At 42.5% G+C, this 248,658-nt stretch overlaps 2 protein-coding genes across 4 annotated transcripts in view; one reads left to right on the forward strand and one right to left on the reverse strand.

Annotated features, from left to right (window-relative positions):
- Nucleotides 1–13,820, forward strand: part of ALX4 (ALX homeobox 4) — a 189,206-nt gene extending 175,386 nt beyond the window's left edge. For 2 of the 3 annotated variants that reach the window (XM_060262643.1, XM_060262642.1), the window contains exons 3-4: nucleotides 9,470–9,598; nucleotides 13,258–13,814. In XM_060262643.1, coding sequence (XP_060118626.1) covers nucleotides 9,470–9,598; nucleotides 13,258–13,581 — 453 coding nt within the window. In that variant the 3' untranslated portion in view covers nucleotides 13,582–13,814. Of the gene's footprint in view, nucleotides 1–9,469; nucleotides 9,599–13,257 lie in introns of all 3 variants that reach the window. The other variant, XM_060262641.1, reaches the window with a different exon arrangement.
- Nucleotides 13,821–41,429: 27,609 nt separating this feature from the next.
- EXT2 (exostosin glycosyltransferase 2) lies at nucleotides 41,430–205,769 on the reverse strand. The gene is made up of 14 exons (XM_060261890.1): nucleotides 205,570–205,769; nucleotides 197,544–198,109; nucleotides 196,871–196,960; nucleotides 159,415–159,531; nucleotides 155,433–155,628; nucleotides 148,195–148,334; nucleotides 141,329–141,422; nucleotides 103,704–103,835; nucleotides 92,724–92,913; nucleotides 75,819–75,985; nucleotides 64,032–64,175; nucleotides 62,739–62,867; nucleotides 59,713–59,795; nucleotides 41,430–43,625 (listed from the first exon to the last, which is right to left on the reverse strand). Exons 2-14 carry the CDS (start codon nucleotides 198,077–198,079, stop codon nucleotides 43,487–43,489), a joined length of 2,157 nt encoding a protein of 718 aa, XP_060117873.1. The 5' UTR covers nucleotides 198,080–198,109; nucleotides 205,570–205,769; the 3' UTR covers nucleotides 41,430–43,486.
- Between the last annotated feature and the right edge of the window lie 42,889 nt (nucleotides 205,770–248,658).

Consider the following 248,658-nt stretch of genomic DNA (forward strand, 5'->3'; position numbering starts at 1 on the left):
GCCATAAAAATATGATAACCAGCACTATGTAACCAGTTACCACAGAATGCATCTGTTTGTAATTTTGTTTAATTGCCATTGGTTTTGTTTCTTTTGGGCAAATTTTGTGCTAAAGTTTGCTGATATCCTATATGATGAGATCAGTGTTTTCTTGAACATCAAGATCCTTCCAACAAAAGAAGAGAGTGACATACAGAGTGAGCCTGCTGAGCTGAAATTTATTGACAGAGACTTTTCCATTGAGTTCTAATGATGATTTGGGGTTGATTATTTTACTACAGAAAGGATTTTTTTTTTTTTGCAAATGGGTTAGGTGTGCCAGAACTCACTGTCGATCTCTTGTAACTGAATTTTGTTTAATTTGATTATTGTTGGTATTAAACAGTATTAGGGTGCGGTCACACGTCACATTAAAAGCGGGCATGTAGCACTCAAATTTGAGCCGCTGAATATTGATTCGATGCAGGGCCGATCAGATGAGCATCCAAGAATGCGACTCATCCTGTTGTTGAGTGATCAGACATCCAATACTATCATGCTCTTATCTTGAAGCATGCGTGATCAGATGGTGATTCCTGGGAAGGGGGCATCCATTGAACATGCGCCCAACTGTTTGGAGGTGGGAAATCAAACGTTGCTTCAGAGGTGGGGGAGGAGGGGGGAAGTTTCCGGAATTAACGTTGCCAATTCAAACCAGGGGACTGCCAGGAACTACTTTCCTGGAAATTGGCAGTGTCAATGATATCTGGAAATCCTCCACATTGTTCTGAATAGTGGGATAATGTCCGTCCGTCCCCCCCCCCCTCGATCCTGTATTGATCGGAGAAGCAGAAGCATCACCTCAGATTCCCGGATGATCTGGCAATGCGCATGTCTGCTGGGGCTTTTTTAAAAAAAAAAAAGGTGGGAGAGGCAGTAAACATTCCAAGGGGCAGTATCGTGCATGAGCTGTCCAAACAGGAAAAAACCGATCATGTGCCGCTTCTGTGAAAAAGGGCTGGACTTTTTGCGCTATCAAATTAATGCGGCATTGATCTGGAGCAAGCTGGGATGACCCCAGATGACACTCGATTGCCAGATGTGGATGTCTGGACGAACATATCTAATCCGTCAGCGAGACGGAGCTGTGTCGCCACTTATGGTATGTCTGAACGCACCCTTAGTTCTCCTTTCTCACTGGGACTTAAGGCAGATTGCAAGAATGATGAAACACCTTCCAATCAATAAGATAGATCCAGGTGGGCAGCCATGTTGATCTGAAGCAGTAGAACAAAGCTAGAGTCAGTTGCACCTTTAAAACCAAGAAAGTTTTATTTAGAATGTAAGCTTTCGTGTGCTAGAAGTATGGAATGACAAGCAGTCCTAAATATAGTGAAAGTGGGCAGTGAGTTAGTATGCAGAGTCATGGAAATTTTTTTTAGCAGATTAAGAGTCACAAGTTGGGGTCTGGTGTTGTTAGTTTATGTTAACTGGGCTGAAATGACAATTAAGTTGGAATAGCAGATTGATGTCCATGTACTAAATTCATTATGTATCTTGGGTGTGAAGTGCAATAAATGAGAGTCTGTTGTAATCATAGAATCATAGAGTTGGAAGGGACCTCCAGGGTCATCTAGTCCAGCCCCCTGCACAACCCCCTGGACTACCTCACAAATACCTCCCCCCAAACTCACAGGATCTCCATTGCTGTCAGATGGGCATCTAGCCTCTGTTTAAAAACCTCCAAGGAAGGAGAGCCCACCACCTCCTGAGGAAGTTTGTTCCACTGAGGAATCACTCTAACTGTCAGGAAGTTCTTCCTAATGTTGAGCCAGAAACTCTTTTGATTTCATTTCAACCCATTGATTCTGGTCCTACCTTCTGGGGCCACAGAAAACAATTCCACACCATCATCTATATGACAACCCTTCAAGTACTTGAAGATGGGGATCATATCACCTCTCAGCCACCTCCTCTCTAGGCTAAACATTCCCAGCTCCTTCAACCTTTCCTCATAGGACTTGGTCTCCAGTCCCCTCACCATCTTCGTTGCCCTCCTCTGGACCCGTTCTAGCTTGTCTATATCCTTCTTAAAATGTGATGCCCAAAACTGAACACAATACTCCACGTGAGGTCTTACCAGGTGAGGTCTTAATGCTAGCTCTGGGTTAAAATGAGGGCATAGTTTTCTCAGAGGTTTGATTTAAACATGTAACACACACATAAACATAATTCTAGTTTGCCATTAGAAAAAAGAATACATTAAAATATAGTGGAAGTTGGATTAGTATATGTAACAAGATAAACAGCTAGTATCCCTATTTGAGTATGTGAATACAAAAAACAGAGAAATACATTGGAATACTGTGGATATATAGCTATACTGGGTGAAAGTGGGTTTAGTATATGTAATGAGATTTAAAAAACCCAATATCCCTGTTCAGTCCTAGGGAGGTGTTGGTTCCTAGTTTCATAATAATTTGTAATTCAGCAATTTCCCTCTCCATTCTGTTCTTGAAGTTCTTTTGCAGCATAACAACAACTTTGAGATCACCCATTGAAGGTTCTGGAAGGTTAAAATGTTCTCCTATGGGTTTCTCAGTTTTGTGATTCCTGATGTCAGATTTGTGTCCATTTATCCTTTGTCGTAGTGTTCTAGACTAGGTTATTGTAGTTCTAGACTACATTGATCTATATTCTTAGGTAAGATTCACTGCCCACTTTCTCTAGATTGATTTATGTTCTTAGGTAAGACTCACTACCCACTTTCTCTATATTTAGGATTGCTTGCCATTCCATACTTTTGTCTGATGAAGTGTGCTTTCTATCACACGAAAGCTTACATTCTGAATAAAACTTTGTTGGTCTTAAAGGTGCACTTGATTCCTGCTTTTTTCCAATAAATTGCAAGTGGATCTGTGGTATACCTGCTTTCAATATGTGGTTGTTCAGTTTTTTTCAAAGCTACCATACAAAACAGTCCCCTACTTCCTAGCCCCACTTGGGAGCTATATATGTTCCTGATGATATTTTCACTATCCCATTTGTGCCTGCGATGAATGCTTTTATAAAGATTACAGGTAGCAGCAGTGGTCCAAAAGCAAAATCCAAAAGCATGAGCCAAATTGTACTTTTTTCTTAGGGCCAACCAATATGGCCCTTGTATAATGTTTTATGCAGGGCTTTTGTTGTAGAAAAAGCCCAGCAGGAACTAAGCTAGTTCCCTGACATCACCATTGTTTCACACAGGGGTTTTTTGTAGAAAAAGCCCAGCAGGAGCCTATTTACATATTTAGCCACACCCCCTGGCACCAAGCCAGCTGGAATTGCATTCCTGCTAAAAAAAAAAAAGCCTTGGTTTTATGTAATTTCGGTTGGTCCTAAGAAAAGGTGATACTTGACTTTTGCTTTTGAAGTATGCTTTTGATAGGTTTTTTGTTGCAAAAGCTCATACCACAGGAAATTTCTCACAGCACATTTGCATGCATGGAAATTTACACTGAACCTGTGTATGCATATTTTTGTTCCCATTTACCTATCTGCTATTCCCTCTCTCCATGACACTTCTTAGTCTCTTTGTTACTCTGGTATCATTGTCCCCCAGAAGCCCCAAATTCCATTTTACAATCTCTTGCCACTGTTCTCTGTCACTGGGACTCCTGGCATCTATGTTGCTGCTTTCATCAATGTACTAAAATGCTTGTTTGAAAACTCACCTCTTCACTCTCAAACTCATTTCTAGCCTTTGCCTTCCACTCTGAGTGTAGTCTCTAGAGAAGTGATAATCAGAAGGTAGACTTCAGTCCACCAGTGGATCACTTGCCAAGTTCCAGTAGGTAGCTTGTTGCATGTTGAGGTTCTTGTAAAAGAGGTCTAGACTAGATTGATCTCTGTTCTTAGGTAAGAGTGCATACTCAGGATCACAACATCAATAAGTTATGCCTACCTGGTAAAACAAAATTCTCAATATGCTTTCTTGCTTTGTAAATTTAAAATATATAGGTGGTTCATGTAGACTCCAGTTTAAAAAGGTACACAATAGCAGGGTCAGCAATGAGTAGTGATTAGTGTTGGAACAGAACTAGTATAACCTAGGCTTAGATCCCCAGTCAGACCTGTAGCCATGGGGAGGGGGGCTATGGTGGCACTGCCCCCTGACTTCCAGGAGGCCCTCTGGGGAACAGCCCTCTCTCTCTCCATGGCTGAGCTGCTGATGTCTCATCATGGCAGCTGGAGCTGGGAGAGCTGAGCAGGGCACAGTGCACTGCAGTAGAAAAAGCAGTAGACAGAGAGGAGGGAGGCAGAGTAGTGGGAAGTGGAGGAAGCTGTGTGGAATAGGCCAGGGATGAGGGGGATGGGTGGAACTTCTGGCCACAAAATGTTGGGGTAGAGGAGAGGGAGGTGGAAGGAACCCCCCCTGCTTGCTTGTGAGGTGCTTCGACTTGGCCGCTTTCAGAGCCTCCAGCGTTTGCCCCTATCCCAGAAAGCTTCTTGAGATTCTTGAGTTGGAAGATCCTCCCCCCACCTCTCCGTATACATTTTATATTTTACAAATATTTTTACCCAAGGCTTTTTTTATAGCAGGAACTCCTTTGCATATTAGGCTAAACCCCCTGATACAGCCAATCCTTCAAGAGCTTACAGTAGGCCCTGTAAGAAGAGCCCTGTAAGCTCTTGGAGGATTGGCTACGTCAGGGGTGTGTGGCCTACTATGCAAAGGAGTTCCTGCTACAAAAAAAGCTCTGCTTGTACCTAACTTTCCCTGAAATGGGGGCTCCAACCAGCTTTCAAAAAGAGTAAGTACCGAATACCACTAACTAGCATAATTTTAGACTTGAATGCTCCCATACCCTTTCTTCTTTTCATTTGCAACAAATTAACATGAGTTATTTTCTAGGACTTTTTGATATTTATGTTTTGTGTAGCATCTGCTGTAGAAGACTATGCTTGCTGCTGGAGACAATTTCTGCACTGTGTTATGAAATTGGTGTTAAATTGCATTCAGTTTTATTTGACTGTCAACCACTTCTCAAGTAGTGATGAGTAAAGTTTCAAAGCTCCTCTGGGAGATCTGGAATCAGGAAACAGAAGATAGTAAAGTGTCCTTGAACCAGACAGCTCCCTGTATATTTCCTTGTGCTAGCCACATACTTACTGACAAGCCTGTTAAATTAGCATTTACAAAAAGGCAAAGTTATACTTTGTGATAGTGGTGCTGGAGCATTCCTAATCTAGCTCAGACTGCATATCCTCAGAGAATAAATTTATTCTACATGTGTGACATTAGAATAAACTTCAGGCAAGCTTTAAGTCAAGGATTCCCTTGCCAAACCTACACTAGTTTGATTAGGGAAGTAGATCTCAGTATCATTAGCATGCCATTGAGACCTCACCCCAAATCTCTGGATAACTCTACCAAGCCATTTCAGTTATTGAAAGTTTGCATTATCTGGCTTTCCATGGTTAACCTTCAGTATCTTGGCACCCTAGAATGAGCAATGGTTAAAATACTCCCCCCCCCCCCCAATATCTCTCTGGCAACTTAGCAGCTCCAGATCCCACAGCAGAGATCAAGAGAGGCATTGTTTGACCTGCCTTATGGCATTGCATCTTAGATGTCAGCAGGGTGGCTGACAGTACAATCCTAAAACGCCCTTCTAAATCTATGAGCTTAGATGGGTGCAGCTGTATTTTAGATTGAACTGCAAAATGCTTCAGCCAGAGAGCCCCAAAGAATAGTTTCAGCTCCATTCTTCAAACTGGACATTTGTTGCTGGCCTCAGCCATCAGTTGAACCTTGTAGGCTTGGCATAGTCCCATTTATGGCAAGAGATCTCCCTCCTCTGCCACCGCTGCCCACTGCCACTCAGCTAGGTGGTAGGAAGAAACTGGCTGGCTAAATAGTGTGAGGGAGGTACAATCAGTATCCCTAGTGCAATGATACAACTTCTGTTGAGACTCAAAAGTGATGCCATAATGTTGGGTGACTCTCTAGCATTTGCCTTAAAATCTATTGTTAAACTGTATGTTAAACCAAGAATTTGGGGTGAATGCTTGCATTTTCTCCTGGACAATGACATTACTTCCAGGTCTTGCCGGAAATTGTGTGTGTCAGAAATGCTGATTGTCTCCCACATACCTGTAAATTCCCATCTCCCACAGGTGGCTGGGTCATGCCTAGTAACTACTCAAGGGTCTTTGGATGCCTTGCCAGCATCCCCCATTCCTCTACTACTGAGATGATATTTTGATTTGCACAGCTTCCCTTCCACAGAATCCACTCATTTCTCATTTGATCCTGGTACAAAAAGCCATGATGGGGAAGTTGATGTCATTCACTGATGCAAGTGATAACCCTGAAGGAAAACTAGCTCTCAGAATCTGTACTAACACTTTCCTTCCCCAAGTGCTAGTGTGGTTGGGGTTACCACATGCCTTTGATTTTAAAGGAAATTCTTTTGGGCTCCCCAGTACTGAATGAAATGTAATTCACAGCAATTAGCTAACAAGAGTGGCAGAGATGGTTCTAATCTTTCATAAGCATTGGAAACTCTCTGCTAAAATCCTCTCAGAGTAGCTGAACTGTCAAGGCTAACAGCTGCCTGGGTCACCATGGAAAACACAAACCAGAAACAGAGTCACAGCTGGTTCTGTTCATTATCCAGTGCCATAGCACCTGGCAACTATATGCATTGTTAAGCATCCTTTAAAGTGTATTCTGATTTATATGGTTTCCTTGATCCTTTACCCACCTGTCAATGAGGGTTGTCACCTTACTTTGCTGCCATGGCCCTGCTGCCTTTAATGGTGGTGTAAAAGGCAGAAATTCAACAGAAAAATCTGTAAGTATGAATTTTGAGGTGGGAAAGGCTCCACCTTTTGAATTTTTCCTGCCCTGTCATATAATTGTTGAAGGCACAAGACCAAGCCAGTAAAACAAATGTGGCAAACCTATATGCACATAATTTCCCATTTTAAATAATGTCCTGCTTTGTTTACACCAAGGATGGCCAAACTTGCTTAACAAAAGAGCCACATTGAATAAACATCAGATGTTTGAGAGCCACAAGACATGAACATCAGATGTTTGAGGGAAGGAAGGCAGGCAGGCACATAGATGGGGGAATAGGGAGGGAGAGGTGGAAAGAAAGCAACTTTAAATGCATTCTCTAAGCTGCTGGCAGGCTTGGCTTGGCAAAGTGATTAAAAGAGACAAATGCCTTCTCCAACCTGGCCAACTGGGTGGTTGGGGCTTTGAAGAGCCACACAATATGTATGAAAGAGCCACATGTGGCTCCTGAGCCACAGTTTGACCACCCCTGGTTTACACCCAATAGCTATTTTTACATTTGTGAATGTGCACTCATATCATGGTCAGAGAAATGGACAAAGAATGCAACAACTGGGGCATTGGTGATAGATGCAGAAGAGATTTGAGGCAGATATGAACAAGTAGGAAATTATCTTTGAATTTGGTCTTTTTTGTGTATTTTAATTTAGATATTTATACTCTGGTTTTCTTCCCAGTGTGGACACAAAGTGTTTTCCAGCACAGTTCTCCCTTCTTCCATTTTATTCTCACAAAACCCTGTGAAGTGAGGCTAAGAAGAATGTCTGGCCCAAGGACACCCAGTAAACGTTCATGGCAGAGTGAGGGATTCAAACCCAGATCTCTCACATCCTAGTTTGACAGCAACCATGTTGGTTTTCAGAAGAACTAGCCAGTATAGAAGTAAAAGCAGCACACTGACATGGTAATAATATCAGCTAGATCACAGATGGCCGTATTAACATCTAAATTAAATATGACATGAACTAGACGTTTTTGAGACCCTAGTGGAGTCTCCTTGAAATTACTAGCTCAGTGATAGAATACCTACTTTCCAGGTCCAGTGGATTTCTGTTGGCAGAGGAGGAGAGAGCAATTTCTTCCAATTCCTCCTCCCACTCCAGATGCCTGTTTTGCCTCCCAGTATTATTCGGGGGGGGGGGGGGTGGATATGACCTACATGCATACGATAGTGGGGCACAAAAGGATGCAGTGGGAGGGAGTCAGGGAAGTTCTTTTTCTCTTTTTCTCCAAGTGTGACTCTGCTGACACTACTCAAGCCACAGAATGAAAAGCAAGGAAGCTGTTGACAACTCTGATGGGTAGATGGATAATATAGTGTCCTAATATGATGGTATGTTTATGGCAAAGAAGCCCTTCACAACTTGGGGCTGACATACCTGAAAGACTTCTTGATATAAACCAATAAGGCAAATTAGGTTGGAACCGTAGGCTCTTTGATGTAGCAGTTCTGTTGTGTTGCAGCAAAGCCCTGGACTGTTCCATTAGCTGAACCCACTCAGAATAATAATCTTCTGGAGGGGGTTAGGAAGGCTCCCTCTGTCACTGTTTTTTTCAGGGTATGCAAGACTTTCAGTGATTAGTGGCTTTGCAATCTTTCTGCTGGGCACGTTTAGTTTTTAAAATTGTTCTTGTTGCACATGGATTTATGGTTACCCACTGGTCTTGGTAATAGGGAGATCAGTCATAATTCTGAAAAAAAATCCAGTCCCCACCTGAAGGCTGGGTGGTGATTTTTATATATAATTTATTGTGAACTTCTCTGAAAATAAAAACGAATGGAATGCTCATTTTAAAATAAATAAAAACTTTCACATAGGAAACAAGAAGAAAGAGGCAATTCTAAATTGGGCTGGCTGCCATTTTGTTTGCTAAAGCTATGTTAATGTTGGAATTAACTAGAAGTATTTGATTCACAAGCAACAATATCAGTACTGCAAACATGAATGTGTGATGCTATGGAGTTAAGCAACTGGTTGTGGGTTTTAAATTTCATATTGAAATGTGTTCTTTGGCTGGCTTCAGAGCTACTCATATAACAGAGGCTCTGGCACCCAAAGTAGGGCTGTTGTTTTAGCATGGTGGTGCTAATGGTTGTTCACATCTTAACTTGGAGATAGATAGGAGTTTTTTATGAGATCGATTTCCAGCCCGCTGGGACAGGATTGGCCAGTGAGGGGAGCTTGAATGTCAGTGCCCGACGTGTGCAGCACAATGACATCACCCAGAAGTGATGTAATTGCACCAGGCATATTGTGCGGGGACACTCTAGCATTTGGGTTTAAAACTTTGTGGTACCATAGAGCATCCCCATGTGATATGCCCAGCTCGATTATGTCACTTCTGGGTGATGTTATCACTCTGCACACTCTTTGTGTGTGCAAAGACAGTCCCCTCACCGGCAGCCAGGTAAGACCTGGTGACCCTATGCCTACAACTACCTCTACTCAAAAAGGTTTTGCAATGTGTTGAAGTAATATAAAAAAAGAAGTAGTTGGGTTGACCACAAGTAGGCCCATCCCGCATTCAAACTGCTTGCAGCTCTTTGAAGGCCTTATTGTCTATCCCTACCCCAACCTTAGTGTTTGTTTCCTCTCCTACCTTCCCTGTGTGAATTCTCTTCTGCTTATACCTTGCCAGGTGTGGTTTCAGAACAGACGGGCAAAATGGAGGAAACGAGAACGGTTTGGTCAAATGCAACAGGTTCGCACTCACTTTTCCACAGCCTATGAACTGCCATTGCTAACTCGAGCAGAGAACTATGCCCAGGTGAGTTTCTGTCACTAGCACCCCAAGAGTTTTTGTCTCTTTTAGAGGCCCACCTTTAACAAATTGAGATGTGGATGGATGCAAATATTCAGTGAATCCACTTGGGGTTTTTTTTACATTTTACCATAGTGACAGTTATGATATTCAGCCCTGAACTTCAAAAATAAATGCCTTTGCTGATTCTCTAGTTGCAAGGATTTATGGAAAAAGTGATAGGGAAAATCCATTAGCCTACTCTCATCACTTTGTTAAGAGTACAAATGTATGTACTTTTGTGAATAAGCCTCATTGAACTCTGCTATTTTAGAGCCACTTATATAACAATGGCTTACTATTTTAGCATAAGCACACTGTCACTTTGTGCAAGATGACAATTGATTCTAAAATGTGCCTGGCAGCATAGCAGACAATACTAAGTGGGATGGACCAGTAGAATGACTTGGACTGATTCCCCACTAGCAGTTGCTCCACCCCTGGGCTTCTGCTTTCCCCAGCAGAAGCAATCAATTCCCCACCAGTTGCTGTGCTACTGCGTTCTGATCCACAGCTCCCTCCAATTCCCCTCACGTCTTCTGTAACTCTAAAAAAAACCAGAGCAGGAAGCTGTGAGGGAAATTGGAGGGAGCCACGGATCAAAATCTGCCTGCACAGTAACTGGTGGGGAATTGATCGCTTGAGCCAGGGAAAGCAGAAGTTCAGGGGTGGAGCAACTGCTAGTGAGGAATCAGTCTTGGTATAAGACACTTTTACAGATATTATTTAAAAAGAGCCTGTCAGCCTTCAGTAATCAATAGTACACTGCCTCTTACAATGGAGGTTCCTTTTGGTTTGTTACAGATATAGCAATGGACATGTTCTATGAATTTGTCTAATTTGCTTTTTAAATTACCTAAACTAGTGGTCATCACATGCACTGATTAATTCAATATGCTAATGATGCAGTGTGTGAAGTATTTGTTTCTCTATCCTGAATCTACCCTCCAGCCCTGTCGGCTTAATTGGATGCTCCTGATTTTCAGTCACTGTGTGAGAGAGTAAGGAAAATGAGTTCACTCTCTCATATGTTCATAATCTTGTTACCTCTATCATCTCCATTACCCATTCACTCATCTCCCCCCACCCCAACTCCAGTTTGGGGTGGGGTTGGACTGAAGCCCTCGTGATCATTTAGTTGTCCCTTTCTGTACTTTCCTCAGCTATATGAAATCCTTTTTAAAGACAGGCGATCAGAAGGTCACGCTGTATTCTAAATGTGACAGGATCATAAATTTACAGAATGGCATTATGATGCCTGCCATTTTAAGGCCTGTCTGCCAATACTTTCATCATCTCTGAAAGTTGCTATCTAGCCTCCCCCACTACCTGCCAGAAATGCATAGCTTGCCAGAGGTAAAAGGTCAGAAGTGGAGCCAGAGCAAATGGTGCTGGAAGGCTGTGGAATGCAGGCCGTTCAGAGACCTGCATTTTCCTTTTTTCCATCTGGATCCTCTCTTGTTGCATTCTTTCATCTCACACTCTCCCCCCTCAACATACCTCCCCTACCGCCAAAGGGCCTCCTGCTGGCAAAGACCATTCCTCACTCTCCTCTGCTGCACTATCATTTTGCCTGCAGCATCCCTTGACAATGTGCTTGTTGAGTGGAACTTGCTGAGCCCTTTCTTTTGTTGTGAGGGCTTTTTGCCCTTCTCTCTTTTGCTCAGCAAAATGGGAAGAGATGGTCACACTCTGAGGTTCATCCTATGTCTGTATACTTAATACCTCTAAATTGGACCCTTCCATTTCCAGGTAAAGAGTCCCAAGTAGCAGAGTTAGGAATACTCCTGGATGAGAACTTGCAGACCTGTTGCCTGTTAGGCTAAACAGATGACTGACCTGAAGTTAACTTTTTTTGGGGGGAGAGGGGGTGTATCCATATGCTGTGCTACTGTTGTGCTGTAGCAGTCATTTGCAACTAGATAGTCTTGTCCACACAGGATAAGCCAGCTGCAAATGCTTGCTGTAACACAGTGCTAGAGCAGTATCCAGTAATGTACAGCTTGGGCAGGGGTCACCTTTTCTTTCCTAGCATTGGCTACATGACAGACAGTTCAGCAGGTTCAGCTTTCTATACTACTACCATATTGGGTTCATCACAGGAGAAAGTCAAGTTGTAAACACTGTACATGAATCAAGACTCCATGTTGCTTCTGCATGGAGCTGAAGTATTTGAAGTGTTGCTTCCTTTGCCTGTGTTAAAGATAGAGAGACTGCCAGGCGGGGGGAAATGTAGCAATCATTCTCCTCATAAACCTAAGGCTGCTGATCAGAATGAATGAATTAAAAGGTGGCTCTAAATTGTAAGGCTCAGTTCAGATGACTAAAAAAAAAAGTGTTTGCAATGAGCCACAATCTGATTAACTGTTGTGCTTATGTGCCCCCTGACTCCTCTGTTTGCACAGTACACCATCACAGAAGCAATTAGCAATAGTCAAAGAATTTTGCCATCAGTCTTGTCATGCTATATGGGAGAAGGAATGAGGGGGGTGCACAAGACTGGCAATTAACCAGGTTCATGGTCATCACAAACTCCAGTTTGTTCGTGAGTTAGCAACTGGATATCGGCTTTGTACTAAGAGCAGAACCAAGCCAGTGGGTGAACCTGAAGATTTAAAAGTCGGTTTGGAATTTTAAAAATGGGCTTCTCAAATTATATTCTTCTTCAAATGCATACTGGTAACAAACATATAGGCTGTCTTCAGGACAGACTGAGCTTACTGTAGTTAAATCAACCAGCTTAATGTCTGTGACTCATTCATAATCTGCAGAGTAACCAACAAATGTTTGTTGGTTCAAATGAAAACCCATCATTTATTTATTTTATTTACTTTGTTTATAGTCTGCCTTTTTCACTAGAATTCAAGATGAATTACACAGAATAAATCAATACGATTGACACAATTGGATAACCAATAGACAATAGGATTTGATGAGGAAATCTGGAACCAACCAGAAATCTAAAACACAGCAGGTCTCTTTATTTCTGAAATTTTGATTTGGTGGCCCTTAGTAATATCTCTTCTTTCCTCCTCCACCCTTGTATATTTGCACTACAATAATACTCACAGCTTTACATTTGAGATGCTGACCAGCTTTTCACACAATTTTAATCATGCAAATTTGTGAACTTTATCAATGCAAGATCTAGAATTAAATCAAATGCACATTTTAGTCAATGTAGATTTTGCATTCATATTGCAGATGGAAGAAATGCAAAAAAACAACTTCAGCCTATCATGTGAAAATGCTTTACAACATAGTAAACTTCACACGGGAGATGGGTTAGATTAGGAGGAAAGAGACAAATCGGAGCATGTGGCATGTTTTATGATTGCCATGGAAGTGACCTCAGGGAAGCAAAAATCTTGTAAAAAATTAGAACACCAAATGTCATCAAAAGTGTCAATCAATTTTATGGGCAGCACATAGCCTGCACAGATGCCCACATTGCACTGGGAATGGGTTGGCTTGACTCAATAAAGAATATTGTCTGAGAGGAGTACCGGACAAGCTCATGCTTCCTGTGCTGGCTCATCTTTAGTGAGGCCATGCTTACACTTTTGAGGACTATGAGACGAGCCAATGTGAGATAATCAATTTTTCCCACCCACCCCCACTCTTAGATTCAGAACCCATCCTGGATTGGCAACAATGGTGCTGCTTCACCTGTGCCTGCCTGCGTAGTGCCATGTGACTCGGTGCCTTCTTGCATGTCCCCCCATGCTCATCCCCACACAACAGGAGGAGTCTCCGAATTCCTGAGCGTCTCTGGTCCCAGCAGCCACGTGGGACAGACTCACATGGGCAGCCTCTTTGGTAGCACTGGCATCAGCCCTGGCATCAATGGCTATGAGCTGAATGGTGAGCCTGACCGGAAGTCCTCCAGCATTGCAGCCCTGCGGATGAAAGCAAAGGAACACAGTGCGGCCATATCATGGGCAACATGACAGGGCTACAGCCATTGTTCTCGAGACACTGACAAAGCAAATAGGACAGCTGAACCAATCCATCCACTCTTGGACTCCAGACAGTCAGTGCCCTCCTCAGACATTGGAATGCAGCACTTTTAGCTACCCTAGGTATCATAGCATTACATATATTACCATTCTTGGAGTGTTTTAAGCATTTGAGGGTTTGTGGATACTTGATACCAGGCATGCATAAGGAAATATTGGGAGTTTCAAATTGATTTTACTGTTCATGTGGTGTCATTCTTCTGCTTGCTAATGACAAAGACTCTGTTGTGTCCTTTGTCTTTTATAACACCTGACTTGTATGTCTGAATATATATATATATATCAGTTTAAACCAGGTTTCAGTTGGTTGTTCCACAGATAACTCATCTCCATAATATTTATGCTGATGTTTCAGACAAAAGTTCTGATGCCTAATACCCTGAAAAAGGTGGTTGCCACTGCTGTAAGCCAACTCCAGACTGAAATGTGCATGTGTTGTAAGGCATGCCGATCTGGCGTACATAATACCCTTAAGCCATGTAGTAGGGCAACCAGGATTCAACCTAGAGTTTGCCTTGCATCTTAATTTCCCACTGAGTTGAGACACAAGGACTTTGTGGCTTCCCCAGCTCCTTCTAGCTTTCTCCTCCTCCCTCTAATGAACAGGCCTTCAGTTTTGCTACATAGCAGGCAAAGGTGGACCAAGGGGAAAGTGGCAGGAAAGAGCCCAAGCCACATTGTCTCTTGATTCAGTATGAAAGGTACAGGTGGAAAAAAACAACTTGGCAGCTGTACCACACAAGGATCCTGTGTTGATCCAAACCTAGAAGGATGGCACAATCCAAAGCATTGGTAGGACAAGCCCCTGCATGAACTTATATTTCTTCCTTGCTGTATTTTCTCACACATGCAAAGTTTTGTTTAAGGCTATAGGTACTAAATCAGCTGCGGGAGAAGGTGCCACACGTTGAAGGTGGCTTAATAGATCTGACTGTTGGCATGAGTGAAAAGTCAGCTGGGAGAAGACCATAGGTAATGGCAGAGGAGGAACTATTTCCCATCTCTTCCTGTCCAGATGTCCTCTGGTGTTAATGCCTAACTAGAAAAAAGGTCAAGATATATGATTTTTATCTTCCAAGGTAGCTATTTCATGCACAGATCTGACCAATAAGAGAAAGTCTCCATGATTATTATCATAAAAGCTTTCTTCAATGAAAAAACTATATACACACTGTTGTTGCTACTGGGGGGAGACTTGGGACACTGTCTTTCTGGAGTTCTCATTCTCCCTGAAATACAAGCTCTTCCTTCCCAAGGTCTACAGCGGATGCCAGAGAGATTTTTGGGGACATAAAGCTTAAGGTGATTTCCTTCATTGGGAATGTTTTCAAGTGAAAGATACAGACCCACCTCTTGTCACTCCTGTTCATCTGAGAGATGGCAGAATCCCATGTCCCTTGTATTTGTCTGCCTTATAGTTGATAAAAGAGGATTTGTTTCAAGTCAGATGAGATTCTATTCAACACAGGTATGCAAAAAAGCAGACATTTAACAGTGTTTGGGTTTTGTGGTTTCTTTAGAACAGAGCTACATCCACAGGGGAGAGAAGGAATGAGGTTTTAACTAGCTATCTTGTTTTAAAGACAAGTTTATTGAAGTAAAAGCTACTGGTGTCCCTTCCTAAGTAAGCAGCTGACATGCAGGCTCTGAAACTCATCCAGATCCATCAGTTGGACTCCAGGACAAAAGAAAGTCTCCTCTGAGTTGTGCTTTGGGTACAAGCTCCCCCACCCCCACCTTCTAGCTTGCATGTGGCCCTGGAACCATTACCATTTATATACACCTCCACATGGAATTGGAAAGATACTTACAGGAATGCCTACAAAAGGATGAGTTCACAAACGACTGGGGCTGTCTAGCCTCCAGTACACACATTTCCTGAAGAGGAAAACAGCAGAGGAACTGAATGGAATAAAATGTGGAAACACCCTATATCTAAGGGGAAAGTGAGAGAAGGAACACCACCATTTAGGGATGTTGGGTACATTCCCACCTTCATGCATAAAGTCCCACCTTTCTGTCCACAGCAATCCTACATTGGGTCATGCATTTTAAAATATTATGGAACCAAAGTTCCATCATTACATCGAGGATAATATATTGGTAACATCTTTGAATGGAGGTAGTCTTGCTTTAGCGTCAAAATGATAGGGTAGCCTGGTACATTACAGCTAGATGAGAATTCTCATGCAAGAATAAAGTGTGTGTGCATATCCATGCTGATTCATTTTGTGTGTATGTTCCTAAGTGTGCTTACTTAGGAAAATACATTTTGTATGCATGCCAACTGTGCTAGCTGTTGTTTACAGCTAGGAATGACATCTCTTGGGGTGGGGATTTCTCATGTCAGCCAGGTATCAGTAGGCAATAGCAACATACTCTATCCAATGTGCTTCCAGTTAAGGGTTAGTGGAACAACACAAGAAACACAAGAATGCTGCCCTAGCATTCCAAAGTGAAATCAGTAGTCCACCAAATTGCCATGTGGTTTCAAGTGGGTAAAGTAGTACATAATTATTTGATTACAACAAATCCAGTCATGTTGGCTACATAACACATACACAAGTATGCATTTTTGTACCTTTAGTAGTGCATATGAAGAACGGTTGCAAAAACAATGTACAGAAACAGTATTTGAGGTATACTTTGTGTGAGAACAGATTCTCTTGATGACTTTATCACTTGCTGAAGTTTACTTAATAACAGACTTGCATGTGAATGATCAGTACATATTTAGTATATAATGCAACAAAGCCTACTTCAAACGGCTTTTCAAAGTGCTATGAGTAGTGTTCTGGCCCACATGTTAAACCATTCACAGACTCAGCTCAAATATGTGCAAATCCACCCCAAAGTTGTTTAACATTCAGGCAGAGCTAAACACAGATCAGCAGCTAAATAATACTAGTGTGTGAAGTTGTGATCCTGACCTCATCCCATGTTATGCCTTTCACCATCATTGTACAACCTCATGGTTGCTACTGAAGTGGGTGGGAAGATAACATAAGTAAGCATGCCTAAACATTACAGGGAGGGTGGAAAATTTAACATAGGGCTACTGTTTTAGTGGCAGTCATGTATTGGACATGCCTGTTTTCAAACTAACTTTAAGCATGCAAAAATGTTTGCTGCAATGCATCCTAGGCCAGAGTTTGTCATTAATGGCAGTAAAGTTTCTTTGAAAAGCTTTGAAAAGAAGCATTTCTGCCTATGTTTTTGCATGTCTGAAATGTACTATCCATGCCAGTCCCACAATCCATTCCCCCAGTACACATACTATGTCGCATGCAAATAGTGCAAGTAATGAGTATTGTGTGGATTACTGAGATTGTATGCTCTGAATATGCCTCAGTAAATAGCCCTCCAGTGCTAATTCAAAATCTATGGTTTTACTCATCCTGTAAAACAAAACATTGAGCAGAGTTGTACAGTATGCTACGTACACACTTCATATACTTTTGTGCATGATATTCCTATATCCATTTTTGGTGGCTATTCTTCATCTCACAATACAGCAAGATTTCACAGTATGTTGTAAAATGCTTCAAAAACAAACAATGGTGGGAAAGGTAGTTTCCTGGAAACGGACTGAAAAATAATCAGGCAGACACAGCAGCTGAGATCTCTGTTTATTTTGCTGCTTTGACTGACATAGTGAAAAAGCAAACACTTGGAATTAAAAAATTAAGCCCAAAAGGGAACTGGGGCAGAGTGAGGCAGAGCAGATGAAAGTCTTTTAACTGCTTTCAGCTTTACAGATGGCATTGCGGGGAAGCCAGCATATGACCCATCTCCCCTCCCATGCTTAATGGCAGATCACAGGTGATGTTTTACCCAGCCCTCTTCCCACATACACATAGTACTAGGACTTTTATACTACTGATGTTGAAGGATGGTTTTCAATGTATAATAATATATCAGTTTTTTGGGGGTGTGCAGTGTTTGAAAGTGAGAGTGGGAGAAAGATTGCAAAGAAAACAAACCTCAGTCAATATTATTGTTGTAAAATATTGTAACCTTGTATAAAAACATTTTTTCCTTTATCTTAATGGCCTGGGGCAGAATATATTAAAAATATACAGCTAACAGAAAAACTTGGGGTGGGAACCTATCAAAATTGCTGTGTGATGTTGTGCCATACAATTTTACTGCCTATACAGATATGTATTGCAAATTCATTACATTGTAATATTAAAAATAGAACAAACCACTTTGCATCTTGTTTTCTTCCCTTGCTTTTGTTGAAAGTAAGGTATTGCACTTACAGCCTGTCTTCCCTGTCCCCTCTACATGTGTCAGAGAGGTGAAATTTTTCAGTGCCATAAACAAATTAAACAGAAGAAAAAGTTCTTCCCCACCCAGCAAAACACACCTCAACCTCTGCTTTAGGAGACCCAAATTTACATTGTAATTCTTAGCTGCAATAAAATGTCTCTTCTCTACTCCCAACTGAAATCTGTCTGTTTTGTTCCTGATTCATGACAGATGAAATGTGATCGGAGGGGGCCTCCAAAATCTCACATTAATTGAAGCTGGCAAAAAATACTAACAGTGCCCTTTTGAACTGCTGACACAGAGCAGAGTGGATTAAACAAGGCTAGATTAACAACATGTGGCAGCTCACAGCCCCACTGCCTCTAGAGAGTTCTAGCAGCCAAGAAGCGGTGAGGGGAACATGCTGCAGGCAAACTTGGAGCCAGTTAGCATGTTGGTGAAGGTTAGACTGCTGGTGGATGAAATGAAGATCTGGTCACAGAAGGGGGAAAGGGTAGCGTGTGTGTGTGGGTTTGACATATCATTGATGCTCTCAGGTGGACTTCTTGAAGCAATTAGGGTATGCTGATAGAGAGTTTGGTTTGACACTCTAACCAGTGCCTCACACTGGCAGAGGAACAGTCAGATTCATCTCCCCCTTGGCTATCTATACAGAAGACTACATCTATATTCAGATATCCAGGGCTTTTTTATAGCAGGAACTCTTTTCCATATTAGGCTACACACCCCTGATGTAGCCAATCCTCCAAGAGCTTACAGGGCTCTTACAGGGCCTACTGTAAGCTCTTGGAGGATTGGCTACCATCAGGGCTGTGTGGCCTAATATGCAAAGGAGTTCCTGCTAAAAAAAAAAAAAAAGCCCTGCAGATCTTTCTTGCAGGACGGGGCATCTATACATACCAATCAATACATGAGAATAAGCTTTCAATGATATCATTGCACCCAAATTGTTTCTAGACCCATTTGTGTGGAGCGAATTCACAGTATTTAAGAACCTTGGGATTGCTAAGAAAGTAAGTACCCATCTATGACCAATGGAAGGAAGGAAATCACCAAGGGCTTAGCTCTCCAATTCCACTATTGACTTACTTGATCCACTTTTTTCTTCCCAGTCCTTGTATTACATTCATATTTTCCACTGCTAGAACCTGAGGATTTATCCACATGGGTCCTGCAATTCAGTAGTGAGTCTTGAACAACCCATATGGGATTTAGCACCATCAACACTTTCTGGCTATCACTGAAGCTGCACTTGCTCCAGTATCTAACAAGGAAGCACATACAGAACTTCAGCAATGACTTCAAGGCCACGCATGAAGTGTTTGCTAAAATTGGAAATAAAAATCCAGAATATCTGATTTCATAGTTTTAATACCTAAAGTGTACTTTTCCAGAGGGAAAAAAGTTGCTAAAAATAACATCTCAAGTGAAGTTATTCCAAAGTGAATTTCAGTTTTGCATCATCCTGAAGGTTTGGGGTCAGGCACAGAAGAGATAGTGAAATCAAATTACAGTTCAACAGGCTAAAGTGCATAACATATGTTTAACTCCTCCTCCCCTTTAGTCTTGACTGACTTTAAGCCAGCCTTATCATACAATCCAAACCAAACTTCAAACTTTTACAATGTTTCTTGTTAATGTTTAGGCAAGTGCAGTCCCAGATGGAGCAAATAATACCTTCCCAGCCCCAAAACAATCTGGAGAGGAAAGCTGAGATGGCTCTTCCCCCTGTGCCATAGCCCCAGTGCTAAGTGAGCCCCAGTGGTGCTGCAGAAGTGAGTTTCTATAGGGAACCTGCAACTGTTGTCTTGAAGCAAGTGCCCATAATTTATTTATTTAATTCAATTTATATCCCACCCTCTCTGCCAAGGCAGGCTCAGGGCAGCTCACATGGTCATGCATATGCATAAATATACAATAAAACATTAAAAACAATTTAAAACATAGAAATTGACATTTCAGGTGCTATAATCTTAAATGTGTTGTCTTGCTATTCCAGCTAGGTGTTCCAGCTAGGTTGAATGTACTCCCATAGAGGAAGACCTGTTAACAACCTGGTTGAATGTGCTCCCATAGGGGAAGACCTGTTAACAACCTGGCTGCAGCATTCTGCACTAGCTGGAGCTTCCAGGTTTGAGACAAGGGCAGCCCCATGTAGAGGGCAATGCAGTAATCCAATCTTGACGTGACCATGGCGTGGATCACTGTCGCTAAATCATTGCATTTGAGGTAGGGGACCAACTGCCTTACTAGCCAAAGATGATAAAAGGCTGCCACCTGGGCCTCCATAGTTAAAGAGGGATCCAGGAGCACCCCTAAGCTTTTAACCTTGGGTGCAGGTGTAAGTAGCACCCCATCAAAGGTCGGTAATAAGACCTCGGATCCTGGAACGCCACAGGAGGTGGTGGCGGCCACAAGCATAGCCACCTTCAAGAAGGGGTTAGATAAAAGTATGGAGCAGAGGTCCATCAGTGGCTATTAGCCACAGTGTGTATATGTGTATATAAATTTTTTTTTACCACTGTGTGACACAGAGTGTTGGACTGGATGGGCCATTGGCCTGATCTAACATGGCTTCTCTTATGTTCTTATGACTTAGGTACAGGACCTCCGTCTTGGTCGGATTCAATTTCAGTCGACTTTGCCTGAGCCACCCTGCCACGGCTTGTAGTGCCATGGCCAGATCTTCTGGGGAGGAGTTGGACTGGCCACCCATCAGCAGATAGAGCTGGGTGTCATCTGCATACCAATGACATCCCAGCCCAAACTTCTGGGCAATCTGGGCAAGGGGGCGCATGTAGATGTTGAACAACATCGGGGAGAGAACTGTCCCTTGCGGCACACCACATACAAGTGGGTGCCATTGAGATAGTCCCTCCCCTGCAGCCACTCTTTGTCCTGACCCTGTAGGAAAGAGGAGAGCCACTGTAAGGCCAACCCCTGTATCCCAGCGTCGGCAACACAGCAGGTCAGAAACTGATGATCAACTGTATCAAACGTGGCCGATAGGTCTAAAAGCATCAGTACTGCCGAGCCACTTCTATCCAGATGCCTCTGGAGGTCATCTGTGAGGGCAACCAGAACCATCTCCACCCTATGACCTGAATGAAAACTGGATTGAAAAGGATTAAGCACAGAAGCGTCATCCAGAAAGCTCTGTAACTGCACTGCCATTGCCCTCTCAGTAATCTTGCCCAAGAAGGGCAAGTTCGACACCGGCCGATAGTTTGCCAATATGACCAGGTCCAAAGATGGTTTCTTAAGGAGGGGGCAGACCACTGCCTCTTTAAGAGACTGAGGGAAGGTCCCTTTCGATAGGGACCTGTTAACAATTTCCTTCAGGGGAACCCGTAGTTCTCCCCAGCCAGCTTTTATAAGTCAGGATGGACATAGGTCCAAACTACAAGTGGTTGAGCCAAGAGCTAAACATGGCATCTAGTTCATCATGCCTACATAAGAAGCCATGGCTGAGGGGACAACCTCACCCCTTCCCAGAAATTCTTGTGTGCACACCTTCCTTGCTAGAGTCTAAGCATGGCACATGGATGATGACTTCAATGGACTAAGCCTGTTGACTTCAACAGACTAAGGTCTAAACTAGATGCTATATCTGATATAAGCCAGTCAGGCTTCCCCCCTGCCCCAACCCAGCTGTGTTCTTTTTAGTCAGAAGCGGCATCAGGAAATGTTCCCATGCATACCGGAGCCAAATCAGTCCCCGGCACACTTGGGAATATTAGTTGCCCAAAGTCATGTCTTACTTTATAAAGAAAAGAGTTGGGTCAGGAGAATCCCCACCGTACGCATGTCAGATGTAATGTCTAATTTGGATCCTACCAGCTTTTTCACTCAACCTAACCCAACTTCCCTCCTCTCTGTAAAGTCCCTGTCCTGCATAGTGCTTGTCTATGTATAGCCCATGACCTCTGGACCAGGCTTTTTGGTGGTCAAAAGACACTCCTCCTCCCTCTTTTACCAGATGAAAAGAAGGGTGTAACTGTTTAGGAGAGCACAGTCAGTTGATCAGTTCTGGAGACTGCCATGAAAAAATATCTTCTTAGATACTGTAGGTCCAGACTGTTCCAGGCTGTTATAGTTCAAGCTCCACTTCAAAAGAAGGAAATATCTGGAATGAGGACAGGTAGCTCCTGAAGAGACTGAGGATCATGTAACAGCTTTTCAAAATTATCTTTCTTCCTCAGCTGCTTGTCTCTCATGATGCCTGGCAGAGATTGCACCAGAGTTGCCCAAATGGTGTAGGCCTCCATATCACCACACAGGTACTGCTCAGACCAGAGGTGACTTTGTGACAAGAGTCAGCTTCAGACTGAACTTAAGGGCTGGGCTGCCAGATGCAGTATTACTTTTCTCATTTTTGCAAAAGCCTGTCTTGGTGAACATTAAAAAATGGATTTTGCTACTTGCATTCTTTTTAATAGCCATTTGCAGAGTACACAAACCAATCTGCTCTTTATCCTAGAGAAGGAAAAAGCCTTCCACGTTGAGAAAGTTGGTACAGTAAATGGACACTAAAATGGCTCCCACTCCTGGCTTATTTTATGCTTGCAAGGCCTGGAGCCAGCAAGGTCAAAGGATCAAGGCTGTAAGAGAAAATCCCAGAAGATTATTTTCTCACCCCACAGGGAGACGAGCCAAGTCAGGACACTGACTGCAGAATAAGACAATGCACACACAGATGTTGCATTTTGTGCATAGAAAACTGGTGGTTATTTAATACCCTGTAACCCACTTAAGGTGTGAAATTTCATCAAACTGGAAAGTAATTTTTAATATGATGCAAACAGATTTTAAAAAAACACATTTTCTTTTGCAAACGTGAGTGGGCTAATCTTTTAATAATACATACCACTCATAGCCTCCACACATATGAGAAAGTGGCAAATGCATCTTTTTATGGCCATATGGAGACCATGTGTCTAGGTGTTGCATTTAATCCAAGACAAATAAGAATTTGTTGCATGTATCCACCACTTTCCCTGTTACAGTGAAGGGTATCTCTTTCAACTGAAAGTTAATCATGAGGAAGGAAGATGAACTCATTTTCTCCTTTTCGTGCATTCCTGTGCTTTACATTTCCAAGGAGTTTTAACTGGAGCCTAGGCTTGTATTTTTTAAAAAAAGGTGTGTCACATTTTCGTCCTTCAATATAGGCCCACACTATTACAATACAAAACAGAATGAAATGTCATCATTTTATTAATTCATTTCATTTGTAGTCTGCCTTTCTTGCTCACACTCAAGGCAGATTGCAAATTATATACATAATTTGCATGTGGGTATGTACACATGATCTGTATATCAACATATTTAATTCTCTATATGGCCCCATCTGTGGATATTTATCCATGGATTTGGGCTACTTTGAAAGAAGGGAGATTTTTCTCCAAACTTGAAGGACCTCCAGATTTGCAAAAAAATACTAAAACATGGGAAACATGGAGTGGGGGTAAAGCACTCCAAAGAGGAGCATTGTTTGTGGTTGTAGAAGCAATGGGGGGGGGGGGGGGAGAGACAGAGAAAAAGAGTTTTCTCAGGGACTTTCAGAAGGCTGGCATCGCTCCAAGCCCTGCAAGAGGTGAGGAAGGGCTTCTATTCTGCCTTCTCTTTTCTAGGAAAAATGGTGTAGGAGAGAAGACAGCAATCCTTCCTCACTCCTTACAGGGCTTGGAGCTACCTATTCCAAGTGATCAAGTAGTTTTTCAGGTGATTTAATCAGACAGCAAAATATAAATAACTAAGAACATACAGAATGGAAGTCTATCTACAATAGCTATATTTCTAGCTGATGTTATATATGGTAATTATAATAATTTGGAATTCTGTATAAATGATAGGGAATTCCTTTACTTTATACATTTGTAGCATACATAAATACTCCTGTTTTTCTCTCCTTTTATACTGCTTACAGACCCATCATCCCACCCCCCCCCTTAAAATTCTCTCCTTCCACTTAAAATATAAATTGTACTTCTCATTGCAAGAATTATCATGGAAGATCCAACAGCCATGCCCAGCAACCTTAGAGAACTGGTAATTAGCAGGATGGTCCAGGCAATCTGAGGATCTGGAAGAACTATTTCTGTAATTAAATTCCCGTGGCTCAGAGTGGTAAAGTAGCAGTACTGTGGTGTGAACTCTCTGCTCTGGCGGAAGCTGGATTCAGGTAGCCAGCCCAAGGTTGACTCAGCCTTCCATTCTCCCGAGGTCAGTAAAATGAGTACCCAGCTTGCTGGGGGGAAAGTATGAAAGACTGGGGAATGCAATGGCAAACCACCCCATAAAAAGTCTGCTGTGAAAATGTTGTGAAAGCAACATCACCCCAGAGTTGGAAATGACTGGTGCTTGCACAGGGGACCTTTCCTTTCCTCTCTCTGATAGGATAAACAAAATATAAACAAATATTTAGCAGTTCTCCTGGAGAGAATGGCTGATTTGGAGGGTAGATTCTATGGCTTTATATTCTGCTGAGGTTCCCCCCTTCCCCAAAGTCTGCCAGCACTGGCCATTAAACCCTCCCCCCATCTCCTGGAATTACCCCCCCCCCCCCACCTTGGAGCTGGCCACCCTAATCCCTGCACTGCTCACTGCTATCACTGGCCCAACCCCTTCACCTTTGCACTGTTGGCTCAAAAGCCTAAATGTGACAGTGACTGCAACAAGTCCCCTTGGTCCCTTTTCCTTTTTCAGCTGTAAAGCTATAGCATGGCTCATCTGGGAATGGAAAAAATTGTCCTTTAAAAAGGCCAAAAGGAAGGAAGGGGATGCAGAGCTTGGCTCCACCATTTCCAGTTTAGCTTCCCCCTCTCCCTGTAGTGGGTGGAGCAACCTCATGGATGTTCTGCCAGCAGCCCTACTGCAGCTCCCCCTTTGAGCAAGATCAAAGCAGCTTTCTCCAACTTAAAGGGAAATCCTCAGCAGGCTTGGAAATATCCACTCCAAATGGAAATGGAGTGGATATTTCCATTTAATTTGGGGGCTTCCATGTGGTGAAAAATCCCTGTGTCAAAGCAGTCCTTCTCTGCTTAGAAGCAAAGAAGAAAAGCATGCCCTCCAGCCATGTTTAAGGGTCTGTTACTCAAAATGAAAGTGACTTTCCTACATTATATGCAGCATTGTATTGTTATGAAAAATATTTGTATTTCTGTAACAAAAGCACTCTTCAAGGGCTCAGAATAATGATAAAAGTACGAATAATAAACTAAGAATATATAAAAGTGAAGATGAAATAGCATCATCATAAATAGAATTAGCAACTGGTCTAATAAAATACAGTCAGACATCCAAAATGACAAATGCCCTCCAAAATAAAACCATCTTCACCCAATACCTGAAGGGCAATGATGCTTGGAATAGAGCAGATTTTCTGGGAAGAGAACCTACAAGTTCTACATTTAAAAAACAACACCAGATTCTTAACGTTTTTGAACAACTGATGTTAAGATTAACTCTATTCAAAGTCCACAACTAGCCGCAACTGCCCAGAGATAGCACTCGTGTATCCAGCATCCAGTACATGCCTGCCTATTAAAAACAGCACCAACAAAGAAGCTTCTCAGAGAAGTAGGGTTATGAAAGAGTTAAGCATTTCCTTGTTTCTCCAAGTAAACAGACAATCAAGGCAAATGAGGATAAAGTCAAGGACATTTGGAGAGGAATTATAGTAACCAAGTCCGGAAAATGAATCTAGCAACGGGGCCTCTCCCCCTTAAGTATCCCTTCTCAGAAATCTTGCTGGAATTTCTGCTGGGAATACCTATCACAGCTGTGCTGTGTTTCCTCCAGTGGATTACGTCTCAGCCACCACCACTGCTGCTCCATTTCAACTAATTGTCTCAGATGTTGCCATTTGTTATCCCCTTAATGAGAAACAACTTTCCTTCACAGCCACCGCTGCAAGAACCTGGCAGGCACTAGAATCCTGAAGATCAGCAGATGCAGGACTGTAAAACAGTGGTTTGTTCTTCACTGAAATTACACAGAAAGGGCAAGTGACTCCAAACAGCTTCATATTTGAGGTAGGCTGAGCAACCATCACCCCAACAAGAAGGTCTGACAGCTTGGCACTGTTACCTAGTGCTCCAGGCAAAGTTGCTTGCCATAAAGACAGCCACCAATATTTGCACATAATGGGACTCAGTCTCTTATGACTTGGATTCCGCTCACAAAATGAATAGCACTGATCTGAAAAGAGCTCTGAAGTTGCAGAGATGGATATTCCAAATGTGTGCACAAAGTACAGCTTGTGGAGAAATTAAATCCCTGCTCAATGAATACTTCCTCAGGCCAACATGCTGAGGTGGTGAGACTCACAGAGCTGTTATGAGCAAGTACATTGTTGTAGTCTGTTTTTGTTTCTCTTCTCAACATTTCTCTTGGGTTTCCAATCTCACTATCCCTCTTTTTTGAATTCTGGCTGCTACTTAAATGCTTTGTTCTTCAGAAAACCAGAGACTAGCTGCAGTTTAGCCTACCCTCTACTCTCACATATTCTCCTTTATTGAAAAGAGTGAAATCAGGAGTTACTTTCTGAAAAAAGGGTAACCTTTGTGGCTGAGAATATGCTTTAAAAACTGAGATAATTTGGCCATTTATAAGTTTCCCCTTTCCCTATTACCACAACCAACCAGGCTTGGTACTTGGAGTCCTCTGAGAGCCAAATTAAACATGATGGGGAAATTGTAGCTGCCATGATTTCACCATCACCAAAGGCTCACTTAGATGGTAAAGCGCCTTACTTTCCCTTGTATCTTTCTCCTGGCAGCCCCCATATCCTCTCCCCTTTCTCTGCCAGAGACTCATCTTCTCAGCCACTCAACCTTTTATCTGCCTCTCATCATCAGTTATATTTTTTTCCACAGGAGTGACCAAAACATCTTATTGTGCTGGCCTTTTTATCTTCACAACAACCTTGTGAGGTAGATTGGTTGAAAGTATGTGACAGTCCCCAAATTACCCAATGAGCTACACCATACCAGCTTTCATAGGCTGGCTGTTGTTGAAGAGGAGCAAGCAATTAGGCCTAGGTGAGTACTGCAGGCTGGGTGCTATCAAGTCACCCACTGGTTGCTACTAGGCTTGGCCCAGTGAGTCCTCCCCTCAAAGGCCATAACACCCTTGGAAAGGACCCTGCCCACTCCTCCAGTCTTTAACTCACAGAAACCAAACCTAGAGTGCTGTAGTTGCCTAGCAACAGTCACTGACATCTATTTCTTAAAATTGCAGGCACTCCTTTTATCATTTTGAGTTGTTTTTAAAAAACATTCCAATGTTGTTTTTTAGATTTCAGATTTTTCTGCAAACCTGGGGTGTGTTTCAGGTTTGCAGAAAGATCTGTCTTGTCCTTTCACATCTCCAGTCATTGGGTTCAAATATTCTTAGATTTGGCAACTTCGTTATTAGAATATGCAAGCAGGAACCTGAAATGACTTGCAGGAGGCATGAAAGCACTCATAACTTTTCCTGTTTCCTTCAGGCTTGCCAACCTCCATGTGAGGCCTGGAAACCTCCTGGAATCACAATGGATCTTCCAACTATAGATCCATTACCCTTATGGTTGCCAGCTCCAGGCTGGGAAATTCCTGGAGATTTGGGAGTAAAGCTTTCAGAGCAAGGTTTGGGGAGGGAAGTAACTTCAGCAGGGTATAATGACATACATCCCACCTTCTGAAGCAGCCATTTTCCCCAGAAGAACCGATCTATGTAATCTGGAGATCAGCTGAATTTCCAGATGATCTCCAGCCTCCACCTGGAGTTTGGCAACCACAGTATCCAATGGCAGAAAATGGCAGCCTATGGTATTATACTCTTCTGAGGTCATTTCTGTCCTGAAACTCCACCCTCCAAAATCTCCAAGAACTTCTTAACCTGGAGCTGGCAACCTTATCTCCTCACCAAATGGCCAACCTACCTTTATTTTAAGTTCCCCCCCACCCTGGCCTTAATCAAGGAAAACTGTGGCCCAGTTGTGTGGTGCTAGCCACTGGGCAAGGTCCACTTGCATAGTACGGAACCTTCAAGTACTTGTGGGATGGCACCTCCCTTTCCGCTCTATCCACTTTCCCCACACTATTTCCTCTTTCCCTCCCATGGCAACCCCTATACATTTTCCTTTTCCCTCTGCCTCATTCTCTCCTTCTCAGCCCTTCACCAGCATATCTTTTATCTGCCTCCCACCTTCAAATATATTATTTATTTACTTCATTTTTACCCCACCTTTCTCCATAGTTGGGACCAAAGCAGCTTTCATTATTTCCCTCTCCTACTTTTTATCTTCACAAAAACCCTGTGAGGTACTTAGGCTGAAAGTATGTGGCCAAAATTACCCAGTGAGCTTTCATAGCCAAATGGGGATTCAAATCTGGGTTATCCAGATATTACTTTGAAGCCCTAACTGCTATACCACCCTAGCTTTCATAGGGTGCCTGCTGTTGAACAGTAAGGACAGGTTTCTTACCTGTAACTGGTGATCTTTGAGTGGTCATCTGTGCAGTCACACATATGGGTAATCCGCAGGATCGGGCCCGACCTCGGAGAATTCAAAGCAATCTTGAGCGTTAATTTTGGCGCGTCTTCCCCTCGTCCTGGGGAGGAGGCATCCTCTGCGCATGCCTGGACGAGGGGGAGGTGCTAGCCCACTCAGTTTCTTCCCGCCACCAAAAAGGTAGAAATAAAGATGAGGAGTATCCAGCAGCGGGGAAGGCTGGGTGGGTATGTGTGACTGCACAGATGACCACTCGAAGATCACCAGTTACAGGTAAGAAACCTGTCCATCTTCTTCGTGGTCTCTGTGCAGTCCCACATATGGGTGATTAGCGAACTATTCCATCAGGAGGAGGGTGCTGGATCTGCAAGAATAGGCATGATTAAGGAAAAAAAACAATAGAGAGAGTGGTACTCACAATAAAGCGTGAAGAACTCAGTCAGTCAAAGATGGAACGCAGTACAGCCTGTCCAAAGGATGAGTCCCGCCGGGCACGAACGTCAAGGGCGTAGTGCGAGGCGAAGGTAGACGGAGAGGACCAGACTGCAGCGGTACAGATGTCCTCTATTGGGATGCCCTTTAGGAAGGCTGACGAGGTAGCGACGGCTCTGGTAGAATGAGCTCGTATGTGCTCCGGAACTGTCTGCTTCGCCAATTGATAGCATAGGTCAATGGCAGCGACAACCCACTTCAAAAGTCTTTAGGTAGAGATTTTACTACCCTTGTTGTGAGTTGCGTACGTGACAAAGAGTCTCGGATCTTTACGGAATTGACGAGTCCTGTCTATATAAAAAGCGAGGGCTCTACGTGCGTCCAAGTTGTGTAGTGCCCGCTGACCTGCATCCGAAGGGTGCTGGAAGAAGGCCGGTAGGGTTGAAGGTTTCCCTAGGTGGAAGGGTGAGACAACTTTTGGTAGGAAGGCAGGGTCAGGGCGAAGAACCACTCTGTCATTATGGAAGGTGGTGTACGGTGGGTCCGCCCTGAGGGCACAGATGTCACTGGCTCTCTTGCCTGTAGTGAGTGCAGTTAGCAGTGCCGTTTTCCAAGACAGCAGATGAAGGGGGATAGATGCCATAGGCTCAAAGGATGGCTTCATAAGTTGGCTTAAGACAAGGGAAAGGCTCCAAGTCGGTAAAATTTGTCGGATTGGTGGGTGTAGGCGGATAAAGCCCTTGAGGAAAGCCTTGGTAGCGTGGTGAGAAAAAACTGTAACACCTTCAATGCGAGGATGGAAAGCAGAGATCGCTGCAAGGTGGACCTTCAGAGAGGAGTAGGAAAGTCCCGTTTTAGAAAGTGCTAGAGTGTAGGACAGAACCTGAGAGATGCTAGCTCGGCTAGGGTCAAAGTTATGCTGCGAAGCGTAGTGAGAGAAGCGCTTCCACTTGAATGAGTAGGATTTTCTGGTGGAAGGCTTCCTGGAGTTCACTAGGACATGACGGACGTCGGAGGGAAAGTCTAAAAACTGATTTTCCAGGCCGTCACTTCCAGCAGCGCCGGATTGTGATGCAAGACCTTGCCGTGTTGCTGGGATAGCAGGTCCTGTGCTTGAGGAAGTTGAAGGAATGTGTTGTTGGACAGGAGCAGAAGGGTGGTAAACCAGGGTTGACGTGGCCACCAGGGGGTTATTAGAATACAGTTGGTGTGGCCAACTTGTATTTTCTGCAGGACTCTGGTGATGAGTGGAATTGGAGGGAAAAGATAGTGTAGTGTTCCCTTCCAGGATTGGAGAAAGGCGTCCCCTAAGGAGAGGTGGGACGGAGGCCCTCTCATGTAAAAACGGGTGCACTGGGCATTGGATGGGGATGCAAACGCATCTATCTTCGGGGTGCCGAAGAGTTTGAAGACAGGTAGAATGTATTGTCTGTTGATGGACCATTCATGGTCGTTGATCAAGTGGCGGCTCAGGGCATCTGCCTGCACATTCTCGATTCCTGGTAGATGGACTGCTGTGAGAAAAATGCCTTGACTGATGCTCCAATGCCATAGCGCTAGGGCTCTCTTGCATAGTCTGGTGGAAGCGGTACCCCCTTGTCTTTTGATGTAAAAGACAGTGGCTATGTTGTCCGAGGTGACCTGGACATGGCAGTTCTGTAGAGATGGAAGGAAGGACCTTAGGGCTCTGTGGACTGCAAGAAGTTCTAGGCAGTTGATATGGAGGGAGCTTTCGTACTCCGTCCATTGGCCTTGAACTGTGAGGGCTCCCAAGTGGGCTCCCCATCCCCACTTGGAAGCATCGGTGGTGATGATCACGGAGGGAGGTGCCTGTTTGAATGGCATTCCCACACAGAGGTGACGTTCTATCGTCCACCATCTCAAGGATGGGATGATATGAGACGGAAGGGTCAGTAGTGTGGACTGATGCTGTCTCTGAGGGTGAAAGGTCCTGATGAACCACAGTTGTAGAGGGCGCATATGGAGCTTTGCAAAGCAGAGGACTGCGGTGGTAGCTGCCATTAGACCTAGCATTCTCTGATAGATGAGCGCTGTTTGGGAGCGGTGAGCGATAATAGTGTTGGCTAGAGATTGGATGCTGTGTACTCTGTCCTGTGGCAGGGAAGCTGTTTGGGAGACCGTAGAAATGTTCGCTCCTATGAACTGTATTGTCTGAGTTGGGATTAACTTGGACTTTGACATGTTGATTTGGAGGCCAAGGGTGGCCAGAAGAGAAAGAGTGGTGGAGACGTCCAGTTGAAGTTGTTCTCTTGAGTGAGCGATGATCAGCCAGTCATCTATGTACAGATAGATTGATATTTTTCGTTGACTTAGTGCTGCGGCCACCACCGCCATACATTTGGTGAAAACTCTCGGTGCCGTCAAGAGACCGAATGGGAGGGAGCAGAATTGGAAATGTTGATCCCCGATGGCGAATCTGAGGAATCTTCTGTGATGGTGGTTGATGGTAATGTGGAAATAGGCATCCTGTAGATCTATCGATGCCATCCAGGCCTGTTCTGGGATGAGAGGCAGGATTGACTGAAGGGTGATCATGCGGAATATTTTGTAAGTGATATGGAGATTGAGCTTGCGGAGATCGAGGATAGGGCGGAGACCCCCGTCTCTTTTTGGCAGGAGAAAGTAGCGGGAGTAGAATCCAGTCCGGTGATACTGTGGTGGTACCAGTTCTATCGCACCCTTGTCCAGCAAAGTTGCGATTTCTGATTGGAGCGGTATGGATGGTGGCGTGGTGAGAAACCTGTGATGTTTCGGGGTGGACCTGAATTCTATTGTGTAACCCCTGTGGATGATCGCCAGGACCCATGAGTCCGATGTTATGGACTCCCATCTGGGGTAAAAGGGTAGAAGACGGATGTCTGAGTGATGGTTTGGCTGAAGTTGGATGTCTTGACGTCTTGGGGGGGGTAGGGGAGTCAAAGAGACTGTTTGGTGGTGGGAGTGGTCTTCTTTGATGTTTGAGGGCGAGCCCTTTGTTGAAAGGGCTGCTTGTATTGAGGAGGCATACGCTTCCATCCTTCTGGTTGTCTTGGAGATCTCGAGTTCTTGTAATAGTATGGTCTCCAGTTTCTTTGTTTGTTGAGTTGAGTTTGAGGCTGAGTGACCCCCAGTCTTTTGGCCCTCTTACGGCTGTCGTCTACGTTTGTGAGGATGTCATCCGTGGTGGCATTAAACAGGCCAAGGCCATCGAAGGGCAAGTCCTCAATTTTAAATTTAATGTCAGGTTGGAGCGATGAGGATCTGAGCCAAGCATGTCTACGGAGAGCTATGGCTGAGGCGAGAGTCCTGGAAGAACACTGGGCAGCATGGCGTGCTGTGTTAATCTGCTGCTTGCTTACTCTGGCAAGCTCTTGCAGGGCGTTGGCAGCTGGTTTCTGTGACACCTCGGGTAGAGAAGGGATCAGGGTGTTCAAATAAGATGTCAAATTAAATGCATAGGCGGAGAGTGGAGAGTGTAGGTCTGAAGTCGACGACTGAGAGGAGTCGGATTGCTCCGCTTCGGAGTCGACATCGAGATCGTGGTCCAGTGGTTTAGGTGGAGGCTCTGGAGGCTGTTGCTTGGAGGCAGCAGAGGTAGATCTCACCGGAGAAATCAGTTTGGGTTTAGAGGCATGATGAACTGGCTCTTCTCGGTATCGAGGGTGATCCTCGTAATAAGGGTAGCGTCTGTGTGAAGGTTCCTGATATCGAACCCGATCATCTCTATAGGCTCGGTCGCGGTATCGAGGAGAGTCGTGTCTGAAATCCTCCCGGTACCTAGGTTCAGTCCTACGGTAGGTGTCGAGAGAAGGAGACCTTCTATGTCTCCGTCGATCCCGGGGAGACGGTGATTGAGATCTTGAAGGGGAATAGTAATAGTAACGTTCCCTATGGCGACTTCGGGATCGTTGTGTTCGAGGACGGAGTGGTAGTTCCTTCGGAGTCGAAGGTTCCCTGACCAGGGAATGAGCTGACAGCGGCTGCAGAGGAACTTCTCTAAAGGAGTGAGCATCGAGTGTATTGAGGTGTTGGCTTTTAGGCGAGACGGGCGAATCAATGTCCAGTATCTTCTCGGGAGGAGAGTCTTGTATCGAAGGTGATTTGGAGGAGATACGAACGATCTCTAGTGGTGTAATGGCTGGGGTCGAAGTCGACTTCGAGCCTGGTGTGATCGGGATCGAGGCTGTGGAGCTCGTCATCTGATTTGAAGCCGAAGGCCTAGGGTCGGAAGACTTATGGCTGGTTTTAGGCTTCTTCGGAGGCTTGAGGCCAGTCGAGTCGGTATGAGTCGAGTCCGATCGATGGCGCTTCTTGGCGTCATCGGATTTTTTGGAGTGTTTCCCGGACTTAAGCTTACAGGGAGCCTGGGCCACGGAAGCTGCCGGCTGCGCCATCCCCGTAGTAGGTAGGGAAGATGGCATAGATTGTTGTGCCGTGTGAGACATTGCTGGCCAGAGGGATGATTCCAGAAGATGGCTCTTGAGCCGCGCGGCGCGGTTTTTACGGGCCTGCTTGCCGAACTGACTACAGTGCAGGCAGGTATCCGTGCGATGTGCCTCGCCGAGGCAGAATAGGCACAGGGAATGGCCGTCTGATGACGGAATTTTAGAAGAGCAGCGAATGCAGCGTTTGAAAGTGACTTTGTCTCTTCCTTCCATCCGCCCGGAGGGGAAGGGGAAGGGGGGGAGAGGAAGGGAAAGATCGAAATATAGTAAGGGGTTTTTTTTTATATACGATACCAGAAGACGAAGCAAAGAGGTGAAGAGAAGTTGAAGAAAGCTGAAGAAGGACGTTGGAGGAAGATTGCAATGAAGAAGCAAGAGACTCAACGAGGTAGGTATGATCCGGACGGCGGTAAAGAAGAAACTGAGTGGGCTAGCGCCTCCCCCTCGTCCAGGCATGCGCAGACAATGCCTCCTCCCCAGGACGAGGGGAAGACGCGCCAAAATTAACGCTCAAGATTGCTTTGAATTTTCCGAGGTCGGGCCCGATCCTGCGGATTTCCCATATGTGGGACTGCACAGAGACCACGAAGAAGATCAAGCAGCTAGGCCTAACTGAGTCATGCAAATTGGGTGGTTCCATGTCTTTCAATTGTTGTTGCTAGGCATAGGGTTGCCAACCTCTAGGTGGGACCTGAAGATGTCACAGAAATACAGCTGATCTCCAGAGTTCAGTCCTCCTGGAAAAAATGGCTGCTTTGGAGGGTGAAGTCTATGGTATCATATCACAGAAACTCCAAGCCTACAATCCTGTAGTTGCCTAGCAAAAACATTTGAGGAAATCAGTTTCTTAGAGCTACAGGTGCTTCTTTCGTGATTTGTTGTTTTACTCCATCATCATCACCACCACCACCACCACCACTGCAAATTTGAGGCATTTTTCAAGTTTGTAGAATTATGTCTTATTCATAGCTCTGGTCACCAGATTTCAGTACCCTCAAGTATGGCCAGCTATTTAAATATACAAATGAAAACCCACAAGGATTTGTAGGGGGCATCTCATTTTCCTCTCCCCCACTATTTTGTCTTTCCTTCCTTGAAAGTCCCCATAGCCTCTCCCCTTTTCCTGCTTCCTTTTCTCTTTCCCACCAAACAGCAAACCTACCTGTATCTGTCCGTCTGTCTTCAGCTTCCTATCCCTAGCAGTGTCTACCTAGGAAAACTATGGTACAGTTGTGTGGTACAGCCACTGGGCAGCACCACCTGCATAATAGGGAACCTTCAAGGACTTGTGGGGCCACATCACTTTACCCTGTATCCTTCTCCCCATATTATTTTATTTTTCTCTCTTCCTGGGAACGTCCATATCCTCTTGCCGTTCCATATCCTCTGCCTCATTCTCAGGGCTGACCCTAGGCTATCTGGTGTCCTAGGCCAGGCTAACTTCTGCCTCCCCCCCCACACACTTCTTGACCCGTGCCAGTCTGGGTTCCGACCGGGCCATGGGACGGAGACAGTGCTGGTCGCCTTGGTGGATGACCTCCAGCGGCATCTGGATCGGGGCGGCGCTGCGGTACTGATGTTATTAGACCTGTCGGCGGCATTTGACACAGTCGACCACCAGTTGCTAAAGCGCCGCCTCGCCGACATAGGGGTTGGGGGGTTGGCCTTGCAATGGCTTTCCTCCTTCCTCTCCGATCGGGGACAAAGGGTGGCCATTGGGGGTGAACGATCCCAGAGGCGCACACTTGACTGTGGGGTGCCTCAGGGAGCTGTTTAACATTTATATGCGCCCCATTGCCCAGATTGTCCGGAGGTTCGGGCTGGGCTGCCATCAATATGCAGATGACACCCAGCTCTATCTACTAATGGATGACCGGCCTGGCTCCGCCCCAGGGAACCTGGATCGGGCCTTGCAGGCTGTAGCGACGTGGCTCAGATTGAGTGGGTTGAAACTGAATCCAGCGAAGACAGAGGTCCTTTGTGTGGGTCGCGGCGCCCTGGGAGGGGAAATAGCTCTCCCAACTTTCGACGGCGCACCATTGGAACCAGCGCGCCAGGTAAAAAGTTTGGGTGTTTTACTGGAGCCTTCATTATCAATGGAGGCCCAGATAGCAGCCACTGCCAAGTCAGCATTCTTCCATCTGAAGCGGGCAAGGCAGTTGGCCCCCTTCCTGGAACGCCACGACCTCGCAACAGTGATCCATGCAACGGTCACCTCAAGATTGGACTACTGTAATGCCCTCTACTTGGGGCTACCTCTGTGCCGGACCCGGAAGCTGCAGCTGGTGCAGAACGCGTCAGCCAGGCTACTATTGGGGCTCTCGAAATGGGAGCACATACAGCCGGGGCTGCGCTGGCTGCCAATTACCTACCGAGTCCAGTACAAAGTGTTGGTTATCACCTTTAAAGCCCTATATGGCCGAGGACCAGCCTACCTAAGGGACCGTCTCTCCCCATATGAACCCCAGAGGGCACTGAGGTCAGTGGGTAAAAACAAAATGACCATCCCTGGACCGAGAGAGGTCAAACTCCAAAACACCAGAGCACGGGCTTTTTCAGTTGCGGCACCTGCACTGTGGAACCAGCTTCCGGAGGAAGTGCGAGCCCTGCGGAACCTTGACCAGTTCCGCAGGGCCTGCAAGACCGCCCTTTTTAGACAAGCCTATAATGACATCGACTGCTGAGTTGCCTGGTACAAAGAACCGCCATCTATAATATTATCTAAACTGGCAGAACCAGCGCCAGAACAGCCTTATTGCTGCCAGATATATATATACATATAGTGTAACTTAAATTATGTATTTTAATTTAACTAACTGGTTTTTATATGTTTAATTTTAATTGTTAAATCCAAAGTTTTATTATTATGTTAACGTATGAGCTGTTGTTAGCCGCCTAGGCGGGGAGGGCGGGATAGAAATAAAAGCGATTATTATTATTATTATTATTATTATTATTATTATTATTATTATTATTATTATTACCAGTTTTTGAAAACAGATGAATTGTCACCATGACTTCCAGGTGCTCTTATGGCAGAAGAGGCAGCCTCCAGTAGAATTCTGTGCAACCAGCCTCCCCCCTGCCCACCCCCCCCATTAAAAACACCAAGGTGGGCAAAAGATGGGGAAAGCCAGAGGGATTCTGTTGCTAAGACTTAAAAACACATGCATAATTGTATTTAAAGTGAAATAATGATTTGACAATTATTTTACAACTGGAAAGCATTTTCATGATTTCATCACCTAGCATCTGAAAAAGTAAGTGAACTATTCCACTTGCTAAATTCTTAATTTAGACCAATTATTTTTCATTGCACTGGAATTAGTCCCATTATCTATTGGATTCTGCCTTGATGAGTGGCACTCTGAGTCCTACTCAGATCCTCACTCTGCCATGAAGTTTACTGGCTGACCTTAGATCCGTCACTGTCTCATACTAATGTAATTTACAGTGTTGTTTTGAGGCTAAAATGGAGCAGAGAAGAAGAACCATGTAACCAACCTTGAGTACCCTGAAGGAAGAGTGCGATAAAAATGTATTTAAACAAACATTTATTAATTTGCCACCTTGGCTCAGATTTCCTTTCCTCAATAAAGTCTCTATGAAGCTTAGGTCTTCATAAGTGAATACTATCAATTTACCAAGTTTCAAAACCTTTAACGGCATAATACAATTTACCAGTGATCACAAGATACAGTAAATGCTGCTCATTTCTGTTTAATCCAAGTCAGCCTGAATCATTTGAATCAAAACACCTTCCCTGTGGATGTAAGCATCTGTTGCATTTCCACCAACTTCTCCAGACTAACAGGAAAACAGATCAGTTTAGGGAGGGTGGAGTGTTACTCCAAACAAACACTTTTCTTCCTTTCTCACACATGCTTCACAGAGCCAGGTTGCTCTGCCTGCTTGCCTGGTCTATGCAGCTCTAGTCAGTGAGATTTAAAGGCACACACACTCCTTCCAAAACAACAAGCAGTTCCCAATGTCTTCTAAAACTCTCAAGGTAGAAAGACAGAAATGAGCAGAGTCAAGGTGCAAGCATGTTTTTTCAACCCCTTGGGCTTTTGCAAGGCAACAGACTGTTCAGTTTCCCTGGGCTTTTGCAAGGTAACAGATGCTACGATCTCTGGGCTTTTGCAAAGCAAGATTTGACATTTATTTGCTTCACTGTTCTCCCCCCACTCCCAGAATTAAATTCAAACAATGGTGACCTTATAAACTGAGTTTGTTATTCCTGTTTGCTAATTTGTTGTTCAACCTCTGCCTTATATGTATGGACTGGTAAAATCTATTTCATTGTATCCGAGGAAGTGCATGTGCACATGAAAGTTCATACCTTGAATAAAACTGTTGGTCTTAAGGGTGCCACTGGACTCAAACTTTGTTCTATAGAAGCAAACTGAGATTGAACCATGGAGATATTCTCTCATAAAACTCACAGAAAAGAAATACAGGCATTATTCACGTACAACAAAATCAAAATTCCCTGAAAAAGCAACATAGAAGCATCATGGAAGCAGTGGGCTTATTTTTGAGACTATTCAATAAAGACTGTATGTGTGTGTGCTAAGAGAACCAAATGGATCTTCTAGACCAGGGATCCCCAGCTTTACTCAGCCTGTGTGCACTTTTGAAATTTGAAGTAGTAGTATGTATCACCACAAAATCATTGCCATGGGGGATGAGACCAGTCACAAAATACTACAAGGTTCCAAACCAAGTATTTCCTTACAATGCAGACATCTGTTTCTGAATGGATGGTCCCTGCAGACAAAAAGGTGATGCCTCCTGAGTTCTGAAGGACCTCCTCCCTCCAATAAGCTGGAGAAAAGCCAGAACTATTTCTTAGCTTTGGATGAAGAGACAATTTGAAAAAGAAGCAAAAAGGCACCAGGAAACTCTCCAGTGGGCACCATGCCCAGGGGCATCATACACATCATTTTATCATACAGTGAAGTTGGTATGATCTAGCGGCCCTGGAGCACTCAAGGCAAAATGCAAGTCAGCCCTCTACCTCCTCCAAGTTAACCGGAATGACTTATGTCTGCTTGGCTTTATGTTTCAGGGGTTTTAGTATGTGGAGAAGGCCATGCCAATTTGGAGGGGGGGGGGCTCTATGGCCTGTGTGAAACCTTCAGCAGCTTTCTCAGGTTGGCAGCCAAGAGCTATGCCCATTACTTGATGACTTTCTATTCATAGGACCAGCAGGGGAGTCTGCCTGCGGGGAGCACATTGCAGCGTTTCAGGCTCTGGCCAGGGAGCAGGGAGTGCCATTGGCATTGGACAAAACTGAAGGCCCCACGTCCTGTTGACATATCTGGGCATACAGCTGGATTCAGTGAAGGGGATGTTGCACCTGTCAGAAAACAAGCTGCTGGCACTGCAGGTATTAATCACCCTGATTTTGTACAGGGGCTTCAGTCCCTAGTGGGTCATCTGAACTTTGAATGCAGGGTCATCACACCAGGCAGGGCTTTCTGTGCTCACTTGGTTTGAGCCAGCTCTGGGGTCTTGGTGCCACATTACCATATCAGGATGACCAAGGGCATGAAAGAGCACTTTAAGAGTTTGGTTGGCTTTCCTTTCTAATTATAATGGGGTCACCACTTGGTAAGTATAACTGGACCTAGCTGACAGCGTCCAGATTTATTCTGATATGGTGGGCAGCATGGGATTCAGGGTGCACTTTAATGGACTTTGATGTGCAAGTTGGGGGTCACCTCAGTAGGCTGAGACAGACATAGAACGAGATTTTATCTTTTTGGAACTTTCCCCCAATTTGGTGGCAGCTGTTATATGGGGTGATAAGTTCTGGAACAAGAGGCTGAAGTTTTGGTGCAACAATCAGCCAGTGGTGCGGGTGCTGAATAAGCAAACCTCACATTCTGAGCATGTGATGCACCTCATACATTGCCTGGCTTTGTTTATCAGCCAACGTAACATTTTCTGCCTGCCACGTAACTGAGGTAGATAACAGCATTGTGGATCTCTTATCTTGCCTCCAGGAGAGGTTCTGCAGCCTGGTGCTGGAGACCAATCGGCACCCAGACTCATACCCCAAGGACCCCTGGGAACATTCCATAATGCAAGGGATATTCCGCTCTCTCACTCCGTCAACCTTCTCCTACGCAGCAGTTGCATTGGTCCTCCTGACCTTCTCCATGGACACTGGGGGTCCAGATGCTTGGCCTGTTTCATCAGATTTGGTTTTTTGTTACATCACCCACCTGGATTGCCCCCAGAACTATCCAAGTCTACATGGCTGCCATTTCATTTTTTTAGCAAAGCTAATGGGTCCTCCAGCCATTCAAAACATTTAAGGCATGTAACATGGTGGAGGCTCCATATGAGGGCCCCAGACCACCACAGGTCCCTGACTTTTGAGGTCCTGTCAAAACTAGTTGCAAAGCTACTGACCATCTGTTGGTCACCTTATGAGGCTGGGGGAATTAGTGGCAAGCTGTAGTAACTGCCCTCTAGGAGTTGGCGACCTTTCAGAGAGCAGGACAGAAGTCTCTCTGGTCATCAGAAGGTCCAAGACCAACCAGCAGGCTCAGTGGATTAATTTATGCTTCCCAGGGTTGGCCCATGCCTGGTTAGGGCTGCCTGGGCCTTCTTGGCAGTGCAACCTCATAAACCAGGCTCCCCTTTTATCCACAAAGATGGCTCCTTCCTCACAAGATATCAGTTTGTCATGGTTTTGTGGGCTAGATTGGTTGCATTGGGGACTTCCATCCCCACTTTCTGGGGTAGCAACAACATCATCCAGTTTGGACATGGGGCTTGCAGGCATACAGGCTGTTGGGAGGTGGCATTCAGGAGCCTACAAGACTTGTCTGGCTGCATGGTTCCTGCCATTTAACTTTTGTCCTTTTGCCATTGACTCCTTTACCATTGATTCCTTCAGTTTCAGGGGAATGCTGCCGGTTGGTTTGGATTTGTAGACACAGCATTGTACACTGGGCAGGCATTTACACTACCACATCTGGTTGGGAAGTAGACTTGGGACCTGCAAGATAAGGTGGAAGTCACTTGAGTGAGTGAGGGATGAAATGGGATGCACTCCTCCATAGGGTGTGGGTATGTTTGGTGACCCATGAGCCTTCTGATGTGCTGGTGATACAACTTGGTGAGAATGGCTCTAACATTACTTTGGCGCACTGGGCCATGGAAGACCTGCATGCATTGAGGGATGAGCTCCCAATTGTGACTTTTTTCTGGTCAGACTGGTTGCAACACCGAAGCTGGTGTGGGACCCGCTCTGCGGATGTCAAATCGGTGAGGCAGAAAACAACCAAGCAGCTAAGTAGCATCGTAGGTGCTGCTGGATTCACCATCTTGACATTTCATCCTGTCTGGAGGCCCTGATGGGGTTCATTTATCTGATTGGGGTATGTATATATGGCTACATGGTGATGCCCTATGCACTTGGCTACATCTGTAGGAGCTTGGGTGGGAGCCGGTAGTCGGGGGCTAGCTTTTTCGGTGGTATCAGCATGGGCTGAATGGTCTCAGGGAATTGGCCTCTGTGCCCATTTCCTGAGTGTGGGGACCCCCCTAGGGGATCTTAGCATGAGGAGCAACTGAAACACCCATCCTGGGGCATGGCTGAAGATCACCCTCATGCTTAGGTGGCAGGGGAGACCACCTCTAGGCATCCACCCTTGTGGGATCCAAAAATCTGCTATCCCAAGGTGACCAATGGATCATCAACTGGCAGGGTGATCAGCTGATGAACTGGATCATTACTAGGCTTACTATAGCTGTAACCAATACAGTTGTGGTTAATTTTATTCCACTCTTTCTTAAGTACTGTGTGTGTGTGCACAACTGAAACTATAAATTAGACTAGTATCTTGGGTATAGAAGAACTTTGTTAAGGGATGCCTGCCTCAGCTCCTCCCCTTGTTGCTGAAGCCGTAAGCAGCAAATGGGCACCAGGAACTCCTCAGTGGACACCATGGTGCCCAGGGGCATCACACATTAGGGATCGTTGTTGTAGTTCTCTACAGTTTCAGTGATGGAAACAGAATAGCCTAATTTTACCACCTTGTACCCTTTAAAATAATTTTCCATTAATCTTTTATAAGCTACACAAAATGAGAAGCTAGAAAAGTATATTGACTCAAGCACACTGCATTTTTAATTTTTTTTTTAATTTTTACATTTTTAGAGCAACTGGGTTGGATCCTACCTGCTTTTCATCTGGTAAAAGAGGGAGGAGGAGTGTCCTTTGACCACCAAAAAGCCTGGTCCAGAGATCATGGGCTATACATAGGCAAGCACTATGCAGGGCGGGGTCTTTACAGAGAGAAGGGGAGTTGGGTGAGGTTGAATGAAAAAACTGGTAGGATCCAGCTCTATGCACGTACATATGCACTGGGAAATGTGATCTCCAGAAAATGTCTAGGTTACAGACCACCGAAAAAATAAAAAATAAAACAAGTGTGGTATAAACAGCTGAAATGCTTTAGGACAATTACAGTTTGTTCCTGAGGCACTGAATTAAACGGTGAAGGCTCCATTTCATAGTTGAAAGTTTTCCAAGAGAATACAGGTAGATATTTCAACTGTTTCTCAAAACTCTTGTTTTCACTTGATGCAGAGGCATACTTGTGTTTGTTACTGAGCTTATATAAGTAAGTGCAGCCAGTCACAACTTCTCCTTTCTGCATTCAGACCTGCCATGCTTAGATATACATTTAAAACATCACAAACACCTACAAAAGTGTCATGGATGCTAATGAAACAGATTCTATTTGCCAATCAGAATTCCAATTCTATCTCCAGTGTTTATGGACAAAGCAAGTGAACTTCCATTGCTGCATATTTCACAATTCTCCCTCAAATTCAGAAGCTAGCAGCTGTTTATCCCCAGCACACATACATAATTATTTATGCAAATTACTTATGCTTTATCTTAAGGAAAGTATACACCACCAGTGGTCCAATGCAAGTCAAGGCTCTGAATAACACTGTACTGGAATGTTTCATTTTGTGGGAAAACAAGGGCTATATCAAATGGCAGACTGAAGTACTAGGCAAACTTAAGTGGCACAGCCCATAATGATGGACTATGAAAGACTTGTTTTATAACCTGGTACTCCTTTTTATGGCACTATGTTTTATACTACTGACTTAGCACTAAATTGTGCAATCAACAGTGCAAGAAACCATTTCACTTTAGAAAAGCATGCCAGAAAGTTAACCTTGAATCATCTGGACAGAGGAGACTTAACAGATAGGAGAAGAAGAGACAATAGGTAGGAGAATATGATACTGAGAAGATACTGAAAGGAAGTGGAAAGTTGAGCCAAGACCTGGCAAGAACCTAAGAAACACAAAAACCATTCCACCAATACCTTCCCTTGTTTCGGAGATGGCAACTAGCCACACTGAACTGAAAACTGTTCTAACCTTGGTATGAAAACGGCACTTACACAACCCAAAATGGAAATACACATTACTCACACTTTGATGTGTGTTTGTAGCGGATCAATTGTACACTCCTCTCTTTATAAATACAATGGAAAACATAAAACTTGTACACTCACCAAACATACTCAAATGAAAAACGTAATTTACTACCTGTCATTTTCTCTACTTCTATTGTAAAGCAGACCATTAACTCATTCTCATGCCAGTTTTCTTTTCTGATGGACAAGAAGGCTGATGTATCAGTGGAGAATCAGTGGTAAATCTCATGGGTTATAGATAAAATAACCTCACACAGATTAAGGGCAGGCTGGGCCATGAAACAAAGACAGAAAGTTGCTTTCCTAGAACGTTAACAATTAGTTCCATTGTTACAACTGTTCAGTAGCAAAATGGTTTCTGTTATGTATGACTAAAGTCTCTCTCCCTCTGAGTGTGTGTGTGTGTAGTCATTTAAGAGTAATCTCTTTGGAATAAATAAATATTTCCCTGGCATTTTGGCAGACCCATGGAGAGTGAGGAAAGAATACATTTTGGTATAGTACAGAAACAGCTGCTTTACCCTTCTTTAAAAAAAATGTTGTCCCATGTTGAAGAAGCTTGAATTAAGCCTAAATGGGGCATTCATCTCTGTATCCTCTTTCCATGCTACTTCCTGGGATGTTTGTTCAAGGCCGTATAGTTTTCATTGTGCTGTTCAGTGTACTGGATTCCAGCATCCAATTTGCCTTGCTGCAAATTTTTACAAGCTTCCAATGTTCGGGAAACTTTTCAGTTTTTCAGGGAAGTCATCTTTGTACAAGACTGGGTCTGCCCGGTGCTCCACCACTTTCAGAGGCATGGTCCCAAAGACAGAGGCAAATTTGTTAATGCACTCAGACCTATAAAAGAAACAAATGCATTGCTTAGTAATGGAACTGTCCTGTTTTATGGGCAGGTTACCTATGGACTATTTGCTATCCATCTTACATTCTTGAAAATCTTTTATCCATAAGAAAATGGGGGGAAAATAAGAGACAAATACCAGAGAGGCAATGTTAGTAAATTGTAGTGATTACAACGAAAAGTCCAATGGCATCTTAAAGATGAGCAAATTTACTATGGCAGAAATCTGTGTGTGTTAGAGTCCACTGTCAGATGTAGGGAGCAGGAACAGGAGCCTTACATGCTATATGGGACTTGGAAAAAGATATGAAGTTATTTGACTGAAGCATTAATCACAGCAAAGGCGAAAGGGATGCTGTCAGCTGCACATGTGCACAGGGAGGTCAAAGCTTCTCTATTATTTCCCTCCAGAATTCCAGGCATTCTTAATGCAATGTAGACATGCTGCAAACCAGGGAGGATTAACTGCCAACATATCTCTTAAAGGGCTACTGTCAGGTCAAATTGTGTTCAGTACAGGGCTTACAAAAATAAGCATGTACGAAACCAAAGGCATAAAGAAATATTCCTTGATTTTATTTTTTTAATACATTGGATACAGTTTTTTCCTCCTTAAAATAAACAAGCATTCCATTAATGGCGTTTGTGGTACTGATTGTACTTGAAAGCTTAATATACAACATTTTTGAAAATCCAAAACCTGAAACTGACAGGTTTATTTTCATTACCCAAGCTGAGTGAAATTAAAATATCCATAGTTTTGTAAAACCAATCAGATTCTGAGTTTGCTCCTCTCCAACATACACTAGTGTTCCTTTTCTAAAGCTAAAAAGTTTGACCTTACTATTCTGCTTGCTGAGCTGAGGGAAGTTCAGCTCAGCAGTGCTGTGGGATCTACCCTTTTCCTGCTCACCTCTATGGTAGCAATAATCAGTGCTTAATGTTTTCAAGAATTCCTCAATGAGCATCAGGACTAGAATTTTGTTTTCTCAAACATTTTAGGAATCAAACTCTGTACAAGATGTTTCACTTCAGCAAACCAATGGGACAGAATAGGATGACTATTCTATACTAATGTACTTTAGGAGTGCCACAGACAAAGAACTAACAGTGTTTCCTTGAAGATTAATGTTACAGAAAAGCAACATCTGTAAACCTGAGTACTTGAACAATCAGAGTAAGTATCTAAACTATGTATACCTGTGAGCAGATTTAATACCGTTCAACTGAAAATGAAACAGATTCACAGCAAAAAGTCCTCATCATTTTTTTTTTCTATCTTAATAGGGATTTCACCCTGACAACAGGAGATTTTTTCCTATATTCTGTTTATCAAAATTAAAATCAGAGATCAGGTCAGTTCCCTAACTTTTTTGGCTACTTGCTTGGTTCCACAAACTCATCCCAGTGCCTGCTACCCTATACAAAGCATTATTCAGAACAGCAGTTTGCATAATCCACTAAGGAAGGTAACAATAAAATTCATAATAGTAACAATTAATTGCACATTTATTCAAAAACCCATTAAAACTTTTAGTGATAACTTTTCAAAGTCAGACAGTCATTTAGAAAGAATTTTAGATACCACATTTAGTAACTACTTCAAAAAAGGTAAAGGTAGTCCCCTGTGCAAGCACCAGTCGTTTCTGACTATGGGGTGGTTTGCCATTGCTTTCCCCAGTCATCTACACTTTCCCCCCAGCAAGCTGGTACTCATTTTACTGACCTCGGAAGGATGGAAGACTGGGTCAACCTTGAGCCAGCTACCTGAACCCAGCTTCCGCTGGGATCGAACTCAAGTCGTGAGCAGAGTGTTCAGACTGCAGTACTGCGTCATCTAGAGTAAATTTCTTTACTTGGAGATAAGTTGGATGACCACACTAAAACTGCATTCCAACAAATAGGATGTTGGAAATGCAAGGTGGAGTTCCTTAATCACTGTCCATAGTGCAGGATAGCAATCAGAAAGCTCAGTAACAAAAAAACCCAGGTTGCTTACCTGAAACTGATGATCTTCGAGTGGTCATCTGTGCAGTCACACACATGGGTCTTGCCACAGGCAATGGATCCATACCTCAGAGTCTCCAATAGCTCGCCTAGAGCATTTTTTGGCGCGCTTTCTGCTCGCCCTGGGGAGCAGGCATCGACTGTGCGTGCCTGGAGTGAGCAGGAGGCGCCATTCCCACTCAGTTTCTTCCAGTCACTACTGACAGTCTACAAAGGTAAAAACCAAGGCAGAAAAAGCCAGCAGAGGGGAAGGCTGGGTGGGCGTGTGTGACTGCACAGATGACCACTCAAAGATCATCAGTTACAGGTAAGCAAACTGTTTATCTTCATTGTGGTCTCTATGCAGTCCCACACATGGGTGACTAGCAAGCTGAAAGTCAAAAGGAAGGTGGTTGCTGGCAAGAAAAAAACATTTCCATACTTACAATGTATGCATGCACTCACCTGGGGTGATTTCAGTGGAAGATGGACCTAAGGACCGCTTGGCCGAAGGAGGCGTCCCGTCTGGCACGAACATCCAAGGCATAGTGCGAGACGAACGTGGAAGGCGAGGACCATGATGCAGCAGCACAGACATCCTCTACGGAGATGCCCTCCAGGAAGGCCGAAGAGGTCGAGACTGCTCTAGTCGAGTGAGCCTTAAGGCCTTCAGGTAAAGGTTGCTTAGCAACTTCGTAACACAACCGGATTGCAATGGATACCCACTTAGAGAGTCTCTGGGTAGAAATTTTGCGTCCTCTTTGAGGATTGCTGTAGGCCACAAGTAAGTTAGGGTCTTTACGGAACGGTTGTGTACGAGAGAGGTAAAAGGACAAAGCTCTTCTGACATTAAGAGTGTGCAGAGCTCTTTGTCCAGAGTCTTTAGGATTAGGAAAAAACGTGGGCAACAAAGCAGAAGTTGAAAGATGAAATTTTGATACAACCTTGGGTAAGAAAGCAGGATCCGCTCTCAGGATCACTTTGTTCCTATGAAAAACTGTATAAGGTGGGTCAGAACGGAAGGCACACAAGTCACTGGCCCGCTTGCCAGAAGTGAGAGCAACCAACAGGGCAGTCTTCCAAGAGAGAAGATTAAGGTCCACAGTGGTCAAGGGTTCAAACGGGGGTTTCATAAGTTGTGGAAGAACTAACGACAAACTCCAAACTGGCACAATCGGTTTGTTAGGAGGGTGAAGGTGCAACATGCCCTTGAGGAATGATTTGGACAGTCTATGGGAGAAAACAGTCTGCCCGTCAATAGGCTTGTGGAAAGCAGAAATGGCTGAAAGGTGAACCTTTAAAGAAGAATAGCTGAGCCCCGACACTTGTAGAGACAGCAAGTATTCTAGGATCGAAGGGAGAGGTACAGACTCTGGATCAAGTTGTTGAGAGAATGCAAAGGAGCAGAAGCGCTTCCACTTACACTGGTATGAGTGCCTGGTAGAAGGTTTTCTAGCATTCAGGATAACTTCCACTACTCTCGGTGGTAAAGATGTGGCCAAATTCTCCAAGCTGTAAGTCCTAGAATTTGGGGGTTGTGGTGCCATACCTGGCCGTGATCTTGAGAGAGGAGATCATCTGCCAGGGGAAGGCAGTGATAAGTGTGATGGGACATTTGAAGGAGTCTCATGAACCACGGTTGCCGTGGCCACCATAGCGCTATCAGTATGCAGTCTGTACCGTCCCAAGCAATTTTGAGTAGAGATCAGGTAATTAGAGGGGTTGGTGGAAAAAGATAATGAAGAGAACCACTCCAGCTGTGGAGGAAAGCATCGTTGCCTCTCCTGGTATAAAAGAGAGGGCATTTCGAGTTGTCTTTCGTAGCAAAAACATCTACTTTTGGAGTCCCGAAGCATGCAAAGATGCGATGCAAGTAATGTGGATTGAGGGACCATTCATGGTCATCTATGCGAATCCTGCTGAGAGAATCGGCCAAGACATTCTCTATCCCTGGAAGATGAAAGGCAGTCAGGTAGATGCTGTTTTTGATGCACCATTCCCAAAGAAGTATGGCTATGCGGCACAGACGGATAGATCTGGTACCGTCCTGCTTGTTCACATAGAAAACTGTGGCCATATTGTCGGTTGTGATCTGGACATGTTGGTTGATTACAGATGGAAGGAATGATTGAAGAGCCCTGTGAATGGCTATGAGTTCTAGGCAGTTTATGTACATGGCCCTCTCGGGGGCAGTCCACAGACCCATGACAGTCTTGTCTTCTACGTGGGCTCCCCATCCCCACTTGGAGGCATCTGTAGTCACGATGACAGACGGAGGAGGAAGAACAAAGGGCATTCCGCAAAGTAAATTGTCTGGTACTGTCCACCAAACAAGGGAGAGTCGAACCCTCTGAGGTACAGTGAGAACTGTATTCTGTGGTTGTATGTGTGGATGGTAGGCACGAACAAACCAAAGCTGGAGATGTCGCATGCGCAGTCTTGCGAATCGAAGAACCGAGGTTGTTGCGGCCATGAGGCCCAGAAGATGTTGGATGGTGATTGCAGGTTGCGTTGGGGTATGTATGACCTCTTGGGCCAGGGACAGGATGGTGTGGGCACGATCCCTGGGAAGAAAAACTAGATGAGATGTGCAGAGACGAGCACCTATGAACTGTAGGTCCTGAGTTGGGGTGAGGTGAGATTTGGTAGCATTCACACACATGCCCAGGAAGGCGAGAAGAGAGAGTGTTGTTTTGAGATTCTTCGCCAGTTGATGTGCTGTGGGAGTGATGAGTAACCAGTCATCTATGTATGGGAACAATGGAATGTTGCGAAGACGCAGAGCAGCTGTGACTACTGCCATGCACTTCATAAACACTCTGGGGACGGTGGACAGCCCAAAAGGGAGGGATCGATACTGGAAGTGATGTTCTCCCATGGCAAAGCGAAGATATTTGCGGTGCTGAGGTCTGATGGTCACATGGACATAAGCATCCTGAAGATCCAGGGATGCCATCCAGAAATCCTGCGGAATTAGGGGAAGGATGGATTGGACGGAGATCATTCTGAATTTCTTGTAGACTATCCGCTTGTTTAGTCTCCTGAGATCCAGAATGGATCGCTTGCCCCCATCCCTCTTGGGCACCAGGAAATATCGTGCGTAGAAACCTGTCCCCCGATGGTGAGGAGGAACAGGTTCTATGGCATTTTTTTGGAGCAAGTCCAGAATCTCTTGTTTGAGATGAGGGGAGGGTGGAGTAACAGTGAAGTAGAGGTGGTGAGGTGGCAAAACGAACTCAATTGCGTAACCTAGGCGGATTATGGTGAGCACCCAAGAGTCCGTGGTAATTGAGCTCCAGGTTGGATAGAACGGGAGAAAACGTGTTTGATAGCAGGGATTCAGCTGTTGAGTGAGATGCAGAGGGGAGTCAAAGAGACTGCTTGGCTGGCTGAGAAGACTTCTTTGTCTGCTGAGAGCGTGGCCTCTGTTGGAAGGGTTGCTTTTGTTGGGGGGGGGGAGTGTTTCCTCTTCCAGTAATCGGATTGCTTAGAAGAGTGTTGACACCTCTGAAAAGATGGTCTCCAGGGCTTAGGTCGATTGAACTGCCGGGAGGCTGGCTGAGAGACTCCAAGGCGCTTCGCCCTCTTGCGGCCGTCATCTACCGAAGTGAGGACTTCATCAGTGGATGCATGAAAGAGGCCAAGACCATCAAAAGGTAGGTCTTCGATTTTTTGTTTAATATTGGGTTACAGGTTGGTTGACCTCAGCCAAGTGTGTCGACGCAATGCCACCGATGAAGCGAACACAGATGAGCAGGAAACGGCATGTCTGATGGTGTTAATCTGCTGTTTCGAAACTTGTGATAGCTCAGAGACTAAATTAGATGCAGCTCTCTGAGAAGTCTCAGGCAGAGAAGGAATGAGAGGAGTAAATTGGTTGGCGAGATTAAATGTATATGCCACAAAATAAACCAAGTAATTGTTAAGCTTGGAATTAGCAGAGGCAAGGTTGTAAATCTTGCGAGCCAAGGTGTCCAACGTCCGGCCCTCATGATCAGGAGGAGTAGGGTGCCTGGTTTGGCTTTAGTCACGATTATGGAGTTTGGAGCAGGATGGGAGGCTAAAAATTTAGAACCAGGAGCATGTACTCTGTACAAAGAGTCAAAGTGCTTCTAAGTAGGTGGAATCGAAGTAGGTTTGTCCCAGGCCTCACACAGACTTTCCAAGTGCACTGGCAACATAGGTAGGAGAGACCCTGGTGGGAAATCCACCTGAACCAGATCGTGGACTATGTCAGAAATCTTGGGTGAGTCGGAAGGAAGAGTAACATTCAAGGCTTCAGCCATGGTAGTAATCAGGTTAAGGTAGGCCTTCGAACCGTCCGATGGAGAAAGACGGGCTGGCTGCGTGGAATCCGAGGCAGGAGAGCCAGGAGGATCTTCGGAGTCAGAAGAGCCTGGGCTGTCCCCGTCGGATTGGGATTCCTCGGTTCCAGGAGAGATCAGAGGCTTGGTAGGTGCAGATGTGGATGCACATTCCTTGGAAGGTTTAGATTGTACTTGTAAGGCAGTCGAAGTCATGGCCAAAGTAGAAGTCGTGGCCGGAGCAGCAGATATGGTGGTGGAAGCAGTGCGGGGTATAAAAGGTTCTCGGTACCGAGGAGGTTCACGGACTCGAAGGGCTTCACGGTCTCGAGAAAAGAGATACTCCGGGTCTCGGGTTTGAGAAGGCTCACGGCTATGAGATGCAACCTCGAATTCACGGTACCGAGAGCAACAGAAACCCTCATCCGAGGGGGAATGGGAATAGCGATGGTACACCCGGAGATGTCTGGGAGATGGCGATCTGGAGAGTGAGGAATATTCATATCGACCCCTCTGGTAATAGTCCTGGTATTCACGGTAGACTGGAGAGCGTGAACGGAAATCACGACGTCGAACCAGTGAGCGGGATTGGACATGCTGGGTGGAAACCTGTGTCGACAACTCTCTGTAGAGAGGAGAAACTCCGATGTCTCGAAAGGATCCAGCCTGTAGCAAAGACTGGGGATGCTCCTGAGAGAAAGTCGGATCTGAACAGGGGTCGGGTTCGAGGATGTTGAATGGTGAGGGCGTGCGAGATCAAACCAGCATAACCTCGACTGCAGCTGGGGAGTGAGGAGTGAGATGAGGCATATCGGAGATGACGTCGGAGGGCGTCGAAAGTTCTGGTGGAAAAAGAGGTTGGATCAGAGCAGAGTGTGTGGAAACTGACGCCATCGATGTCACTAGAGTGGTCAAAGTGGTGGCCCTTGGGGAAGTTGTTGGAGTCGACCTTGTTGGATCGCGGGATTTCTTTGGGGCCGAGGCGGACGAATCGGTATGGCGAGACTTCTTCGAAGCCTTGTGGCCGGTGTCGGAGTGCTTGGATGGTCTCTTGTCAGACTTATGCTTCTTGTGAAGTTGAGGAGCAGCCGACGCAGCCGAATCTCCCGCTCGGTGTGGGGGAGGCGGCGAATCAGAGCTGGGCATAGCCCTAAGAGATTTTTCGAGCAGGAAACTTTGAAGTCTGGCCGCTTGGTTTTTTCGTGCCTGTTTACCGAAGCTGGCACAATGAGGGCAAATATCTACCCGATCAGCTTCACCCAAGCAGAAAAGACAGTACGAATGTCCGTCTGAAGTAGGGATTTTAGATTCACACCTCCGAAAGTAATTTTCCCTTCCATACACTCCGGACAAGGGAGGGGAGAAAAATAGGGAAAGGAAAGCGCAGAAACAAGGGCTTTAAAAAAAAAAAAAATTATGACGAAAAATGACAGAAGAAAGGTAAGAGAAAAAGGAGAATACGATACCAAACACGAAAAGATGAGCTGAGGAGAGAGGAACGCAGTAAGGTAGGTGTTGTCCGGGCAGCAGAAAGGAAGAACGGAAGATTCTATTCACTTACCGTGAAGTCTTCCTTCTCTGTGGTCCCGGAGTGGTCCAGTCCTCACTCTTGGGGATCACAGCTCCTCCTCTTCTATTGCAGGGCTTAACAAACTTGACCCGAAGGGGAGGTGCTTGATCCTCAGAAGCCAGTTCTTCTGTCAGCTATCCTACCTCCCTAATAATAACTTCCAGAACAATAGGAGAGAACATCTCTCAGGAAACAAAAAACAGTCCCCTCCCTCCAGAGCTTATCCTGAACCCTTACTCAAGGGGCTCTAGTGAGGGACCCAGTAACCAACACAGTGCCCACCTCCAACTCTGCAGTCCCAGGACAAAGCTGATACCCCCCCTGACACAACTGGGTGGGTAGGACTGGACCACTCCGGGACCACAGAGAAGAAAAACTTCACGGTAAGTGAATAGAATCTTCCGTTCTCCAGTGGTCCCAGGAGTGGGCCAGTCCTCACTCTTGGGACATAAAAAAGCCGAGTCCCTGGGTGGGCACTTCAGCTTTGTCCCGAGACCACGTGTTGGAGCACCTTCCTACCGAACGCAGCCTCAGCTGAGGCCGCCTTATCAATCCTATAGTGCTTAGTGAAGGAGTGAACCGACTTCCAAGTTGCCGCCTTACACACTACCTCCAGAGAAGGAAAAGCCCTATAGGCCACTGAAGTGGCTGTTCCCCTGAGGGAATGAGCCGTCACTCCCACTGGGGGCTCCAAACCTTTTGCCTTGTAGGCCTCACAGATGCACCCCCTAATCCACCTACTAATGGTGGAGGCTGACACCTTGTGTCCATTGTTTGAAACCCTCAAGGAGACAATCAAAGAGTCAGATTGACGGAACCCCTTAGTCCTGTCCAAATAGAAACTAAGGGCTCTACGGACATCCAAACAGTGCCACAACTTCTCTGTCTCATGGACTGGAATAGGGCAGAAAGAAGGAAGCACAATGTCCTCCGCCCTATGAAAGCGTGAATTTACCTTCGGAATGAATGCAGGATCGGTGCGAAGCACTACTTTGTCCTGATATAAAATGCAGAGATCCTTATGAATCGAAAGAGCCTGAAGCTCCGACACTCTGCGTGCCGAGGTGATGCCCACTAAGAACGCCACCTTAAAGGTCAGCAACTTAAGGCTACACGATGCCATAGGCTCAAAAGGCTTGCCACATAGTGCCTTCAGCACTGTGTTTAGATTCCAAGACGGGGACCTATGCACCTGCGGTGGATTAACCAAGGTCACCCCCTTTAGGAACCTCCTGATATGCGGGTGTGTGGAAATAGACTTGCCCTTCCTAGACCCTCTAACCGCTGCTATGGCTGCCACTTGCGTACGCAGCGTGCTAGTGCTAAGGCCTTTTTCTAGCCCCTCCTGCAGAAAAGACAGTGCGACAGCAACTGAGGCATGTAAAGGGTCTTGCCCCTTATTTGCACACCAGGTATGAAAAACCTGCCAGGTAACATTATAGCTCCTGCTAGTGGAGCTCTTCCTCGAAGACAACATGGTGTCTACCACCTTAGTAGAATAACCCAAACTAATCAACTGCTGCCGCTCAATCTCCAAGCAGTGAGCTGCAGCATTTCTGGTCGTGGATGATGCAGTTTGCCTTGCACTAGTAGATTCCCCCTCAACGGAATTCGCCACGGTTCCAATATCGACAGACTTTGAAGTTCCTGGAACCAGGCTCTCCTGGGCCAAAAGGGGGCCACCACAATCACTTCCGCTTTCTGCTCCCGGACCCTCTGCAGAAATCTCTGGATGATCTGGAACGGAGGAAAAGCGTATAATAGAGTTCTCGGCCAGTCTGAGTTCAGAGCGTCGACCGCCGTCGCCCCTCTGCTTCTTGTTCTTGAGAAATACTGAGGCACTTGGTGATTGTCGTCCGAAGCAAAGAGATCCACTCCCAGCGTCCCGAATCTTTGGCAGATCTCTCGAAACGTCTCGCGATGAAGAGACCATTCCGACTGGTCCAGTGATTGCCGACTCAGCCAGTCCGCTACCACATTGTCCTTTCCTGCCACATGGATGGCTTTGATGGATCGAAGATGTACTTCTGCCCATCTGAACAGGACCTGAGCTTCGTCCTGAAGCTTCCGGTACCTGGTGCCTCCTTGACGATTCACATAGGCCTTTGCTGTCATGTTGTCTGTTTGGATCAGGACATGAGTCCCTGTCAGTCTTTTTTCCATCTGAAGCATGGCCAGTCGTATGGCTCTCAATTCCAGAAGATTTATACTTTCTTTGGCCTCTTGGATGTTCCACTGACCCTGTGTTACCGCTCCGGCCATGTGCGCTCCCCAGCCAAAAAGGCTTGCATCCGTGGTCAACACCACCCTTTTTGGTTCCCGCAATTCCTGTCCCAAGGAAAAACGATTGGGAGTCTGCCACCACTCGAGATCTTTCAACAGATTGGCTGGTAATGTCAGTGAAATTGGGCTTTTGGTACTTATCTGCTTCTGGAAGGGTAAAAGGAATTTCTGGAGTGGCCTCGTGTGGAACCGTGCCCACTGAACTATGTCCTGGCACGAAACCATCATTCCCAACAACTTTGCCAGTAGCATCAGCTTGACTCGCTTCCGTTGCTGGACTTACAAAACCAGCTGCAAGATCTTTGACTGTCTTTCTGGGGTTAGAAAAACCCTGTCCAAGCTGGAGTTGATCTGAACCCCTAGGTGTGTCAGAGACTGGGAAGGTTGAAGCCAGCTCTTCTGAACGTTTATCACGAACCTGTGCAATCTGAGGGTTTTTATGGTCAAATCTAGGTCTTGTTTCGTCTGCTCCGCCAACGGGGCCTTGACCAAAATGTCGTCCAGGTACGGAAACAGAGAGACCCCCTGTAACCGGAGGACCGCCACGAGAGTGACTAAGACTTTTGTGAACACTCTTGGTGAAGACTTTAAGCCAAAAGGCAGAGCTCTGTACTGGTAATGACGCCTGTCGTAAGAGAAGCGAAGAAACCTGCGGTGTCCCTTGGTGATAGGGATATGCAGGTAGGCCTCCGACAGATCTATGGAGGCCATGAAGTCTCCCCTTTGAACAGCCAGTAGTATGGACCTCAGAGTCTCCATTCGAAACTTCTTTGTAACTACCGACTTGTTCACCCACTTCAAATCCAGTATAGCCCGAATGTCTCCGTTCTTTTTGGGGACTACAAAGAAGACTGAATATGTGCCTTGAAATTTTTCTGTCACCGGGACCGATTCGATGGCTCCTATCTGAACCAGATGGTCGATGGCCATCAGCAATGTACGATGTTTCTCGAGGGATTGAGATCTCTGTACTTCCAGGAAACGGTGTCGTGGAGGTGAATAAAATTCTAGGGAGTAACCGTTGGTAACTGTGTCCAAAACCCATCTGTCTGAAACAGTTTGATGCCACACGTGGGAGAATCTTTGAAGCCGTCCCCCTATCCGACTGAGGTCCAATGGACCCGCCCAGTCATGCTGAGGTAGACTTCTTCTGTCCTTTGATTGGTTGACTTTGTTTCCCACCGAAGGAAGCTCTGCCGTCTCTGGCCTTTGGTTGCCACTTTGTTCTGTATTGCTTGAAGGAGGTTTGTCTTGAGTCTCTCCTATTTCCACGAAAGGACTGGAACCTCTGCCTCGTTCTGTTATCACGTCTCTTGGAGGGCAGGACTTTTTTCTTATTTCTGTCCTCTATAAGATATCTGTCTAGGCCTTCCCCAAAGAGTGAGGCCCCTTTAAAAGGAACTGCAGCCACTTTTGCTCTAGCTGAGGGATCTGCATCCCAATTACGTAGCCAGGTATTCCGTCTGGCTGTAACGCTAGAGGCCATAGCCCTAGCAGAGAGTTGAACTGCTTCAAGGGTCGAGTCTGATGCAAAGGCCGTGGCTAGCGTAATTTTTTTAAGTGAGTCCTTTACATCCCTAGGCAGATCCTCCCTCTTAGCTAGGTCAGAGAGACACATGTATGAAGCCCTACAGAAAAGAGACGTGGTAGCTGACACTTTTAAAGCACTAGCAGAGGCTTCAAAATCGCGACGTAAGGCCTGCTCTATGCGCTTGTCTGTCGGATCCCTTGGCATCCCATCCGCATCCATTGGTAGTATGGAATTAGAGGCCAGACTGTTAACCGGGTCATCTACCACTGGTAACTTCAGTCTCTTGGTCGCCTCTGGGATGAAGGAGAAGAACTTAGAGAAGTTTGATGACACCGTCTTAGGCTTGGCTGGATGTTCCCACTCAGATCCGATTATCGAGAAAAACCCTGAGGGCAAGGGGACCTGTAGGGGTTTTGAACCCGACTTGGGGATAATATCCTCCATTGCAACAGGAAACTCAGCATCCTCCTCATCCTTAGATTTTGGAGTATACTGTATCTGCAATGTCCTAATCACTTTTGGAAGCAGGCATGGATACACGTCTGCTGGAAACAGTTTGGAATGCGTAGAGGCTGCCCCCTCCTCTTCCTCAGAGAGTTCTCCTGTGTCAGGTGACGAAGAGCCATCAGACAAGTCAGAATCCTCTTCTTCTTGATCAGAGGGAACTGAATGCAAATCTAACCTACTGCGCTTAAGAGGCCTTGAGGGAAAACTTTCCTTTTCCTTATCTACCTCTCTGTGTTTTTGTTTGGCTGCCCTCTTAAGTGGAGGGGTTGGGGTGGCTGCAGAGGCTGCTTGAACCTCTTTTTTGACCAGCTCTTGAATCCAAGAAAGAAGATTAGACTTAGCTTCATCTGCTGAAATATCAGCCTGATGATCCCCTGTCCCTTCTTCCTGTGCTGGTGAATCAGCCAACTCCAACTCACATGTGCCCTCCTCCAACATAGCTCCCATAGGAAATCTAGTGGAAGCAGCCATCTTAGAATGAATGGCCCTATAGAAACACAAGAAGCATAGGTAAAATGGTTGCCATTCCCGCCAAAAACCTCCCCCCCCCTTCACCAGCATTAACTGGTTTTAACTCCCTTTCCAGGGGGCCATATCCACCAGGGCCACCCCTCCTGAGTGCAGAAGCAAACAGGGGAGACATAGGGAAGAAGGGAATGAGGGGAGGAGGGGGGGGGGGCTGAATAAAGGCGTCTGGATCCCAGACTCCTTCAACGCTCCGTGGGCTTGTGCCACTGGGAAAAAAGGGGGCTCTGGGAAGGTCTGCAGACCTCCTCTCCCCCTGGGAACTCCCTAAGGGTCCCCCCCCCCTTCACAGAAAGCTTACCGCCGCTTCTTATTCCCTTCCTGGGAACTACCGCGTCGACTGCGCTACCTTCAGCGCTTTGGGAGGGCAGCGTGAAGTTCACGAGTCCTCTCCCTTTTGCCCAGTTCCTCTTTGCGTCTTCCCTTTAACTTGCTGCTCCGCAGGCCCCTGGGGTTGCCAGAGTGCCTTTGCAGGGAGCTGATGGGGAAGACGAATCCACGGCCCTCAGCACGTTCGTCGGACCGGGAAGAGGCCGGCAGAACAAACAGGCGCGTATGCGTGCCTCACCAGGGAGGCTACTCCAGCGCTTTGATCTAGCGCGGGAGGGATTCCCCCCCCCCCCTTTTCACCCAGAGAAGAAAAAACAGCGGCTTGTCTTTTCTCCCTGCCAGGAGATTTCTTTTGCCACTGACTCCAGGTACTCTTTCTTGAGTTTTCTTTCTTTCTTTCTTTCTTTCTTTCTTTCTTTCTTTCTTTCTTTCTTTCTTTCTTTCTTTCTTTCTTTCTTTCTTTCTTTCTTTTTCTTTCTTTCTTTCTCTCTCTTTCTCTCTCTCTTTCTTTCTCTCTCTCTCTTTCTTTCTCTCTCTCTCTCTTTCTCTCTCTCTCTTTCTTTCTTTCTCTCTCTCTCTCTTTCTTTCAAACTTTCGGGTCAAGAGCCTCAAAGGGGCTCTAAAGCACGTCCTGCTTAGAAGGCAGGGCTGAACAAACTGGCTTCTGAGGATCAAGCACCTCCCCTTCGGGTCAAGTTTGTTAAGCCCTGCAATAGAAGAGGAGGAGCTGTGATCCCCAAGAGTGAGGACTGGCCCACTCCTGGGACCACTGGAGAACCTGAGTGGGAATGGCGCCTCCCGCTCGCTCCAGGCATGCACAGTCGATGCCTGCTCCCCAGGGCGAGTGGAAAGCGCGCCAAAAAACGCTCTAGGCGAGCTATTGGAGACTCCGAGGTATGGATCTGTTGCCTGCGGCAAGACCCATGTGTGGGACTGCACAGAGACCACGATGAAGATCTCTTGGTACAATTTCTTAAAGTTTGGCTTCAATGCTATTGTTATTATTAAATTCAGTTTCTAAACTGCCCTCCCATGTAAACAGGGCTTAGGGCTATGTGCAACATTCAGATATTAATCCATAATTAAAAACAGTAAAAATACAAAGAATTCACCTAAATAGATCCTGCTAAAGATTCCAAGCGTGCCACAGAATGCCAGGCAGATGGAAACTGTCGCTGTCCTTAACCTACCCCCTTGTGAAACATCTGTCTTACAGGCCCCCTGCAGAACTGCATTAAATCCCACAGGGCACAGATGTTATTCAGCAGAGAGTTCCATCAGGTTGGAGACAGGGTGGAAAATGCCCTCGTTCTGGTTGAGGACAGCTGGATGTCTCTCGGGCCATTTTGTAGCTCAATTAGTTCTTCATCCATTACCCTAACTCCCTCAGTATCCAAAAATGGAATTACAAATCTTGGGTCTCCATCAAAAGAAAATCCTCAGCTTTTCAAGTAGCATATCCAAATGGTCACAAAAAACTTGCAGATCATCATATTGTATCCCAGCTTCCTCTTCTAGCTCAGCTAGGCTTGGAAATTGGTATAGCTCATGACAGCCTATATTGTGTTTGAATAGAGTTAACTTTGAAATAAATGTATATAGATGACAGATTTGGCCTTGATAAGATTGACCACAGTTCCTTGCAACTGCAAATTCATTTAATTGAACTTTACAAATAGTTCTGATAAGCAAGCAATGCCATGCCTGATCTCTTTCTGTTCATCACTGAGCAAAACATTTGTGTCTTCAAAAAACTCTACAACAGTGTCAAAAAGGTCATAAACATGTCTCACACAGTTGCCTTTTGATAGCCAATATCTTCATCACTCTCAACAGACAGCTTCTGGAATAGCTGATTATTGAGAGCATGGGCTTTAATTTTATTCACTGCAGTAAAGACAGTGTGTAATGACTTGCGCAGGTGATCACTGAGGTTTTTTGCAACTAGATTATGGCGATGAATGACAAAGTAAATGGTAAAGACATCTGGCACTGCTTTTTTTCAAGTAAGCAATACACCTAGAGTAGCGACCAGTCACTGATGGTACTTCATCAATCGCACAAGCATGTCAGTAATGCAGAATTTCCTTCTCTTTGAAGAACTATTCAACAGCACAAAATATTGACTCCCCTTTAGTACCTGTTCTTAGTTGCCTTGCAAACAACAATTCTTGGGCCAAACTTTTATCCTTTATAAAGAGCACAGAAGTAAGAAGCAAAGATCCATTGCCTGGCAAAGTTGACTCATTTAGCTGTAATACAAACTCTGCTATCCTGAGAATGCTGTATCTTTTCATCTATGCATGTCTGCACTGAATTGTTGCTGAGAGGAATTGTTTTAATTATATAGTGTGCTGACTCATGCAAAACAGTACTCAGAACCTCACTAACTGCTAGTAGGATGAGTTATTCATTAATAGTATGTCTCTTTCCAGACTTAGCAATCAACAATGAAACAATGATACAGACAAACCATGAGTGTTTTGTTGTGAAGCACTGCAAAACATGTTTGATGTGTTTTACTATCACTCAAATATTTTCCTCAAATTTTGGTTATGGCTATACTGAATCAGCTACAATACCAGTTCATTCCTTAAGCTGTTATTCTCATTATAATTCTCCTTTTATAAATGTTTCATTCTTAGTAAACTGCCATTTTAGTAAGTCATCATTCTGAAACAATATTTGCATTTTAGTATAAAATGTGTTTCTCCATTAAAAATAAATATGACCAAATTAATTTCTAAGCATCTATTGATTTAAAACATAATATACATATAACATTGATTACATACATATACTAAAAACACAGTATAAATTATGCTCAAGTAGAACTGCTGAATTAGGGAACAGAAACCACATTTTCATAACCCTGCTGAGATGTAATTCAAAAGAAATTATTAGAAACTCCATTGTGCTAAAGCTACCATGGTAGACAAGAACTATGTAGCAGTATTTTGTAAAAACAACCTTCATCCTGACTTCAAAAAAGACAAACTGGGGGGGGGGGGGAGGAAATGATAGTGGGGCAAAGGAGAAGCACTCACCTTTCCACCATATGTGTCTGGTCTAGTGACAATCCATCTATGGCTGTGCATTCTGGACACTTAAATTTCTTTCTCGGGGTCACCTGTACAAAATCAGGATAACACTGTCAATAATACACACAGTAATCTCCTTTCTCAGAAAAGCAGTACAACACTTCTTGCACTTATCTGTAGTGTGTATGTCAAACCCTTGAAAAAGGTGGGGCATCAATACCATTTGGTTCCATCTGGCCCAGCTGACTGCAAAGCTTACAGTGATCCAATAAAAAAGTCTGAGGGTGGGGGAAGTTCACCTGCTATATGTGGAAAGTGGTGGTGTTGACAAGCTCCTTAATTCCTGTTTAATGACTGTTTTCTCACTGCCAAGGTCCCTGTATAAACACTATTTGTTCTTGCAGCCATAAGAGTGGTGAAATACAGCTTCCTCATATTTCACGGTAACCTTAATCCAATAGACACACTTTGCTCATTCGAGTTAATAGCTGACTGGCAAACTCTGTGAGGTTCTCCTGACTGCATTTAGGTGCCAAATTACTCTGCAGTGCCCTTGCACAGTTCAGATACTCTTGGAGCAAACACACATGCTTTATCCTCTAAAGACTTTTCTCCAAAACACAGTCACCAGCCTGGGTAAATGATGATGGACAGGCAGGAAAGCAGACTTTGCTAATTGAAGTAATGCCGGGAGACCTCTAAATCTCATTCTGAGTTGACATGCTTTTAAATGAGCAGACAAAGTGAACATCCAGGCCAAAAATGTGTTGAAATCATGTCAGGGGTAAGGTTCAATTTAAAAACTGATCTTGCAACTAACGTTCTTGCAATTAGCATTCCTATAAATCAGCTGTTGCCAGTTATTATAGGCATGGATAGATTGGGCTGGGAATTTTTCTCCTCTGGGTAATTTTGTTCAATCCCCTCGTCCCACACACACATTCAGTTTAAGCTATTTACTTCCTTCCCCCATTTGTCTGGTAAAAATAGTTGCTCTCCGACAATGGCACAAAAAACCCCTCCACTGCCCTAGGCAGCATAGAGATTTTAAGGCTTGGATCCTAAGCAAAATGGAAAGGGCATCATTTCAAGGAGTCAATAAAAAGAGGAGTCCATATTTGGGATATTGATGGGACAAGGCCCAAAAGGAACCTCATTACAATAAGACTCAAGAGCTGTTTGTCAATGTAGCCTAAGTGTCAGCCTGTTTTGGATGCGACTGAACTCCCCCTAGAAGAAGACACTCACAGTTTGGGGGTGTTGTTGAAGCTATAGAGGGGCTCTATAGCCAACTTCACTCAGTGTCAGCCCTTCCTTGAGAGATGCAGTCTGGTCACAGATATTTATGCTCTGATCATATCCAGGTTAGAGTACTATACTGTACACTTCATGATGCTGCCTTTACAGATGGTACAAACACAAATGCTCCACCAAGAATGCTGATTGGCACAAATTACTACCCTACTCGCTCTCTCTGGACATCTCTGCAGGCCCTGCTTCCGTTGTGTCCACCATCTGAGGCTAGACAGGTGGCAGCCTGAGAAAGAGCTTTCTTGGTGATTGCACCAAACTTTTGGAACTCCTGCACCAAAGAGATTCATCTGTATCCCTCTACTGATGTCTTCTGCCAGTGGGTACAGACTTTTTTTGTTGCATTTGGTATACTTCCAGTAATGGCTATGAGTTTTCCTACATGGTTTTGGTGAAGTTTTTAATGTATTTTTATTGAGTTATTTTATAATTTTAATGTAGTTTTTAACTGTTCTAACATTTTATGTGCACTGCCTTAGGGCCCCTTATGCTGTGGAAAGGCAACATAAAATGTTTTAAATGAATAAATACGTTACTGGGAGCATAATGTTATTCTGGCAGTGACAGAATAACACTGACTGCTGATTTTTTCTGAGCTCAGTTTCACGTGCTGTTCACCCTATATGGTGTGAGACACTGGAATTTAAAAGACCATCTGCTTCTATATGTGGACTTGCCCATCAATAAAGGTAGTTGGCAAAGTCTCTGGTATGTATGCCCTCATCAACAGGAGTGTCAAACATGCAACCTGGGGGCTAAATCAGGCCCTTGGAGGGCTCCTATCAGGCCCCTGAGCAACTGGCTATCATCTGCTTCTTTCTCCCTCTCTCTTGCTTCCTTCTGCATCACAGCTTGCTTTGCCAGGCTTTCTCAATTGCACAGGAACTACAGAGCAAAGTTTCTATTTTCTCCATTTGCTGAGGCTTGTCCCTTGGGGGAGGGATAGCCTGCTTTGCCAGGCTCTTTTAATTGCACAGCAGAGCTACTGAGTCAAGCCTCTCTTCCTTCTGTTGGCTGAGGCTCTTCCCCCTCCTGATTCCCTGAGGAAGGAAGGAAAGAGCCAGAGTTTCCTTTGCCCAGCTTCCTGGACCCCATGGAAGAGATACAAAGAAAGCACCTTTAAGACCAGCGAGTGCTAATGTTTTAATCATGTTTTATTTTAAGTTTTTTAAAAACCTTTAATTGTATGTGTGTCCATTATAAAGTTTTTGTCTCTGCTACCTGGTATTATATTTTATGACACATATGGCCTGGCCCAGCAAGGTCTCATTTATGTCAGATTCGGCCCTGTTCAAATGAGTTTGACGCCTCTGCTCTAAGATAATGTGGATAACCATAAGGGATATGTTTTTTTTTCTGTTGTGCCCCTAAACTTTTGAAATTCTCTCCCCATACATCTCCCTGGCACTGTGTTTCCCTCCTTCCCTGACTCCTACCCCCACCTACTGTTCATAGGGATTAAATGAAAACTGCTTCCTGTGTTATTCAATACTGATTTTACTATTATGCTACTACTTATCTTTTGAACATATTCTTATGCCATTTATTGTATCACTGTTTTACTGTTGGTCTTAATTGTTAGTGAAATGCCCTTTATTCGTGTTAATGTTAAAAGTTGCTTCAGACTCTAGACTCTAACCCAAGTGACATTCACATTCATATATAATTAAGACTTTGTGGCATTGCCACCTTACATAGACAGCAGTCAAAGGAAAGTTTACCTTAATGACGGCTTTCCCAGTAACATTAGCTACTAGAAAATTCATGGCAATGTCTTCACAATTCATGTGAGCATCCACCCAGTTCTTGATGTCTCCAGGCATTTTGTATGTGTACAAATAATTAAAATACTGTGGAATGAAAAAGAGTTAAAACATGTATATATATTTAGCATAGAGGCAAGCCTTTCAGACCACTGGAACTAACTGTTTAGAACTGGAATGGGAATTTGGGATACAAACTTCTTCAGTGCAAATCCTGCTGAAATTAATGGAAGTGTGTGAAAACAAGCACATCTAGGCTCTTATGCTACTCTCAGTCATTTCAGAATGGATTGCAAATGAAAGTATCCAGTGTGTGAAAGTGGAAGTGTGGAAGTGTGTGAAAACAAGCACATCTATGCTCTTATGCTACTCTCAGTCATTTCAGAATGGATTGCAAATGAAAGATATCCAGTGTTTTATACTCCTCATTTATTCCATTTCTATACTGTTTGCCCCTTTCAGTTAGAGCTTATTTCTCATATCATGTTAAAAAAAGACAACTCCCTTTCCCACTTCAAGTCATAGGCTGAGTTTGCTGAACCACACATACAAATAATAAAAGATGCAATCATTAGCTCTCTTCCCCTTTTCACACATTCCACACCTGTAGTTTTGGCAACCTATTTTTTAGAACTGAAACTTGCCAGACGGCTAAATACAAGGAACCATGGAAGTAGTTCCACATGCTCACAAGAGCTTTGGATCTAAGGCATACTATTGCCTCTGGAATAGCACTTCTCAAAGTTTTTGAAAATGAGGAGGATCTTGAAATAGAATAGCTGTTTGCCATTCAAAAGCAAAAAATGGCAATGTGTGGGCACACTTTACTATCTCGTGATATTACACCTCAAGTACAAACACATATACCAAGTGTTATCATTATTACCTTTGAGGATATCCTCTGCATCCACATATTCCTTACAGATCAGCTGGTAATTATAAAAATTATACTATGAAGCAACTAATGAGTGCAAAGAGAAATGCATGAGTAAGGCACATCATGACATGCTGTAGGGTGATTACACTCCGGCATTTCACCAAATGGTCCCTCTCACCAATGGAAAGTGGTTCTCTCTGGATCACATCTATTCTCCCAGTCATAGGAGGAAGTGAAAGGTCCCTGCCACCCTCTCAAGCCTCTATTGCTCATAGTGGCACAAAAAGCTCCCTCTGCAAGCTTCCTAAAATATGAAGCCACCACTTCAGAACCATGCTATGGACTTCCCAGTTTTTCTCAAAGTTGTATTTTACCTTATGGTAAAAAGCTGCTCCAGTGAGCACCATTGAGACTTCATTGGTCCACTCCGACTCATATTTCCATTTATTTGTCTCATGGTCCCACAAATGCAGGCGACCAGGGTACCCAACTAGTCTGTCAGGAAACTCTCTCCACACCTGCCGAGAACAATGGAGATGCTATGTTTGTATTCACTGGAAAAAACAGACATTTTCATGTTTTAGTTTAATAAGACTACATATATAATTAATATTCTACTGTTAGAATTTTTTTTTATTTTGTGCGCGTGTGTGTATGTCTGTGGGTGTGTGTGCCTGGAAATTATGGGTGTGAGACAGTGAATGTGCCCTGCCATTCTGAAACCACTGCTCTGGTCTCTACAGTGAACACTGGGCAGTCCTCAGGGGAACAGGTTTGCTTCATCCTCTGCTCCCTAGCTGCAGCATTTGGCTTCCTCACTCCTATGTTATGTACAGCATCTTGTACATGCAGTCTTAAAAAGTTACTTTATATACATGTGCAGTCATGCACACACAGTTACTTGACACAGTCAAACTATAATTGTCTCCTTGCTCATGTTCCAGAGGTCAGAAATAAACACCAACACTCACTCGCAAAACAACTTTCAACGAATTGGGGGTGGGGGGGTGGGAAGAAGAGGGTCAATTAAAGCAAAGTGTGCATGGTACAGTGACTAAAGAGTTAGATTAGGATCTGGGAAAGCCAAGTTTGAATCCCTACTCTGCCAGGGAAGCTTGCCAGTTGATATTGGGCCAGTCACATACTCTCAGCCTAACCTACCTCACGGTTGTTGTGAGGATAAGATGGCGAAGAGAAAAATGCAAGCCACTTTCGGTCCCCTTTGGGGAGAAAGGTGGGATATAAATTAAATAAATAAGCATGAATAGGCTGTGAGATGGAAGAAAATTTACAGAAACACACTATGGATTACAAATAATGATAACAATACTATGTCCAACCTTAGAAACATCCATAAATGGGACAAATATATGTTTGGCACAAGATATCTGCTACAATCCTGCTCCCCTAGTGCAAATGAAATGGTCTTTAGACACCTAATTTCTAAGGAAAGACTTAAATAACTTTTTTCTACCATTCTGAGTTTATTACCAACATATGGTAGAACTGTGACATCATAAGTTGTTTCACATGACTTGCTCGAAGACTTTTATGCATATGGCTGCCAAAATGCCTGAATGTTGATGAAACCAAGTTAGCCTCAGCATGATTTGAACCCTTCAGATGATCTTCTGATTCCAAAGGAACAAATACTGCACAATGAAACTTGTTCTCTGAGTCTATCCCATTCAATTTTGAATAAGCCTACTCAAAAATATATTTAGGGCTGTTTCACACACAATGTTCTTTCTTCCATGGAAAAGTTTGCAAAGCAAAACATGTCTTTCTTCCTCTGCTTTGGGAGGAACAGTCCTCTCCATAGCAGCCCCTAGGCTAGGGGCTTCTTTCTATACAATGTACACTTAAATATGTAATGGAACTCCTAGATTCCTGAATATATACATAGCACTGGTATGCTTGGAGGACTGGAAACAGCTGTGGCTTTCTGTAGAGTGTGCACTTTATGACAAAACCCATATAAGTGGCTGTGTGTGAAAGTCTATAGCTACAATATAGTACCATACTGACTTCACTATGTCAAGAAGCTTCAGATTGTCATCTTTATGGGATCTCCAACTTTAAAAAAAAACACTGAGTCATGTTAAGCAGCCGACCAAACCCCTTTCATTCCCCTTGCAAGATAAAAGGTGTCTTCATATATCAGTTTTTTCCTGACAATCTGTTTTACTTTTTCCATTTCCTTTCTTAATTTCCATATGCTCCCTTGAACAATTTCAGTTTTAAAGTAACTGTTTTTCATTTACTCCTGTGACTCCTCAGTGACTGTCTTGTAATATCACACTTTCAGCAAGTGAAAAATATTCTTGTGACATAGCAACTGAAACAATCAATCTTCATGAAACATGTACAGACACAAATAACTACTTGATTTGATCTTTGCTGTTAAAAATGAAAATATGTTTCTGTAGACACGGACCTTAACACAAAAATGAATAGAAATTAATGCTTACTTTAATGTTTAGACTTTGGGGGGAGACAAATGCTTTTATCAGAAGGTTAGCACTTTTTAAATGGAAAAACATAAAATACAACTGTTTTGATATGAAATATATTGCTACTAGGTTTAACTGAATTATTTGGGAGAGTAAATATATACCCTTCTACCATTAAACAGGAATGGAGTTAGGAACCAAAGCTTAATATTTATAGTTTTTTAGTGCTCTATAAAAGTGCTTTGGTAGAGCTATCATTACATTACAATAGTTTCATTGCCCATGCCTTGGTCTTGCCAGCTGCATACAATCAGGATGCTATTCCTATCACTTCATTACTCTGCCACTGACTACCAGATCAAAACACAGGCTGACAAGAGCACGGACAAGTCATCATTAATACACCCAGAGGTTCTACATATTGCTGGCTACATTACTCAGTGGACACATTCCCCAAGGTGTTCAGTTTGAAAGGAGGCATTTCAAGAAATCAGTAGTAGAGACAATGCATACTCCATACAAAACAAGGTAAAGAGTATATTTTAATATACATTGTTTCTTTTCTTGTTCTTTATTGCTGTAATTTATATGTCTCTCTATGTTGGTCTAGCTAACTATAATATTTTGAGAAAATAAAGTAATAACTTTAATCCCCTCCCCAAAGACTGCATTCGGTATGAGTATTTAACTTTGTCAGAAGTACTGCAACTGGCACTAGACAACACATATCTACCTACACTTTATGGACAATGTGGCAGTTCTACCTACTACCTGTCCATCACTGTTTCCTTCAACAGGCACCGTACAATATGAAAAGGTCCCTTGTCTATAAGAACTTGGGATACATTTTCTCAGGGTGCCCTGCTCAGGCTTCCTTTAGACTGCTGCCCACCAAGGGGCAAGCTGGGGAAGTGGTTTCATGCCAAATTTCCGTAGAACCTGGATCCTGTTTATTCTCACTAGCTGTCCTGCACATTTAATTTGGAACCTGAAGTTCCACTGAGATTATGATTTCTTGCATCTTTCACTTAATGCATAATGTGCTGAAGTTAGAACTTGAACTCAGCAAAGCAAAGTCACACCAGATGTCAGGGAGGGAGCAGTTGGGGCACTGCTGTGTTACTTTTAAGTAAAGAAGAGCTGGAAGAAGACAGTTGCTGAAGAGAACAGAGTTCTCAGGAAGAAGGAAGAGGGTATGTCACAGAGTGAAAATTAGCAACCTCAGCTGGGAAGACCAGATTTGCTGACTAGTAGCTTGTATTGGGTAAATAACAGTGAAAAATCCAACAGTGTCCTCAATGGAACAAGACTACTACATTACCCATGCTGCAGAACTGAAACACATCTGGAAAGAGGATGGAGAGAAAAGAGACAGACAAGTTATAGCAAAAGCATTCCAACATTTAGTATTGTTAAAATTCTCTCCAAAATAATATATAATTTACAGGTATAAGCCTGGTTAAATTACTGTAATTTAGATAGTGTGCTTTTTATTGCCTTATTTATAAATAACTTTCCTGAAGTACTGATCATTGCTGCCTTGCTTTCTGTCCTGTAGCATTAGCAATGACGGAGAAGAAATGAGGGAAACCCTTAAGAATGTAGTACCTGCCAATGGTCCTAAGCGACTTAAGTAACTCTTAAATAGTCTTCCTATCTCCACTAAAGAAGAAATATGGCTAGAATGCATATACTCCTATGGCAGCAGAAGGGTTGTTTATTTCTGCCTTGCCAATCCAAAAACAGATGCTCAATTCAGAAACCCCTTTCCTAATCTAAATTGTCAGAGGTTTTCTATTCCTTGGCTCCATCATCAACCAAAAAGGGAGACTGCAACCAAGAAATCAGAGACTGAGATTGGAAAGGGCAGCCATGAAGGAGGCAGAAAAGATTCTTAAGTGTAAGGATGTGTCACTGGTGAAGGTGATCAAGTTAATTCATTCCATGGTACTTATATTACTTTGTACAGGAGTGAAAGTTGGACAACGAAGCTGACAGGAAGGAAGTTGGTTCATTTGAAATGTAGTATTGGAAGAGAGTTTTACAGATACCATAGACCACCAAAAGGACACATAAATGGGTTGTAGCTCAAATCAAGCCTGAACTCTCCCTAGAAGCTAAAATGACTATTTTTTTTTTTGCCTAAACATTAAATATTTTCTGCCCTGCCCCCGGCCTGGTGGAACATGCTCACACCGGAGATCAGGGCCCTGTGGGATCTATTACAATTATGGAGGACCTGGAAAACAGAACTGTTTCACCAGGTCTCCAGCTAAGGCAACGGATGTCCAACCATCTTGGCCTCCCCTGCTCATATTGCCCTACTTAATGGCCCTATGGTGCTAAAAAGATCTGCACAGTATCTTCTGGTGAACTGGATGATGTACTGACCATCCAGACAATGCAAGAAGCACTCCGGACTACCACGAACCAGTCTGCCATCTTATTCTGAATTGGTTTTAAAGTGGAATTAAATTGTATAATTTGATATTGTTTTTACTGTGAAATGACCTGTTTGTGACTTGAGATGTGGTAGAATGGCTCCCCTGTGAGCTAGAGATGCCAAATTCACAGTGAGTCTCCAGCTGACTCTCTTCTACTTGCCCTCCAAGTATGGTGAGGGTTGGATTTAGGGGGGTGAATTACAACTCACCCAAAGCAGGTGCCCAAGGAAAGTGCTCTTTTAGGAGTATGTTGAATGGACCCTCTGCAAGCTAGAGACGGAGGACCTCCCTGGGATGCTCCTCTAGCTGCCCTCCAGGTTTGGTGAGGATTGGGGGGGGGGGCTGATGAGCAGTGCCCCCCCCCAACAGGTGATCCTAGAAAGCACTCTTTGGGGAAATCACAGCCCGGAGACAGGGTTACCCATTCATTTGAGTTTATGTTGAGCTCCTCTCCCTATACAGAATGGGCAGAATTGAGATGGTGCCCTGCATCACAGCCTTCTGCTCCACCAGATGCACAATCATCACATATGTGGAGTTCCAGAAAGTGGGTATGTCCTGTAGGAGCTAGTGTTCTGCCCCTTCCTGCCTTTCATGCAGCCAGTGGGCAGACCTGATGCTGCAAGAGAACTGGGCAGGAAGGCACCAACAAGTATCCAACAAGGAGCATGTCTCCAATGCGGCCTCATTCCAAGAGGTATTGATGGATTGACTCAGTCAACGAAGCCACAGATGTGGTTTCCCAGCCCTCTCCCCAGCCCAAGAGCATCCTTCATCACCAGATGCAGGGTGTGTGCTATGCAGATGATGCCCTTTAGGTCTACAGTCTTCACTGCTGCCAGCATGTTGGCACTAGTCCCCATGACCATGTGGCCACTGACAATGTCACTCATGGGCACCCACTCCTGCAAGCTAGTGCAGATTGTGGCAGTGATGTTCTTTGCTGTATGGTCTGCATCTACTGCCTGTGCATGGAGCAGAACCATTTTGTAGCCAGTCAGCAGGACAGTCCCCTGCTCCTGGGGCCCTGGTCTTGCCCCGGAAGTCCGGAGATCCTCTGGTAGCCACTAGTGGGCACTGAGGGAGAGATAGCCGTGCTGCTGGCTGCTCCACAAGTCTGCCATGAAGTGTATGGCCCGCCTTTGTGCTCTGGACAACTGAGCCTTGACCATTTCCACCACAGAATGCTGCAAGGAGGGCACAATTCATTGGCCAAGATTTCTCTGTGAGGGATGGAGCACCACAGGGTGACAAAGCACGGCAGCTGACAAAAGCCCACATCCTCCATGACAAAGGTTGTCCATCCAGGCAATCACCTCCTGGATTATTGCCTCCTTAGCCCTTCAGTTCAGTGGTGCCAGCATTCCCATGGGAATGACCTCCTGGAGGATGGCCTACCTGGCGGTTCCCCTCCCACCAGGAGGGGAGAGTTTTGAAGTGCTCCCAAAGTATCAGCTGGAAATGGAGGCCCAAAAGTGGGGCAGTCTGGAGGCATAGATGCTGTACTGTGGGGCTGGACTGGAAGGACCAATGGAGGGGAGGACTAGAGGCAGAAGCAGCCCCATGGAGTTGGGATGTGGAACAGCCCCCAGTTCATCACCACTCTCAGATTCCTCCTCCTCTGCAAAGAGTCTTAGCAACTGCTTCACTTTGGGCAGTGCTAATAGCTCTTCTGCCTCTGACTCCATCCCCAAGAGTGCATGAAACAAAAGAGGCTCTGCCTCTGAGACCCCTGGTGACACCCCACTGCACCTGGATACTGGTGGGCTAGCAGGACAGGCTTGTTCCACAGGGACAGGGGCCTGTGGGATGAGGGGTGGACTTCTTCCCCCCACAATGAGCACCCTTGGCCCCCACTCTCATCTTCATGGCATAGAGGGGTGCTGGCAATTAGGAGTGTGTGAGTCCTTGGGCTGAAGTACTCACTGGCTTTGCTCCTCTGCCTGGCTGTAACAGAGAGACAAGTGACTCAGAGCTCTAAGGCACCAACACTATTCACAGACTAACAATTCCTTTCCTCTCTGCCTGGCTGTCTTCTACTCCCCCTCTGCCTAGCTGCCTGCTGCAAAGTGAAAGTAGCTGGGTGTGAGCTGGGGGTTTGTATCCATTCTGCTCCCATGGGAACTTTCTTGCTGGCAGTCAGAATTGCCCATCAAACTTTGAAGAGCTAAGATTGGTGTTTCCAGGCTGCAGAAGTTCATCCCTCCCATCCCCCCACTGCCTTGACAATTTATTAATCGGTGTCAAAGTGTCCGGCCACAAACCACTCCCATGAACCTCTATGAAAAACAATTTGGTTCATGGGCAGTTTGTAAGAGAAGCAAATGCAAGAACCAAGGCTCACAAACCATGAACTGGATCTGGTTCATGCATCAGTTCATGTCTATCCCTAACAGCAACCTTTGAAAGCTACTGACTGAATTTCTAAGAGCAGTAGGACACAAACAGTAGTGGACATTTCCAAAACTTAGATGAAACACTTTGGCATTGCACCATGTCTAACTTATTCTTCTACGAATATACAAGAAAAAGTATGCCAAGTTAAAGCTTATATAGGAAGAAAAGGAGGAATCTCCTTGTTCAGCCATTAACAGGCATTTAGTATTTCATGTCGCTACACAGCCTAAATAATGAAGCTTCTTAACTGAAACCTAAGTTTACAGTTATTACTATTTGTAAGTGGCATGCAGAGGGAGAAAGGCATTCAGTGACTTGCTTTTCACAGCTCACAAAATCTAGATTGGTAACTCCAACACTACCATTACCTTCTTGATCATGGCACCAATACATCAGAACACTCTTCCCAGAGAGATTTGTCTGTTCCCCTTCGGTTGCCATCTTTTGCCAGTTGGTAGAGATTTTGTTGTTTTGTTTGCATTTTCTCAATGATCCCCAATGTTTTATGTTTTGTAACTATTTTATATGTACTTTAATTCTTTCTTTAAAAACTCTTTTTAAAAAGTTGTTTTAAATAGGTAAGTTTGGGAGGCAGATTTATTTTATTAGTTTTATAACATATTTTATAATGTACAGGGTTTTTTTCCCGGAAAAAAGAGGTGCCAGAACTCTCAAGAGGGAAATGAAGGAGAGACGCATGGGTGTCCCTCATGAACTTTAAAACATTTTTTGAGAATTTTGTTTCCATGAGGAAGTTCAGGAACTCTGTTCCCCAAGGGAAAAAGTCCTGGTCATGTATGTTTTAATTGTTAGCTGCCTTGGTGTTCTCTGTAAGGCCAGAATGGAGGGATACAATTTTTTTGTAAGTAAATAAAATAAGTAAGCATAAACAAACAGAACTATTTTGGAACCCAAAATAATAAATTGTCATACTTTTATTAGATACTGCAGTATCACTCTCCAATGCCCCTGTGTAGGTGGAGATTCAAAATGTAAAAATGTAGTTCAGAGGAAGACTGGTCTAGTTTGCCTTTAATTTTTAAAATTACAACTGGATGAATACATGGTACATTTCTTGGCTCTTTTGCTTTTATCTTACTCATAAGAAGAACAAAAATTGCTGATGAGTGAGTAGAAAAGGAGCATAGTCCTAGCACTTTAAGAACACAGTGCAGTACCTGTCAATAGTTCTGTCAACACAATGCTGAAAAACTGTCCTCTTACTGCTCTCAAAGCTCCCACTTCTAGTCACAGAGCAGTTACTGTGTCTTGCTTCCTTAAATTAAACAACACACAGGGGCTACATTGCTCTGGCTTCAAAAGTTTTGTACCATGCAATAAATCACTAAGGACTTTAATAGTTCACTTTTAACAAGTATAAAATGTCTGACACTTGGAGAATCACTTTAATTTTTATGGCTGAAAGTATACAGAGAATGAATTGCCCCCCCTTCTTTTTTTTATAAAAAGTCCTAATCAATATAGCCAGACAAGCCTGTTCTACTACAGTGTTCTGCCACACATTTAAAACCAGGGTCTGGAGAATGAGAGGGAGAGAGGGAGAGAGAGAGTGAGAGAGAACGAGAACAAAGGTTACCAACAGAACATTTCCAAATGTTTCTCTTAACTGAAGCAAGGCACTTAAAAAGAAACCCTCTTGGTAACATTATATGCTGCTACTGTTCCCTCAGCATTCTCTTGCAAACTACACAGAAACGCAACAGATACTTTCCTGGTGAAATACATAAACAGATAAATAAATTACCACATGCTGAGGACAAGTTAAACATCTGGTAGCCAGCTCAAGCCTGCCATACAAGTCAAAGACACTCTAACCCAGGAAAGATTGATCTGCAGTCACTGATTAGGGGGTTGAAGGTAAAAACTGCATTTATCCACACTTCCCTTTATGCTCTCTTACAGAGAAAACTGCAACTCCCCATCTCAACCCCACCCCAAAATATATTGCTGGCCACATTAGCCTGATTCAGCTGTGTTTTCTTTTTAAAATACTGCAAACTCATTTTGGTGCAGTCCAGGCATATTTGATAAGGCTCTTTAAAATCCTACCTGATCAGCACCGCTGTAGATGGCAGAAGTGTTCTATCAATTGGGGAAGATTTTTTTTTTAAAAAAAAACAACAGCGTTGCAAGGCTCAGATGTGTTTGCCAAAACAGGGGAAGCTTTATCCAAATGGCACAGAGTTCACAGAAATAGTATCCAGGCTGTTATACAGGCAGTGTTCTATCATCCAAGCATCTGGCCAACATCAGTCAAATAAAATAGGTAAAATGGAACCAGCAGTTCAAACATGGAACTGAGAGTTACAGATTTCAGATTCCACTGCTGTTTCACTGGATAACCTTGAGAACATCACTTACCTTTTCTATTCCTTCAGTTTCCACCATTTCAAATATGGGAAACAAGGACCCTAACAAGAGTCATAGTAGAGTATTCAAGTATGAGATATGGCCTATTATATAAACTATAAAGTGGCTTGTTTGATAGTAACACTCCTCATTTGCAATTCTCTAACTTTTAGAGAAAATTCCAGCTGCAGTTCACTATCATAGTCTACAATGGCAACTTAGTTTAAAGTTTCTGATCATTTTTGTTTGAATTCCAGCCACACCTCTATTTTGGATTTCAATCCAGAAGGTTCTACTATATTCAACATACCACAGCACACATTATGAACTAGTGACACAGGGACCTAAACAAAGTCCTACCAGGTTACATCCTTAATCTGCCAAAACCTATACCTTGTTGTGAGGCGAGTTTAACTGAGAAGAAAACAGAAGTATGGACCTTTCAGAGGAATCCCTTTGCTGAAATGTAGCCTCCTGTGCTTCAAAATGAAGTCACAGATAATGTGATGTAGAGCAGGTGTTGGCAATATGGCACCTTTGGACACCATGGTGCCCACTGACACCTTTTCTGGTGCCTGCCAAGTTTATATAGGGAGTGGGCATGGCCAGGTAAGGCTTTCACAAAGTAAAACTTCTGGATTGACTACTGGAGATTTGATTGCATGTGCAGATGCTACCACTGCAGCACAGGGATCTGTCATGTGTGACTGAAGTTAAGCTGTGGCAATCATTTTGTGGCTCACTCTGCTTCCTGCAGCAGCCATTTTATAGTAGCAATTTCACTGCTGCATCCACCATGTCCTGTCTCAAATGTGCCCATGGGCTCAAAAAAATTGGGGTCTCCTGGTGTAGAGGTTGGACCCTGACTGCAAAATCCCAAGTTCACAATCATGGACCAGGCACATACTCTCTCAGCCTAATCTATCTCACTGATTGTTCTGAGGATAAAATTTTGAGGAGAGACCCACATATGTTACCTAGAGATCCCTGGCATGGTAAAAATGGGACAGCTAGAAGAAGTGGTGATATCCTGCTCCAAATTCTATCAATTTGAGATAGGGCATTTTCAGTAGTGGCAAACAGCTGGAGAATTCTCTCCATAGAAAACAAAATTATTTATGAAAGCTCTTCTCAAGCGATCGGAATTTTAGTGGTAGCTAAATTTATTCTAATTGTAATTTAAACATTATTATTGTTTTCTCTGGAAATATATGGGACTTTCTAAAACACTTTGAACTTTCATTGTGCATTCAAAAGAAGAATATAAACATGACAGTTAAATACACACACAGGTAAATATATGCCTACTGTACTGTCACACTGTTTCAAGATCAGGGCCCAGTCTATTCATTCACAGGCTGTCTCTGGCAATCACTTAAGAAGAGAGATTTTTTCTTTCTAGAAAGGATAGAGAATTCTGGTGCTCCTCATGTGACCTTCCTTGCAAGGGTGCACTTAAGTACACAAGCAGTACAGAAAAAGGCAAATGTATCTAAGTGCATCTCACACTATTCTTTTTAATATGAGCAATGACACAAAGCAAAAACAGTTACCATTATTCTAAAGAGAAGAGGCATGCATAAATGCCTTCATATATCCTGTACCTGACCATACTCCCATTTGAGTGTTACAGTCTAAACAGTAGAACTTGAAGATGTCATCTAGATGCTTCCTCAAAACAGATAAAAAATGTAAACTTGGCTATCCATGTAACTGCTAATTCATACAAAATTTCCCCATCTACAATCTCATATGAGTATTATTACCCCCCCCCGATGGTTTTTTTTTTTGTTTGTTATTCTTTCTTTTTAACACTATAGCTACAACAGTGCATCTTGGACCAGATGTTAAAATTTCCACCTGAACATACAAAAAACTGTATTCCTCCAGATCTTAGTATCTCCATTGAGCTTGGAGAAGAGAAGAAGTTATGTTCCCACTCAATTGTGGTATTATCTAAGTTTACCAACATAAATCTTCATATGCCATCCTTGCATAGATGATGATGAACTCTCAATCCATTGGGGATGAAGGGAGAAAAGGTCAAAGGTTTTGCTGAGAAAAGATGGGCTGCAATGCAGAAGCCATTGGCATTCAGTATGTTAACAAATTTATCTGAAGGAACTGACACATTCTGATCATTTTCTTTCTTGCCTTGACTTTTTAGCCTCCATATCAAAATTTATGCTGAAACAGTGTAAAAGATTACGCTGGACCTCAGATTTGTACTGGAACACCTACACAACCAGTTTTGAGAATCCAAGTGACCAAACAAATACAACTTTAAGTTCTTTCTACCATGCATCAATATAGCAACTCTGAAAATCTTGTCATAAATTTTGAGATTCACAGCATTTCCACAAAAAATTAAAATTTATAGTAAAAATTTTATACTGACTATCATTATTGGCACTGCTTGAAAATTGTCTTAACGCTTTTGAGAACAAATCCACAATTTGTTCTCAACTGTGAGAAATTTGAGAAGTAACTGTCTTACCTCATAACCAAACTGCAGTTCATCAGAAGTCAACATGATTATGTCATCATCAATAGCCAACACTGCTTCTGTTTCAATCTCATCATAGGGAAAGAAGCGGTTACTCAGCTTATTTTCTGTGGTCCGCAAAACCTTCAATGGAACTCGAACTTTGGGCCAAACAGATTCTGCCGAGAATAATAGGTAACACAGATTTCATTTGCTGTATTCCTTCCTGTCCCCAAAATCAAATTAGTTTGTTCTGTGCTTGTCCTAGACAGGAACTATAATAGGAAAGTTAAACCTAATGCATTTTGATGCAAAGCAAGAAGTGTTCCATGGATGTATCTCTCTGACTACCACCAACATTTGGACACAAAAAAAGAAACAATAATTTAACAAGATGCACAGGAAGCCTACACAAAATCTAAGGCATACAAACAAAAAAGAAATCTGAATGCCACTGATGTTGACTGAAGAATTTAGAAAGATGGAAAGCATCTGATAGCAATGGGATTTGTTTAGGACAAGAATAATATGTACAGAAAATTTATAGAAGTAGAAATTTGATTTAAAAATTTAATTTTGCCAGCAGGGGAAAAAACCCAAACTACAATTGCTGTTAATGAAGAACAACTAAGATGTTGCCTGATGGGAAATACATGATTTCTTTTATCCGACATATTCATTTTTTCTTAATTTTCTGGGGGCCAGGCAATGGTCTGGCTGCAGCTCTGTTAAAACTCAAGAGGTGTAGACTCCCATTAACTCTGGGGTCCTCTGTGGCTTTTATGTATGAACATGATATAGGCAATTTTGGACAGAGTTTCTGGACTGAATTACATTAAGTCAATGGAAACAGATTCCATAGGTGTCTGCATCCAGTAAACAATGTGAACATTACAAGATGAATACTGCCATTACATGGACTGTCTAAACCAGAGGTGTCAAACGCCCATCCCATAGGCCTAATTCATCCCCCACAGTGCTCTAATCAGGTCCACCAGCAAGTGGATCTTGACCGCTTCCTTCTCCCTCGCCTGCTTCCTTTGGTCTCCATTTTTTATTTCTCTCCTATGATGAGGCAGCCGAGCGAAGCAGACTCTTGCTCTTTCCCTTCCCAAAGGGAGGAGTAGTCTCAGTAAATGGAGGAGTATGGCTCTGTAGCTCTGCTGTGTGATTGAGAGCTCCTGGGTTGCCAGGTTCTCTCAATCACACTGCAGAGCTACTGAACTAAGCCCTTCTGTTGGCTTAGGCTCCTCTCCCTTGTCATACCCTGGGGAGGGAGGGAAAGAGCCAGAGCTTCCTTTGCTCAGTTCCCTCCATCCATTGCAAGGGAGAGATACAAAGAAAGCACTATTAAGACCAACAACATTTTGTTTAAGGTATGAGCTTTTTGCCTTGTTACACATACACAGACACACACAGAGCGTGTGTTTTGTTGACTCGTTATACCAGGGCTTTCCTGGGTGCAACTGAATTTGCCTCCCCCTTTTCACTGCATTCATACCTTCATGATCCAGAAGAGAAATAAGAACCAGGATTAGACTGAGTGTGTGTCCAGACCAAGATCACCCAGTTCATTTCTTTTAATTTTTTTTTTCACATTTTCCTTTGATTGATCGGGGATTTTGAACTTATATTTCCCAGATAGTAGGCTGATACTGACCACAATACATGGCTGTCTCTCTATTCTTGCACTGTCACATAGGAGTTGTAGTTATTTTTCTGGGGAAGACTGTAGTTTTATAGACAAACACACAGTCTGTGTCATGGTGCCTTCACATGTTCTTGACCAGTACATGAAGCAATTTATGTGCAAAAGCTCACATAAATTGAGCTTTTATGTGCAAAAGCCCAACCATGTTTTCCTCTGGGTCTGAGGCACAAAGCTTTGACCATGAGATTTCTGTAATCAATGTCAATAAATCAAAAGTAGGTTTGCAATTTACAGATGCACACCTGAACAACATACTCAAGATTGCTACAGCACAGACATTATCTCCTGTTTTTGATGCAATAACTCAGAGCAAAACGTGTCAGTTATCCAGACTGTTAAAATATTGCAAGTATGCTAATATTTAAAGCATGTTTTATTTTAAATTAAAAAATCTTTAATTGTGTTTGTCTGTGCCCTTTATAAAGTTTATATCTTTGCTACCTGGCATTACATTTTATGACACACCTGGCCTGGCCCAATAAGATCTCATTTACATCAAGTCCAGCTCTCATAACAAATGAGTTCGACACCCCTGGTTTAAACATTTATACATAACTTCAAAAATGTGCACCTACAACGGTCCATTTTAATAGGGCGACTCTCAAGTTACTCAGTATCAGGGATCCCACTATTTCCCATTTTACATACAAAGTTTATCTGCAACATGCTTTCCAAATGCTAAGCAAAGAGTAAATCTATTCTTTTCAACATATGGTCTAAGCATAAATGAAAAACAAAACAAACCACAAATGTTTCAGCTCAGTCTTCATATGCTTTACTACTAACTGGAATCTTTAACAAACTGCTCGCAAATGGCAGGTTACTTAAAAGGTAAAGGTAGTCCCCCTGTGCAAGCACCAGTCATTTCTGACTCTGGGGTGATATCGTATCACGACTTTTCACAGCGGACTTTTTACAAGGTGGTTTGCCATTGCCTTCCCCTGTCATCTACACTTTACCCTCAGCAAGCTGGGTACTCATTTTACTGACCTTTGAAGGATGGAAGGCTGAGTCAACCTTGAGCCAGCTACCTGAACCCAGCTTCCACTGGAATCGAACGCAGGTCGTGAGCAGAGCTTGGACTACAGTACTGCAGCTTACCACTCTGCACCACGGGGGTCCATCAAATTGTATGTTCTAAGATGGACAGTTAACTTCAAAAATAATAATAAATGAATACTATATAGCTTGTATGTGACTGGTGACACCATGCATGTTTCAAGAGCCTACTTCTAGTAACATTGTTAAATCTAGCACAGCATTGAAATCCAGTCTTTTACTCCCTGGGTGAAACTGTAGCTATAAGGTATTTAGGAAGCTATGATACAAATCTAAAGAACTGTATTTTTCTTGACATCCTACTACAAACATTCAGAGAGAGTCACACCAATTTAAAAACAAAGCATAAAATCAATTTATGTATTTTAAAAATACAAATTGAACCATAACAAATATCAAAAGATTAAACATCTCAGCTTCGTTTTCTTTTGATTGACACTACCATTGATGTTTGCTCTGTTTCTCACTATCAGTCCAGTGCATTTACAGATGCTTGTCCTTTTATTTTTTCTTCACTGTATATTTTTGGATCCTTCATTCCTAAATCTGTGTAATATCCTTTTAAATCCATTTATGATCATGGCCATCACTACAAAGACTGGCAGTGAATTCCACAATTCAGTCACTAAGTAAAAAAGTACTTCTTTTATCCATTTTGTCCATTAACTTCATAAGGTGCCCTCCAAGTTCTATTAGGTGTGGGCAGGGCTTTTTTTGAGCAAATATGCACAGGAACAGTTCTGGCTGGGCTTTTTCTACAAAAAAAGTACTGTGCAAAACAATGGTGATGTCAGGGGTGTGTGGCCTAATACACAAATGAGTTCCTGTGGGGCTTTTTCTACCCCCCCCAAAAGCCCTGAGTGTGGCTGAGAAAAAATTCTCTCTATTCACTTCCTCCATCCATGCATAATTTATAAGCTTCTATCATGTCTCTCTTTAGCTGTCTTTCTCAAGGCCCTTCAGCCTTTCTATCCAGGAAAATTGCTCCAACCTCTCAACAATTACTTGCCAGTTTTGCAGGGTTTTTTTTTTTTGAGACACAGTCATCAGAACCATACACTATTCCAAATGAGGTCATACTTAGACATCTGTATCATACTGACTTTTTAAAATTTTCAGTCCCTTTTTAAAAATTATCCTCCATATGAACATTGCCTTTTTTTTTTGCTGCTGAACTCTCAATATTTTCATAGAGATTTTCACTAGAACCCCAAGATCTCTTTCAATCTGAGTTTCAGCAGTTCAGATTCAATCAACATGTAATTAAAACTAGGATCTTTATTCCCATGTGCATCACCATATACTCATTCTGAAAATCCTCTACTATGCTACCACACATTCACCCAATTTAGAGAAAGCCTCCTGGAACTCTTCACAGTTTGCCTTGGTTTTTGCCATCCTGAATAGTTTGATATCAGCAGGAAACTTTGCCACCACATGACTCACTCTCAACCCCAGATCGCTTATGAACAAATTAAAAAGCACTGTTCCCAACCTGTCTACCCTAAATGGCTGCTATTAGTCCTGAAACCCTGTGATTCTTCATTGAAGTAAATTTTTCATTAGAACAGGTTAAAATGCAGTGATCTTTGAAGACAAAGGTTATAATATTAAATTTTAGCATAAAATAAGAGTAGTTAGAGAGGTATTTGGAGGAATGATAACCCTTGGGACCAATGTGTGCTGTGTGTGTAACTAATGTAAGAGAACATGGCTATGTGGGAGACTAGAAAGGAGCATGATGCTGTTGTAAATATGTTGCAGAAGACCTCTCTGCATCCTAGAATGTGGAGACTTTTAGCAGTTATTACACAACAAGAAAGGAACAGGAACTTCTCACAAATATCTATCTGAAATTGTGAAGGCCCCTTCTTATTTTATCTACCACTTAACCCAATATTTTATCTACATTAAAATACACGTATACATTGTATGTGAAGACTAATGTTCTCTCCCCTCATTGGTGGATCTGTATAATATTGGATGTAAAAGGAAGATACAAATGATCCTAAGGGACCCTTCACATCTGGGCCATTTGCTATTTGAGATCTTACCGTCAGGTAGACCATATAGAGTGTTGAAGGCTAGGACAAACAGATTTAAGGACAGTTTCTATCCAAGTGCTGTGGTTAGGCTAAATGCAGGGTTATGAAGGATTATCTGTTTTAGATATATTTAAATGGTTTTAATGGTTTTAATGGTTTTATGAATGTTTATCTGTTTTAGATGTATTTAAATGGTTTAAATGGTTTTAGATGTATTTAAATGGTATGAATATGAATATGTGTGTGTTTGATGTGTTGGTATGTTTTGTGGAAGAGCACCTCATTTCGTTGCTCTCTTTTTGTTGAGAACAATGACAATAAATCAATCTATCTATCTATCTATCTATCTATCTATCTATCTATCTATCTATCTATCTATCTAAGGTTGTCTGACACCAGGTGGGGCCAGAAGATCTCCCAAGGTTACTACTGATCTCCTGACTAGAGGTCAGTTCCATGGGAGAAAATGGCTACCTTGGGGGTGGCGTCTATGGCATTATGCCCCATTATTTCGCTCCCTTTCCCAGGCTCCACTCCCAAATCTCCAGGAGCTTCCCAACCACAGTTGGCAACCCTGGAAAACTGCAAGTATAATTATGAATCTACTGCTCTTTCAGTTTGCCAGTTCACATACATATGAAAGTATTCTGAAAGAAAAACTGACAGAAAAGGTATGGTTGGATGCCCATTTTCATTGCAAAGGAGTCTGATTTACAGTTCACAGAGTGCTCATAAAAGGAATATTAAGTTCTGCACAGTTCAGACACTGGCAACCAAATGTAATACCTAAAACAGCTTCCTTAGGAAAACTGTACCCCTTTCCAAACCACACTAAACAGCTATGAAAAGAAAGTTTACTTTGGAGGGATTTTTACAGAAGAGGAATTGGCCCAGATGACAAAAAGAAATGGGAAGAAATATATAGTGAGAGCTTTTGGAAATATAATCACTTCAGTTTCCTACTCCATGGTGGCCCTTGAAAGATTACCACAACACTTTACAAAATTAATTGCTGCTGTTACTATAGTTCAGTGGTAGAGAATCCACTTTGCGCATAGTACATATGAATTGCTACTAACTATTACATCAAGTGTACACCCCAGGGGGTTCCCACAGCAAACTTAAGAAAAAGGAAAACAGCTGTATATGCCTGGTACACCTTGGTCTTCTGGAGACCCTGAATGCAAAGGCACCATAATTCTGAAGAGATATTCCAAGCACGCACAGCTGTAAGATATTTAATTTGTGTATGCCTGATTTAGTACATTCTCCTAACCAATATATAAATATAACCCAAATATAAGAAACAAGAGACAAATCCTAATGACCAAAGAGGGTGACTTTGGACAAGACATGATCTCTTAGTTTAGGTCATTTTATGGGGTGGTTGTAAGCAGGGCCGGTATTGAGGGTTCTCCCACCCCATGCAGGGCCCCACCCTCACCCTGACTTCCAGTGGAGCAGGGCAGTAGGTGTGTTCAGAGCCTGATTCTGAAGGCACCCACTGCTGTACCGCCCCCCAACCCTGCCCAGACTTCCCAGGTCCCGGGAAGGCTGAGCGGAGTTGGGGTGGCAGTGGGTGTGGGTGTGCTTGGATCCAGGCTCTGAGCATGCTCGCTGCTAAAGCGCCCCACCAACCTGCTCAGTCTTCCCGGCTCCCATGTTCCATGTTTTACAGACCCAGGGAACGCACAAGTGGTTGGGTTGCACATGTGCTCCACAGAGCTTGCCTTCCGAGTGGCACACATGCTGCCAAGGAGGCATGTGGGGAGAGGGGGCACCCAGCAGCGCACCTGAAGGCCAGGTGGCACCCTAGGTGGCAGCCTACTTGGTCTACTCCCACACACCAGCCCTGATTGTAAGATTATAATGGGATAATCCTATGCATACTACTCTGGACTCTTTAAGAGATCAATAACGAAATATAATATGCATTAACTTTAATTCTGCTGTGTTATATAACAGTTGGGTGATTATAAAACTGAATTATGTGATGTGGATAGATTTTGAAATGTGAATGTAATATTGCCTTCAATATTTTGGTGTCTAACTCGCTTCTAAAATTTTCCATTGAAAAGTGGTCCAACTTATGTAAATTAAACAGCATCCACCATCAGAAGTGGTCTATTTTGGCTTCAAACAATAAATAGTTCTGTATAGCCATGAACCATGTCTTGATAAGGTAAATAAAATCATATCCTGGTACTATCAAGAATAAATAGTGCTATATATTATTATCTATATCTCACTAAGGGGTAATTAGTGCTAACGAAAGTAAACACACTTGGGGCAATGACAATTCTCAGTTATAAAATATGACACAGTTGTGGTATAGCAGTAGCCAACATCTACCTGAACTTTATAAAACTTTTATTCACTCTGCATAATGTTCTGGAACTTCAAAATCAATATAGACTTAAATACTAATGAAGCATATTGGATAAAATCAGAAAATTATAAAAACATTTCTGCCTACACTTATATTTCCAGCAGCAGTCATTTAAACCACAATATTTATTTTAGTAAATGCAGACTAAGTGAAAAACATCTAACATTTCAAAGTTTCCAACCAGTCTATTTTTTAATTAATATCCTACATGTAAAGTCATATGCATTTGCTGGCACTGCAGTAGAACTGAAAGTTCTCCTTACACACTGCACACCCTGCTAAAGCCTGCAAATTAGCAGTTTACATCCAGTCAGCCAACAGTTCTCCTTAGGACCCACAAGACAAAGAAGTCAAAATGAGAGGAGTCTCTAAGAAATCAGCTTTGGAATGATTCTAAGGTAAAGAGTTTCTCTTAGATTTCAGAAGCTTTAACCACTGTTGTTTAGGACTCAAAGGTAGGTCACACACAGGGCCTGATGTGGATACAAGGCTGAGATCCTGCTAAAAATGGGCGGCAAGAGCCAGCTCAACAAACTTGTTCCTTCTCTCTTGATTTCTGGCATTAACTACAATTTCATGTTACACCACTGTGCACCAGTGTGAGTTATGGTTAACACAAAGCAGCTTCCCTTAAGAACATGAACTTATAAACCACTTTAAAACATAGTTGCAACCTGACATACAAGGAAACCATGATCAGTGTCACAACACACATTTATTCATTTATTTAGAAAAAAAGAAAGCCCTCAGGATAAAACTCATTTCCTTATCCTAGACCATCACAGGTATACAGTGTCGTGCACCAAAACCATACACATACACACTGTATTGCACAGCCCTATAGGCTTGATTCTCCTCTCCAGGTTTTTTAATCCAGCAATTTGTGGAGGTTTCTAAACTGGAGACTGGAAAAACAAAAAGAATATGGATCTTTTATTTGTTTTTGTTTTTTAAAACCTGCTCTGTAATACTGCAACATGTTTGGTGCTATTGTTGTGCTCAAAACCCAAAAACAAAAAATATGTACATTTCAGAAACGGAAAGTGGTTAGTTAGATATCAGTGAAATTTCAAACCTGAATTCAATTTAACCTTCTTCTGATGAATTTCACTTAGTTCCAGAACTAGCAAGAGGGTTTTTTTTTTACTTTTTATAAACTTCCCTTTATTTTGCTTATCAACCTTCAACAAATACTGCTCAGTTGTTTAATTTTATTAAACCATTAAACTACAAATTGAACAGTACTTGGATAAATGATCAGGACTTGTTTTTTTTCCTGCTGTATATAGCATATTTTAAACAGGATCTTGTTATGTAATTTCTGTACCACTTAATATGCCTTTTTGATACTTATGCTATGCTGCTGTTCTTTCTGGTGGTTTCTAGTCTTCTAATATCCTAATGCATTAATTACTGAATATTCCATCTTGTACTAACTCACTATGTGTAATCTGCCTTGAGCCCACTTGAGACAGGTAGACTATAAATAATGTAAATAAATATATGAAATAGTAATAATATTAAAAAGAGAATTTATAAAGTTACTATAAGGTCAGCAACAGGGAAGGGGGAAGGGAAAGGAAAATGAATAGTGCAATCAAAAACAGAGTTGCACCTTTCTTAGTCCACTGAACATTTGAACTTGGTTCTTGATATTTCCCTACTCCAATGACAATTAAAGGACAATTCAAGGGTATAATCCTGTCAGACTTAGAAGGGAGCAGCTATGTAGGACTGCACTCTAAATGTCTATTACCAACCTCTGCAGTAGGTAACTATTAACAATCAAGTTAAAATCTGAATTTAGTGTAAGAAAATTACATTGAGTTGTATCCTACCATAACACACAGGATGGTGCACTCGATCAGTACATGGTAACTTACTCTGGCAGAACATGCTTTGTATCAATGGAAAATGTTGTTCTTTGTCATATGCAGGCATAGGATTCAACCCTTTGATCAGTCATGCATTTCAAAAACACAAACAGAATCCTACACAGAAATGTGTTCCCTATGCTTCAATAGCTAGGGCATTCTCCATTTGATACTCGACTAGGTTAAATATCTCAGCTTTATGATAATCAATTAAAACAGAATAGCCATAAAAGTGCAGATACTACTATGGGGTAATAAACTAGACCTTATCGTTGACAGCGGTGTGCATTACTAACTTCAAACTCATTCCTTGTTCTAATACATCAGAAACTTCCTGGCCTTAATAGGCTATAAATGGCAGAAGCTTTGAAGTCCAAGGATTAGGAGCCATAATAGACAGACTGAATGAAAGACTTAAGGAAGTCAAGTTCTGCTGTCCAACCAAAGAGCTAGGTGGAATGAACTGTATGCACTTGAATTAAACAAATTAAATGAAAACCCTCAACAGCAGCCAAGAGATTCCACAGGTTATCCAAGTGTTAAAAATACACAGATGAAGGGGGTATCTGGAGGTCACATAAGAAAGCTATTAAAACAGGTAGCTATTAGAAAGTAAAGCTAGGTAACTAAGACTCAGCAAGAAAACAAACCTATGACCTTCAAGGCCAATTATTTTTCACATCAGTGACAAAGATATTTTCAACAGCATATAAACAAAGGGAAAGTGAGATTATGAACTAGAACAATAAACAGAAATTAATAATTAAAACAGTAAATAGTATCAATTTATCTGTAAATGAGTTTGGCTTCATTTAAGCCTCAGAGGGGAAAAGGAAAGGAAAGGACATCCATTAGTGGGTTAGGGAGAACAAGAGCCAAAGCAGCGCAACAGTGTGTTGTGCACAGCTGATGTTCTCAAGCAACAGGTTGCTTACAGATTTAACTAACATACAGTTACAATCTTTAATCCAAAGATAACAAGAATATATGGCTTTATTTTGTATGCAGTCATAGCAGAATATGCATTAGAACAAAGTTTGAGTCCAGTGGCATCTTTAAGATCAACAAAGTTTAATTCTGGGTATAAGCTTTCATGTGCATGCAGACTTCTTCAGTGTACAAACACACTGTCATACTTCCATCCTCAAACCAGTTCTTCATACATGAAAGGGTATAAACATGGCAGTATAAACAAGAAAGGGAGACTGTTGGAAGCTGACTATTTACAGAGAGAAGAAATAGGGGAACTTAGCTTTCCTGGACTTTGTTCTCCCCCCAGTTCCCCTTTTCTTACATAAGCATATTCATAAACACACTCCTTCAACACAGATTTCCACCCCCCATACACATGGGAAGGGATCCCAACCTCCTTTGTCTCCCTGCCACTGCATCACTATGCCTCTCCTATTGTTCATGCATTTCCTAGAGGAACTGAAGCATGAGATGAAAGAGTGAAAAGAGGGGAGTAAAGATGGTTGCTCAACAGGTAAACTCCAGTTAAGAGAATGTTTAGCCAGCCTAAGCAACTGTGGGAGTTTGGCTTGATCTAAAAAGGAAGAGGAGAATGCAAAGGGTCATGCTCTTTTGCTTAGTCTCTACTGACAAAAAATCTGATGTGCAATAGTAGGCATACAGTGAATTTGTCTCCTAGCTGGTCCCATGAAGCTGGTTGGGCAGAAGACACTTATAGACACTCTCACTGCTGCCTGGTCTTGGAAATATGGAGCACAACAGTCTCACTAAAGTGACAGCAGATGGCAACTTCAGGTCCCTGTTCAAGGACAAAGAAAGCACTTTACAATGAAAGGGAAGTGGGTTTCTGGTTCTTCGGACTCTGGAGCGGGGGAAGGGTTGGGTGATGTCTCCAGGACTTGGGTTAATGACTGCATACTGTACCTCAGAGCATGCCAGCGGGGAAGCTGGAGGCACCTGTATCCCCATCAGACGCTGCTCTTGCCATCCCTTCTCTCTCTGAACTTCCCTCATCTTAGGCATCGAGCTTTTCCTCCCTGGTATGGTTGTGTCCCTCTCATTAAATCTCCATCCTTCTGGCCCCCACCCCCTCCCATTGCCAACCAGTGTGCTTTATTGAAACTCTCATGCCCCCACCCAGAAAGCAACTGAGGAACTCTGGCTGGTGCATCTGTAACCTCTGGAGAACTGGCCGACCCCAGAACCATTGTCAGTGAGGTTTTTCTAACACAGGGCGAGGGGACTGAAGCACTGTCTGGGGCTTTCTTGAAGTTGGAGGGGTGCCATCAGCCAACTTGTTGGCTGGCTGGTAGCTGGCAGGAGGACCCCTCCCAGTCAGGAGGGGGTGTCGTCAAGTCTGGGAGGAGCGTCTAAGAGCTGACACATCCAGACACCAGGCAGCAGTTCCCCTCTCCTCCCGATTCCTTCCCTCCTTAGGGAGTAACACTGTTGTTGCAGCATAGAAGCTTTGGCCATCTGTCCTTTCTGTAAACCTGAGGCTAGGATAAACACTCTGTGAGCCACAGATTTTTTGGGAGGAACTGAAGTAATTGGTTGATCTGACTTCCCAATGGCTTTTCACAAGATTAGGTGGTATAACAGGGTTGAACTTACCTGTAACTATTGTTCATCAACATCTTCTGTGCAGATACACATTGGGAATTGCAGACAGGAGTTTTAGCTCCTTAGGAACCAAGAACGCATGCAGCAGGGCAAGAGAGAGGAAATGTGTGTCTGCACAGAAGACACTGATGAATGATGGTTATAGGTAAATGCAACTGTGCTTTCATCTTCCATCTTCAGTGCAGCCCCACATTGGGAATTTAATAAGCAACTCACCAATAGGAGATGGGGTGATGCTATCACTGGAACAGCAATTGAAGAACTGCCTTTCCCACATCCACATCTCTCCACAACTGTGGGTCTAATGCATGTTTAACAAAGGTGTTCTCAGAAGACCCAGTTGTGGCCTTGCAGATCTCAGTGAGGGAGACCCTGCAATGAAAGGTGGCCAAAGAATCTAAGAGCCTTGATGGAGTGGGCACAAACCTCCAGAGGACAAGGTTTCCCTACAGCCTCATGACAAGATCAAATTGCTGTTAACAACCCTGTTGTTACAGAGAGTGACTGTGATGAAGCAGCCCTACCTTTCTTAGGACCCAAGTAGCAAACAAATATTTGTCAATTTTAAGAACATAAGAGAAGCCATGTTAGATCAGGCCAATGGCCCATCCAGTCCAACACTGTGTGTCACACAGTGGCAAAAAAATTTATATACACACACACACACACACAGTGTGGCTAATAGCCACTGATGGACCTCTGCTCCATATTTTTAGCTAAACTCCTCTTGAAGGTGGCTATGCTTGTGGCCGCCACCACCTCCTGTGGCAGTGAATTCCACATGTTAATCACCCTTTGGGTAAAGAAGTACTTCCTTTTTTCCGTTTTTTTCCCGTGAGTTCTTGTATTGTGAGAAAGGGAGAAAAGTACTTCTTTCTCTACTTTCTCCATCCCATGCATTATCTTGTAAACCTCTATCATGTCACCCCGCAGTCGACGTTTCTCCAAGCTAAAGAGTCCCAAGCGTTTCAACCTTTCTTCATAGGGAAAGTGTTCCAGCCCTTTAATCATTCTAGTTGCCCTTTTCTGGACTTTCTCCAATGCTATAATATCCTTTTTGAGGTGCGGTGACCAGAACTGCACACAGTACTCCAAATGAGACCGCACCATCGATTTATGCAGGGGCATTATGATACTGGCTGATTTGTTTTCAATTCCCTTCCTAATAATTCCCAGCATGGCGTTGGCCTTTTTCATTGCAAACGCACACTGTCTTGACATTTTCAGTGAGTTATCTACCACGACCCCAAGATCTCTCTCTTGGTCAGTCTCTGCCAGTTCAAACCCTATCAACTTGTATTTGTAGCTGGGATTCTTGGCCCCAATGTGCATTTTGAATTTCTTTGTTCTGTCTGTATAATACAACAGAGCTCTTCTGTTGTCTAAGTACAAGATGTACTCAGCGTTGGTTAGAGAAGATGGAAAAAGCACTTTTAATACTACTGCCTGGGATAAGTGAAATCTAGAGACTACCATGGGCAAAACCTCTAACTGGGATGGAGAACCACCCTTTTGCTGAACACCTTAGAAATGAGGGGTCAAACTGAAGACCGGCCAGCTCATTTATACACCTGATGGACTGACTGCCACCAAAAACACTATTAGAGTCTAAATGCCACCATATTTTGGGCAAGATTAAAGAAAATCAAGAGATTCCCTTTTTTCCCAGGTTCTTTAAAGACCAACATTCTCCCATCACTGTCCTTCAGTGTTCCCCAGGGCCGGCCAAGGACCTGCCACTTGGCAAACTAGGTGATTGCCTAGGGTGCTGGCCTTCTGGGTGCGCTGAATTGGGCGCACCCCACCATGTGTGGGGAGGGGAGAGTTATCCTTGTTTAGGGTACCAGACAGTCTAGGGCCGGCCCTGGGGAACACTGAGGGACAGTGACAGAAGTGAGAGGAAAAAAAAATCTAACTCTCAAGGAAACACTGAGATAATCTGTGGGAGAAGAGGGGAAGCCCTCAATCAAATCATTATATGCTAATAATGCAGCTAGATGTACTGTGACAAAGATGCAGCGAAACTGCCATATGTCAAGGAAGTAGATATTTGAACACCTCTGATACGGGACAAGTCACTGGACAGACTCCCCAGGTAGTAGCCCAAGTTTCAAACTGAGAACACTTCCTCGAATAGGAGTATCTTGTGGAAGGTTTCCTTGCTTGGACTAGGATATCTTGGACCTCAGGTCCCAACTTTAAAAGGTCTCGTGTCCTGGGGAGTGGAATGTGATCTGCTCCCACCTGGTGGAACAAAGAACCAAATCTACTGGGGCCAGAATGAGGCTATTAAGATGCAGTCTGTCCCCAAGTCTCTGGAAAGCTTCCCCAATTGAGGCTATGATGATGCCTGCCAGGGAACAGAAGATTGGGGGCTTCTTTGAACAGTTGGTTGCAAAAAGGCCCACCTAAGGCTAACACCACATCTCAAAGACTACATGTAGATATTTGTTCTGCACTGATCACTTATGTTTGAACAGAACAACTTTACTGAGTCTGCTGACAGCACATATCTGAGACCCTGGATGGCTCTGAGGGATATATGATGCTGAATCACAACCTCCCAGACTGCTGCTGCTTCTGAACACTCTTGACCTTATGCTCCCATTTATTCAGGTACAGCATAGTTGTCCATTTGAACCAGCACCCTTTTGTCCCTCAAGATTGAAGGAAGTAAGGGCAAAGCATAAGGTCTGTGGCCAAGGAATAGATTTGGCAGCTTAGAAGCCACATGATGCTCCTTCATTATATTGGCAGGCCTAATTCAGCTCAGGTTCAGACAGCGATCTGTTGAGAGATTTAGAATGCAGAGGAGTGTGTGGTGAGACTAGGATCATATTATCAGAAGGCTTTGGAACTGGGGAGAACAAGTGCTTCTGCCTCCTCAAAGAGATTTTTCTCTTCCTTCTGCTTTGATTTTTTTGGCAGGTGGTTTTGATGCCTCATGTCCCAGAACTGAACAGGAGAGTGATGGGGAACGCTGCTCCCAGCTTGAAGATGGAACTGGTAGAGCTGAAGAACTAAGGATGGAATGTTGTCTGCTGGTACCAGAGGCTTCTGGAACCAACCAAACTGACAGGGGCTTTCAGAGCAGATCAGAGGTTGGAAACATTGGAACAGATTGGGTAGAGGCTGGTCTCTACTGGCCAGAAGTGGCCAATTTTGAAGAAGCCAAGGAAATAAGGGCCCTCTCCCAAAGCATGACTTTTAAGCAAAAGGCTCTGTCTGACCTTGTGTATGGGGTGAACCCCTTGCAGATTTTACAGACCCCAACATTTGTGGGCTTCTCCCAGACACCTTAAGCACAGGTTATGTTCACTGCTGTGGTCATTTTGGTAGCACACTGGGTGCATATTTTGAATAGGACTTTTACAGACATGCCCTCTAGGGTGGAGTGGGGAATAGCCCCAGCAAACAGGCCGGTGGTCAGAGAAGAGTATGTTGTGGGATAGGTCAGCGAAAGCTACCTCACCCAAAAGCAAGGACCAAAAATAGATGCTGAAGTTGAAGAAAAGCCTGAAACTCAGCCAGAGAACAACACCAATGGTCGATTTGCTTGAAGGATGCAGGGGGGAAAAAATCAGTGCTGAGGACCAAAGAAGAATCTCTAAGATGCACTGAAGCCAGGGAGCTCCTATTGCAGCAGTGGCGAAAGAGGAATGGGGGTGGGGGTGGAGACATGTGCTTCTGCAGCACATGACAGCTTGAGCAGGAAAAAGCTATTGTATCTGCTCCAGAGGGGAGGGGCACCCCATCAGTTCATAGGGAAGCTAAAACTCCTATCCGCACATGCACAATCCCCAATGTGAAGCTGCACTGAAAATGGAAGATGAACTATTATTCTTGCCCTACCCCCTCAAAGCTTGAATTTGTCTTGGTTGTTCAGATATATACAAACCAAAATGGGATATTGCTATTACTTTGCCAGATGACCTCATACATTTAGAACAACCAATTTCCCTTATCTTAAAACAGGAATCCAGGTTATGTTATTTGAAATATCCTGCCATCATTCTTTCTGACAAAGCTAGCTCTCAATCACAATAGATCATACAAAGATTAACTAATGTTACACGGAAAACCGTGTTCTTAGAACACTGTTCTAAGCCCACTGAAGTCAAAGGGGTTGAAAGGGTATAAACCCTACTTAGGACTGTATTGTTAAATCCATTGTCTTCTCTACCTTGTGTTCTGTATTCTCATGTAATACTTATTACACTGAAGCGCCAATAGATTTCAGAAAAGTTCAAGTAACAGAACAAGAAAAATGAGGCTTTTTAATGAATACTATATATAAATTTATATTACAGAACCTAATTATTGAAGCATAAGTTAATTGATTCAGAACAAAATTTACGAAGGTTCCAATAAGATTTTCTCCTCACTATTATATTAACATGTAATTTTTTAAAAGAAGATTTCAGATAACACTCTGGGACCCAAGCTGAAAATGAATGACGCATTTTAAATGTATGATTATTTAACTTCATGGAAAGGAACAGTTTCTTTAACTGTAAACTCTCAAGTAGTTCTTGCTCTCTTAATGAAAATAAAATTATAATGAAGTGAATATTACAGATGGTGAATAATATTTGGAAAAGAAATAAGTTCTGACATCAGAACAGCTCATGAAATGAAACTTAACTATTAAGCAGTTGACCAGTATTTTTGGCAGGGAAGAAAAACTGCTGGGTAACATGTCTGTGGTTGCTTTGGAGTTAATGGCTCAGACCAACACCCAATACTTTATTTTTTGCTTATTTTTCTTTTGTAGGACTAATTCGCAGCTTGCCAAGAAAGTGATCTAGCTTGTGATTCTGAGACTCTGATCATGATAGCTTGATAACATGTTAAAGGAAACAAGAAAAATCTTCTCATGAAACATAGAATCAATACATGCATCATTAGCCAAACCTATTGTATTTGTTTGAATTCCTATCTTTCCTCATACCAAGGCTCAAGACAGTTATGCCAACGATTTAGAGAGGAACATAGATTATTTTACATCAGGACAGCCCAAGTACAGATGTCCTAAAACTTCTGCTGGCTTAGACTTTGATGGACATCTTAGGAGACCAGGATGCTGCAGAGATTGCCTTGCTATTCAAATTTGGGAAATGAAATGAAAATAAACTCAAAATGGCATTTTTAAATTGATCTTTAAGACTGTGAGACTACAAAAAGAGAGACAATGGTGTCCAAAGTACCTACAGTCCAAGATATTCAGGGCATTACATAACTTACCTTCTGGGGGAATTTTATTTTGGTTGTTCCAAACCACTAACAGTTTGGAAAGGCTGGGCACCTTTGATACTTCAGTGATTACTCTGAATAGGCTCTCAACCCGATCATAGGTAAGAACAATAGCAGTGAAGCCTTGTGACTGAGGTGGAATCAGTGGAAGAAAGAGTGGATTGCTTACACTGCTCCATTTCTGTAAAGAGAGATGGAACATTAAACCAAGGTTACAATAAGCTCTAAAACATAAATAGACAGAAAGCAATATCCATCATAAGGACCAAGTCAGAACATTTCATTAAACATCCCAACCACTTAAGGAAGGGAAAACAGCTTTCATTAGCATGCCCAGATACTGAACTCTGTTGTAAATATAACTGTTATATTTATTTGTTCTGGTCAGGAGCAAACAAAGAAGTACATTCAGAGATGTTAGAAATAAAGAAGTAGAAAAAGATTTGTGAAAGACAAAGCAGGGTGTTTTGAAAATTCAGACCCTCTGGTTTGCTTCTTTCCCAATTTTTTTTCTTTAAAAGCTCTTTAACCTTTATACTGACTCAAGCTAGGCCAACAAACTGAAAACTAGTCTGAGCAAAAATGAAGTTAAGAAAGGCAACAAAATGGGCATATAAACAAAAAAGAAAACATTCCTGGTTCACTACAGAAGGCTAGAATACTAGCTTCAACAAAAATAAGTTTGTTCTGTGGTTTTAAACACTCCACTCTAAACATTTTAAAAATAATAATCCAGAAGAGAGGTGATGACTGATTTCACAGTGTTTGAATCTGCCTTAATTTTAGCTAGAATACAACCATTGTGCCAACATAAGGAAACCAGTTTGGTTGGCACAGATGCAGATCATGATGCAGCAGAGATTGTGAGATGGAAGCACAACCAGACGGTACTTCTAGACATACTATGTCCATTCCCAATTACTGTCACATAGAAATAACAGCACATCAGAAAGAGGGAAGAACTAAATTCAAGATATTGCCTTGGAAATCTGAATCTGGGCTTATACAAAGTAGGACAAAATACACTTTCCATTAACTACAATTTGTGCAGTGAACTGCATCATACTGGCTGGTATCCAGAAAAAACTAGACCATTTGGTGCATCTTCAGTTTTCCCAGCATTAGGAAAGAATACCTTCAGGAATAACTTGTGGGAGGTGGAATAGCTTGGTGAAGACCAACATTCACATGCAGGATCTTTGAATAGTATTCATTGTTCACAATTTTACAGCAGTTTTAATAGCTCTCGCAAGAAAAAATAGTGCTAATGTTGGCATATTCACAGGGTGGCAGTACCGTAATGCCCTTAATGCCTTTAGGTTTTCTTCTTTGTACTCCTTGACTACAAGATTCCTTCTAATAAGTGACTTTTCCATTAGCAGTAAAATGGGTTTTTAAAAATGGTGCAAGTCCAAAGAAGGCTATGCCATGTATTACTGTCAAATTTGCAGAGCTGAGACTGTTCAAAACAAAACAAATTGCACCTTAAAGGTTCTTAGAGTCAAACAAGTAATCTGCAGCCACTGTGGGGGTGGTCTTTTGATGTTCTATCCACAAAGCTTAGCGTCCCTTTGCAGTTATTGCACATGCAGCAAATTCCCTAGCCCTGGTATTAGTGCTCCCAACCAAGCTGCCTCTGAAATGAACATCATTACAGGCAACATTTAACTTCAGTATAGCCAGCAACAATCATGATAGGATTGCTTATATATATATATAATTTAGTGACTATATTTATAGCATGCCTTTCTCAAAGAGGCTCAATGCACATTACACATAATAAAACAATGCAATTGAAGAGCAGGCGACATCCAATAAACCATGTAATAGGGCTGGGATTTAAAAAATTAGAAACCATGCAAAATGTATTGCATTATATGTTATAAACATCTCACACATTTCCAAATGAGTCCTGATTTTCTAGGTAATGAGATATAAATCAAAAGCAGTTGTGCCATTTTACAGAATAAAGATGCTCTCTCTCACACACACAAAAGCTAAGCAGCATCTTTTATATCAAGTGGATAGGCTATTCCTTAGGCTGGTGGTAAGGAATGGCTAGCTAGGACAAAATATATGTACTGCTGCCCTGGCATCCTACAGTGACCCCCCCCCCCCCCCCAAATTAAGTCTCCTCACATAGGAGTAGCATTTCAAAAAAGCATTTAGGCACTGCCGAAGCACCATTAAGAGTCAACCCCCTGCTGCCTGCCTGAAAAGCATGTCTACAGTCTGGGACCTCCTGACCTTACTTTTGACAGGAAATTGGGCAAATTCAAACCTCCATGATTTACTCAAGTCTTTCAGACTTCTGTTGGAGAAAGGCAGAGAATACAGGTAATTAACTCAACAGAAGCCTAATTAAATTTATATTATGGAAACAGGGCATGAAATTGATCATGACATAAGGAAGGTTCCTTCAAATAATGGAGAAACTGGTATTGCCAAAAAAGTCATTTCAGGTCCATTCATACTTGAAACTCATCTGAATGTCTGCCCACCAAAAAAGGGAGGAGGAGGAGAGCAACTGGCACTTGCACTAAAATTATCTATCACTTCCTTTAACACAGTGCAGGACATTTTGCTAAGGCAATCCTACCCCCACCCCCAGCCCCATCCTCAACTAGCTAATATTCATTACAGGAGTCATGGTAATTAACCCAAGATTGACAGGCTGTTTACTGTGAATCAGTTTTATATGCAAGCCATATCAAGTTGCAAGTGCTAACTTTACAACAGTGAACACATAAGGCACTCCTGGCTGTTTGACAATAGTTTCTTTTCCACAGACCGCAAAAGAAGCCAAGGCATTGGAATCCAACCAGAGTGGGAGATTTGGAAAGTGGGCTAACTTTGGTGAGATGTTCCTTTTAAAAAATCTCCAGAAAAGGCAACTCGTTTGTGTCAGAGTGCCATTACAAGAACTAAAAAAAGTTTCCATTTGCTACTGAAGAATTTATTTCCATTGCTTCAGACTAACTGAAAAATTCTTTTGTTCCTTTACTGCTTTCAGCATGAATCCACTTAGGATGAAGTACTGAGCGTACGGATGAGTTTCCATTTAATGGTTCTGTAAAGAAGACCGTAAATGTCCAATACAAATGCCTAAGCAGGAATTACGTGCCAGGAGAGCACACATAAGAACATCATCAGGAGAGTAAGCAACCTTCAGATGGTGGCTGAAAATCTCCCAGAATTATAACTAATCTCCAGGTAGAGAAAGTGACTGATTTTGGAAGATGGACTCTAGCACTGCATTAATTTTTCACTGCTGCTTCAGACCAACATTTGCTACCCACCTGAATCTTAGTTTCCAGTTATTACTTGGAATGGAAAGCTGACAAAAAGTAACAACCAAAAGTGTGGCAGTGTGTGCGGTTCTCACATCTATATTTAAGACCACCTGCATTCATGTCTTAGGAATATCCTTTGATCTGGACTATACATTGGTCTTGAATGTCATTCCTCTGCTGTTGGATTCTGAAATGATGGTCATAAAATTATTTTTGGCCATTCTGATGGGGGTCTTTTCCCCTTCTCACCACCATTTTCTTTTCAGCAGCCACCATTTTTTATTGTTGTCCATTAATCAGCCATTCTAGTAAAACCCAGTTCAATTTGAACCAGAGCTGACTGCTATCTTTTAAAAAATCAAGAAGAAAACAAGGTACTATACAAAAGTACAGAAGGGTTTGTTAACTAAAAAGATCTTTCTAGCACTCTATACTATTGAAACTATATAGATAGATCCAAGTAGGCAGAAGTGTTGGTCTGAAGTAGTAGAACAAATTAGGAGTCAATTGCACCTTTAAGACACCTTTAATCTGGCACAAACTGTGCCGGATTCCTCATCTGATGAAGTGCGCTTACGTTCTGAATAAAACTAAATTGGTTTTAAAGGTACAATTGACTCCTATTTTGTTCTACTGAAACTATATTTACACCATCTATAAAGAATGGGTTTTGGGGTTATTTTTAATGGCAACTGTAACCTCAATGTGGTTCCAATTATAAATTACCTGATGAGGAGTACCTTGATTTATTCTGTTTTGGCCTATTATGCATGATGCATTTTACTGAATCCTTTGAGAAAGCATTTCATCATGCTTCTCATCCACAACTGGTCAAAGGGCAAAACCTGAAGAGTTAACCCACTTATTTTATCCAGCATCAACCTCACTCAATAAAAAGCATACCTATAGCTCACCACTGAATTTTTGTCAAACTGTACCAGCTGGCTGGTTCATGACATATGATAATAACCAATAGTGCTATAACTCTAATCTAACCACTGTTATGCATTTTTCCTGCTTTAGTTATTTTACTATCAAGTAAAGATGCTTGTTTTAAACTGCTTTTGCTGGTTGTTTAAGCACTTTCCCCAAAATATCCTCCACACAAGTGCCCTAAACCTCCCCACAAGTGCCCTAAACCTAATATAGAGATCAAATCAACAGTGCAACCTGAGACCATTCATGCAAAATACCATGTATGCATCTACAACCTTTATTCTAAATCCAAAATATTAAGGGGCAGAGCTCTGCATAGACTTCTACCAGGTACAACAATATACTGTGTCTGTACTGTAGTTCCTTATACAGTAAAATCAATGCCTAGATAATATTAATGTGAAACATCTTCATATCAGAATGCAATGATTGTCTTAAATTTTAATACATTGTGTATGTTAGGTGCCACTGAGTCACTTCTGACTTATACTGATCCTATGAATTAATTAATTCCAAAATGACCTATCAATTGATGACTCAGACAGGAAGCATGCTGTATTAAAGGTTGCCAGCAGGAATGGAGAAAAATGCACTGACTATTTATTAGATGCTTCATGTACAGAAATAAAGTAGACACTGCTGGATATGATAAACCCATTCTCATGAAGTATATATCCACAGTATTTCTCTTTTAGAACAGTGTTATCAGAATAATGTTTTTTGTATTGACATACTCAAATAAGGGATATTGGCTGTTTATCTCATTACATATACTAAACCCATCTGCCACTATATTTTAATGTATTTTTTTTCTAATGGCAAATTAGAATGATGTTTATATGTATGTTACATGTTAAAAGGTAAATTAGGTGGACGGGAAAAACTTCTGAGAAAGAAATGTCATCATTTTGGCCCAGGCTTGCTAGCAATAGAGTACTTAACAAACATTCTCACATGTTACTGTTTTATTGGTTTCCCACGTAAATGCTATCCAAACCAAATGTTCTTTCAATTGTTAATTTCACTATTTTGCCATTGAATCCTAACTTTGCATTCTAAACCACTGCCTACTAGCTATTAAATTGTCTAATGAAGTATGCATGCATATGAAAGCTTACCTTCTGAATAAAACTTGGGTCTTAAAGGTGCTACTGAACTCCTATTTTGTTCTATTGCTTCAGACCAATACGGCTGCCCACCTGGATCTATACTTCAACAAAAGAACTCTCAAGTCCTAATGCACCATATTAAGGCTAGTAATCAAATTTCCCAGACCACAAAGGAATAGTACATTAGACCACTTTGATATACCTCATTGTGGGGTTTTCCCCCTCGCCAGTCTGCCCTTATATATCAATGGGTATTTCCAGACAGATGCTATGAAGCAGCCAGGACACAACATGCACAGAAACAGGCTTTTACACCCATATTTGGATAGAAAACTAAGTCCACATCTAAACGTACCTCATAGGGCTCCCATTTCTGATCCAGCAGCTAGAACATTTGCATGAAGCCCTTTTTTAAGAAGCTCACCTCAGTTGTTTGGGAGTGAAAACAGACAGGCTAGAGAGAGATGCCAGTCTCTCCCTTGCAAAACAGCTAAGAAGTGAGATTTTAATGACCAAAGTATGGCCTTATGTGTGCTCCTTTAGATAAGAGAGTTTTCCAAAAGCACTAATTCAACATACATGACAACCATAACCCACATTAAGGCCATGTCTGTTTCCACACTCAATCGCTATTAGATAAGCTGCAGGTCAGGGTCTACCAGGATGAGTACAGTTGCATAGTCCCAAACCACCTCACCCTTTGTGTTACTTAACACCTATTCCAGGTCTCAAAAGCTACTAACATGGACAGCTACTCACAGTTATTTAATTTAATCCAAGGCTGTTAAACTGCTTGAATATCTCAAATGTTGAAGTGTCAGGTGATCTGAAACCAATTTGTTTCAATGCTCTTCTCATTATGTGACGAATTTTATGCCAAATCTTTTTGCCTGTCAAGACCCTTATGGTTATAAAGTATGTATCTTAAAGTACATGGTCTTAAGAAGCTATAGCTGTTACTTTGCCCTATTCCTTCTGCAACAAAGCCATTATAAAGTATTACCTGAAAATTCCTCCAAAAAAGCCTAAGAGATTTGTTTGAAATATTGCAAAATCTTTTCCAACACAGATCTATCTGAGAGGTCAAGATCATCATGGTGAGAGACAAGTTGCTTCAGTTTTTATTCCAGCCACTTTTCTCAGGGCACTACTAACACAAAATGTTGATCCAATAATATTGTATTGAAATGTATCACTATGACAACTAAACCTAACAAGAAAAAATAAAACTACTTCTTTAATAAAACACCTCTTTAGTAGCTGATGCTGTAACAAAAACTTAATGCTGTAATCAATACTCCCTCTAAACTGTGGAGTCTTGTGAGCAAAAATTCCACTTTGTGAGCTACTGGCATTAAAGTTGTGAACTACTGCATAAATTAGTTTGCCGTGGGCCATTTTTCTTGAGCTAAGACAAAAAATGTAGCTGGAGGCTAAAAAACTGTGAACTAGCTCACACTACCTCAGCTTAGAGGGAACACTGGCTGTAATCATAAAGCATTCCTCAGATTGGAGAATGCAGAGAGAACATAGCATATTGGATTATGTTTGACATGAAAGAAAAAAATAAATAGCACGTCACTGAAAGATTTCTCATAGACCATTTGAGAAATGCTATTATTTCTACAACGAACACTGACAGACTGAAAAGAAGTGCAATGAACACCAAAATCAGTTTCTTTACCAGCTATAGACATGAATATGGGAGTTTCTTTCTGTAAACAAAATACACATGCTTCTATCTTCCATTAAGATAGGGAGAAGTTATGGCTTGCAGCTTTAAGCCTTCCACCTACCCTTACAAGCAAACTGATCTAATTATTATTTATAAACACTGTTTATATAAACAGTTATACTTACTTATTTAGAAAATTTATATGCCACTTCTGTGAAGGCCTTGCTAAGACCATAGCATTTCTTCATGCCATCCTCTTCTAACAAAAGAAAGATGGATCCCACAAATAATCCATAAATACTAGAGGGTGGATGAGTGAAGTAAAGGTAAAGGTAGTCCCCTGTGCAAGCACCAGTAATTTCCGACTCTGGGGTGACGTTGCTTTCACAACGTTTTCATGGCAGACTTTTTACGGAGTGGTTTGCCATTGCCTTCTCCAGTCATCTACACTTCCCCCACAGCAAGCTGGGTACTCATTTTACCGACCTCGGAAGGATGGAAGGCTGAGTCAACCTCGAGCCGGCTACCTGAACCCAGCTTCCACCGGGATCAAACTCAGGTCGTGAGCAGAGCTTAGGACTGCAGTACTGCAGCTTTACCACTCTGCGCCATGGGGCTCTCATGGGATGAGTGAAGACAACTTCAAATTATAACAACTCATGAAATTAATTGTCTTAATGAATATTTAATGCACATTTTGCTTAGCTGTATTCATTTATTTTTTATTAACATTCATTCTTTCTTCCCTCAAGAAGCTCAAGGTAACATAAATATTGTTCCCAGGGAATCATCTATTCAGGCTGCTTTACAGGACCAGACTTGTTTAGCTGCAGCAGCAAAACGACATCATCTACCTTCATCCTATTTGCTATATTAGCTATTGAACTTGCACGCAAGTCAGCCTTTGCACTGTTAATCTGTTATTCCATTTAGTAGAGGCTCCTTTTCCTGTTTCACAGCAAGCCTATGACCTGGCAGTCATTCACAGAGAAAATGGAGGTCTGCTGAGAAAGTACATTTATTGGTTTGGATACAGTGATTCTCTAGATGATTATTAAAATACTGCTGGTTAAACTACAACTTATGACATTCAAATTCAAAGCTCCAAAGCAGCTATGTCAAAATAGAGCCAATAATTTTGCAAATCTGTGCTTAAGAACAGGTTTAAGAGAACTTCCATAATACAAAATAAATAAACAACTGCAAATACTCCCTTGACTCTGCATGTTTTGAAGAAGTAAACCAAAACACAAGGTAGTAATTATGTACTCGTTTTAAAAAAAACCTGAATAGAAAGGAAGGAATGCATTCTCTCACTACTGTGCTGTTTTGGACATGACCCACATCTTTTACTGTTATTGGTATACAATTCCCCTTCTCGGCTAGCATTCAATAGGAAACCTTAATTAGCGACATCATATTTTTAATCCAAACACACATAAAACCTTTGGAATTCAAATAGTAAGGGAAACTGCAGAGTTCAAATACAAAGGGTTCAAATAGGAATATGTACTTTGCAAGGAGCAGGGATCTTTCAAGGCACTTTACCTGCTGCACCGGGCATCTTTTCTTTTTTTTTACAGATCTACAATAACACGTCCCCCAACATAGCCTATTTTAGACTCAAAAAAGTGGATCCTCTATCAAGCTGCAATAGTAACCAAATTAAAACAAATACAAAATAAAGGTCTTTGTTTTTTAAACTAAGAATAACTGATATAAGGAAAACTTGAGCTTAAACATCTACTGCAAGAATTCAAGGATATGAAACTGCACTCACACATTTTTATAATCTGGGATTTCTGGAATCTAAATGTTAAATACTAGAAAGTGGGAGGAGAGTCATTTTCACTCAAATGTATATTGTCATCATCGTTGTTCTAGCCTTCAACTGATAGATGTGTAACATACACATACAAATCTTACAGTCACTTAGAACCAAGCACCTAGCCTGCTTTACTAACCTGTAGGCTTAACTCTTCAATTGAGAATGTAGATATCCCTACTGAAGTTGTACCTACCTTACCCATGTATTGGATTGTACAATTAAGGCAATTCCAGGTATGAATTTAGGAACTGGAAGGTCAGTTTCTGCCTCAGTGCTCTTACAATCATTCTGATATGTGCCCCGATATGGATGAATAACTACTAAGGGATCACAAACATTCATCATAGCTAGCTAATGCATTCACTGTGTTCAGAGAATATTTGTATTTTTAAAAAATATCTACTGCCAGAAGGAGTATATTTATACATGCATTTCAGAAACTAATACATACCTTCTGTTATTTCAGCTGGGACAACAAACCACCAATAAATGGATTATTTTTGGCAAAAAGGAATCAGCATATATGATGCTTTACACAAATTCCAGTTTATATCATTAGAATTTGTCTCTTTGTGTTTCTTTGTAGTGCCAAAAGTATATGTGAGCTACTATGATTTCAAGAATTATACTATGCCGGTTCAGTGCTCATATTACACAGTGGCAACCAGATGCAAACCCAGCAATCTCCTACAAATACATTTAGTGCAGAGAAAGTTCTTCATGAAATACAGACCTGGATTCTACTACATGAAAGGGGAGAAAAGCACAGTTCATAGAAGGTATTGGTTATCTTTACCTTTCTACTGCAATATCCCCAAGCTCCGAAAAAGAGGGGCTCTTAAGAATGAAATCACCCACTACTAGGAATGGGCACAAACCAGGAAAATGGACATCAGAGTTTTCATGAACCATGAGCCTTCAACAAACTCCTCTATTAGATGAACTGGTTTGTGGTTTATCTGGTTCAGCCTGAGTGAGCTCTGAAGGAGCTTATTCTGGGGGTTGGGCTGCCCAACTGGAAGTGAACTCCAAAGGTATTTAAATGCATTCAGAGCCCACCCAGGTCAGGCTGGCTCTACTGAGCTCCAAGAGTAAGCTCTGAAAGCAGCTTTGCAGTTCACTTCAAGTCAATTGCAATGCCTTTGGAGTCACCTGAATGAACCCTCCCTGAAGCTCATGAACCTCCATGGAGGTTCAGGGAGGGTTCATTGGAGGCACGTTCTACCAAACTGGCCCAGTTTGTGCTTGAACCACGGTTCATGTTTCAGTTTGTGACCATCGCTATCCACTACTCTTTTATTTTCTCTAACTTAACTAGCACAAAAGTAAGGGCAGATTTTCACCCATACTCTCTTGTCACTTCTGATTCTTTCACCAATAACATGTAATTCCTGAATATAACTGGACCATTTACAGGCTCAAGGGGCTGCAGTGGGAATCTGAAGATGGCAAAATTACCTTCCAAAAACTTGAATTGTATATTTGAATGGTCTAATTTCTTTTCTCTGGCTCTGAAGCTTTCCTTACTTCTGGAGCTCATATTCCAAGTCCAACAGGCATGAACTTTGAAAACATCTCTAATTCTAAGTTCTTCACTGAAAATTTGTGCAATTTTCTTTTTTTTTGTACTTAATTTTTGCAGCCTAACTACAAAATAGCATTATGGTCATCCATGAGTTAACAAATGGGTTTCTGTTTTCACAAAGGCCAACAGAATAAACCTCCACAAACACTACAATTACTATTTGTCAGTTCAAGTTCACTGTATTCTTATCTAAAGCTTCTTGAACTCCATTCCTGAAAGCTCTTTTTCTCAGTTTTTTAATACTATTTATAATATACAATCAGGCCCTCAGAGCCACAATACAATAGAGCATAAAAGTCGGCACAGACCCACAGGGTTCTAGAGCAGGGGTGTCAAACATGTGACCTGGGAGCCGAATCAGGCCCCTGGAGGGCTCCTATCAGGCCCCCAAGCAACTGGCTGTCATCTGCTTCCTTTATATCACTCAATAAAATAAATCTTTTCAATCAAACAACAAAATAAGTATCAACAGATCATTCAGTGATTTTTTTAAAACAGAGGGTCAGCATATTGAACTAATGTAACACAAACCTAACTCCACTTACAATCGCTGGGGGATCGTTCCATTCCTCATATGATGTAGCAGCATATGGGTAAATCCGGTCATTGATAATTTTAAGGGTTGCCAGAGCAATTGCTTTCATTGATTGAAAATAAGCTTCCCAGAACCATCTTGCCTGCAAAGAAATAATAAATATCATCATACTACAGTTATGCCAGCCATCAACTACTAAAATCTGTATATGGTTTTTAAACATATTTACACACTCACTATTTCCAAGGTTTCGCCACACACTCTCGTTATCAAGAAATGGTAATAATGCTGGAATCATGAAGATAGAAATAGGCTTGGTTCTCACGGCTCCACAGAGTTATAAGGGTATAAAGTAACAAGCTACAATACGGGACAAAACTGAAAGGAGTCTGCAGTTTTTGCCCCAGACACAGGAGGTAATGAAGGACATAGAAGACTGGGTTCCTACCAAAACAGCAGTGCCAAATAAAACCCCACCTTTTCTCATATAGTCAACAGTTGCCTATGTATAAAGAGCACAAGAAAAATGGGACTCTCTCAGCATACTAATGAAAGCAAAAGAAGATAAGAATGCTGAGAATAAAGACAGTCACAATCTCAAAAGAATTAAACAAGACAAATATTGTTAACCATTCAGTCGTGTCCTACTCTTGGTGATTCTATGGGTGATTCTATACTACCATTAAACTGTGTGTTCACTATATTCCTTAACAAATATAACAATTCATTCACAATGTATCCACAATTTATAAGCCAGAAGTAGCTAGTGAAAACACTATGTGATTACAGGCACTCAATGATGTTTCAGCTAACAGTTTAAAGAGACAGGTATTCAAAAGCTTCTGAGTAATATACAAACACATAGAATGTAGTAGTCAACAGTACACAGAATGAACCTCCAAGTAAATATTATGGAGAACTTGGGCTAAAATAACTTTATTTCCTTATATTCTATATTGTCTAGTGTCGGATTTGGACTTTTGGTTTCCAACCTGGCCATAGGGCGGAAATAGGGCTAGTCTCCCTCATGGATGATCTCTGGAGGCAGATGGATAGGTGCAAACTGGCACTGCTGCTGGATTTGAAAGCAGCGTTCTACACGGTTGACTACCATCTGTCGACCCACCACCTCATTGACATAGGAGTTTGGGGGACTGTGTTACAATGGTTCTCTTCCTTTCTTCATGGTCAGAGACAGAGGGTGGCACTCGGTGAGATGGTATCTCAGTGCTACTCACTTGAATGTGGAGTGCCACAGGGGGCGATCCTCTCACCAATGCTTTTTAACATCTACATATGCCCCCATACCTAGCTGGCACAGAGATATGGGCAGGTTGTCATCAGTATGCTGATGACACCCAGCTCTATCTATTGATGGACAGCTGCCTGGACTCCACCCCAGAAAATTTGGGAAGCATTAGAAGCCATGGCTGGGTGTTTACAACACAGTTGGCTGAAACTGAATCCATTGAAGATGGAGGCCTGTGCCTGAGTTGGGGTAGGTTTGGGAATCAGGCTCCCGGCCCTTGACAGGCCACCATTAGTGCCTACACCAAGGGTTAAGAGCCTACAGGTGATTCTGCATGCCTCACTTTCTATGGAGGCCCAGATCCCCACTACTGCAGTGGCTTGCCTGCTGATTGTGACGCCTATGCAGACCCGTATTCAGCTGCTGTTCTGCCAGTTGCACTTACTACCAATTGAATACTGGATAAGAATATAAGAGAAGCCATGTTGGATCAGGCCAACGGCCCATCCAGTCCAACACTCTGTGTCACACAGTGGCAAAAATTTTTATATATACACACACACTGTGGCTAATAGCCACTGATGGACCTCTGCTCCATATTTTTATCTAAACCTCTCTTGAAGGTGGCTATATTTGTGGCCGCCACCACCTCCTGTGGCAGTGAATTCCACATGTTAATCACCCTTTGGGTAAAGAAGTACTTCCTTTTATCCATTTTAACCTGTCTGCTCAGCAATTTCATCGAATGCCCATGAGTTCTTGTATTGTGAGAAAGGGAGAAAAGCACTTCTTTCTCTACTTTCTCCATCCCATGCATTATCTTGTAAACCTCTATCATGTCACCCCGCAGTCGACGTTTCTCCAAGCTAAAGAGCCCCAAGCGTTTCAACCTTTCTTCATAGGGAAAGTGCTCCAGTCCTTTAATAATTCTAGTTGCCCTTTTCTGGACTTTCTCCAATGCTATAATATCCTTTTTGAGGGGCGGCGACCAGAACTGCACACAGTACTCCAAATGAGACCGCGCCATTGATTTATACAGGGGCATTATGATACTGGCTGATTTGTTTTCAATTCCCTTCCTAATAATTCCCAGCATGGCGTTGGCCTTTTTTATTGCAAACGCACACTGTCTTGACATTTTCAGTGAGTTATCTACCACGACCCCAAGATCTCTCTCTTGGTCAGTCTCTGCCAGTTCACACCCCATCAACTTGTATTTGTAGCTGGGATTCTTGGCCCCAATGTGCATTACTTTGCACTTGGCCACATTGAACCGCATCTGCCACGTTGACGCCCACTCACCCAGCCTCAACAGATCCCTTTGGAGTTCCTCACAATCCTCTCTGGTTCTCACCACCCTGAACAATTTATTGTCATCCGCAAACTTGGCCACTTCACTGCTCACTCCCAACTCTAAATCATTTATGAATAAGTTAAAGAGCATGGGACCCAGTACCGAGCCCTGCGGCACCCCACTGCTTACCGTCCTCCACTGCGAAGACTGCCCATTTATACTCACTCTCTGCTTCCTATTACTCAGCCAGTTCTTGATGCACAAGAGGACCTGTCCTTTTACTCCATGAACTCTCGGATGTATGCCATCCGGACCCGGTGACTTATTAGTTTTTAATTTGTCTATCAGTTCTAGGACCTCCTCTTTTGTCACCTCAATCTGACTCAGGTCTTTCAACACCCCTTCCCGCCGGCTGAAGGACAAAGAAGTACCAGCTATCTCATTCCGAGAGCCAGAGGGAGGACAGCAGCCAGCTGTGTGGAGGAGTCGGCATCATGGCTCAGCAGCAGCTTGCAGTGGCCGTTGAGAAGCTTAACTCAGCCAACTACGCGGTGTGGAGCCTGCGAATGGAACACTACCTTAAGCGTGAGGGGCATTGGCTGTTTGTAAGTAATCCCCCTGCCGTGTTATCTCCTGCCGCGACTGTGTTGGCCGAGAAGGCGCTGGCAAACATTGTGCTAGCAGTGGGAGATGACCAGTTGATATATGTGCGTGGAAGGACACTGCCAAGGCTGCCTGGGATGCGCTCAGTGGGGTTTACGTTAGTACCACTGCAGGCTCCCTCATGGCCTTGACCAGGAAGATGTTCCGCACTTTAATGCCGGCCGGAGGGTGTGTAAGGCAGCACATCAAGAAGCTTCGTTGAGCTTGAAGCCAGGGGCAAAACTGTAGCTCCTGATGACAGAGTTTATATTTTGCTGTCTTCGTTGCCGCCGGAGTTTACACCCCTAATTACATCCCTGGAGACGGTTGATGTGGCGACTCTGACTATGGAGTACGTGTGTGCCCACCTGCTTGATTTCCAAGAGAGGATTGCAGCAGTGAGCTACCCGGGAGTGTCGGCTGGGGAGCGTGTGGCTATCGGCTCGTCTGGGAAGGCGTCCAAGAGTGAGCTGGCTTGTGCTGCTGGCAGACAACCAAAGGCTGAAGTGGAGCCGACTGCACTGTCTGTCAGGCGTTGCTTTGGTTGTGGATCATCCTCGCACCTTTTGCGCGTCTGCCCAGAGAAAGGGAAGCGGCGTGGACGGAGGCAGCGAGGGCAGAGGACCACCAGCAGATGTGAGGAAGAAGCCCGGCTGGTCACTTCTGCAGAAGAAAGTACCGGGTCTGCCTGGATATTAGACTCTGGTGCAACGAGCCATCTCTGCTGCGACAAGGAGCTGCTGAGAGATGTTGACATTCCTGAGCTCAGTCATGTTAGATTAGCCGACGGTGCTACCACGGCTGTCACATGTTCTGGCTGTGTAGAGTTTCCTGTTTTAGATTGCACATTGCAGCATGTTTTGTGTGTCCCCTCATTAAGATCAAATTTGCTAAGTGTAAGCATGTTAATTGACGATGGCTATCAGGTAAAATTTGAAAAAACCTGTTGTAAGATCTTAGGAGGTGGGGGGAAGCTGCTTGCTACTGGGAAAAGAGATGGGAATGTATATGTGGTCCAGAGCCATTGTGCCCAGGCTGCACAAGTGTCAAATGTGCCAGTGCACGACCAATGCATCCATCTGTTCCACAGAAGACTCGGGCACTGTGGGTTTAATGCATTGAAAAAGACCCTACAGTTGGTGCCAAGTCTGAAGGTAAAGCCCTGCAGGTGTTACTTAGACTGCCAAGTCTGTAAAAAGACTAAGAGCAGGGCTTGTGCAGTTGCTAGGCAAAGCAACAGAGAGAGTAAGCGTGCCTTAGAACTCATTCATCTTGATGTAATTGGCCCATTGCCAAAGAGTCTGTCAGGGAGGCAGTATTGCCTAGTGGCTACCGACGACCATACCAGGTATTCCTGCGTGTTTGCCTTGAAGCACAAATCTGAGGTATACAAGGTGTTTACCAAATGGGCTGAAGCGGTGGAAAGGGAGTTGGATACGCATATTAAATCTATTCAGTCCGACCGCGGTGGGGAATTTCTCTCTAATGAGTTGAAACGTTGGCTGGAGAATAAGGGCATTGCCCACAGATTAGCGAACCCGGCCACGCCCCAAGAAAATGGGTTAGCAGAGCGGCACGGAGCTATACTGCAGACTTTAATGTCTCTCTCTCGGCTTGGCTTCGCGAACGAAGATTTAAGAAGGGTGCAATAGTCCACGTTTGCTGCAGGCTCGCTGGTGGCTGACAAGCATGTTGGAAGATGCCAAGTTGCCAATTTCTTATTGGGCCGAGGCCATGTATTCAGCAGTGTACTTGCACAACTGAATTTGGTGTAAAGCTGTGAATGACTTGCCTTACAGGAGGCTATACAATAAGGTTCCAGACTTAAAGATTTTAAGAGTCTTTGGGACGAAGGCTTGGGTTGACATCCCCTCAGAGAATAGGAGGGAGGGAGCTGGCCGGGCAGTGAGCCTAACTTTTCTGGGCTACCAGCCAGAAACCAAGTCTTATCGCTTTTGCAATAAGAGGGCCAAGCTAACTTTCAGTAGAACTGCCAGGTTTAATGAGCGCGCCAGGTGGCCGGCATTACATGCTACTGAAAGAGAACTTGTACTGCTGCCAAGTACTGATAACGGTGTTGGAGTCCTGCCAAGGGTAATTAAGCAGGAACAACAATCTCCCGGCCGAGAGCTGGCAAGCAGACAGGCAGAAGGAGGTGAGCCCAAAGTTGGCACAGAGCCTCAGGTGCAAAGTCAGGAAGTAGAACTTCCAAGTCAGGAGGTGCAACCTCTGAGTCAGGAGGAGGAACCAGCCCAGGAGGTGGCATGCAGTGAGCCTGAAGGAGCCGAGCCTGGTGCGAGTGCTGGACCCCGTGTATCTGCTAGAGCCACAAAGGGTATCTCTCCTGCTAGGTACAAGGTGCCCTATGTAACACTGGTAGTTAAACCAGACCCACCAGGGTTCCAAGAAACGCTCAGGAAAAAGGCTGAGGCGTGGAAGGTCTAGGTGGCAGAGTGTGAGGCACAGAACAGGGAGGCTGAAGCCAAACGCCAGAGGGAACTGGCTGACCAGGATGATGATGAGTTCCTGGATTGGAAACTGTAAACCTGTGAATGTGATAAGTGTGTAATACTGCTGTTTAGGGAACAATGTGAAAGCATGTGAGTGTAACATTGCATAACATTGTGTGTGATATACAGTTAAGAACATAAGAACATAAGAGAAGCCATGTTGGATCAGGCCAACGGCCCATCAAGTCCAACACTCTGTGTCACACAGTGGCAAAAAAATTTTTATATACACACATACACTGTGGCTAATAGCCACTGATGGACCTTTGCTCCATATTTTTATCTAAACCCCTCTTGAAGGTGGCTATACTTGTGGCCGTCACCACCTCCTGTGGCAGTGAATTCCACATGTTAATCACCCTTTGGGTAAAGAAGTACTTCCTTTAATCCGTTTTAACCTTTCTGCTCAGCAATTTCATCGAATGCCCACGAGTTCTTGTATTGTGAGAAAGGGAGAAAAGTACTTCTTTCTCTACTTTCTCCATCCCATGCATTATCTTGTAAACCTCTATCATGTCACCCCGCAGTCGACGTTTCTCCAAGCTAAAGAGTCCCAAGCGTTTCAACCTTTCTTCATAGGGAAAGTGCTCCAGCCCTTTAATCATTCCAGTTGCCCTTCTCTGGACTTTCTCCAATGCTATAATATCCTTTTTGAGGTGCGGCGACCAGAACTGCACACAGTACTCCAAATGAGACCGCACCATCGATTTATACAGGGGCATTATGATACTGGCTGATTTGTTTTCAATCCCCTTCCTAATAATTCCCAGCATGGCGTTGGCCTTTTTTATTGCAGACGCACACTGTCTTGACATTTTCAGTGAGTTATCTACCACGACCCCAAGATCTCTCTCTTGGTCAGTCTCTGCCAGTTCACACCCCATCAACTTGTATTTGTAGCTGGGATTCTTGGTCCCAATGTGCATTACTTTGCACTTGGCCACATTGAACCGCATCTGCCACGTTGACGCCCACTCACCCAGCCTCAACAGACCCCTTTGGAGTTCCTCACAATCCTCTCTGGTTCTCACCACCCTGAACAATTTAGTGTCATCCGCAAACTTGGCCACTTCACTGCTCACTCCCAACTCTAAATCATTTATGAATCAAGTATGTGTGTAAACTGTGTCCAATGTTGAGATTCACTGTGTTGGGTTTACTGTGTACGATAGATTAGGAGGTGTGTCAGTAATTGAATCTATCTTAACACAGTTTGACAGCTCTGTGATGACAGCAGGTGATCTAGCTGGCATGCTAGGTCACAGTGACCTTATCTACAAGCCGGTTTGAGCCGGCTGAAGACAGGTGGAAAGGACCTGCTGAGTCAGCATGACTGTGGACTGCCAGGATTGGCTGACAGAACTATAAATGGACTGTGCTTGCAATGCACAGGTCTCTCTTCGAGAGTACACTTGCTGGCGGAGCACTTTGGTCCTGTGTTTAATGTATTTGACTGCGCTAGTGAGCACGAGTTGTATATATTGTAAATACACTACTTTAGCACTAGCTGCAGGTGTCTGGCTCACTTCTTTCCTGGGGCTCATCGTTGAGCACACCACACAGCTCTCTCTGCTAACACCCGCACCGACAGACGGAGGCAAAAAATTCATTCAGCTTCTCAGCCATTTCCCTATCCTCCTTCAGTAATCCTTTAACCCCATGGTCATCCAAGGGCCCCACTGCCTCCCTGGCTGGTTTCCTACTTCTAATATATTTGAAGAAATTTTTATTGTTGGTCTTTATGTTTTTTGCAATATGCTCCTCATAGTCCCTTTTTGCCTGCCTGATCACAGTCTTGCATTTGATTTGCCACAGCCTGTGTTCCCTTTTACTAATCTCACTTGGACTGGTTTTCCACTGCTTAAAGGAGTCCTTTTTACCTTTTACAGCTTCCATTACTTTGTTTGTTAACCACGCAGGCCTTTTCTTATGCCTGTTTGTGCCTTTCCTAACTTGTGGTATGTATTTTATCTGAGCTTCTAGGATTATAGTTTTAAATAGTGCCCAAGCTTCCCCAAGGGTTTTGACCGTATGTACCTTTCCTTTCAGTTTCCTCCTCACATGCCTCCTCATCTCAGTGTATTTACCCCTTTTAAAGTTAAATGTGGTTGTGGCGGTCTTTTTGGACAACTCCCTATTTATACAAACGGTGAAATCAATAACATTATGGTCACTGCTCCCAAGAGGCGCAATCACTTTTACATCTCTCACCAAGTCTTGGGCATTACTTAGGACCAAATCCAGGATCGCCCCACCCCTGGTAGGTTCTGAGACCATCTGCTCCATAGCACAGTCATTGAGAGCATCTAGAAACTCAATCTCTTTCTCTCTACCAGAACACGTATTGACCCAATCAATCTGCGGGTAGTTAAAATCACCTATTACGACACAGTTTTTATGTTTAGCCGCTATCTTTAAGCCTTCCATCATATTATAATCGTCCTCTCTCTTTTGATTTGGTGGGCGATAACAAACTTCCATAGTTAAATTTCCTTTTGGGCCCTCTATTTCAACCCAAAGCATTTCTAAAAGGGAATCTAATTCTCTGACCTCAGTCTTACTGGACCGTATATCCTCTCTGACATACAGAGCCACCCCACCTCCAACCCTTCCCTCCCTATCCTTCCGATATAACTTATATCCAGGAATCACCGTGTCCCACTGATTCTCCTCATTCCACCAAGTTTCTAAAATTCCCACAAGGTCTATGTTTTCTCCCCACACTAAACATTCCAATTCACCAATTTTACTTTGAACACTTCTAGCATTTGCATACAAACATCTATAATTTCCCAGGCAAGCTAGGCCCGCCACCTTCCTCCTGCAGCCTCTGGCAGACAGTCCATACTGTTTGTCACCTCCACAGTGGACAACTCTGGTCCGTTACCCGGTAGAACAACAGCAGCCAACCCTTCATCTCTTTGAGACGAGTCCTCCCGAACCAGAGACATTTCATCTCCTGTCGGCTTTCCCCCAAGATTTAGTTTAAAAACTGCTCTGCCACTTTTTTTATTTTAAGCGCCAGCAGCCTGGTTCCATCCAGGGACAAGTGGAGACCGTCTCTTTTGTACAGCTCCCGCTTGTTCCAGAAAGCATCCCAGTGTCTAACAAACTTAAACCCTTCCTCCTTACACCATCGTCTCATCCACACATTGAGACTTCTAATTTGTGCCTGTCTCTCCTGCCCTGCACGTGGAACAGGTAGCACTTCCGAAAAGGCTACCTTGGAGGTCCTGGCCTTAAGTCTCCCGCCTAGCAGCCTAAATTTTTCCTCCAGGACCTCACGACTGCATTTCCCCACATCGTTGGTGCCAAGATGCACCACAACCACAGGCTCCTCCCCAGCACTGTCTATCAGCCTATCTACTACACGCGTAATGTCCGCTACCTTCGCACCAGGCAGGCAAGTCACCATATGGTCAGTACACAGTTTTGCCACCCAGCTGTCTACTTGCCTAAGGATCGAATCACCAACTACCAAAAAAACCCCTCTCCCCCTTCTCAGGGATGGTTCCTTGGCGCGAAAGGATTCCCGCTCACCAACCGAAGAAGAGGTTCCTTCTGAGGGCGCATTCCCCTTATCCTCAACACGGTGCCCTGTTCCCTCTCGACCCTCACGCTCTCTGGCAGCAACGGGGCTGCTACGTTCAGAGCGGGGCTCATCTACTACGCCCCCGAGAGTCTTCCCCAAGTGCCTAACTGACCGTCTCTGCTTCTCCAGGGCAGTCACCTCGGCCTCAAGGGTACGAACTCATTCCCTGAGGACCAGGAGCTCCTTGCAGCGAGCACAGACCCAAGACTTCTGTCCTTTGGGCAGATAGTCATACATGTGACACTCAGTGCAAAACACTGGAAAGCCCCCAACATTCTATCTTCATTATACACACACACACACACACACACATATATATACATATACTGTTTAAATGCTGTTTGTTTAAGTGGCTCCCCCTCTGGAGGGTCAACTTACCTTACCTTATTGGGAGAACAAGGAAATCAGGGATCTGAGTTCCTGGTCCTTAGGGAGCCCCCAGGCGAAGAGCCACAGGCCAAGAGCGCCTTTGGCAAGGCTTGGCTTAAAATGCAAAGAGGGTGGAGCAGAGGCACTCCTCAGCAATCAGCAGCAATCACTCTCAATCACTCTCAATCTCTTTCTCCTTTTTAGCCCACTCAACCAAACAAAAAGCAAACAAAGTTCCCCTGCTATCCCACCTCAGAATTTTAGGCAGCCCCACAAGCTCAGAATGAAGTCTTCCAACACTCAGAAATTCCCAGCAACCTCTCCAGCTGCTCTGCCCTGTTCTGCTCCTCTCAGACCTCTGTGAGATGTGCTCAGCCTTTGGCAAGGCTTGTCTTAAAATGCAAAGAGGGTGGAGCAGAGGCACTCCTCAGCAATCAGCAGCAATCACTCTCAATCTCTTTCTCCTTTTTAGCCCACTCAACCAAACAAAGAGCAAACAAAGTTCCCCTGCTATCACACCTCAGAATTTTAGGCAGCCCCACAAGCTCAGAATGAAGTCTTCCAACACTCAGAAATTCCCAGCAACTTCTCCAGCTGCTCTGCCCTGTTCTGCTCCTCTCAGACCTCTGTGAGATGCAAGGTGTTGCAAGGATCTGCTGCAAGGTGTTGTTATTAACCTTTAAAGCCCTGAGTGGCCTGGGACGAGCATATCTAAGGGACTGTCTTTCTCCATATACCCCCTGGAAAGCCTTGCACTCCGTGGATCAACATCTACTGGTTGTTCCCGGCCCAAAGAATGTCTGCTTAGCCTCAACCAGGGCCAGCAATTTTTCTGTCCTGGTCCCTACCTGGTGGAACATGCTCCATCTGAGACCAAGGCCTTGTGAATGAGTGAATGAATGAATGAATGAATGAATGAATGGTTTTATTGTATGTGGACATTACAATATAAAATCACAGTATAAAAATTACATTAAAAGATAGCATACTTAAAAACCAAGTCTTCACATTAAAACCTGAGACCAGGGCCTTGTGGAACTTAAAAGTACTAACTGAACTTATTAGTGCTAAACTAACCTACAACTTGGTCATAGAGACTACAGAATTTGAGAATTCCAACCCTAATAGAAATTCAATGCATGATTTTGTCAACTGATGTCATAAAAATTTAATCCAGGGTCAATTCTTGTTCAAGAGAAGCAATGGGTGTTTGGTAATTGATTTGTTGGCTGTTCCCAATATAGAGCTGTATCAAACAGAATTCAAGTACTTGAAACTAAGTTGACTTTGCAAAGTATACCCAATCCCAAAGGAAAGATGCTTGCCAATAATCATAGCTCAAGTGTTTTGGTGTTATAGAAGTTCTTTTCCCAGATTAATTGTCCTTCAGATATCTTCAACACATTTAAGTGTCTAGGAGGCAATTCAAGACCTCCCCAAGGCTCAGTAACAGCCAGGAGTATGAGAATGAATCGGCATAAGACAGCCAACAAATATTTTTATTGCATTGACTGCACATAACATTTGCAAAGCCAGAAAACAAAAAGAGAAACCATAACATTACTCAGCTGCCCAAGTGATATCTAGACCTATCACTGTGTAGACTTTTCTAACTGTGAAGAAAGACTAGCACCAGAAATATAATCATGCTCAAGTAACAGAATTAAAGGCAATGGAGGAACAATTGGTTCTTGGAGCTACAATCTTCTGGATGACATAAAATCAAGCAGTTGTGCTGCTAGAGACTGTGATGCTGCTGCACACAGATGAAATTATTGTTCTACAATAGAAATGGTGATGCCTATATTAAGAAAACCTCAATGCTACAAGAAGTCCAAATGATGAACTGGACCTAAGAAGATGATAGAGAGTGCTCAACCACTACAAAAATACAGAGACATTCTATGTTTATTAAGGGACAAGCATGCATCCTTTGAAACATGTCAAACACAAGCCCAGTGTAAATAGGCTACCTTCATTCATATGTAGAAAATGCTCAAGATGCAGATTGTGGGCAATTCTCATAGACTGGTTGGGTAATAAATTCTTTCTTTTGGTGCGCAAACTCAATACATGCACCTCAGATGAATCAATTTCCATTTCCTTCACAAAGTTCATTAACACATCAGCCAATCCTGCATCTGAGAACAGCTGGAAGTTCAGAGTTGAACCATCAACACTAACACTGGAACTTAGTTCACACTTTGGCAATGGCAAATATTCAAACAGAAAACACATATACATAAAGGAAAGGTATAACATGATCTAAATTTGAATCAACAACAAAAAGAACTTGGGTGCTCAGATGGGTTCAAGTATGGCTGGTTTTATTTCACATAAGCAAAATGCACCTTAAAATTCGGCAGTGATCAGATACGTTAGAGCTACTATACATCATGGCTGAAATTCTGAAAATCATAACCTTGGGGACAGGATCTGATAATGTCAACGGTTGTCTATACACAACATATGCCAAGTCAAAAATACCTTCAGTAGCTGCCTGTTGATCTCTTAATTCAAAGCTTGGTTATTACATTTAAAGCCCTAAGCAGTCAGAGAACAGGATACCTACAGGTTTGCCTTATTCCAAATGTTCCTGCCCAGCAATTACAATCTGCTGGACGGATCTTTCCTCATGTGCCTTCCAACTGCAGAACTACGAGTGGCCGTAAAGGAAAAAGTGTGTTTCATAGCATCATCCTGCTTATGAAACTTCCTTCCACCAGAGGGTCACTGGGTGCTTAGACTTGCCATGTTAACTTTCGCTACCAAGGATCTCCTTCCTAGAAGTGTGCTGTCTGCTCCAATTCCAACTTGGCAGGCATTTTACCTAACTTTGGAGAATATGAGGTCCAGGCTCTCTTCAGGCCATAGTAACAAGTGGCCAAAACCTTGCGTGGGAGACTGATTCACTGATGGGAGATCAGCATGTCTTCTCATTGTCATAAGGGCTTGCAAAGCCAAGCACCCACCTAGGTCTATCAATATAATATCGTCTAATTACTATTGAGCAGCCAGGTGGGCTTGACTATTTTACAAACCTTGCCTGAATGTCTCCTACCAGCCTACCTCAGGCATGGGTGATGTCTTCACCCTGCTTGGATACAATCTCCTTTAAAAAAACAAACACCTTTCTGGGAAGTCCCCTGCTCCTCCAACTCAGTCAGAGCCAGAAATCCATAGATTCCCATCTGGACACATGGGAAAGCAGCCCTGGATGCATTCCACCAGGCATTTGTTGGGGTTTAGACATACCGCTAGCAGAGTTACATGGAGAGAACCACGAATAACAGCCAGGCACACAGTTCAGCTTAAGAAACAAAGTAGTTTACTTTACTAATGAGGAAAGGTATGACTGGGATTTCTAGAAAACAAAGAAGGATTCATTATCCTACCTAGCTTCTAGGCTACATCTTGACACTCTCGAGTCTTAACTTCAACTGCATGGAGATCTAAGGGCTTAACACAAAGGGCAATAAAACGGACCAAATTGTTTCCTTCAAACCACCACCCAAATATATGGATTAGCCTATTAGGGCTCTCCCTCAATGGTCACTATGCATATTGACACCTAGCCTTGGCGAGAAGTATGTGCAAACATTCTCATTGGCTCTACCTACTCACTGGCTAAACATCAGCATGCATATACAAACACTTAATTAACTCATGACAACAGGAAGTGAAATTGCATCAGAAACCCAACAATCCCCTTCTCAAGTTCATGAACTGAAGTCATGAAGTTTCAGCTTCTCTCTTAGGTGCTCAAACTTCTTCTTGGTGAGCGGCTTGGTCAGGATGTCAGCAATCATTTCTTCCAAAGGACAAAACTTTACTTCAATCATTCCTTGTTGCTGCAACACCCTCACCTTGTGGTATCGCACAGAAATGTGCTTGGTCTTGCCTTTGACACTTTCACTCTTGATCAAACTTAGGCAAGGTGTGTTATCTTCAAACAGGGTTACTGGAATAGGCTCTTCTATTCCAAAGTCTCTCAGCAGGTGTATGATCCATTCAAGCTCATTGCAGGCACCTGCTGAAGAATCAAACTCAGCTTCTGTTGTGGACATAGCTACTATACTCTGCTTGTGACTTGTCCAGTTGATCAGGTTGTTTCGGTAGAAAAACAGATGCTCACTTACTGATTTGCGTTCAGTAGTGTCTTCGGCCCAATCTGCGTCCATGTATCCAACCAATCTTGGGTCGTCATCGGCTGTAATCTTCAGTTTCAGATCAGCTGTCCCAATAAGACTTGTTACGTCTCTTCACCGCATTCCAATCATGGTGATTAGGTGAGCTTGTCTTTCTGCTCAAGATTCCAACAGCTGCACTTATGTCAGGTCGGGTAAGTTGAGCTAGATACAGCAGTTTCCCAATAGTTTTTCTGTACAGACGACTGTCCTGGAGAGGCACTCCATCTTCCAGCTTGAGGTAAGATGGGTCAAGTGGGAAACTTGCTCTCTTGATATCTTCCAGGCTCAGTGCCTTAGCAAGATTCAGGATTTTGGTTCCTTGATTCAGAAGAAAACCTCCATTCTGTTCTTTTTATATGTATTCCAAGATAGTGGTTCAAAGTCCCAAAACGTTTTACTTCCACTTCTGCATTCAGCTTGTCAACTATCTCTTGCACATCAGATTCACATTGACAGCATAACTACAGTCCATCAGTTGACATCAGTACATACTGGCATTTATCATTTTTCAGTTTGAAGAACAGGCTGGGTTCTATTTTTCCATGCTTCTGCAGAAAAGCAGTTAGCACTTCACTCAGTTCTTTATCAGGTAAGTTTTCCTTGAGGTTTGCCTTTTCAGTCTCAAGGTGCTACACATGCATTCGTTTCTGTGCTGCTATGCTCAGTAGGGTTCTGAGAGTGGCATACTTTACAATCAGCTCCCTTGGGATTTCCTCATTGTCCGAGGATTCTTCTGCAGTTTGCAGAACATTACAAAGTCCATATCTGGCAGGTGGTACTCCCTTGTTACTCCTCTGAGATTGTCTCACAGTATTGCCTGTCTCCCCTTCTGGTCCTGCTTGATCTGCCTCCCCTTCTGCTTCTGGGGTACTTTCTGGCCTACCATGAGGGTCGGCGCTACTGGCAGTCAGCCAATCCACCATTTCAGTGAGGGACACTCCTGCATCAGTTTCCTGATCTTCCTGCACTGTGGGCTTCACTGTCTCTAGAAACTTCTCATTGTGCACTGGCTTTCTCTTGCCATAGGGTGGTGCTGTGCCTTTCCCCTTTACACATACATCACAAGCTTGCAACTCTTGGCCACATTCTTTAAATTTTATTTCACATGTATTCAGCAACTTCTTAACAGATCTCACATTCTTGTGTCCAAGCCTTCTATGCCAGACATAAAGGCATTCCTTAGGAGGACACAAACTTGCTGTTGCCTGATAGGCATGATCCACTTCTTCAGGGTTCAGATAGTAAGCACCGTCAAATTTTACTGCTTCAAAAAGCACATCACTTTCTGGATGGGCAATGGTGCATTTTCTATCTTTAATCAAAAACACATTTCCTTGATCTGTCAATTTCATTACAGAGATTAAATTCTGATCTGCTTGCTCAGAGTAAACACAGTCCTTCAACAACACATCAATTAGTTCTCCAGCCTTTGTATAAACTGAGATCTTCACAGATCCTACTCCGTCTGTCTGTAAAGTATCCCCATTAGCAAGTTTCAAAGTTTTCCGCTGGCTTTCATCCAAACAAACAAACCATTGGCAAAATCTACATATATGCGTAGTAGACCCAGAATCTAGCAGAAAAGCTTTCTTAGCGTCTATGACATCAGACCTCAGCATGTAGGAGACTTCACCACGAGGCTTTGCCTTTGTTTGTGAGTTAGCAGCCCCCTGCTGGGACATGGCCCTTTCTCCTCTGTGTGAGGGGCCAGGATTTTTGCCTTCAGGCCTGTTCTGCTTTGACTCACAGAACCTCGCTATGTGGCCTGGTTTTAAACATCTGTAACAGACTCTGTGGTCTTGCTTCCCTTTTTCTTCCTTTACAGCCAATGCTTGCATTTGACTTGACAATCTAGAGAATTTGCGTTTAACACTTAAGTCTCTTAAATATGCAATTGTAAAATCGATATCAATCTCTTCTCTAGATTCAACAGGGGCTAGAATGCTCTCATAGCTTTCAGGAAACGACGAGACAATCACAGCTTGAAGCTCTTGGGTAGATACCGTGGCTCCAGCCAATCTTAATTCGGCGACAAGGGCCAGGATGTTGTCGAGGTGAGCTATCACCCCCTGGGGCAAGACTGAGGGAGTACAGGCGTTTGCGCAAGTACTGCTTCTGGAGAAACGTGTGCTGGCCATATTTCAAATTAAGGTTATTCCAAATCTCCTTTACGTGAACACAATTAACCACAATGGCTGTTTCCTGAGATGAGACTGAACTTAGAATCAGCAGCTTAGCTTTAAGTTCATCTGCATCAAACTTTCCCCTCTGCTCTTGGGATATATCATTTGGTATATCAAAATCTAACACATATCTTATCCGTTGAATTCCAAGAGCACACTCAATTCCCATTTTCCATAAAAGGAAGTTATCCCTGCTCAGTTTAGGGATGCTTAACTTGGGGGAATTTTCCATATTGCATACAACCTGTTCAGACGATTGCCACATCATGTTTTCCTCACTAGTTGCAGGCGAAGATGCTGTCCCAGAATCAGTAGGCGTTTGCCTCTCTCTGGGTTTCTTAGGTCTGTGCCTCCGACGGGACATCAAAGAGAATCCGTTCCTGTTGTTCCCAAGTAGTCAGCCGGCGACTACAAGCAATGGGAAGAAGTTCCTTCAGATGCAAATTCCTGCAGAATTTACCTGAGCACTTCTCTATGCCTCTCTCTTAGCTAATTACCGCCTTGGCTTTTTGCTCGCAGCTATGAAGCTTACTGTGGCCCATAACGTTTTGTTGGGGTTTAGACATACTGCTAGCAGAGTTACGTGGAGAGAACCACGAATAACAGCCAGGCACACAGTTCAGCTTAAGAAACAAAGTAGTTTACGTTACGAATGAGGAAAGGTATGACTGGGATTTCTAGAAAACAAAGAAGGATTCATTATCCTACCTAGCTTCTAGGCTACATCTTGACTCTCTCGAGTCTTAACTTCAACTGCATGGAGATCTAAGGGCTTAACACAAAGGGCAATAAAACTGATCAAATGGTTTTCCTCAGACCACCACCCAAATATATGGATTAGCCTATTGGGGCTCTCCCTCAATGGTCACTATGCATATTGACACCTAGCCTTGGCGGGAAGTACGTGCAAACATTCTCATTGGCTCTACCTACTCACTGGCTAAACATCAGCATGCATATACAAACACTTAATTAACTCATGACAACAGGAAGTGAAATTGCATCAGAAACCCAACAACATTAAATGACTTTCACCCCACCATCAACCTGACAATGAACCAGTCTACACAAGAAATACATTTTCTGGACACCACTGTAAAAATACACAATGGACACATCGACACTACCTTATATTGGAAACCTACTGACTGACAAACATACCTGCATGCCTCCAGCTACCATTCCAAACATCCCAAACAATCCACTGTATACAGCCAGACTCTACACTACAGCCATATCTGCTCCAATCCTACTGACAGAGATTCTCACCTGAGGGATCTACAACAAACCTTTTTGGAACAAAAGTACTCACCTGATGAAGTCAGGATTAACAAAGCCAGAATGATACCTAGAGAAAACCTGTTACATGACAGATCCACCAAAAAAGAACAACAGAACACACGCAACTCTCAACTGAAAACAGTTCAGCGTATAATCAGTGACTTACAACCTCTATTGGACAGTGACAGCTCTCTTTCAACAGTACTTTCTTGTACACAGACAGCCCCCTAATCTCAAACAACTCCTCACCCACAACAATATAGCATCTCATTTGAGCATGGAGCTTGCAATAAACCCAAGTGCCAACTTTGCCGCCACATACAACCAGACAACACAATCACAGGACCTAACAACATAAACCACACCATCTCAGGCTCATTCACTTGTTCATCTTCCAACATTATATATGCCATTAAATAACAACAATGCCCTTCGGTTCTCTACATAGGGCAAACAGGACAAACCCTACAACAAAGGATAAATGGACACAAATCTGACATCAGGAATCAGAAAACTGAGAAACCTGTGGGAGAACACTTTAACCTTCCAGAACCTTGGGTGACCTCAAAGTTGCTGCTTTACTGCAAAGGAACTTCAGTAACAGAATGGAGAGTGAAACTGCTGAATTATTATGAAACTTGGAACAAACACCTCCCCAGGATTGAACACGGAAATTGTTTTTTTTAAATTTCATTACATATGCTAAACCCCACAAGCTATATGTAGCTCTGCTTACTGTACCTCATTTCTCGCGTGAAGAAGTGTGCATGCCCACAAAAGCTTACATTCTGAATAAAGGTCTGTTGTACTTAAAGGTGCTCCTTGACTCCTGCTTTGTTTCACAATTATCTGATATTCTTCTGTGCTGGTTCCTATAACTATTATTCTCCCCCCCCCCCAATCCTCTCTTTCTGTGCAGAGGCTGCTCTGTTTTTCTTTCTCTGGTGCTTTGGGATATTTCCTTGTCACATACAAATGCCCCTCTGCTGCATTACCTTCTTACATTACCTTCCTCCCTTGAGGAAGCAATTGTCAGACTTTTGCTAAAGAAACCCTCCTTAGTTAAAAAGAAGCTGGCCAATTAGCACCCAGTGTCTAATTGATCTTTCTTGGGAAGACAACTAAGCAAGCAGCTCCCAGTCTTCCTGGAGAGACATCTGCCCTCAACCATTTTCAGTTGGCTTCAGACCTGGCTTTGGGGCCAGGACAGCATTGGTTTTCTTTGGTTGACAATCTCAATTTACATCTAGATAAAAGTATGCCAGAACTGTTGATCTATCAGCAACCTTTAATACAGCTGACCATTTGGACATGACTTACCATCTTGCCTCCCTGGGGATGATGGCACCGCCCTTAGCTGGTTCTCCTCATTTGTCTAGTGATGCTCTATTACAGTTGGTATCAGTGAAAGGAGAGCACACAGCTGAATATAATGCCAAAGAGTCCACCCTCCAAAACAGTTATTTTCTCCAGGGGGTGAAAGATCTGTTGTCTAGAGTTCAGTTGTGATACCAGGAGATCTTCAGGCTCCACCTGAAGGTTGGTGACCCTAGTCCTGGCAGCACCCTCTGGATGATTTGATGCCACCTGACTGGCATGACAACCAGGCCTGGCTGCTTGCTTCTGTTCAGCAGCAGTCCCCCTATGACAGCCAGTGTGACTTAGTAGTTGCCAACTCCAAGTTGGAAAATTCCTGGAGATTTGTGGGTGGAGCCTGGAGAGGGTAGGGTTTGAGGTGGGGGGGTACCTCAGACAAACTGGTTGCAGTTCTGGAAGAGTGCCCTGAACCCAAGTTAGAGAGTCTACACCTGTCTAAGAATACATGTGAAAGGGAGAACATGTGGTAACACTTTTACCCAGGCTTTTAATTTTTAATTGAAGGCATTTCATTGTTGTGGTTTAAACTTTATTCTTTGGAGTTTGCATTGTTTCTTTCTTTTTATAAGTCTAAGTGACACCTCACGAGCCTGAAAGGGTTGAGTGTGTGAGATAGAAATTTTAAATTAAATAAGAACAGTTTCAGTAGTAGTGAGCTTAAACCCATCTCACTAGTTTGTAATATTTTAGTTTATCGAAATAAAACATTATGCTACTGTCGCCTTAGGATCTTCCTCCTCAAACTATGAGGAGTCTCAGGGGAGCAGTAGCTACTGCTGGTGGAGTGTCACATGTACAGTCACCCATTCTCTTTCTATGCAAATTTTTTTTTGCTGTCAAGTCACAACTGACTTACAACAACCCTGGGTTCTCTAGAAAAGAGATGTTCATAAGTAGTTTCCCACTGCCTGCCTCTGTGTAGTGATCCCCAGTATTCCTTGGTGTTCTCCCATAAAAATACTGACCAAGGCCAACCTTGCTTTGCTTCTGAGATCAGGCTAGCTTGGGCTACCAGGTCAGGACTATACAAATATAGGTCTTTCTAAACAAAAGTACATCAAGAGATGACACAGGAATGTCCCAAGCACCTATATCTACAAAGAATCCAAAGGGCTTAAATGACAGACTGAAAATTACAGTACCATCAGACACTATGCATGTACAATGTGCCATATTCTCTATTTCTTCTGTGGCATACCAATTTATATATTTATTTATTGCACTTATATCCCGCCCTCTCCAAAATATTCAAAATATTAAGATGGTGTCATTAGTACTTTGCTCTGCAGTAGCTGAAAAAGCTTTAGAAGGTATTTATGTCATTCTCAGTACAACCCCATCAAATGCCTTCTCAAACAGGCTTTTTTCTGTCAGTCAAAATCTAAAAACAGCATCCATAAATGCTTTATTTAATAGCTCTTACAGCAGGCATCTCTCTCTTCCAGGTTCACTTGGCAAGCATCCTACCAGCAGTCTTACAAAGAACTGCATTTTCACACTATGACTAATGAAAATAGGGGAACAAAGAAGGAAGGGAATTTATCTTTTGTAGCCCAAATGTTTATGTAATTATTAATTTCAGACAAGAACTACACAAAGGTTTTATCAACTGACCATAATGTTCTGAGTTATGTTTCTTTAAGACAGAATCCAAAACTTTCCAAGGGGGTTACAAGTCTCCAAACATATGTTTTCAAGACTCAATGCTTCCTTCCCACCTTGTTTGCTTTTCCAGAAAATAAACTGATTAATATGACTAGTTAGTCATCTGATACTGTTTGACACAGAACATTACTGAACACAGCAGGAAATTCTTCTAAGAAGAGATGCATCTTCCTATTCCATCAAAGGGAGCTTTGATTCTCCCACATGCCCTGATTTTCCCTGTAATTGAAATACATAGTCTAAAAGCTAATGAAGGTAAAGGTACTGTCAACTGCCCCAATTTTACCTATCTGTGCAATTTCTTGTTTAAAGGCTTAGAGTGAACTGGTTTGGCGTTTGAAAACAGACTTTCATGTACAACAGTTTGTCATGAGCCTGGACAGCATCAAGTTATACCACCGCTCCATTCTTACAGAATTTGTAAGAACTGACATTAAGGCAACCAAGGTACTCCAATGCATCACAATGCATCACTGGAAAGAGTTAAAGAAATTATTACTATGCAGGACAAACAAAAAGGAACAATTAATGGCAACTGATTAATCACACTAGGAAATGCTTTAGCTTTCATCCTTCACCCAGGCAAAACTTATGAGCGGGGTGGCCAAAGGGAGAGCACTTGGAAGAAGGCAATAAAAATTAACTGCCTAATCCAACAGTGAGGTGCCATGACGCTGTAAGATTTTGCCCAACTGCAAAAGTCAAGCATTCCCACAGTGCCACATTTTACACAGTTTATGGGATCCTAAAGTGTTAGCATTTTCATGCTAGCAGACCTTGCTTTATTTTAATGGCTTTCCTATGGGAAAAAGGGGAAAAGACAATCCTGCCTCCTTCATTATTATTAGGTCTGTTAGGCTGAGACGGCTATTCTAAAAGCATCAAAATTTCCCCAAAGGTTATATTTGTATTTCTCTTTAACTGAAGTTTGAAGCCCTTTCAAATTAACTCCCTCCAGTCAGGCTCCTACTTTGAACTTAATGGTCATGCATTTTCAAGGGCACATTCATATTGAAACCAATGCTAAGGAGGATATTCCATAAAGTGTTCAGTGCAATCCAGCACCCTTTAATGTGAATACAAGTTCTGATTTCAGAAGACCTTGAATATGCATAAGAAAGGTACAGAAATTAATCCAGTCATGTATGACTTACAATCACTACCAAACATGCTCTCAATTCATTGTACGAGTTACAGCACCTATATAATTTTCTTTAAAATCAGTGCAAATATGAGTCTCTTGTTTGAAACGCACAGTTCTAGACACATTAAGAGGTTCCAAGTTATCAGAGGATGAGGGTTCTCAGTTTGGATGGCTGCAAACTGTCAAATTTTACATTTCCCCTCCAAAGTCTGACCCAGTTCAGAGTACTTATTTTAAACTAATTAATGCAACAGAATATTTGTAAGCATGCTCATACAAAGCTCAGCATTTTAAGAAATGTGCCATTCTTACATTCATTTCAAAACTGTCTAGTAAACCTAATTCTGTTTTCCTGGCAAAAGCAAAGATGAGCAACTTCTGAGAAGCATTATATACAGTTCAGCAGTATCTGTCCAAGTATATTTCTAATCCAACAAAAGGATATAACTTCTAATCCAAGAGAAGGATATAACATATTGAACACGAACTACAGCAGTCACTTAAAAATTGTTCAGATGGCGCTGGGATCATATCATTCATATTTGTGATCAATAAACTTAAATACATAGAAGAATAAAATATATTGGGTGGGTAGCACTTTGTTTTTTGTTTTGCTGCTGCATTTGGCACCATGTTGACTATTTCAAACTGTCCTAGTGTGCCAAGATTATTCAAATTACTGTTTCACATAACATTATGCCATAAATTTCAACCAAATAATATTGGGTGGACCATTTTTCACAATGAATTAAACATTGAACTTCTGTAAGATTCCCTCACCCCACAGGGTAGTTTACATGCTCTTATAACTCTGAATACAGCCATAGTATTGTCACCAAACAATGTACAATACTCTAATTCAGACTTTAAAAACAAAGAAACAAGAATATCTTAAGCTTTTACTTTCTAGAAGTTTGATATGAAAATGAGCTAGATTCAAGAAAGAGATTCTTAGGTATTACCCACATTTGTTTTGTAGTCTGAGCACTAAGGTCACATTTCAAAATGCTTGCCTAATGTTCCACATGCTAATCACCTGGGAGTTGCGTTCCATGGGTTCTCAATTTTATTGCTGTAAACTCCTGACATCACAGATATGTCTCCCAATGGTGACATTAAAAAGGTAAGGTATGCTGAGTTACTTTTTCTACATCACTAAAACTTCTGACCTGTTAAACTTTTTGATCCTTATTTCACATCTAAGCTTTACTAAGTTTCAAGATATCATTCCAAATGAGCCAAAGAAAGTCTACAATACAGGAGTGATACAAATTATTATTGGTGTCTACTGCTGCACAGTTGCAGCTGTTCTGAGTTTTCTCAATTCTAATGCTAAAAAATATAGTACTGTCCTTGTACTTTTATATGCCATTTATGACATATGGCATATAAAAGATAAGAGTGGGATGTCAACTAATAGCTTTGCAGGAAAACCTTATCATTGGCTCGCTGGTCTAGTTATATCTGCCATGAACACTTGCATGAAGCAACCAGAACTATTCTTGCAGCAAAGGCTGGGGGGGGGGGGAAGGAGAGATGATCAAAAAGATCAGATTGACCGATTTTCCCCTTCAGACCCTAACCTAACATTTAGCAAGCTGCTACATCTTATGCTGGGAGGGAACAAGGCAAATTGCCAGGCTAGATGGAATGCCAGCTGGTCTAATAACATCAAACACTCACTTGAGATCCAACCTAATGCAATCCCACTGTGCCTAGAGATGTTCCTCTTCAGCTGAAGAAAGGGCACTAATCACTAGCTCCCCATAATAGCTATCTCCTCAGAATCAGCTTTCAAACCGACAGCAAGCATAGCAGACCTGGGAGACATAGGTTCAGATCCCCACACCACTATGAATGAGTGCCCTTGACCCACTCACATTCTCTCACCCTAACCAACCTCTAAGGTTACTGAAAAAATAAAGATGGGGCAGGAAGTAGCATGCAAGCTGTGCCCTAAAGTCCTTGGGAAGGAAAAGCAGAATAAAAATATATTAGATAGACCTGCTGCAACCCCTCACATCCTCCACATACAAAGGTAAAATAAAGTCTGTTTTCTTAACACCTTAGTTTCCTCTGTGGCCATGCCTTTCTACATGGGAGCTAACAACTTCATTAGAGAAAGGAGAAAAGGTACCAGGTATCTTAAGTTAAAATAATACCACCACTGAAGATAACGATGTTAGAGCAATCAAATTAGCCAGAGTGTGCCAAGTCTTCAGCACTGAATTTTCAGAGCAGGGAATCAAGAACAACCAAAGCAGTTCTGTGAGGGAATTTATACAATCCTTTGGAATGGAAGAGCTACAGAGTTTTGTTTTCTGCTTTTTCTTAACCATCTTACAAACTTAAAATGTACAGTTATTCAGCTCTGCTATAATCATTGCGAACTCATGAAGCATTAGGTTAAAAAGTAGAAAATTAATGTTACCCATAACTTTATAATATGTTCTAATACAATATGTCTTCCAAATGGAAAGGGGTAAAAAAGGTTCAGCTACATTTTTGACAAGTGACAGACAGCTCCTGAAACAGAAAGCAATAGGTTTCAAGTCTCGAGGGTATCGCTTTCAAATATGTCAACGTTCTAAGGGTGGATCAGTTTTCCCTGCTGCAGGCCTCCTGCTGAGAGGTGAAGTCCCAAGAAAAACACAGCAATCCAACAGTAAGCCTTTGAGGTGGCAGGAACTGAAAGAGGTTCAAAGGCAAGGCTGGTCAGTGGGTAGCACCTCCAAGCACCGCTGAGGTTAGAGGTTAGTAAAGCAGGAGCCACTGTCCAATAAAACAGTGTTTGGAGAGCCCATTCGGCAGATAAATTGAGGATCTGTTTACACCTTTCCCAGCTTTCAGAGCTACACACTGATGTTCCCAACTGTGATTTGGTACAATGTCCCCTAGCATCTCCCTTGGTCAGCAGCTGCCCTGGCTCTAAGACTTGGACACTTAAAACATGGCTGGAAACTTTTAATCAGTATCCTGATTAAAAGTAAATCATAAGTAAATAATTAAAAAAATACCCGCTCCCACAACAACATTGGTTTTTTTTCTTTCACTTTTAGAACAGTGTATCAGAAGATTTGGTTTTGTTGTTTTTGTTTTTTTGTCGTTTTGTATTGACATACTCAAATGGGGGATATTGGCTGTTTGTCTTATTGCATATACCAACCCGTCTTATGGCAAACTATATGGCTGTTATAATCTCTTGAGAAACCATGTCCTCTATTTAAACTAACAAAGCCAGAATGTTACCTAGATTTATGGCACCCGCACCTACTACAGCAGTCTGTTTTTTATCACTCTCCAATGTTTTTTCAACCCTGTTTTGTCCTACACTAACAAACACAGATCCCTATCTGTGATTTTTTTAATCTGCTAAAAACATTCCCATGATTTCACACTGCCCAGTTATATTAAGTATTGCTGCTTGCCATTCCCATTTTGTCTGATGAAGTCTGCTTAAGAGCATACGAAAGCATACATTCTAAATAAAACTTAGTCGGTCTTAAAGGTGCACTTGTCTACTGCTTTGTTCTTTTTCATTAAGATTTTTCATTACTGTCAAGAGATAGACGTTTTAATTCCCTTGATTTAGCACAGTTAGACAAAGAAAGTCCATGGTCAATCATACACGTGAAGCTTGCCAGATTCCTCTTATTTCATACAAGTATCTCTTATATCAAAATGCTGTCTTTTAGTCACGTGTACAAGTGGATGCCTCTTATTTAATAGGGCCCTCGGCTTCTACAACATTACATTAAGTGAACCGATTGTAGGAATTTTGCTTTAGCTGCCAGTGCATGATTTATAAAGCAGAAGGTGAAACAATCTTGTTTGCCCAGAAGATGTACTCTTTGTCTAAGCAACTGTAAACCCAGAGTGTGAGAAATGACTTATTGCTCAGTTGAGGCATATGAATTTAGCATGCTCAGAAACACTATTTCTTTTTCTCACCTTCCAGGGCAGAAGCTGGGCACTAAAATGTTTAGATATAAGATATGATGAACCTAGGCTTTAAATCACAATTCTAGCCAGGGTCTGTGTTAAGCTCTTTAAATTAAACTTGTAATTAATGGATGTAATAGAGAATATTTAATATTTGGGTATGGTCCAATAATTAGGACAAGCCTCCACAAACTTTAACTTGGCTACTTAAAAGTCAAATGATTGCAAAAGTTTAACTGTCCAACAATTTTCTTTACTCAATTGACAAAGATGTTCCAGTTCATTTCCAACAACTCTTGTTAATGAAGTATACTATAGTTATCCAATATTCCCTAAGCAGCAATCAATCAGTACTTCAGAGCCATAAATTAAGGTGCATAATAGACAAGTTGCTTGTTCACACATCTTAATTGTTGTTCCTATAAGTATCATATAAATGGCTTGTATTCAATGAGAAACTGATTTACACATTAACATTATAGTTGCACTCTGTAACATGGCCTGTTCAGAACATCCTGCAAGTATACGCATGTGTGTACATACACACACACCCTCTACTATACTACAGAAACCACAGTATTCATTTATTTAAATTCTTTTACTCACCTTATATGAACAAACTTGCATCTTACTGAATACTTAGGTACAGGGCTTTTTATATAGAAAAAGCCCAGCAGGAACTTATTTGCATATTAGGCCACACCCCTGGCATCACAATTGCATCAGTATTTGTATATTAGGCCACACCCCTGACATCACCACCACATGGCTTTTTAACAGAAAAGGCCCAGCAGGAACTCATTTGCATATTTGGCCACACCCCTTGATGCCAAGCCAGCCGAAACTACGTTCCTGTGCGTTCCTGCTCAAAAAAGAAAAAAGAACAGAAAAGAAAAAGCCCTGCTTAGATACACAGTCCTTCCTTCACTGATTGGTCTTTTTGTATGTACACAGTATATGAGTACATACCACAAACAAAAAAGACCTAGCTACTTTTCACCAAAAATAGCACACTGCACATTTCTGTGCCTCCCCCCTAAATACACACAAGCGACAACCTGCAGTAATATAGATCAGGGTGGTAAAACAGATAAAACACATGTCACATCCAGCATTATACAATGCTGGAAAGTAGAATGAGCTAAGCAGGTTTTGAGTAGTTTGGTATTATGCTTGCATTCATCCACAGATACAGCACTGTACCAGTTAAAAACACATACTTTTGAACACATTTGCCCACTTTCCCATACATGTCTCTCATAACTACTTCAAATATGAACAATCTCATACACACAGCAGTTTAATAAAGAAAAACTGTGCAAATGGCACAAAATGGGGTTTATTTAGATACACATGACTATTCTGCTGGATATATATACACAAGCTGTAATTGGCCTTATTTAGGCCTGCAGCTTACATCTTCAATATATTCCCATTTCCATATGTTCTACTTGGATAAGATATTGCACTGCAGGAATGTTCTAATCCACAAGGAGAAAAAAATAGTTTAATCTCTTTTTTGGAAACAAACAAAGGAACAAAATGAAAGGCAAACTCTGCTTTACACATGGACATGAATGCATACTCTCCTCTCTTGCAGAAAGAACCCATACTTTAGGATGCTTCTAATCCCCTAAATGAAAAGTGAGTTTCCATCTGTTTTTAGAGAGAAATCATAATTTGTTCTGAATAAACAGGTGGATTGGATTTAAAATGTCCAAAATGTTACAGTCATAATACTGCATTACTCACAATTCTCTACTGATAAAATTATGTCGTTTTAGCTAAAGATTATAAAGGATTTAAAGGAATTTTAAAAAAGAGATACCACATTATAATAGCCCTTATACCAAGTCCAATACTGGCAGCATCTATCCAGGGTCACAAGGTTGACAGGTCAGTTCAGCAACTGGCTGTAGCAGGTGGAAGGGCCATGACTCAGAACACATGCTTTACATGCAGGAAGCTTCAAATTCAATCTTTGGCTTCTTGAGCATCAAATATGGAGTAAGACATTTGTCTGCCCAAGACCTTGGAGAGCCACAGCTAGACAAAACAGACAGTATTGCACTAGATAACACAGAGCTAAACAGGACAATACTCTTAACTTGCTGTTAGGCAGCTCCACAATGTCATTTAACTAGATAAGTCAAAGACTGAACCTGGAATTTCCTTACAAGTATACCGTATGCTCTACTATACAGTGTGGTTTATAGTTATTTAAGTCACATGCTACTAATTCTTTCAGAAAGGCAAACTTTCTAACAGATCTGGCTGCAGAGAACATTCTGAAAGAGGGTTCTAAGCTTTATTCAATAAGCTGACAAGACCTTTCACTAATTAAATTATAGGGACCAATGTTTATTAGAGAGGGTACTATTTTAGGGGTCAAATAGTTAAAATTCTACTGTACTACTGTAATAACAGATTTTTTTTTAAAAAAAGTAAAGGATGAGCTTTCCATCTAATAATAGTTAGCTTTACTGAACTGCTGATTTAACGTTAATATTTCATAAAGTCATTTTGGTAACTGGTTTATTATTCATATTTAAACCATTAATCAGTTTAAATATATACATTTTTAACTGGTTCTCAGCCCTTAGTTAAAAATAGTGCACTTAATGACTCTAAATATGGAAATCCAATAAAGAGATTTGTCACGTGGAGTTCCGCTACAACTCTCCTACTAGTTCCATGCTAGTATTTCTGATGTGCCATTTCTTATCTGTGTTTATCTACTGGCGCATCACTCATAAAGGCAGATAATTAAACTCTGGAAATTCTTTGGGGAAAATACCAGCCTTCCTAATGTCCTACAACAAGACTGTTTTATTATATAATAGCTATGAGAAAGGAACAGTCTTGCAAGGCAAAAAGCATGGATGCAGTCCTTATTTTCTCATATGCATCACTGTGCTATAGCAATCATTTGCAACTGGAGTCCAGGGAATCTAGTTGCAAATGTTTGCTACAATACAATACCCAATGGTATATGGATGCAACCAATGTGATTAAAGAACAGAGATCACTTAAGAAACATAAATGACAACAAAAAACACATTAAATAAACAGCAGTGATTCTATCATTCCTCTCTACTAATTCAAAATATTGCAGCAAAATGCAAATAACACTCCTGGCTACTAAGTAAGTAATAGTTCCCCCTCTTTTCTTTCTCTGTCTGTTTCAAAGATCTTTCTCAAGAGGCATAAGAGCAGTGCTGCTCACCTGACACATCTGATAAGATGGTAAAGTGTTCGAGCTTGACATTTACAAAGGTAGATTTCTAGGGAGGCATTCTATGAAGATTAATTTGGGATTAGCCTCTTCATTCACACTACCTAAAATGGTACAAATGGCAATGGATAAAAGTTCTTTTCTGTGCAATAATAGTCTGAAAAGCCTCAGGAAGGAAAGATGGATGCGTAAAAGTCAAGTACGTTAGAAGCCTTTTAAGCATCTTGAATATGCCTACAATATATTTTTCTTACAAGGGTATTTAAATGAATTTTTTTAAAAGCCCATCTTTCAAAATCTTGCACATCTTCATATTTTTACAAATGTCCAAATATGGACCGAAGTCAAGTTGATACTTTGCTTACCAATGCCTGACATGCACCTCTACAACACATAAATTTACCTAAAGCACCATCTTCATATTCCTTACAGCCCCTTTGGCACAGAACTTTTTCTCAAGTTCTGAATGAGAAGTTTCACACGCCAGCACACACTGCCTGGAGCCAGTAATAGCTCATATAGCTGTCAGCAAACTGATAAGAGGCGAAATTACTCCACAGAGTCCTCTTTAAAGGAGAGCCAAAAGCACCACATTAAATACAAAGGGGGGTAGGGAGGTCACAGAAACCAGTCACTCATGCTGGTTTAATGTGGCATTAAAACAAATAAATTATTTACTCCTGCAAACGTCTCGGTTGACCTGGAGACTAAATCCTGCTTAAAAGGTCAGAGCTGAAGCACTTGGAACAAAAGTAAAACTGCTGCCACTGCAGTGCCTGTGATGTGCTTCTCTGAACTCAGATGTCAGTAAAGCACCAATCCCACCCATTAATGGAAGACTGAATTTGCTATCTAATAGCAACATTTTAAAAAAAAGAGTTAAAAGTACTTTGAGAATATCCAGAAATTCTATGTTTTTTTTCCTTACCCGGACATTTAAATGAATTTTTTATCAGCATAATACATACATAAAGAAGCCCTGAGTCTTTTTTGCTCATTTTCTAATAAATTTCTGAAGGAACTGCAGAAGGCCAAGAAGGTTTACTGGCACTGGGCACAATCCACCAGGAATATCTACGCAAAAGAATGAATGAAATTATTCAAAGACCCAGCACTTAAACTGTTCTTTTCCCAATACTTCTTACACATTGGCACCTAGTACACTGTATTCATTTCCTTAAGTGATTCCCACAATTGAAGCTTTAAATGCATTCAGCCATTACAATATACTAAAACTGGTATTTCCAAGGACCTGGAACAATCACTGGATATATCACCACTAGCACATAAGCATATGGTTCTGCCTTATACGGAATCAGACCACTTCTCTATCAAGATTAGTATTACTCAGACTGGCAGCAACTCTCCAAAGACTTAGATAAAGGTCTTTCACCTTCTTACTACCTGATTCCAGAGCTAGCCTATCCATTAAGCACACACAGGCATGGAGCACTATAAGAGGAGATGCCCAAACCAGCCCTGTGGCTGCCCCATGGTGTCACCAGTGGGAGGCCCCCTATCCCAGCAGAAGCTTGTGCCTTACATCTTTCCCTCCCTTCATCAGGTCTCCTCCCCCCACCCCACTGGGAGGGGTGGATGGGATGGGCCTTTCCAGGGCTGTTTTAGCCTCCCAATCTGCCTCTGTTGGAAAGCATGCCACTGAGCAAGCCACAGCCCCTGGTGAGGGTGGAATGAGTGGAGGCAATTTGTGGTAGGGGAGGAGTGACAGCAGCTATCCTACTGGGCTGGACAGGAAGAGGGTAGGCAGTGGCTTCACCAAAGCACTGGAGACAATCCCTGGGTCTGCCCTGCCTGATTCTTTGGTGAATCCAGAGATTGAGCCTGGGACCTTCTATATGAACAACAGATATTCTACTCACTGAACCAGACACAGCCCCTCACTCAGCAGAGAAATTGCTTTTCAGAACACACATTACTTTCCAGCAAATAACACACACACACACACACACACACAATATTTGGTATAATCTTGCAATCAAAACAGATTGATTTGCAATATTAGAACAAAGACAAGAGACTAATAACATATTGCAAGCAAACTTGAGTAGCTGGCCCTCTTTCTTCCCAGGAAAGGAACCTATCTGAAGTAGGGGTTAGAAGAGAAGACTTCATCTTTTTCCTGACTGGGTAATGCAAATAGGTATCCCCTCCCAAAGCCTTCTCCCTTCCCATATGCATATTGGGCTCCAAATGCATATTTGAGAAAGCAAACACACACTTTGAATCCTGCCTAGGGAAATGAAGTTTTGAGTGGGGTATGATTTGGAGTGGAGAAGCAGCAAATGGGTACAGATGCCCTTCCCAGAATACCCACTTAAAATCACCCCTTTTTACAGAAGGAGAGAGGTAAGAGGAGTGACCTTGACTCTCAGTTACATATATTTGTACATCATGTAGCTAGTCCTTTAAGCATGAGAGTAAATTATATGTAACTGTAACTGAAATAATCTTTCAAGATACAAATAAAATAGTTAATCTCAAAAGTGGAAAAGAAGAACAGTTGTCCCAAAGATATGGAATTCAAGCAGTAAAGTATGTGATTAATTCTGTCTTTCTCATTGTCTCTGCTACTTATGTGTACGTTAAAAGCCTTTTTATACAACCTTTAAAACGTTGTCATAATTCTCTGCTGATTTGCAACTCAGACATGAACAAAGCAAGGACTCTGGACTTCCTACCCATACTAAGTAGTATCCAGATTTCAGGCTCCATGAAGATCTAATGTGAGGGAGGGCTGTCTGAGAAGAATGCTTACTAGGTGGCTGTTTAGAAATCAGGCTGGCAACAGAGCTGCTTCACAGACATGGGGTGGTCTCTGAAATTCATGTGTTCAGCCAGCTTGATATCAGTTTCATAAGTTCAGCTGGCTCACATCTCTTCCAAGTGGCAAGTCTGTTGGGGTTAGATAAAGCCAGAAGAAAACTCTGGTTTCTGTAAAACAAAAAGGAGGAGCTCTGGAAAAAAAATGGGGACATTCTCTCCAAGCACACATGGCCACCATATTTTTATTCTTTTAAGGCATGACTGTATGGGATTTAAGCATGAACACAAATCAGCTTTCAGGATTAGGAGTCAGAGATGTGTCAAGATTCAGGTGGGGTTGGGGCCTTGGGTAACAAAAAGTTTAGTATGCTTGATTATAAAAAGTTTAGAATGCTAGGATTGCCCAAGGTCTCACTGAAAGCCAGAGACAGCAAAGAAAAGGAGGGTGGGGAGAAAAAAATTCAAGCCTTTCAATTCCTAGGTTTTGATTAAACCAGAAAATACATGGCTCCTTGCATCTGATATATATATCATATGTTTTTCTGGCAGTTCTGCAAACTAAGATCATGTTGAATAAAGTTTGCCTTTACAATATCCAAGGTATTTTCCTGGGGGCTAAAGTAACATGAGAACATATACTGTACATTCATTATAATAACAGCGAACTAATATGTAAAGACAATGGAAAGCATTTTTTCCCTCACCAAAATGAATTTCTTAGCTTTCACATATTGCAAATGTATGCTATATCTTTTTTTTAAAAAGGTTTATGTTGGAGACCAAGGCACTGGATTTCCAAAACAGCGTTTAAAAATCTAAAAAGCAGTCACACGAATGGATACACAGGAGTCAAAAAACCATTTCTGTTTTATAGCTAAAGATATACTTTAAATATAACAGCAAAAACATGAATGAAACTGGTTAGTGAATGACCAAGAAACTGTTCTAGTTGAGACATTTTAGAATGCCAACCGCCATCTCTAATTCGCTGTCTTACTCCAAGCAAAGTATTTTATAGCAACTGATAAACAGTCATTTTAACACTTTTGTAAAATATTCTAAGTTAATTAAAAACATATTCTAATATGTTTTCATATATTAGAACGAAATGGTTGTAATCTGTCTTTGGGGTCATTGGCTCAAATTAACAGGTGTAGAACACCTATATAAACCATTTTAAACTCATTATGGTGGCTGAAAATTCTCTTATAAAATCCAGACATTTTGCCTCTTCCATCTGAGATTCAACACAGAGAATTTAGTGGGCAGAGTGCAATCTGACAAAATTTCAGGGGGGGGGGGAATCAACTGTAAAATGGCCATCCTGAAGAAGCTTTAATATACTTCTTGAATATGGCGGGGATAGTGTTTACAATGTTTTTGTACTACAAAAACATACCTTTAAAACTACCACTTCATGGTTTCAATTCTGTCAACAAATCATGATTTTTCTAGGGGGTTGCTGCTATTTAAAATCTGTATCAGTGCTAGACAAAATATACAAATATGCCTGGCTGGGGTTGGAAGTCTGAACAAAGTACTGACAAAATGGTATTCTAGAGTACCCATGGTGTCAGTGATGCCACAGAGGTGTGAAATGTAAAGCTCCTAGAAACAAATACAAATTATTTATTCCTTCAAATCCAGTACAGGTTCTGCATATGGATATATTATACAACTGCTGTAAGTTATATAAATTAGAAAGAAAGGAAAAATAGAAAAAGAAATATAACTTACAGCTAAGTACTAACAATTAGCAGTTCTCCTACCAAGACAATGTTACTCTGCTAAACACAACAAACTTCTAACACACTCAAACTGTAGGACAGGAATATTATCCCCAATCCCCCTTCCTCCCCACATTTTTGCACCCGGGCTCTCATCAGCCGCAAGCTAATGTACAAGCTTCCATGGAGTTTCAACTTGGAATTCTCTTAGCAGTTTCCATTAAAGATGATTATGTTCCCCTTTGCTCCTTGCCAGCCCTGAAACTTTATATCCTGGTGATTTTGTTTAATCATGGGTGCTTGCACAGTATCACAGAGATCCATGACTTTCAGACAGGTAAAAATGAAAGGAAAGCACACAGAATGAAAATCTGCAGAATCAATGTGACAGCAAACCCAAGCACCCTCTTCTCCCCCCATCCCCTTCACATTAGAAAGAAAACAAGTATGTTTTTAACCTTTGTGTCAAGGGCCATCTTTAACCCATCACTTCATTGTGAAATAGCTGCACAGCCAAAAAACAACAGAAAGCAAAAAGCAAACAGCTGTTGAACAGGTGGTGGTTTACTTCAAGTAAGCTAAGGCTATGAATCCACAGACTTGCTTTGCTATTCAGCATCTATGCTGGAGACCATTTTCTGAATTTATAATTCCTACAAAAATTACATAGCCATACAATCCTGGGGAAATCCCACAGATGCTTTAACATAAGGATCAATTAATAAACAGGGCTGGCAATACGTGCAATGTAAATATGTTCTGTTCACTGCATACATGAGACTTTACAACGATCAGTGACAATGTGTGGAATGTCACATTGTGTTGGGTTTTTTATTTTCCCCTGGATATTTATATCAAGGTCCGGGCACCTTAAAATCTGATCCTTGCTCCTTTGAATCTGATCTTGGCATATTTTCAGCCCAATTTAGGAACCTACATTTCCTTTCTATATACTAGCAGAAGTAGCTCTGCATATGCTAGAGACAGAATCTAAGTAAGCAAAGTTATTAAGGCTGGTAAAAGGATTTTTAGGTATATAGTTGGTTTAAGAGCCAGATAACTATACTTAATTTTCATATTACCAGATTTGGGCTGCATTTTTGAGATGCAGAAGGAAAAATCCCTGACATTTTATAAAAACTACCAATATATTTAATGGATATGTAATATTTTCTTTGTTTCCTCACACATTAACATGCCCAAACCAAAATAACCTCTCCCCAAAAGTCTACCCTTAACTCACAGCTCCATCAATTGACTTTACCTTCTTCAGTTAAAATGTTCTCTATTACACAACTAAATATTTAACTGATTCATCCATGGATTAAAGCTTGTGGCCTCAAAAATGATAAGGTTGGTGAAAAAAGCATGTAAATAAAAAATGTGTCAGTATAAATATCTCAAAAAACAGAATGAAGCTATTCCTCTTATGCCTTGAGAACACAGTACAAGAATTCACAGTACAAGAATTAATAGCTTTATAAAGAAATAAGTTTGAACTAAATTTCCTAACTAAAAAGGCAGCAGCAGGATAAACTGGCTATAGAGAGAGCGGAAGGATTCACAAAAAACCCCAAATATTCATTTGTCAAGGGTTTTAGCTGTGGGATAGCCTTACGTGGAATTGGGGAATTGATTAGATGAACCACTGGAGCCCTTCCAACCCTATGATTCCAGAACACTGACAGATGTGGCTCTAATTTCATCCCTACATCTTTGCCAGATGTTGCATCCCCTACAGACCAAAAGAGAATAAGGGGGAGCCACACTTACAAACCTACAGACTTCACACACAGAGCCACACCTACAAATCTAACAGATAATTGATGCTATTACAGTTACTATCTACAACATGTCCACCACAAGCAAAGGACCAACCTTGCATCTGTGGAAAAAAAGTTAATAATGCTAATATGAAGAACTAAAATGCACATCAAAACAGTCACATCAGTAAACATGCTTAAAGCCATGCTTTTGTTGTTATAAATGTGACAGTGTCTAGTCTAATCACATTGGAGCATTAAACCATTTTGTCTCAATGTCTAGCAAAACGGCTAAGAAAAATCAGCATGAAATGAGGGCAGAGAGACCTCTTCTGGCTGTTTGACATATTGGTGAAGTCTCACAGAACAGGAAATATCTCAGTAGAGTAACAGAAAATGTACATGGAAGTAATATGAGATAAAAGTAATCCAAGTAGCTCTCACATAATTCAACAGCACACTAGACTTCTCCACACTGCTTCAGGTCAAGAAATCTGCATAAGGAAAATTGTTATTTGTTCAAAAACCAGGTTTTTATATTCACTGGAAAGGTTTCCTGATAGTTATACTTTATTTCATATTTAGATTTGTTGTGTTGTTACAGTTAAATTTCTTCCTCTCTCACAAAGCTTTGTGTAGAAAAGACAATCAAATCACAATTAAAGTAGTTTATGTACATGGAGGCATGCAGTTAGGAAATGCTCTGCTGCTTCAGGAATCTGGATTACATAATCTGAAAACTACTATCCAAGACCACCTTGTTTCCATTTTGTAGCGTACAACCATTGATAGATCTCCCTTAACTTCAGAAATGCATCCATGGAGTGCATTATCGCTTAAGCACACAGATCTTGATTCAGATCACCCAGCAAACAAAACAATGCTACAATGGCCATGAGATGGTTTTATTTAAATCTCTGTTCATGACACTGTTACACTGAAATTGTCAAGCCTGAGGCTTGTTTACAGTATCTGCAAGTAGAACTGTATGTGCTCGGTATTATAGAAAGGTTTAAGCTCTGCATGATGAAAAACTACACTCTGTGACTTATATGAACCCTAAAAATAGAGAGTTACATGAACCCTCAGAACCAAAGTATTGTTCTGGTTAAGAGTGACTGAAGAGGAGGGGGTACACTGTTCTTTAGCATATGACTGCAAAACCTTGCTATCTGTGTCTTGGGAAAACCTCTTAAATTCTGCATCTGTACAAAATCACAATGCACACAGAACTGCAAATCTCTCAAGAAATGCACATAATGCATGCCAATACTAAGTTCCTAACAGTGAAGTGCTAAATAGAGTTGACGTCAATGGGTTTAGAAGGGTGAGATTCCATTTAGGATTGTGGTGAGCCCTGCTAATTTAATATTTTAGAGGAAAGCCAGAAGGGCAGAATGCCTTAATCACAAAAGATTTGAAATAGATTAGACACCTGCAAACCAACCCACCTTCCATAAGCAATAAAATGCAATGACCAAAGATTCAAGATGACAAGGAACCTTTAATAACCTTTCCTATTTTGATCCTGCTTATAATTTTTAGAAAGTAAAAATCTAATTCATGTTAGTCCCAAAGTTGCTTGGACTGAATTCCATTAACTTCTGTGGGATTTAAACTTCCTGTGATGTTGGATGCAGATGATAAAATCACATTTTACAAATTCAGCAGTGCTGACCATCGTGAAACAGAGGTCTAAAAAATTTCACTGCATCTACTCTGCACAATTCAGCAACAGACAATATTCTGTACCCTCTGAACAAATGTCCAAGCTGAACATGTAAATATGAGAAAATAAAGACTATTATGCCATTTGCCTGATTTCACAATAGCCCATTATGAAAATGTGCTTTGGCTCCAAGGGCAACTGCAAAATGAATCTTTCCTCCTTGTGTTGCAGGCAGTTAAGTTTCCTCTCCACCCCAAACTCTGCCCCCAAGAATCTGGGGTCCTTCTCAGTAGTGAGGGGCTTGCACTGACCATCTGCAGCAGAGGAGTGAAAAAAACCATTTACCCACTCTTCCTCTGCCAATGAAAATATTGGCAGAACAGTGCCTTTGGATCTGGCCTTGGGGGAAAGAGTAGATTTTTATACTCCACTTTTCTCTACCTTAAGAAGTCTCAAAGCAGCTTACAATCGCCTTCCCTTCCTCTCCCCACAACTCTTTCGACTTGCATTTAACACCTGAGGCAGGCAATCGCTACATTATAATATTTACATCATAGCTCTGAGAGCCCAACCGGCACTATGATAATAACATCTGAGCACAAATATAACAGTAGCAATAATGTCAGCAATATGTGAGTGCCAAAGCAATAATAGCAGTGATGGTAAACGAATCTTGGATGATCAGCTTATAGTTTTGTAAATTGTTATATTGTTGTTTTATTATATTGTCTTGCTTTTAAGCTGAATTCTTGTTTTAAAATGTTGTTAGCCGCCCTAAGCCTGTAAGGGGAGGGAGGGATACAAATCTGATTAAATAAATAAAATAAAAACCAGTCACTTCGTAATGTGGGTGGGGCTGAGAGAGTTCTGAAAGAATGGTGACTGGTCCAATGTCACCCAGCAGGCTTAATGTGGAGGAGTGGGGAATCAAATCCAGTTCTCCAGATAGGAGTCTGACACTCTTAACCACAACACCATGTTGGCCTTGAAATATATGACTTCTACTCAGTTAATTCTACCTGTCTCTGCATCTCTTCAGTTTGTCGCTGGGGTATACTTTGCAGGATGTTGTACATATCAGACATCTTTTCTTCTGGTATTACTACAGAAGCTCTAAGACAGAAAACAGGAAACAAGCAGAATTTTAGAGAATGCTGCACAAGAACATTTTGCTGATCTATTTGTATCACCAGCCCTCCTTGGACAGCAACGTGCTTCAGAGAAAGGCAATCAGGCTTCCAAATTTGCTAATTCATTAGTTACATTAAACTGAAAAACTTTTTAATGGAGACAACCTGATAAGCCCTACTTGGGGCTGGGGGAATAGACATACAGTGAACTATGTAAGTTGAATCATAATAGCCGGTCACAGGTCACCCTTTCCACACATATTTCCACACCATATAAATATAACACTCTGCCCACATTGTCCATACCATTAATCCAGGGTCATCAAGTCCAACTCCCACACAATGCATGAAATACTTCCCCCCTCCCCCCAAACACACCCCTGCTCTATGCCCAGAAGATGGCAAAAATTCCTCCAGGTTCCCTGCCCAAACTGGCCTAAAGAAAAATTGCTGCCTTGACTCCAAAGTGGTGATGAACATTTCTCTGGACATGTAGGAAAGGGTCATGAGAACTAAGCACTGATGTAACCCTTCCTGCCCTCCTTTCCATGACCTGCCTAAGTTCACAGAATCAGGATTGCTGTCAGATGGCCATCTAGCCTCTGTTTAAAAACCTCCAAAGAAGGAGTCCAAACTCAGCTAGGCTTTGAGAAGGAGCAATACAGAGAACTGCAGTGGTGAATGTTTTTTATTTGCATTTCCTTAGCTGAAGTTACTGTCTGGGAGGATAGAGTTTGAGGGTGAGTGGGTACATATAGCCTGTTGGAGAGTGCTGCCTGTTTGAGTAAGTGTGGTTTCTGTTGCTTAGTCTGTAGCTTTCAGCAGTTTTGCCTGAAGCTGACTGCTGGCCCTGCACTCTGCTGCATGTGGCTGCAATTGTGTAAGGCTCCTCTCGTCAGAGGAGTGAGCCTTTGGTGTGAGCAGAAGAGCAAGAGCTCAAGGGCTCTTAGCCTGGGGGTCTGGCCTGAGGGCTCTGTAGGAAGGTGAGTAGCTCTTCACAAGTAGTCCTGAGAGGCAGTTTGGCAGTGGAGTTATCAGGGAAGTACAAGATAAACAGAACTAATTTTGAAATGGATTGCAGCAGCATGGCTGGTGAGGGAGCTGAGGCAGTGATGTCCAAAGTCTGTGTCATGTTCATATTCTTACCTGAGAGTAACAGCAATTACACGTGCAGCAAGTGTAAGTTGGTAGCCCTACTGGAGGAGAAGATATAGACTTGAGACATGCTTGTCCACACTCCACTATAAGGGAAGGTGAAGATGTCATGAAGAGAATGCATGAAGTGTTCTTGAGAGGGCAACACGAGGATGAGGAAAAGGCACCTCAGCGAATGGAGGAGCACCCAACCAGGAGGAGGGTGCATGGAAGAATGTAACCCACAGAAGCAGGAAAATCAGGAGACATTCTGAGCCTCTGCTGCTAAGCAATCAGTTCCAGGATCTCCCCATAGATATTGATTCTGGACCACTGGAACAAGGGCTACTTCCGCAACCTTCATGAAGCTTGAAGGAAATTTCTCAGGCCCCCATGGATGAAAACATGAGCTTCTGCTTGCCAACATAGGAGAAGCTGTGTGCTGGTAATTGGGGATTCCTTACTGAGAGGGGTAGAGGCTAAAGTGTGCCAACCAGACTTTTTGTCTCAAAGTATACTATCTACTGGGTGCATGCATCTAGGAAGTGATAGAAAGGAAAAGAAGACCCATCAAGACTAATTCATGTGGGAACAAATGATACTGCCTGGAACAATCCAGAATGAATTAAAAGAGACTGTGTGGCTCTAGGTCAGAAGGTGAAGGACCTCGGAGAACAGGTTGTGTTTTTGTCAGTTCTTCCTGTTGAAGGCCATGGCTTAGGGAGAGAAAGAAGAATACTGCAAATAATGACTCTGCCTGGCTACGTAGATGGTGTCATCAGGAAAGGTTTGAATTTTTGAACCATGGCCTATGCTTTTGAAATGAAGCTCTTCTGAATTTTGACAGTTTGCACCTCACGAGGGTAGGAAAAAATGTGTTTGGTAAGAGCCTTGCAAACCTAACAAAGAGGGCTTTAAACAAAATCCTGTGGGGGGTGCAAGACAAAAATTCAAAACCTAGTATGATGCCAATAACTGGAGATAAGAATGCTAAAGTTTTGCGGGGAGTGGAGCATGTTAGGCAATATTAACTCACAGGTAAGTACAGAAACTAAATCCTCGGAGCACATAAAAAATGGATTCCTATGTCTCTATACTAATGTGTGGAGTATGGGAAACAAACAGGAGGAACTGAAGTCCTAATACAGGAAGGAGACTATGACCTAATAGGCATTACAGAAACTTGGGTGGGAAGCCACTCACAATTGGAATATTAGGATTGAGGATTAAAACTTATTTTAAAAGGACAGACAAATAAGGAAAGGTGGAGGAGTCACATTATATACAAAAGAGGTATATACTTGTGAGGAAATACATGAATGGAAGTTCAATTGAGAGTCTCTGGATAAAAATAAAAGGAGTAAGAAATAATAGTGATATTATGGTGGGAATCTGCTATAGACCATCAAGCCACACTTGGATGAGACGCTGCTAGAACAGATTATTAAATTCTTAAAGAGACAGGATATGGTAGTGGTGGGAGATTTCAATTACTCGGATATCTGCTGGAAGTCCAACTCTACTAAAAACGAAAGGTCAAATAAATTCCTGACTTGTTTTGCTGACAACTTCATTTTCCAGAAAGTAGAGAGGGAAATAAGCAGATCTGCTATCTTGGACTTGATTCTCACCAACAGGGAAGAATTGGTTGACAAGGTGAAAATAATGGGCACCCTAGTGATCATATGATTTTGGAATTTACAGTCTTGAGGAAGGGAAAAACTATATAAATAGTCAGACATATAGGTTGGACTTCAGGAAAGCAAATTTTGACAAACTAAGAGTGATGCTAGGTAGAATCCCGTGGCCAGAAATAATTAAGGAGAAGGGAGTTCAAGATGAGTGGGAGTTTTTTTAAAGTGAATATTGAACGAACAATCACAGACAATTCCTATGAGAAAGAAAAATGGAAGGAGCCTAAAGAAGGCAAGGTGACTCTGTAAACAGCTCTCTAAAGACTTGAGAATGAAAAAAGAGTCATTTAGGAAATGGAAGGAGGGCCTTATAACCAAGGATGAATATAAACAAATAACCACTGCTTGTAGAGAGAGACAGACTTAGGAAAGCTAAAGCTCAGAATAAGCTTAGGCTAGTGAGAGATGCTAAAAACAATAAAAGGGTTCTTTTCTTATGTTCAAAGTAAGAAAAAGAGCAAGGACATGGCAGGACCCTTGCAAGGACAGAAAAGTTAAATTGTAACAGGTGATGCTCAATTCCTACTTTTCCACAGTCTTCTCTTGCAAGAGAAATGGTGCTCAATGTGGCAAAAACAGAACGCATGATGAGGGAAGGGAGTTGCAGCCTAGGATGGGCTTAGGGGCACTACATAAACACCTAGTTTCTTTAAATGAAACTAAGTCCTCAAGGCCAAATTAACTGCATTTACAGCACAATCCAGAGGGGGGGGGGCGGAAAGTCTTTTGGGAGCGGACGAGCCACTACGTGGGCGCAGGAAGGGTGTGCGCCAATGTACGACTAGCGCTGCCACAGTAGAGGGGAGTTACGTGGGCGGGGGGGCCGCCTGAGCGCCGCTCCTCCTGAAGGCAGTGGCGCCTGAGGGCTGCGCCCGAGCGTAGGCAGAAGTGAGGCGGAGCGTGGCGTTCAGGCAGAGGAGGGGGTGGAGTCGGGGTGGTGGCCAGGCTTAGGCTGCTTCCTGAGCAGTTTGGCCCACGACACGCCCTCCCCAAGAGGCGCAACGTCACGCCGGCAAAAATAGTGGCGTGTCCCATAGGCACTCGTTGAAACCAAAAACAAAGGTTGCCTCCGCCACTGCGGAAGCTCACAAACCCCTTAGGGAGTGGCGTGATTGCCTCACCAATCCCCTCGCGCCTTGGCCTGGTGAGCCCCCTCCCCGCCCCCCCCCCCGAAATACTTTCGCTCTGCCTCGCACAACTCAGTTGTTAAGGACAGGTACGCGAGCTCCCGGCCATACAGACTTAGAGTGATGGACAGGTAGGCACGTTGGTGACAGGTTTTGCACCATGCGGTTGCTTTGACAGTATCTTTGACTTGCGAGGAGGAAAGAGAGGTCTCTCTCCTGGGGCTAACTGCTCTTGTTTTCAGGTCTCCACAGGTTTCGGGCTCCTGGAGGCTCTGCATGCGAGGACTGTTGCCCGTGGCTGGCTAAGTTCCACTGTCCCCCCCCCCCCCCGACCTCCCCCTCCTCTCGCTCTTGATCGCTTGGTGTGTGAACTTCTCTGGCACTTGAACCAGACAGTGGCAGGGGGCATTTGCTGACCCCGCTCCCCTGTGCTGCCACCTGCTCCCTTCCTTTGGTCTGCCCTCCTCCCTCTGTCAGTAGCCTCTCCAAGGGAATGCCTGGGAGGGTGGGCAGACTTTGTTTTTTTGGGGGGGAACGGTCTATGAGCCGCCATGCTGCCCCCCACGTGGCTGGACAGGGGAAGGGAGTGCTGCCCCTTAGCCTGCCCGGGCTGACAGCCTACCCGACCCCACAGGGCTGTTGTGCACAGGGCACTAAGGGGGGGCTGATGAAGTGGACTCAGAGTTCTGCGGCTGATGCACTCGCACTCTGAGTTCTGTGGCCCCCTGGGGAGATGTTCCGTGCACATGGCAGGGGGTGTCAGGGCAGCACAGGGGGTCTATGGGTGGGGGGGTGTCTGCTGCTGGGCTGCTCACTCCCAGACACACATTCCAGCCGCTGTCTATGACAGTGAAGTCCTGCACTTGATACTTCCTGCTTGCCTGCCTGCAATTGGCAGAGTCTCTGACAGCGGGAGGATGTGAGGGGATTGACAGCTTCTCCGTGGTCCCGTGCAGGCCTGTCTCACCCCCACCCCTGCCTCGCCACCAAGCCAGGCTTCTCGTGTGCGCATGCCCATTCTCACTCCTGTTCCCTCCCTGTGTTGGTGGGGTCTCTCCTTTGCCTTTGATGGACTGCCCATCATTGGCTCCATTCTCTGTTTGGGTGTGAGTTGGGGATGGCTATCAGTCTCTCTGGGGCCGCCTCTCCCCATCCCTGACTGTCAGGAGCCATGGCACATGTGCCAGAACTGGTCAAGGGGGGGGCTGGCCCTCCCCTCCGGTTGTCTCCGCCTCCCTTGTGTGCCTACGCCAGCGGCGTTGCAATGGCGACCATCTCCCTCACGGCAAGCTACGCCTCTCCCCTCCCCATGTTCCAGCATGCCGAAGTCCTCAGGAAGTCTACTAGCGGCGTGGCAGCTATGCCACGGCCGGCCACCACGTATGTCTGGATTGGGATGCCCGAGTACTAAAAGAACTTGTGGACATAATTTCTGAGCCTCTGGTCATAATTTTTGAGAATTCTTGGAGAACAGGTGAGGTGACAGAAGATTGGAGGTGGGCAAATGTTGTTCCCATCTTCAAGAAGGGGAAAAGGGAGGATCTTTGCAATTACCAACCTTGAAGTGTATTTTTGGAAAAGTTTTAGAATAAATCAGACAGTCAGTTCTTGAGCATCTAGAAAGGATGGCTGTGATTACTAAGAGCCAGAATGGGTTTCACAAGAACAAGTCATGTCTACCTCTCTCTCTTTTTTCTTTTTTGAAAAAGTAACTTACCTTGCTGGGTCTGGGGAATGCTGACGACATAGTTTATCTTTATTTCAGTAAGGCTTTTGAGAAGGGTTCCACATTATATTCTTGTCGACAAGTTGGTAAAATGTGGTTTGGAGCCTATTACTGTTTGGTGGATCTGTAACTGGTTGACAGATGGCACCCTGATGTTGCTTGTGAATGATTCCTCATCCTTTTGGAGAGGAGGGACAAGTGCAATGCTTCAAGGATCTGTCATGGGACCTGTTTTGTTTAATATCTTCATAAATGATTTGGATGAAGGAATAGAGGGAATGCTTATTAAATTTGCAGATGATTGGGGGGGGGGTAGCAAATACAGTAGAAGACAGAGTCAGAATACAGAATGATCTTGATGGGCTGGAAAACTGTGTTAAAACCAATAAAATGAATTTTAACAGGGATAAATGTAAAGTTCTGCATTTAGGTAGGAGAAATCCAATGCATAATTTAGAATAGGGGAGACTTGTCTTGATAGTAGTATCGTATGTGTGAAAAGGAGCTAGGGGTCTTAGTGGACCATACACTGTAACATGAGTCAGCAGTGTGATGTGGTAGCTAAAAAGGCAAATGCAATTTTGGGCTGTATAGTGTCCAAGTCACACAAAGTGATGGTATCACTTTACCCTGCTCTGGTTAGATCTCACCTATTGTTTTCAGTTTTGGGCACCACATTTAAGAAGAATATAAATAAGCTAGAATGTGTCCAGAGGAGGGCAACAAAGATGGTGAGGGGTCTCGAGAGCAAGTCCTATGAGGAAAGGTTCAAGGAGCTGGGGATGTTTAGCCTGAAGAGGAGACAACGGTGATATAATATCCATCTTCAAGTACTTGAAGGGCTGTCATATAGAGGACAGTGTGGAGTTGTTTTCTGCTGCTCCAGAAGATCAGACCAGAACCAGTGGGTTGAAATTAAATCAAAAGAGTTTTCAGCTAAGCATCAGGAAGAACTTCCTGACAGAGCAGTTCCTCAGTGGTTCACTCTAAGTAGTCTTAGTGGTTCACTCAATGACAACCTTGCACACCCACACAGGATACAAACAACACACTGAAAAACTATAGAAAACATACCTTTTCCAGTCCAGAACTTCAGAGAAAGGGAGAATATAAGAGTCAGCTATGACAACAGGGATGCATCCAGCCTGAAGAACATCACTTAGCACAGCTTGTCCCAAGCGGGCACCACGCAAAACCATACAAAATGTAGCTTCCTGTTAAGAAATGGCATCAAAGGTAGTCAAAGTGAGGAAATTTATCTCTGTAACATACACAACTCCCTTCCTTATTCAGGCGACATGCACTGGGGATAGTTCATCTGTCATTATCATCACTATTTATTTACAAACTATTATGCCACCTCTTCACAGAACCTGCCTGGTATTAACTGCAACTCTGTATTAAAAACCAAGCCTGAACATAAAAACATATATCATTGACTTTAACTGTTTTCAACTCACAGTGTTAAAAGATCAACCCCTTCATTAAAAGTCTGAATACACTGAAATGTTTTAATCAGGCAAGACTCAAGGGCACAAACATTCCATAGACAAGGTGCCAGTACCAAAAAAGTTCTATCTCTGGCTGGAAGCAACTTTCATTATCATCTTTAAAAACCATATACAGATTATTCATGCCTTACAGAACTATTCTGACTCACAGGCTAGATTTTGAAATTATTAAAAATAATACACACAGTGCTTCCTCCGCATTTCAGTGGCTGTAGTCCAGAAGTTCTCTGACACTATCACAATAAGATTTCCCCAAAAATTCTATCAGCCTCCTTACATTCCTTGCTGAGACTCCACAGCAGGGTAGGATAAGGACAAATAGACACTTTAAATAGTGAATAGGCTTACTATGTGAACAGTGGTGTTATACTAATGCTTCCCAAAGCAAATATTTAAATTGAAATGACACATCTATAGAATCAAATTAAATTAAAGCCATCGAAGATGGAGGAACAGTGGCTGAGCCAGGGAGACATGGGGTTAGGGTGACAACTCCCAACTCTTGATGGTGTGCCTTTAACATCAGCATCAATGGTCGAGAGTTGGGAAGCTTCAAATGGTTCAGAACTCAGCAATGCAAGCACTTACTGGAACTCCAACAAGAGCTCATATTGAACCAGTGCTCTGCCAGCTGCACTGGTTCCAGATTGAATATTGGATCAGGTTCATGGTGATAATTTTAACCTTTAAAGTCCTACACGATCTGGGACCAGCATATCTTCAGGACCACCTCTCCTGGTAGCCCTACCAAGAACATTACTCTCGCTGGGCAAAAACCTACTGATGATTCCTGGACTGAGAAACATTCAACTAACTATGGCCAGAACCAGAGCTTTCTCAGCCCCTGCCCAGTGGAAAGCTGAGATCTGCACTCTGCAGGACCTGAAACAGTTCTGCAGGACCAGTAAAACAAAGATTTTCCACCAGACCTACAGTTGAAGCTTCTGATGGATGAGAACAACAGCATCATCTGATTGGCCCTTCTGTTCCCTCTTTCTCCTGCTTCTCCCCAGTTTAGATATTGTAGTGCTGTGGTTCCCAGTGTCCACCTGATTCCATCTATGTCTTAAGAGGTTTTTATATAAGACACTGCCACCTGTATTAATTTATTGTTTTAATTGTTTTATTTAATATAAATTGTATTGCAATAGGTCATTGACCCTCTTTTTGTTGTGATCTGCCCTGAGCCTGCTTGTGTGGAGAAGGGCAGAATAAAAGTCCAATACAACAAAATAAATAGATACAATTAATGTGTATTGCTATCTGCCATCTTTTTAACTACGTCTGTTACTATTAGCTTTATTAAAGGTAAAGGTAGTCCCCTGGGCAAGCACCAGTCATTTTCAACTCTGGAGTGACATTGCTTTCACAACGTTTTCACGGCAGACTTTTTATGGGGTAGTTTGCCATTGCCTTCCCCAGTCATCTCCACTTTCCCCCAGCAAGCTGGGTACTCAATTTTACTGACCTCGGAAGGATGGAAGGCTGAGTTGACCTGGAGCCAGCTACCTGAACCCAGCTTCCACTGGGATCGAACTCAGGTCGTGAGCAGAGGGCTCTGACTGCAGTACTGCAGCTTTACCACTCTGCTTTATTATGAATACACTTACTTTTAAGCATTTTGGGCAGGAGCTCACAGGAGCGGAGCTCCAGAACCTCTAAATTTTATTGTGCTCTTTCTTATCCCGCCCCCGCCCCCACAATACTTGCTTCTGGGCTCCATTGTTCAAACCTCCTGTGAAAATTTTTGCTGAACTCTAAGATTTGACAAACTTTCTAATATCTTTCCCCACAAAAAATGGTAAAATAACCAAAACATATAAAGCAGATAGACAGAAATCTTCATCATGCCACTGTGGCCACATAGGAGAAAGTACATAAGAACATAAGAGAAGCCATATTGGATCAGGACAATGGCCCATCCAGTCCAATACTCTGTGTCACACAGTGGCAAAAAAACAAACAAACCCAGGTGCCATCAGGAGGTCCATCAGTGGGGCCAAGACACCAGAAGCCCTCACCCTGTTGCCCCTCCCAAGTACCAAGAATACAGAGCATTACTTGCCCCAGACAGAGAGTTCCAACAATACACTGTGCCTAATAGTCACTGATAGACCTCTGCTCCATATGTTGATCCAGCCCCACTCTTGAATTTAAAAAGTATGATCGAATAAGGTTTTATTATGACAATTATAATTCAAGAAGCATTTTAAGGTAGATGCTGAGATGATAATTTAGTACACCTTCTGGATATGTCAAGGGTATGTGGCAAATGCAAATCCAGCACCCTGATCCCTACAGTAGAATGAAAGGACAAGTAATAAATTGAACAAAATACATAAATAAATCATAGACTTCATAAGGGTCATCTAGTCCAACCTCCTACTCAATGCAGATTAGCCTAAAGCATCCCTGACAAGTGTTTGTCCAGTTGCTGCTTGAATACTGCCAGTGAGGGGGAGCTCACCACCTCCCTCCCTAGATATGTCCCTGGGAGAGCATTATGTTCTGCTGAGAACAATCTTCTGGTGGTCCCTGGCTCCAACATGGTGGGACTCTCTGTCAAATTCCACCAGGGCCATGCAGAACTTCATGCAATTCCACAGGGCCTGTAAAGCAGAGATGTTCCACCAGGCCTTTGGTTGAGGACAGTGATGGCTGCATCATAGCCAGTACCTTCCCCTTCTCTTTTTTTCTCCTCAATCTTTGCTTTGGCCCACTCCTCACCTGCCTGTGAGTCTATCGCCCAGTCCAGAGTGGAGTAGTAAAGAAATATCTGACATCATTTTAAAGCTGTTCTTTTGGTCTCTGTTTTTAACTTGTTTTTGTTGGTTGTAAATCACATTGCACCATACATTGTAGAGAAAAGGCAATTCATAAATTGAATAGACAGCCAATTTGACTGCTGAACTACTCTCAGTGTTTAAAAATCCTAACTAAAAAATCCTAATATCCAGCCAGTATCTAGGGGTGTGCACTTGGCATAGACTGAGCCAAAAAATTACCCAATAAATACCTTATTGGCATTTATTCAGTATTAATTCAACTGAATACAGATGAAAGGATCTGATTTGGCTACCACTATAGCTGAGCCCAAACAAAAGCTGATTTTTCTTTTAATTGGATTAGCTATACCAAGGAAAGGATCAACTGGGCTGGCAAGAACAAAGAGCTTCATGCCACCTTGGCTGATGGGGTCCTTATGCCAGCAGGGAGAGACCTGGGGCCACTGTTTTCCCTTTCTGTTTTCATAGGAGTGGCTGGTGCCCATTCACTTCTGCGGGATAAATTAATCTGTAGAATGATCCATACTGAAGGCTAGCAGTAGATCAAGCCATAGACAACTTTAAGTTAACACAAGTGCTTTCAATTATACAATTATAATCCTTCCCTTTGCCACCAATATGTACAAGTCCAGTATCAGGAACAAGGTAGACTTTCCCCCAGTTGAATGGTACCCCACAATGTAATATTCCCAGCCTCTATTAAGAGAGTACCTATAGGACAGAATGATCACTGCATCCCACCAATGCAGTCCATCAGAATCCCTGCAAGCACAGTATCATTTTAAATTACTGCATACATTTTAAAAAATAAAACTGAAACAGCAAAAAAACAAAACAAAACCCATGAACATTCCCTGACAGATTTAGAAACAGGTGGAAAATCCAGATAGTTTTCCTAGGGGTAAGGAAGGAAAGAGGGATTTAGGAAAAGTAAAGTAGTCCAGATGTGGATGCATATGCTCATCTGCCCAACCATCTTTCCTGTCTAGACAAAAGTTACTATAAATACTTCTACTCATATCATCACTGTTATCAGCCAGACACTCCAAAAAGGAAAATAGGGTTTTTTGAGGGAAATTATTTCTACTGTCTCTGCATGTAACAATTCTCTTTAAAAAAAAAACAAGTTCACCTGCTATTCTCAGACAATTCAATCTGCACAAGATAATGAAACAAAAGGAAAAGAGGAATCATCTGGCAGAACATTTGGACTCAGGAAAGCCCTTCCCTTCAAACCTCAGCATGGAATTTTAAATATCTTCCTTGTAAAACAAATTGGATATTTGCATAATAGCATATTTCTTTGCAATTCTGCTGCTTTAGCCTCCTTTGTAGAATTTCAGAGACTGTTAGCTGACAGCCAGAGATGAAGAGCAGCAATTACAAGTAGAATCCTCTATTCTTATTGATCCATATTGCACCTCTGCTTTGTGCCTTGGAGAACACCAAGAGACAGGTTTAATATTCAGCTGCCTGAAGGAAAGGTCTCTGAAGCTGATCAAGCATAATCATCATCATCCTCTCCCAAGATATACAGGCATGGAATCTAGCTTAACAACTTCATTTGTCTTGCCTTTCCAGCAAATTAAATATTTGTCTGCAACTATGCATTCTTCAAGGTTAAACTGTCCAATTCACATTTGTACAACCCATAAGCACCATGCCCAACTTCAGACATTTTTTGCAGGAATAAATACAGGAACAAAGCAGAAAAGAGGGTAACAAATAAAAAGCCCAACAATGTATGATGATATTGGTACAAAAAAAGATACACAGAGCTAATTCCAGTAAAATATGAATTGCAGCAGTTTCTGCTTCTCCAAATTTTTGACAGAGCAGCACCATCGAAGAAGAGAGGGTGGACAAAATATTTGAATGGACAGACCTTATCTCCAATAAAACTGGTTACTGTGTAAATTGTCTAAAAACCAGGTTGAGCTCCACAGATTTCTACAATCAGAGGGAACAAATGCAGCACATATTGTTCAATATAGGTAAATAAAATGTAGTTTGGATTTAAGAGATGCTCCTGGGCTTATTGCTCTACATACATAGATCTGAACTGCCTTTGGGCAGCACAGAAATTAATTCTATGGAAGAGATGGAGAGGTGGGTAAAAACATGTATTTTGCCTGCAGCTGAAAATCATCTACAGCTCTATCCCAAGGCTGCATTTAGAAAGAATCAGTTGACATATACATAAATTTAAAACATGTTATGAAACTGTGTGCTTACTTTGGGTCTACCTCTGTTGCTTAATTCTGAGCTCTTCCATTTTATGCAGGTTCTTGTCCAGCAGCACCTGAAAGACCAAGAAGATTTTCAGGGTATAAGCTTTCAAAAGTCAAAGCTCCCCTCATCAGATGGTATCTGACAAAGAAAGCACAGACTCCGGAAAGCTCTACTCTGAAAATCTTGTTGGTCTCTAAGGTACTACTGAACTCAGGTACTACTGAACCTAGCTGCTCTATTGAAGGTCAACATGGCTACCCTCTGAAACTTATTCTGTATGAAATGACTATTACCTTCAGAATAGGAGTACATTAAAAATGTCCAGATCCAATCGATCAGAAAAGACAAAAACAATGATGTAAATCCAGCAATGTACAGGAACATAGACAGCACAAAACCTAGCACTTTCCACCCTGTGTCTTATAAAGAACAGAAGTTGCTTCCATGTCTTGCACAAATGAAGAAACACTTTGGGAAACATTCTGTTTAACTTACTTTAAGGGCCTAACATGAGTGATTTTATTTTATTTATTAGAATTATATCCCGCCCCCCCTGCTGAAGCAGGCTCAGAGTGTTTTTATCCACATATTTGCTTGCACAAAGGCTCTAGATCATTTGGAAATCTTTTGGTGGATCCAAACTGGTGGCTAAAACTATGCAAATATACTTAGTGAGGCTAAAACATCAATAAGTATCCTTTATTTTGAAGATAAAGCTTCTGACTTTTATTACAAGTTCCCACTAGGACTAATCTGTTGTGTCTCATACCTCTTTCCTCACCTTAGTGCAAACTCCTGGTCCTGATTCATACATGGCCTTCCATCAAAGCTTACCTAACATAACTACTGTGATGCTATACTGTGGTACTATTTTGTGGTATACCACCTTGCTGTCATGTCATCTTGCTGCACTTTGATGAATGTTGTAATTGGTTTTATTATGATTTTAGTGTGATTTTATTTCTATCTGCTGTACTCTGCTCTGGGCCCCCAATGGGGGAATGGGTGGAATATAAATAAAGAAAAAATAAATAAGTTACTTCCCTAGGCTGTCAAACTTCCTGCTAGTTTTTTTCACCTAAAAAAACCTTGCCCATTACCTGCTTGCTAAAATCCCAGCCAGCTCTTTGGCTGGAAAGTGATGAGATGCTCTTTTCCCCCCTATTAATCTGCACATAAGGCTAAAGACCAAGTCCAGGAGAGAAGCTATATGAAATTCTCCCCATCTACAGATCAAACACTGGATGTCTGATAGTTATAGTAATGACATTGGGAGACACTGGCTCATGGAAACATTCTTTGAGAATGTTTCAGTAAGCCAATCTGTTTTAGCCATTAGCCTTGAGTCATGAAAGTCAGAGTAACATAGTAGCCACTACTGTTGGCTTGCGTATGGGATATCTAGATTTAAATTCTCACTCTGTCATGAAGACTGCTTTGGGAAAGCCATGCTTTTGCTATGAATCCTACCCAACTGGGTTGGTGTGAAGATGCAGTAAGGAAACTTCCTCAGTGTCCTGAGTTCTTTTTTTGTGGGGGCGGGGCAGGGATTCTGCTTTCCAGAAACACACATATTTCAAACGTGAGATATTATGTATTTGCTTTGCAAGTTAGGTAGTAACACATGGCAGGGCACCAAAAAGCATCCTGGCATTGACAGCAAATATAGTTCTCAAATTACAGTGTGTACAAACTGTAGAATACAACTTATGACATAATGTATATTGTATAACATATACATTGAACTTTTTTTGGTGTGGATACAAAACGCTAGACAACTTACCTGAAGTACCTGAGGATAATCAAAAACCTGATTCTTGTAGCAACGTTTACGAATGAAAGGGATTCCATCTGAGAGGTTGGTACATTTATCCAGGATCAACACAGATTCCATATTCTCAGACTGAAGAGCCTCCAATTCAGAACAATATTCAGGATGAAGAGCCATTTGAGAGGACAGGAGAAAGTACCTGCGAGGACTGAAAAGTATCACAGTGATAAACTGACAAATCCAACAAAGGCCTCACTAAATAACATCAATCTGCTTCCGCTTAAGGCTACTGCAGACCTAGTGTTTGCTAAACTCAAAAACGCCGAACTACACATTTTTTCCCATTCCTCAATGTTTTGGGATGTTAGCAATGTGATGATAGTGATTATGTATCATAAGCAGTACAAAATACCTGCAGAAACGAGCTGTATGACCAACTAGCAGTAGTTACTAGCAGGTAAATGAGAAACAGAGCAGTCTACACAGTGGGTACCCCAAAGATTAATGTGCTTGAATCCTAAATAGATATGGGTAAGACAAACAAGATACTTCACATGTGTAGCCAGGAGTCAAATGCACCGAATTCAATGGGGTTTGCTGCCAAGTATGTGTAAACATGGATGCAATGTTACACATCCTTACTTGATGTAAGTGCCACTGAAATAAATTGTTACACTTCCTGGTAAATATTGAAAAGACAATCTTTAAAACTGGGATTGGAAATTACTGGAATGACACACATTTTACAAATAATCCCTGCATTTTACTGAAAAGGATTTCTGTTTAAAGCTAAACTCCTACATGACTGCCTCACCGGGTTAAGTGACAGCTTGTTCAGAGTGTTCAGCATAAAAAAATTATGTAGCAGGAGAGACAGCATAAGTTATGTTCCTTTTTGATAAACAATTCTGGAATAAAATAGGAGTCAATAGCACCTTTAAGACCAACTTAGTTTTATTCAGAACGTAAGCTTTTGTGCGCTCTAAGCACACTTCATCAGATGAGGAATCTGGCACAGTGAGCAGAGCCACACATAGCTGGTAGGCAATGGCTCAGAATGTAAAATGGTACAGATTTAAGATCTGGACTAACGTAGCAGATACACAGTAAACTCCCACAAATCCTACATTCCTGAGCAACACAATGTTGCTTTTAGTACAGAAAAAGCAAACTCTGTACCAAAATATAAGCAAAGATTGGTGACAAGAATGTTAAATGATGTATGTAAATAGCATGTAATAGGAAAATTCAGCCTCTAAATTCAGGTTTTCAAATCTTCAAAAGTAATGCTGCAGCTTAAATTACACAGCAGTATTCTGAAGAGTCATATGGGTGTCTTACAGAGTTCAGCTGCTCACCTTATTTAGGGGCAAGGAGAGATCTGTGGGTAGATAGTCCAGCTCTTCAGTGTATGAAGATGACTTACACCAAGACAGTCTGCTGGCTCACTTTGCCCAGTAGTCTCTACTCAAGACGGGATATAGTTCCACAAAGGCCCAAGCAGATATCTTTCCCTGTCCTACTACCTCTGGAGCTGTGCAAGACTGAACCTGCATGAAAAGCATGTGCTCCAACCCTATACTTTGGGTCCTCCACATAAGGAGTTGAGCTCAATAACTTTTATACTATCCATGTCTTCGAGTGTGTGGGAGGCACAACTAAGAGCATAACTACAACTTTAAAGAATACTGTTCTCAATAATTTCATTAAAATAATCTGAAATATATTCTACATATAAACAATGAACAGAGTAGATCTTTCTTGCCTTCCCATTTATTTTATTTTATTTTATTGGATTTATATCCTGCCCTCCCTACTGAAGCAGGCTCAGGGTGCCTCACAACAGTAAAAACATTCGCAGGTTAAACATTAACTAATTAAAATCTTACAATAAAACAATTAAAACATTTTAAAAACAGTTTGGTGCTAATGAAATAATACATTCCAGTAGTTTCAGTCTTCTTGAGTACCCTCATACGTTGCTATCCATTAAAAGCAAGTTGAAATAAAGCTGTCTTGCAAGCCTTGCGGAACTGAACAAGGTCCCGCAAAGCTCTTACTTCTTCTGGCAGTTGGTTCCACCAATAGGGGACCACTATAGAGAAGGCTCTCTCCCGAGTGATCTTCAGTCTTGCCTCCCTCAGCCCAGGGATCGATAACAGGTTCCGTGTCCCTGATCTAAGTACCCTCTGGGAAACATATGAGAAGAGACAGTCCCTAAGGTAGATAGGTCCATATAGGGCTTAAAAGATAATAACCAGCATCTTGTAGCAAATCCGGTACACTATCGGCAGCCAGTGCAGTTCCCACAGCCCAGGCTGTATGTGCTCCTGCATGGGGAGTCTCAATAACAGCCTAGCAGCTGCATTTTGCACCAGCTGCAGTCTCCAGATTTGAGACAAGGGCAGCCCCATGTAGAGGACATTACAGTAGCCCAATCTTGAGGTGACCATAGCGTGGATCACAGTTGCCAGGTCGCCACGGTCAAGGAAAGGGACCAACTGCCTTGCTTGCCTAAGGTGGAAAAAGGCGGATTTGGCAGTGGCTGCTATTTGGGCTTCCATTGTCAAAGAAGGCTCCAGAGCACCCCCAAGCTTCTGACCTTGGGTGCCACTACAAGTGGTAGGGAGAATTCCCCTTCCCAGGTCGCTGCAACTCAGGCAAAGGACCTCTGTCTTTGTTGGATTCAGCTTCAGTCAACTCAGCTTAAGCCACCCTTCAGCGCCGTCCATCAGTAGATGGAGCTCGGCAACCCAACCCATACCTCCTGGCAATCTGGGCAAGGGGGCGCATAGAGATGTTAAACAGCATCGGGGAGAGCACCGCCCCCTGAGGCACACCACAGTTAAGACATCCCAGAAACGCCAACTTAAGATCTTTTGACCGTCCCTAGCCCAAGAGATGCCCATCTTACCTCTACCAGGGCCAGGGCTTTTTTTTGGTCCTGGCCCCAACCTGGTGGAATCAGCTCCCTATGGAAATCCAAGCCCTACCTGGCTTGTTAGTCTTTTGTAGAGCCTGTAAAATGGAGCTGTTCTGCCAGGCTTTTGGATGAGGCAATGGGCATCCATTTGTTATATCGGTTTGCCTCCCCTGATGTACAATCATGTTGTACCATCATCAGTGCCGAAAAAATTATGCTATTAATATACAGTTGCTATTTCATCATTATTCAGACTGTCTGTTACTGACGGGGGCCAGTGGGTTATGTAACATCATAATATATGGTATGTAAAGTGCTGATTAGATTCTGAGCTCAGTGCTGTAACTGATTTTATTATGATTTTAGCTGTTCTTGACTGTGTTTTATTATTGCATATTTGATGGACTCTGCCCTGAGCCCTCATGGGGGAATGGGCAGAATAATAACAACAACAACAACAGAATTTCTGGATCACCTAGACCTCTGGCTGTTGAGTCTCTTAAATTGGGCTGGGGACTCAACTCTTGGCATTGATGGTGTATGCAACAGCTTCATAGCTTGGTTTGGCTTGGTTCCAGAGAATATGTCAATAAGCAAAATCAATAATTGCAAGAGCACTAGTATTAGCAGAAATGTTATCTTGTAGGTTCTGTTATTTGAATCTCTTTGCAGCTCGCTGTTCTACGGCACTATATCTTTGTACTGAATCAGTACTCTTCAGCAACCTTTCCCAGCAAACACTACCAGAGATACTTTTACTCAGGACTTTTTTTGTAGTAGAACTCCTTTGCATATTAGGCCACACACCCCTGATTTAGCCAATCTTCCTGGAGCTTACAGTATGCCCTGTACTAAGAGCCCTGTAAACTTTTGGAGGATTGGCTACATCAGGGGTGTATAGACTAATATGCAAAGGATTTCCTGCTACAAAAAAGCTCTGCTTTTACTGAAGATGCCAGGGATTGACCCTGGGACCTCTGCAAGCTAAGCAAGCCAGTCACCACCCTGTTCAATCACAGCACCTCAAAAATGCAGTTAATACAGTCCCACATTCTCCTGGTCTCAGCTTACCCTGGGCCTTTATTGAGCAACTGAACCTCTGAAGACAACGGACTGTAAACAGGAATGCTGACATCATATCCTTGTCGATAGGTCCATGTAGAAAAACCACCACCAGCCAACAGAGCTCTAAGAACAAGGGAAAACATCAGTTATGATCTCTTTTCTCCAAATGCCAGTTCATTCAAAACATTCAAATAATGACGTTTTGTTTACAGAGAATTATTCCTGTGTTGATATAAACACAATTCATTTTATTTGTGCAAACATTCTGAAAGCCAGTATTAAAGAGGAGCAAGCCTTGGAAACTTCACCCCACCCTTGGGAAAAGGAAAGCAACATATGAGGGAGCATAATACAATTATACTTAACCAGGAAAGAGGCCCATTGTGAAGAAAAATACAAAGGGCTCTAGAAAGGGGCTCTGGGCAAGTGCTCACCCACCTTGCTGTCTTCCCACTCACCCAAGTGAAGACATTCCCACCACACACACATACCTCAAGGGGAGCTGATCTCTGCCCTTTGCAGAGCAGCTGTTATTCTGAGTGATTGCCAGCCCTCACCTGGAGTTTTTAGCAACAGTGGTTCCCCAGGAGGAAATGCCTGGTTTGGGGGGTGGAGTCTATGGCATTGTATCTGTCTGAGATCCCACCCCTCCTCAAACCCCACCCTCTCCAGGCTCCACTCCTCAGTTTGATGGTGTGCGGACTCTTATCTAGGAGAATGGGGTTTGATTCCCCATTCCTCCACTTGCAGCTGCTAGAATTGCCTTGGGTCAGCCATAGCTCTTATAGAGCTGTCCTTGAAAGGGTAGCTTCTGTGAGAGCTCTCTCAGTCCCACCCACCTCACAGGGTGTCTGTTGTGAGGGAAGAAGATAAAGGAGATTGTATGCCACTCTGAGATTCTGATTCAGAGAAAAGGGTGGGGTATAAATTTATGGTCTTCTTCACAAATCTCCAGGAATTTTCCAACCTGGAGTTGGAAACTGCTCAGTCACACCGGCTGTCATCGGGAAGGTTGCTGCTGAATAGCAGCAAGCAGCCAGGCCTAGTTAAGTCATGCCAGTCAGGTGGCATCAAGGCACTCAGAGGGTGCTCACAGGCCTAGGACAGCCAGCCTCCAGGTGAAGCCAAAAGATCTCTTGGGATCACAACTGATCTCCAGACAACAGATCTCTCTCCCCCTGGAGTCTATGGCATTATATTCAGCTGAGGCCTTTCCTGTTCCCAGACTCTGATTTCCTTAGACTCTACCACAATATCTCCAGGAATTTCCCAGCAACCTGGAACTGGTAGCCTTAGATAGGACCAGGGCAATGAGTTCTCAATGAGTGTCTCTGTTTCCCTTCCAGAGGAGGAGGGAAAGGAGCCCTCAGCCAATCAAGATAAGGCTTTCTCTATGGCTCTTTCCCTCCTCCTCCCTCCACCAATCGAGGAAAAGCTTTCTTTCTCTCCTCTGTGAAGCAGTGCGACAGGAAGCTCAGCCAATGGGAGTCAGAAACTGCCAGAACCAAGGTTGGTTGCCTTTTCTGACAAATCAGCTTGGCTGGCTAGCAACAGCCACTTGAGCGGGAGAGAGGAGCAGACTCAACCAATGGCACACAAGTACTCTTGTCTTGATTGATGATTTGATGGGCCAAAGGTTGATCGAGTGCATCCCCAACCAATGGGAGAGCTCTGTTTTGCAGACAAAGGGGTTTTTATATTTATAGAATACCATCATGAAACCAGAATGCACACCCAAATTGACAGAAGGTTACAGAATAATAATATTTAATTTGTATCCTGCCCTCCCCGCTGAAACAGGCGTAGGGCGGCTCACAACACAGGCGCTTCAACAATTAAAACAATACATATTATACGTACATACATATTATAAATCAAACATTTATAAAATTAATCATCATTGTAATTAAAAAGCATTCTAAGATTAGATTAATATTAAAATCTTGATGTTATACATCGTACAGTTTTTCCGTGGCGACGGTATTCATTCAACAGTATGCTGTAAGATCATTCAGTAAAGGCCAGTTGAAAAAGAGCAGTCTTGCAGGCCCTGCGGAACTGAGCAAGGCTCCGCAAGGCCCGCACCTCTTCTGCCAATTGATTCCACCAGTGGGGGGCTGAGATCGAGAAGGCCCTTTCTCTAGTAACTTTCAGTTTGGCCTCCTTCAGCCTGGGGATTGTCAATAGATTCTGAGAACCAGATCGCAGTACCCTCTGGGGAATATATGAGGAGAAACGGTCCCTAAGGTAGGCAGGTCCTTGGCCATATAAGACTTTAAAGGTAATAACCAGCACCTTGTACCGAATCCAGTACACTATTGGCAACCAGTGCAGTTCCCGCAGCCCCGGCTGTATGTGCTCCCATCTAGGGAGCCCCAATAACAGCCTGGTCGCTGCACTCTACACTAGCTGCAGTTTCCGGGTTCAGCACAGGGGCAGCCCCATGTAGAGGGCAATACAGTAGTCCAACCTCAAGGTGACCGTCTCATGGATCACTGTTGCTAAGTCGCCGCGTTCCAGGAAAGGGACCAACTGCCTCACCCGCCTAAGATGAATAGAAGCGGATTTAGCAGTGGCTGCTATCTGGGCCTCCATTCCCTTTAACTAAATTTATTAAATTTTTGCAATATATTGAAATGTATTTCAAATAAGGAAAAAAAAGAAAAGAAAAAAGCAATATTTCAATCCTTATCAATACATTACACATTTTCTTTTTATTTTTCTCACTTCCTTCACCTCTTTTCTTTGACCTCTGTCGGTGCTTCAAGCTATTGAGAAAAAACAATTAAGGTACCATCCATTTTAGAATCTTGCACTATAAAACTTACATAAAATCTAATAACATCTCTATATCTCTATTTATAATTCGGACTTCTAGCTTTCCTTCAGGACATTGTTAGGACATCCTGAACTTATTTATCTCAATATACTAAATCATATCACCTTAACCTTTTAGTTCACCCATAGTATTACACTTATCTTTCATCTATTATCACACCAGTTATAGCTATTTAATTCTTTTTAAGTATTACACTTATCTTTCATCAATCTATCATCACATCAATTATAACTGTTTGTTGTAATTATCACTATATTTTCTAACTGCTAATAAAAGGAGCTATCGTATATTGAGCCATTCGTGGGAAGGGCGGGATATAAATCCCAAATAAATAAAAATAAATAAATAAAATTCTTTCTAATCATGTCTCCCCCATTTTCCCCAATTTCAAGTTATACTTTCAAAAACCACCAAATGTCTCTTAACTCTCCATTGCTTTTCAATATAGTCCTGAAACTTCTTCCATTCATCTTTAAATTTTTCTGCATCAATGTCTTTCAAGATTCTAGTAAGTCTATCTATTTCACTCCAACGTAAAGTTTTTAAAATCCAGTCCCATTTATCTGGTATTTCAGCTTGCTTCCACCTTTGTGCAAACAATGTTCTTGCAGCTGACAACATATACCACACCAAAGTCCTGTCTTGCTTTGGAAAACTTTCCATTTGTAATCCTACCAGAAAGGTATCTGGTGCCCTTTTAACTGCACATCCCAAAATCTTCGACATCTCTTGTTGAATCATTTGCCAAAATTGTCTCGCTTTTTCTCATGCCCACCACATATGGTAAAAAGAGCCTTCATGCTTTTTACATTTCCAACACCGATCAGAAGCCTGCTTGTTCATTTTTGCTAACTTCTTAGGTGTCGTATACCACCTGTATTGCATTTTCAAACAGTTTTCTTTTATATTATTACATGTCGATATTTTCATAGAGTTCTTCCATAGGTGTTCCCATGTCTCTATTGAAATTTCTTTATTCATATTTATTGCCCATTTAATCATTTGAGATTTTACTACTTCATCTTCTGTAGACCATTTCAATAACAATTTATACATCTTTGCAATCAATTTTTCATCTTCCCCTAATAGCACTTTTCCCATTTCTGTCTGATCTTGCCTTATACCTGTAATCCTAATATCTTTATCCACTAAACTTTTAATTTGTAGCATCTGGAACCAATTAAATTTGTCTTGCAGTTCTTCCTCCGCTTTTAATCCTACTTTGCCACCCTTAATTTTTAGCAATTGTTTGTATGTAACCCATTTGTCTTCCTGTGAGTCAGAAATCCATTTTATAACTTCCATTGGTACAATCCACAGTGGTTTCCTCTCATCACCATATTTAAAAATTTTTTTCCAAGTATTCAACAAACTTCTTCTTATAAAATGATGTCAGAAGAAAGCATCCATCTTCTCCTTCCCATAATACAAATATGCATGCCAACCAAATAGATTTCCATGACCTTCTAACGCCAATAACTTCTGGTTGGATAAGGTTATCCAGTCCTTGAGCCATACTAAACATACTGCTTCATGATATAATTTAAGATCCAGCAGTTGAAAACCTCGTTCTTTCGCATCAATTAGTATTTTTCCTTTTGATTCTTGGTTTTTTCCCCGCCCATACAAATTCAAAAATCTTTTTTTGCCATCTATTGAATTGTTTAACATCTTTCACAATTGAAATTGTTTGGAAGAGGAACAACATTCTTGGTAAGACATTCATTTTCACAGCAGCTATCCTGCCCAAAAGAGACAAGTTCAGTTTGTTCCATTTCAACATATCGGCTTCAATTTTACACCAAAGTTTATCATAGTTATTTTTAAACAGACCTATATTTTTCATCGTGATCTCTACACCCAAATATCTTACTTTCGAGGTGACTTCACATCCAGTTGCATTTTGAAGTTCTTTCTGTTTGCACAATAATAAATTTTTACTTAAAATTTGTGATTTTTCTTTATTTATGTAAAACCCAGTAAGGTCACCATATTCTCTAATTTTTTCCAATAACAATGGTAATACTTGTATTGGATTTTCAGTAATAAACATCACATCATCTGCAAAGGCTCTATATTTATAAGTCCTTCCTTTCAATTTTAGCCCCTCTATTTCCTTATCTTCTGTTATTTGCTAGAGTCATTAAAATCTCTAGAGTCATTATAAATAGCAATGGGGACAGAGGGCAACCTTGTCTTGTACCTTTGCTGATAACCATTTGCTCTGTTAAATCTGAATTAACACATAGCTTAGCTCACCGTTCAGTATATATTGCCTTCACCATTTTTATAAAGTCTTTTCCCAACTCTACTTTTTCTATCACAGCAAACAAAAAGTCTCAATTAAGATTGTCAAAGGCTTTCTCCGCATCAGCAAAAAAGAGTGCCACTTCTTTTTTCGGATGTTTTTCATAATACTGTACAATGTCCACCACTATTCTGATATTGTCTCTAATTTGCCTATTCGGGAGAAAGCATGTTTGCTCCTCACAGATAAACCTATGCAGGTATTGTTTTAGCCCTTCTGCCAAAATTTTTGCAAAGATTTTGTAATCATTGTTAAGCAATGAAATCGGTCTATAATTTTTCACATTTGTAGCATCTGTCTTTTTTTGGTAACAATGAAATAACTGCTTCTTTCCAAGTATTTGGCACTTGCCCATCCAAACGGATATTATTCATCAATTTTTGGAGCATTGGAACTAATATATTCACAAGAACTTTGCAAAATTTTATTGAAAAGCCATCTGGTCCCGGTGCTTTTCTTATTTTCATTGAACTGATTGCAGCTTCTATTTCACCTTTTTCAATTGGATCATTCAATGTTTCTTTCATCATTTCTGTTGTTGGATTTACCTTCACATTTTGTAAATAAGCTTCTATTCTTTATCAACTTGCTGGCCTTTAAATAAGTTAGCATAGTACTTGTAGAATTCCCTTTTGATGCCCTCCTGGTCTACAATTTCTTTGCCACAGGTTTTAATCTTGTTTATGTATTTATTTTCCCTTCTTTTCTTCATTTGCCACGCCAAATACTTTCCAGGTTTGTTTGCCCCTTCAAAAGATTTTTGTTGGAGTCTTTTCAAATTCCACTCCACCTCTTTATTCAGTAAATGATTTAACTGACTCTGTAAAATTGTAATTTCTCACAAAATTTTCTTTTCCCCCAGTCTCTTTCTTAATTTCTTTTTTACTTATTTCCTTTTGTAAGTCCAACAATTGCTTTTCATTTGCCCTTCTGTCCTTATTATTCAATGTAATTAATGTTCCTCTCATCACAGCCTTATAGGCATCCCAAACCGTTTGAAATTGTACCTCTTGGTTGTCATTTATTTGGAAAAAAGGTTTAGTTTCTTTTTCTAGAGATGCCACTACCTCGACTTTCTGTAATAAGTCATCATTTATCCACCACCTCCTCTCTTTTCTCCTCCCTTTAGCCAACCACATCAATGGGTTATGGTCTGCACCTATTTTCGGAAGAATCTTTACTTTTTTGTGATCAACCCCAGCTCTTTTGTAGCCCATAACATATCAATCCTAGAAAAGGTATTATGTCTGTCTGAAAAAAAAGTATAGTCTCGTACCCTGGGGTTGAATTTTCTCCACACATCTTCTAAGCTCTCTTGTTTGATTAGTTCAAAAAATGCTTTAGGTAGTTTCCCATCTGCATTTTTCCCCCCAGATCTATCTAAGGAGTTCTGGATAGTTCCATTAAAGTCACCCATAAGCATTATTTGATCATATGTTACTTGATCCAGTTGTTTCATAATATCATCGAAAAAGTCACTCTTATCCCCATTAGGAGCATAAAGTCCCAACAACAGAGTCTTTTTGCCATACAGCAAAACTTCTACTGCCAAATATCTACCTTCATTGTCTTTAAAAATCAGCTTTGGCTCCAGCTCCTTCTTTATGTAAAAAATCACTCCCCCCTTTTTTTTCCTTTAGCCAATGAACCAAATTCTTCCCCTAAAAATTTGTAATCCGATTGTCTAATGTGTACTCCTTGTAAACAAATTATATTACATTTTTGTTTAGTAATCCATTGAAATGTTGCTCTTCGTTTCTGCGGCAAATTTAGGCCATTAACATTCCAAGAAATTAATTTGTAATCCATAATGATTCTTCAATTAAGCTGTGTTCCCAAAATCCTTACTGTCCGCCAAAAACCCTTCCATGCCTTGAATGTCTATTATGGAATACTTTAGCCCTTTATACTCAAAAGTAAGTCCGGCTGGTAAAATCCATCTATATCTTGTACCTTTTACCCTTAATTTATCCGTCAAAGGTTTAAATTGTCTTCTGTCCCTGATGACCTTCCTTGGTAATTCCTTCATTATTCTGACTCTGCTCTCCTCCACCACCAATTCTTTTGCAAATTGTTGGCTCAAGATCCTTCCCACTATATCTCTAGTGGTAAATTTAATTACTGTGTCTCTTGGCAATTTACACCTTTTGCAAACTCTGAATTAACCCTGTACATGTAATCACATTGATCTTCAGTCTTCTCTGGATCTTCACCCAAATATTCAGCAATAATAGTCATGATATATTTCTTTAAGTCCCCTTGATTGTTTTCTGGCACACCCCTCAGACGTACAAAGTTCTCCATCAGCTTACAGTCTTGTAGTAGAACTTTTTCCTGAATCTTCTTTATTGTAACATCTTGATTTGTAACTCTATTTTCCACCTCTTGCATCTTCTGTGTTGTTGCTTGTGACTCCTTCCTTGTGACTGCTTCTTCAGATCTTCAATTTATTTCTTGATCTCTTTCTTTACAGCTTTAGCATTGGAATTTATTTCTTTTGTTAGTTCCTTAGTTATCTATTTGTTATTTCTTTAGTCTCTTTAGTCAACTTTTTCTCACTTGTAGTTATCAAATTTTTCATTGCCTTTGTTAATCTGGCCTCCATAGCACCCAGCTGTTCTTGGGCAATCTTAAAACATTTTGTCCTGTACTGAGCCAGCTCTTCCATGCGTTCTTAGTTCGTATTTTGGATCAGACATCAGTCTTCCCATAGCATATAACAGACCCTAAGTTGACCTCACCAAATTACAAACCGATAACAGGATTCAATAGATTAGAGCATGCCCTCTTCAGCAAGCCCAAAATCACCGTCCTCAGAGCTTCCTGAGCCAGGATATTAATATTTAAACTTTTGTAAACATTCAAAATGGCAGCCGCAACTTTTTCAGGCCCCAACTCTATGATTTTTTGGGCTAGAGTAGGCCTGGAGGTCTAGGATGTGTCCCTCTTCTCCCAGCGCTGTTTCCTGACTCTCTGGAAATGAAGTACCGTTTTCAATGGTTTCCACTCTCACGATAGTTCGATCGTCACTTCCTGTTTCCCAGTTGCAAGCTGAGGCTTTGTTATGATGGGGGATTTTTTTTTGCAGAAGCCACAAAGGTAAACAAATCTTGTTTTGAATTTTACAGCACCTATTAAAGTCCCAAAGCCATGATTTCACCCCCAGCCTCTGTAACACAGCTTTACTTCTTTGCAAATAGTTCCAAATCTTTGTTTCTTTAGTTTAAAAACATTTTTAGTTCTGGAATGAAACCTTATCAAGGTTTCAATGAAACCTTATCACTTGTACCTTATCAAGTGTCCAAAACTTCCTTACACCAATCATTCCAATCTTCAGTAGTCTATAGTTCATAGAAAGTTGGGGTTGGGTGAACTTATGTCAACTTAATGACTCCAAAACGCCTTTGTAGACGTTATGCGATTTTTCATGGGAAATTCTTCAAAGCCGAAAATGAGCCCCAGCGGGACTCCTCGCTAGCCAAAGTTAAACTCCTCAAAATCTTGCAAGCATGTCTTGGACTCTTCCCATAACTGGGAGGGTAGGCATCAGGTGATAAAAACACCTTTTATGCCCAGAACAAAAATGTTGGTCCACTCCACAAAAGGAAGATGCGTCAGTTCCCCATCTTTCCAACCCCGGAAGCCAATATCTGGGCCTCCATTGACAGGGCAGGCTGCAGCAGTACCTCCAAGCTCTTGACCTTGCGTGCCATTTGTAATGCTGATAGGGGGATTTCCCTGCCCAGACCGCCATGACTCAGGCAAAAGACCTCTGTCTTCGCTAGGTTCAACTTCAACCTACTCAGCCTGAGCCAGCTTGCCACAGCTTGCAATGCCAGGTCTAGATTTTTTGAGACACAGTCAGGCCGGCCATCCATCAGTAGATAAAGTTGGGTGTCATCAGCATATTGGTGACAGCCCAACCCATACCTCCGGGCAATCTGGGCAAGGGGGCGCATGTAGATGTTGAATAACATTGAGAGCACTGCCCCCTGTGGTACCCCACAATTAAGTGGGTGCCAATGGGACAGTTCACCCCCAATCACCACCCTTTGTCCCTGACCATCAAGGAAAAAGGAAAGACATTGCAAGGCCAACCCCTGAATCCCCGAGGCGGCGGGTCAGCAACTGATGGTCGACCGTATAGAATGCAGCCAATAGGTCTAACAACATCAGTACCGCCGAGCCGCCTCAATCCAGATGTCGCTGGAGATCATCCACCAGGACAACCAGCACTGTCTCCGTCCCATGACCTAGGCGAAAGCCAGACTGGTGGGGATCTAAAACGGTGACGATCTAAAACGTCATCCAGAAAACTCTGTAACTATAACACTACTGCCCTCTCAATAATTTTACCCAAAGAGTAAATTCGAGACCGGCCAATAATGTGCCAATTCTTCTGGATCTGATGTAGCTTTTTTCAGGAGAGGGCGGACCACAGCCTCTTTAAGAGGTGTTGGAAAAAGCCCTTCTGAGCAGATCTATTTATGATGTCCCGTATAGGACATCTAAGCTCTCTCTGGCAAGAGTTAATTAGCCAGGAGGGGCAAGGGCATACAGTGGAGAGGATTCTGTCAGCTTCCTCCAGGCTCAGCATGTTGAAGCAATCCAGAATTGGTCCAGAAAACAGGCACGGCGCCTCGAGTTCACATACTGTTTCCAATGTGTTGGAGAGGTCACGGAGGAGCAACCAGATCTTATCTGCAAAAAATTCCGCAAAAGCCATATAGCCAGTCTCCAATTTCCTAGCATTTGGTCTGCCTTGCGGCAGTGTTGTAAGATTCCAAACTGTCCTAAACAATTGTACCGGGCACGAATCTGCAGATTCAATCTTGGCTGCAAAGTAGGTCTTCTTTGTGGCTTTGACTGCCATCTCATAGGATCTCATAAACTCTCTATAAGATGTTCTAGTTGCTTCGTCTCGAGCACGCCACCATTGCCTCTCTAACCGTCTGAGCCCTCGTTTCAGCTACAATAATTCCGGGGTATACCACGGAGCCAGCTTAACACGAAGGTGCAAAGGGCGCTGAGGAGCGATCTCATCGATGGTTCTGGAGAACCGACCCTGCCAAGACTCTACCAGGTCATCAAGCTAATCGCCAGGGGGCCAGGGATCCCGTAGAGCCATTTGGAACTGCTCAGGGTCCATCAGGCTCTGCGGGCGAGCCAAAATAAGCTCGCTGCCTAAACGGGCTTGGGGTGGAACATCAATGTCTGTTCCCACCATCATACCTTCCCCTCCCCAGGAGTACTGGAATCCCCAGGCCAGTCATCCCCCACTGGTCTCTGCCTCAGCCTGGGCCAAATGTAAATACAACTCAACATCCCGAAATTAATTAACTCCCCAACCCTCTCTACCGTTGCCAATCCAATTCCCTTGAGTTATCAATATCTGCCAATTCCAACAGTTAACTAATCAAGTTAAGCCCAACCCATAAATTCCCCTTTAAATTAATTAGCTAAAAATAATTACGGTAAGTTAAATCTGCTGGCTCATTAATTATAAGACCCTCCCAACAATTTAAACACAATTAATTTGCCAAAAATTATATTTTATATCAAATAGCCAATTAATTAATACATCCACATTAGTTAATTAAAACACCAATCAATTTAGCAGTTAAAAATCCAATCATTAGTTCCTTTTGAAGATTAGCAGCTTGAAGGCAGTTGGAGGTAGATGTTGTGGCAAAATAAAAGTGCTGCTGTGTCTCTAAAGTGCAGATATTAACTGGAATGTCCTTAAAGTGCAATTGTACAATGCAAAGTCTCCCCTTCCTCATTCTTTCCAGCACAGGTTTTGTGCCAGACATCCCTCCTGCGCAGCCTAGCAGACCCAGGGGGGGGGGGGTGTCAGGCTCCCCAGAGGCCCCACCAACAGCAGCAGCAATGGGTCGGGCCAGCGTCTAAACAGTTGTTTATGGAGTTTCCAGTCGGGGCCGGAGCCGTGGCAGCGGCTGACAACCGCTCCTGATGAACTTGCCAATTTATTGTGTAGCGGATAGAAGCACAGCTTCCCCAGTAGCCCGGGAATTCTCCACCGCTTCCTTGGTGTTTTGACCAGCGGTCCAGCCTTGCTCTCTGGTGCCTGGCCACTGCCGGCACCCCGGCACTCCGCTCGGCCCCACTCACACTTGCGGACGCAGCGGTGCTTTGCGTTGGCGCCAGGCCCAGCTCGCCAGAGTTGTAAGCAGTGCCTCTTTTGTCTTTTTGGGGGAGTTGGGAGCCCGTCACATTTTTTTTTAATTTAATCACTTTATTGTTAAACATAGATACACAACACAAAAAGAAAAACAAAACACACATATATACAATATACACTGAAGCATAAGGATCAAACTAAATTACATACATCATATTCCATCCTTATCTGTTACAATGATTTACGTTTTAAAACCAAATTTGTTAATATTCCAACTCCTTCCATCTTTCATATCCTAATATTTAATTCAATATCTGTTTCCTAAGTCAACTTATAACCTTCATCCACTCATATAATGGCTTCCAAGTTTCTTTACATTCTTGTATATTACCCTCCTTCAACTTAACTGTTAAAAAATCCATTTCAGCAGCCTCATATAATTTTTGAAGGAATTCCTCCCTTTTTGGAATCTGCTGGGTTTTCCAATATCTAGCATACACCAATCTTGCTGCAATCACAGCATGTAATAGAAATCTGTTAATTAATTTAGGTAAGGAGTTCAGACACATATTTAACAAATAAGAGCTCAGGTAAAACTGAATATTCATTTTTAACATTTTTTTGGATCCAACTATTAACCTGTCCCCAGTATTTCCTAGCCTTCTCACATTGCCACCAAATGTGGTAAAATGTACCTTTTACCTTTTTACACTTCCAACATTTATTAGTGCTTTTCGGGAACATCTTGGACAACTTATCTGGTGTATTATACCATTGATATGCCATTTTATAAAGATTTTCCTTAAATATGGACGATCTTGTTAGTTTTATATTTTCTCTCCATAATTTCTCCCTTTCTATCAGCTCTATATTATGCCCAACGTCTTGAATCCATTTTATCATACTTTATTTAATGGTTTCATCCTGCATTTTAATATTTAACAAAAAGTTGTAAATTTTTGAAAACAATTTCTCATTAGTTCCTATAATTATAGTGTCAAATTCATTCATCTTTTTACCAAATCCAACTTCCTTATCACTTTTATATCTGGATTTAACTTGCATTTTTGTCCACCAATCTAATTGCACATTTTCCTCTATACTCAAGTCACCTCTGTTATCTAATAAGGATTCATAAGCATATGTTTCTTCTCATCGAAATAAACTTGGGTGTACTGAAGCTTCCACCGGTGATAACCATTTTGGTGTATATTTATAAATTTGCAATTTGATTCCTGTCCAGATTCTATATAAATATTTTCTAATTTCGTGTCTAAGAAAATTAACTATTTTTGGATGGAGTCTGGTACCAGATGCATGAGTGCCAACCTCTAGGGAGATCTGCTCCCTCCAAAATCAACAATCTTTTGTTCTCTAATAACATCCAATCTTTTACCCACATCAATATACACGCTCTATAATATATTTGCCAATCCGGCAACGCAAATCCTCCTCTTTGTTTGGTATCCTGTAAAGTCTTCAATTTAATTCTAGGCCTTTTGTTTTGCCATATGAATTTGGCTACTATATTGTTTAACTGCTGAAAAAAGGACATTGGTAACATAATTGGGATCATTTGGAGCAAAACTAACATTCTGGGTATTTATTGTCGCAATTCTACCCAACAATAAAAGTTGTAAATCTTGCCATCCCTCTAAGTCCATTTTTATTTCTTTCAAGATCTTATCATAATTATCATTTTTCAAAGTTTTCAATTCAGTTGTTAGATGAATTCCCAAATATTTGACCCTTTTTTCAAAACCAAACCCAGATATATTCAGTAATTTGTTCCTTTGTCATATTTTTTGTTAAAAATTTAGTTTTTTTGATAATTCACTTTAAAACCTGCTACTTCCCCAAAGTGTTTCAACCTTTCTTTTAATTTATCAATTGAATTAACCGGTTCCTCAAGTATAAACATCAAATCATCAGCAAATGCTTGAACTTTAAAACTTTCTCCCTTGATCTTTGTTCCTCTTATCTCTTGATCTTTTCGAATAGGATCAATCAGATATTCTAATGTCAAAACCAACAATAATGGTGAGAGTGGACATCCTTGCCTTGTACCTTGTTCGATAACTATTAAATCTGATGGTTCTCCATGGACATTAACTCTGCTTTCTGGTTTGAGTAAATGGCTTTAACCAGACCCCCAAAATATTCTCCACAACCAATATCCTCTAAGCATTTTAACATAAATTCCCAGTTCACATTGTTGAATGCTTTTTCTGCATCCAGCATGATACAGGCCATTTGTTTATCTGGGTGTTCCCAGTAAAATTCCAAAATATTTAAAATAGTTCTTATATTTTGTCTCATCTGTCTTCTTGGAATAAAGCCAGATTGATCTTCATGTATCACATCTGGAAAAACTTTCTTAAATCTGTGTGCCAAAATGGCCGCAAAGATTTTATAATCTGAGTTTAGGAGGGATATAGGCCTATAATTCTTAATGTCCATTGAATCAGATCCCTCTTTATGTAACAAGGAGAGCAATGCTTCATTTCATGAATCTGGAACTTTGGATGTTTGTTTTATCTCATCTATAACTCACTTATAAGGCAAATGGAAGATTTTAAAAATGAGGTGGTGGTGGTTAAGGAAAAAGTCCAGGATGTAGAGGAGAAAGTTAAAGTGCATGCTTCTACCTTGTTAAAGCTGCAAGAGAAGGTGACAATCCATGACTGCAGACTGATGGAAACCCAAATTCGTCTGAGAGGAGTACCTGAGGAGGAAGGAACTGACTTAAAGGGATATATTGTGAAAATAATTGCTGACTTCTTGGAGGAAGATCCTGAAGGGACTAGAAATACGTATGGCTTTATGTATAGAGTCAACTCATCATATGCCAAGAACAAAAAACTGCCAAGAGATGTGGTCATAAGATTTATGACAAAAGAAATGGTAGGAAAAATCTTGAACCAAAGTTTTCAAAAGATTCTGACAGTAGGCGAGAGTAGAGTTAGAATAATGAAAGAGTTACCAAGACAAGTGATAAATAACAGGAAATTTTACAAGAAACTGACAGAGAAACTGCGTGCTAATGGAACAAGATACAGATGGATAATACCTGAAGGTTTGAGCTACATGGAAGAAGGATTACAATTACGAATGCACATGAGCTGTGTAGTTTCTATGAACAGAATAAAGACTTTGTACCATAATGGATTACAATTATCTTGGAATGTAAATGGACTAAATTCACCGCAAAAAAGGAAAGCAACATTTCAATGGATTAAAAAGCAAAATTGTAATATAATTTGTTTACAAGAAATCCATATACAACAAAAGGATTACAAATATTTATGGAATAAACAATTAGGTCATTGGCGGAACAAAAGAAAAGGGGGCGTGAATTTTTATATTAATCAACATTTAGAGCCAAATTGATATTTAAAGACAAGGATGGGAGATATGTGGTGGTAGAGATAATGATAAATGCAAAGAAAACGTCATTAGGACTGTATGCACCAAATGGAGCAAAAGATGCTTTTTTCAAAGACATTACCCGACAGCTTGATGAAGTGACTTATGAGTAGATATTGATGATGGGAGACTTTAATGGAACAATACAGAACAAAATGGATAGGTCTGGACAAAAAAGTAACAACAAGGAAGGAAAACTGCCAAAATCTTTTTTTGAACTGGTTAAACAAGAAAATTTGGAAGATATCTGGAGAAAATTCAACCCGGAAGTAAGAGACTATACTTTTTTTTCAGCGAGAAATAACACTCATTCCAGAATTGACATGTTATGGGGTAATAAAGATTTGGGCCTCATAACTAAAAAAGTAAAGATTTTACCAAAGATAAGTGCTGATCATAACCCAGTATTATGGATTACAAAATTGCAAAAAAACACAAGAAGATGGAGATTAAATGAAGATTTACTACAGAATAAAGAAATAGTGACACCTCTAGAAAATGAAACTAAAGCTTTCTTCCAAATAAATGATAAAGAAGATATAGAATTCAGATGGTATGGGATGCTTATAAAGCAGTAATGAGAGGAATATTGATTACTTTGAATAATAAAGACAAGAGGTCAACAGAAAAAAAGATGCTGGACATTCAAAATGAAATAAAGAAAAAAGAAGGGGAACTAAGAAAAAGGCCAGGGAAAAAGAAAATTATAAGGGAGATTACTATATAACAAACTCAAATGAGACATTTGCTGAACAAAGAAATTGAATAGAATTTGAAAAAATCGCAACAGAAGGGTGCAAATAAGCCTGTTAAGTATTTAGCTTGGCAATTGAAGAAAAAGAGAGAAAGTAAAATTATTAGTAAAATTGTGACTGGTGGAAGAGAGATAGTAGATCAAGGGGGAATAAAAAGAGAACTGTTTAAGTATTATGCCAACTTATTTAAGGGTATGAAAATAAAAAAAGAAAAGATTGAAGAGTACTTGCAAAATGTTAAAATAGCACCCTTAACGGAAAATATGAAGAAAATTTTGAATGATCCAATTGAAAAAAATTGAAATTGAAGCAGCAATTAATGCAATGAAAATTTGTAAGATGCCTGGGCCAGATGGATATACAGCTAAATTTTTTAAAAAAATTTAAAGAAGAATTAGTACCAAAATTACAAAAATTGATGAATATGATAAGAGTAAAAGGGAAAATACCAAATACCTGGAAAGAAGCTGTAATTTCGTTGATACCTAAAGAAGATAGAGATGTCACGAATGTACAAAACTATAGACCAATTTCATTATTAAATATTGATAAGATATACACAAGAATCCTGGCAGAACGACTTAAACAATATTTGATGAACTTTATAAAGGAAGATCAAGCAGGATTTCTCCCCAAAAGACAAATAAGAGATAAGATAAGAACAGTTGTTAATATTGTAGAATATTATGAAAAACATCCAGAAAAGGAAGTTGCATTATTCTTTGCGGATGCAGAGAAAGCTTTTGATAATTTGAACTGGGACTTTATGTTTGCAGTTATGGAAAAGATAGAACTTGGAGAGCACTTTATAAGAATGATAAAAGCAATTTTTATGGGACAGAGGGCAAAGTTGTGTATAAATGCAGACCTTACAGATAATATGATGATTAGTAAAGGTACAAGACAAGGTTGCCCGCTTTCACCACTGTTGTTTATTATGACTCTCGAAATTTTACTGATACAAGTACAAGATGATGGCATAAGATGGATGAAGACCTAATGAAATGGAATAAACTTAATTTGACATTGTTGGGTAGAACAGCTGCAATTAAGATGAACATTTTGCCAAGAATAATGTATTTAGGGTTTGTAGAATCTTTCAGGATCAAGTGCCATGTTCTACTGGAAAATGTTTTCCTTCCAGACGTTTCGTTCTCAGCTGCGGAGAACATCCTCAATGGCGTTGCAGCCGGAGCAGGCGCTCAGACCTTCTTGGCTGCTGTGCATTGAGTGGGGCCAGGACTGCTGGAGAGCTGCTATTTGTAGGCTGGAGGGGGTGTGATGAAAGGGCAATTGGTTTGTGGATGTGCGCATTGTTTGGTGGGGCTTCCTGGAAGGGTAGTGATAAGGAAACTGGCTGTTGAATGTGACCATTGTTCTGTGTTAATTGCTGGGAAGGTTGGAAGGGGTTTGAAGATAAGGAAAATGGTTGTTGACTGTGCTGATTGTTCTGTGGAATTTGCTGGTTGTTCTGAGACTTTCTGCAATTTATAGTCTGTAGGGTGTTTTGCAGAGCTGGGTACCAAGATTGGTGGATGAAAATGCCTTCTTCCTTTCTGTTAAAATTGTGCTGGTGTTTGTAAATCTCAATAGCTTCTCTGTTCAGGCGGGTATGATAATGTGAGACCGTAGAAAGGACTTCAGTTCTTTCAAAGTGGATGACGTGGTCTCCTTCTTGAAGTGCATGTTCAGCTACAGCTGATTTTTCTGGCTGAAACAAGCGACAGTGTCTCTTGTGTTCGGTGAGACGGGTGTTGCTACTGCGTTGGGTAGTGCCAATGTAGACTGCACCACAGGAGCAGGGTATTTTGTAGACTCCAGGGGTTGAAAGTGGATCTCTCATATCTTTGGCCGAGCGCAGCATGTGGCGGATCTGTTGTGTGGGCTCCAGCAGCCCTGGCCCCACTCAATGCACAGCAGCCAAGAAGGTCTGAGCGCCTGCTCCAGCTGCAACGCCACTGAGGATGTTCTCCACAGCTGAGAACGAAACGTCTGGAAGGAAAACTTTCTCCAGTAGAACACAGCACTTGATCCCGAAAGATTCTACAAACCCTAATGCTGTTACCAGCCGTGAAAACCTGAAATCTTTGATAATAATGTATTTGTTTCAAACTATTCCGATTGTGAAAGATAGTAAACAATTCAATAAATGGCAAAGGAAGATTTCAGAATTTGTCTGGGCTGGGAAGAAACCAAGGATTAAAATGAAAATTTTAACAGATGCTAAAGAGAGAGGAGGATTCCAGCTACCAGACTTAAGAATATATCACAATGCAGTTTGCTTAGTATGGATAAAAGATTGGGTGACGCTGTCAAATAAAAAACTTTTAATGTTGGACGGTCATGGAAATAAATTCGGCTGGCACGCTTACATGTACTATGGAAAGAAAAAAATGGATGTTTTTTTTCTTTCACCATTATATAAGAAATAATCTGTTAAATACATGGATGAAGTATAAGAAGTATGGTGATGAGAGAAAACCATTATGGATAGTGCCAGAAGAAGTGATAAAAATAACAGCTAAGACTGATGAAGAAAGAGGGTTGTCATACAATCAACTATTAAAAATACAAAGTGGTAAAATAGAATTAAAAACCACGGAGGAGTTGAATAACAAATATGATTGGTTTCAAATGCAACAAATAAAGAGCCTGGTGGAAAATGATATTAAAGCTGTAGGAATAAGAAATGGAGAAAGTTCTGCTTGGAGATAATGAAAAATTAATTTCAAAAATATATGTTTACTCTTAAAATGGTCTATGGAAGATGAAGTAGTAAAAACTCAAATGATTAAATCAATGTAAATAAAGAAATACAGATGGATACATGGGAATATCTTTGGAAGAACTCTATGAAACTTTCAACATGTCAGAGTATTAAAGAGAACTGTTTTAAAATGATGTAGAGATGGTATAAAAAAGTTGGCAAAGATTAACAATAAGATGCCAGATAGATGTTGGAAATGTAAAAAACATGAAGGCTCTTTCTACCATATGTGGTGGACTTGTGAAAGAGCAAAAAATTATTGGCAGATGATTCAACAAAAAATTTCTAAGATCTTGGGATATGAATTTAAGAAAGTAGCAAAAACATTTCTGTTGGGATTACAAATGGAAACATTTCCAAAAGAAGATAGAACTTTGATTTGGTACTTGCTTTCAGAGGCTAGGACATTGTATGTGCAGTTATGGAAGCAAGAAAAAAATACCAGAAAAATGGGATTGGATTACAAAAGTAATAACATGGAGTGAGATGGATAAACTAACAAGACTCTTAAGAGACTATGATTTGGAAGTTTATAGTAAGGAGTGGAAAAAGTTTAGAGGTTATGTAGAAAAACAATGGAAAATAAAAGGACATTGGATAATTTTTTAATAATGACTAAGTATTAGAAAAAAGAAGAACATGAATCTAGGCTTATATGGTTCATATGGTTTAAGTGTACCTTTAAGTGTTAACATTTTAAGTTTATAACATCGGTGGGAGTCAAGGAACGGGGGGAGGGGGATTTAGAAAATAGCATATGGGGAAGATTTAAAAAAGTTATTAATGGATAATGTTACCATATGTTATTAATAAAATTCTTTAAACAGTATAACTCTCTTATATGGGAGCAATATCACTTCTTCAAAGCATTTAAAGAATTCTGCTGGCAATCCATCTGGGCCTGGAGTTTTATTGTTTTTTTTTTTAATTCTTATCATGTCCACAATCTCTTGTACTGTTATAGGGCTATTTAAAATTTTCTGTTGTTCTCTCGATATTTTCTTCATATTAGCCTGTTTTATATATTCTTGTTGTATTTTTGATTTTCCCTGCTTTATATATTATTTTTGATAAAAGTTCCTAATGATCTCCTCAATTTGTTTTTTCTGTGAGACCTCTTCCAAATTTTCATTTTTGGAACTTATCATTTTCTTCTCTCTTTCCTTCCTTAATCTGTAGGCCAGCCATCTACTAACTTGACTGGCGTTTTCAAAAAAAATTTGTTTTAGACCATTTCAATTTTTTCTCCAATTCTTCATTTAACAATAAGTTAAACTGATGTATACTTCAAACTTTCATTTTAATTTCCATTGTATTTTTCTCTTTTTGCATTTTTTCCTGCATATGCAGTTTTCCTATTAGTTGATTATAGATTTTCATTCTTTCTCTTTTTCTCCTCGAGGAGTATCTAATTGCTATTCCCCTAAAAAAGGCCTTAAAAGCATCCTATATAATTTGAATAGATGTATCTTTTTCCAGATTATGATTATAGAACATTTTAATTTCCTTCTTAGCTTCTTCCACGAATGCTTCTTCCTTTAAAATCTGCAGATTTAAAGTCCATCGAGCACTTTTTGCCAAACTTTGGAGTGAAATCTGTAATGGGTTATGATCTGCAAATGTCTTGGGCAATATTACAGTTTCTTCTAATAATGGGAATAGAGAAGTTAGAATCCAGCACATATCAATCCTGGACCATGAATCACGTACCTCAGAGCAGTAAGTAAAATCTTTAGTTTTAGGATTTTTTGTCCTCCAGGCATCTATTAAACTCAGTTCATCCACCATCTTAAAGAAAGTTCCAGGTAATTGGCTGCGATGTTTTTTTTAATTCTGTTTTCCAAATTTCTTGTCCATATCAGCATCAAAGACTGCATTATAGTCACCTATAATACAGTGATCTTGATAGTCAAACTCAATGATTTTGTCATGAATGGTCTTATAAAATTCTTCTTGTTTTCCATTCGGTGCATATATATTTCCAAGTAAAATCTTTTTCCCATTATGCACTATTTCAGTCAATAACATTCTGCCATTATCAGCTGCATATTAACAGTCTAGATTCAATCTGGGCTCTGATATAAACTGCAACCCCTATTTTTCTTATGGTCTGCAGATACATATAGTTGACCTAACTTTTTATTTTGAAGGTATTTTACGTCCTTTTTAGTAACATGTGTCTCTTGCAGACACATTATATCAGTACTTAATTTTTTTAGTTACAAAAAGATTCTCCTTTTTTGAGGAGCATTTAATCCATTAACATTTATTGAGATAATTTGTAATCCTGTCTTGCCCATTATTCCATTAATATGTTACAATCTACTATTTTTCCTTGCTCTTTCTGCGTTTGTGATCTTGTTTTCATTTTCTCTCTCTTTTTTCTTTTTGTTACTTCTTCTCCATCTCTACTTTTATTTCCTTCTTCTTCTTGACCTTCTCCCCTTTCCTCTTCCTCCGACTCTGATTCTTGGCTATTTTCTTCTACATATCTATTCATAAACTCTTGTACTTTAAACGTTGATGTTATATTAAATCTTTTACCTTGAAACATAAAGAAGATGCCTTCCGGCACTAACCATCTAAATTGAATATCTTAATCAATCAGCCATGCTGTCAATTTTCTATAACCACTTCTTCTCTGTCGTATGCTCCAAGGTACTACTTTTAAGATTTTTATTTTATTGTCCTGCCATTTTAAATTGACTTCTCTGTTAGCTCTCAAAATCACCTCACAAATCAAAACTTTCATGAATTTAACATGTACTTCTCTTGGTAAATTATAATTCTTTGTGTAGGCTGAGGCAACCCTTTTAACCCAATCTCCTGTTTAAAATCTTTTACCGCCTCTTCTTTGCCTGATGTCAAGAGATCATTAATTTTCCTATATATATCTTCCCCCTTCTCTTCTGGGAGATTCTGGAATCTCAAAATATATGAAGCTTTGTCCATTTCTAATTTTGCCATCCTGTCCTCAATATCTGACCATTTAGTCTTGTATTCTTGATTTGTGACAGACATTGCTATCATTTTCTAATCCAATGTGTCCACTTTGGTTGATAGAGTATGTGTTTGTTGATTATTAATTAAATGTTGCCTCTGAAATTCATCAACTTTCTCATTAGTCTTTCTTATTTCTTCCTTAAGTTCTAGTTTAATTTCTTCTACTGCCTCTTGGTTTTGTTTAAAATCTGTCATCATTATATTCTGCACTTTCTCAATAGCGTCCTGGTTTAATGCTGCTACCACTGGCTTACTGACACCTGGTGAGGCACCCTGCCCCAGTTTTTTTTTTATCTTAATGTCCATATTTCTCCTCCTTCTTCACCTTACTATCTTTATACTAATTGAAAATCAAGTAGAATACACTTAGACCCTAGCACTCTCCTAAAGGCACCTTCTGTTAAAAGGTGGTAAAAGAAATGAGTGAAGTAGAAGAGCTGGGAGTTGGTGTTTGAGGAAGTTAGAAGAGGAGCCATTTCAGAGAGAATAAAAGGAGGAAGAGGCGGTTCTTAGCGGAGACGCAGCTGCCTCTTCTTTGAAGAGTAGGTGGATGATTTGAAATGCCATGTCAAGAAAAGAAGAACTGGTTTTTGAGAACCCTGTATTGTTTAGTCTTTAGGTGAAGTGGGTAATAGAGATGTGGTGAACTAAAATGGCATACTGAGAAAGTATGGAACTGAGATACAGGGGCTTCTAGGTTGAAGAAGGAACAGAAGATTCTGTTCACTTACCATGAAGTCTTCCTTCTCGGTGGTCCCAGAGTGGGTCAGTCCTGACCTATGGGAATGCAGCTTCTCCTCTCCATAGGCAGGGCCAGCAAACAAGTTCCTTCGAGGAGGGGGTGCTATTTCCCCTAGCTTTCAGTTTGTCTTCAAGCCGGTCGACTCCCAACTAGAAACTAGAAAACAAACTGCAACCGAGGGAAGAAACACTACAGTAATACCTGTCTTCCCCTCCCAGACCCGGAATCAAGGAAGCATACACAGAATCATCCAACTTCCTTTATTCATAACTGTGTAACTGGACATTTCGGTACAACCAAACCAGAATGCCATCAACCAGTAACTCCCCATGTGCAAATACATGGTCTACAGCAAACACAGCAAAACCACATGCCCAAGCTCTTGGGCTACCCAGGGTTTTGATACTAAGATTGAGCCAATCCCAGACCAGGCAGGGAGGACTAACCCACTCTGGGACCACCGAGAAGAAAGACTTCACGGTAAGTGAACAGAATCTTCCGTTCTCCAGTGGTCCCAGTAGTGGGTCAGTCCTGACCTATGGGACTTATAACAGCAGTTCCCGAGGGTGGACCCACTCAATCCTTTGGATCAAACAGCAGCCTGCAACACCCTCCTACCGAATGCCACCTTGGCTGAAGCGAGCTTATCAATATGGTAGTGCTTCGTAAAGGAATGAACAGAGTGTCAAGTGGCCACTCTGCACACTACCTCCATAGAGGGGAAAGCTCTGTAAGCTGCAGAAGTGGCTGCTCCTCTTAAGGAGTGAGCTGTGATGCCTGATGGAGGCTCCAATCCCCTGGCCTTATACGCCTCGATGATGCAGCCTCGCAACCATCTATGAATTGTAGATTTAGAAACGGCTTTACCCTTGGCTCTAGCACTAAAACAAATAAGAAATCAGAAGACCGTAGAGGCTTAGTTCTGTCCAGGTAAAAGCTTAAGGCTCTGCGAACGTCTAGACAGCGCCATAGCCTCTCCTTTTTGTGCTGTGGATTAGGACAAAAGGAAGGAAGAATAAGTTCTTCCAATCTATGAAACAGTGAGTTAACTTTTGGGACGAAGGCCAGGTCAGGTCTCAAGATCACCTTATCTCAGTGGTAAACACAAAGATCTTTGTGGATAGACAATGCCTTAATCTCAGATACCCTGCGTGCTGAAGTAATTCCCACCAGGAAAATCGTTTTAAAAGTAAGCATCTTTAAACTGCATGAAGCCATAGGCTCAAAAGGCTTGCGACTTAAGGCCTCAAGCACTACATTCTAATTTCAAAAAGGGAACCTGTGTGCCTGTGGTGGATTAAGGAGAGACACCCCTCTCAAAAAGCGTTTGATATGTGAATGTCGGGACAGCAACTTGCCTTTCCTATCACCTCTCACCGCTGCAATGACCGCTATCTGCCTTTGGAGGGTATTGGTACTAAGTCCCTTCTCCAAACCCGCCTGAAGAAAGGCTAACATGTCTGCTATCTTAGCAGGCATTGGGTCTGCACTGTTCTCCTGACACCAGAACACAAAAGTCTGACAAATGGCATTGTACACTCTATTAGCAGACATTCGTCTAGAGGCTAGCATGGTATCTACAACCCCTTTTTTGTACCCCAACTCAGTCAGTTGCCTCCATTCAACTTCCAGACTGTGAGTCTTAGCATCTCCAGTCGTGGACACAGCACCTCTCCTTGTAGCAGGAGATCCTTCCTTAGTGGAAATATCCAGGGTTTGGCTACCCTGAGACGCATCAACTCCTGGAACCAGACCCTTCTTGGCCAAAAAGGTGCTATTACTATTACCTCTGCCCCCAAGTCCTATACCCTGAGCAAGAACCTCTGCAACACCTACACTGGGGGAAAGGCATAAAGAAGAGTCCTGGGCCACTCTGCGTGCAACGCATCTGTGCCCATGGCCTTTTGAGTTTTTGTTCTTGACAGGAAGTTTGGAACTTGATGGTTTAGTTCCGACGCGAATAAGTCCACCTTCGGAAACCTGAACTTCTGGCAAACTTGACGGAAGACCATCTTGTTCAGCGACCACTCTGCTGAATCCAGGGTCTGACAGCTGAGCCAGTCCGCTAACACATTGTCCTTTCCCGCAACATGTGTCGCCTTCAGGGACAGATTTCTCTACGTCCAGTCAATTAGCAGAATTGCCTCTCGCTGCAAGAGTTTCGATCATGTCCTCCCTTGCTTTTTCACAAAGGCTTTCGCTGTCATATTGTCCGTTTGGACAAGAACATGTTGGTCTTTCACTATGTCCGGAAAGTGGAACAGAGCAAGTCTGATTGCCCTCAGTTCCAGGACATTTATACTGTTGGAAGTCTCCTGACTGGACCAGCGCCCTTGAACCATCTGTCCTTTCGCATGTGCTCCCCAGACAAACAAGCTGGCATCCGTTGTCACAATTGTTCAAATTGGTTCTCGCGGAGCCTGTCCGGCTTGGAACCGCCATGGCGACAACCACCATTGCAAGGCCACTTCCACCCATTCTGGCACTCCTACCCGGAGCAGCTTCCTCTGAGCAATGGCTGTCTGGAAGGGACGTAGGAAGGACTAAATGGGTCGTGTATGGGAATGTGCCCATTGCACTAGGTCCTGGCATGAGACTGAGTACCACCAATTTTGCTAGAGTCATCACTTGAGTGGTTTTGGCCTGTAACACTGAATGGATCAGTTGTGTCAGTTTCGCTTGTCTTTCCTGGGTGAGGAAGACTCTGTCTTCCCTGGTATCGATCTGTAACCCCAGGTGAAGGATGGATTGAGCTGGCGTGAGGGAACTCTTCTCCCGATTTATGACAAACCCGTGGGAGGACAGAACATCCATTGTCTCCTTCAGGGCCGCCTTCGTCTGAGCAAACAATGGTGCCTTGACTAGGTTGTCATCAAGGTATGGAAATAATGACACTCCCCTGAGACGCAAGGCTGCCACTAGAGTCACCAGTATCTTTGTGAAAACTCTGGGTGAGGACTTTAAGCCGAATGGCAATGCCTTGTATTGGTAGTGGCTGCCGTCATAAGAGAATATCAAAAAATGGCGGTGCCCCTGCCGAATTGATATGTGTAAATAGGCCTCGGATAGATCTATCGATGCCAGAAAGTCCCCTTTTTGTAGGGCTAGGAGGATTGAATGCAAGGTTTCCATCTGAAACTTCTTCATCTCCACCTTTCTGTTGAGCCATTTCAGGTCTAAGATTGCTCTCACATCTCCATTCTTTTTTGGGTGGATGAAGAAGATCATGTAGATACCCTGGGGTCCTCTCCTCCTCCGTATAGCCCCTATATTGAGGAGATGGAGGATGGCTGATAGCAGAAGCTGATATTTTTGAGGAGACTTGTTCCTGAGAACTTCCAGGAATCTGTCTCGTGGAACTGTCTTGAATTCTATACTGTAGCCCTTGGACACGGTCTCCACCACCCATCTGTCTGCTACTGTCTGTCTCCACACTTCGGCAAAGTGTTGGAGATGGCCCCCTATAGCCCCTGGGGGACTGTTCTGGGCATAGTCAGGTGGCATTGCCTTTCCTCGGGCCTTTGGAGGACAGCCCTTTGGTATTGAAAGATGAAGATCTGGAACGCGGGGCTTCTGTTGCCATCTTCCCCTATAGAATTTGGAGTAATTCGACTTGGAGTCCCTCCTTTGATCCTGAAACGGCTGGAAACGTCTCTTATCTCTGTCCCGCTTTTTGGATGGGAGAACCTTCTTCTTATCCTTGTCCTCCACCAGGTAGTGCTCTAGGCCTTGGCCGAAGAGTAAATCGCCAATAAAAGGGACCACTGCTACTTTGGCTCTTGCAGATGGATCTGCGTCCCAGTTTCGCAGCCAAGTGTTCCGTTGGGCTGTCACACTCGAGGCTATAGCTCTCGCATATTGTTGCATAGTGTCCAGAGTAGCGTCCACTGCAAAGGCCACAGACAAGGCAATCTTTCTTAGCTCATCTTTAACTTCCTTGGGCAAGTCTTGTTCCGCCTTGGCCAATTCTGAAGCCCACTAATAAATGGCTCTGACAGCCAACGAAGCCAACACTGACGCCTGCAAAGAGGTGGCTGAAGCTTCAAAATCCCTTCATAGGGCTTGTTCAATCCTTTTATCCATGGGGTCCTTTGGTGTGCCATCGGCATCCAATGGTAAAATGGAAGAGGAGGCAAGGCTGTTAACTGGGTCGTCCACTCTGGGCAGCTTGAGCTGTTTCATGGTCTCTGGAATAAGAGTGTAAAACTTGGAAAAAACTGAATGGGTTGCCTTTGGTTTGGCTGGGTGTTCTCATTCTGTCTTCATAATAGAGAAAAACCCTGCTGGCAGTGGTACCAGTTGTGGCTTGGATCTGGCCTTAGGAATAGTTTTCTCTGACCCCATTGGGAAATCTGTTTCCTCCTCCTCTTTAAGTTTAGGGTCATAATTCAGTTCCAAGGCTCTGACAATTTTTGGGAAGAGCCGTGAATAAATGTCAGGGGGAAACAACCTATTCTGAGATGATTGAATTATCTCTACCTCTTCCTCAGAAAGCTCCCCTTCTTCCTTTGAGGAAGATAGTTCTGAGTCCTCAGAGTCTTCCCCTAGCTCAGACGCTTGAAAACTTTCCAAATCTATGCGTCTCTTCTTTCTCTGTGAAGGGGCAGTCTCAACTTCCTCCTCAACCAGATGCTTAGTCTTCTTTGTGCATTTTTAAAATTTCAGCTTGGGGATCTGACTAGGATGCTCCTTGCTAGACTGTACTTCCTGTTTTAGTATCTGTTGGATCCAGGCAAAGAGATTTGCCTTGGCCTCGGTTCCAGATAAATCCACTATTGGGTTTTCCGTCTGGTCCAAATCACATATAGCTGTGTCCTTGGCCTTGGGGAATTCAGATGGGGTAGCCATTTTGAAGTGCCCAGGATACTGTAAAAAGAGAAGACACAAAGTGGCCGCTTTTCCCGCCTAAATTTTCTTTCCCCTTCCACACCCTGTAAGCCCTGTTCATGCCTTGCTACTGGGCTGTGGGACTCCCTTTCGTTCTCTGGATCTCCTGTCCGCCTGGTCTTCCTTTATGAAAGTAATCAGCCTCTGGACTAGTGCCATCTGGAAAAAACCTGGCACTAGGGGCCCCTGAGGCTGTTATGCCGGCTAGAGGAAGGGTTGGGGGGGCGCCCAGAGTTCATTAAGTCCTCCCCCAGGCAACTTTTCACAGGCCGCCCTACTTTCCCCCATTGCTTAACTTCTTTCTCCACCAATATCCCCATCCATGGGTCTCTGGGACCCTACCTGTTCCTCAGGAGGGAGAAGGAGTTGGTCACCGTCCTGTCCACCCTGTGCACGCTGCCGGGTCCGAACAGAGGCTCTGGATGTCCACAGGGCCGCTGCCGTGTGCTGCTGTCTCTGCCCTGGTCGTCTGCAGTCTCCGCCACTCACCGCTGCGTTCTTCGCTCCCGTGCACTTCATTTACCTGCGGCTCAGTTGTGCCATCGGGAAACGGACTGGAGCCAGCGTGGCTTTGCCGCCGCATTCAGGGAGGCATGGGGAAACTGCAGCCACATTCCTGGGTCTCCCGGCTTCTGCCGGACTCCAGGAAGCTTCAGGTGCCGAGGGAGGGGGGGAGAGTAAGCTGCTCCGTCCCTTTCCTTGTCATTTCTGCTGTGGTCTCTCTCTCTTTGTTTTTTGCAAAGTTGAGCCGAAGCTCAGCTGGCATGTCCTGCTCTGGAGGCAGGGCCAAGCAAAACTGAAAGCTAAGGGGAATAGCACCCCCTCCTGGAAGGAACTTGTTTGCTGGCCCTGCCTAAGGAGAGGAGAAGCTGCATTCCCATAGGTCAGGATTGACCCACTACTGGGACCGCTGGAGAAGAACAAGATACAGTGGACTGAGACTCTCTAGCAGTAGCTCTCGTTGTCAGGAGGAGGAAGTAAAACAGCTTGTAGGTTGGGACGTAATATATATGCTGATGGGGAGAACAGAACTGATGTAATGAATGTAGTAGTTTAAATTGATTTGAGTAATGATATTAATATTAATTGAATTAATGAATTTATTTGATTTGGTTTAATTTAAGTGAATGAATTTAATTAGCATAATTAGAGTGGCTAAAAAATATTTAGGTGAGGACTGGTATGTAAGGGCAAATACATAAATAGTAACAAAATTAATGTTCATGAAACAAATAAGAACTATTGGAAGAGCATTTAGGGGAGCCCGTCACATTCTTAAAGTCCATATCACACCTTCCCCCAGCAGCATATTATCCAGTCAGTCCCTTAGGTATTGCAAATGCAGGGTGTGCTACGCATCAGCAAAGCAGGTTCGTGGGACCTCGGGAAGAGAGGTCCAGTTATTGCAGCGGATCCCATGATACATTTGATCAGAGGCACCCCATGATACATTTGATCAGAGGCACTTCACTCATGGAGTAAAAGGACAGGTCCTCTTGTGGATCAAAAACTGGCTGAGTAATAGGAAGCAGAGAGTGAGTATAAATGGGCAGTCTTCGCAGTGGAGGACGGTAAGCAGTGGGGTGCCGCAGGGCTCGGTACTGGGTCCCATCCTCTTTAACTTGTTCATAAATGATTTAGAGTTGGGAGTGAGCAGTGAAGTGGCCAAATTTGCGGATGACACTAAATTGTTCAGGGTGGTGAGAACCAGAGAGGATTGTGAGGAACTCCAAAGGGATCTGTTGAGGCTGGGTGAGTGGGCGTCAACGTGGCAGATGCGGTTCAATGTGGCCAAGTGCAAAGTAATGCACATTGGGGCCAAGAACCCCAGCTACAAATACAAGTTGATGGGGTGTGAACTGGCAGAGACAGACCAAGAGAGAGATCTTGGGGTCATGGTAGATAATTCACTGAAAATGTCAAGACAGTGTGCGTTTGCAATAAAAAAGGCCAACGCCATGCTGGGAATTATTAGGAAGGGAATTGAAAACAAATCAGCCAGTATCATAATGCCTCTGTATAAATCGATGGTGCGGTCTCATTTGGAGTACTGTGTGCAGTTCTGGTCGCCGCACCTCAAAAAGGATATTATAGCATTGGAGAAAGTTCAGAAAAGGGCAACTAAAATGATTAAAGGGCTGGAACACCTTCCCTATGAAGAAAGGTTGAAACGCTTAGGGCTCTTTAGCTTGGAGAAACGTCGACTGAGGGGTGACATGATAGAAGTTTACAAGATAATGCATGGGATGGAGAAAGTAGAGAAAGAAGTACTTTTCTCCCTTTCTCACAATACAAGAACTCGTGGGCATTTGATGAAATTGCTGAGCAGACAGGTTAAAACGGATAAAAGGAAGTACTTCTTCACCCAAAGGGTGATTAACATGTGGAATTCACTGCCACAGGAGGTGGTGGCGTCCACAAGCATAGCCACCTTCAAGAAGGGGTTAGATAAAAATATGGAGCAGAGGTCCATCAGTAGCTATTAGCCACAGTGTGTGTGTGTGTGTATATATATATATATTTGGCCGCTGTGTGACACAGAATGTTGGACTGGATGGGCCATTGGCCTGATCTAACATGGCTTCTCTTATGTTCTTATGTTCTTATGTTCACTCACTTCTCTTGGCAACTAGAATGATGTTTGCATGCAGTTCTGGCTACCGTATCTCAAAAAGGACACTGCAGATCTGGAACAAGTTCAGAGGAGGGCAATCAAGATGATTAGACGGTTGGAGCACCTTACGTATGAAGAAAGGCTGAGTCTGGGACTTTCTCATGTAGAAAAGAGATGTCTTGGGGGGCAGGGGGAAGAGGACATGATCATAGAGACACAGAGTTGGAAGGGACCTCCAAGGTCACCTAATCCAACCCCCTGCACAATGCAGGAATTCACGAATACCTCCCCCTAAGTTCAAAGAATCAGCATTGCTGTCAGATGGCTATCTAGCCTCTGTTTGAAAACCTCCAAAGAAAGACAGCCCACCACCTCCTGCAGAAGCCTGTTCCACTGAGAAATTGCTCTGTCAGAAAGTTCTTCCTAATGTTTAGCCAAAAACTCTTCTGATTTAATTTCAACCCGTTGGTTCTGGTCCAACCTTCTAGGGCAGTAGAAAACAACTCAGCACTATCCTCTATACGAATTCCCTTTAAATACTTGAAGATGGTGATCATATCACCTCTCAGTCATCTCCTCACCAGGTTAAACATATCCAGCTCCTTCGGCCTTTCCTCATAGGACCTGGACACCAGACTCCTCACCATCTTCATTGCCCTCCTCTGGACTCATTCCAGTTTGTCTATATCCTTCTTAAATTGTGGTACCCAAAATTGAACACAATACTGTAGGTGAGGTCTAATCACAGCAGAGTAAAGCAATATCATCACTTCATGTGATCTGGACACTATACTTCTGCTAATACAGCCCAAAATTGCATTTGTCTTTTTAGCTACTGCATTACACTGCTGACTCGCATTCAATGTATGGTCCACTAAGACCCCTAGATCCTTTTTGCACGTATTACTGCCAAGATAAGTCTCCCCCATTCTAAATTATGCATTGGATTTCTCCTACCTAAATGCAGAACTTTGCATTTGTCCCTGTTAAAATTCATATTTTGGTTTTAGCCCAGTTTTCCAGCCTGTCAAGATCATCCTGTATTCTGACTCTGTCTTCTACTGTATTTGCTACCCCTCCCAATTTAGTATCATTTGCAAATAAGCATTCCCTCTATTCATTCATCCAAATCATTTATAAAGATACTAAACAAAACAGGTCCCACAAGAGATCCTTGAGGCACTGCCCTTGTCACTCCTCTCCAAAAGGATGAGGAATCATTCACAAGCATTGTCTGGGTGCCATCTGTCAACCAGTTACAGATCCACTGAACAGTAATAGGATCCAAACCACATTTTACCAACTTGTCGACAAGAATATTATGTAGAACCTTATAAAAAACATTACTGAAAGCAGGATAAAGTATGTCTACAGCATTCCCTGGATCAAGCAAGGTAGAAACTTTTTCAAAAAAAAAAGAGAGGTTAGTCTGACATGATTTGTTCTTATGCAACTCATGTTGACTCTTAGTAATCACACCCGTCCTTTTTAAATGCTCAAGGACTGACTGATGATTTATTTGAATGCTTTTCCAGAAATAGATGTCAAGGTTGGTGGTTGCACAGATCCTCCTTTTTCCCCTTCTTGAAGGTGGGGACATTTGCCCACCTCCTGTCACCTCACCTGTTCTTCAAGAATTCTCAAAAATTATGGCCAGAGGCTCAGAAATTATGTCTGCAAGTTCTTTTAATACCTTTTAGTACCTGATAGAAGTCTATAAAATTATGCATAGGGTGGAGAGAGCTGACAATTTTTTCCCTCTCCCAAAATACTAGAACTTGAGGGCATTCAATGAAGCTGATGGGCAGTAGATTTAGGAAGGACAAAAGGAAATACTTTACGCAGGGAGTCATTAAAATGTAGAATTTGTTGCCAGAGGATGTAGTGATAGCCATATGCACAGAGAGCTTTAAAAGGGGATTAGACAGATTAATGGAGGATAGGCCTATCAGTGGCTACTAACCTTGGTGACTAAAGGAAACCTTTACATCAGTGGCAATTAACTCCTGAATATGAGTACCAGGAAGTAATATCAAGGGAAGGCTTCAGCCTTTATGCCGTGATCTGACGTCCAGAGGAAATGGTCAGCCACTGTGTGAGAGAAGACACTGGACTAGATGGACCCAGTCCAGCAAGGATCTTCTTATGTTCTTATCTAAGATTCCTAAAGACATTAATTAAAAGATGAGCTCTTAATAAAGAACCAATCTTCTAACGTTCATGGGTAAGAAAACAAAACTTCCAACTATGTTAGAAAAAGGGTTTCAAACACTCTGAAGATTTAATAACTCAAGATTTAGTGCCTTATTTGGTTACTTTCCCTCTTCCTCATGGCCAAAAGGCAAGTGCCATACTTACGTACCTCTCCCCATCCTCCACAGCAAAAAGACCCCAAAAACATACTGGGGGAGGGGGAACATTTGGTTCCCATCAGAATAGGCAAGCTGACATAAGTGTTGTTTGCATGATTTATTCAGAGCATAGAAACTTGGGAAATCCAACTGTTGAACTCTGAAATGGAAGAACAATGCATATGATATGAAGCCTGCACAATGCTTTAAGCATTTTGGGTGAAAGGTGCTGCAAAAAAAGGAACATTTCAAAACTCCTGCTTTAGAAAAGGAGAAACAAATCAAAGGCACTATGCCAGAATAGCAAGGGGAGCTGCTAAGGCACTGGATGATGCGTTTTAAGACCTAAAACCTGAAGTGATGATTATGCATTCTTTCCCAATCATTTTCTATGCTGTGAGTGTGAACTTTCAGAATGCTGTTGTGATCCTTCAGTCTCATGTTCTAAATCTCAGTCAAATTAACTCAGAGGTGTGGAACAAGAAAGGAGCAATAAAGTGAAATTAACTCACGTGTTGCATCTTCTCCACTTTTACACCTTACTTCCCAACCTTTAATTAGAAAATAGCTGCCAGATTGTTTTAATTGGATCTGGTAAGCAATGTAAAAACACTTCATCAGCCTCAGGAAAACAGGTGTGCATCTCCCCAACAAAACCCAGGGGAACCAACACCCAGTTAAATACCTCAGTGTGGATTTTTCACTTAGCAACGCACTAACCAAGAAGTTAAGTCTTTGCTTTCTAAGTGCAAGTCAGTCTTTAAATGGTCAGCTCTCCCTTGATTTGTTCTTCCCTCTCTGGTTGTTCCCACTTTGTTCAAGGCAGACTGTCAGTCAGTTTTCTTGCTCAGATCTCATCTGTCCCTTTAAGTCATGGACATCAAGCCTAAGTCCCATTGTACAAAGCATGTGATTTAAGTAAAAGTAGCATGGAAATAATCTTTATATAGCTCTGTCATAGTGCCACATGGTCACAGACAACTGTTGCTTTAAGATATAGTCTTTCACAGGGGTCATTTTGTAGAATAATAGGTGGTGGAGCTCATCGATAGATTGTTATGCAGTTGCACATACTATTCAATGAACAAGGAGGTGGAGCTCTCAGAAAGAGGAGGTGGAATTCTCAGAAAGGTTCAGGAGCTGCACTCCTGTGAGCTCCCACTGAATCTGAGGTCTGGTCTTTCATATTTAACATGTGCTTTGCAATGTGGGCATATTTAGTAAGTTCCCTTTTTTTTGGTTAAAAATTCTGCTTTGAACAACTACATCATGTGCCATCCAGTCACCTGAAAATACTGCTATTCGTGTATATATGCTGTCCCACCCACTCACGGTCGGGACTTACGCCGACACCACCCCTGAACCCCAAACAAGCCCACCCAGCCCGATGTGGGCAGCCACACACCCCAGGTGCCTATTAGGGAACTGAATCAGCTGGTGGGTGAGCCAACAGCCCACAACAACTCCTTTCCTCCCTGTGGCAGCTCTCCTTCCGCCACCTGGGAAGCAAAGATGGGGCAGCATGACGGCGTGGTGGGAGCCGCCCTGCAGGAGCATAGAGCCGGACCTCACATAGGCGAGGCCTACCCCTGCTGTCCACCATAAGTGGACAGGTCCTCAGAAGCTGCAGCAAGCCCTGTGGGCCCGCCACAAAGCAGCAGGGAAGGCCCAGATCTTTGGGGCAAAGCCAGCAGAAGCCCTGACTCAGGGCTGAGTGTCTCAGCTGATAAAGGGGGGAGGGGCACAGAGGAACCACGAATGGGGGAGGGCTAGGGAGATGGGAGGGATATAAAAGGGAGATCGAGGCAGGGGTTGATGATGAGTGCACGGTGGAGCTGGGAACTGGAACAGAGCGGTCCAGAGAGAGTCAGGAACCAGTCAGGGAGCAACCAGCATAGGAGGTGGCAGGGTGAAACTAACTGGCCTCCCCACCTAACCCTCAGCCCCCAGCCAGCACTTCAGGGCGGAGGAACAGCAGGGCCAGATGTCAGCAGCAAAGGGAGCAGGGCCATCCAAGGAGGCAAGGCGCAACACACGTTGGACATGGAAATTTCTATTGTGGTTAATGTCTTAAATTGTCTTACACTGTCTTACGCTGGTCCTTGCTATTGATCTTTACAGCCTCATATTTAACTTCATCCACAGGATTCAGGCAAGTGTAGAAGTTCCCAATGTGGAACTCCCAATTGTTCAAAGCTGCCCTGATTCATGTGAATAATTAAAACAGCTCTAAGCTATACCACTAATAGCATGAGGAAGTGGAAATGCCACATGTGCAAAGCTAATATGAAGCGCTTCAGACTAACAGTAGCAAGATTTTGTATGCATGATTTCTTACAATATTTTGAAGAAGTTAAGATTTTTCATTTAAAAAGCAACAATATCAGAGACAGATGAGATTTTTTTTAAAAAAATAAACTGTCTGCTGCCTAAGCGATGTTTAATTACAATACTATATATTATTTTATTATTGATGCCGTTTCATTAGAACAGAAGTGTCAACAATCTATCAAAATGGTATGGCCAGTGTAAGTCTCACTGAATTACAACATTTATGAAGAAAGCGGATGACGGGCAGGGGAATTATTCTCCCTGATTAATACTGGAAGTCAGGGTCATATAATGACATTTCTGAGATTTTAAAATAAATTTAAATTGTAAAATAATAATACAGCTGCCTTCTGCAGGTCAACCATGTTTTACATGTTTCTTGACAAAAAAATCACTTAAAATCCTTTTGGATTCCAGGGGTTCCATCCCTATTAGTATATCTATGGGCACGTCCTTATACCCACAAAGAATTTCCCCACCTCCCCTCTCACAGCAGCCCAAAATGCTCCCTGAAATCCTGTTCCTGGGAATCCCCTCTGTTGTGAATAAAGGGGTGATTTGCTCCCAAAAAATACGCCTCTGTGATCTCTGCCATAAATTCCTCATGTCATGCTCAGGTGTAACAAAGGGGCAGAGGTGGAGGGTGAGGAGTCAAATTGCCAACTCCTGTCAGTAAGGAGGAAAGACAGAATACTTTTAATAATCCAGCCTGAAGTCCTAAAAGTCAATTGTGTAAGCCATGATATAATCGGTCAAAGGCAGCTTGGTGGGAAATTGGTAAATCAGCCCCCTGGCCATACAGGACTGGTTCCACAGAATCTCTCTCAGCTGAGAAGAAAAGGGTTAAATGTTCAGCTTGTTCAGTGGAAGCACACCAAGTCCAATGGAGACAGGAAGGAACAGAGATAAAGTCTACAATATACAGAGATCACCCTTTGTTTCAGTGTTCCTGTGGGTCTATGTCCATTTTTTTGAGACAAATGCCAAGGTAGCTCAGTTACTGGTGTAGTTTAACCAATATCCTTTTTGCCTTTTATTTCCTACTTCTCTGTAATACCAGAGATGTGAAAGTCTGTAATTTTTTTCTTTTTTTGGGGGGGGGTACTAAAAAAACCCCTATGAAATATATTTTCTCTTTTTGAATGAGTTAAACACTTTTAAAGACAAGGGGGCATGCTGCAGACATATACAGCTCTTAAATCCAAGATGTTGTTAGCCGCCCTGAGCCTGCTTCGGCGGGGAAGGCGGGATATAAATAAATTATTATGTATTTCTGCACCTAGAAGGATACCTAATCTTCATGAGGGGAGCATGCAAGGTTTTCATGGCTTCTTAGTACTTGAATGACTTCTGTTGTCCTTTTGACCTGACATGGTTGACCTTTTCATCTCTTCCTCCAACCACTGTGACACCCTTATCCACAGACTGGGTAAAAAGTAGCTTATTTGCCCTACCCTGCAGGAGGAAGAAAAAAGATTAGAAGACAGTGAGGGAGAAACTGCACCAAAGAGGAAAACTGAAAGTTTCATTGAGAACTTAACTCTCTCTAACCAGACAGCAAAAAGTAAGATACATGTGCTAAGATAGAATAGAGTGCATTAGCTTGCAATTTTTTTTCAGGTATTGGGAATATGTTATTTTACTTCTACAGAACAAAGGCATTTATAAGTTTTAAATTCCATAAGTATGTCCAATTCAAAATTTTATATGCTTAAGTTATAAATGATGCAATTTATGTTGTTAAAGCGGTAACATTACTTTAGGTTTGGTAAGACAGCGAGTATTGTATATATTTCAATTTTCCCTAAAATTTCTGTCGTCCCCCCCCACAAAAAAAAAAAAATCTGAAAAAAAAAGTTTTGTTTTACTTTTTTCCATGGCTTCAAAATTTCTGGAAATTTTACATCTCGAGTAATATCTGTACTCAGGGGTGAAATTCTAGCAGGAGCTCCTTTGCATATTAGGCCACACACCCCTGATGTAGCCAATCCTCCAAGAGCTTACAAGGCTCTTTTCTGTAAGCTCTTGGAGGACTGGCTACATCAGGCGTGTGTGGTCTAATATGCAAAGGAGCTCCTGCTAGAATTCCACCCCTGCCTATACTGTGTTCTGGTATATATCCCCACATTTTTGTGCTCTAAGTCTGTAGAAGATGTTCATTAGTTAATAAAGATCTTTTCTATTGTAAAGATCTCAGACTGCCATTAAACCCTCTCCAGTGCACCTGGTCATTCACCCCCACAGAGATACCAAACACTTAGCCAAACTATAGAGAATTCACTAAGGCTGGGAGGAAGGAGAATAATTACTCTATACATACACATACAGGGAACCTCCCACTTTCAGTGAGTGAGACCACTGGAGGACTTTATAGGGCATTTGACTTGTGGCAGGCTATCCAAAGGTTAGAAAGGAAGGCGGCTAGGACTCCCTACAACTACAAGCGGGTTCAAGCATTCCCATATGCACAATGAATCCTCAGCCTCACAGGACACTTACAGCCTGGAAAACCAAGACAGGCAGATCTGAAGAGTTGTGAGACTGGAACACCTCCTCCCCCAGGAATAGAATTTTGAGGAGTGTTATCAGGCTGCCACGGGAGGTAGGAAAATCACATACTGTGGGCACAAGAATGCGGTCCAATGGAAACACTAATGTGGATCTAAGCCTGTCTCTACTGGCTAGTGGGGATGGAAGGGAACACATGCTTCACTGCTTTTCATTTCTTATGCTGACACAATCACAGCCCCTGCACAGCTTCTTATATCAAAATTCAGGCAACTTTTTTTTCAAGTGAACAGCAAATAACACAAATGAAGCAAGCATATTCCATCGTTCTAACTCTACAGAGCTTTCTAGAGCATAGCTTTCTCTGCACCGTAGAATGAGAATGCAATCTACATTTGAGTGAAATTAGTGACAAAAACTGCAATATTAATGGGGGAGGAAAACTACCATTCACATCTTTGTGCATAATAATACCCAAATGTTGAAGATCATTAGACACAAGCACAAGTATCCATTTCTAAGATGCAGTAAACTGGAAACTTTAATTTTTCATCTCCAGCAGGAAGAAGATTATACAAAGGAATAATTTTGAAAGTACTGAAAATTAAGCACCAGGATAAATGCAAGCCACATGTGCTCTCTCTTGAATTTTGGAAGCAAAATCTCTAAAAATTTTACCAGGGGAAATCCAATAAATACACAGGGATTCAGTAGTTCTGGATTTCTCTCACAGACAAATACATTATACATAATAAAAAGCCCCCAAAGCAGAAAGAGTGAATTGCCTACCTGTCCCTTGGAACATCTAGTGCTGTATTATAGTCAGGTGGTCCTCCAGGCAACATGTTGAACAAGAGGTGGTTTGTTCCTCGATCCCAACTAAGGAGAGACAAATTGAAGGAAAGCCTGAGCATCCACATATTAGAACCCATATCTTCAGAGATAAGTACTAAGATGTCACTTTATGTATTTTATATTTTATTCTCTTTCTACTATTTTATATAGCTATTTTTGCTAAATTTTCTATTTTTATTTTAACTGGAGCTTGAGTATCTGTATACCTGATAATGTTTTTGTCAGTTGGATCTGGTTGCTGACTGTAATAATAAAACTGAACTGAGGAAGGAACATTTTAAAACAATAAGGAAAAATAAACTACCATAGTCTCAAACTGGCTGTAACTCTTCAGATACCAAGTCACTGTTCTAGGCCAAAAGCTTCATTAGTCTCAGTGGGGTTGCAATTACGCTGTTAGACAATTGCCCCGACTCAACATTGGCAGCAATTACCACAAAACAGTGGCAGAACAGGGCACTATGACAAATGAAACAAATGAAAGTGCTGTACTATGTTAGTAGGAACTTCATAAGAGTACTCATCCTGTGCCTATCTGGCTCTTGTCTCTTAAACACCTATTGTTGGCATTCTGTTCTAGTTCTAGCATTCATAGTAACAGTAGTACCGGGGTAGCTGTGCCAAAGCCTGAGCTGTTTCCTTGATACGGAGCGTGTTCTGGTTCAGCACATCAATAGACGGCACAAAGAGACAGGCACGGTTCACATCATCAGTGTAGAAGTCACTGTCAGAGATAGCAGTTAAGAGTTCATTGTATTCCCGTGAAATTGTATGGCTGACTGGCATGCCATATTCATCCACATATTTCTTTAGGGAGTAAATATAGACCTTGATCTTATTTTTAGGTTTGAAGCCGCAGCGGTAGACATCAAAGCATGTGTGCATCCTACAGCTGAGGTCTCCTCGCTCTGGGATGGCACTCTCTGCAGGAATCTTAATTATAGGTACATCATGAATGCTGTGCTTTTCAACTGTCCAGTCATTTGAAGATTCTATGGAGTGCGGCCAGAACTGGAACATGCCTGTAGCAATGAGACCCAGTAAGACAACGGAGAAGAGGGCAATGTAGTAGATGCGGTGTTTGGTCTTCATTCTTGGGATGAGGGCTGGACCCCGGGTGCTATATTTGACTGACGCACACATAATGAAAGAAGCCACCTTTCCTATGAACTTCTGGATAGAAAACAAAATGAAAAATGAAATAATTCTTACATTGTTGCTAGCTGCAAATCCATTCAGTTAATAAAAACATTATTGTGACTCAGCAGATTGCAACTGTACTCTTGACATACCAAAGTGCTACTTAAATATCTTGGATATATCTCAAACTTGTGATACCATCTACTTCTCTTTAGTATCCAATACCAACACTATGCTGGATGCAATAGTAAATGCAAGTTCCTGCTCAGGTTAGAAAGTTTTGGAGGGGGGAATTAGTGTGAGTCACCCTTGGAATTGTTTCTATCTGCAGAAAAACAGGCACACTTAATTATCAACATACTACTACACATTTATATAGTGTTTTAGAGCAGTGGTCCCCAACATTTTTGGCACCAGGGACCAGTTTTGTGGGGCTGGGAGGGGGAGCGATGGTTTTGGGATGATACAGTTGTGCACTTTATTTCTAGGAAAATCACAAATACTCCCCCCCAACATACACACACCCTTTTTACTTTAAACGCAAACATACTTAAAATATTTTAAATGCAAACATACTTAAAACATTAACACTCTTGCAATACTTTGTTGCTGATGCCCCAGTGCTGCCTGGAGTGGGGGAGTCTACAAAACTAAACTAAACTGAAGTCTTTGTCTACAAAACTATAGTCTTCCACAGAAAAAAAAGCTACAACTCCTAAGAGGCAGTACAATAATAGAGAGACCTACTATTTGGGAGGCTTAAATTCAAAATGCCCAGTCTATAAAACAAAATGTGCTGGGTGAACTTGGTCTGGAGTCTGGACAAACACTCTCACACAGAGAGAGAGAAAGAGAGAGAGAGAGAGAGAGAAGAGCAAGGGGCTCCAACTTACCTTTACAAACTGAAATGGAGGAAAGGAAAGGAAGAGAAACATCTTTACTCTCAAGCTTCCCACAAGGAGCACATCGTAGAGCTCCCCCCACCCCAACTCCGTTCAGGTTTTCTGAGACTTGGAAAAACTGAGTGGGACTGGTGCTTGTGTAGCAAGGAGCATGCTATGCAAACATTGCACATTATGCAAGCATTGTAGCTCTTCCCCTACCCCGCTCTGGTGGCTCCAACTTTTGCAAACAGAGGGGGCAGGGAGGAAGATCAGCTCTCGTGTGGCCTGGCTGTGAGCAGTCCACAGACTGGTACCGGATTGTGGACCGGAGATTGGGGACCCCTGTTTTAGAGCATATTTGACTTCATAGACGTTCTCTTAGTTTTCCTTACAACAAGCCAGCAAGGTAGGTCAGAATAACTACCATACTCTTCAGTTGAACAACTCATTGAGAGATAGCTGCTTGCCAAAGGCAACCTAGCAATTTCATACCAAAGGCACTGTGCTGGTGAATGTTACTGAAGTATAAGCTGGTAACAACAGTTTTGCACTTCTACAGTTTGTTTTAAATTACAAGCAAATTCTCAGTTTGCACACTGGACTGGATTATCTAATTTAAAGCAAATGAACATCTGCAGGGGGGCAAATATGGGTTTGCATGCAGGTACTGGAGTTTTTTCCAGCTCTTTTCCTCCTGTAGCCCTCTGGACCTACCCCTACAGCAACTCCTCCTGATGGCAGATGGTGCCTTGGGGCAGAATCAGTAACACCTAAGTGCACACTGAATACAGGTTAACAAGTCAAAATGTTTCATTTTCAGATAAACAAAGACTAAATAATCACTGGACTTACTAAAAGCTATTTTGGTAGAGATCATTTACTTAATAGATTCTGAGGGCCGCTTCTTACATAGCATTTTGTCACTACACTAAAGAACTACATAAAAGCACGCTCCATTCGATGCAAAAGGCATATACATATATGGTACCACTTCTTTTTTTAAAGTGCTACCAGATCCAAGTAAATAGGGAAGTAGTGTGTGTAGTTCTTAGTGTATTAGACTAGGACCAGGGAAACCAGAGTTCACATCCCTGCCTTCCATGAAGATTCCTGAATGACCTTAGACCTGCTTAACCTATCTCCCAGGGTTGCTGTGAGGATAAAATAGGGGGGAAGCAGAACCATGTGTGTTGCCCAGAAGTAATTGGAGATCAGAAAAGATAAAAATGTGCAAGCAGATGGAGCTGTACATACACTATGCCCTTTCATACCTGCAGCAATACATGAGCATTTTATATTTGAATTCTGGTACCAAAAGTCATACAAGTCTTTATTTGTATACATTTTAGATTTATTTTTAGTCTTACATATGTTAACCTTTCAAAGAGATATTAAATGACACATACCAACATTTTTACCAATTTTTTTTTTACAACCTCTATATATGTTTCATGCCATCATGCTGCATTGAATTCAAGTTCACTTAAGCATCAAATGTGTTATGCACTCCTCAAAATCCTATTCCTGGGGGAGGAGGTGTTCCAGTCTCAGGAAGGGGCGTGGATGCAAGCCAGAGAATAGACTTGTTGCTTCCACAAGGTTACCAGGTCCTGGGTGGAAGCTATATGAGAATCTCAATCAGCCTGCTCCCTGTGTGGCAGTGACTCTGCTGGAACTCAGGGCTGAGAGATCTGAAGCACTGGTGTGCCTCATGTCTTCGCTCTGAAAGTTCTTTCCGGAGCCTGCTTCGAACTCTTGAGATGGGAGGAAGAGAGCTTGGAGAAGATTGATCGTCAACAGCTGACACTGGTGCCTGGAGAGTGATTGATGGGCCAGTTGCTGTTTGTTCAGCTGAGGAACTGGCTGGCAACTCTTCCAGGTCTGTTAACCCTTCCAGCTCCTCCTCGTCAGGGCTCATGACAGCCTGCATCAACGATACTCCCTGAGACTAAATGGTGCTCTGATTAATATCTGGCATAAGATTGTTAAAATGTAAGAAGTGGAGAACTAAATTCATAGGGGAGGAGAAACCACTGCTAACTACAGTGCCCTGTGGCCATGTCTCATCTTAAAAAGAAACCTACTGGAAGACTAGTCATTTAATTATTTACCTTAAAAATTTACAGTCTGCCTTTCCCACTGATATGCAAGGCAGAGTACACAGTACAAATCAATGTAATCCAAAGGGTGAGACATCTAATAAGCAATGTAATAGAGTTAGGATTACAGTAAGAACATAAGAGAAGCCATGTTGGATCAGGCCAATGGCTCATCCAGTCCAACACTCTGTGTCACAAAAAAAACCAAGTGCCATCAGGAGGTCCACCAGTAGGGCTAGAAGCCCTCCCACTATGCCCCCCACAAGCACCAAGAATACAGAGCATCACTGCCCCAGACAAAGAGTTCCAACAATATGCTGTGGCTAATAGCCACTGATGGACCTCGGCTCAATATGCATATCCAATTCCCTCTTGAAGCTGTCTGTGCTTGTAGCTGCCGCCACCTCCCGTGGCAGTGAATTCCATGTGTTAATCACCTTTTGGGTGAATAAGTACTTCCTTTTTTATCAGTTCTAACCTGACTGCTCAGCAATTTCATTGAATGTCCACGAGTTCTTGTATTCTTGTGAGAAAGGAAGAAAAGGACTTCTTTCTCTACCCTCTCTATCCCATGCATAATCTTGTAAACCTCTATCATGTCACCCCACAGTCGACGTTTTTCCAAGTTAAAAAGTCCCAAGCGTTTTAACCTTTGTTCATAGGAAAAGTGTTCCAAACCTTTAATCATTCTAATTGCCCTTTTCTGCACTTTTTCCAATGCTACAATATCTTTTTTGAGGTGCGGTGACCAGAATAGTACACAGGACTCCGAATGAGGTCGCACAATCGATTTATACAGGGGCATTATGATACTGGGTGGTTTGTTTTCAATTCCCTTCCTAATAATTCCCAGCATGGTGTTGGCCTTTTTTATTGTTTAATCGCACACTGTCTTGACATTTTCAATGAGTTATCTATGACTCCAAGATCTCTCTCTTGGTCAGTCTCTGCCAGCTCACACCCCATCAACTTGTATTTATAGCTAGGATTTTTGGCCCCAATGTGCATTTCTTTGCACTTGGCCACATTGAACCTCATCTGCCACATTGACGCCCACTCGCCCAGCCTCGACAGATCCCTTTGGAATACCTCACAATCCTCTCTGGTTCTCACCACCCTGAACTACTTAGTGTCATCTGCAAACTTAGCCATTTCACTGCTTACTCTCAACTCCAAATCATTAATGAATAAGTTAAAAAGCATGGGACCCGGTACTGAGCCCTTGCAGAACCCCACTGTTTACCATTATCCACTGCAAAAATTGCCCATTTATACTCACTCTCTGTTTCCTATTAATTAGCCAGTTTTGATCCACAAGAGGACTTGTCCCTTTACTCCATGGACAAGTCCTTTTGTGGATCAAAAACTGGCTAATTAGTGGTCTAAAACAAAGCATATGAGCAAAACTGTCCTGGTGGGCCAAAGCAGTGGAGGCAGTCTTGCAAATATGGAGGTCCAAACCACGTAGGCCTGTACCTTGAAGTGAACCTGATTACGGATGGGCAGCCAGTGGAGTGACTGCAGAATGGGTATAATAATCATGCTCCATCTAGCTCCTAATAATAGCCAAGATGCAGCATGCTACACCAAGCAAGGAATCTAAGATGGCTTCAAAGACAGACATGTGTAAGAGTAAATTACAACAGTCTTGTCTCAATGCTACCAAGGCATGAATCCAAATAGCCACATCAGCTGAGGTAAGGCAAGGGCCATCTTCTGAGCTAAATTATAGTGAAAGAAAACACTTTTTCAGTAGCATTAACATGTTTCTCCAGCAACAAGACTGAATCCAGTATAACCCCATGACTCTTAACCAAGTCAGCAAGGTCATCTGACAGCAAATATGGACACAGAGCTAACTTGAGAGAGGATATTCTAAGATACCACCAAATCTGTGGAAATCCCTCCTTCAGGATACTGGTCTGCCCTTTTCCATCACCCTGTTCTGCCAGCAGATTCTTTGGCATTCCTTCCTGCCATACATTTTAGTTGTGGGCCTTTAAAATACATTTTATTTTAATTTATTTTATGATGTGTTAATTGTCTTGGAGGCTCTGTGTGGGCCAAAAGACAAGATAAAAGTTTAGGCATGGATCAAAGAAATGAATACTCCCCACACTAGCTCCATTTACCCCCTTGCTCCATTTTGTCCCTATTTCCCCAATTTGTCTCTTACTGCTGCTTCTGCCTCCTTCCCTATTCCATGAATTACCCAGTTCCTACATGCTCGGTGTGTTCTTTGGAACTGTTTTCCCAGCATACTATTAAATCAATAATCAGCAAACATGGGCACTGACCCACCAGCTAATAATCATGCTGCAGGAAGACAAGTTTTTTTAAAAAGCTCTTAAGACTTCTCTCCCAAAGACCAGATCACATCGTCAAAATGATACCATCCTTATTAAAGTTAGGTATTAGTTTTCCAGTAAAACAATTCCACAATTATACCCCACAACAATGGAATATCTTGGTATACCACTGAAACCAGACATCTGAAGCGAAGTCTCAAGATGTAAATGAAAATATTTTCCACTTCAGATTATCAACTATAAAACCACTAATTCATTTTTATGTGGATTATTACTCATTTCTGAACCCACTGCTACAAAGCAAACAACATCATGCACCAAAAACAACCTTCCTGTTTGAAGCCATCAGCCAAAACAAAATGACAGAAACACTCTTGTGTTGCAGGAGAGGGTGTTTTTGTTGTTGTTGTTAATTAACTTCTAATTACAACTGCATCCTCAAACCAGTTATTTGGAACCACATATAAAGCCTACTTAGCGTCACTGAGTTTTCCATTAGATTTATTTACAGTACAGTAAGGTTTTAGTAAAAAGCTATTGCATATTACTCTGTTTCTATTGCATTGGTTTCTTACTCTGTAGTCTGCCTTGTGTCTCAGTGGAAAATGTGAATTATATATTTTAATAAAGGTATATGGGGCTCTAAAAGATTTTTCCTCCTCGAAATCTCAACCATTTTCTTAATTCCACAAAGATGGCAAAAACTTAGTGCCAAGCAAAACACAGAACTGAAACTGAGGAAACAAGGAATTGTGGAGGAGATGAGAAGGGTGGTAAAAACAGAATATGCAATACCTGATAATGTATTTCTTCAAAGATACAAGTAACTAATTACTAAAGGATTTAAGGGAATAAACAAAAGCAATGATATGACTTACATCAGTAATGACTAAACTGCACTAGTAGTATCTAATAAGACATTTCAGCAACAGCAAATGTCTGGTTTAGATCAAAACTGTTGAGTTGCCACAATCTTCCCTGTGCAAATCTGGGACTGGGATTTATGTCCACAATTTAAGGTTGTGTAGATACTGGATCCATAGTCACAAACAACAAAAAATAGTGTCTATGCTGCTTGGGCAGCCATAATAATCTATGTGGGAAGGGAAACGAAGGGGAGTCTGAGTTCAGGAGGCTTACAGCATCAAATGTGTTTAGGTATGTCAAACATGAGGCCCAGGGGCCAAATCAGGTCCCTGGAGGGCTCCTATCAGGCCCCTGAGCAACTGGCTCTTGTCTGCTTCCTTTCTCTTTCTCTTACTTCCTTCTGCATCTCAGCTTGCTTTGCAAGGCTTGCTCAATCGCACAGTAGCTAAAGAGCAAAACCTTAATTTTCTCCATTGGTTGAGGCTCCTCCCCTCCTGGTCCCCTGGGAAGGGAGAGAAAGCCAGAGCTTCCTTTGCCCAGTTCCTTGGATCCCATGGGAGAAATACAAAGAAAGCACCTTTAAGACCAACAAGTGCTAATGTTTTAAGAAAGTTTTAAGGTTGATTTTTTTAAAAAACTTTACTCATGTTTGTCTGTGTCCTTTAAAAGTTTATCTCTGCTATCTAATCTTAAATAGACAGCAATCCGGGAATAGCACCCCAACATAGACCGGCCGAACAAGATCTCGTTTATGTCAGATCTGCCCTCATGAGTTCGAAACCCCTCTGTTAAATGGTCTGGAAAACTGACTGTGTTAACTAAGTAGTTATTGGGATAAATGAAACCTACTGCTGTGCTCAGTAACCAGGGCCCTTCTTTCCCTCTCTTACAGCTCCAATTTAACTGATTTTTCCCCTGGCATTCTTAAAAATTGATCTGTTTCTATAACACTCACTAACCCAAAAGCAATCCTACGGAAAACTGCTCTAGCCTGATCCCTTTCATTTCTGCGAACTTAGACTGAAGCACAGGGTCGCGCTGTTCATCTTCCAGAGAAGCAGGTTCAAAATGATAAGTTTTCGAGATGTGCTTACAATATCCCCAACGGAAAAAAAAAACAAATCTGAAGTGCCCCCAAAACAGCTAGGCAACCTTTACCTCAGGCGACTTCGGGAATTCAAGTGAGTAGTGATCCAGAAAGGCTGAGCGAAAGCTTTTCCCTTCACCAGTTCCTGCTTCTTTAAAGAGGAGGATCCTCCTTTCCCCCCATCAGTTTATAGGCAACTTTCGTGTCGCTCTTTCCTTGGGTCGTTTGTGCCCTGCCTGCTACTTACCCGGTCGCCCGAAGTCCCAGAGAGCGGAGGGGCCTCAACGACAGCACTCTCTGATGCCTCGGCTCCCGCCACACTGGCAGACTTGGCTCCCTTCTCACCCACGGGCCACCCGCCCGGCGCCGAGATGGAGGCGGGTGGGGGGTTACCGCAATAGGCGCACGCCTCCCGCACCCCTCCGTCTTCCCAGCCCTGTTGATAGTTCCGTCTTCCGGCCTGGTATTACGTCACTTCCCGCGCGCCCTGGCTCAGGGGTAGGGCTCATATTGGCCGCTGCTGTGGGAGAAGAGCGCTGCATGTCCAGCGGCTACTCCGTTCACAGCTGCTAAAGCCTTTGCGGTCTTTTCCCGGATTGCCTGTTTTTCTGGCACATTCTCAAGACAAAGGCAAGACAACCCATGCCCAGCGGCAAGCAGCTCTCCACCCAAGGACCAAACGGGGAGGGGGGAGAGGAGTCTGCTCTCTGTAGTGTCACGATGTGTGTTGTGGGCGGCGGCACGTCAGTTAGCTGACGGTATTCTTTGGTTAATCGTCACTGCGAGCCATATACATGGCCAATTGAGGTTCACCTGAATGGAGTTTGTCAGGAAAAATGTAAATAATCGAGTACTCAATTGGAGACTTATTGCAGAGGCTCTGACTGTGGGTGTGTTGTATTATAAGTATTAACCAGTTGAATTATGCTGATGAGAAATGGTATTAAATGGCTTGATTCCTTGTCATGGTAATCTGAGCTTCATAGGTCACAAATGCTCCTGTGAACCAACATAACTGTAACATGGATGCAGTATACGACTCCTGTTATAATAGTTGTAACAAAGAATAATAATTGTGTGTGTAAAGCTTAAATGGTAGTGAAGGGGGACCCCTGAATAATTATGAACACCCCTATAATAATAATAATTGAAAATATGGTTGTGCCTTCAAAAGAGAATGTCTGATGCAACATTTAGAGTGACTGTTAAGAGGCCCCTTAGAGGCCATGACGGAGACCAGGAAAACTCCACATTGAAAGGCTGGGCTGCATAGCCAAGGCATGCCTCTGAGTGACCTGCCACACACACATCTTCTCTAGATGGAATATACTGGGATGTGCCACTGTGAATGGATAATCCCATCACTGTCTCTCTCCTCCTGTGACCCATCTATACCCCATCAATATACTATTGCATTACCCCATTGTAGTGTCATTTCAGTCTTTCTTGGGAATGTTGAAAACCAAATTGTCACCTAGCTGCCCTTCTTGTGTGGGCATACAGAATTGGTTTGCTTAATGATGATGGTCAGTCTCCTTCAGATTTTAAGATAATAATAAAAAAAAACTTTCAGAGACTGAAAGGGGGGGATGAAGAGGGACCCCTGAATAATTATGAACACCCCTATAATAATAATTGAAAATATGGTTGTGCCTTCAAAAGAGAATGTCTGATGCAACATTTAGAGTGACTGTTAAGAGGCCCCTTAGAGGAGCTTCTGATAAACTTAAAAACCAGACATGCTAAGGGTGTGAATCCAAGATAACAGGAACCTGCAGAGAAGGAACTTTTTGTCGATTAGCAAAGGAACACAGCAGTGGAAAACGACAAGAAATTACTGAAAGGAAAGCAGGAGGTGGAGCATTTGAATTAGATAAGGACTGTGGGCTAGTCTGCTTGTTTTGGGGATGAATAAAAATGGTCAGAAGGCTGATGATTTTACCTTTGTCATTTTGAAGCTTATGCTGACAAGTTCACTTTGATATCAAAGTAAAATATCTTGGTTTAAACCAAGCAATGTGTGGGGCCTCGTTATTCTATTGCTACAGTAGGAAAAGGTAGCTGCAAGGTCTTCAAGGAGTGTTCTCCTTTTCCACTGTCCTTTCTCCAATATGTGACAATAGCAATATGAATATAGGCACTGGTCTTGATTTCACAGCTGCTATAGTGCAGATCTGAGAAGAGCATTCTCACAACTGAAACAATTTGCATACCACCAGTAGAAAGGAAGTGGTAATGCATGTTGTATGATAGGGAAGGGTTGACCTCTGATTTATTGTAAGTATTATATCAGGTAAATATATAACTCCCTGACTTGTTACTCTGCAAATAGAACCACAGCTAATAAAAAATTCCATGCCACTCAGCATGTGTTACCATGGGTTATTGCAAGCGTGTTTTGGGGGTGAGCAAATTTCTTTGTATCTATACACAACTAATTAACAACTAGCTGTTTAGTTATGTGAGCATGTATGTTTATGATATGTCACCCAAATTTGTATCCTATTATTCCATCAGGAAACTAAAGGAAACATGCATAGGTTTCCCAGGAAATCCCCCATGCAGTCACTGACTAGACTCAAACTTGCTTCAGCAAGGTTGCTAACTTGTTCCCTGTCTAACTTTACCCTGGTGCCATTAAACGTTCCCATTCTCATGCACTGTCTGAGATGCTTATCAGGCAATCGCAATGATCACCTCCATTTAGAATAATTGAGTGGAAGGGTCATCTAACCTGCTCAATGCAGGATCAGCCTAGAACATCCTTGACATGTGTTCATCCAGCTGCTGCTTAAAGACTGCCAGCGAGAGGCAGCTCACTACCTTGGTAGCTGATTCCACTGGTAAACTACTCTTACTGTTAAAAAAAAAAGTTTTTCCTAATATCCAGCTGGTACCTTTCTGCCCTTAATTTAAACCCATTCTTGTGAGTCCTCTCCTCTGCTGCCAACAGGAACAGCTCCCTGTCCTCCTCTAAGTGGAAAGGAAAGGTCCCCTGTGCAAGCAGCAGTCACTTCCGGCTCTGGGGTGACGTTGCTTTTACAACGTTTTCACGGCAGACTTTTTATGGGGTGGTTTGCCATTGCCTTCCCCAATCTTTTACACTTCCCCCCCAGCAAACTGGGTACTCATTTTACCGACCTCAGAAGGATGGAAGGCTGAGTCAACCTTGGGCCAGCTACCTGAATCCAGCTTCTGCCGGAATTGAACTCAGGTCATGAGCAGAGAGTTCAGACCACAGTACTGCTGCTTTACCGCTCTGCTCCACAGGGCCGCTATCCTCTAAGTGACAGCCCTTCGAATACTTAGAGAGCAATCATGCCCCCTCCCTCAACCTCCTCTTCTCAAGACTGAACATTCCCAAGTCCCCAGAGCTGGATTAACAATTTGGCAAATTAGGCACTTGCCTAGGGGCCCCGCGTCTCTGGGGTCCCGGCCAGCTTCCCTCCCTCCCCCTGCCCCATTTTCATAGCCAGCATGTTCCTCGAGCACCCCTCTGCCGTCCTCCACAGCGTGACGGCTCTGCTCTGCTGAGCAACTTAGCAGTGGAGTGACAGACAGACCCCAGCTCAGCATCGCCCACCCCCATCTTCTTTTAGATGATGTCACAAAAGTGACATCAAGCAGCCCCCCTCCCCCTCAGGCTTTCTGATTAGGGTGGGGGGGTGAGAGGAGCTGACAGTTGTGTCCCACGCACCTTGCAAGGCGTGCAGGACGCAAGCCCCTTCCCCCACTCAGCCTTCCTGCAATGCAGGAAGGCTGATGGGCAGGGGAGCCGATGGTTGCCTCCCACGCGTTTTGCAAGATGCATGGGCCACCAGCCCCTTCCCCGCTCAGCTTTCCTGCAACATAGGAAGGCTGATCGGGGCAGAGGAGCCGACGACCGCCTCCTGCAAGTCGGGCGGGACACAAGCCCCTTTCCCCACTCAGCCTTCCTGCCTCCCCGGGGAGCCGACGGTCGGCTTGCAGGAAGGCTGCTCAGGGGCAGGGGAGCCGGCGGTCACCTCCTGCAAGGTGCAAGGGATGCAAGCCCCTTCCCCCACTCATCGGGGGGCGGGGGAGCCGATGGTTGCCTCTCGCATGCCTTGCAAGGTACACGGGACACCAGCCCTTTCCTGCATTGCAGGAAGACTGTTCGGGGCATGGGAGCTGACGGTCGTGGCGCACGTGAAGCCAGCCCCGGCCTGGCTCATGGGGGGTGCCCAGCAGTGCTCCCAGGCAGGGGGGCGCTGTAGGCAGCCGTCTACCCAGCCTACTTCCACGCGCTGGCTCTGGAGAGAGAGAGCATCCTAGGTATTTCATCTGTAAGAATATAACCAACCATGAGGCTAATCTATAGATAAATGTGCTGTTAATTGTTGGTTCCCCTAGTCTGTTGACTGCAGCTCAGCCCCATAGCCAGTGGGGGAAATGGGGCTGTGGGGAGAGTGGGGGAGGCAGGGAAGAGCCTGGGGAGAGTGGCAGTGGGGAAAATGGGGCTTCAGGGAGAGCGGGAGATGCAGGGAAGAGCCCGGGGAGAGTGGCAGTGGGGAAAATGGGGCTGCAGGGAGAGCGGGAGATGCAGGAAAGAGCCCGGGGAGAACGGCAGCAGCGAAAACAGGGCTGCAGGGAGACTGGGGGAGACAGGAATGGGGTGGAAAGAGCCCGGGAAGAGCGGCAGCATGAAAATGGGGGAATGCCTTTTTAGCTACCAGTGCCTGCAGGCTGCAGCAGGGGGCACGGGCAGAGGAGCGGGTGCTCCAACTTGGAGATAATTTGCGAGGGGGGGCAATATTTCAACTGCCTAGGGGCCTCCACAGGGTTTAATCTGGCCCTGCAAGTCCCTCAACCTTTACTTATAGGGCTTGGTCACCAAGGAAGCCTGGAATTGCTATCCAGAAGAAGGCAATAGTAAATCACCTCTTCTTATGTCTTGCCTTGAAAACCCATTGCCCTGGGGTTGCCATGCATCAGTTGCAATTCAACAGCTCACAACTATTATATATTTACAAAACTTTCTAAGGTTGTAAAGTGGACTGCAACACCAGAGGGCAGTGCTACTCCATATATGTCCCAGAATGTACTGAAGAGAAATTTGGCAGCTAAGGAAGATACATATCATATAAGACTGTATTAGTTTCTACAACATTAGTTATTTTAAGGGAAATTGGCACTGTCAGTGTTTACTCTATGGATAAAAGCTAATCGTAAATGATTTTTGAACTAATACCAACATTTTTAAAAGTCAGACTTGATAAATTCCAACAGCTATCAGAGGGGCCGTTTTCGCACTAGCGTTTACTCCGGCGTAGCACCCCATTTACCTCCGGATCTTTTCCTGGTTTTCCCACCTGTTGCTCCGGCGCTGCGGTTTGCTCCGGCGCTGCAGGGGTTTCACGCCGGAGTATCTAGATCCACCTCCTTCCGGAGTTTTTGAAAACCTCCGGATCCACTCCGCGGAGTTTTCTGTGGGAAATCCATCCACGCCGGATCGACTGCTGTGTGGGCGGCACCCTCTCCCTTTCCGTCCTCCCACCCCATCCACCCCCTTGGCCAATCATCAGCCTTTCGCGGCGCTTCCCCAAAGTGCCGGCACGGCCATTTTTTTTTTAAACTTCACAGTTTTGCGTAATAGCGATATTTCGAAATTAACAAATAGAAAAAAAAAACCCTCCTGGAATAGCCTCAATTGCCACTTCAATTGGTTTCGTTAGAATTTTTTTTTATTATTATTGACTTTAGTTGCGTTATTTCGCTGTTGCGTTATCTCGATAATGCGAAAACGACCATTGTTGGGGGGGGGGAAATCTAGTGCCAGTGCGGGCCAAAGCGTTCATGTGTGTGTGTTTTAAAAAGGGAATGCCTCCCTCAGCTGTGCCACCAGGATTTCTGGACCTGCACAAAATCGCCATGTATAAAATGGGAAGTTGGAGTCCTGCATTCTTCTCCCTGGCTACATTCCGCTCTGTTAGAAAATAGACGCGTGCTCGCTCTTCACACGCGCCACAGAAGGGGAAGGAGAGAATGGGGCGGGGGGGGGAGCTCTGGCAGCAGGAATCAGTCAGGTCCCCGTTGCAAGTGCCAGCCGGGGAGGGGAAAGAGAGCGGAGGAAATTTGGGGGGGGAATCTAGTGCTTCAGAATTTGGGGGGGGAATCTAGTGCTAGGATTCTCCACTGTGAATGCTTCTGTTAATACATAAAGGGCTGTGGAGGATTCTACAGCTGCAGCCAATCCATAAGCAGCATTAGCACACGTGATGCGGTTTGTCCACGAAAAGAAGGGGAGGGAACAGCTCGATGTTACGTTAGTACGTTAGTACGTCATAACGCAACCAGACTTGCGCTTAAAAAAAAAATGATTGACAGGGCATCGAACTCAAGTCGATGCCAGTGGGAAAACGATTTGAGCCGGGGCTTCAGGGAAGGCGACTCCGCAAATAGTCACTAGTGGGAAAACGAGAAAAATGATCCGGACATAATTGCGCCGCGGAATAAGGGGAGCAAACGCTAAGTGCGAAAACGACCAGGGTGTAAAATTGCCATGGTTAGAATACTTGCAGATACAGGAGATTTTGAGAATGATTTGCTGCAACAACAGGTGTTACCAGATCAGTTACAGAATTTGAAAAGATGCAGCAAAATTCTGACAGCATGGTAAGTGATTTATTTCAAAACTGCTATATTTTGTTAAAGGAAACACAAGACAAAAACACCACATATGAACAAATAGGGGAAACTGTTGAATTTGAAAATAGAGGAGGAGGATTGGTGGACAGTTTGCTCAAGTGTTTCCAGTTAATCTTTATGTATTAAGAAATACATGAACTTATGTATAACTTTATGTACTCCATGGCACAGAGTGGTAAGCTGCAGTACTGCAGTCCAAGCTCTGCTCACGACCTGAGTTCAATCTCAGCGGAAGCTGGGTTCAGGTAGCTGGCTCAAGGTTGACTCAGCCTTCCATCCTTCCGAGGTTAGTAAAATGAATACCCAGCAAGGAGAGCCAAAGCAACTCACAAAATATCATAATACAGTCTAAATCAAGGGTGCCAAACTCATTCATTATGACGGGCAGATCTGATATAAATGAGACCTTGTCGGGCCAGGCCACGTGTGTCATAAAATATAATGCCAGGCAGTGAATATGTAAACTTTATAAAGGACACAGATAAACACAATTTAAAAATTTTTTAAGTGAAGATGACTGGGGAAGGCAATGGCAAACCACCCTGTAAAAAAGTCTACTGTGAAAACGTGATTCAACGTCATCCCAGAGTCAGAAATGACTGGTGCTTGCACAGGGGACTACCTTCACCTTTATTAAGAGAGCTTTTAAAAATTCTGGGGTTTTGGTATTTAAGTCTAAGTAAGAAAAGATATACATATATATAATTTAAACAAGGGATTATACTGGAAAGAATATAGTAAAGTAGGTACATTTTTTAATGTCCGATGAACTTGCTTCAAAATGTAAAATTTTGGAGAATGATTAATTGTACCATTAAGAAGATTTTTGGCTGGGAGCTGTGTGTTTTGGTCCAATGTGTTTTGGCTGTGAGCTGTGTGTTTTGTGTGTTTTAGTCCAATGACTATGCTGTTTAAGTAGATATATATTCATACAGAAAGGTGATGTGGAGTTTAATAGCTGCTCATTTGGTAATTGTGCAGCTGTGGAAGAAACAGAACCCCCACCTGACCATGATAGGATTCAGAAAGTTTGGGATCTTATAGTTATTAGCAAACTCAGCAAGGGAGATTAAAAAGGGAATTGTTCTTTGGAAGAATGGTGTCCTGTAAAATTTTAATTGTGTAATTGATTTTGTTGAAAAAAGAAACCTCTAAACTGGGAAAACCAAACCAGTATAAGGCAATATGTTTAACAACAATGAAGTAACAATGCTGTTAGTTTACAAGTGATATGACCAAGCAACATAATGGGGAGAGGGAGGGAAGAAATTTATATTTACAGTTGTTATAGGTTTGTTTGTTCTTTTTTATTGTTTATATTATTAGAAACTGAAACAAAGATTTTTTTTTAAATACTGCATTTTTGAGCCAATTTATTTGTGTAAATTTTATAGCATTGATTTAAAAGGAATACTGGATTCATCAGATAGAAGTTTTCTTAATGTTTTTAAAACACGTGGCATTCCTTATTTTTCACAAAAGAGAGAATGCCTCTTCTAAGATGGTGCATACTACAAGAAGTATATGTGTGATCTGACTTTGTTTTGTTTCTGGGGTAAACTGCTCCACAAAAGTATATGTAAGCAAGCAAGAACTTGCTTTTAGCAGTTCACTCTTATGCAGAGTTAATTGCAGCTAGCACTTAACTCATCTCCCCCACCCCCTGATTTAGCTACTGTGATCCATGCAATGGTCACTCCTATGCTAGCTTACTGTAACTCGCTCTACATGGGGCTACCCTTGAGTGCGGATGTGCAAAAAAATATTCTGTAGTACACGGTTTCGGAAATATACGGGGGGGGGGGCGGGAATACAGAATCTAATATATTTCTGAATTCCGTAGTCGGAATAGCCGCATATACGGTAGATGCGTGGCTGTTTCCGAATACACGGCCCCATTATACCCTATGGGCCGCTGAAATCAATGGCAAATGGGGTATATTTGAAGCCGCCTGGAGGGGAGGGGGTTTGAGAGAGAGCCCCCAAATTTGCAGGGGACGCTCCCCTACAAACCCCCCAAGTCCCAAAAAGATTGGGCCAGGAGATCCAATTCCTGGTTCACCCAAAGCCAAACCTAACTTCACACCAGAGAATCTCTATAGGGCCCAAATGCACTATATACATCTATCTACTCTATGAACCCTGCCACACAAAACACAATCTGCTCAAGGTCTGCTCTGCAGACCTGGCTGCAGCAAACCCAGATGCCAGCTCTCCAGCCCTGCCCCAAAGAACACAGGGAGAGCTGGCCAAACACAATCAGTCCGGCTTTCACCCGGGCCATGGGACGGAGACGGTGCTGGTCGCAACGGCATCTGGATCGGGGCGGCTCGGCGGTACTGATGTTGTTGGACCTATCGGCAGCGTTCGATACGGTCGACCATCAGTTACTTGCCCGCCGCCTCGCCGACGCGGGGATTCAGGGGTTGGCCTTGCAATGGCTTTCCTCTTTCCTTGAAGGTCGGGGACAGAGGGTCGCGATTGGGGATGAGCTGTCCCGGAGGCACTCGCTTGATTGCGGGGTGCCTCAGGGTGCGGTTCTTTCCCCAATGTTATTTAACATCTATATGCGTCCCCTCGCCCAGATTGCCCGAAGGTACGGGCTGGGTTGTCACCAGTATGCTGATGACACCCAGCTTTATCTGCTTATGGACGGCCGGCCGGTCTCCGCCCCACAAAATCTGGACTGGGCGTTACAGGCTGTGGCTGGGTGGCTCAAACAGAGCGGGCTGAGGCTAAACCCAGCGAAGACAGAGGTCCTTTGCTTGGGCCGTCGTGGCCCGGGGGGGGGGAAATACCCCTTCCGGTTTTTGACGGTGCGCCGCTGATGGCGGCGCACAGGGTCAGGAGCCTGGGGGTACTTCTGGAGCCTTCCTTAACTATGGAGGCCCAGATAGCAGCCACTGCCAAGTCCGCATTCTTCCATCTTAGGCAGGCTAGACAGCTGGCTCCCTTCCTGGAACGCGACGATCTAGCAACGGTGATCCATGCTACGGTCACCTCGAGGCTGGACTACTGCAATGCCCTCTACATGGGGCTGCCCCTGTGTCGAATCCGGAAATTGCAGCTGGTGCAGGACGCCGCCGCCCGGTTGTTATTGGGGCTCCCAAGGTGGGAGCACATTCAGCCGGGACTTCGGGCTCTGCACTGGCTGCCAATATCCTACCGAGTTCGGTACAAGGTGCTGGTTATTACCTTTAAAGCCCTATATGGTCTAGGACCTGCCTACCTGAGGGACCGTCTCTCCCCGCATGTTCCCCAGAGAGCACTGAGATTGGGATCTCAAAATCTTTTGGTTGTCCCCAGGCCAAAGGAAGCCCGCTTGAAGATCACAAGGGACCGGGCCTTCTCTGTAATGGCTCCATTTTGGTGGAACCAGCTGCCGGAGGAGGTAAGGGCCCTGCGGGATCTCACCCAATTCCGCAGGGCCTGTAAGACAGTCCTCTTCCGGCTGGCCCACAACTAACGGCCCTGTATACCGACTACTGAATACTGTATACTGAATTTGTATCTGAACTGAATAGAGTGTAGCTCCATGACCGCTGTCTGTTTTAATGATGTACATTTATAACAAATGTTTGATTTTACTTATATATTATGAAATGTTAATTTTAAAGTGTAATTTTATATTTTATGTTAGTTTTATATATGTTGTGAGCCGCCCTGAGCCACTCGGTGGGAAGGGCGGGATATAAATCCCAGATAAATAAATAAAATAAATAAACAACAAGCATGCTGGCTCTGGGTCTCTCACCCAGGTGCCAGCTTCCCTGCCATAGAACACACAATCTACAGATGCCAGCTCTCCAGCCTTGCCCCAAACAACATGGAGAGAGCTGGCCAAGCACAACAAGCCTGCTGGTTCTGGGTCTCTCACCCAGGTGCCAGCTCCCCCCCCCCCAACCAGAACCAGGAAAAGGGACAACAGGAGAAGGCCAAGAAACTCAACTGTTAAAAAAATGGCCTTTTCACCAATAAGAAACCTCAGGCCAAATCAGTCAACAACACCCCCCCCCCCCCCAAAACCAGAACCAGGAAAAGGGGGACAACAGGACAGGAGGATGCAAAACCCACAGCAATAGAGAATAGATCCAAACAGAAGGCCAACACAAACTCAACTGTTAAAATAGTGGCCTTTTAAACAATGAAAATTAGGCCAAACAGCACCCCCCCCCCCCAAGAACCAGAACCAGAAGAAAAGGAACAACAGCAGCACAACACAGCAGCAACAAATCAAACACAGAATCCTTTTTAAACAGTAAAAAACTTAACTTTTAACAATACAGGAACTTTACCAACCCCTCCACCCCCCAAAAAACCCTTCACTCTAACCCCAAGAAATCCAAGCCACCCAAATCAGAGAAAGTAAAAGGACACTGCACTTTTAAAAGTCCTCTCACTAAAGTAAGATATGGGCAAATTGGCAAAACCCACCCACCCCAGGCCCCCTCCCTCAGCAGAACCCCCTAACCCTAAACCCAAATAAGCTACCCACCACCCAAATCTGGATAAGTAAAGGGACTGAGTCTTAAAAATTCCTTTTACCAACTAAAATAAAAACAAGAACCCCAAGACTGTCTTACCTTAGACGTCTTCTCTACTCCAGGCAAGTCTGGTAAGGCTGAGAGAGAGCAGCAGCAGCTGAGGCCAAGGGCCAGCATAGCACAATCTCTCTCTCACACCAACACACACCAACACAGCAGCAATGGAGGAGTCCAGCCAGGCAGACTCCTTAAAAAGGTTCTCTGGTCCTACAGAGAGCAGTTTCAAAAAATAGCACTGCTCTGTGATTGGCCAGACAACAGTGCTTACTTGGATACCCAAGTAAGCAAAAGATCAAAAGAAAAACAATGTTGCTGATGGCTGAGGGATCAGCTACACAACAGCCCTGCAAAGCATGCATTTGCAATGCATTTTGCAAATGCATGCTTTGGATTGGCTGCTGGGGCTCCTCTTCCCCCTCCCCGATCCCAGGGAGGCTATGGGAGAGGCGGGGAAAGGCTACCAAAGGCGGGAAAGGAGGCAAGCAGCTCCCCTGAGGCTGCAGAAGCCGCTTTCCCGCCTTTTCCATGGATTTCCGTATACTTCCGAATATCTATACGGAAGTATACAGGGAGCCATACTCGGCTCCCGCATAATGGGCCCCAATTGGATTCGGCTGTATGCAATTCCGTATACAGTCGAATCAGGGGTGATTCAGCGGTTGATTCAGTTCGGCCGAACCAAATGCACACCCCTAACCTTGAGCCTGATCCAGAAACTGCATCTAGTGCAGAATACAGCAGCATGCCTACTGAAAGTGATGTCTACATGGGCGCACATTCAGCCAGTGTTGCGCCAACTGCACTGGCTGCTGATTGAATACTGGATCTGGTTCAAGGTTATGTTTTTGACCTTTAAAGCCCTATGCAGCCTGGGACCATCGTACCTGCAGGACTGCCTATCCCCATTTGAGCCCTGGAGAGCTTTATGCTCTTCTACTGGTAGTTCCTGACCTGAGGGATGTCTACTTAGCCTTGCCCCCTTTCTGGTGGAACATGCTCCCACTTGAGATCAGGGCTCTGTGAGACTTACTTCAGCTCTGCAGGGCCTGTAAAATGGAGCTGTTCTGCCAAGCTTTTGGCAGAGGCAGTGGACATTCAATTATTCCGGCCTCCCCTGCTCTTGACCCCTTTCCCAGTGGTCGCTCTGGACACTAGAGTCTTTTGAGGCACCTCTTTTCTGCCTGATATGAGGCATAAATTTTTGTTATGATTTTTGCTATGATCTGTTCTGCCATCTGTTTCTTATTATGTTTTTACTGTTATATTGTTAATGAGTTTTCTGTAAGCCATCCTGAGCCCACTCTTAGGACAGGGTGGGGTATAAATTAAATCAATGAAATGAAAATTGTGTAGCAGTTACAGGGCCCTGTTTAAATAGGGAAGTCTTCAGCTCAAATTCCCACACAGTCATAAAGCTTACTGCATATCCATTAGTCACTCTCTCTTGGCTTAACTTAATTCACAGAGTTGTGAGGATAAAATGGAGGAGGGGAATCCCATGAATGTTGCCCTGAGCTCCTTCAAAGAAAGGTGGGGAAATGCAGCAGATAGATACAAGGCCTAAGAGGCAATGGGAGTTGTAGTGCAACCCTGGGCATGTTTACTCAGAAGTTTCACTTTATTCAGTGTGGCTTACTCCCAGGTAAGTGTTCTTAGGATTGCAGCTATTGTGAGCATTCATTAGAACCAGTTGTTTGCAAGGCTTGGTTACCGGGGAGCTCAGAGAACAGCCATTTAGTAGAGGAGTAGCCTCAGATTTAACATGCTTTATGTGGCCCATCTTCAGTTTCTCCATGATCACACACAAAAAATGAAAGCCTGGCTTGCTGCTGCTACTTGCTGATGTTCATGCATTGATCACCTGTTTGAACTTATTCAGACAGGTTAAAGCAACCTAAAGTACTGGCTGAGCTGCTGCCTGGGAATGCTCACGTTCCTGCAGCCATTACAATTACAATTGGCAGTGCTTATGTTTAGCTTTGCATCCTGCTATTTTAGGGAGCATGCTCTTACTCACTGCCTTGATGTGGATGGTGAGATTACTCATGGCATAGTTAGGGTCTGCTCTACATTTAGTCTGTCGGCACATCACCTCTGGAATGAGAGTGTTGTGAAGCTAAGCAAAATGTCTGTGGGATATAGGTCATGCTTACAGAACTTGAAGGTATCTATGAAATGTTGTACGTTGCCTCCATATCAGTAATTTGATCCACATGGAGTGCCCTTTAGACTACGTGAAAGACTGAGTAGCAAGAGGGTTCCAAGTGCTTGTATCCTAAATATCAAGTGGCTGGCTGTTAAGGTATTCTTAGCTAGTTGGGAGCAACGGATACAAGGAGACAAGTGGAGGCTACGGAGCATAGTCCCCTATGTAAAAATAAAATGTGGCCCAATTTTCCTAAGCAGCATGAAGGGGGTACATAACTTCATATCAAGACTGCATACCAAAGTGACAGCTCTGACCCTGCCCCCCACACACACCCGCCCACAAATGAATGCCAGATGTTTCCTGTGGGAACTGAAGCAATTGCCCCGATGGGGGCAGCTGACCTGATCCACTCCATGAATGCCAGATGTTTCCTGTAGGAAAACCTCTATGGGACTGAGGGGCATCTGTCCATTGGGAACAGGGTGGAGAGGACACTAGGTTTGCCAGCCCCCTGTTATTTGTTGAGAGAAAGGTGTAGTGTGGGTAAAATGGTTGCCATTGTGGGGTTTTTACAAGGGTGTTTTGTGCTTTGCAATGGGAGTGTTTTTCAAAAACAGGTCTGTTGTAATTCTAGGAGATCCCCACCTGGAGGTTGGCTTCCCTAATGCAGGACATTTGTGTGTGTGCAAGTGTGGTGCTTTGGGGGAAAAAAAATATGTTGGGGGAATTGAAGGTGTTTTCAGTGTCTCTCACTGTGTTTTACAGGGGGGAAAGAGTTGTTCAGCTTCAAGCAAGAGTAGTTCTGTCCCCATTCTAATAACTCTGCCCCATTAATTATTAATTATTATTTTGTTATTGCAAGATAAGGGGGAGATGAGAATAGTGTCTACCAGCTACGTAGATCTAAGGAAAATTATAGCACCAAACTTAACAATACAGTAGTTACCATCACAACTTGCCGTGGATGTTCATGGAGCAAATACAAATCTGCCCCCCATCCCACCCCACCCGCCTGCTCCATATAGGGGAATCCAATTCCTAGCATGTGGCCAAAGAATAAATTTAAATGACTTATATTGAAGTTAGTGGAGCTTTTAAAAATTGAACGCAGGCTGAACCATAGTCTCTTCAGTTTATATATATCAGACTGATTTAATATCTAGAATGGGTATTCTTCTGGACAGACATGTACTCTAAACCCACCCAAGGCACTTTGTGTAGTTTTGAACTGTATCATTATGTACCAAATTTTGCTTAAAGCAGCAATAATGTGTATTTATTAAAAAGAATAATAAGGATACAGAAAGAAAAGAAAAATGGTATAGAGAGAGAAAAATGGTATATAAAAACTTTACATTTTAACAAGGACATTTGTATTAGGTATGAGAATATTAGGATTCAGGGGTACAACTTATTTAAAAGGGACAGGCAAATGAGAAAGGGCGGAGGCGTAGCAGTATATGTGAAGGAGGTATATGCTTGTGAGGAAATATGTGAATCGGAGCATGGCAGCTCAGTTGAGAGTCTCTGGGTAAAAATAAAAGGAGTAAGTAACAACAGTGATATTATTGTGGGGGTTTGCTATAGACCATCAAGTCAGGCGGAGAACTTGGATGAAATACTTTTACAGTAGATTGCAAAGTTCTCCAAGAGAAAGGATATAGTGATCATGGGAGATTTCAATTAGCCGGACATTTGTTGGAAGTCCAACTCTGCTAAAAATGAAAAGTCAAATAGATTCCTGACTTATCTTGCTGACAACTTCCTTTTCCAGAAAGTGAAGAAGGAAACAAGAGGATCTGCTATCTTGGATTTGATTCTCACCAACAAGGAAGAATTGATTGAAGAAGTGGAAATAGTGGGCACCCTGGGCAGTAATGACCATGTGATTTTGGAATTTACAGTCTTAGGGAAGGGGAAAGCTATACGTAGTCAGACTTATAAGTTGGACTTCAGAAAGGCAAACTTTGATAAACTTAGAACTATGCTGGGTAAAATCTCATGGTCAGAAATACTTAGGAGGAAGGGGGTTCAGGAGGGGTGAGAGTTTTTTAAAAGCGAAATACTGAAAGCGCAATCACAGACGATTCCTATGAGAAGAAAAAATGGAAAAAGCCTAAAGAAGCCAAAGTGGCTCCATAAACAGCTCTCTAAAGACTTGAGAAATAAAAAGACTCCTTTTGGAATTGGAAGGAGGGCCTTATAACCAAGGATGAATATAAACAAATCACCAGTGCTTGTAGAGAAAAAGTTAGGAAAGCTAAAGCTCAGTATGAACTTAGGCTGACCAAAGATGCTAAAAACAAGAAAAAAGGGTTCTTTTCTTATGTTCAGAGTAAGAAGAAGAGCAAGGACATGGTAGGCCCTTTGCGAGGGCAAGAAAGTGAAATTGTAACAGGTAATGACGAGAGGGCGGAACTGCTCAATTCCTACTTTTCCTCAGTCTTCTCTTCTGAGGAGAACGGTGCTCAACATGGCAAAAACAACATATAAGGAGGGTATGAAGTTCCAACCTAGGATCAGCGTAGGGGTAATACATAAACACCTAGTTTCTTTAAATGAAACTAAGTCCTCAGGGCCAGATGAATTGCATCCAAGGGTTCTAAAAGAGCTTGCGGATGTAATTTCTGAGTCTCTGGCTATTATTTTTTAAAATTCTTGGAGAACAGGAGAGGTGTCAGAAGATTGGAGGCGGGCGAATGTTGTCCCCATCTTCAAGAAAGGGAAAAAAGACGATCCGGGTAACTACCGACCCATCAGTTTGATGTCTATACCTGGAAAAGTTTTAGAACAAATCATCAAACAGTCGGTCCTGGAACATTAGAAAGAATGGATGTGATTACTAAGAGCCAGCATAGTTTTCTCAAGAACAAGACATGTCAGACTAACCTGATCTCTTTTTTTGAGAAAGTGACTACCTTGCTGGATCGGGGGAATGCTGTAGACATCATGTATCTTGATTTCAGTAAGGCTTTTGATAAGGCTTGGTTGACAAATTGGTAAAATGTGGTTTGGATCCTGTTATTGTTAGGTGGATCTGTAACTGGTTGACAGATTGCACCCAAAGAGTGCTTGTGAATGGTTCCTCATCCTCTTGGAGAGGAGTGACAAGTGGAGTGCCTCAGGGATCTGTCTTGGGACCTGTTTTGTTCAACATCTTTATCAATGATTTGGATGAAGGAATAGAGGGAATGCTTATTAAATTTGCAGATGATACTAAATTGGGAGGGGTTGCAAACAAGAAGAAGACAGAAACAGGATACAGGATGACCTTGAGAGGCTGGAAAACTGGGCTAAAACCAATAAAATGAACTTTAACAGGGATAAATGTAAAGTTCTGCATTTAGGTAGGAAAAATCCAATGCATGGTTATATGCAATGGGGAAGACTTGTCTTAGCAGTAGTATGTGCGAAAAGGATCTAGGGGTCTTAGTGGATCAGACGCTGAACATGAGTCAACAGTGTGATTTGGTGGTTAAAAAGGCAAATGCAATTTTGGGCTGTATCAACAGAAGTATAGTGTCCAGATCACGTGATGTGATGGTATCGCTTTACTCTGCTCTGGTGAGACCTCATCTGGAGTATTGTGTTCAGTTTTGGGCACCACAATTTAAGAAGGATAAAGACAAGCTGGAATGGGTCCAGAGGAGGGCGACGAAGATGGTGAGGGGTCTGGAGACCAAGTCCTGTGAGGAAAGGTTGAAGGAGCTGGGGATGTTTAGCCTGGAGAGGAGGCAGCTGAGAGGTGATATGATCACCATCTTCAAATACTTGAAGGGTGTCATATAGAGGATGGTGTGGAATTGTTTTCTGTAGCCTCGGAAGATAGGACCAGAACCAATGGGTTGAAATGAAATCAAAAGAGTTTCCGGCTCAACATTAGGAAGAACTTCCTGACCATTAGAGCGATTCCTCAGTGGAACAGGCTTTCTCAGGAGGTGGTGGGCTCTCCTTCCTTGGAGTTTTTTAAACAGAGGCTAGATGGCCATCTGACAGCAATGAAGATCCTGTGAATTTTGGGAGAGGTGTTTGGGAGTTTCCTGCATTGTGCAGGGGGTTGACCCTAGAGGTCCCTTCCAACTCTATGATTCTGTGATTCTATGATTCTAATTCACTTATGACAGTTTTTAGCAGAACATTGATAGTTGCAGCTTCCAGGTCACCATTTCATTAAATTTAGACCAGTCCCAAAGCAGGCTTTCACTTATATAGTATGAATTATTTATCTAAGAGTTAAGTTTACAATTTTATTTCTACAAACAGAAGTGTTTAAAAGCACAGCATTACTGCTTGCTGTTTTCAGGGGGAAAGTAACAGTTGTCATGTCTGTGATTGTACTAGCAACTGAAACGTGTTCACCCTCCCTAATGAGAAGATTCTTTGCATTATTATAAGATACAATTGCCATAAACTGTATAGTTAAAATAAGAGTTAAGATTAAAAGTGAAAACCTGCACAATCAAGAATATTGAGAGAAATGTACAAAACACACACACATACCCATAGGCAGATTGCCAGAATCAGTCTCCCAAGGCATTTTGTGGTCTGTCAGTATCACCTGTAGCCTAGGTAACAATATCATCTTTTCTAATCTTCTGCAGCAGTCCTGTAATTGATGTAGCACAGTCCATTTGTTACAGCATCAGGACATGCTTCCCAGAACATGGGAAGAAGTAGAACAACATATACATGTCCATAGGATTCCCCTCCTCCATTTTATCCTCACAACTCTGTGAAGTAAGTTAGGGCAAGAGAGAGTTACTAATGGATATGCAGTAAGCTTTATGACTGTGTGGGAATTTGAGCTGAAGACTCCCCTATTTAAACAGGCCCTATAACTGCTACACAATTTTCATTTCATTGATATAGTTTATACCCCGCCCTATCCCATGAGTGGACTCAGGATGGCTTACAGAAAACTCATTAACAATAAAACAGTAAAAACATAATAAGGAACAGGTGGCAGAACAGATCATAGCAAAAATCATAACAGAAATTCATGCCTCATGAAAGGCAGAAAAGAGGTGCCCCAAAAAACTCTAGTGTCCAGAATGGCCACTGGGAAAGGGGTCAAGAGCAGGGGAGGCCAGAATAATTGAATTTCTGCTGCCTCAGCCAAAAAGCTTGGCAAAACAGCTGCCATCAGGGCAATTGCCTCAGTTCCCATAGAAAACATCTGACATTCATTTGTGGGCGGGTGTGGGGGGGCGGGGTCAGAGCTGTCACTTTGGTATGCGGTGTTGATATGATGTGATGTACCCCTTCATGCTGCTTTCTATTTGATTCATTGATAGATACCTTTTTTCTCAAATGAATGGAGATTTTGTGGCAATGGATTTATAATGTTTTGTGTGCATATTTTTGCTATATTACACAGTCATATAAATAGCTTCTGTAAAGAAAGCTTACATACAGTCATTGAGCAAGAAGGGGCCACTACCATGATCCCCAAGGTGCACCTGCTGATTTACCATTTCCCAGTTAACTCAACCTTTGCTGCCCAGACTCTGAACAATCAATCAGATGCTTCCATTCATAAAGTATTGCTTCTTTATGAATGGGTATGAATGGTGACTAGATGGTGTTTCCCCAAGGCTGTGAAACAACTTTCCTCTAGACTGGATCTTTGGAACTGTTGCTCTTTGCATGTATTCTGGAAGGGCTTTGCAACTTCTTTTCTTTGGGGGGGGGAGGGGAGGTGATAGCAGTGACATTTCTCAGTAGAGCAACTTTTCTGGCTGGCTGATCATTTATACTTTTACTCAAAAAATGTTAGCCAACCCTTCAGAAGGACATTTTTATAAAGAAATTAGAACAGTAGTACAAGGAAACAGCTCAGGAGGTTGCTTTTATAATCATATGTAGTTTATGTATCATTGCATCTATTTGCTGCATTTTGGGATTGTTGTACTTTACACAGTTTTTTGTTTGTGTTTTGGTTTTTGTTGTTTGAGTGTTATTACACTGTATATTGGAGGTCCTTGCCGTCTCATCAGATTGTTTTTTAAATAGTGTAGTCTGCCTTGAGTCTCAGCAACAAAGGCAGGCTTAAATGAAGCAAATAACTCTTTTTATTCCATTTTATTGATTTCACGTTGTCCCGCCCAGCCCGGGCAGGGACTGCGCGGAGGAGACCCCCCGGCGCCTGCCAGCCGCTCCAAGCCCCCGGCATCGCCCCAAGAGCCCCCCCCACCTCTCCAAGCCCCTGTGGAGGCCCCACCCCTCACCTCGACTGACGGGGCGAAAGCAGCCACCCGAGCGACGCCTCCCAGACGGCGAGCCCGGCTTCGAGTCCGTGAGGTCTGGCCGGGGCAAGACGCCGGAGAGCAAGAGGGAGAGCCATTCAGCTCGTCGCAGCACGAGACGCTCCCTTGCAGCACGCCGCTGAGGGCTGGGACGCCCGAGGCACGCCCAGTCAGCCCGTCCCCGAGGCACCTCTCCTGGGCGTCTGGGGCTTTGAAGGGGGGAGGAGCCAGAGAGGGGCAGGTCCTGGGAGGGGGGAGGATGGGTCGGGAAGCATAAAAGGAGGGAGGGAAGAGGTCGCTGAGGAGAGCTGGCTGATGCGCAAAGAGGCTGCCTCGCGAGAGAGAGGGACAGGAGCCATAGCACAGCCAGGAGGGAACGGGGGCCTGCGGTGAAGTAACCCAGTGCCCACCCCCCTGCTTCTGAGACCTCCGGGGAACGCCCCAGAGTGCCCGGGTGGGGCAACGGCGACGCCGGGGGACCGGGAGGGGCACCAAAGACCTGACACACGTAATGGTAGTTTTTAGTATTTTTTTCTCCTCTTAGTACAAGCCACACTGAGCATACACTGGAAAAGATACATATAGATATTTTATGTAACTAGCCAGCTACCTCAAGGAACTGGTATCTGGTTCAAAAGCAGAATGTAAGGCTCTGCTTCTCAGATAGGATAGACTCTTTCTAGCTATCTTGAAAAGATAGAAAAGCTTCTGAAAAGCTTCATCTGCTGATTTTTGTCTGTTACATACTTGGAATTTCTGGAGATTGTGATGCTGTTAAAAGTACAAGAGCAATGCAGGTTAGTATTTTCTGGTCAGTTGGCAACTTTGGACAGGAAGGGGAAGCAAAACCTGGACTTTTACTGGAGGCAAAGGAGGGCTCCATAAATGGGTGTGCAGCTGCCTCTGTTGTCATGAGTCTCTGACTTAGGCCTGCCAGTATATAAGCAGCTGGGGCTACTGGATGCCAGAGATTTTCTTTGCCCTAGCAACTGCTTGTGTGAACAGCTGGAAGGATCTGTGCAAAAGCCCAAACCTTCTCCTTATAGGCTTATTTCCCCACCTTGTAGCGAGGTGCCTGCAGGCTACCGTGTCACCATTAATCAAGCACATACACTTTCCCCAGCATTGTTTTATTAACACCAAGAAGCAGATAGTGCCTTAAAAACAGAGCATTGCTTCTTTATGAATGGAAAGACTCATCTACATGAATAAGGAATAGATTTTGCAGGGCCATAAAGATAAGAACTTGTTATCTGACAAAAGCATTGACCAGTTCATGTGTGCTGGGAAACAAGTGGGACTATGGGTTGCAGAACAGGTTATACTGATGCTTGCTCGGTGCTATGAGGCTCATCTCCCTCTGTATGTGTTTTTCTGAAACTTAATAAATTATATCAGATGCACTATAATAATTAGATTTTAGGATCAATAATCATTTCACATACTAAATAAAATTAGAAACTTCCACTCTCCAAAAGAATAACCAAACCAGAAAAGAGAATAAATGATATAAAAAATCCTTCCTGTTCTATTCAGGAGCTGGGACATCTTTCAGAAAAGAACATATATCTTTTGACAGCTATTTCCTTGGTTCTTCAGAAAAACCAGCAAGGGATCTTGTTTGTATTCTGGTGGTATAGCTAAGGCAGACAGGTCTGCAGCAACCCAGTCTATTTTTAGATTGTTGCTTGCCATTTATATCCTGCAGAATTATTCATCAGCTTCAGGGTGACAAGCTATTAATTCCTATAAATACGTCAGAGCTTTTCTTCTTTTTTTTAAAAAAAATATCCTTTGCTTTAATGTGCTCTGGGGTAGGGATCTGTATCAGATCACAAATAACAGCCTTCAGCTCTTGGCTGGTGTTCATTTATATTCTGCATGCAACAACTAACCCAGTTAATTTGTTCCTTATTGTTACTCAGCACTGAACCTGCAGAGGAAGCCAGAATAGTAGCAGCTGGGATTCCACAGTGATTCTGCTTATCTATTGTGATGCTGCATCTGTGATGACAGGATACCACAGAGCAGGGAAGATGCTAGAATTATTACTACAGAGAGTGTCCTGTTGAAGCCATGGGCATTTAGTAGGGGCAGACTGGCCATATAATTTACAGGGAAATTTCCTGGGGGGCTGGAAGCAAGTACAGCCAAGCCCCACCAACTCTGCCTGAGCCTCAGAGAGTGCTTGGCTCAGTCTCCTCATTAGCCATGGCAGTTTGTGTGAGCATACCAATTTTCCCTTCCAGTTTGCTTTCAGTTTGGGGGATGATGCAGTGGGTGAGTTAAGTGAGAAAGTGATGCTGGGAAGAGATTTATTAGGCATTTAGCAACAGGGTGGATTTGACTTAAATCAAATTGATTTAAATCACGATTTAAATCACTAGTCAGTAAGACTTTAAATTTAAATCCTAGTTTTCTATATAAAGACTCATTTTTGCTGGTATAACCTTAATATTCACAATTAGATGAAGATTTCATTTTTAGAATAACAACTATTCATATTCATGTTACAGTTATATAAAAATATTGATTTTTAATAAGAAACACATTATAGATAGGTAATTATGAAATTCTCTCTCTCTCTCGGCTTGACTTCGCGAACGAAGATTTAAGAAGGGTGCAGTAGTCCACGTCTGCTGCAGGCTCGCTGGTGGCTGACAAGACCAATGCGAGACAGACAGATCCGGCCACAGTGGCTGCAGGGAAAAGTCTGATTTGGGGTTGGTGCTGTAGCAGTGCGATTCTTCCTCAATCTCCTTTTGTCCTCAAGACCAGCTATGCGTGCGTTCTCAAAGGAAGAGACAGCCTGGTGGATGGTATGCCTCCATGCTTTGCGATCTGAGGCTAGGTCAGACCACTGGTGATGGTTGATGCGACAGGTGCCAAGGGATTTCTTCAAGAAGTCCTTGTACCTCTTCTTTGGTGCCCCTCTATTTCGATGGCCGGTGGAAAGTTCACCATACAGAGCAATCTTGGGAAGGCAGTGGTTTTCCATCCTAGAAATATGCCCTGCCCAGCGCAGCTGCGTCTTCAACAGCAGTGCCGCGATGCTTGTAACCTCCGCCCTCTTGAGGACTTCAGTGTTGGTCACAAAGTCACGCCAGTGGATGTTGAGGATGGTGCAAAGGCAGTGCTGATGAAAGCGCTCAAGGAGTCTCAGGTGATGACGGTATAAAACCCACGATTCGGAGCCGTAGATGAGGGTCGTCATCACAGCCACTTTGTAAACATTGATCTTTGTGCCTTTTTTCAGATGCTTGTTGCTCCACACTCTTTTGTGCAGTCGGCCAAATGCACGGTTTGCCTTTGCCAGCCTGTTGTCAATCTCCTTGTCGATCTTGGCATCTGAGGAAATGATGCACCCCAGGTAGCTGAACTGCTGGACTGTCTTCAGAACTGATTCACCCACAGTGATGCAGGGAGGGTGATAATCTTCTTGGGGTGCAGGCTGGTGGAGAACTTCTGTCTTCTTCAGACTAACTTCTAGGCCGAATAGCTTGGCAGCCTCTGCAAAGCAGGACGTCATATGCTGCAGAGCTGATACCGAGTGGGAGACGAGTGCAGCATCATCAGCAAACAGTAGCTCTCGGATTAGTTTTCCCATTGTCTTGGAGTGAGCCTTTAGTCGCCTCAGGTTGAACAGGCTGCCATCGGTGCGATAGCAGATGTAGACACCATCGTTATCATCTAGATCTACTGCCGCTCTTTGAAGCATCATGCTAAAGAAAATCGTAAAGAGAGTTGGCGCGAGAACGCAGCCTTGCTTTACACCTGTGCCTATTGGGAAGGGCTCCGAGAGGTCGTTGCAGTGTCTGACTTGGCCTCACTGGTCTTCATGTAGCTGGATGATCATGCTGAGGAACCTTGGGGGACATCCTAAACGTTCCAAGATTTGCCACAGGCCTTTCCTGCTAACGGTATCGAAAGCTTTGGTAAGGTTGACAAAGGTCACATATAGACCCTTGTTCTGTTCCCTGCATTTCTCTTGGAGCTGCCTGAGAACAAATACCATGTCGGTGGTGCTCCTGTTAGCACTGAAGCCGCACTGGCTCTCTGAGAGGAGTTCTTCTGCAATGGTGGGCACCAGTCTGTTCAGGAGTATTCTGGCGAGGATTTTGCCTGCGATGGAGAGCAGGGTTATCCCCCGGTAGTTGGAGCAGTCTGACTTTTCCCCTTTGTTCTTGTGTAGAGTGATGATGATTGCATCGCGAAAGTCCTGTGGTAGTTTGCCTTGTTCCCAGCAGGTGAGAAGTACTTTGTGAAGTGTGCTATGTAGTACTGTGCCCCCATGCTTCCAGATCTCTGGTGGGATTCCATCAACTCCCGCTGCCTTGCCACTTTTCAGTTGCTTGATGGCTTTAACAGTCTCTTTTAGGGTGGGGATCTCATCCAACTCTGTTTTCACTGGTTGAAGTGGGGTGAGGTGGATTGCTAAATCTTGAACTACGCGGTTGGCCCTGAAGAGAACCTGAAAATACTCCGACCACCGGTTCAGTATGGATGCCTTGTCTGTGAGGAGCACTTGGCCGTCTGCACTACGCAAGGGACTCTGAGCCTGATATTTTTTTTTATTATTATTATTATTTTTTTATTTTATTGTGTCTCAAATATTACATTACATAGAATACATTTCCAATTCTCTTATGACACCATTTTTACCCCTATTTATATCCCTCCCCCCCACCAAGTGACCATACTAAAGTTACAATTAAATTTTTAACCATGAGCACACTTTTCCCAATTTTTCAAATATAGCTTTGTTGGCTTCCCCCTTAAATACCCATGAGAAGTATATATCCCATTTCTCTTTTATCTCTTCAATTTTTCTATCCCATATCTTATCTTGTTTTAAACATTCTAATATGTCTGATTGTATATATTCATACAAATAATTGTTCCATCTTTCCAGGGTCCATTTTAAGCTCTCCTTCCAACCATATGCTATCACTGCATGTGCTGCTAATATCATTGCTTTGAAAATGCTCTGGTTTTGTTTCTCAATGTTATTGTTTTCCAGTACCCCCATAAATAACAACTCCCCATCTATATCAATATTAAACTTACATGCCTCCACTATTTTTCCCCGAATTTTCCCCCAAAACTCTATAACCTTGGGGCACTCCCACCATAAGTGGGAGTACCACCCTTCTTTTGCATTACAGTGCCAACAATTTGGTTTCATCCCTTTAATCATATATGCCAATTGAGCCGGCGTCCTATACCATTTCAAGATTATCTTCCTTTCAAGTTCTCTATATTTCTCTATCTTAATTTTCTTCAAATTCATCATTAACTTATTCACCTCCTCATCAGTTATTTGTTTTTCTTTATTCCATTTGTTCTTTAAGGTTCTATACATGAACTCCTTATCTTTTACCAATTCAAGGTAAATAATCCCTGACAGTCCTTTCTTCCTTTCATCCACATATAGTGCCTTTTCTATAAAATTGTCATCTCTTTTAATAGCATCTTTATACTTTTCTTGTCGGATTGTTTGATATAATCCCATTAGATTCAACCAATATTGTTTCCCTATCTTACAGTTCAACTCCTGAAGTGGTAATAAGGCCCCTTGGCTATTGTACAAATCCTTGACTCTTATTATGTCTTCCCTTTGCAGCTCTTCATAGAATTTTGGGTTCATCTCTTTTTCCCAGATATCCTTAAGTGGGGTCCATTTCGAGGTTAAAGGCATTAAGATCTTTTTCCACCTCTTCCACACAATTAAAGCTATTTTTCTTGGACCTTCGGTTTGTATCATTACCTTTTTTATCTCTCTCGTATAAATTCCACTACTACCTGCTCCCTTATTGACTGCAGATTCAAGTCTTACCCATTTATCCCCTTTCCTCCATTCTAACTCCATCAATGCTTTCAACTGAACTGCATCATAATAAGCTTGTAAATATGGAACTCCCCATCCTAATTCATCTTGGGGCATATATATCAACTTTTTTTGTATTCTTGCTTTTTTCCGACCAAAGACCCAATTTTTAATATGTTCATCCCATTTCCTTATCGTTTCCTGATCTAATCTTATAGGAAGTACTTGAAATAAATATAGCAGCTTTGGGAGTATAAACATTTTCATTGCTCTAATTTTCCCTAAGATACTCAGATTTTTGTTCTTCCATTCCTTCAATTTCTTTAAAATCTTTAACCACACCTTATTATAATTCATTTTTTGTAGCCTCTCTATATTTTTATTAAGATAAACTCCTAAATATTTAATTTTGCTAACTCCTGATTTCATCCCCGTTAAGGCTAATATTGCCTTCTTGGTTTCCCCACCTACATTAATAAACATTATTTCTGATTTCTTAATGTTTATTCCAAGTCCCGAACATAACTTAAAATCTTCTAAAATAACTAACAATTCTCGTATTGCCTGCAGTGGATTACTTATTGTCAACAAAATATCATCCGCAAAAAGGTTTAATTTCAATTCTTCCTTACCTATTTGAAATCCCTGAATTCTACCACTATTTCGTATCCTATCTGCTAGTGGTTCAATTGCTAATGCAAATAACAGAGGAGATAATGGGCAACCTTGCTTTACTCCTCTCTGTATCGAAATTTCTCTAGAGTGCCCATCATTTATTCTAATTACTGCTTTGCCCCCCCTATAGATTTCCCTTACAACATTTAAAAAGGGCCCATCAAAACCAAAGTTTTCCAATACCTGCATTAAATAATTGTGATTTACCGTATCAAACGCCTTATACACATCTAATTTTAACAAGGCCAAAGTTTTCTTATCCTTACAGAACAAAACATTCAATATATTTCTCAATGGATCTGCAATAAATCTACCTCTAACAAAACCATATTGATCTTCCTTAATCAAGTTTGGTAAATATTTTTCTAGTCTATTAGCTAGAATTTTTGTAAATATTTTATAGTCTTGATTCATCAGGCTAATTGGCCTATATGAATTTATTTCTAGGGGATCCTTCTGAGGCTTCAAAATTGGTAAAATTTCAGCTTTTTTCCATGAATCTGGTATTTTCCCCCCTTTTAAAATATAATTAAATAAACTTTGCATTTCTGGTATTATTAACTCTGCCATTTCTTTATAATATTCTGCCGTAAAACCATCCAAACCAGGGGATTTCCTATTTTTTAACCTTTTTAATACCTCTATTATTTCCTGTCGGGTAATTTCTTTATTCAGGCTCTCTCTCTGTTCTATCGTTAATTTATTATCTAGTTGTTCCTCGAATCTTTGGTTTTCTCCCGAATTGAATAGTTGTTGATAAAATGTAGCAAATTCCTCTCTTATCCGAGCATTTTTAAAAAATTGTTTATCCCCATTTCCCTTAATACATCCAATTTTTTGTTTTTCCTTCTTCATCTTTAAATAATTCGCCATTCTTCTCATTGTATTTATATTAATTCTATGGTACTCATTCTTAACTAATATATCCTTTTTCCACATAGATAATGAATCCAAGTTCTCTAAATCTTTTTTAAGTTTTTTGAATAATTCATATGACTGCCTATTATAATTTCCCTGTAGGTCTTTCTGTATTCGTTTAATCTCATTTACTATCCTACTTCTTTCCTTATTATTTTCCTTTCTAATTTTAATTTCCTTAGCTATATAAGCTCCTCTTATAACTGCCTTAGCCGCATCCCAAACTACTCCTTCTGTGGCTGAATTCCTATTTTCTCTAAAATAGCATTCTATATCCCTTCTTAAGTCCATCCGATCTTTTCCTGTCAAGGGCAGATATGCCTTATATTTCCAAGTAAACTCTTTTCTCTCTTCACTTATTCTAAATTGCACCCTTAAAGGAGCGTGGTCCGAAATCCATAATGGCTCAGTTACTGCCTTCATCACCTCTAACTCATTTGATTCCTTTACTAAAATATAATCTATATATGAAAAAGTCTTAAATCTATTAGAGAAATATGTAGGTTGAGAATTGTTCCCTTCATATGTGAACACATCTTTCAATTTCCATTTCTTAAATTTCAAGGTTTTACTTTTCTTAAAATCATAATTCATATCCCCTGCCACTACCACATCCCCTTCATAAAAGTTCTGCAATTTCTGGAATACCTTATTTAAGAAGCTTACCTGACCCATATTTGGGGCATAGATAGATGCTATTGTAAACTTCCTACTATTCAACTTAAATTTCAAAAAAACAAATCTTCCCTCTAAATCAGATATTTGATCCAGTACTTCTAACTTCAAGCTAGAATGTGTAAGTATCGCTACCCCTCTTGCCTTCCTAGTTCCTCTTGCTTCCACCCTTGTTTCCCATAGTGTAGAGTTTAGTAGGGGTTTTTTATCTTTTTTACCTTTATGGGTCTCCTGGAGACACACTATATCTATTCCCTGTTTTTTTAGCATATTTTTCAATCTATACCTTTTTAAATCTGAAGCCAACCCATTTATATTTAAAGATAATATTTTAATTGTCTCAACCATTTTCCTTCGTAAATTTCATACATATGTGCTCATTTCTATCCTCTCTTACTTTGATGGTCACTACCTTTCCCCTTCCCCCTCCCCGAAGAAGAACCCTCAAAGGGTATACAGGTGGCATAACCTCCTGACCTCTTCGTTGCTAAGTTGGGGTCCACGTTCCTTTCCCTTCCTCCCTATCTAATTAATATAACTCATTTCAATATTTCTCTATAAGCCATCTTATTCCAAAAAATAAAGTAAATTCCAAAATTTAAAGTAAATTGAAAGCAATATTAAGTTTCCTTGGAGACTCTCATTACTAAGAGCCCCCAGTGTCTTTTCTCAAACGCTTTGGCTTGCTTTGCAATGTCTGACTCGACTCTCCTTCTTCTTCACTGCTACTTGAAGTGTTCTCACAAGGTTCCTGTTGCTCGTCTTCTTGCTCCTCCACATTTCCTAGTTCTAACGGCCTCATGTTAATTCCCAATCTCTCCAACATTTTTCTTGCCTCTTCTGGATTTTTAGCTCGCAGCAGCTTGCCTTCTTTAAAAACCAAAATCACTGCCGGGTAGCCCCATGAAAATAATATTCCATTTTCAACAAGACTTTGCGTATAAGGTCTTAGTATTGCTCTTTGCTGGAGTGTCTCTGGAGAGAGGTCCTGTCTTACTATAACTTTATTATCATCAAACTGTAAATCCTTCTGAAGTTTCAAACATTTATAAATATTGTCCCTTATTTTCTCTCTTGCAAAAGCCATAATAACATCCCTTGGCTTTGCTCCCAGGCTTGGCTTGGGGCGGAGAGATCTGTGTACTCTTTCTATATCTTCCGTTTGTATCCTTAAATCATATCGCTCAAGCCATTCCAGTAGTTTTGATTCAAGGTCTTTCTGTGTAATCTCTTCAGGGATGCCTGATAAGCGAATGTTTCTTCTCCTTTGACGATCGCTTACAAACGCTAATTTGCTCGTTAGCTCTTTAATTTTGTCTTCATTAACTTGAGCTTTTTTGGCTGCCTTATCAGCCACCTTTTTTATGTTCTTAATTTCTATGGCCATCTGTCTCAGGTCTGTTTTAAGAGCTTTAATATCGCCCCTTACATTCTGTTCTGAAGAAGCAATGAGCTGTGTTAAATCCTTCAGCTCCTTTTTAGTCGCCATGTTCTCTTCTCGCTTTCTGGCCTCCTCCCAGGGAGCGGAGAGTAAAGAGATGATAAGAAATCACACTTCCAAAGACTCACTCTGATTGATGCCCTCCAGGTCTTGCTTCCTTTCACAAATATTTCAAGCTGTTTTCAGAAGTTTATCTCTTTTCTTCGATGGCTTAATAACAAATTTCTCCGGGAGTACGTTCTGGGAGCGTCTTAACCGATTTGACGCATGCGTGGTTCCCCCCACTCTGAGCCTGATATGATGGGCCATATACTGCCTTCAGGGCTTCGTAGAACCCTCTTAAATCACCAGTGTCTGCACACAGCTGGGTTCTCTCTGCAAGCTTGGTCCACCACTCGTTCTGAATGTCTCGAAGCTTGTGCTGGAGGTTGCTACATGCAGCGCGAAAGATTGCTTTTTTCCCGGGACAGGAGGGCTGAGCAAGATGTGCTTGGTAGGCAGATCTGTTTTTTGCTAGTAATTCTTGGATCTCTTGATTGTTCTCGTCAAACCAATCCTTGTTCTTCCTTGTGGAGAACCCGAGGACTTCTTCAGAGATCAACAGGATGGTAGTTTTTAGGTGTTCCCAGAGTGCTTCTGGAGAAGGGTCTGTGGGGCAAATGGGGTCCTCAATTCTTGACTGGAGTTTTGCCTGGAAGGCAGCTTTAACTTCGGCTGACTGAAGGCTGCCAACATGAAGCTTCCTCCGAGGGATACCACCTCTCCTGGGTGTGGGTTTAAAGTGAAGACAGAGATTGCAGCGTACAAGGCGATGATCCGTATGACATTCCGCACTGGGCATTACTCGGGTGTGTAAGACATCTCGAAGGTCTCTCTGGCGCACCAGAATGTAGTCGATAAGGTGCCAGTGCTTGGACCGTGGGTGCATCCAGGTTGTCTTCAGGCTGTTTTTCTGCTGAAAGATAGTGTTGGTGATGGTGAGCTGGTGCTCCGTGCAGAATTCTAGCAGGAGGCGCCCGTTATCATTGCAGTTGCCAATGCCGTGTTTGCCAAGTACTCCTTTCCAGGCTTCCGAGTCTTTACCTACTCTGGCATTGAAGTCGCCAAGGATGATCACTTTGTCCTCTGTAGGGGTCTTCCATATGAGGTTGCGTAGATCAGCATAGAACTTGTTCTTTTCTGCAGGATCTGCTTGAAGGGTTGGAGCATACACAATGAAGAGTGTTGCATGCTGCTTGTTTTGAAGTGGGAGGCGCATAGACATGATGCGATCTGAGTGACCTGTTGGCAGGTTTTCGAGTTTGGAGGCAATGGAGTTCCTGACCATGAAGCCAACGCCAGAAAGGCGGCTCTCAGCCTTTGACTTACCCGACCAGTAGAGGGTATAGCCAGCACCGTGTTCTTGAAGACTACCTTCCTCAGGGAAACGGACCTCACTGAGAGCTGCTATGTCCATATTCAACCTGAGAAGTTCATGGGCAACTAGAGCAGAGCGTCGTTCAGGGCGACCACTGTCTACTGTGTCAAGCATGGTTCTGATGTTCCAACACGCAAGCTTTAGTCTTTGCACACTTTGTGAGGCAGGTGCATGCCTTTTCTTTGTTGTTATTTTTTGACCGCAAGTAAGGATGCCCGTTGACCGCGGCTAGCCAATTTGGGGGGGGGGGGAGATGAGCTTTGTTTAGGCCACCTTTTCTAGGCCCCTCTCCGTGTGGAGCAAGCAGTGCTGTCCCTAGATAAGGCTGCTTGGTCGTTCAGGGTGCTGCCGAAAAATGCTTTCGTCTCCGGGTCAGCATCAGGCGACCAATACCCTGAACCTCCTGCATGCAGGATCGGGACTGCGGCTTCCAGTGGCATCTTCCACCTGCCGTTTCGCCCCTTGCCCATCGCTGCAGGACTTGGTGTGTTGTGGGTTGTGGATGTGGATATGCCCTTCAGGCCTGCGCAGAGGAATTTTTAGGTGAAGCGCAGTGTGCACAGTACTGGCTCCACCCTTTCACCTTGGGGTCATCTGCCATGGCCCAGTAAGCCGGGACGCCAGCAGCAAGTCCTCCAGGTGGTAGGTGTTACATTAACGAGCTCTATCTGCCCGGGTTTGATGTTAGAGTTTTCCTTCTCTTGGCTGGCGAGGTTGGTGAGCCCAGCCTGCCCATCCGGTTATACCGCCAGACATTCGGTCGCACCATGACGTGGCAAACTCTGTGAGAAACGGGGGGGACCAGCGGGAAGGCGTTGCCACGGATGCAGTAATGCAGGAGAGGCCATTGCAGTGACCATCTGCCAGGCATAGCCGGACAGTGACCACGCGGCGTTCACTACACCGGGAAAGGAGAGGCTATGTATTGCGCATACACTTTCCCAGGGGGGGGCAGGTTACCCAAGAGGGAGCCCACCCCTCCCCCCTCCAATTATGAAATTATTGTGAGGTGAATTATCTCCAGCTTAATAGATTAATCATTCATATTTGGACAATTTTTCTGCTGTACTTTATTGGAAGGAGAAAAATAATCATTACCTTAATAATAATTTAAATTGTTTTATTCAACTAAAACAATAACATTATATCATATGTTTGCTTAAACATCCATGTTTGTTAACTGATGTCGTTAAACAAAATATATATATTTTAAAAAACTTAAACTGTTAGCCCAGCCTACACATGAAAAACTTAAATACTGTCCTCTTTAGCTCACTCGTCATCTTCATCTTCTTTGTTCATAATCTGGAAAAGAAAAACAAGCTTTCCTGCTTTGTCAGGTTCCAAATGATTTCTCAATTTAGAATGAATGAATCCAGAGGAAGAGAATATTCTTTCTACACCTGCAGAAGAAGCTACTGCTGTTAAAAGTGAAATCATTATTTTAATAGTCTCTAAATTCAAGTGCTTGACTTCCACCAGTTCACTGGTGTGACTTTCTTTAAAACATCTTCAGCAAACATATATTTCTTGAATGGTTCTCCCTTAGCTCTGAAGTTTATTAAAGTTGGCATTATAGACGTATGATTGCTGGATACCCATGTCATAGCTAACTCCTCTTCCTCAGCACTTAAGTTTTGACCCTGGTACCCAGGGGTTGTTTTGTAGAAAAATAGGTGGTGGAGCTCATCCAGGGATTGTTATGCAGCTGCACATACTATTCAATGGACAAGGAGGTGGAACTCTCAGAAGGATGAGGAGAAACTCTCAGAAAGGTTCAGGAGCTGTGCTCCTGTGAGCTCCCACTGAATCTGAGGCCTGCTGGCACTGGATATTGACAATATTTGCCAGAAAATGAGCTGAAGACAGTGCTTGTCCCATTTGTTTTTTAATGCTTGTAATTTAATTCTGTCAATGTGTAGTTCTGTTTTTAAGTGCTCACTCAGTTCCTTCCAAATCTCAAAAGCATCAGCAATAAAACAGCTATTTTTCTGTATTTTGTTTGAAGCTTTAGAAATGGGTTTCAGGATGCTCAGCATATGTTCAACATTTCTCTTAAGCCCAATGTTGAGGATTTTGGCCATGACAGTGCCATCTCGATTTTGTTCACAAATTGTCATCAGAATAGGCCAGTTCTTGATATACTGCTCAAAACAGTCCACCACAGAGTTCCATCTAAAATCATGTGGGAGCATAGCTTGGTTCCACCCATTCTTTTCAGAGCTGCTGCAGCAAAATGATTGTTACGGAAGTATTTAGCAATATCAACAACATTAGTCTTTATTTCTGGAACACTGAAGTCTTTGGCTAGGAGGTGCAGCAAATGAGCACTGCAACCATATGTTATTAGCTTTGTATTACCTTCCTGCTTGTCTAAATTTCTTCTCATCTTGGATACATTTGCAGCATTGTCTGTGACCAAACTGCGTACTAGAATTTGAATTTTTGTTCACATGTTATTATAGCTTTTGCTGCCACTTCTTGTAAGTATTCTGCTGTGTGTGCATTTCCTGATGTAACAATTGTTTGTGCAAGGAAAACTTTCCCTTCTTCTGTTGTTATACAAGCACATACAACTGGATCATTGTGGACATTACTCCACCCATCAAGACTTAGGTTAACAATTTTACCTCCAGAGCTGTTGCACATTGCTCCATTTCTCTATCATACGCAACACCTGCTCTGCTGAGTGGACTGAATCCTGGTCTCAGTGATTGAACCATATTAGTGAAGTGTGGGTTCTCAGTCAGACGGAAAGAAGTTTGTTGCATAAACTGGGCATTTTTTTCGTCAATTAACTCTTTTTCTAATCTGGTGGTTTTTATCAAAAACTTATCTCTGGTAGTTTCAGGAGGGAAGGTTTTTTTCTTCTTTTAGGTGATATACTGCGGGTGTCTGATGATGATGTATATGGTGCAACTGAAACACTATTCTGGATAGATAACTCTGAAACTGTAGAACAGGAGGATGGTGATCTTGAAGGTGGATGGTTTCCAGAACCCTTAGTGTTGATGATAAATTCCCCTAAACAAAAAAAACATCAATGCTGTTATTTTATTATTTATACAATTTTTGCTTATTGTATTCATTGCCATGCAGCATTGCCCAAAAAGGAATATTTGCTTTTCTTCATAACTATATCAAAATGACAGTAACATGCAGTAATAATAAGAAATATAATTTTGCTCAAACATGACAATTCAAGGCACCCTTTAAGAATTATGATTAAATAAAATTGTTTACCAACCTGAAGATCCTGCCTGTTCAAACATGTTTCTGTTGCCATCTTTATCATAGCACTTCTCATGATGTTGCCTCATTCGGACCACCAGGCCTTACATTTCTTCGTTGCAGTGTTTGCATTTTGCACGCATGCCTGCCTTACCAATAGGTAGAGGAACTTCATTCAAATATTCCCAAACTGGGTCTCTTTTACGGCCTGCTGCCATTATAGGTTTTCTCCTCCAGGGAAAGAATAATGTGATAAACCTCGGGTTATACACACAAAAGATCCAAAGTCTTGTGGAGTATTCTGCTCAAAAAGTTTCACATTCATTTTTATTGCTTGCTCCTCCCTCCTCACACTTAAGTTCCTTCTTGTGCAGATCTATTCCACTCCAAGCAATCTTTTTCTATTCATTGAACTTTTTGAAACTTAGCACTTAAGGGGTTGATTCTGTGTACATAGGTTTGTAGAACAATGAGATTAAGGTCTTTTTCTCAACTCTGTTCATTTTATAACATTTTTGCTGTGTAGAAGAGGCATGTGATCTCTGCAGACACAAATTAACACTTGAGAACTGCAATACCAAGCATCTGTGTACTGTGATAATATCTTGTAGACAGATTACTGCCCAGTAATCGTACAGAAACTTCTGGAATAGCATGACATTGTGAATGGATTATTAGAATTTATTACCAAAAAATTTAAACATTGCATGTGCTTCAGAATTAAAAACTAATCCTTATTTCATGATGGAATAACCATTGGATGATAATATATTTTCCTCAAAAAGCATTTTATTTAAAAATTTTTAAAAATCTGATTTAAATGTTAAAAATACGATTTTTTTTAAAAATCATTGGTTTTTATCCACCCTGTTTAGGAACTTTCTGGGTCAAGCTGAACTTGTACAAAAGAGATGAGTTTCTCTTGAACCAAAAAGGAACTAGTCCACTGGCAATTAATTTCAGAAAGGTGACAGAGCAGCTTTTAAACTTATCTGGGGGGGGGGGAGGGAGGAGATGACTGTAGCTGGGGAGCCTCTGGTTCAGGACAAGACAATCCAAAGGGGTGGTTTTGTAAACACTCAGGGTAGTATTGATAGGAGAACTTGGGAGTGAGGGCATGATGGCGACTGAGGGCCATGTGCAGTCACTAAGGGGCCAAGAGAGGCGAGGGTTACTATAGAGGAAAACATATTATAGGTGTCTATATGCCAGTGCTAGAAGTCTCCAAGTCAAGATAGGGGAGCTGGAATGCTTGGTGTTCAATGACAATTTACCTATAGTAGGTATCTCAGAAACGTGATGGAGTGGGGAAAATCTATGGGATACAATCATTCCCGGGTATAAGCCCTATAGGCAGAACAGGAGAGGTGGTGTTGCATTGTACATCAAAAAGGGCATAGAATCAAATTAGTTAGAAAACATCAAGAGAATTAACTTCCCAACAAAAGTAATATGGGTGGAAACAGTGGGGGTGTACTATTACCCACCTGATCAAACCCTTGAGGCTGATCTTGAAATGGAGAAGGAAATAAGGGAAATGACTAAAACAGATAATATTATACTGGGAGACTTCAACTACCTTCACATTGACTGAGTAAACATGTGCAGAACTCATGCTGTAGAAATGAGATTCCTAGACGTTATAAATGACTGTGCACTGGAACAGTTGTTCACAAAGCCAGCCAGAGGAGCAGTGATCTTAGACTTGGTTCTGAGTGCATCTCAAGACCTGGTTAGAGATATAGAGGTTGTTACACCAGTTGGGAACAGTGACCACAATGTAAGTTCAGCATTCAGATCAATGGAAAGTAACCCCTAATGTCCAAATCAGTAACATTTAATTTCAAGAGTGGGAACTTTACAAAACTAAGGGGGATAGTAAAAAAAGGAAGTTGAAGGGAAACACAGGAGAATCAAATCCCTTAATCATGTTATTATAACAAGGCTCCGTCCCTTCAAATTTTGCTGATTTTGCTACTTATTCTCTCAACCTATTGGTTACAATATATTGAGGGATACTTTTTGTTTTCATTATGAAAGCTTCAACCTGCACTACTACTTACCATTGTGTTATGAAATATGTTAGAGGCTGTACCATTACATAATTCATACCAAGTGGATCGACAAGGAGATCGACAACAGGCTGGCAAAGGCAAACCGTGCCTTTGGCCGACTGCACAAAAGAGTGTGGAGCAACAAGCATCTGAAAAAAGGCACAAAGATCAATGTTTACAAAGCGGTTGTGATGACAACCCTCATCTACGGCTCCGAATCGTGGGTTTTATACCGTCATCACCCGCGACTCCTTGAGCGCTTTCATCCGCGCTGCCTTCGCACCATCCTCAACATCCACTGGAGTGACTTTGTGACCAACACTGAAGTTCTCAAGCGGGCGGAGGTTACCAGCATCGAGGCACTGCTGTTGAAGACGCAGCTGCGCTGGGCAGGGCATATTTCTAGGATGGAAAACCACCGCCTTCCCAAGATTGCCCTGTATGGCGAACTCTCCACCGGCCATCGAAATAGAGGGGCACCAAAGAAGAGGTACAAGGACTCCTTGAAGAAATCCCTTGGCACCTGTCGCATCAACCATCACCAGTGGTCTGACCTAGCCTCAGATCGCAAAGCATGGAGGCACACCATCCACCAGGCTGTCTCTTCTTTTGAGAACGCACGCATAGCTGGTCTTGAGGACAAAAGGAGATTGAGGAAGAATCGCACTGCTACAGCACCAACGCTAGATCAGACTTTTCCCTGCAGCCACTGTGGCCGGACCTGCCTGTCCCACATTGGTCTTGTCAGCCACCAGCGAGCCTGCAGCAGACGTGGACTATTGCACCCTTCTTAAATCTTCGTTCGCGAAGCCAAACCGAGAGGGTTATTGTAAGTATTTTGATCATGCTTTATGGTGGTTCTGTTTTTTCATTTTCCATTTGGTTTTGGAAAAGTTTTCTATTTGGGCTTCTTTGTATTGTATTTTATGTAGGTGCTGCATCTTTGATTCCTCTCTTGGACATATTTATCATCTCTTGATAAAGGAAATCGTCAAAGGTGCATATTGAATGCTGTAAACTTAACAGAACTTAATACAGGAGATGCAATAGTGTTTATAATCAGTTCACTGTGGAATTTATACACAATTTCTTGGAAGGTTCCTGTGAAGCAAGTGGGATATGAACATATGATGCTGCCTTATACTGAATCAGACCCTTGGTCCATCAAAGTCAGTATTGTCCACTCAGTCTGGCAGTGGCTCTCCAGGGTCTCAAGCTGAGGTTTTTCATGCCTATTTGCCTGGACCCTTTTTTTTTTTTGCCTGGATGAGCTACAAAAGAGGGGAAGGAGCGGTCAGTCAGAGGAAGAGGATGGATGGCAGGGGGGAGGCAGATCCCTTGTATATTGTGTGACATCTTCAATGTTGGTTCTGTTTCTAGTGGACTTTTGACTGGGCTGGGCGAGCTACGAAAGAGGGGAAGGGGTGGTCAGTCAGAGGAAGAGGACGGATGACAGGGAGGAGGTGGACCAGGTGAGCTACAAGGAGGGGAAGAAGCGGGTGAGCGGAGGAAGACTATGGACAGCAGGGTGGAGGCAGGGCAGGCAAGCTATGGAGGAGGGGAAGGGGTGGGAGGACAGAGGAAGAGGCAAAGTAGGGGTTTGTCTAGGGCATGGAGAGGGCCAGTTTGGTGCCCCCACCCTGCTGGCACCCTAGGCAAATGCCTAGTTTGCCTAGTGGACAAGCCAGCCCTGTGGAGCAGGAAACCAGCCCGTGAAGCAGTGGGACTTTTGGATGTCAAAGGAATAAAGAGATTGCTAAAGGAAGAGAGGGAGATGGCAGAGAAACTCAATAACTTTTTGGCTTCTGTGTTTACTGTGTAAAATGTGGGGCATTATGAATGCCACAACCCCTGTTTTCAGGACAGGAGTCTGAAGAAGTGAGCCAAATCAAGGTGGCCAGAGATTAAGTTCTACACTGCTGGGAAAATTAAAAACCAATAAGCCTCCAAGTTCTGATGGCATACACTTGAGAGTTCTTAAGGAAATCAGATGTGAGATAGTTGATCTACTAACCCATATATGTAATCTATCACTAAATTCAGCCACTGTACCACAAGACTGGAGAATAGCAAATGTTACACCAATTTTTAAAAGGAGGTCCAGAGAGGAACCAGGACATTGCAGGCCAGTCAACCTAACATCTGTCCCAGGCAAATTAGTAGAAACTGTAATCAATTATAGAACTCTTAGGTACACAGAGGGACAAAGCCTTCTGAGGGACAATAAGCATGGCTTCTGTAAAGGGAAGTCCCGTCTCACCAACCTTTTGGAGCTCTTTAAGAAAGGGAACAAGCATGTAGACAACAGTCACCTGGTAGACATTATATATCTGGAATTTCAAAAGGCTTTTGACAGTGTACCTCATGAAAGATCTGAACACACTGGAAAAGTGGGTTGATGTGAACAAAAGGCAATTCAACAAGGATAAGTGCAAAGTTTGGCATTTGGATAACAAAGATGAGAAGCAATGCTTCTGGGTAGGTGTGTGTGTGAACAGAATCTTGGGGTATGGGTGGTCTGTAAGCTAACAGTCTGTGTGATGCAGCAGTCAAAAAAGCTAATGTGATGTATCAACAGAGGCATAACATCCAAATTGCAAGATGTCATAGTCCTGTTGTGCACCACATTGGTCAGGTTCACTGGGTATACTGTGTACAGTTCTGAAGGCCTCACTTCAAAGGTGATGTGGACAGAATAGAGTGGGTATAGAGAAGAGCGATGACGATGATTAGGGGCCTGGAGACCAAGTCGTACAAGGAAAGGCTGAAGGACTTGGGAATGTTCAGTCTGCAAAAGAGGAGGTTCAGAGAAATATGGTTGTTCTCTTTTAAGTATTTGAAAGGCTGTCACTTAGAGGACAGGCAGCGGTTCCTGTTGGCAGTAGAGGATAAGACTCACAATAATGGGATTAAATTATGACCAGAAAGGTACTGGTTGGATATTAGGAAACCATTTTTCATAGTGAGAGTAGTTCAGTAGTGGAATCAGTTGCCTAGGGAGGTGGTGAGCTCCCTCTCACTGATACTCTTCAAGCAACAGCAGGATGCACACATCAGGGATGGTTTAGGTTGATCCTGCACTGAGCAGGGGGTTGGACTAGATGGCCCGTACAGTCCCTTCCAACTTTATGATACTATGAATCTGAATATAACCAAAAAATCTCGTACTTTTGGGGTCACAGTACTTAAATGCCAGAGTATTGCTAGATGTTCATTTTGTGCCATGCAAAATCACTTTAGGCATCTCATCATTGCCTGTTATATTATTTCATGTTCTAATCAATACTAGATGAGTTGAATTAATCTCACTTGATTCTTTCATCAGAAGTATTTATTTATATTTAAGGGCTGGCCCAACTAATAGCTAGAAATGTAAAATTACCAGATTCTACCTTGCCAAGATTTTCTTGTCACTGAGAAAGCAAATTAATAACTCACTGACTGATGAAAGGCAGTTGATAAAGTTTGCTGTAATGTTTGTCTTTAACTCACTATGTATTCTCTGCAGTTGGGTTCCGAGGGAGCAAGGTCATAGGGAGGACTTGCCCAAAATAGCTAAGTTCTCATGCAGGTACTTGTGCACATTGTGAATGTGGTAGAGAACAGGCGGGAATACATAGAGCATCTAAAAATAGCATTTGATTCCAGTGTTTGTATAAATATGTGTTTTACGTTTGGTTTTGCTTGTGTCCTTTGCTATGAATAAATGTTCTTAAGTATCAGAGGTAACAAAGCAAACTCCCTTGAACAAGGAAGTGCTGAAAAATCTGGGTATAATACCAGTGTGTTTTCTCCCTCCTATATCTTCTGTTTTTGACTCATGCTTGAAGGACCAAGATTCCAGCAGTCTTTTGACCCACCAAGAAAAATGCATCTGTTCTCCCAATAATGCCTGCATAAAATGGCAAAAAAAACCCACATGGGGATGTCAAGCCCTTAGCTGTCCCCTGTATGTGTTTGGTGAACATAAGAGAAGCCATGTTGGATCAGGCCAATGACCGATCCTGTCCAACACTCTGTCACATGTGCCAAAAAAAACATAGGTGTCATCAGGAGGTCTATCAGTGTGGCCAGGACACTAGAAGACTGTTGCCCCCCCCCCCCAAAGCAAGAATACAGAGCATCATTGCCGCAGACAGAGAGCTCCATCAATACTCTGTGGCTAATAGCCACTGATGGACCTCTGCTCCATATGTTTTTCCAATCCTCTCTTGAAGCTGTCTATGCTTGCAGCTGCCACCACCTGGCAGTGAATTCCATGTGTTAAACACCCTTTGGGTAAAAAAGTATTTCCTTTTATCAGTTCTAGCCCAACTGCTCAGCAATTTAATTGAGTGTCCATAAGTTCTTGTATTGTGAGAAAGGGAGAAAAGGACTTTCTCTACCTTCTCTAGTTCATGCATAATCTTGTAAACCTCTATCATGTCACCCCTCAGTCAACGTTTCTCTAAGCTAAAGAGCCCCAAATGTTTTAACCTTTCTTCATAGGGAAAGTGTTCCAACACTTTAATCATTCTAGTTGCCCTTTTCTACACTTTTTCCAATTTTATAATATCTTTTTTGAGGTGTGGTGACCAGAATTGTACATAGTACTTCAAATGAGGCTGCACTATTGATTATACAGGGGCATTATGATACTGGCTGATTTGTTTTCAATTCCCTTCCTAATAATTTCCAGCATAGCGTTGGCCTTTTTTATTGCAGTCGCACACTGTCTCAACGTTTTCAGTGAGTTATCTACCATGACCCCAAGGTCTCTCTATTGGTCAGTCTCTGCCAGTTCCCACCCCATCAATTTGTATTTATAGTTAGGATTTTTGGCCCCAATGTGCATTATTTTGCACTTGGCCACGTTGAACCTCATTTGCCACGTTGAAGCCCACTCGCCCATATCCCTTTGGAGTTCCTCACAATCCTCTCTGGTTCTTACCACCATGAACAATTTAGTATCATCCACAAACTTAGCCACTTCACAGCTTACTCCCAACTCCAAATCATTAATGAACAAGTTAAAAAGCACTGGATCCAGTACTGAACCCTGCGGCACCGAACTGCTTACCACCTTCCACTGTGAAAATTGCCCATTTATACTCACTCTCTGTTTTCTATTAATTAGCCAGTTTTTGATCCACAATAGGACTTGTCCTTTTAGCCCATGTCTCTTGAGCTTACTTAGGAGCCTTTGATGAGGAATTTTATCAAAAGCTTTCTGGAAATCAAGGTAAACAACATCTGTTGGGTCTCCTTTGTCCACATGTTTGTTCACCCCCTCAAAGAACTCTGACAGGTTAGTGAGACAAGATCTTCCTTTACAGAACCCATGCAGAGTCTTCCTTAATAAATTTTGTTCATCAATGTGCCTACTGCATTGGTGGCCTGCATTCAGTTTGGTTATGCAAATATGCTGTTATCATTACACCCTCAATCCAAGAGAAAATTTCAGGAAGGGGCAAGGGATGCAGTTTGTCAGTTGAGTTAACATTGATCTTGGCCGGAGAGACAGCTTTGGCCATGATCAGAGTCTATACCTTCAATCAGGCAAGGGTGAGAGAACAGGCAAGGGTGCAGCAAGGTCTCCTAATTTTAGGAGTGGATGTTTTAGGGGCACAGGGAACTGCGATAGGAAAGGGGAGTTTGCCTCAATCTATTCTGCTATCTCCTTTCAGTGTGAAGTTATATTGACCTATGATGGGATGTCCCCATTTAACAACTGGAGTCATTATTCACTCCCACAATTTGTCATTCACTTTATCCCATAGCATGCATCATGGCTTTCATCATTATTTCTTGTCATACCATAATTTCTCTCAGTAGTCCCTGAAATTGATTTTTTCTTTGCTCTACATCTGTGATGATGAAAGTTAATAATTATAGGGTTGTCAAGTATAGAATATCATCATGGTTTGATTATCAATTGACTTGATTCCTTCAAGTCAACCCTACTGTGTTTTACAAATACAGCTACTTTCAAAAGCTAACACAGCCGCAGAAAAGAGAGCAATAAATGCCTTTTTTAGGAAGATGAGAAGTGAATGACAAGGGGAAACCAAGTTGACCTAAGCCAACTGCCCGAGGATATTAAAAGTTGATAAATACAACCAGTTTTGAGACTCCTGTTACAAATCACAAGGTTATGGAATCCTGAAGAATACCTTTACAAAAAATATTGTCCGAATGTGTTAATTTGCAATTACTACATGCAGCCATTTTACAAAAACACTTGGAAAATTAACTTCATTTTCTCCTTTGAACACTTATGTGCATCTGTCCTAACTGAAGTTGTTTTCATGTCCATTAATATGGTTTCATGATACACAAACCATGTTAAGTCCGCATGTTAAATGGCATTTCTCAGTTTAAAAATTGTCTGAGATAGGATGGATTCCCTTCAGTTCCATCAGTGAGTTCTAAAGAGGTAGCTAGTTATTTCAGAAACAGGATGCTGAGATAACATGAAACAACTTGATTGGCTATGACTACTTTTTGTCATCTTCAGAGCTGTTGAATACTTCAGAATAGCATTACAAAAATACAGAATTTAGAACTGTTAGATTTGAACCACTGAGATTTTATCATGTTAAAGTTAGGTTTCCAGGCTACTATACAAATTAGCCCTAGTTAAGAAATTAGGAATGAACTTCAGATTTGCTTGCTCACTCCCCTGTTGTTCATAAATTCTTCTATCTTCATCCATGGTTAGATATCTCTCCTCCAACAATGATAATAAAGTTATACCTTTAATACTGAAAATGTAACACCTTTGTAAGAGGTATTGACAGGAGTCAGTTAATAGAAAAAGAGGTGGTGGAGCTCATTAGCACAACTCATTTGCATATGCCACACACTCCTGACATCACCAGGTGTACTAAATTACATCAGCTCAGCATCTACCTTAAAATGCTTCTTGAATTATAATTGTCATAATAAAACCTTACTCCCATCAGACTTTTTAAATTATTTTCTCCTATGTGGCAACAGGGGTATGATGAAGATTTCCCATCTGTCTGCTTTATATATTTTGGTTATTTCCCCATTTTTTGTGGAGGGAAATATTAGAGTTCAGCAGAATTCTCACAGGGAGTTTGAACAATGGGGCCTAGAAACAAGATTTTTTTTGGGGGGGGGGGGGGTGAAAAAAAGGGCACAATAAAATTTATAGGTTCCAGAGCTCCGCTTCTGTGAGCTCCTGCCCAAAACGAGGCCATATTTGTAACAACAGTTCTAATGAGGATGTGGTCAGAGTATCATCATTTCTTACATATATGAGGCAGCAACTGGAGGAGGAGTCTTCTATTAGGCTCCTATGGTGGTGCATCTCAAGAAGCCTCTCTGAGTTAAGGCTTCCACCCAGGAGATCTGACTCTGCCACCTCTACAGCTACTAGTGCATGTGTGCTACTGGGGAGGGGTGTCTACAAATCACATCAATAAATAAAAAGTGAAGCCCCATTCTTTAGCCATGCAGATCTTTTAAAGATTTCCAGGACAGGGAGGT

This window comes from Heteronotia binoei, chromosome 21, assembly GCF_032191835.1.
Source record: "Heteronotia binoei isolate CCM8104 ecotype False Entrance Well chromosome 21, APGP_CSIRO_Hbin_v1, whole genome shotgun sequence".
Lineage (NCBI taxonomy): Eukaryota > Metazoa > Chordata > Lepidosauria > Squamata > Gekkonidae > Heteronotia > Heteronotia binoei.

Bases quoted from the DNA above. Each gene is read 5' to 3' on its own strand.
- EXT2 (XM_060261890.1), bottom strand. From the start codon at position 198,079: ATGTGTGCGTCAGTCAAATATAGCACCCGGGGTCCAGCCCTCATCCCA. The intron at 155,629-159,414 runs GTAAGCTGAGAC...GATACTTTTCAG, and splicing joins TTGCTCAATAAAGGCCCAGG to TCCTCGCAGGTACTTTCTCC. The intron at 62,868-64,031 runs GTAAAATACAAC...TTCATTCCACAG, and splicing joins GAGCAGCTTTTTACCATAAG to TATTTTAATTATTTGTACAC.